At 40.3% G+C, this 288358-nt stretch overlaps 1 protein-coding gene and 1 long non-coding RNA gene across 2 annotated transcripts; both read right to left on the bottom strand.

Moving 5' to 3' along the window:
- Nucleotides 1-40991: 40991 nt before the first annotated feature.
- LOC144374238 (uncharacterized) lies at nt 40992-45827 on the bottom strand. Its single transcript, XR_013433683.1, has 3 exons — nt 45370-45827; nt 41386-41689; nt 40992-41166 (listed from the first exon to the last, which is right to left on the bottom strand). It is a non-coding gene; the product is annotated as an uncharacterized LOC144374238 (long non-coding RNA).
- A 67083-nt stretch (nt 45828-112910) lies between these two features.
- Nucleotides 112911-251865, bottom strand: LOC144374243 (uncharacterized). The gene is made up of 13 exons (XM_078037165.1): nt 251706-251865; nt 212453-212501; nt 183129-183173; nt 162555-162608; nt 160611-160637; nt 158191-158234; nt 149852-149887; nt 133431-133493; nt 129236-129304; nt 128390-128434; nt 126761-126806; nt 125639-125716; nt 112911-113495 (listed from the first exon to the last, which is right to left on the bottom strand). Exons 3-13 carry the CDS (start codon nt 183141-183143, stop codon nt 113463-113465), a joined length of 510 nt encoding a protein of 169 aa, XP_077893291.1. The 5' UTR covers nt 183144-183173; nt 212453-212501; nt 251706-251865; the 3' UTR covers nt 112911-113462.
- Between the last annotated feature and the right edge of the window lie 36493 nt (nt 251866-288358).

Below are 288358 nucleotides of genomic sequence, written 5' to 3'. Positions count from 1 at the left end.
GTGAGCAAGACACGGAAATTAAGTAGCTCAAGGATCAGGGAAAATGGTCCACTGGAGACATGGAGCACCAGTGAAATCAAGTCAATAGTGAACACAAGGGAACTGACAGCATTCTTTGTTTATTCTTAATTATGGTGAAGTCCAAAGAACTCTTAGGTACTGTTCATCAGAAGTACCTGCAAAATGTTCTATTTGCCTACAGAAGTGCATATTAGCCTAGCTGATGCACTGCAGACAGGCCAGTGGGCTTCCAGACACCTGGACACCACTCCAGAGCTGATGGACTCTGCAGGCTCAGGCTCTGGCAGCAAGAAGACTCTTTGCACATCCTGAAATAGATCAACCCTAAAGAAACGAAGCTTACAAGCTTACGCCAGGACTTCAACTAGTGAGAGCTGCCAAAGCCCTAGCCAAGTGTCCTCAGGGTCATAGGCTCCCCCAGCCCCCACAGAGGTAAGGTCCTGCAGCTGCAAGCAGACCACTGTCCCCGACTGCCCCGCACTCCCAGGACAGGTGTAAGGTGGCACTGGTGGGCCATGGGAAGTGTCACCTAAGGGGAAGCTGAAGTGGGGAATCCATCTCATTCAGTTCCATGGGAGGGGATCATGTCGCTCACGATCTCTTCGGTATTGTTCATTGTCCTGGTGTAGAGGTGACTTGCAGAACACTCCTGCTGCACATGGTGCTCACTCACCCAGTGTCAGGATTCACAAGTCTCACTGCTATGATGGCCAGAGCAAAGGAAGGACAGAATCTGGTTCTCTGGATTTACATGCCCCTGAGTGCATCCATGGGGACTCCTTGACAGCCCAAGTACTTATGAGGAAATCATGCACATATAGGTCACGTGTGGCTCTGTGCCTGCTGCCCAGAGCATCCCAAGAGCACTCACAGACCCCAAAAGTGTTCGGGGAAGGAGATGTACAGCTGGGCATGCCTCTGAGGAGGGGGACATCAGTCCCCGAGAGGGACCAACTTATTTTTCCTACATATTTTTATTGTCCTTGAATTTTGTTTATCTTGGGCCAGTTTTCACCATTTCAAAACTAGGTAATAAAACTTCAAAAGACAGTGGAATGATTGGGTTTTACATTTCTTTTAAGTGTGTGAAAGAAATCCATTCAATCTGGCAAGACTGGCTCTTGCTGAAATAGCCTCAGAAACCCGGGAAAGTAAGAAGGCAGTGTCCTTGGCAGGTTCACTCACCAAGGGGTGGAGACAATGATGTGGCACTTGCATCTCAGAATCAAGGGACATTCAGAATTCTTTCTGCCTGCTCCTTACCCCCCATCCCATAGACTCCCCCAGCCCAGCCTGACATTTCAAAGGATTTCCAGGATGGGACCTGGTGCCACGGCACCTCCCCAAGGGTCTGAATGCCTACTTTCAATGCTACAGGCGGGACTCCTCTTCAAAGGCTGTAGAGAAAATGTGACCAGCAGCTAAGGGACCTCAAAGACAGTGTTGTCAGTTGTTTTACAAGTCAGGAGGCACAGGTCCTGGGAGGAGGAAGGGCTTTGTCAAGGTCACACAGAGTTCATTGGTGGCAGGATAGGAGTCACCAAGCCTTTTCCTGCTCAAAGGGCCTCCCTGGTCCTCAGAATGGGGGCACCAGGCGATCCCCTAAGAAAAAGGACCTAGACACCCATGGAGTCAGCCCACCCAAGTTCAAGTTCTCAGTCATCCATCTCCTAGTTTGGTGGCTTTGGGCAAATTGCATCATGACAAAAGAAAAACAAGATTCATGTCAGGACTGTTTCCTTGTCAGGAGCCTGTTTCCTTGTCTACAAAATAAAGATCTCGTAGGGCTGGCCTAAGGGTTGTCATGAGGATTGGTATCACAAGTCCATAATCTTTGGGCAGAAGTCATTGTTTCCAAAATTTAGACATGTTTAGATTTCAGAGGGGGGTGAGGTTTATGAGCCACGTATCCTACCGTGTTCCATCACCATTTCTGTGACTCGTGATTATTCAAACTAGGGCTCCACGAGAGTCCAAGTAGCCTCAGAGCAGCCCGGGATTTGTCCTAGAATGAGTCGTAGCATCAGACTTGGTGGAAGCTGTTGGTTTTCATAGTCTTTTTGGGCTTCAGAATTGAGGGATTGTAATAAAAAATGACAGCCGATCTTCACTGTGCGGTTCCCTGGAGCTGGGCGCCTCGCGGGTGAACTTGCTGAATCCACAGAACAAACCCACGTAGTGTATCCTAGTGCAGCCCCCGCGAGGCAGGAGAACCCGCGAGCAGGGCCAAGGGATGCACCTGGGCAGCAGAGCTGGGGTTAAGTGAGATCATGATGTGAACTGCCGGTGACAGCACCCAGCCCATGAGGACAGCGCCACAAACCCTGGCTGTCATTCCCCTCGTTCAGCATCCCTTTATGTTAAAAACATTAGAAAAACTAAGGATAACAGGAACTTACCTTGACATTGTAAAAGCTATCTATGCTAAGCCTCAGGCTAGCATCATTCTGAATGGAGAAAAGTTGAAGGCATTCCCTCTAAAATCTGGAACAAGACAGGGATGCCTTCTATCACCACTTCTATTTAATTTAGTCCTTGTAATATTAGCCAGAGCAATTAGACAGACAAAAGAAATTAAAGGCATAAAAATAGGAAAAGAAGAACTTAAATTATCACTATTTGCAGATGACATGATTCTATACCTAGAAGACCCAAAAGGGTCTACAAAGAAACTACTAGAACTAATAAATGAATTAAGCAAAGTGGCAGGATATAAAATCAACATGCATAAATCAAAGGCATTTCTGTATATCAGCGACAAAAGTTCTGAAACGGAAATGAGGAAAAACACTCCATTCACAATATCCTCAAAAAAATAAAATACTTGGGAATCAACCTAACAAAATAGGTGAAAGATTTATACAATGAAAACTACAGAACCCTAAAGAGAGAAGTAGAAGAAGATCTTAGAAGATGGAAAAATATACCCTGTACATGGACAGAACTAACATCATCAAAATGGTGATATTACCAAAAGTTCTCTATAGGTTTAATGCAATGCCAATCAAAATCTCAACGGAATTACTTGTAGAAATAGATAAAGCAATCATGAAATTCATATGGAAAAATAAAAGACCCAGAATAGCAAAAGCAATTCTAAGCAGGAAGTGTGAATCATGCGGTATAGCGATACCAGATTTCAAACTATATTACAGAGCAACAGTGACAAAAACAGCATGGTACTGGTACCAAAACAGGCGGGTGGACCAATGGTATAGAATAGAGGACACAGAGACTAATCCACAAAGTTACAACTATCTTATATTTGATAAAGGGGCTAAAAGCATGCAATGGAGGAAAGATAGCATCTTCAACAAATGGTGTTGGGAAAACTGGAAATCCATATGCAACAAAATGAAACTGAATCCCTTTCTCTTGACATGCACAAAAGTTAACTCTAAATGGATCAAGGAGCTTGATATCAAATCAGAGACTCCGCATCTGATAGAAGAAAAAGTTGGCTCCGATCTACATATTGTGGGGTCGGGCTCCAAATTCCTTAATAGGACACCCATAGCACAAGAGTTAATAACAAGAATCAACAAATGGGACTTACTTAAACTAAAAAGTTTTTTTCTCAGCAAGAGAAACAATAAGAGAGGTAAATAGGGAGCCTACATCCTGGGAACAAATTTTTACTCCTCACACTTCAGATAGAGCCCTAATATCCAGAGTATACAAAGAACTCAAAAAATTAGACAATAAGATAACAAATAACCCAATCAACAAATGGGCCAAGGACCTGAACAGACACTTCTCAGAGGAGGACATACAATCAATCAACAAGTACATGAAAAAAATGCTCACCATCTCTAGCAGTCAGAGAAATGCAAATCAAAACCACCCTAAGACACCATCTCACTCCAGTAAGATTGGCAGCCACTATGAAGTCAAACAACAACAAGTGCTGGCGAGGATGTGGAGAAAAGGGTACACTTGTACATTGCTGGTGGGACTGCAAATTGGAAAGCAGTATGGAGATTCCTGGGAAAGCTGGGAATTGAACCACCATTTGACCCTGCTATTGCCCTTCTTGGACTATTCCCTGCAGACCTTAAAAGAGCATGCTACAGGGATACTGCCACATCGATGTTCATAGCAGCAGCACAATTCACAATAACTAGACTGTGGAACCAACCCAGATGCCCTTCAATAGATGAATGGATAAAAAAAAATGTGGCATTTATACACCATGGAATATTACGCAGCACTAAAAAATGACAAAATCATGGAATTTGCAGGGAAATCGATGGCACTAGAACAGATTATGCTCAGTGAAGCTAGCCAATCCCTAAAAAACAAATACCAAATATCTTCTTCGATATAATGAGAGCAACTATGAACAGAGCAGGGAGGAAGAGCAGGAAGAAAAGATTAACATTAAACAGAGACATGAGATGGGAGGGAAAGGGAGAGAAAAGGGAAATTGCATGGAAATGAAAGGAGACCCTCATTGCTATACAAAATTACATATAAGAGGTTGTGAGGGGAATGGGAAAATAAACAAGGAGAGAAATGAATTACAGTAGATGGGGTAGAGAGAGAAGATGGGAGGGGAGGGGAGGGGGGATAGTAGGGGATAGGAAAGGTAGCAGAATACAACAATTACTAATAGGGCATTTTGTAAAATTGTGGATGTGTAACCGATGTGATTCTGCAATCTGCATTTGGGGTAAAATTGGGAGTTCATAACCCACTTCAATCTAATGTATGAAATATGATATGTCAAGAGCTTTGTAATGTTGTGAACAACCAATAAAAAAAACAGAAAAAAACTTTTCTGTGTTTCACATTCAATTGTTTTATTTCATTCATTGATTCATATAATAAATATCGTTTGAGCAACACCTCATATTTGGACATGACCAGAGAAAGCTGGACTTTAGAGAGGAGGGCTGCAAGAAAGGCATGAGATTCAGGAAGAGCAGCAGTGAACACTCACATGGTGTGTCTGAGTAGGCTGGGGCGGGGGGAATCTCTTGGCTTAAGTATTAAAACTAACATTAATTGTTTTTCAGATGTGGGAAGGGAAGCCACACCACAGAGGTTTGTGACCTGCAATAGTAAGTAAGTCTTGGGCTCTAAATTCTAAGTACTTTGGCTTTAACAGGCCATGCTAAAACAGGATTCTATAAAACTGCACTTTTCATCCTGATTTTAGCTTGAGAGCCCATGGTCACAGGTCCTCTGCACTTCCACAAGTGACACCCTAACTATTTCACTAAGGTTCAGATCTGTGGGTCCCTGCTGTTACAAGATTTTCCCCTTCAGAATTATAGGGAGGTTCAGAAACTTGGTCCATGCACTGGGACAAAGAAGGTGTCTTGGGCATCTGGGGAAAGTTGCCCTTTGCTGACCTCATGGAAGCATTTTGCATTGTTGCTGAATGTGTGTCCTCCTTCTGGACACCAGGCTGGAGGAGGTAGGGAGGAAAAGGGTATGGGTTCCCTGCCAGTAGCGCTTTGGCTCTTCTGTCTGGGAGAACATTCTCCCTAGACACTATTGCCCAAATCTTACTGGACAGAGTAAGCCAATGACCCTCACTTGTTACAGAGGGGCTGGCCTTACCATTCTGCCTCTAATCCAGGGAGGCAAGGAACAGGCAGGAGTAAGTGGCTTTGGAAAGCCCCATCCTTTTTTTGCTGCAGCAGCTTGCCATTAGGGTTTGGGAAGGCACCATATGAGGCCAATCTATCTATCCCAGAGGCAGACAAATTGAGAATGAGGATCTCAGAAAACAAAAAATTCAACTTAAAATAATGCATTATATTTTGAACACTGAATGCTTGACAGTACATTTCATATCTCATCTCCTGGTACTTGCAAATGCTTGTCAACACTCAGAGGGAAAATTCATGTTTCTCATGTCAAATATCCTTGCAGCTCACATCTCCTCCTGTTGTGAACAGTTAAACTGATCCCTATGAGGACAGTCTGCTCACACTATAATCTTCTGTGACACTAAACCTTAATCTGTCTTAAAATTTTCTATTGTTTTTCACTAAAATATTCTCCTGGAACTTTTTAAGTGCACATTCATTTCCATGGATGAGGATAAATTGCATAATCAGAGGTCCTCCAGCCAATGCTGACGTGCCTGCCCAGCCCAAGTCCCAGGTAATCACTCAGATTACTTGTTGCCATCTATCTAGCTAATTCATTGTCACTATTCTTCCTCTGGTCTAAGAGAATTTACCCTTTCCTAAAATGAGCTTTATCTCATATTAAGATATGAGGGGGGATAGCCCATGTGGGGGAAGTTGGCATCACTGAGGCCCACCCTTCTGCTGCCAGGCTTCCAATAAAGGGGCCATCAAAGCCTTGCATTAGGAGAGAAAGCCCACTTTTAAAAAGTGGCTGCAACCTGCTACTTAATAAATGAAAATAATGATGATTTGACTTTGCAAATGGTGGCCTTCTCTAAATACCCTGTTCTGCCTTCAAGTCTATCCTCCAACCCCACCACTGACCTATTCTTGGCCTAAATCTTACTTGCCATCCAGATGACAGTTTTGTTGTCACATCCTTCTGCAGGCCTTCTCTGTCCCCTGGCTGGAACCTCCACTCATCCGGAGCATCCTGTAGAGTAGATACAGCTGTACCTCTTTCAAGTACAAATGGAATGTAAGCAGCCTGTGACCAGAGGTCTCTGTAGCCAAGTGCAGAAAAGCAGAAGGGAGAAGGGAAAATCAGTTTTAACAATACATCTTGTCTGACCAAACAGCGTTGGCCCTCCATACTTGTGGTTTCTGCAACTAAGTTAGGATTAAAAAATATTCAGGGAAATAATGGCATATTTATTGAACATGTGCAGATTTTTTTCTTATTATTATTCCCTAAACAATGCAATATAATATGTAAATATATAATAACATAATATTAATTTATAATGGGTATTATAAATCTAAAGGAAATTTAAAACATACAGGAGGATACGCATAGTTTATGTCCAAATACTATGCCCTTTTGTATAAAGGATAGAAGCATTCCCAGATTTTTAGTTTGGGATGAGTCCTGGAGCCAATCCCCTTCAGATACAGAGGGATGACTATATTCAAAGTAATGTGGTTGGCATAAAATCAGCACAAAAAAATAGCACTGGGAATTTTACATCCTTTGTGTAATTCCAGTGAGTGTTTTATACTCATAGCATATCTCAGTTAACACTATTTAACACTACTCAGTTAACACTACTTCAGGTGCTGGGCAGCTACATTTGGCCCATGGCACCTGTACCACATGGCCTACTTGGAGTACATTTGTGCTTCTAACCCACTACCCTCAAGAGTGGGGTTAGACTTATCCTTCACTACTGTACCTCTAACAGCCAGCATGTAGTAGAGGCTTAATAAAGGTTTGATGAAAAATAATAATTGAACAATCTAATCTCTGCCATTATTTAACCATGTGACTTTGGGTTAGTTGATTTCTCTGGAGTTACTCCCCTACTAAAGAAGAAGGTGATAAATTCTAAGATTACCAAGGTCCCCATAAATGTAAGCATCCCAGGTTACTTAATTTAGATCTATCTCTCTCTCTCTCTCTCTCTCTCTCTCTCTCTCTCTCTCTCTCTCTCTCTCTCTCTCCAGATGCTCTTGATTCTCATCAAGAGTTTCCAGGCCAGCATGCAACCAAATTTATCATGCCCCACTTTGAATCTCAGAGATATTTAGGATCATGTTTTTTTTTTAAAGTAGTGCTCATTTATTACTTTGATAATAAAAAGAAAATATCTTTATAATAGAAAATATGGATCACACAATGGAGTAGTCAGAAAACAAATTGCTTAGATTGCTGGTACACAGAGATGGACACAGCATTTGTATGGCTCTCCTTCTAGTGTTCACGTTTTTATTTATTACTAGTAATGCGTATATAACTGTGCATGTGGTGTTTCCTTTAGCAAAATGAAGGTAATGCTACATATATATTTCTAAGTCATCCTTTGTAATCTAATAATATTTTGGGAGCATACACCAAGTTGTCAGATGTTAAAGCATAATTTTGCTGAGTGCAACATGTAGCTTCACATGAAGACCTGGAGGTGCCACCTTAATCAGATGAAAGGGTAAACCATGTGGATATCTGGGGGGAGACACTTCCCAGTGGAGAGAACACTAGGAACCTGCCCTGCAGGTTGGCAGGGCTATGGTAGGTAAAGCAGGGCATAGAGGGGCAGAAAGCAAGGTCAGAACAGTTAAGATGTGGTTAGGCAGGTGCACTTCAATGACCTTGGCACATTCCTGTGCAGGATATGGGAAGCTGCTGTGCACGTGTAGGTGGGTGGGGGCTAGGGACCAGGGATGCTGATCTGTTAAACACTCCACATGCCCTGGACAGTCCCCTGCAATAATGATATTACCCCAGTTTCAACAGTGTCAGGGCTGAGAAATCTAGTTCTGCAGGAAAAGGAACAGTGACCAGGACCAGTCAAGAAATTATGGAGAAGAAAATACAGGCAAGAACAGTTGATCTTTGGACTTGGGAGAGAAAAGTGAAGGTAGTCAGGTTCTGGGCACATTTTGAAGGTGGAGATTTAGGATTTCCCATGAACCATACACGGTCGTGGAAAACCAAAAGGAATCAAAGTAAACATTCAGGGTCCTAAGGACTGACTGAGATGGAGGAGAGTTCAGAAGAAAGTTCATGGGACAAGACAACAAGTCTGGATGGTCAAGGTTTTAGAGCCTGACTTGAGACATCTGAGAGACTGGTTGCAAGTAGGAAGTGAAGAAGAATAAGCCATGAGGGACAACTCCAGTGCATGGCCTGGAAACAGGCAGATGGTGGAGTCCAAGGGACATGGAAAAGGTCTGATTTTGGCTGGAGGATGGCAGCCTTGGCACTGGCCATACTGAGTGACACTGTAGTGATCCTCCCTCTTCCTTCTTCTCATTGGTCCCTGTGATAATGAGACCACAGGGGAAGAGTACACTGTGAAGTTAAGGTTTTTTGTATGCAAACATTATTTTCAAAATGTCATTGCTTAAGTGGGCTTTGGGGACTTCTATCCAATATCCTGGAATACATAATATATGTCCTGTCACATTCTGCCCTCAACAGTCTGATGAGAGTTGACTTTCTGCCTTTAGGGATAACATATATGTATTTAGGATGTTTAAACATTAAGCTTATAGCAATCAAGCCTCCTTTATTTGAACTCACAGCACATTAACATTCTTTGAACCACACTGTTAAGAACACGTGGCTTTCAAAATGCTTTTTAAAAGGCTTTAAAATACAGAGAGTACACAAAATAAAGTATTCTCAAGGAAGACGAAGCCTGGGTGGTTCTGGAATCGTGTTCTTATAAGTGGTAGATAGGGCTTAGGGTTAGTTTTCAGTAAGGGGCTCACTGATAACACTTTACCCATAAGTCTTCACATTCCCCATTCCAGGTACTCCTCATGTAATCCATTCTTCTCTGACCTTCTGATAAAGAGGCTGCATCAGCCTCTGTTGGAAATTTCATTTGAAGGGACTGGCATAGGGGAAATATCCTTGACCCCACCTTCCAAGGTGACAATTCCATCTCATTAGAGTTGTGCTTTGGAGGAATGTCCTAATATGTGATTGGACCAGAGGAAGCACATAAATAGTCCGAAGGGCTGCCCGGCTGATCTTTGGCCTCTGGACACCAACTTCTCAGTGTCTGGAGCAGAGGCCCAGGAGTGGAGACGGAGCTGCTACTGTCCTCAGCACTCCTGGCTGCCGGGGCCAGCTCTCCCCACCAGCAGGCCTGGGCACCTGAATCCAGGAGGGGGCCATTTGTGGAGAAGGGTGGGGCTGTCCAGTGTCCTGAGCCCCCAGTCACAGCCCTGTTCTAGGCAGAGGGGTGGTGGGAGAGATACTTGAGTGCAGAAAATCTAACTTTTGAAACCATCCCTCGCGAGTGAAACAGGTTCTTTTCTCTTATTCCTATGAGATTTTTACCAACACCATCCTACATGATTTTGTGAAGCTTCCTTTGGAAGCCACTTACTGACAATACTTCAGGCCAAGCAGAATTTATTTCCACCTGGGGCCAAGAAGAGGGGTTTTAAAAACCAAGGACCAGGACCTGCTGTGGTTTCCTTTGGCTGATTAGGTGAAGTTCGGGGCCCTCCACTGAGCTTCTGAGTCCCCCAATGATCACCTCCACACTGGCACCTTCTGATGTAGACCAGGGAGGTGTCCAGGGAGGCCAGAGCCAGGAAGGACCTGCAAGTGATGCTGAGAAGACCAGGGACAAGGACTGAAATACAAAGGTTGAATGCTTTCTCTCATAGGTAGAATCTAGAATGAAAGAAGTGGGGGTGGGGGGACCCATGAAAACAGAAGGGAGATCAGTGGAGTGGAGGAAGGGGATTGACGGGGAGGGAGGAGGGACCAGAAAAGTGAGGACTGTGGAACGAAATTGACCAAACGATGCTACAGATGTACATGAATATACCCCAGTGAATTCCACTTTTGTGTATATCTCTAAAGCACCAATTTAAAAAAAAAGCAAAAAATAAATAGAAGGAAGACCAGTAGAGCCGAGGAAGGGGAGCAGGGAGAGGAAAGTGGGAGTTCTGGGGATTGAAACAGAGCAAATTATATTGCATGCATGTTTGAATGTGTCAACATGAACTCCACTGCTATATGCAACTGTAAAGCACTAATGAAAACATTTTTAAAAACCAAAACCAAACAAACAAACAAAACAGGGCTCAGAGAGGTTAGGAAATCTGTCTGAGGTCATTCTAGCTTTGGAGCCAGAGAACCTGATTCTAATCCTGGGTCTTCCATTTACGAGCCATGTGACCTAGTGGATGTGATGTGACTTCTCTAAACATTGGCCTCCTAAGTTTTAAAATGGGGACATTAATGGCAGCTTCCATAGGCTGTGAGCGATAAATGAGAAAAAATGTATCTATTTCTATTTTTCTGTGAGTTAGAGAGTCGGATGTTGATTGACAGCGTCAGAGGCAGAGGCAATCCTAGGAACCCTTGTCTGCCCCTTGCTGTACCATCGTGCCTTGTTCCAGGGGCACTGTCTTCCAGCATGGCCTTCCTCACCTCCCCATCTGTCCACAGGCTAGCCCTCAGTCTTTGCAAACTCAACTTCTTCTCTGCCACCTGGCTAACATGGCAAAACCATGCTGCACACCTCAGTGTGTGTAGCCTTTATTACAACCAGCTGCATCAAAGTCACGTGTATGAAATTCAATAAAGGAGCTCTTTTCTCTAAGTTCAGAAATGTATTTACTTTTAATGCATTTTTATCTGCAAGCCTGAAAATGTGTTTATTTTGGTACTTGTGTTCTGTGCCTGCATTTGGTGAATCTATAGCTGGATTTTAGTTTTATTTTTCCTTATGATAAAACACACATAACGTTACCATCTTAACCAATCTAAGTATATAGCAAAAGATTGTTCTGTAAAGAATTCTTTTTTTTAAATATTTATTTATTTTTTAGTATTGGCGGACACAACATCTTTGTTTGTATGTGGTGCTGGAATATCGAACCTAGGCCACACGCATGCCAGGTGAGCGTGCTACCACTTGAGCCACATCCCCAGCCCCTAGAATTCTTGCATAACCCCACTATATCCCTAAACCTCAACCCCTGCCCTGCTCTGAGCCTTTAGCTCAGGCCAGCCCCACCTGCCCACAGGAAAGAGTTCTGGGTACCGTCTCTGCTCAGAGTGAATGTCCTGGGACTTCCACCTTGCTTTCTCAGTCCTGGAGAAATGTTCTGTCCCCATGATCTTGGCTCAGAGTTGTTATTTCTAATGTGGCGTCTTCTCAAATCTGACGCTGAAGTCCTCAAGGCTCTTTACTGACTGGTCTGGGAAGCTCCTCCACTTTTCCAACCCTTGCCTGATTAAATGATCCCTTTGGCCACTCTGTTCTCAACCTTCTGCATATAAAGTTCCAGGCCTTCAGTCTCAAAAGAGACCTCTACCATTCCTGATGGCCCAGTGGCTCAGAGGGGAAAGCTGCAAGGTTGTCATCCTGGCTGACGCGGGGTGTGGGCACCTTGGTTGGTGTGGTTCACTCCATGTCTCTGAACTCTGCCTCTGCCCCATTTTACCAAAAACCATGTTACTAAAGCTTCCTATGAGTCAGATACTGTGCTGAGAACTTTATACATGCAATTTCATTTAATGCCAACGACAACCCTTTGGGGTGGGTATCAGTATCCCCATCATACACACATAGAAACTGAGGCTTAAAAAGTGAAAAGATGTGTCTCAAAGGTCCATAACTGGTCATCAGAGGTGCCAGGAGTCAAGGCCAGGTCTCTTTGATCCTGAAGCCAAGGTCCCAAACCAGAAGATCCTCTGCTCTGCCCCTTCCGCCTTCTTACCCTGTCACCTCCTTGGACATCTTTGTTGAAGTCCATGACCTGAGCCTCCACATAAGTCAGCTCATTGGCTCTAGAGCTGCCATGGTTTCCCAGCACCCAGAGCCCAGGACATCTCCTCAGCTGAAAGAGACAATGCTTTAGACACAGGCTTCTGCTAAAATTGGATTTTGCTTCACCTGTAGACAAAAATGACCTGGTAGGTCAAACTTCTGGCCAAGGTTGACAAAACACTGTGAAGTTCAGCCTTCTGGAATTTCACTTACCAATCATTCACTAAGAATACCCTAGGACGGTGCCAAGTTTGGTATATGAGAATTTGGGCCCAAGCATGCTCCATTTTTGGAGGGTCTGTGTTAGTCTTTAATTAAGTGTCCACAGAGTTTCTGGCTTTCCCTTGAAATAATAAAGTGATCCCATCTTAATTCCCCTATCCCACCTCCGCTACCCAATCTTTGTTTGAATATTTCTTTCTGGACCATTTGCTGCACTCACAATGACTATATAATTTTTGATTATGGCTCTTTTCATTTACAAACAACAAATCTGACCTACTATCTATTTTTTTAAACAAAGTTTTATTGGCACACCGTCATGCCCATTTATTTACATGTCATCATGTACGACAGAATTGGGTTTTTGAAATGGAGATGGTATGGCCTGCAAAGGTAAAAGTAGTTATTACCTGACTTTTTGCAAAAGCAACTTGCTAATGCTTGATTTAGAAACAATAAAACTGGATAATCTTGTTGGTTATGATAATTAATAGCTCTGCCACGTCCTGTTGAGTGATCTTGACTTTAACTCAGTGTATCTCATGTGGTTAGACATATTTTCTCATCTGCACAATCTGTAAAGCTGATATTTGACCCATGTGCTGAATTATTTCCCTAGGACAAATTCCCACATGGAGTCCTAAGTCAAATCATCGGGCATGGTTGCCAGGGAGGGTCAAAATTCTGTCCCTATTGTATTTGTTCACCTTGGTTCTACTTTGAGAATGAAACTTCTTCACCCTTGGCCAACTGATATCTCCACCTGGACCCAGAATCCTTTTGGAATTCTGTTCTAAGGAACCTTCTTGCTTAGTTCACTGGAGTTGGTTCTTTATCCGGGGCCTTAACTGCCCTTGCATCTCCCTCATTTCCCTTCCTCCCTGATTTTGGTTTGGATTCCTCTTCCGTGCTTTTAGTCCTCCTCTGCCAACCCCGCTCTATGAAATAGTTCTGTATTCTTTTGTTTCCATACTCATCTCTCATTTGCAGCTCTCATATCCTCAAAGGCACCAAAAGCAACCAGAATAGATCTGTTAATGAACCACCCCAGAGGGCTTCATGGGACAATATACCCACAGTCATGGGGAAGGGAGTGATCCGTCACATGACCCCCTCCTCTTGGATCTAGCACCATGCTGGATGGCCAGACCCAAGGATTGCTTGTCTAGAGGATTTGTGAATCTCCACCTTTGGCCTTACTGTTGTACCAGCCTACAATTCATTTCCATTTTTTTCTACATCCTCTGGATTCTCAGAAACTTTCTGCATATTAGCTTCTGATTTACTGCATGCATAGACTATTTCTATGGACAAACGACTAATACAAAAGGAAAAACTCTAAAACTCTGATAACTTTCACTTTATGCTGAACACTGCTTGCCAATGAGTTTCTTTAATTGTGGCATTAGGAACATATGAAATTACTTTCATCGACACAGTAATTTGGATCCTGGAAGAAGCTGAATTATTCTGAGAGGCCAAACCCTAGTGGCTTAGTGCTGCTGGCCAAAAGATTTCACCCCTCCTGCTGACCAATAGACACTTCCCTTTGGGAAGCCTGGCTGAAAACTAGAGGCTAAAATGTCCCCGTCTGATGCTTCACCCCCTCCAGCATCTCTGTCATGGTGACCCTCCTCTGCTATGGAGCACAATATAGTGCATTAGAAATGTTTGTTCTTTAAAAATGTTTAAATCTCATACCATTTATTTTCTGCTATTGGTCCTAATTTTACTTTTCAGGAAAGGGCTGAGCAAGTCTGAACAGTATTTTTGTAGAAGCTTTTTGGATATTTAAGGACTAAGATCCTGCCTCCCTGTCATCTTCTTCTTGCAACCTAAATGTTTCCAATTCCTTTAACCATTTAGTGTTTGCCATTAGTAGTGGGTCTCTTGACCAAAGAGGGCCTTGCTTGGAGTTGCAATGCTGATAATGTAACAGTAACATGTATGAAGTGTGCATTTGCCTCAAGTGCTTCATATCCTGGAACTCATTCAACCTGTACAGCAATTCCAGGAGGGAACTGCCACATTGTTCCCATTTGGCAGATTGTGTGGTGAGTCCTGGCACAGCCACATACTAGGTGTGATGCCTTCCTCTAGGTATTTAGCCTCACTCTCTTCACCTATGAAATGAGAATGAGGAGACCCATCAGAGATGTCAGGATCCTCAGAATGCATTGAGTCCCAGAAGCTTTTCTTCATGGTTTTCTTGAGAAGGATTCTGGGGAATGTGGGCCTTGGACTTGAGCTTGCTGGTGAGGAAGGTCCCGGGGCCTCTGATGCACATCTGTCTGCATTGTCTGGACACATATTATACAAGTGGCAGCAAAATTCCTGCAGCCCCTTTGCATTAATTGTCACCTATTTCAGGAGAGGGTAGTTGGTTTGTGGAAGGGGGCAGAGCTGCCCAGATAACAGCCTGGTGTCCTTCTCACCCCACAAGTGGCCTGTGTGCATGTGGGTCAAGGGTCCCCCTGCAGCCCCACTCTCTGTGCTTCAGAGGATTCTAGTCCCAGGCAGCTGGAATCTCTTCAGAACCTTAGGCTTTTCATGTCAGAGCCATCATCGACCCAGTTTTCCAAATGAGCAGTTACAGAAATACAAAACAGTCTGCTAATTTAGTAGTCACAGCCTTCTTTAAACAAGCACATCAGAAGCATAAATGCATAGTAGAGCATTTTGGGAAATGTGTGGTCACTGAGTCCAGTCGACAAATGGGTGCATGCTGGGCCCAGCCATACCCAAGGTTGGGCTTACCTTGCAATGGCTTTGTCTTCACCCTGATTTGCCCTGGGCTCTACATTCTCAAAGGGCAACAGAGTCTTCTTTGAACTTCTTATTGTTCTTGCCATGCATGGAAAAACACAGTTCCCTGATAACTTTCACTTTAAGCATTTTATTTTGTGATAAGGCGACTGTAGGAAATTATAATAGAGAGTGATCTAGGGACACCTTTTCCCCTGTTGCCTTCCCCCTTCTTGCAGAACTAAAGCACAACCAGGAAAGAGGCTTGATGCTTTTTGACGCTCAGCAGCCTCGGTAGCTTTTCCTTTCTCCTTTAACTCTCTTTCCCTACATTCTCTCATTTTTCTCTTTCTCACTTTCCTCTGTTTTTTTCTCTCACCGGCTTTGATTCCTCTTCCATTTTCTCCTCTCTTTTAAGGTCCTTTTCTCAATCGGTGGTAAAATTTCCATGTTAGCTCTGTGTCCGGGGAGGGCCCAGGATTGGGTCTGCCCTGCCTTGCTGGGGACCTGCCACCATCCCACAAATGGTTGTCTCCAGCCTCCTTTCTGGATTAGGTTTTTCTTAGGTAAACACTTCTAGGCCAACCAAATCCAGAGCCCAGAAAACTCAAGGAAGACAGTGGCTCTAGGATTGAGGATTGCCCTTCTCATTAGTATCAACAATGACGCAAATGGACCCTATCCAATGCTCTGCTGTCACCTCTGACTATCCCCTCTAGAAAATACTAGAAAAAAGACTTTCCTGTTATAGGTGGGAGACACTTATAACCTGGTTTAATTTTTCTCTTGTAATCTCAGTTTGGGAAACTGAGACTCTGAAGGAAAAGATTTGTGGGGATCCTTCCCATGGTCAGGCCAGGGGAATGGAGAGCTGTGGCTAGGAACGAGCTTTCTGGTTCCTCATCCAGCAATCCTCTCACTCACTGGACACCTGCTGCCTTCCCCTAGCTGGCCCCGGAGCCCAGAGCCCAAGTCAACGGTTTTGGAGATCTGAGAAATGTCAATACCAGCCTTTGAGCACCTGCCTAGTTTGGAATCGGTAAGAAGGGCTTGGCCCTGTCTTTCCTCATGCTTAATTTCCCTTTCATCCCTGGAGGCAGAGTGACTTCTGAAGGGTACCTGTTAATCGCTGACTCCTCCAATTCATTCCAAGCCTGGAATGTGGCCCGCTGTGATGGAGAGTGTGGGGTGAGGCCTGATGATTCTGCACACTCAGAGACAGTGGCGTTGTGTGAAGTCACTTTCTTCCCAAGCCCCTATTTCCTTCCACATGAGAGGAGGCTGACAAGACCTTCTTCACATGGCCATTGTGATGAGTCAGGGAAATTACGTGTATTGGGCTGTGCTCAGGGGTAGGGTCATAAGAAGGGAACAAAGAATAGCAGCTAATGCCATGAAGAAAAACCTTGGGCTGAGAAGCAGCATGCAACTGGTGTGTGTGCTGTGCTATTCATGGGGAAGACATTGGATTGGAAACACCAGTTCATGCTGAGGTAGGAGCAATGTGGGCGGGGCTTAAAGCTGGGCGGGGCAGGATTTTCCTGGAAACAGACCTGCAAAAATATTATCTTACCAGACAGCCCCTTCTGCCCACTATCATTGTTCTGCACCCAGGTTTGTTTTGGTGAAACTTTTCTCCCTAGTTAACAGGCTAGTTTCCTTTAGCTCTGTGGATCAGATGTGGAGATAGAAAATGAATCATATCCTGTGTCCAGGGCATCGCCTGATCACTCCTAGAATGTCTCCCTATCTGGTCCTAGTCCAGGAGGCCTTGACCTATTGTTCCCCCAGGTCTCTCCATTCTTGTTTTCTTGGAAGTTTTCTAGCCAAGTTGTTCTCTGAACCTTCTGGAAAGGAGGACTGAATTAAAGACTTCTTAAATGAGGCTGTAGTCTCTGGACACACTGGGTGAGGCAATGAGGTGCTCAGAGTGCAAAGTTTAAGAAGGTATCCCCTGTTGTGGTCATCCAAGAGCAAGGTCTGTACCTGAGAATGAGTGTCTTCTTAAATTTGGTGCATTAGGTGCTGGGCTCGCTCACTGCACCCCAGTTCTAAGCCTGTCTTTAGATCCATACTTTTGAAAACTGCCAAGGACTTTGATGGATACCCAGAGTAGATAATCCCAGCTTGCTGCTCTTTCTTGGGCCCCGATCAGAATAGCACAGACTATATGAATTCTGGGTCCTGGTTCCTGGCAGAGAAGCCACATACAATTGCCATGGTCAACTTTCATATTATTATTATTATTGTTATTATTATTATTATTATTATTATTATTATTATTTATGGAAAATCAAGATTCTAGCTCTGGCCTAGAGGGGACATATCTGGTACCTGTTCTCAGGAAGTTAACAGTGTCATGGGGGAGCCCAGAAATCTGTTATGTAAATTTTAGTGAGAGCTATGATGGAGACACCCAGAATGCCAAGTGACAGTGGAGCATAGTCTCCCTGCCCAGTCTTAGGGACCAGAGAGCAAGGCCACCCCTGAGAAGGTAACACTGAGCAGAATTATCGGGATGAATTAGCTGAACTGATTCAGAAAGCAAGATTCCAGGTGCCAAGAATGGGATGTCCAGAGGCCCTAAATAGGAAGGGAATGTTTAAGGACCTCAAAGTCAGCTGTTGAGGGCAGAAAGTGGGAGAGACTGAGATCATGAATGGAACCACAGAATGGAATCTGCACAGGGTCCGACTCCAGAAACATTCTGGTCTCCACCTACAAGCATCAGTCACAACTTGTAGAACTTTAGACCCTTCTGTGACTCCACCTGATTGGCTCTGCAAGGACTTGGCTGGCAACATCGTGGAGATTAGACCAAGGGCAGCAAAGGAGGAAAGATAGAAAGCAGGAGACAGGTCTAGGAAGGACAGGAAGAGGGCTTGGACCAGATTACTGGATGTGGAGACAAAGAGAACAGGATGGCAGATGTCAGCTCCGAGAACATTTTTCTCTGGGAACATTTTTCCTTGCCTCACCTGAGCTTCTCCACAATTCCACAGTTCCCCTGTTGACCTCAGCCAGGGCCCCTGGCTGACTGCAGTCTGCCTCCCTTGGTGAACAAGTTGCTCATGAGGATAGGAATCAGGCCATGTTTTTAATTCTCACCCTGATATGCATCAGGGCTCAGCCCACACCTAATGTCACAGTTCAGACACTTGATGACTAGCAATTCCCAAGTATCCCCTGAAAATTCAAATGTCCTCACCTTTCAAACAGCTTCATGTGTGGGTTTAGGATGGGGGAGTTGCAGATGAGGATGTAGTTATTGTGGATTTTTAAACATGTTGCTTCTCTTGAGAGCCTATGAGCTTCCTGGAAGTGGAACCTTGTCTGTGTGTTCCCACTGTGTCCCCAGCACTCTGTGTGGCCCACATGGACACTCTAAATATATGCTGAGTGAATGAATGAATGAATGAATGAATGAATGAATGAACTACCTCTTGGGCCTTCCCTAAACTGTTCTCACTCTGATTCTTGGTTAGGACGTCCCTCACCCCAAGGAAACACAGATGGACACTTGGAGAAAGAGCCCAAAAGCTTCTTTCGACCAGCTGTCCCCTTTAACTTATTCCATGTGGGGGTCACCTTGGGACATATAAATAGCAGGCAATTTTCTTGATACAACTTGTTTTTCTCATTTTTTTTTATTTTTTCAAGAATAGGAGGTCACAGAAAGGGCCCTGAAGGGATGTTTGAAGGACCTCTAAGGACAGGCTTGGAAAACAATCAGGGAGAACAGACTTTGCTGAGATTCCTTAGTGCCCTGAAGTAGCATAAAGCCCACAAAAGAGCCTGACTCTTATCTAAAAATGCTCTCTGCTCTCCTTCCAAGGAGCCCATCTGGCCTCAGGGACAGGGGAGTGAACACAAACAGTCAGGCTGGGGCTACCCTGCATGGCCTGTAGCACAGTTCTCAAATCGCAATCCACTCAGCCTCACCACAGACCTAGTGAAGGATCTCCAATGCCCTTTTCACTGGCTCAAGGGCACACAGCTAGAGAAACCCCTCTAAGGTCGGGCACAGGCCCCTGTCTTCCCTACAGGGTCTTCCAGAAGTCTCTGAACTAAATACACTCGATAAGCAATCCTCTGGAGTAAGGGGCTGTTACGAAAGCTGCTTGGGAGGGTTATGTCCAACAAACAGTTCTCACTGAGCAGGGGACTTCATAGGGGCTTCTGTTTGCTAAATGAATATTAATGGTGACTGTATTTTGAATTAACATGAGTCCATAGACCAAGTTTTGGGTGTCCCGGAAGAGATGGCAAGGGCTTACTCCACCATGAGGGACCCCAGGAACACCCAGAAAGGGGTCTCTGTTGTTCTCCCATTAACTCTCCATGGCCTCTCCAGAGGTGCCTCTCCAGAGACAGGGCAGGTGCTGGGAGGAGCTGCTGGCTCCCAGGGACCAGGGGTGCTAGCTGGGCCTGGTGGAGTCACTGCAGCAGTGACACTGTCCCACTGTCCGCAGCCCTCCCCCTGAAAGTGTCTCCCTTGCCAGTTAGCAAGGCCAACCAGGAAGGGTCACCGACACAGGATGAGCAGTTGCCTTCATTCACTCTTCTGTCAAGGCTCCTGGCTCTCCCTGCTTCCCAGGGTCCTATCCCATTTTCTGTCCCCTGATTTCCCCCATGAACTTGTCATGTTCACTCCTGAGCTGGCGTCGGCTTTCCAGAAGACTCTGCCTAGGAGGACAGTAGCTCAGACACTGTGGCATGTCCGACAAGTGTCCCTGTTGGAGTGAGGCTGTTTTCTTTAAAATAAATTAGGTGAGTTCAGGCCAACAGTGACAATGACTAGATGGATTAGCATCCCCCAGCCTCTAGGGTTGCTGGTCTGAGTAGGCTTTGCTATCAGGGTCTTGACATGCAAATTAATTCCCGGTGTTCCTTCTCCCAGAGATGGATGCTGCTCTGCCTTCCTGCAGCGTCATTACCATGAGTCTGGAAACTAGGATACTCTTGCCCAGGGCTTGGACCCTCATTTTCTCCAAAACATCCTCCAACATTTCCTTCTAAAGTGAGAGCTACGCCGTGACCGCTCTCATAACCCCTGCCACCCAGGAGCCTGTGGATTCCTTACCAGGGCCAGCTGCACCTCAGGACCCATCTGTACAGTGAGTGCTCACCCTGCTCACCCTACAGCCCTTTGGCTAGGAGGTCAGCTCCGCCTGGTAGGAGCGTTGAAGCTTCTGTTCACTACTGTGATGTCAGCAGGCTACAGCCCATGGGATAAATATGGCCCCATTCCTGTTTATAGACACAGTTTCATGGGAACAGTCACCCCATTCGGGGGATGTTCATGTCAGCTTTCACACTGCACTTGGTATTTACAACCTGGTCCTTTACAGAAAGAGTCGCCAACCCTTGGTATAGAAAAGTACCTCCCGGGGCTGAGGTTGGGGCTCAGTGGTAGAGCTCTTACCTAGCAGATGTAAGCCACTAGGTTCAATCCTCAGCACCACATAGAAAATAAGTAAAAGGTATTATGTCCAATTACAACTAGAGAAATTTTAAAAACAAAAGAAAAGTACCTGGCATGCAGTAGGTGCTCAATAAATATCCATTCATTTAATGAAGCTAGCTCAAAATTAGCCCTCAAAAGTGGTGATTTAGCCCATTTTAAAGATGTGAGTACTAGAACCTTGGGAGGAAAACAGAGTTGATGCCCTGGGAACAGACAGCTAGCTGTTCAGTGACATGGTTGGGATTCTAACTTGGCTCCCTGAGCTCCCGCCATACTGTGAGCCAGGATCCTGGTCCTTGCAGGCCATGGACTCCAAGTACTCGGGAACCTGTCAGTTACAACTGGCCATTCTCCAGGAAGTCCTGAAGAGCCAGGCAATTGTCTTTGCCCTCTATCTGAAGTTTGGAAAGCATCTGTGTCCCAAATTAGCGGACAGCTCTGCTGGGTCTTGAGGTGACTCTGTCACTTATACACATACCCCAGAGATCCACGAGAAGCTGGGCATCTAATGGTTCTGCCCCTGCCCAGATGTCCAAGGGAGCCTGGGATGTCTGTGTCCTCATGATAACCCAACTCCCTCTCTGGAATGACCCTTCCTTGTTCTTGCCCCCACACCAGTGCTCAGGCATGAGGACCTGTGCTCTAACACCCTCTTTTGTTTGGATTTTTGTGTCCACATAATGTCACCTCTCTGTCCCTTGAAGTCATGGCCCTGTCTCCTCTTTGGACATGCCCACTCTTTTCATCTGCGAGGGGGTCAGCCTCTGCTCCAGAGACTCCTCCTCTGGCCTCCCTCATCAGCTCAGCCAGACACGGCCATTGAACAGGTGAGTGCTCAGGCCCAGTCTTGCCTGGTGTTGACTTTCTTGTCCTTGGGTCTCTGAGCTTATCCCCAATGCCACCACTATGCAGATGCCTGCCCCTTTAAACACAGGCTCTGAGGGAGTCATTGTTTAGGGTGGCCCTTGAGAAAAAGGGAGGCCAATGAATTTGGAGAGTACTGGGTGAAACAGCACAGCACCCCTTAGTTGGACCTCCAGAGCCCCTACTTGGTGATACACACAATGTGCCTTCCAAGCAAGTAATTTTGAACAGTGTCTCCAACACAGATTTGACCTTGCTAAATGACCAAAGTTTTCTTGAAATACATTTTAGGAGACACTTAGTAACCTCTCCCCGGGCACTAACCCGGACAATTTTTGGCACTGCCATTTATTTGCTATGTGAACTTCAGGTAAGACACTTTCCTTCTCTGAGCCTTAGTTTCTGTATGTACAAAAATCAACAAGGTAGGGGTTGGGCAAAATGGTCCCAGGAGGCCCCCTCTGGCATTGACATTTTCCAATTGCTGCATCAGGGTTTTCTGACATGGCTGCATTCTGGTGTTTGGGCAGCAGAAATACTATAGATTGAGAACAGCGTGGACCTAGCAAGGCTCAAGTATAATGAGAAACCATGGGTAGCTTAGTGAGTGGCAGGGAGAACTTTTTGGTGTGGAAAATTGTATTTATTTAAATCACATCACGAGGCCCGAGAGCCTACTGAATTCCCAAGGATTGATAGTGGCTTGTGGGTCAGTGTATAAACCCATGGCTAGGCACATCCTAGTCAAATGTGGAAAACTAAATGAAGGAGGGAATCTTAAAAGACAGAGAAAAGCGCAAACAGGCATAAAATATCAGTTTTGAAGAACTGAGATAAAATGAGGCCTCTGATTATACGTGATGTAAAGACCTTTTTGTGTTACAAATGTATAATGTATATTGAACTTTTCCCATATCTCGACAACCTTGTCCATGCTGGGCATCAAGCTCTATCCCATAGCGACCTAGACTCTGCCTGCTAAACAATAATGTAGTGCTGCATAGGTTCTCCCGAGGGTTGGGTAAGATGAGGCCACACTCCAGGCACTTTTTCCAGATCTATAAAGATAAATTAAATCAGGTCCTTTGTCACTTGCTCCTTGCAGGATCTCTAGCTTATTACCATGTGTCTCTCTACAAAGCCCACATTCTAAGGAGCGTACCACCCTGCCCATGTTCTCTGGGACCTGCTCCTCAGGAGCTGACTGTCTAGGAAAGGGGGTGACCATGTAAAAAGTGGCTGGTATCCAAACCTGTGCACCATGTGCTGCAGTAAATGGAAGGAATAAAGTGAAGTCCTCCCATCCCTGATTTGGGGAGTTCCAGAGGAGCGTGATGCCTCTCCCTGTGTGGCAGGTCCTGCTGTCAGGCCCACACGTGGACTGTTACCTGAACTTCACAGTACGTCTATAGTGAAGGCCCCATGAAACTTGAACACTGAGGCTAATTTATCCAGGATGACACCAGGTCAGTTGGGTTCCAAGTCCAAGCTCTAGACAGCTAGCTCTTGGTGTCCAGAGGCTAGAGAGACAACCTGACTTATTGCCTAAGGTAATGTGGACCACAAGCTGCCACAGAAGTTTCCTCTTGAAACCTGAGACTGAAGGAAGAGCCTCTGCTTGGGCTGCCATTATCTTTACCTGGGTGCCTTTGCTCTGTCCGGGAGGTAAGTGCAGGCTTCCAGCACTAAAGTTCCAGTCACATGTTCAAACTTCACATTTTTCATAAAACTCAATTTAGTATCCTTTGCTCAAGAATGGATGCCCCCTTTTAAGTTTCCAACTACGACGTAGGAAAGTTATCCATCAGGCTGTGGGCAGTACCCACTGTCAGTCTAGCCTCAGCTATTTGGAGAACAGCCCTGGTGGTTGGCCAGGACATGATGAACACCAGCCCCTGTGCCCAGCATAAAACACAGCTGGATAAGAGCTGGGCTATCTGAACTTACCCACCCCATGTGGCTATAACTCCTGGAGTTTCCTTCTTAGGAGCAGTGACTCCTGCCTATACCAGGGTAACAGTGTGGGCAGTTACCCTCTCTGGTCCTTAGCAGACTGCCCCACAGGCAGAAACTAGGAAGCTACAACAAAGGCCTTTTGCTTCTCATCTCTGAGGCTCAGTGTTCAAGGATGGGCAGAGGGGAAGTATTTTTAAAATAATGAAATGAATTACACATTGATAGATTGCTTTTCTAAGAAGATACAGCAATTTTAAATGTAGCCACCTAATCCTGTAACATGAACATGTAGAACTGTAAACGTGTACAGTTAGGGGTTCAATGACAGGCCCACCATTGAATGGAGAGTTTCTAATAACTGGTGCTGGAGAGGCAAGGCCTGAGTCTCTGGTGCTGGTACACCAGCCACGTGTGCACACCAAACCCAACAGTCTCCCCGAGAAAAGAAATACTGGGAAGATGACAGCAGTGGAGAGAAGAGAAGCAGGCAGTCTTACCTGTTCAGAAGGGGCAAGTACGGAACGGGGTGGAGAAAGGAAGGCCTTGCTCCTGTGGTCATGGCTGGTGTAGGAGTGGTCACCTCTTGCAGGGGCACAGAGGGCCTGGGAAGGGAGCCCCGGCACTGGTGGGCTTGGGTCTGAATTCCTTTCTTTCTTTTTTGAGGGGGGCAGGAATTGAAACCAGGGCACTTAACCACTGAGCCACATCCCCAGCCCTTTTTATTTTTTGAGACATGGTCTTGCAAAGTTGCTGAAATTGGTGTTTAACTTGCAATTCTCCTGCCTCAGTCTTCTGAGCTGCTGGGATTACAAGCATGCACCACCAGGCCTGGTCGTACCTGAATTTCTAAAGCAGCATACCAAATGCAATTTCAGGCACTCCTGGGAGTGGTGTATATCAGGGGGGTCTCAGACATCACTGATGGACATAAAAGAGTCACATAATGAGGATCATGTTTAGGGCATGGAATTGCAGCAGTCCAGAGAAGGGGCCAGGAAAAACTCAGCTCTTGAAGTCAGGGAGCCACAGAGTCATTGAGGTGATCCTCTCATTTTATAAGCTATCTCTAGAGTCGGTTTTCCTCCTTGGACTCTGCCTTAAAGTAATCAGGACTTACCCATCTTTGAGTACTTGAAGTCTGCTGCACCCATTGATAGAGGCCTGAAGACTCCACCCAGGTGTGGCCACTCTGCATCCTCCCTGGGCGGAGAACTGTGCTGGTGTTCTCCGATAGGCTCCAGTCCTCACCACCTTCCTCTCTCCAGTTTCAGAGTTGTGCGATTTCAAAGTCAGATTCCACCTCTTCCATGCAGATGTCTGGCTCCGATTTCTCCCTTCGTGGAATCTGCAAACCACTCACAGGCACACATTGTGCTAGGATCTCCTCCTGGACTCCTCAGCTTAAGTCTTGGGTCCAAGTTGCTGGGCAGGGTTCATTGATGCTTCACTTACATCAGTCACAGGGAAAAATTGTGGTTGATTGATTCACTTTTGGATTGATGGAGGCCCCAAAATAAATTAGATAATACCTCTTAGATCCTTATAGCTTAAAAATTCAATGATCTTATGATAAAGGATCTGAATTTCAAAAGGGTGAATTTTGCAACTGATTTTGGAATAATTTAATTCTATAGCTGTTTTTAAAACTTCATTATACCCACTGAGTTATATGTAAAAATAGTCTATTTGTACATTTGTGCCAGGTAAGAACCAGTACTAACTTTATAAGAATAGATCTGTTCCCAGGCCTCCCAAGTCATTATTTAGTTTTGTAGATTATTGTTGCAATCAACTTTGAAGTCTCTTCTGTCAAACAATCCAAGCTATTGAAATAAGCACAGAATTGGAAGGAGCTGGGAAAGTGTGTCTCTTAAGAATCATCTTTGCTTGCAAGAAACACCTTGGGGTAACTATTTGAGAAATGTGAGCATTTTGCCATAAAATACCAAGAGATAATACAGAACAAAACACAGATGTCAATTAGATGAACGGAAGGAAGAAACAATAAGAAAAATGTCTCTTAGCTGCAGCCCAATAATGCTTCACAGATATCACTGCAGTAAAATATAAATGAACCCATCAGGAGCTATGGACTTGTGGTACAATATCAACACCCAGCTGCCCCGGAATCTTGTTAAAAATTAAGACACCTGCAGGAAAAGGGTCTAGAGCATAATTCGGCCTCGTAGGAGCCCAGGGAGGCAGTACATAATGTGCCCAAGTCATTTTAATGTCCTTACTTTCTCTTTGCTGCTTCCAGATGCTAATGTCCTCAGGTAGCCCTGTCTCCATAGATACCCAATCCCTGATTATGGATTAACATGACCTTTTGTTCAGCTACAAACAGCTGGTCCAGGGCCCAGCTCAATCCTTATACATTATCTGTCTAACTATTTATTAACGTATCATCTAGCTATCCATTCATCCATCCAGTCTGTTCTTCTACCCATCATCTATTTTTCTTTTTCTATTTAGGGTGTCCCCTACACCTGTCTGTCTGTCTGTCTATCTATCTATCTATCCATTCATCCATCCATCTGGTCTATCCATCTGTCCATGATCCATGTATTGGTCTGTCTGTCTACCTATATCTGTCTGCCCAGGATCCAGTCATCTATCGGAATTGCAAGCATCCTGGCACAAATATCTCTCTGTGCAGGGCCTTCCCTACTATTATGCCACTCACTCTGGGGGAAAAGGTTCCTATCTTCTCCCATAACAAACCTAGGAAGAGACAACTGACTGACAAGCACATTGAGGGAGTTTGGCCCCTCCACCCCACGATCCTCTCAGCTTTACATAATGGTTCTTAACTGATGGAGGTGCTTTGGGGTGGGCCATGGAGCCTTTCCTACCTTTCTCTCAAACGAAACCCTATAGATGAGCACTGGGTCTTTCTGCATATGCCTAAGCTCGCACCCTTGTATTGTGAAATCTCAGGGAAGACGCCCAAATCCCTGGGCTCCAGGCTTGACTATGAATATCATTAAAAAATTAAGTCACTTTTATCTTCCTTCATTATTAGTTTTCTCATCTGCAGAATGGGGCTCACAATCACTGCTCTAAGTCACAGGGTTCTATGCTAAACTGCTCTTGGGATGGGCCCTTGCATCCTGGGAGGTGAGACACAGAGCCCTCCCGGGAAAGCCTTCATAGGGAGCCTCAGTCCCCAGCCAGGAAGAAGCCTGGCTTCCTGTGACTGACTCCCCTGTGTCTGTCTCCCATTCACTCCTACACAGGCATGTCCTTTATCACCTGCACACCGCAGGCCCAGACTCTGCACTCACCCACTTGTTGCCTCCCTGATGCCCAGCACTAGTGCCCAGTTTTGCTCCAAAGGCCCCTCTCGCACCCTAAGTGGTACTTGCTGGGGGCTGTTTCTCTGAGTGCCCGTGACTCGCTGGGTTAGGATTCACTGTTGCCCACACAGTGGGTGAGGATCAATGGCAGTAATAATTGTGATACTTTTCATTTTACTCACTAGAAAGATTTCTCTCTTCCTGCTGATCATGCATGGGAGAATAACGGAGCAGCCTGAAGCTGTTTATTGCCGATACTGATTTGGTGATGAACGTGCAGCTGTATCCCTGACCTTCCTCTGGCAATGAGGGTACCACACAGAGTGAGCTCAGATGCAAAAGCCAGGCCGCTGGCACTGATAAAAAAGAAAACAAGTTTGGTTTTGGTCTGGATTGTTCCTTAGGATTTAAAAATATTGCCTGTGCTTACTGTGGCCAGCACCAGGATAAAGAATATCTGCTGGTGAGAAACTAATGCATTAAGTAACCACAGGTTAGGAAATCGGTTCCAGTGGTAAAGTTGAATACCAACTTGGTACAGCTGTTATTACATGGTTTTGTTCTTAGATTTTTGAGGGTCTTTTCTTTTAAAGATAATCCAGAAATAATGAATATAGAGCTTTGATACACTTTAAGAATATTCTCCTGATTATATGGCAACATTATTTAATGCTAATTACACATGATTTATTTGTAAATTTACTTACTGGAGGATTTGTAGTTGAGGATTATGTTGGTTTTTAGTATAATCAGGATTTACCAGACCACAGTTTGTCTCAGGTTATTAAACACCTGAATGTTCCTGTCTCTCCTCCCTCCTTCCTGCCCTTCTTCCTCCTCCCCTGCTCCTTCCTGGAACTAATTCATTTGGTCATTAATTGAAATTGAGCTCTGTTAAGTACCCACCATGTCCTTGCGTGTCTGCTTTGGATCTAGGGTGTCCCCCCAGAGCTCATGCGCTGAGACCATGATCCCCAATGCAGCAAGGTTCAGAAGTGGGGCTTTTAGAAAAGACCAGGCCTCAGCCCTCACTGAGCATTAACCCACTTGCTGGACGAATCTGTGGAGAGCTGAAAGGACAAGCTGGCGGGCCTGCTGGAGGAAGTGGGGCCTGGGGCATGGCTTTTACTCTGTCCCGGCCTCTCCTCTCTCTGCCTCACAGCTGCCATGAGCCGTCAGCTTTCCTCCACATGTGCTTCCTTCCGCCATGGTGTTTCTGCAATGAAGTTGGCCAGCCAGAGTGAGTCCTCTGACACCATGAGCCAGACAAACCTTCCCTCCTCTCGTGCCTTGTCAGGTATTTTAGTCACAGTTGTGAAACTGACTGACTCAGTGACCACAGGATATGCTTATGCAGGGCACAAACCCAGCCCTGGGTGTGGGGAGAAAGCCTCTTGAGGAAGGGAATTAGAATCAACCAGAGAAAGTGACAGTGGGAAGGAGATGGTCACACCCTCCTCAGGTCTCCACCTAGTTAGCCTCAGTACAAATCTCAGACCTAAACACTGTGTGCTTCAGGCCATGGTCATCGCTATTCACTTTTGCTCAGCTGTTCCACTTTTGGTTCATGGGAGCCCCTGAGGGATGGCTTCTGTGTCCTTGGCCAGGACCTGGGGGTCTTGGTGATCCTCCTCGCTTTCTGGTGTTTCAAGACGTTGCAGGCTCACCTGGTATATTTTCTGCTACAAACATGGAATCTGTTTTTCTCCAAAGAGTCCTGGTTTTTAGTAGGCAATTGCTGGAGGTCACACTCCGGGTACTAGGGGAGCTCTGTGCTCTGGGGTTTGCCAGTGTCTAAAAACGTGCAGACATTTTCTGCAGATGGAGTTAGGGAATCATTCAAAGGTACAACACATCATGAGTTCACATTAGTATTTCTAGTTAAAATTGGTTTGCTTTCTGTTTGTTTTATTAATTTTACATCTTTACTTCTTTTTTCCCTTACTGAAAAAATCCTAGTCTCAGTGACGTGAACAAAGGAATGCTTTGCTTTGTCCCACAGCAGGAACCACAGCACCATTGCCACCCCAGGCCACCAACAAGATGACAGAAAAGAGTTCAGCATTTCCCACTCTTCGTCTTGTCCTCGGGAACTACTGTGATCTAGGGGGGCTGGCAGAGAGCCTCTGGGATCATCTGTCAGTTGGGTCCACACGTGAATTCATTTGTTGCTTTTCACCGTTAATTTGTAAGTATTTTACAACTTTCAAAATCTTAATTGTATTTTTATGTTTTTCTAAATGATCATCCTGGTTTCAAAGTCATCTCCTCAAACCTGGATGTCTTTGAAGCCTTGTTTTATCCTCCCTCCTATGCACAGAGTCCCTTCCTCTCTCCTGCAAGCAGCTGTTCTTGCTATTGTGATTTGTCGACGTGTTACTGGAACAAGCCACCAGCGTGAGTTCGTGTTCCCAACCTTAGACACCAGCTTAGTGCCCATGGCCTCCTTCCTCGCCTTCCTGGCTGGACGCCATGTCCAGGAGGCACATCTGTAGCAGTGTTCGTAGTGATTCACGGGGATGTCTGGGGTGGGGTGACAGTGCAGCGGGCTTTACCTTCTGGGGATACGGGCTGTGCCTGAGGTGAGTGCGGGAGGAGGGGGCAGTGAGGAGTGGGAGTGGAGCGTGACCTTCTAGAGCTGATGGGTAGGGAAGAAGGGGGCACAATGTCCCGACCTTGGGAAACCATTTATTTTTTTCCACTTTGCCTCCTGGGTCCCTGTGGACTTGGCACCCTAGCACCACATCCAGGGGAGTGGCACAGCCAAGGGCACTCTGGGCTCGCTGTCCCCTGGCTGCTTGTCGGCTGCCAGACTCTTCCCTGCCACAGTTCTTGTTCCCAAGAAGATATTTTTGGTTCACGGATGGAAATATTACATTTCAAATAGCATTTGAGTTGACTTCAATATATTCTTGGTGCTTTGATCTACATTTTGATTTTTTTTATTGTCTGGCCAATTTTTATAGGAAATAGGGAACTTTTAACTTGTTCATCAACTTTAAGTGCATCAAAACTTAAAAACCCCAGAACTTCCTTGGAAAACTTTCTCTTTCTTCCTCTGTCCATTCTCCACTTCTGTTGCCCCCCCTTCTCCCTCCTTCTGTCTCTCTTCCCCACTCCCTCTCTTTTTCTTCCTCTCATCACTCAGCAACACACAAGAGCTGAGGAGGTTGTGTTCAGAATGTGATTGTTGGTGATGTGCAGAGTCCAATGAGTCCTGGATCCCCCCCCCCTCCTGTCTTTGCTCTGTGGTCTCATGGCAAAGTGGAAAGAGGAGAGCGGCAGCAGGACCAGGGCGCCAACGTTAGGGATCCCCTTTGTCAAGCAAAGTCACTCACTCCAGCCTCCTGGGCAAGAGTCCCCACAGCTCTACTGCATTTTGCTATTGATTCCAAGTGGGAGGCAAACCAGGCATGCTGCAGTGTGCCCAGAGCCTCAAGCAATGCTGATAAAGAACACAGCATCAATTTAAAAAATCACTCCTTTGGATATGTAAGTTCCAGTTTTTTAATCGTCCCTTTTTTTTTTTTTTTGCCATCTAATCCCTATGGCTGCTTGGTGTGTGGGTAAGAGATTCCACCATGATTTCTGAAACTCCCTAAGTCTCAACCACACTCAGGATGGCAGGCAATGTGCTTGCTTCCTGTGACCTGGGGCAGGGCGGGATCTGGGCCCTGAGAGCAGAAGGGAGGAGGCGAAGAGCCAGGGCAGTCGGGCCATGGAAAAAGAGATGCTGCAAACAGAACCACCCTTGAAGGTGAAGTTGCCGCTTCCCACCACTCCAGGGACACGGCACTGAGAAGTGGACAGCCTGACCCTGTGACCCTTTAGTCCCTACGGAAATCAGCACCAGGATGCAAACAAAATTTAAATTAGGATTTGGGGGAGCAGGGAAATTTTTCTCCATCTTTTGCTCAGTCCTGATGATCAGAAGGAAGAGGAAACCTAGGTCAGTGTCTTATCTCCGAAGGCCCCAAGGCCCCGCTTTTTTCCCTTGAAAGTTTCTCAGTGATAAACTACTAGGCTTTCTTTTACCATTTCATTTGTGAGAAGCTCTTTCATGTAGCTTTTTACCATTTTCAATGTGTTTTAGAAGATGAATTATATGCATTTTACTGACCATAGTTTAATAAGAACAGCATTTCTCTAAATGACTTTGAGAGACTCCCCTTTTGCATTTCCTTGTTGGTGATCTCTCCTGTTCCATTAGAGAAATTCAGTTGCCTCTGGCAGTTTTAGGATTGTCACACCTACACGCAAAGACAGAATATCTATCTATCATCTCTCTATATACCTATCGTCTACCTATTATCTATCTATAGAACCATCATCCATATATCTATATCTATGGTGTTAAGCTTTTGGCATGCAGAATGAAATTTTAGTCTCAAAACTGACTTGTTTGATCCATAGTGGAGAAAGAGTTTCAAAACTGAGAATATATGAAGAGAGAAAAAGAGGATAACTCAGAATCACAAAGCTCTGTTTTTGCACATTCTGTCTGACAGCCAGACTGTTGAGTTACTGTAAGCCAAAGCTATAGAGTGGGGGGAAGCCCAGGTCTGGCCCGTCTCAGCCACTGGCAGAACATGCTCCTGTGGAGGTGATGCCTAACTAGACACTTTAAGTTCTGAGGAACCTCTCCCAGGTACAAAGCAGGATTAACTTTTACACCTACATATTCACTTTGATATTGAAATAGTAAATTATGGCCTGGAAATACAAACTCTCATCCAGATCCTCTGGGGTAACATAATATGCACAGTCCATGCTTCTAAGCTAGAGGAGAGGGGTAGGTCAGAGACTGGCTTCCTCCATCGGGAGGGTGGGGTGACCACCAGTGAGGGGAAGAGTCCCAGGTTGAACTGAAAATGATTTCTAGATATGACAGTGCTTTGTCCCTCAACTTTGTGGCTTCTTTTTGCATCTCTTATATTGACTATCACTTAGTTGCTCAAATAACATGTGCAACTCTTATTCTAGGCTCTGGACCTGGCAATTTCCTTCTAGGGGGTATTTCCCAGTACTCAATGCAGACGTTGTCCACATGCTTTGCTCTTATTTAGAGGTAAACTGTAGTATTGCTGCTGTGCAGAGGGGCCTCCAGTAGGGTGGGTGTCTGGCCATCAGTAAGAGGGAGAATGTAAAATGCAGTGCCTTTCACACGGGTCACAAAGGATCAGTGTCTACCAGCTCCTTCTCTGAGTGAATAGGGCTCTCTCCTGGCATTCCTATTGGCTAGAGTGCAGGAAGCAGGGGGCGAGACACAGCAGCGTTTTACCTAGAAGTGCTCAGCCGTGCAGGGTAGGGCTTTATGGGCAGACTGACTCTTACACAGTCTTGGGATTCGGAGAGCAGCAGAGGCTGCCTTTGACATGCAGGGATCCACTTCAGCTGGGGAACCAGGTGCAAGGAGGCCATAGAAGCATAGTTCTCACAGGGCTTAAAGGGGCCTCATGCAAGTTTGGTCATCAGGGAAGGATGGAAAAGTGGTTATGGTCTTTGCGGGAAGGCTGGGGCTTGACTCCCAGTGTTGCTCCAAGACTCCCCTCCTCTCTGACTGAGTTCAGGAGCAGGCCAGCCATTTAGGCCTCCATGTTCTGTGTTCTGAACTCTTTCTCATGTTATAGGTTTTTGAAATACGTTTTTCTGACGACACTTTGATAAATGCATCCAATAAACGTCCCCATACCAGGACTTTCATCTTTCCCAATCATGTCAGCTGAGGTTGCTGACTCAGTAGACACGCCGTCTGCTCCCTGATCTGTGGCAAGCAGCAGCTTTAGCAAATGTTTATTACTGTACAATAATTCTTATGCCAGTTTTCCCCTTGTGCTCAATCATGAAGTTATTGTCCTATATTTTAGATATTCTCTCCCTTCTTAACTTCTTGCCAAACCCCACTCCTGGTTCTAATTTCTATACTGGTCATGATAGCATGATTTCTGGGACTGATGGCCCCCAAGCTCAGTGGCTTAGAAGAGTGAAAGACTGGCCGGGTGCAGTGATGCACGCCTGTAATCCCTGTGGCTTGGGAGGCTGAGGTAAAAGTTCAAAGCCAGCCTCATCAATGGTGAGGCACTAAGCAACTCAGTGAGACCTTGTCTCTAAATAAAATACAAAATAGGGCTGGGGATGTGGCTCAGTGGTCAAGTGTCCCTGAGCTCAATCCCTGATTACAAAAAAAAAAAAAAAAAAGAGTGAAAGCCTATTTCTTGTTCTTGCATATTCCTGTGCAGACGTCCCATCAGACAGTCTTCCTGGGCAGTTCTCCTCAAAATGGTGACTGGTGGGTCTAGGTGCCTTCACTCCTGTGAGGTCCCAGGAGGCCTCTGGAGACTGAATTGGATCCAGTAATCAAAGAGAGAGTGCTTTATGGTCTGATGAATTTGTTCTTCTCTGTTTCTTCCAGGAGGGTGACATTTGCTCCAATAATAAATGCTCAATAGTTGTTGGATGATACTTTTTTGAAATGCATGATATCAGGATAATGATATGCATGATACAGGAGCTAATTATCAATTTTAATTAAAAAGGGGAAGAATGAGGCCAAATGGATGGACCTTGGGAGCCATGGGGAGTATGTGTGGGGGAGATGAGAGTGACAAAAAAATTCAAAGGTTTGGGAACATAAATTGGACTCAAAGTCAAAGACAAATGTGACTCACCAATACTTTCCCCAGAAGGGTAGTATTGACTGCAGAGATTTAGGGAAACAAAGGCAGAAGTCAAGGTAGGAAAGAATGGAAGGTCAAATTCTTTATGAATTTCCTGTTAGTGTTAAATTTCTACTAATTCTAAATCTGATAAAAATCCATAGGTTTGCATGTACGGCACAGCCACGGGCAAGCTTAGTGTGCAACATGAATGGAGTGTGATCAACAGGTACTTCACTGACAGCTCTTCTTTGATAGTAGACTCGGTGGTAATGGAATATCTGTTTCATGAAACACTGTTGGGTCATTGTAATGACTGTCACATAACCTGCATGGTAAGGATTCCCAGTTTCCCCACCATATTGATCGTATTTACAGAGTGGATACAACTTCTGGCCCATCGGCTGGAAAATCACATAAAGAGGCTATTTTCACTCCCTTAGCTACAGGCTCATATTTAACTTCCTGGGAGTTTTCCCCATAGAAATAGAGAACCTAAATAAGTGTGGTGTGGGGCTCATTCCTTGAGTGACTCATTTCTGTGTGGAAGATGTTTCCCACTGTTAGGATTGTTGTTGTTGTTACACAACTCAATCTGGTTCCACCTTTCCAATACCAGGCAGGACCCAGGTCCGCACATCCGGACTGTCTAGGTGCTAGTGCAGGGCTGGTTTGTGGAGTTCAGTGAATCATCGTGTGCACACACACAAAATATGGAGCTACACTGTTACAGGCCTTCCTGGGTCCCAAACACCCCTCCTCTCTCAGGAGTGGAGGAAACGACAGTGGAATCGGTTCCATGAGACTTGTGCTGCTTATATGTCTGGGGAATTGGCAGCATGGACGTGTTCTGGATATTCTAAACAGGCTTCATGTTGTGGTTTCCAATGCCCATAGAAGGGTTACTCTAATAAAATGTTGGATCACACTGCAACATTTAAAAATGTTTTGGAAAGTAAAAACAAATAAATCTATGTAGCCCAGACTCTATTACACAACTGCTCACCAAACTAAAACTCCCAACTTCTGTGAGAACATGGACTTACTGTTTCTGTAAACAGATACACATTCTGACAAATTCATTCTTCTCAATAACCCTGGTGCAATTTCTTTATAGCAATCATATAATTCCAAAGTGAAATCCCAGTCAAGGGTTATATCCATAGCTGAATTTCACCCTTTGTAACAGTAAACGCTTCCTCCTCTCACCTGTCCATTCAGATATCCCCCATCTTCACCAGTGAAAAAGAAAATTGCCACCTCTTTACACATATTAATAGTGTAAATGTAACCAGTAAGAAAACATACAGCAAAATCTAACAATGGAACACTTTTCCTTCCAGTTTGCCCTTTGGTATTTCACAGTTGGGAATTCCTCATACATACAGCTACAAACATCACTTTGAAAGTTATTTCTCTTCTTTTAACTTTTAAAAACTGTCTTCCCAACTTAAAAAAAAAAGCCTCTATAGAGCCCAGCATGGTCAGCACTTTTCAGCTCTCTGCATAGAGAAGGGCTCTGGAGGCACGCACTGGGATGGTGGGGGACATGGAGGGTACATGGGTGAAGCTGCGTCCTTGTGGAGATGGTGCACTGATGGGCCACGCGACAGCAGCAAAACCAGCCCCTCAGACCTCTGCTGTGGGACAGCTGACCAATGGCTCAGCTGCTGCCCTTGTCCCTCACCCTAAGCACCGAAGCCATGTCTTCCATGGACTGCCCCGACATTGGCTGAGCAGATGTGGGCAGGAAGGGCAGGCCCCTTTGGGCAAAGGGTGGGATTCTTCTGGAGGAGGACCTGGGCTTGAGGACTCCTCAGCCCAGCACAGTTGCCCTTGGAGCTGCACTGCAGTCTAAGACCCAGGATCCAGTGTTTCTTTCCCTCTCCCCCACAGACGTGCCCACCTCCTCTGCACCCCCTTCTGCACCCTCCCTACAAGCACCCCCAGTCTCATCTTGGTGTCTGCTTCTCAGTTTACTGGAACCAAGGCAGGAGGCAATGTGACCAGGAGGACCCCTGGCTCCTTGTGCCCTTCAGGTTCCAGGAGGAAAGAGAAGGTACAGCAAGTCAGAACTTGAAGAGGATTTGATGATGTGGCTGCTTCAGCTGGGTGAGCAGTCTTCAGGAACCAGCAGAGAGGTCGAACCCTCTGGGGCCAGTGGGAAGCCTGAAGGGGATATGGCCCTTGAGGGTGAGAGCCCTGGAAGAAGGCCTGCCCAAGAGGGGGGTGAAGTGACTCAGCCGCTGTCAGGAGCAAGGGGGTGGGAGGAAGGTGCCCCACGCGTGATCTCTCCTGTCTTCCTTCCCCTGGCAGCGACGTCCACTGGTCAAACCCAGAAGCTGGCATGCAGGGGAGCCCAGTGGAGCCCTTCAGGGCGTCCATCCTTCCAGAAAAGGATGGAGGATAGATCTGGGCTGGGGATTAAAAAGAGAATATCTGACGTGTCCCCCTTGATTCAGTCACCATTTCAGAGGAAAAGAGGGACACAAGTAAGCTACAAGGTTCGCTCATGTTTTGGTCAGCTTTTTCCCTGCTGTGACTTACAAACCCAATCAGAACAACTTTAGAAGAGGAGAAGTTGATTTGGGGGCTCACAGTTTCAGAAGACTCAGTCCATCGACAGCAGGCTCCATTCCTGGAGGTGAAGCCAAACATCATAGGACAAGAGTGTGGCGGAGAGAGGAAGCTCAGGTGATGACCAGAAAGCCCAGACACAGAGATCTTTACTAGCCAGATACAAATATGTACCCCAAAGCCACGTCTCAATACCCCACCTTCTTCAGCCTCATGCCACCTGCCTCCTGCAGTTATCATTCAGTTAATCCCACCAGGGGATAATTCACTGATTGGGTTAAGGCTCTCGCCACCCAATCATTTCTCCTCTGAACCCTCTTGCGTTATCTCACACGTGAGATTTTGGGGGACACCTCACATCCCGACCACAACAGCTTATCTGAAGAGCCAGAGTTTGCCTAAAGACATTGCTCAAATTATTGCATCCAAGTAAATTTACCAGATTAGACTAAAATTTTGAATCTCCTTTCCCACCCACCTCTGCAATATTCTTGGAGGAGATTAAATCCTTTAAAAATTCAGTCTTTATTCAACAAATATTTTTTGAGGCAATTTTGTATGCTAGACTCTTCCAGTGCTGGACTACAGACTGAGGTGACCAGGAAGGACCGGGTGGTGTAGGAGCCGATGGTCAACAGCTGAATATGCCACGTGGCAGCAGGTCACACAGGGCCAGGGGGCGACAGGCTTTGAGAAATACCTTGAGGCCAGGGGTGGGAGTGGTGGCTGTTCTCATTTCTGAGAAGGTTGTTACAGAATCTCTGCAGGGACACAGTGCTGAAGTCCTCAGGGGTCTTCACTGCACAGGGCTCAGTGAGGCAGGATCAATGCTTAATTTTTAAAATTTTATTGCCAGATTTGGCAAATTCAAAATGGGTCACTTAAGTGATAATTATCTTAAGGCTAAAGCATGCCTAATGGAGCATTTGCTAAAATTTGTGAGTCTTTTACTAATTTGGATAGTGAATAACTGAGACAACCTCTTTTTGAGTGTGAAGGGTCTGCTGGATGTTTTTCCCTGGACAAGTCACAACACCACAAACCAAGACGCTGGGTAACCTCAGAGTGAAGGAAGTACATTGTCTTCTCTGAACTAATCATAAAATTGTAATAAATTGCAATTTCATACCCTGCTTTTTTAGGTCTCAAAAAATGTGATCTTAAACATGTGAAAAAAAAACCACAAAAAAATTAACAACTTTTGAATAGTATAAGGGCTAGAGGGAAATACAATAAAATAATTATAATAATTATCGAGCTGAGGAATGGGCTCAGTGGTGGAGAATTTGCCTGGCATGCATGAGGCCCTCAGTCTATCCCCAGAATTGAAAAATGAATGGATGAATGAACGAACAAATAAATATTATTTGGTGATAGGAGTATGTTTTTCCTCCTCACTCCCTGTTCTGTTTCCTGGGTGTGTGCAGTTAGCATACACTGCTGGGATAATAGCGTGTACTCTGCTACAGATACTAAAGTGTATGTGAGCCCCTTGCGAAATCTAGGCTCCATATAGCACCGGATCTTCCCACTCTCCGTTTTTATTTCCTGGCCCTGTTACTGCATCATCTCTGCAAGGTAGAAATTCCTGGCTCAAATCTAATAGCTGTAAAATTGCCACAGTGGGTAGATGTATTTTTCGGTTGAATGAAGAAAAAATTCCACCTGAAGGCAGGGAAGCGTCCTGTAGCCTCACTGCGGAGCCTGTAATCTCCCTCCTGCCCAAGCGGCTGCTCAGCCCTGTCATCTGCGGCCACCTTTGCCCGCCTGCCGCATCGCATCCATGCTCGGCCCCCACAATGCCTACTCCCCTCCTGGCTGATCCTCGGCGACCATTGTTTCCCCCAGGGCTCCAACTCAGGAGTGCACACAGGAGCTCCCTGGGAAACAGAGAAGGGGAGACCCGGGCTTTACCCCCGCAGGCTTGCACAGAGCAGGCCCCTCCACCCCGGTCTTTGAGGGAGAGGTGCCTGGAGCCGGCTGGAGGTTGAGGAAGAGGCTGCTCTTCGGCTTCCTAATGGTGGCTTGGCTGCGGTTGACAGAGCCGCGTGTCTGTGACAGACAGGGATGAAGGCTGCGGCAATCCTGTGGAATGAGAGGAGGGCCTCCAGGGAGCCAGCTCGCTGCCAGGAACACAGCCACGCGAGCTCACTGGAGACCTGCTTTACCCTTAGATGTGCATTCTGGTGACAGTGGGGCTTGGTGGGTGTCTGTGTGAATGTGGTGAGGTAATTTCTACTATGGGGGTCCCATGGTACTCTTTCTCTTCTTAGGCACACCTAGGGGAAGGGGGGTCTGTGAAGGGTATCTGGAGGGCTGACAGCCCCAGTGCCAGGAAGGACCTGAGTCCTGACAGCCAACTCCCCACCCTGCTGCCCCCCCAGAATGTCTCATTTTTGTCCCCTAGAGTCAGGAATTTTGTTATCCACACCAAAAGGCTTTGGCGTTTGAAAACTGCCAGCCTCCGCTTGTGCTTGGGAGAGTGGAGACCTACCTCCTAAGTGAATATTGATAGTGATTCCAGTGTCAGTGACAGAGAATCCTTGAGAATCAGAACGGACCATGGCCCTTCTTCCCCCAAGGCAGGGAAGGCATTCGGCAAAACTCTGTCAGGGCCAGGCCCGGAACTCATGCCTGGGGACCACAATGACCCACAGTCTTTAGGCCCAGTAATTCCCAGAAAGCCCCATCTGCCGAGCCCCACAGTGTCCAGAGCCAGCCCTGACTGGAAGACGCTCTCCTCCCGTCCTTACCCAGCAAGCTGTCTTTGCGGAACTCTCGGGCTCTGACATTGGTTCACTTGCTCTTTTACTGCAAGATCAGTTGAGCCTTCCAGAGGAGAGCTGTTGTGGCCCCATCTGCCCAGGTGGCTGCCATCCATTTCACTTTGTCCCGGAAAACCCTGTGCTGGAGTTCCACAGTGACCGTCCTTCCCCCAGCTCTGTTCTTGGGATGAAACAAAGCTGACCTCCGTCAGCACCAAGGATTGGCCCCGCGGGTTGTAGCCAGTATCCCTTGGTTCTGGAGGTTTTTAGGGGAAAATGGATATGTTTTCCAGTTTAAGCCAATAAATGTTAGTTTAATATTAGGAGAGAGAAAGTTGATTTTCTTAGTGGAGGTGAAGCTGAGGAGATGCAAGGCCTGGAGCTTGCACTGGTTTTGTCATCAGGGTGGTGACATGGGTGGAAGAGAGCTGAGGATAAAACCAGGACCCAGGGGAGAGCAAATGGGAATGCTGAGTGGGGCTTCCAGGGCCAAGGTGACGTCATTTCACATGCTCAGACTTGACCTGGCTGGAGACTTGGAGTCCCCTGTGATCTGAGTCAAACCTTTCTGTTTAAAACCTGCTGGGCTGGGCTCTTAAAGTGTGGACCTTGGGTCAGCAGTATCAGTGTCACTGAACCTTGTTGGAGCAAACTTCTTTGTCTTTATTTTTTGGGTGCTGATTGAACTCTGAGTTGCTGAGGTGGGCCTCAAAATTTTCATCCTCCTACCTCAGCCTCCTGAATCATTGGGATTCAAGGTTTGTACCAGTGCACCCAGCTGCGGCCTAACTTCTGAAGAATCCCACTGCAGCATAGCCAGAACTCAGGAGCAAGACCTAGCTGTCAGTGTCTAACAAGCCTTCCATTGAACATTTGGTATATTCTGAAGCTTGAAAACACCACATTCTTTCTCTCTCTTACTTCCTTCTTTCCTTTCTTTCTTTTGCACATCAATTTATTTGATTTGCAGAATACCTGCTGGTTATCTGGCCCTTGCATCAGGGTGGATCTTTCCACCGACCCACCCACAACAGCATACTGAGGTTTGTTTGGACAGTGTGGTGCTCGTGACACACCTGATGAAGTCGGTGTGAGGTGCTGTCCTCCTCTTCCTGCTGAAATCAGCCCTGCCCCACAGCTCCCAGAAAGGATGCTCGGCCAGGATGAGTGCCAGGACCACCAGCCCAACACTGGGTGGGGGCTTTGTCCTCAGGACTTCCCTTGACCTTGACACAAAGCCCAGTCCTCTCAATGTGGCCACTCAGTCTCAGACTCTCCCAGAACAACTCCCATGGGGAAGGGAGCTCAGGCCCTCGACAACCAGAGGTCGGTCCGTCACTTCACCTCAAAACTTCACACCCCAGGAAGCAGGGCGAGCTGCAGAAAGTCACCAAGAAAAACTAAGGGTTGTTTTTTGGCTGAGATGTGTGATGCCAAAAAGGAGGCGGCATGAGGAACCATCACACAGAACCGCGCAGACAATGCGACCTGATTGTATTCACTCCAATATTTTTCTTTTCTACACTAAATTTGAATGATTTTGCAGTAAATACAAGCAACTTAGATGAAAGGAAACATCTTTTGTTTTGACATATCAAAAACAATAAGTACAGCATGTGTTCACACATATCAAACTCCTCAAAAGAAAATGCAGAGAGGAGATGCCGAAGACAGATTGTGTATCCAGGTTTCCTCTCGGAGCATGGGAGTCCAGATATTGTCCCCATGTCCCCAGAACAGTGCCCTCTGGGTGGGAGACAAAGGGTGGCCTTGAAGCCTCTCTCCTCCTCTGCTAAGCTGACGCGGGTCAGCCCACTGAGAGGCCAGATTCCTGCTCCCCTGGTCACACTCCCCTCCCACCTGGCTCTGGGCATCAGTCGGGATGACCGCAGGGGCTCATCGGCCCTTAGGTGATGGCTCTTCTAATGGCTCCAGCTCATGTCTCTCCTTCTGCTTTCAGAACATATAAGGAACATATCCTCCCAAAGCCCAGGCTTCAGGGAGGCTGCCGTGGAGGAAAGTGGGGCTCAAAGAGACAAATGTGGACAAACTCAGGACATTTACACTGTTCGCTCCTTAAAGGTAAACAGAAGGTTTCCTGGGGCTGGGGATGTAGCTCAGTGGTGGAGCGCTTGCCTAGCACAGGGCGGGGCACTGGATTTGATTGTCAGCACCACATAAACAGATGAAAATACAGTTCCACCAACAACTGGAAAAAAAATATATATATAAAGAATGTCTACTTAAAACAGCTACATAATGGTCCCCACGTGGAGGCACTTCTGGAAGGAGAGGACACTGCCTTCCCCTCTGACCACCCCCACCCCTCGCCACAGGGCTGATATGGACCCTGTTGATGGGACCCAAGCCCCTCCCCATGCACACTGTGTTCCCTTCTCTGCTGGGCCCATCAGGGTGTGGGACTCACCTGTACAGACCGGAACCTGAGTGGGCAGCTCCTTCTGACCCAGCTGCCACCACGGGGATCCCCCTGCAGCTGAGGTGCCAGAGCTGGAAAGTGGCCCAAGGAGGCCTTGCTCCTGTACAGCTGTCAGAGCCAGGGATGGGGTTAATCACGCTCCACGGACTGTCCGGGAGGAGCCAGCGTCTGAAGGAAGCTCTCTGTCATGGCTCCTCTGGAAGAACCTTCCGATGCTCTGGGCTCAGACAGCCACGGGCTCCCTCGTCAGCCAGGGCTTTCCAAGTCTCCCATGGATTCTCCCCTGTTATCCCTAAAGAATTATACGGTGTTTCCTTCTCTGTGTATCCTACCTGGAAGTCAATGTCCAAATATTCTGATAAAAATGGATATTTATCATAGGCAATTAAAATCTAGATCCTTAGAAACTTCTAGCTTCATAATAATTTTGGCATTCATATTCTTTAAAAAACTTGAATTTAGATTTATCTTAACTGATATATAAAAATGTAAAAATTAGACCTATTTATGAGATACCACGTGATATTCTAATACATTCATATATTACGTAATGTTTGCTCCTCATTTATTATTTCTTCATGGGAAAACATCCAAACTCTTTTCTTCTGGCTTTTTGAAACAGTCCGTCATTGCTGTCTGCTCCAGTTTGCTGTGCACTCCTGTCCCAGAGCTTCTCCCTCCTCTAACTGTGCCTAGCACCCAGGGCCAGCCTTCCCCACCTCCCCTGCCTCCAGTGTCCCCCACCTCCCCTGCCTCCAGTCTCCCCCACTCCCCTGCCTCCAGTGTCCCCCACCTCCCCTGCCTCCAGCCTTCTCCACCTCCTCTGCCTCCAGCCTCCCCCACTCCCCTGCCTCCAGTCTCCCACACTCCCCTGCCTCCAGCCTCCCCCACTCCCCTGCCTCCAGCCTCCCCTACTCCCCTGCCTCCAGTGTCCCCCACCTCCCCTTCCTCCAATCTCCCCCACTCCCCTGCCTCCAGCCTCCCTGACTCCCCTGCCTCCAGTGTCCCCCACCTCCCCTGCCTCCAATCTCCCCCACTCCCCTGTCTCAATGTATGTAGGGATTTATTATGTAATAGCAGAAGTAAAACAGAGGACAAGAGCGGCAACGTGGTTGGGGAGTGGCAATGTGCTGATAGAAATGCCCTGTGCTCTGAGTAGTACACTTATCAGTGAAAACGAGGCTAATAGCCCGGCCCAGTGGCACACACCTGTAATATGAGCAGTTCAGGAACCTGAGGCAGGAGGATCACAAGTTCAAAGCCAGACTCAGCAAGTAAGTGAGGCCCTGAGAAACTTAGCCAGGCCCTGTCTCTAAATACAAAAATAAAAAGCACTGGGGATGTGGCTCAGTGGTTAAGCACCACCAGGTTCAATCCCTGGTACAAAACACAAATAAAGAAACAGACTGTGGTGGTACAAATATGTGCTATACACCTTGTGGTAACTACTGCACTAACCCAACCACGGAGAATCAATGAAGCTCTGAAATATGCCTAATCCAAAAGGAGGCAAACAGAGAGAAGAAATGAGACAAAGAACAAATGGGAAAAAATATTTTAAAAAGTAAAACAATGTGTTTAAATTTAACAATAGAAACCATCTCATTAACTGTAAATGTCCTAATGACCTCACTACAAGGCAGAGATAAGCAAGCCCCAACTACAATCTACTTATTATAAAGCCACATTAAATATAAAAATAAAAATCGACTAAAAGTAAAAAGATGAAAAATATTCAATGGTGGAAATTATGAAATCAAAAGAAAGGTGCAGTGGCCATATTAATATTCGATGGAATAGATTTCAGATCAAAGAATGTGACGAGGGGAAGTGAGCCATGCCTTATTGATAAAGGGGGTCAAGAGGACTTTCCAAGCCTTTCTGCACCAAATAGCATAATTTCAGGGCTGGGGTTGTGGTTCAGTGGTAGAAGGCTGACCTAGCCTGTGGGAGGCACTGGGTTAATTCTTAGCATCACATACAAATAAATGAATAAACAACTGAAAAAATATTAAAAAACATAATTTCAATATATATGAAACACAAACTAGAACAATTCAAGAATTAAAAGCCTTATCCACAACAAGAGGTTTTAAACATTCATCTTTAAATAAGACAAAGGAGACAGAGTGCTATGGCCTGGACCTGCAATGGCCCCCAGAAGGCACATGTTAGAGGCAAGGAGGAGGCCTTGGGCCATGAGTCTGGTGGAGGAGGTCAGGTCACTGGGGACTGTGAAGGGACTCTGGGATCCCAGCCCTCTTCTCTCCTTGCTTCCTAACTGCTGTGTGCTCGGCAGCTCCTTCTCCCCATTCTTCCCATGTGATGCTCTCCTGTGCCACAGGCCAAAGCCAGGGGCCAAGGGAGTATGGACAGAAACCTCTGAAACCCCGAGTCATGTTGAATCTTTTCTCCTTACAGGTCTCCGATCAGGAGCAGAAAGCTAATAGACGTAGTCACTAAAGCAGGGAGGTATGGAAGACGTTGACCATGCTAGCACTGAAAATACGCAGCATAGACGTTACCTTCAAGTCACACAGAATGTTGACCAAGATAGATCTTATTGATCTGTATTGAAGGATTCAATAATCCTTAATCTGTATTGAAGGATTCAAGCCATGGAAATGAGATCCATGACCACAAAGAATGAAATTAGAAATTAATAAGGAATAAATTTTGGGGCAATTCATTAGTATTTTAAAGCAAACAACACACTCCTAAATAACAAGTGGTATAAGAAGAAATCAAAAGGTGTACTGGCAAAAGTGAATTAAACTATTGTGTTTTCATAATCTATCAAAGTTTGGGGGCTACTGTGGAAAAGGTGCTTAGAAAACGTTGGTGATAACCATCTATGTTAACTAGACTTTAATTCAATTACTTTAGCAACTGGGATAAAAGTAGAAAAGGAAATACAGACTGGAAATCAACAAGACAATCCATGAAATCAAGAGCTCATTCTTTGGGAAGAGGTGTGAGATTGATAAATCTCTAGTTAGACTGAATAGAAAAAAAAGGATGGAGAAAATGCAGATTGCCAAAGTCAGGAATGAAACAATCATGTGGACGATCTGTGGTCATTAGAAAGGAGAGCCAGGGCACATGATGGACAGCTGTATGGATGAGTCCATTAAACATCGCTTCAAAAGAACAGGCCATCTGAACAGCTCTAGATCTGTTCAAGAAATCACACCTGCTGTTTAGGAAACCTTCTCACAGTGGAAATCCCACTGGATGGCTTCAAACTTTTGCAAACATTTAAGGAAGATGTAATATCCACTTCCCAGGTTCCGGAATTAGATAAAGACACTGTTGAAATAAGAAGACTCCTGCTCAGCATCCCTCATACACAGAGCAAGGCCTGGTCCCTGAGCTTTGGCAGAGAAAGCCCACAGTGTACAGCAGGCCAGTGAGTCGTGAGCAAGTGCATCTCAGACCAGGAAGGCAAAGCTAATTCAGCATTCAAAAACCAACTGATGCGACTGGACGACTGATGGAAAGGAGGATTACAGTGAACTGGAAAAGAAAGGAATGTCTTTTGAGGCTCACAAATGGAGAAATCTGTGCAAAAGGAGAGTGTACAGCCTGTGCTCGCACCTGCCTGAAGCTCTGGAAGCTAGACACAAGCTTGCAATGACAGAGAGCAGAGGGAGGTCACCTTGGCAGCTGGGGTGGGCCAGGGGAAGGGGAGCAGGGCTGGGGAGGGCAGCGGTGTTCCTGTGTGGCTTGTGGACACAGAGTCACGGGAGCAGCGGTACAGCAACATTTGCGGAGCTGCACAAAACAATTATGTCACTTATATCTCAACAAAACTGTTTAAATATTTTTGAATGTATACATTAAATGATCATTGCAAGGAGCTTAAGATTGTTTTTTCTTATATTGGCACCACCAGGCGCTCCTAAATCCAAGAGCCCCTTTCCAATATTCTCTGTCTTCTTCTCCATCTCCTTTTATGACACCACCACCTACCTGCCTGGTCACTTAGGAAGTGCCAAGTCTTTCTCCACAGCTTCCTCACCCTTATCTACTGCTGTTGATTCATGAATGTCCTGGGTGGATTACATCTACCCAGTTTCCGCTCTCCCTGACTTGACTGAGTGCCTCGCCATTCCTTCCGGAGACCTTCTCTGTGCTCTTATTCTTCACATTGCAAAAAGAGTCACGTCTCTGCAAAGCCGAGCTTCTCGAACATCTCCAAGGCTTCTGAAACACCTGCAAGGTGAAATGCAAGCTCCGCGGTGTGACTTGTAAAGCCGTTCCCAACACGGCCCCAGCCCAGCTCGCTGGTTTCATCTCCTTTTGTTCCTTAGGCATTACTGACCCACACCAGGTCTGTAGATCATTTCAGCCTGAAGTTACCCACCACCGTCATTGTGTCTCACCCACAGCAAACTGCAAAGGCTCAAGGAAAGGTCTTCCTCGGTGGAGGGATGTTCTGGCCATTGTCTGTGTAGGGCACATAGGCAGTACCCGCCCTGGTTCATTCAGAAGACTGGCCCTGGGAAAAGACCACCTCTGTGCATTGGGCAGGGTCATAGCAGAACTGGTAATATTAATAAAACCCATTGATTCAAAAGACATGCACAAATAATATCTAGAATCCAGGAAAATATGGATAAACACAAGAGTTGCATGAATAAAATATCTATAAAAGGGCTTATTATGTTATTCTATTATGGACACCCACATATTTTTTTCATAGGAAAGAAAGAAAAGAGTCTTAGTTATTGTGAATTCTTTTGCCTCAGATAAAAATAAGAAGCTACATAAATATTTAAGCAGGTTTCCTAATGATATGGCTAATGTTCTTCAGCGTGAGCCTCTTGGCAGTATATTTTGTGTACTTACTTGCAACTTTGATTCTTGTCCCCATTAGTATCTCCGTTCTTTCGAAGTAACTGGAAGAGAACAGAGTCCTCTTTATGGACCTGCTGCCAACTCGAGCTGTATCTTACAAGGGCTTCGTCTGAGCACAGGGGCAGGGTGGCGTGATGGTCCACCCCTCTGGGGAAGGCAGAGAAGCCCCCCTTGCCCTCTCCTTCCAGCACTTTGATCTCCATGTTTGGGTAAAATCACACCAGTTCAACTTGGATCCAGGACAGTGACCGTTTCACAGTAGGACTCCTAGCCAGGCTTAAAATCCGTGTATTTGTCCAACAAACGTGTATTGTGCAGCTGACCTGTGGGCAGCACTGAGGTCCAGCACTCAGCCATGCGGGGGCGTAAGAGGGAAAAGGTGACGGACAGGGAGCAGACAGGGACAGGAGGGCTGTGGCCATGGCTGCTTGTGGGAAGTGGCAGGTGGTGGGCTCCCAGGGTGGGTGATGGCACAGCCAAGGCTTGGCCTGGAGGCAAGGGCGGAACTGCCCATATGAAACTGGAGATCAGAAGACCAGAATTAGCATCCCTTCAGTTCACATGTCACCCCAAACATGCAATGACCAAGAAGTGTCAAACACACAACTCCTCCTCTGATGTCGGGAGGTCTTAACACACCATATGGCACCATCTTGCAAAACCCCAACTCGGGTAGCTGCCCATTTGGTTGAATTGCTGCTGAAATCCCCGCTTCCTCTTCCCCTCCCAGGTCCCCTGTCTCCCACAGCCCGAGCCTGTCTTCTGCAGTTCCGTGCAACATGACTCAACACCACTAGAAGGCAGGCTTCTGTTAACCATCCAGACCTGGGGTGTTACCACTCACTAACACCAGCAAGGTCACCGCAGGTGACTCCAGGGCAGTGTGAACCCACATCCCTACCCCTCCTCCATGCCGTTTAATCCTCCTGAACTACCCCTTATCTTGGAAAAAGACCTTCCATTTCCCGTGGGCTACTAGCACCCACACTCTTCTTCCTCTAGAGACCTAAGTAGTCCAACCACCACATTTAATTTAACCTCTTAAGGTTATTTCCTTTAACCTTAAGAGAAGATTTCTCTCCAAATTCTTCATTACCTTTTCTCTTTCCACATATTTCATTGGTGCATTCCAGTTATACATAATGATGGGATTTGATGTTACATAGTCACCCATGCACACAATATGACAGTACAATCTGGCCAATATCTCTCCCCTGCACCTCCGACTTCTACCCCTGGTTCCTTTCCTCTATTGATCTCCTTTGAAAATCTTCATTATTTAAAACACTCCATTTTAATGATCATGACCCTCATTCATTCCCTTTAAGGTGTCTGAATTATTCCAAAATCTTTCTGCTTGAAGGTTTTTTTCCACTGCCTGATGATACTCTAGTCACCATCATAAAATATTTTGTGAGTTATGAAATATCTGACATATAAAAATGTATAAAAGTAACACATTCCACTGCTTTCCACTGTCCATCTATCCTTAGAAGACTTTTCCAATACAAAACACAAATTCTGTTATGCAAATTTAAATGTATCTGGGATTATAAGAGAAGGGCAATGCCCCTATGAAATAGGAACAAGCTGAAGAGAAACCCCCAGGGGGCAGAAGAGGCACCAGGAACTCTGTATCTGGCTGTGATGTAGTCGATCATATCAGACCAAATCTCTGACCAAGAATATTCACAAACTCTCAATAAAGGATAAAAGAAACTGCCAGCCATTGAAGATGTTGGAGATGAGTTGCGGCAGCAAGGTCTCAGGGTCAATGCTAGAGAGGAGGTTGCTGAGGCAGGGCTGACTCCTAGGGGGTCTGGCTTACACCTCTGGCGAGGGGCCCTGAAGTCAGGGTGCTAGAGACACCCTAGACTCCATCACACCAGGAGGCGAGGACCCAGCAGGAAGAACAAATCATCCCCCCAGAGGTAGAAATCAAGCTCGAGACTCTAAGTGCATTATTGGATCAAGTAGACCTGCTATTAATGCCTGCTGGAAGGAAGTCCTCTCAGACCTTCTGGAATTTTCCATCAAAGTCTGGCATGCAGGGATACTAACTAGGACATGGGGGAGAGGGGGAGAGAGAGAGGGAGAGAGAGAGAGAGAGAGAGAGAGAGAGAGAGAGACAGACAGACAGACAGAAGGGCAGGCTGTGGAGACAGCCCCCACAGTGGTCCATTTGTGAAGTGGTCCAGAATGTGAAGTTGCTGGTTACTGTATTGAACAAAAAAGATGGAAAGTACAGAATTTCACCAGCATTCTGATCTGCAAAACAAAACCAGATTTAGAACTCATCTCTAAAATTACTGAAATTGATTATTAGTCTTAAATATTAAGATATTTAGTTTTATCATATGCCAGAATCAGAATTCCAGAATTTCCTTCTAAAACAGTGTGCTATCACTCCCTAATTTGAACCTTTCAGAGACTGTCCAAGTCCCAACTCCTCGTCAGAGCATCTCGAGTCTTTCTCCCCTCTCCCCTCCAGTATCCAAGAAGTCTCTAGGGGAGGCCGGGGGCTCGGGGTGGAAACTCAAGGGCAGTTGTGGAGACTGCCTCCCCTTCACTCCCTACTCGGCCTCAGACACTCTCCTGTGCTGTCTTGGCTGGGAGATGCTCTCTGCCCCTGAGAATCTTCTCCCTGAGGCGAACTCACACATGGTTCACAATGCAGCTAAAGGTGTCCCCTGAGCCTCCCTTCCTGCTTCCCTTTCTGAGATGTGTCTGTCACTCAGCACCCACCCGGTTCCCAGGGGCTCAGGGGCTGCACTCCCAAAGGGAAAGGCCCAGAGGCAGTGTGAGATCCCAGTTGGAGGGGGATGGCCTGCTACAGTCCCTCAAATGCTACAACTGGTTGGTGTGTTATTTTAACTCTTCTGGAAAGAAGGCCACTGCTGGTCATCTGTGGACAAGTCCCTCCCCCCATTACCTTGTGGAGGTAGAGTTGACAGTTAACGAGTCCCATGGCTTCAGGTGGGACAGTTGCCGACAGGACGATGCACGTGCACACTGGGCACTGCCCATCCCACTCCTGGCAGGCTGTGGCTCCTGGTAAACAGCTCTCATCCTCTCACCGCTTTGCAGAGGACTCACTTGTTCTACCAAATCCTGGCTTGAGCCCCTTCGCTTAAAGTGCCTTCTCTCCCCACTAGACTGTGGCCACTTCTGGCCTAGCAAGGTCTGGTTCAAGCCAGTCAACCAATCAATCATCAATCAGTTCCTATGCAAACGCACAGCACTCCAGTTTCACCCCCTCAGTGCAGCTGGCTCAGGTGAAGATGATTCTCCTTAATCTCATCGACATCTAAGGCCAGCACTGCAGGAGTTCATGTGCGTCATCTTATATTTTTAGTGCAAAAATTATCAAACAACTTTTATTCACGGCTAGTTGATGGTTAGCAGGAATAGGAGGACTTCACAGAAGAACAGGTCGAGAGCCAACTTTATGTGAGAAAATACAGTGACATACCACTGTACCCGAATGATTCATGGGTCACTTATCATCAGTACTAACATGAGAGTGACTGATGTCTTCAGGTACAATTCAGAAGCCCATAAGGGTTGGTTATCATAGAACTGCAGGCATAAACACTCCTAAGGTGCACATTCCCTTCTCCTCATTTTAGGTTGATCAAGTGCTATTTATGGCTTGAAAGTAAAAAGAACAAAAAAAAAAGCAGCAATCAGAATCTTAACTCCAGGCTGGTGTCACATGACTGGAGTCCTCCTGCCTAGTGTCACATGACTGGAGTCCTCCTGCCCACAGGTGAGCATGCTTGCAAGGAGCGTCAAGGTACTAGACCACCTTTCACTGTCACCAGACTCCTGTATTGAATGCCCACAGGGCCTCAGGAAGCCCCACCACTGTGAGAACTTACACTCAGGTACGTTGACTTTAAAAATCCTGTACGGTCCACTTACCAGGTCATGCACGAACTTCTCTTCAGTCCTGCGTAAAAACGGAACTGCATGGAATTACTTATTTCCATGGTTAATCCAGATAATATTTGCACAGTTTTGAAAAATCCAAGGCCCATCACAGAAGCCACAGATGTGAATCACTATTCTAAGTTCATGTGGGTTAATCTTGTTTTCCTAATTAGATGGAAAATAGCTCAAGGAGAGCTACTCTACCACCTGTTTTATTTCTTAGTTATTTCACATGTAGGATTAGTGCAGTTCCCTCAAAAGGGCAGGTACTGGCATGTTCTGCTCGTGATGTCACCTCAGTTATGTGGACAGTTCTTGAGTCTTGCATATGTGTTGCACACACCTGCAGGCTGATTCCAAGAAGGACCAAGGTTGAATTGCAGCTTGTGATTCACTCCTTAGGTGACCTGCCTGAGCCACTTGAACTTCAGGGCCTTGGTTTATTAATCTGTAAAATGGTCCAAGTGCTGTCAGAGCTAGCTAGTGTCTGGGGTGTAGAAGGCGGCTGTGGTCCTTGGAACCACACGCAGCTTGACCTTGGTGCCTTCAAGGTGAGTGGGAAGGAAGGAGGGGGTGAGGAAAGAGGGTCTGGAATAGATGCCTCTGCCTGGGGTGTCTTCTGACACCATCCCGAAGCCCAGCCAGGGGATCAGGATCTTTTCTTCCTTCTAAAAGGCCTTTTCTTCTCTGCCAAGGAAACCGTTCTCTGTCGGAATCAAGCCGTGTCTGGTTTGCTGATTTCTGATAGAGCCACGTCTGGAAGGCCAAGTCTTCGTTTGGGTACCACACCCTACAGGGAGCTCCATCCTCAAGGCATGCTTCTAGAACAGCGTGGTTTTAATCCAAGAGGAAAAGCTTGATCGCGGCCTCTTGGCCTTGTGGGCAGCCTCTGGAGCTCTGGGTGTTCGTGTGTGCAAGCAAACATGGAAATTTTAAAGAGACAATCTGCAACTTTCACCAGATACCATCATCCTAAAAAGTGTAAAGAACTCAGTATGGAATGGGAACATTTCAGAAAATGTGCCGGGACTGGTGTGGGGGACATTCCATGTGGGGCAGAAAATGTCCCCAATCATTCATCATCAATGTTCCTACCTGTGAATGCTGGAGCCCTAGGAAGAAGTTAGACTCAGGTGGGACCTTTTCCAGCTGACATGGGTAACAAGGCCTCTGCACAGATTCCAGTTGAGAACCTTGTGAACCAAGCGGGGCCTGAGGGCCGACGCAGCTTCCTCAAGGAAGCCCAGGGTTCTGTTCCCTGAAAACAGATCATCTCTTAAGACACATCTGCCCCGACTCCGGCGGGCCCTGCTCCCTGCTCCTGTGGGGGCCAGATGATTCTTCCAGTTGTGCCTCTGACCCCGGGGAGTGTTCCTGGGAGCCTTGGCCAGGTGGAGGGGACCCAGAAGGGCTCGATCCCCGGTGGACCAAGAGTGATGCTGAAGTGAGAGCAAGTGGCCCAGCCTGGAGGTAGGAAGGCTGAGACGCCACGGGGTCAGCGCCAGCTGTTGACCACGAGATCCACACACGAAATCTTGGGTGGACGATGACAGTTGTAGATTCCTCTGATGAGGCTAGGAGCAGCCCCTGGGAGCTGGACCAGAAAATTGTTTTGTAATCAAACAGAAAAAGGCCGGGCCACCTTGAAAGGCCCAGGCTGAGATTTGAACTGTGATCTGAGTGAGCCCGAGTGGCGGCTCCGGAGACAGACTTCCCGGGTTTCAATCCTGGCTCCTGTTGAGAAGTGGGAAAGATGTTTCTCTGCACACTGTTCTCCAACAGGTTGTGATAATTCCATGAGTTTATTTTGTAGAGCACTTAGCACAGCACATAGTAAGTGCTCAACACACACACACACTCTGTTTACTACTGCCACAATTACAACAGACACATCTTTTTCTTTAGTTAGTAGCTGTATTTGTAAAGGAATCACTAATGCAAATATAAAAGTGTCACATGCCAAGGCAGCCACTAAGGGGCCCATGCAGATACTGCTGAAGGCTGAGTGCCCTGAGCACTCTCGGGAAGGAGTGTCCTTGTCAGCCTTCATGAGATGATGCCAGCCAATCTCATTTCCCTTCTCCTCTGGGAGGGTTAGGGCTCGGTCCCTGTGTAGATGGGCAACAAGGCACAGGCCCTGATTAGTGCAGGTGGAAAGCTAGCTCTGCTTGACCCCTCGTAACCTAACAGGATACTCTTCTGCATTATCTGCATCCACCTTGTTTGGCTTTTTGAGGTCACCTACAATTCCGTGATCAAACTTATTTGGAACCCTAGGGCGCACTCTTCCTGGAGCCTCCTCGTCATGTTCCACCTCTCTGCCATGGGGGACCCTGGGCACAGCCCCCTCAGAGCTGCCTCTCATCACTGTGCACACAAGCCTCTCCTCATGGGTCTGGATCAGCTGCTAGGGAATGACTATCACTGATTTCAGTCCTCTCAGCTCTCCTTTCTAATGTGCAAAGCCTTCTGGGAAGTCAACAGTGGGCAGACAGCCACCACTGAGGCCTGGGGACAGTGGACTAAGGAAGCTTGGCCCCTGAGCACCAGCAAGGGCACAGCAGGCCTCAGGACCTCCTTCCTCTTCCCCTGCTCATGCTCTGCCACGTCAGGACCCGAGGCTGTGCTCTACTGTGGAAGGACCCCCAGTGTGCAGTAGGGAAGACAGTGGGCCTCTCCCTCCACACGTGCCTCAGGACGGAAAGGAGGGAGTGGGAGGGAAATGCCTGGAGTGCTTGCCAGGAGATGAAGGCTCCATATCTTCTCATCCTGGGCCCACTGAGTGAGAACGGTGGGAGACGCCAGCACTCCAGCTGCTTCACTTTGCATTTTTAATGTTGTCCAGGAAGCAGCAAGAGAGCAAGAAGGGACATTTGTTTCATTTGTTTCTTACCCACTTAAGTCAGTGAGGAGAACCTCTCTCTGCCCACGTCTCGCTGGGGCCGTGTTCAGTGTCATGACCGCCGGGCAGGGCAGACAGTCTCTCAGAGTGCTCACAAGTCAGCTCCCTCCCATCTCTGCCTCCCCAGCCCCTGGAAACCACACCCCTCTGAGTTTCCTGTTAGGTTCATCCCATGAGCGGATCATCTAAGGTTGGTCCTTCTGCGTCTGGCTCCGTTGACAGCATGACCTTCTCCAGGTTCATCGTGTGGGTGTAAATGGGAGCGTTTTCTTTCTCTTTTCCTTTAAAGGCTGAATCACACTCCATCACTTGCAGGAACCCCATTCTACTTGCCCTCATCGGCTGGTGGCACTTGCTTTGTTCGTTGTCTTGGCTGCTGTGAATGGTGTGGCAATGAACATGGGCAGGCAGGAAACTCCTCAAGACCCTGATTTTAAAAGTGGTAAGAGTGGACTTTATGTTGACTTTCTCATCCCAATAATGATCATGAATGGAGAGAGGGAGGGGAAGAGACTTTGGGAGGTGATGTATAAGCATGGATTGTTGTTTTGGGTTTATGGATGTGTATTCATCTCCAAATTCATCAAGCTGTATATTTTCAATTATGTATGACTTTTTGTATAACCTCAACTAACGAAAGAAAAAAGAAAACTAACACACTTGAATGAGCAGATGTGGAACAGAAAGCCAAACACAGCCCTGACTTTTATTGGTGAATATTACAGGTGTCCATAAAAATTCTGGCTTTGATTTTTCTGGGCATTACAATAGAATTGGGTTTCCCAGCTCTGTTTCCAATCAGTCAAGCCGATGTTGATTCTTTTTTTTTTTTTTTAATTACTCAGTTGATGAATCTATTCATATATTTATTTGTTCATCCAATAGTTGGATGATGAGTTAGGCATTTTAAATTTAGTATTTTAAGGACAAGCGATGCATCCGATGTTGGTTCTTTTGGCCAGTAACACCCGAGTGGAAGTGACGTGTCACTCACTCCCAATGCAAACTCTAGCTGTCAGTGCTTAGATTTTCATGTTCCTCTGTTCGATTGTGTGACACACACAGGTGGAAATGCAGCCTTCGGTGAGCATGGCCCTCACTGGACATGTAACAGGAGTAATAAAGCATCGCACAATCTGTCAAGCTACAGAGATTTGTAGGTTAGCCTTTCACAATAGGCCTAGCCTGCCCTGACCAAGTGAAGCCATTATGATGTAGAGAAAAGCATATTATGCCAGACATTGAGAAATTTGTGTCACAGACTAATCATGATAGTAATCAAGAGAAAATAATTTCCCATTTGAAAAGCCCCCTCCTCAGGCTAGAGTGATCCATGTTGAAATATATTAGAATCGGAGACATAAGTACAAACTCCTGCTTAGCTTACTGTAGAATGACTGTTACATGTAGAAACATTTATCTGCATAGGTATGAAAATGCCCACAAGTATCTCCTTGCTCTGTAAACCGAAGAGCCTAAGAACCACTGTCTCCCCACTCAGCAGCAGTAAGTACCCCTGGTGCCCAGCTCTCAAGGCCCAACACCTCTGCAATAACAGAAACCAGGATCCTGGGAGAAATGGCTGAGTTTAGGTTGGGGCAGAAAGTATCCAAGAGAATACTGAAGCATCTTGCAGTTCCAGAAAGTAAGGAAATGGACAAAAAAAAAAAAAAACCAAAACAGTAGCAATAACTCCACAAGGCTTGGGGGTAGGTCACAGGGACACAGGAACCAATCAACTGAAAGACATCTAAACAGATGGCCAACTGTGAACAAGCAATGCATAAAGTAATATGTGAATATAACTCAAAATTTAAAATAAGTATGCATGAGCCCATGCTTAAATAAATACACAAATAAATAAGTATGGAAAAAGAGACAAATCTACCTTGCAGAAGAATTCTAAATGATTCCCACGGACACTTCACTCTCAAGGAAAAGGGGTGGAATTCCCACACCGAAGGTGCCAACAGCACATACTGACTTCCTTCTGAAGAGTGTAAATATGAAAAAGCGGAGAAAACCAGTAACTTTACAGTGGAGAAAATGGATAGGCACTATCTCAAGTCAGGTGGTCAAGGTCAGCATCATCCATGGTGAACTGATGATAGAAGCACCCTTGGTGTGACAGTAAAAGAAGGGCACTTTACCTCTGTGCCTCCTCCAAACACATTGCTTTGGTCAAATCATGAGGAAAATGTCAGACAAATCCCAAGAGAGGGACATTCTACAAAATACATAATCAGTATACCTCGACACTCCCAAGGGCATCAACAATCAAGGAAAGTGTGAGAAGCTGTCACAGCCAAGAGGACTCCTAGGAGATATGACCGCTAAATGGCATGTGTCCCTCTGGATGGGAGTCTAGAACAGAAAAAGGACAGGGGGCATCTAAGGAAATCTAAATGAAGTGTGAACTTAAGCAGAACCCCCAGTTCTAGTGGGGGTTCCTTACCAATGTGAGATATGAATAGGTACCTGCTGAGGAGTGTATTAGAACCCCCCAATGCTACCTGTTCAGTATTTTTGCAAATCTAAAGGTGTTCTAAAATAAAAAGTTCATATTAAAAATACTGCCTACAATGCCAGAAAAGCATGAACTACGTAGGCAGGCAGGTATTCACATCTCCCAGGTATTCAGGCTCTCTGAAAACACTGCATTGACAACCAAAAACCTCACTGATAGGAAGTAGAGACTTAAATAGACTGAGTTTTGCCATGTTTGTGGTTTGTAAAACTCAATGGCTTAGATGACAATTCTTCTCAAACTGTTCTATGGATTCATTGCAAACTCAATTGATATTCCAGCAGAAGTCTTGCAGAAATGGGCAAGCTCTTTTTAAATTCATATGGAAATTCAAATGACCTAGAATATTTAACATATCTTCAAAATAGAACAGTTGTAAGACCAAGACTACCTTATTTTTAGATTTATTATAAAGCTATTGTACTCTAGAATTATTTTAAAGACAGAGAAATAGAAAAAAATCACTAAAAATGAGTTAAAAATAGAGACACTCCTATATGGTGAATTGATTTTTGACAAAGGTGAAAAGAAATTTTTACATGTATTGTATTCTCAACAATCAGCCTAAAACAAGTGGATAAACAAATGCAAAAATCAAATTGCGTGCCTCACATCATATATAACAGTAATTCAAAGAGTGTCATGTTCCTGAATAAAACCTAAATCTATAAAACAATAGAAGTAACAGCAAAGAGAGAAAGAGGAGGAGAAGAGATGCCAAAGCAGTCAAGCTGGGGGCCACTTTCAGAGCAGCAGCCAGGGGATCATGTAAATGCCATGCTTTTGCATGCTCCAGAGACCACGGAAGGATTGCTAAAAGCAAATGTGTTTGTCCTTGTGTGTCAAGTGCAATTAAAGTCAGAGAAAATTTATTTGCTGAGTTGTACAAGCAGAAAGCACACAGCAAGGACCATCTGGCTTTCAAGGGACCCAGGGCTGCACCGGGCAATCTCTTGCTCTATCTTTCAGGGAATATCCTTGCTCCTCCTCAACCACTGAGCAAATGGCAAATCAAAACCTGTCAGCCGCAGGTTGTTGACAGCATAGGGAAGCTGGCATGTGGAAACCGAGAGAGCTGCAGCTTGTCTTCATTCATTTTACGTCCTACCGCTCCATGTAGGTGTCATGCTCAATATTTCATAGAGTGTGCAGGTGTGAGACAGACCCAACTGCTCACCAATCAGTTCTGCCACTAACCTGTTCCTTGACCTTGGTAATCTAGTTAATGCTTTGGTGACTGTTGCTGAATGTGGGAGTGATAATGACTTCTGCCTAGAATTTTTTTTTTTTAAAGAGAGAGTGAGAGAGGAGAGAGAGAGATAGAGAGAATTTTTAATATTTATTTTTTAGTTCTCGGCAGACACAACATCTTTGTTGGTATGTGGTGCTGAGGATCGAACCCGGGCCGCACGCATGCCAGGTGAGCGCGCTACCGCTTGAGCCACATCCCCAGCCCTCTGCCTAGAATTTGAATCATTGTTGTAACTAATAAAACAAGATTTACAGCAACCAGTATAGCAATGTTTGCTTAAAAGACCCTCAATAATTGGAACATTTTTTTGGTATTATCCAAGACATTTCTGAAATCCAGAGGATCATTAGGGACTATTTCAAAAATTTATATTGCAATAAATTGGAAAATCTACATGATATTGACAAATATCTAGACACATATGACCTTCTAAATTTGAACCAAACAAATATAGAAAATCTAAACAGACAAATATCAAACAATGAGACTGAAGCAGTAATAAAAAGGCTTCCAACAAAGAAAAGCTCAGGACCAGATGGATTCTCAGCAGAGTTGTAACAGACCTTTAAAGAAGACCTAATGCCAATCCTCCCCAAATTATTTCATGAACTAGAAAGGGAGGGAACACTCACAAACTCATAATATGGATCTCTATCACCTGGATACAAAACCATATAAAGACACACCAAGGAATGAACACTACAGACAGATATCTCAGATGAACATAGTTATGAAAAAAACTTAATAAAATATTAGCAAACCATATTTTAGAACACATTAAGAAGATTGTACGCCATAATCAAGTTGGATTCACACTCAGGATGTGAGATTGGTTCGATATACATAAATCAATGAATGTAAATCATCACAAAATCAAATGAAGGACAAAACTCACATGATCATCTCAATTGATGCAGAAAAAGTGTTTGACAAAATTTATCACCCGTTTATGTTAAAAACATTGAAGGAACTATGAATTGAGGAAATTAATTTAACATCAGAAAGGCTACCTGTGACAAAGCCAAAGCAGCATCATTTTGAATTGGGGAAAAAACAAACAAACAAACAAACAAACATTCCCCCTAAAATCAAGAAAAAGACAAGTATGTCCATTCTCACTGCTTCTATTCAATATAGTTCTTGAAACTTCAACCAGAGCAATAAGGCAAGAGAATGAAATTAAAGGGATCCATGCAGGAAAAGAAGAAGTCCAACTACCTCTGTTTGTGGAGACGTTATTCTATACCAGAGGACCCAAATACTCCACCAGAAGACTTTGAAAGCTGATAGACAAATCCCAAGCAAAGTAACAGGATACAGGATAAACATACAAAAATCAATAGCTTTCTTATAATCGGGTAATGAATCTGCTGAGAAAGAAATCAATAAAACTGCTGCATTCATGATAGCTTCAAGTAAGGTCTGAATAGATTTAATTAAAAAGGTGAAAGACCTCTAAAATGAAAATTATAAAACACTGAAGAAAGAAATTGAAGAATAACTTTGAAGATAAAAAGATGTACCATGTTCATGGATAATTAGAACAAATATTGTCAAAATGGCCATAAAACCCACGTGATCTACAGTTTCAATGCAAACCCCATCAAAATACCAAAGACATTTTCCACATAACTAGGAAAAAAGTTATGAAATTTATGTGGAAGAATAAAAGACTGAGAATAGCCAAAGCAATCCTGATCAGCAAGAGTGAGACTGGAGACATCACACTATCTGATTTCAAGTTAACTGCAGAGCTATAGTAATAAAAACAGCATGTTATTGGCATCAAAATAGATATGAAGACCAATAGAATAGACAAGAAGACACAGAGACAAATTCACATAAATACAGTCATATGATTCTTCACAAAGTTTTCAAGGGCACACAATGGAGAAAAGGTAGCCTTTTAGACAAATGATGTGTGGGAAACTGGATTTGCATATATAGAAAACTGGAACTAGATCCCTGTCTTTCATTCTGCACAAAAATCAACTCAAAGTGGATCAAAGATCTAGGAATTATACCAGAAACACTGAAAATGCTTTGGTGTAGGTCTCATCTTCCTTAATAAGACTCCAAAAGTTTAAAAAATAAAACCAAGTATCAATAAGTGGGATGGCATTAAATTAAAAGGCTTCTACACAGAAAGGGAAACAATAAAAAGTGCAAGATGAGAAAGCCTATAGAATTAAAGAAAATGTTTGCCTGCTACTCTTCCAACAGGGGATTAAAAACCAGATTACATAAAGAATTCAAAAGTATAACACCAAAAAATTATCAACCCACTCACTACAGGCAAAAAATCTAAAGAGATATTTCTAAAAAAAAAGAAATACAAAATTCTAACAAATATATGAAGAATGTTCAACATTTTTAGCAATTAGAAAGATGCTAATAAAAATTACACTAAGAGTTCATCTCATCCCATAGGATGACAAAGCATCAATACAAGAAACAATAATTGCTGACAAGGATGACGAGAGAGAACTGTACACGCATATTTTGTTTGTGGGACTGAAAATTAGTATAATCATTTTGGAAATAAGTATGGATATTCCTCAAAAAACTAGGAATAGAACCCCATATGACCCAATTATCCCATTCATTGTATTTATCCAAAAGAACTAAAAAGCAGCATAGTATCGTGATACATGCATATCAATGTTTATAGCAGCACAATTCAAATAGCCAAGTTGTGGAACCAGCCTAGGTGCCCACTGAATAGATAAATGAATAAAGAAAATGTGGCACATTTACCCAACAGAGTTCTACTCAATAATAAAAAAGAATGAAACCATATCCTTTGCTGTTAAGTGGATGGGATCAGAGAATATCATGGTAAGTGAAATAAGACAGACTCAGAAAATCGAGAGTTGACTGCTCTTTCTTATGCAGAAGTTAGAAACAGAAAAGTAATTTTAAAAAAAATGGGATCTTGTGAAAATAGAAGGGAAATCAGTAGTGCAGAAGTGGGGGACCAAATGTGTGAGGAGAGAAGGGAGATGGGTAGACCCAGGGAATTAAGTTGACCAAAATATACTCTGTGCATGTATGGATTGCCGTAATGAATTCCTATTTTATACATAATTCCAACTTCATATAAAACTATATGCACCAATTCAAAACATAAGCAGAAAGAAGAGTAGAGGAAGAGAACCTGGGAAGGAAGAGGGGAGGAAAAGAGGAAGTACTGAGGATTGAAATGGGACACACTGCATTTATGAATAATTCAGAATAACCCAGCTATTATGCATAATTATATTACACTGATAAACATTCAAAAATGAGTGGCCCTAGGTCCATTTGTCTGTTGATGTGTATCTAGGCTGAATTCATATTTTGGCTATTGTGAATTGTGCTGCAATAAATATGTGCACACAGGTTTGCATTTGGTACGTTGATTTCATTTTGTTTTGATATATACCTAGAAGAGTGAGATCTGGATCATCTGGTAGACTGGAACCTTCGACTGTTCTCCGTAATTACCACACTAATTTATGTTGCCACCAACAGTGACTGAAACTTGCCTTGTCTTCACATCCTGGCCAGCATTTGTTAATATTTTTCTTTTGGTGATAGCCATTCTAACTGGGATAGGATGATATATCAGTGTAGTTTTGATTTGCATTTCCCTGACGGGTATATTCCATATATTTCTTGGTCATTTATATTTCTCATTTTGAGAATTACATATTTAGGTCATTTGCCCAGTTTTAGTTGGATTGATTTGTTGTTGTTGTTGTTGTTGTTGTTGTTAGGTTTTTTGAGTTTCTCATATATTCTGGATATTAACTCTCTGTCGGTGATTGAAACTTGACTCCTATTTCTCACCGTGTAATAAAATAAATCCAAAAGGTGTAAAAAAAATTATTGTAAGACCTGAAATCCTGAAACAAGTAGAAAACAACATGGGGGAACCCTTCAAGAGATGGAGGCAGGCAGTGATTTTCTGGATAGGACCCCAAATCATGGGGAACAAAAGCAAAAATTGACAAATGGGATCACATCAAACCCAAACCGTTCTGCACAGTAAAAGCAACAACAGAGTGACCATCGCAGCTGCAGAGTGGGACAAAGTACTGGCCAACCATGCTTCTGTCATCGACTTTTGAAAATTTGGTTGTGATGTACCTTGGGATGGATTTCTTTTAGTGCACCTGATTTAGGATCCTTTAGGCTTCCTGGATCTGGCTGCCCATTTCCCCCCAAGATCTAATAAGCCTTCTGCCACTCTGGTTTGAACAAGCTTTGGGGTCCTCTCTCTCATCCCTCTCAGACTCCCACAATGTGTGGATTGCTGTGCTTGGTGGTGTACCTTAGACCCCCTCGACTTTCTTCACTCCTTTGCAATTTTTGGTTGCTGTTATGCTTCTCTGATTATAATAATTTCCAGTGGCCTATCTTCCAGCTTACTGATTCTTAACTCTGTTTTCTCTAGTCTCTTTCAAACCCTTTTATTGATTTTGCAATTCAGTGATTGTATTTCTTTGATGCTAAGATTTCTATTTTTAAGATTTTCTGATGGTGAATTCTCACTTTGTTACATTTCTATCCTGGGGCCATTTCCACTTTTACAATGGCTAGCTGTCAGTAACTCACATCTATATTTCATTGTGGTCAATTTTAGAGTTTTATCTTGTTCCTTCATTTAAATTGTTTCCCCATCTCTTCATTTTCTTTGATCCTAGAGTATCTATCTATATACTAAGGAAAAAGTCGTATCCCCCTCTTCATGCATTTCACCCATTCAGGAGAAAACCTTAATTATTCTGGATGGAGCTTCTGAAACTTTCATGCTAGTCCAGACCACCATCTTGGTTCTCAGTGGCTCCCAAGAGCCTAGAGTATGCCAGGACCAGTCAGCACTTCCAGACAGGAGGCAGGAGCCAATTCCTTGGAGAGCCTGGATAAATCAGAGCACTGGATGCATGATCTCACTCTTTCCCATGGCAGCCAGAAAGTGGTAGCAGAAGATTTTGACTTCTGGCCTTCAGCTGAGCCTGCAGAGGACTGGGTGTGTTGGTTCAAACAGTGTGTCCAAATTCCCATCAGTGTCAGTGTGGGTGGCTTCACACTTGCCAGGGACAGATGCCTCTCAGTTACTTTCTGCCTTTCTTACAAAGGGGATCCATCTGGGTATTGCTGCTTAATTACTGCATGCATGGGGGGCAGGCAGGTCTGCGGCTTCCTGTTCTGCCCTCTTGATGACATCTTTCCTAGATTTTTGTAAAGTTAAAAAAAGTACAAAATCTGATTATTTAAGCAACCGTGTATCTGGTTTTGTTACCTGATTTATTCATTTCCCCATCTCTTCCAATCACTGCCTGCCCCACAGCTCCCCAGTCTGTTCACATTCAGCTTTGAGGTCACGATGCATTTCTCCCTTTTCTTACATTCCTTCATTAGGTCACATCAAACTGTGGTCACTGAGAGATGACTGTTTTAAATATTTCAAGTTGTCATCTAACTATCAGTGATTCTAAGGATCATATTGAAGAGACCTTATCCTCTGAATCAAAAACTAGAGTACATAATAATCATTGGCATGGGAGGGGAAAACTCAGAACTGTATGCATAGTTAACATCTGCTGGACATTCTAGAAGACAGCTTCACATCCATATCAAAGCTCTCTATCAAAACATGTGGTTGCTTCACTTAGCATTATCTTCTCCCATTCCATCCATTTACCTGCAAATGCCATGATTTTATTCTCTTTTGTTGCTGAGTAATATTCCATTGTGTGTATATGCCACATTTTTTTATCCTTTCATCCACTGAAGGGCATCTAGGTTGACGCCACAGTTTAGCTATTGTGAATTGTGCTGTATAAACATTGATGTGGCTGTGTCCCTGTAGTATGCTGTTTTTAAGACTTTGGGGTATAAACCAAGGAGAGGGATAGCTGGGTCAAATGGTAGTTTCTTTCCCAGATTTCCAAAGAATCTCCATACTGCTTTCCATACTGGCTGCACCAATTTGAAGTTCCACCAGCAGTGTATGAGTGTGCCTTTTCCCCCACATCCTCACCAATATTTATTGGAGAAGATAATGCTAAGTGAAGTCAGCCAATCCCCCAAAAAACAAATGCCGAATATTTTCTCTGATATAATGAGGCTGACTCATAGTGGGGTAGGGAGGGGGAGCATGGGAGGAATAGATGAATTATAGATAGGGCAGAGGGGTGGGAGGGAAAGGGAGGGGGCAGGTGATTAGCAAGGATGGTGGAATGTGATGGACATCATTATCCAAAGTACATGTATGAAGACTTGAATTGGTGTCAACATACTTTATATACAACCAGAGATATGAAAAATTGTTCTGTATACATGTAATAAGAATTGTAATGCATCCCACTGTCATTTACTTAAAAAAAAACCAAAAAACAAATAAGTGGTGAGGATGCCCACAGAAACCCAGGGTGGAAGAGCACATACCCTTGCATGTTCATTGCACCTGAGACTGTGTGAGGGGCTCTCTTTCATTTCTCATCTGGTCCCACAACTGGAGAATGGCCACGCAGGCTCCACGCTGCGGGGACCCCACCTTGACCAGCGTAGTTAGGATGAGTCAGAGCCAGAGCCCAGGAGGGGAGAGGGGACAGGCTACAAAGAAACCTGGACCTTACTCCAAGCTTTAAGGGGAGACACTGGAGGGGGAAGACATGGGTGACATGTTGGGTTTCTGTTTGAAACGGGATTATCTTTGAGCTGGACAGTGGGAAGATGCTTGTTAAAGAGACAGGTCCTGTGTCAGGCTACATCACAGTCGCAGGAGTGTGAGCTAGCCCCTGTGGTGTGGACAGGAGGGGATGGGTCAAGATGTGTCCTGCTGAAAGCTTCAGGACATCTTAGCTGAGTGGACAGAGGCGCCAGGCCTGAAAGACTTGCTGGAGTGGGTGAGCAGGAATGAGAGAGGGCTTGTGGATGAGTCAGCTGGAGGCCGTGGGCTCGGACCTGAGGTCCAGCCAAGTTAGTGGACGAGCGTCCAAGCCATAGGCTTTGCTAGCTCAGGGTTGGAGCCTCCTGTGGACCCCTGGCAAGACTTAGAGGCCTGATCCCCCACCGCACTTGGGCCTGGAGCATATTACCCCTTCTGCTGGACCCTGTTCTGGTCCCAGACGCAGCACACCCTGGGCCGCGGTCTGCGCCTAAGGTGCCTGGCGTCTGCTCTGCCCAGCCCTAGCTGGTGCCTGGCATCCTCAATACCTCGTTCCCTCTTCCCTGTAAATTGCACTTGAGCAGTCTCTCAGCCTTACAGCTGGTACCTTGGCTTGGACAGCTACATGGCACAGATGTCATGAAAGGTTTGGAGCAACTCAGAGGCTGCCACACACGGTGGCTCATAAGGAGAAGCCACCTGGAAGGGTGCGTGTGGAGCAGCCAGGGGCACCTTGACTCTCAGGGAAATAGGAGGACTTTCCTTTTCTCTCCCTTCCTCCCTCCCTTTCTTATTCCCATGGTCCTGGGGTTGGAGCCTCACACATGCCAGGCAAGCCTTCTGCCCCTGAGCCACATGCCCTCCTTTGAAGTTTTATTTTATTTTGAGACAGGGTCTTGCTAAGTTCCAGAGGCTGACCTTGAACTTGTGATCCTCCTGCCTAAGCCTCATGAGTTATTGGGATTACAATGTATCACTGTGCCCAGCCTCTATTTTTATTTTGACCTCACCAATGTCAAGTGCCAGGCAAAGCTGAACAGGTCAGGGAGACTTTCCACAAGGCTGGGACACGAGAGGAGACAGGCCAGAGCAGGGTCTGAGCTCAGCTCTGCAGAAGCTATAGCAGGAGTTCCTATAGAGCGGGGAGGGCCGGGGATGGCAGAGACCCTTGCTTGCTGAGTGGCTTCACCAGAGGACAGGCACACTTCAGAATCCTCAGCAGGAGGTAGCTTCCCGTGGAGCAGGGGCCCCAGAGCCAGGCAGCCTCCCACACAGGCAGGGTCGGAGGCTGAGCTGTCTTCCTTGAAGATCACAGGCAAAGAGCCGGCTCCAGCCCTGGAAGGGAAGTTTCTGGGTTATTCAACTGGCAAGAGGCTTTTGAAGGGGTTTACAACTGAACAGGGCAGAGAAAGAACCCACAGTCACAACCTCCCTAGGGAAGGTGCTCCTGGAGGGGAGGGAGGCTGGAGACACTGTTAGCCCTCGGTCAGGCCGTGGGAACCCCATGGTCAACCTCTCCTGCAGGAGTGACGCTGACACGGGGCAGGAGAACCAAGGGGACAGGACCAAGAAGACACAGCATGGTTGGCTTTGGATCCCAGGACAAGCTCTGGAGCAAACATCTTCGCTCCTGGTGCCCAGATTCCATTTTGGTAAAATGTGAAAATAGTGATGAATTGGGCTGCTTGTTTTACTCTGGAAAGTATATTCTAACTGACTCTGCATGTGGGTATAAACTATACTTTATCATTTTAACTTCTACCCCCATTGAGCTGAGAGTGGTCCCACACGGGGAGGTTTGGCTGGGGATGGTACGTAGCAGTTTGTCAGAATCCAGGTTTCTCTGAGGCCTGTGGTCTGATCCTCAGGGAAGTCAAGGGTGCCTGGCTCCATTTGAGTCCCATCCGGCCGTGAGTGACCTGACCCAGCGGAGCTCTGAGGGCACTGGGGGGAAGCTCTTACAGGGGACACAGAGGCCACCACCTCATCTGCATCCACATGTGTGAGAGGGCTGGGGAAGATGGGGGACAAGGGGCATGAGGCTGGCTAAGAGCAGCTCTTGGCCTGGGGACACAGCTCAGAGGAAGAGTATGTGACGTGCATGTGCAAGGCCCGGATTTAATCCCCATTAAGGCTAACAAGTTAATTAATTAGTAAGACGCGCCTCTTGCCTGCTGGAGGTGTGAGGCCGACCCACTTCCCAGGCGTCACCAGCCACATTCCTGGGAATGAGGAGATCCAGGAGGAGGCGGTGTTCCGGGAAAGGTGTCTCCCTTGGCAACTGTGCCCCATGGTACCTCGGTCACCTCTGGTGCAGTTCTGTGAACCTGACCACCATGCGTGAGGCACCTGCCACTCTTCTTTGGGGTTTGAGAGTCGTGGTGAACACTTAGGACAGGTTGTCACATCTGTGGACAGTCACCTCACAGAGAGAATTTGTCAGAATTCTGTCATGTGAGTCCAAAAGGCTCACGTGGGCAGAGCATTCAGGTGTGAAGCCTTCCAGACACACAGGCTTGAAAACTAAAGTAAGTGAGTCCCTCTTCCTGAAGACACCCCCCACACACACACACCGTCTGTCCTCACCTCTGATTCCCTCAGGGTCTCCTGAGTCCCTCTGGACCAGCTCTGCTCTTCCTGTGAGGACAAGGACCCCTGCAGAGACCAGAGGCCAGCCATAGTGCTCCTGCCGTTGTGCGAAGGGTGTCTGATGAGGTGCTCCAGGTGTCTATGAGGTGCTCCAGGTGTCTGATGAGGTGCTCCAGGTGTCTGATGAGGTGCTCCAAGTGTCTGATGAGATGCTCCAGGTGTCTGATGAGGTGCTCCATGTGTCTGATGAGGTGCTCCAAGTGTCTATGAGGTGCTCCAGGTGTCTGATGAGGTGCTCCAGATGTCTGATGAGGTGCTCCAGGTGTCTGATTAGGGGCTCCAGGTGTCTGATGAGATGCTCCAGGTGTCTGATGAGGTGCTCTAGGTGTCTGATGAGGGGCTCCAGGTGTCTGATGAGGTGCTCCAGGTGTCTGATGAAGTTCTCCAGGTGTCTGATGAGGTGCTCCAGGTGTCTGATGAGGGGCTCCAGGTGTCTAATGAGGGGCTCCAGATGTAGTGTCTGATGAGGTGCTCCAGGTGTCTGATGAGGGGCTCCAGGTGTCTGATGAGGGGGTCCAGGTGTAGTGTCTGATGAGGTGCTCCAGATGTCTGATGAGGTGCTCCAGGTGTCTGATGAGGAGCTCCAAGTGTCTGATGAGGGGCTCCAGGTGTCTGATGAGGAGCTCCAAGTGTCTGATGAGGGGCTCCAGGTGTCTGATGAGGTGCACCAGATGTCTGATGAGGTTCTCCAGGTGTCTGATGAGGTGCTCCAGGTGTCTGATGAGGTGCTCCAGGTGTCCGATGAGGGGCTCCAGGTGTCTGATTAGGTGCTCCAGATGTAGTGTCTGATGAGGTGCTCCAGGTTTCTGATGAGGTGCTCCAGGTGTCTGATGAGGAGCTCCAAGTGTCTGATGAGGTGCTCCAGGTGTCTGATGAGGGGCTCCAGGTGTCTGATGAGGGGCTCCAGGTGTCTGATGAGGGGCTCCAGGTATCTGATGAGGTGCTCCATTCAAAGTCTGACCCACTGCGGACCTTAAAGTGCTCTCTGGGGCGACCCAACCCTATTGTCAAGCCAGACACACGCCCCGCTGGGTGGCTGGTCCACTTACAGGGCTACCGGCTACCCACAGAGCTGGGTGTGTCTGGGTATTTCTGGAAGAGATCAGTGTCTGAACCTGCAGACTAAAGGGCCACCGTCACCCTCAGTGCGGGCATTCTGCAGTTCACTGAGGAGCCAACAGAGAGAAGGTGGAGAGAGGGAGGAGGCCTCAGACCTTCCTGAGCCGGTTCCTCCTGGATGAGGGCCTTTGGACTCTGAGGCCAGCACAGCAATGCCCTCCATGCCTCCTCCCCGGAGAGGGCCCCCTTGTATTCCTGCTCTCAGGCCTCAGACTTAGACGGAATCACTCACCGGCTGTCCTGGGACTTCTCAGCCCCAACCGCAGGTGATCATTCCCTGAGAAGTCTCTTACATACATCCATGTGTCCCTACTTCTCTGTTTCCCCAGAGCCCTGGCTGATACCCCCACCTGCCCCCCAGCTTTATGCACAAGGACTCAAACCCCTTCCCTCTCTTCCTAGACAAGGAAAGGAGCGGAGCGCTGGTTCCCAATTAGAGGAATCAGTTAAAATGAAAGTATCTCTGAGGAGAACAAAACATTCTTTATTCATGATTCACATTAAATATGCATTAAGTGCCTATCATAAATTACATTAATATATATTAATCTCATTTAGAACTTGCATAGGGTTGGGAAATAGACACGGGAAGACTGGAGAAGACATTCAATTCCTATTACTGCCAAAGCAAAGAGAGATATAATGCATCCTCGACTAATGTCAGGAGGCCAAAGACCTGGAACACTGTACATGATATGAAAAAGCCCCGGGCGGAAGTCCTCGTTCTCACACACACATAGCAGGGCCAATTTAGTCCATCCATGTGCATAAACTACCTGTTACATGCCACCCTCATATAAATGCAGCAGTATCTGAGTTGCTGAAGGAAAAGAAAAACAGACATTCTAAAATGTTCAGGAAGAAATGAAGCACCCTACAGACATCAGGCAGCCTCAGCTCTGGCTCGGCCTGAGGAGGGGGAGCAGGAAGGTGTGGCCCATTGTGCATTGGGACCAATGCCCAGTGGAAGGTGCCCTTTCCTCTAGGAGGTCCTCCAACGTCAGAGCCTGCAGGAAGGCAGTGTGTGGCTTGACTCCTGCTGCTGAAGGCCTTCTCTTGTTTTTGGCACCGGGGATTGAAGCTGGGGGCTTTACCACCAAGCCACACAAACACAGAAGCAAAACGAAGACAGGAAGCAGGAGACCTCTGCTCCCACACGGGGTCCCACTTCCAGACCCGTCTCTCTGTCCAGCTCCCATCTCCTCTTCTGACCGAGCCGGTTCTCCAGTTCCTCTCAATTGACAGTTGACCTATATCCTTTTCCGAGGCATCTTCCCAGATCTTGTCAGCAGAATGGCCCACTCTCTGAATTCCCAGGAGGCACGTTGAAGATGCGCTTCTATGACCTTCCATGGATCACAGAGGACTTGCCTGAACTCCCAAGACCTTCACAGGCTGCCGACTCAAGGCACAGGTGAGACACACAGTAGGAGCTGACCCTTCCATGTTTGGCCTCATCCCCTGCCCCTGGAGCCTCTTCCTGACCACTGTCCTGCTCCTGGAAGCTGTGCTCAGGGAGTGGCTTCGTCCTCTGGGGAGGAGCAGGGTGACGGCGCTGAACATGGCCTGTGCCTTTGGAGGCCGTGGTGTCAGGGCAGAAGTCTGCAATGCCAGCAGGTCCCTTCAGTCTGACACACTCACCAGACACCCCCTGAAGGAACCTGGGGAAATACATAGAGAAGCACCCGGCCAGGGACCCGATGGCCCGTGGTTAACTGTGCCGTCACTTCTCACAGGTAACTGCCTTCAGGGAAGGAAGGAGGGAGGGAGCATTGTGACAGCAAATGATGAGTCCGAGCGGCAGAGCAGGCGGCTAAAAGTGGTTCATCCACTCGGCCTCCCACAGGCCCAAAGGAGTCCAGGGCTGAGGTCAGGGGTCAGCAGAAACCACTGACCAGTGGGGCCCAATCCCTGAGTAGCTCATAGGTGACCAATGGCGGGGTCAGGTGGGGCCTGTGTTCAGGTCCAGGGAGGGAACAGGGTCAATGTGAGCATCAAAGGGGAGCCCCCAGGGATAGGAGCCCCACTATTGGATCTGCCAGATATGGCTGCTGCAGGCTGAGCCTCCTGTCTGCGGCTCCTTGTGCAGGAGCTTTGCTGGCGCTCAATATTCTTCTTCTCCTTTTAAAACGAAGCTCCTAGGTTTCAATTATGCAAGATGCCTGTGTTCAGGAGATCAAAGCACACCCTGGTGACAATACTTGACAACACTGCGTTGTGTTCCTGAAATTTGCCACAAAGATAGACCTTAAATGAAATCTATCTCTCTCTCTCTCTCTCTCTCTCTCTCTCTCTCTCTCTCTCTCTCTCTCTCTCTCTCTCTCTCTCTCACACACACACACACACACACACACAGTGTAACTCTGCAGAGGTGATGCCTGTGTGATGGAACTCTACTGCTGTCACCCTTCCAGGCCCCACCTGACCCCACTGAGCAGCCTCCCTGGGTAACCGCTGCTACTTTGCCAATTCCCCAGGGAAGTTTCCAGAAAGCAATGTCATGGTACAGTTTCCAGGGGACACGGATATCAAGTGTACACCAGACATAGGTGAGTTTTGTGTGTCAGTCAGCTCTCAAGAACCTGATGGAAACTCAGGCTAGCTTTCCAATGCCGCCAGAAAAGGTATCCATGGAAAAACCCACAACTGATCTCTGTCTCATTGACTCACATACATTATTTGTTTGTTTGTTTTTGTTTTTTTAATGGGTAAAGTACTAAAGCAGGGACAAAGTATTTTCTTCTGAGGTTAGGACTAGAGATCTGCCTGGCCCTCACCCGCCCACACTTTGCCTTTACTCCTGAGCCCCAGAGGCACCAGGGGGCAGGGTGGACAGAGCCATGGGTCACTGTGGAATGGTGGGTAAGGGGGACACCCAGCGACCACAGTCATCACTGATGCTCTCACAGCCTCCTCCAAGCTGGCAGGTGGCTTCCTACCATAGGGAAAGAGGACAATGATGGAATCCAGCACACTCGTCCTTTGTCACAGAAGGAGGAGTGTGGTGTGGGGTAAACCAGCTTTGAAGAGTCAGAGGAGCGGGCACAGGATTTTATCAAGTCCACATGCACAAAGGCACATGACCATCTTCTCAGGTGTCCCTCTAGCTAAGGCAAAACAACCACGGATAGTGCAGCGCGGCCTGTTTGACAAATCTATGATTCATTAGCCACTGGCTCGGGGACCCATTCTTCCCCTCACCTGTGACGGTCAGAAAGGACAGTAAGATTCATTATCAGAAGTGCTCCTGGGCTGTCGCCATGTGACTGCACGCCTCAGCAGTGGCTCCTTCTCCACCTGAGGACCCTCCAGCCCTGGGGCTGCTCACGGGGCCTTGTGTGGTGTCACCCTTGCATTTTTCTGGCTTACAAACTCCAGCTGATCTGCCGTGAAACCGTCATGGGGAAAGAAATGAGGCTTCCCGGTGCGAGCCAGGGTGGCAGAGCATCACTCCACTCTGTGACTGCGGGGGAAATGCACCATGCCCGCGGATCCAGGCCCCACTGAGCAGCCTCCCTGGGTAACCGCCGCTACTTTAGTCAATTCTCCAGGGAAGTTTCCAGAAAGCAATGTCATGGTACAGTTTCCAATTTCGACTAAACCTCTCAGAGATTGAATATTGCTATTCTTAATGTGAGGAAAGATCTGATTTATAAAATTTTCTTAAGCTTGGAGCACTTTAGTTTCTCTGCAAAAAAAGTAAAATTAGTCTGTTATCTCATTCTGTCCTCAGAATAACTGGGTACCGTGTCAAGTGCAGACTGTCTCCACTCGGTGGGGGGAAAGCCAGCAGACGGTGAAGTTTGCCTGGCCAGAGGGCTCAGGACCACACCTGACCCCTGACTCCCAAACCCAGTGTTTTTTCCATTCACCATCATCAACAATCTGCTTGGCTCAAGATCATTTCAATCCAAGATGGCAGAAGGGGCCACCAGACCACAGGATTAATTCCTCCCCACCTTCTCCTACCACTCTTGGTGGGAGGCTGCTCACAGACAGAGCTGCCACCAGCCCTGTCCCCTCCACGTACCAAGTGAGTTCCCACTCCTATCCCTTGCTTATGCTGTTGTCACCACTGGGGACATTATCTCTTTCCTGTACCCTTGAAAGTCCCACCCACATTTCAAAGCCAATTCCAGCCTCAGCTCCTCTGAAGATCTCCCTGGGCTTCCAGGGCCTCTAGGGCTGGAGGGATGGGCACTCTTGAGAGCTCCTGAGGCTGCCTGACACCAGCTCCGCTCTCGGGTTACTTCCTGTCTTTGCAAGGATCTGGTGTCTGTGCCCATGTTGTAAAAGTCCTGGTCTCTTAAAACGCTGTGATTCCATACGGGCAGGACCCACAACATCTTCCATAACCCACAGATAGGAACCATGGGAAATAAAATAAGTGCTTACCTGTGGGGCCCAACAGTGAGTCCCCTAGCAGCCTGCACTGGGGCAGGTGAACTGAGCCTCGAGGGAAGCCTGGGCTGGAAGGTGCACCCCCGAGCTGGGGTCCTTTCAGCCTGCACAAGGAGGACGTGACCCCTCCATGACCCCTTGCTGGTGAGAAGCCAGCAGCCAGAGGCTACCACTCCTCACACACTCAACCTTCCCAGACGCTGCCGGGGACACTTCATAGGATGATTTTGATGGTTCCAATAACACCATGAAGCAGATAATTACAAATACATCTTGACAAAAACAAAACGGAGCACAGAGAGCCCAGAAAATGGATGAACTCTGAGAACTGGCCATGTCCAGTGATGGAAGACGTGAAGGTTAGAATCCAGGATTGGACTGGAAATGAGAAGCACACCCCTCACACACACACGACAGAATACATCCTAAAGGACCAGCTCCTCACACGGACCTCCTCGTCACATGGACCTCCTCGAGCATTCAGCAACTGCAAGAATGCTGGGAAACAGCCTGTACCTGTGCACTGGGCCCTGTCCTGCTGCAGGGGACAGAGGCTGTGGGGGCCTAGTGCTGAGTCTTGCCTCTCTGTTGGGTCTGACTCCTTTCAATATTTGGCCTGGTGGGAAACATGACTTTCTGGAAGTGGGTCAACAGAACCAGATGCCCACCTTAAAATGCATCTGGACTCATCCAATGTCATAAGTCACTATGTAAAATGCTTATCTACAAGATGAGGCAGCTGAGACTCAGAGAGGTAAAGCCATTTACCCAACATCACTCAGTAGCCATCCAGGCCCTGCAGTGGACTCCTCCTACCCCGGCAGACATGGATCATAAATGCATTGGGACCAGCCTCTCAACCCCATGACCAGGTGCAGGACACCTGGTGTTACCAAGAGCACCCATACCTGAGTCACAAGGCTCCATGACAGAGACTCATGGAAAGGTGTGCTGGGTGCCTCCTGAGACCTGGCTCTCCAAAGCTACAGCGGAGAAAGGTGGTCACGGCCAGCACTTGTCTTGAAGCCCTCCCTCACTCCATGGTGACCCATCCTTGCCAAGTGACCTCAAGCCAGGCTTTCTGTGTGGAGATTTCTTTAACCATTGCTCAAGCTACAATGTGAGTTGAACGATTCCTGGGACACTTCCCCTCCTGGCCATTCTTCCTGTGGCTAAGCAGAAGTCAGATCCTGGGTTTTATTTACTGGAGGGAGGGGACAATGATAGGTGGGATTTGTTTGAGTCAACTTTTCGTCACTGTAACCAAAAGTCCTGACAAGAAAAATGTAGAAGAGGAAAAGTTTGTTTGGGTCACAGTTTCAGAGTCCAGGCCAAGGTCATCCTGCTCCACGGCTCTGGGCCCAAGGTGGGTACAGCATCATGGGAAGGGCTGGTGGAGGAAGGCAGCTCAGCACGTGTGGCCAGGAAGCACAGAGAGCGCTAAAGGTATCCCCCAGGGACCCACCTCCTCCAGTCACACCCCACCTGCCTACAGATATCACTCAGTGAGTCCCTTCAAGTGGATTAATCTACCTGATAGGTTACACCTCTCATAATCTAATCATCTCACCTCTGAACACTCTTGCATTGTCTTCCACATGAGTTTTGGGGGGACACCTCATATCCAAACTGTAGCTGAAGTCTTGGTGGATTTTTGCTATGTACCTGCAGGCCTTTGTGGAATGGTGGGTGCAGCAGAGTCGGACCACCAGGCCAGTTCTCCTCTCAGTCCCCACACTCCACTCCCACTACTGCTCTGGAACATTGGTGCATACTGTGCCTAGCATTGGTATTTTGGAAGAGCCTTCACAATAGATCCAATGAGTACTTAGAAATGCATGAGTTTTTGAGATAGATCTTTGCTGTGGAAAATAATCGGCCCTTTCCAAGAAACCTGGGGACAGGCCCTATTTACACATGGTGATTGCTGGGAGCACCTCTTGTACATGGAGAAGGAGGGAATATTTCCTCATTACTCTGCTCTGCATGTGTGAGCTTGGCCCAGCTTTGTCGTGCCTGACCCTGGACAGGCAAGTGCCTTTTCAAACGACCGAGGAAGGGAAGCTGTGAAGGGGCCTGTGGGGCACCGTACTCGAGCTCAGTCAGCGCCTTGTGACCACCCACCTCAGCACCTTCTAGAGTCCCATCTGCTACCTCTGTCACTCCCCTCCAGTGAGAGCTAGGGCAGAGGACTCGCTGAGGACAGAGCCACTATGGTAGAACACTCACAGATCACAGCTCTGTGTCCCCCAGGACAGACAGTTCTTGAAGTGAGAGGGCAGACATGGGATCCCTCCCCAGGGGACACAGTGCCTGTCATGCTGTCATACCACTAAGTGTGTGTTGAGTGAGTCCACAGACGAGGGGCTGGGACTGTGACGTGGAAGTTCTGTAGGCAGAAGAGAACCCGAGGCCTGGGTTCCACTGTATCTGTCCCCTAGGCCACAAATTATTAAAATTTTATTTTTTAATGATTTAGTGGATATTCTTTTTAAACTACAAGAGAAACACATGCCACTTGTTGCAGCAAGATGAATCCACAGGTCACCCCAGGAATCGCAAAGGAAGAGAACTGCTTCTCCAGCCCCTCTGCTACTCAATGCCTGCCTGGGAATCAGCGCTAAAGCTCCAGAATACAGCCTTCTGTGTGGTTTTTATGCTCAAAAAGGGGCACACAGCCACACAAATCGAGGCACATCGTACACTCACACACACACTCAAAATACAGACTTTCAACTCACGTTCAACCAATGCCACCAACACAGTCCTCATAGCTGCGTGCCGTCCTGGTCCTGTAGGTGGACACACTAAGACGCGCTTGTTTTTCACGTATTCACAGTTGATGTGCCAGCTTCTCTGTCTTATTACCACCACACACAACGCTTCAGTAACATCCTTATCCACATAGTCTTACCCTTGATGGTGCGACTTCTGCAGGATGACTCCCCCAGGGTGCTCTTCTGTGCCCATATGCACGTGTCTTTCTCTTTAGTGGGTTCTGTCAAGTCATTTTCCAGATCCACTGAGCGATCGGTATCAGCAATGGAAGCAGAATGTCTCCTCCGCCCCTGACTGCACTAGATATTATCAACTCTTCAAGTTCACTGTTGAGATTCTCTAGGTTTCATTGTGTCTTTTAGAAATAACCCTTTTTGTTATGTGCAGAAAAAGGTCTCTGTCGCTGTGCGGGTGAAATCGGTCTTCCGAGGAGACAAGCCGTGGACACTCGGGGTTGAGCACCAGCTCTTCCTGCGTGGCAGCTTGGGGTCAGAACAGCAGAGTCCTCGCTCGCCCCCCCGCCCCCCGCTGAGCTGGACCAGGCCTTGCCTGGAGGGGGAAGGCAGGCCCGGCCCCCTACACTGACTGACCCCTTCTGTACTACTTCCTGGGTGGACTGACTCAGAGGCCCGTCGGTGTGTGTCACTGTGACAAAGGACCAGAGATGAGGAGGCTTAAACAACAGACACGGGTCTCTCACGGTCCTGGGAGCCTGCAGCCCAGGTGTCTGCTGGACTCAAGTGTCTTCTGCTCTTTCTTTGAACAGTGTTCTGTAGTTTTCCTTGTAAAGGTCTTTCACCTCCTTGGTTAGAGTTATTCCTAACTATTTTCTTTTCCTTTGAGGTTATTATGAATAGGATTGATTTATTTCTGATGCATTAACTCTTGATGTATAGAAAACCTACTGCCTTTTGTGTGTTGATTTTATATTCTGCCATTTTGCTAAATTAATCAGATATAGAAGTCTCACAAAACCCAATTCAAATTGTACTACAAAGCCAGGATATCAAAACAGCATCCAACATAAACCAGTTGTACAGAATAGAAGACACAGAGACAAACCCACCCAGATACAATGATCTGATTCATGACCAAAGGGCCCAAAACATACATCAGAGAAGACAGCCTCTTTAGAAAACTTCGGGGAAGCCTTGAGTAGATAGTCAAACTAAATCCATATCTCTTGCCCTGTACAAAAGTCAACTCCAAATGGATCAAAGTCCTGGGTATAAAACCAGAAGCTTTGCAACTGCTAGAAGAAACCATAGGGTCAACACTCCAACATACAGGCACAAAGACTTTCTGAATAGTTCATCTATAGCTAAGGAAATAATTTCAAGGATTGATACATGGGATGACATCAGACTGAAAAGCCTCTGCACAGCAAAAAAAAAAAAAAAAAAAAATAGAGTGTGAAGAGAGAACCTCCAGAATGGGAGAAAATCTTTTCTAGTTTTCTTGCAGCAGAGGATTAGTACCCAGAATATATAAAGAACTAAAATATCAACATCAAAGAAGCAAGTACCCATTCAATAAATGGGCAAATGAACTAAACAGACACTTCTTAAAAGAAGAACTACAAATGGCCCACAATTATATAAAATAATGTTCAACACCTTTAGCTATTAGGAGAATGCATATCAAAACCATTCTGAGATTCCTTCTCACTCACAATGACAATCACCAAGAGATCAATTAACAATAAACACTAGTAAGTAGGTGGGGGGGAAATCAACATTTTACACTGTTGGTAGAAATGTACATTTCTACAGCTGCCATAGAAATCAGTATAGAGGTCCTTCAAAATACTAAAAACATAACTACCATATTATCCAGCTATTCCACTTCTCTGTACTTAACCAAAATAATTAAAGACAGCATGCTTTACAGATGCATGTAAACCCTTGTTTATTACAGCACAATTCACAATAGCCAAGTTATCAAATCAGAGGAATGGATTTAAAAAAATGTGGCGTACATATACACATACATTCAGCTATGAAGAAGAACAAAATTAAGTTACTTGCAGGGAAATGGATGAAACTGAAGAACACCATGCTGAGTGAAATAATAAGCCAGGCTTGGAACCAAGTGTCATATGTTTTGTCTCATATGTGGAAACTAGAGTGTGATAAAGAAAACAAGGGGGTCTTATGAAAGTAGGAAGAACATTGGGTAGAGTAAGAGGATCAGAGATTCAGAGATCCCTCTGTCTCGGGGTTTTTTTAAAAACATGTCTCAACTTTAAATACGGTTAGGAGCTAAGGGAGACGGGCACCTTTAAGGGCACACTCCCACACTCACAAGGGAGAAAGCACTGCCCCTTTTATAAGACTGTTAACACTTTTAAGGTTGTTCTTTGTTTTTGTGTCAGCTAAAAAACTTACGGGAACCAACCACGGTCACCAAGTCGCTCCAAACTCTTCTTTTAGGCGACCCAGAGTGAACTCGGCTCCTTATAATACTGAACTGAGTGTGCCCAGAAGCATGTGTGTGAACCCAGGGTGTTAAACTGACCATGCACGGGTGTGCGCCCGCCCCACCTGAGCGTTCCTCTAGGGCTATGCACGAGCTCCCCAAAACAATCCCTGAGCTTCCTTTGTTTGGAGAGGGGCTGGGCTTGAAAATAACCCACCATTCCCATTACCTGCTGCAGGTAATAACCTTTCTCTGCCCTTTAGCTCTTGGTTGTGCTTTTTTGGCTGTGTGAGTATAATGGGGCTCAGGATAGCCCCAGTTTGTGTCCCTATCCCCACCCCCTAGGAAGAGTAACAAGGAAAGAGGAGTCAATTCAAATATTCACTCTAGAGCACTTAACTGGGTATAGCCCTTTAAAAATTCCAGCATCCAGTTACAGTGTCATCACCCTGGAGATTCCATCTCAGCTCAGGAATTCAGGAGGGGATAGGAACATTCAGACCACAGCCCTCAGGGTGTCTCAGTAAGTGCTCAGTGTACACTAAGCTGCTTAAGAACAAGTAACATAAATTTCAGCAGTGAGCACCTTGGCAATATAATGTAATATCGTGCACGTGACAATGCCCACGTGGCACGGTAACCCCATGGCAGGATGATGCTGATCACATCATCTCTCTCCCATGAGTACCTAGTAAATAAATACCCAATTAAAAATTCAAGGAGTAGACAAGAAAGGGGGTGGGACCACATGTACAACGGAAAACCGGTACGTGATGCCCACATACAAGGGGAGTAAACCAAAAAAAAAGTGTATAATGGGCTCAGGATAGCCTCGACTTGTGTCCCCATCCCCACCCGCTAGGAGGAGTGACAAGGAAAGAGGAGTCAATACCAATATTTGCCCTAGAGAATTTAACTGGGTACACCCCTTTAAAAGTTCCAGAGGAAAATTAACAGGAGAAGACATGGACTCCCCAGACACGCCACTTGACAGAACTCTATTTTTTTCATCGTGGTAAAAGCCACTTGACATTAAGTTGACCATCATGATGCTTGAAGCATACGGCTGAGAGTGTTGAGTGTATTCAGTGCCATGCACCAAATCCCTGTCTTTTCTGTCTTGCAAATCTGAAACTCTGTGCCCAAGAAGTCTGGTTTCCAGCCACGCTGGCCCTTCTTTGTCTCCTTTCTGCTTTCCATTTATATGACTCTGATAGATTCTTCACGGGAGTAGACCATGCAGTACTCGTTCTGTGTGGCTGGCTCGGTCCTCTTAGCGTAATCCCCTCACAAGGAATCTAAGTTGCAACCAGTGACAGGATTTCTTTCTTTTTGAAGTCTGCACAATATTCCATTATAAGTGTATTCCAAATTTTCTTTATTCATTCTTCTGACCACAAGCATTTTGGTGGCTTCTACCTGGATTATATAAAAATTCTATTTTCAGCTTTTTGAGGAACGTCTATATCGTTTTCTTTAGTGGTGGCTTCATGCTACACTCCCACCAACAAGGCACAGGTGTTCCAATTTCTCAGTACCCTCACCAATGCTAACTACTTTCCTTTGTTTTGCTAGTGTCCATTCTAATGTGTGTGCAGTGGTGTTGTGGGTTTGTTTCACATCCTTCTTGTGAATGGGGATGTTGAACATTTTTTCATATGCTTATTGACCATTGTGTATATTTCTTTGGAAAAACATATGTTCGAGTTCTTGGCCTATTTTTTTATTCAGGTTATTTGCAGTTTGGGGGTTGTTGAGTTGTAAAAGCCCCCTCATATGCCTTGGATATTAGCCCTTATGGATTTATAATTTGCACATGCGTCTCCCCCATGCCTGTTCACTCTCGTGGTGATGTGCAGATTTTCATAGATGACACGGTCCCTCTCGTCTGTGTGATTTCCCTGCCAGTGCATTCAGTGTCACGTCCAGGAAACCTTTGCCAAGCCCAATGTTACCCTATCATTTTCTTCTAGGGCATTTATTGTTTTAGGACTTATGCTTAGGACTTTAGTCTACTTTGAGTTAATTTTTATGTGTGGCATATACAAAGCTACATTGTTGTGTGTTTAAATACCCATTTTCCCAATGCCATTTGTTGAAGAGACTGTCCTATTCCCAGGGGTGGCCTTTGCATCCTTGCTGATGGCTATCTGGCTGGACATGCAGGGGTTTATTTCTGGGCTGTTCCATTAGTCGATGCATCTGTCTTTAAACTACACCATCTTGTTTACCTCTGCTTTGCAGTAAGTTTTGAAGTAATGAATTGTGAAGCCTTCGATTTTGTTCTACTTTTTCAAGATTTTCATGGCTATTTGAGGTCCCTTGAAATTCCATGTGAATTTTTTTCTAGAACGAGAAAAAATATTGGGAAATTAATAGGGACTATATTAAATCCATAGATTGTTTTGAGTGTTATGGGTTTTGTAATAGTATTTAGTCTTCAAATCTATAAGCATGAAACATCTTACTATTTATTTGTATCTTTTAAATTTTCTTTTAACAAGGTTTTGTAGCTTTTATTGTTCAAGTCTTGGTTAAGTTTATTCCTAAATTCTGTTTGATATCACATTAAATGGGATTTTTCTCTTACAAAGTTACTTTTTATATTGGTCATTGTTATATTATTAAAAGGCAAGTGATTTTTGTATCATGAAACTTTGCTAAAATCATCATTTAGTTTTAAGTTTGTGTGTGTGTGTGTGTGTGCGTGTGTGTGTGTATGCACGTGCATGCTTGTGCATGCATGTGTGTACTAGTGCTCTTTAGGGATACATGCGTGTCCACAGAGGCAAGGTACACAGCTGGCTAAATTAAAGGCTTGATTCATAGGAATGTGGCTCCAAGAAGCCAATGAACTGCATCTTGAGGACTCCCTGCCTGGGGACTGTGGAGGAAGCAGAAGGTCTACATTGGCACTAGTTTTCCATTAGTCAAGAAATCTCCCCTGGTGTTAGACTCCTCTCCACTTTTGAAACGTGTGTGCTGCACAGAAATCGCCAGGGAAGCCAGAGTAGGGGAGGAATGCACAGAATGGCAGGTTATAAAAGAGGTCTGAGCCAAGGCAATGTGGCAGCAGGACAGGTAAGGAAAAAATATCTGAGCGCCGCGGGAAAGCAGTGTGATTTTCTCATCTTCTCTGGCTTTGAATAAATTCATAGAAACTAGGTTTTTAAAGGAGTAATTATCAGAATCTGAATTCTTCCTTAGTTTTTCCTCTCTGATCAAATCAAGGATTAGTAAGTGTAATACTTTTTAAATTAAAAATTTGTGGTCTGAATCTGTGCTTAGATGTTTTCTCTCTTCCTTATTTTCTTTTATTTATGTATCCTTGTAGAGAAATAATATTTATTAAATAAAAGCATTATTATTTTTGAAGACCTTAGGTGATTACTTCCTTTATACTTTTCTAAATTGCCAGTCTGTTTTATAGTCACCATGTGTCATTTTTATAAATGTGATAAAGTTGTCATTCAAATAACTGGCTCCATAGTCTCTGATGTCACTATAAATTAGAATTTGCTAAATTCTTGTCCAACAAGTACATTCACCCAGATCAAGAGAAACTCATTTCATATCTACAATAGGCAGCGTTGCAAGCAGTTTACAAAAAATCTAGCAGCGTGCCCAGAATCAAGGCCATGTTTGCATTCAGTCTGCTGGAAACATTGAAAATTGGAAATTCCTATAAAATGAATCAAGTGAATGTCATTCACTTACAGATGAGCAAACTTACGTGTTGGGGTGGTTCTCTACCTCCTTGCTGTTGCATGGCTCATTAGTGACATAACTAGAGCAACGATTAACTCATCCCATTTCTGGATTAATCTCAGCAGAAGGCAGAATTTTACCTAAAACATGGGTGAAGTACTTCAAGCACTCCCCACCACGTAGGACAAAGAAAACCGTGATGCAATGACAGAAGGATGGATTCCCGAGCAAGGATGACACCTTGCTGCTGAGTACACAGGTGATGATACCAGGGGGAGGAAGAAAAGCAATGCTGTGCCATGGGAGACCCCAGACTCACTCTGAGCACAGCAGGAGCATGTGGACAGGAATCAATAAGGAACCCAGCACTGCAAACAGTCCTCGGAGATGTCCTCGGAGCATGCCATCCCACAGCAGTGACCCCTTCTTCCCAAGGATGCGAGACGCATTCTCCAGGATGGATCTCATGCCAGGCCACTAAATAAGTCTGAGCAGCTTTGAAAACATTGAAATCATCTCAGGTGTCTTCCCCAGCCACAGCAGGAGGAGGCTGAAACCAGCCACCTGAGGAAATGGGAAATGCACACCTTGGAGGGAGCTAAACCACATGTTCTTAGACAGCCAGGAGATCAGGAGGAGGGAGCTAAACCCCATGTTCTCAGACAGCCAGGAGATCAGGAGGAGGGAGCTAAACCCCATGTTCTTAGACAGCCAGGAGATCAGGAGGAGGGAGCTAAACCCCATGTTCTTAGACAGCCAGGAGATCAGGAGGAGGACCAGGAACACCCAAGACGGATGACATGAAAATACAAAATACAGAAACGTGCAGATATGGCACAAGCAGTGCTGAGAGGCAGGTTTTAGCAGAGGGCCTTTGTTTTAGAAAGAAGACAGACCACAGGTAAGCAACCCAAGCTCAAGGTACAACCCAAGAAGAAACTGAGCCCAAAGTCAGCCTTTGTGACTTTAGGATGACTGTCAGCCCGTGGGTGCCCCCGGGTTTCCCGGCTTCTTGGCCTTGCTCCCTCCTCCTGAGGGACGGCCTCTTCTCTGCACTACACAACCCTACCACTGACCAGTGCTCTGACCTCTCTCTCATCTCATGTTTCTGTCTCGTTCAGGACTCTGTTGGTATCCTTGTCACCCACAGAAGTATGGTGCTCCCTCCTAGGAGGGAGTGGGTTGCACAGGGTCAGAGGTGACAGGTGCTGGTCACCTGACACATGGGCCTGCTCTGCTCGACAGTCTCTACCTCTCACCTCCTGCCTTTGCTGTTGTGAAAACAAAGTCAGAATGAGCAACCGTGTTCAGCTTCCAATTTAATAAAATATTTAGTATATGGTTTGTTTTTATTTTTAATTTCTGTCTTTTAAAGGGTATGTTTAATAAATGGTGATTTACAAACATACTCTAAAAGAGGATAATTGATTTTATCATGTTTATTTAAAAAGCAGCACATTCGAATGCAAATTAAAATGCCTTACAGCTACAGACCTCACAAAGGAAGAACAGTTCCAAGAATTAAAATATTAATTTCTTATTTTATGAGCATTGTCTGAGGCTGCTCCCAACCCTCGCTGGCCACCAAGACAGAGAAGGCTTTCTCCCCTAAGAGCCTCCTTCAAAGTCACGGAAAGCCTTCCCCTCAGAACGTGTCAAGGAGGCAGGCCCTTCCCCTCGTCGCCCAGGCTGGCCTTTTTGCTTGGTCCAGTCCACTGGTTCTCATTTCAGCAGAAACAGACAAAATGCTTTCTTACATCAAAATGCTTCACAGTCAGGCTTGGGGGGGACAGGGAGGGTAGTGCCAGCCACTGTCCGTAGCGGGGCCGGCTGCACCCCAGGCCTCCCAGGCAATAAGAAACAGGGGCTGCTCCCCACCCAGCACTCACATTCTAGTGCGGAAACAGACGCAAAAGCGTGTTACAGTGTCAGGAGAGAGTGTTGCTAAGACAGAGGGGGAAAGGCGTCGGAGAGTGCAGGAAATGGTGGGCATGAGCGGGGAGCTCTGGTTTTTGGTGTTTCGAGAAAGGCTCACCTTGGATGAAGTGGACAGATCAAGGTTGGAGGAGTGCTGAGAACACAGATTCACACCAGGGGAGTGCCCCACGGAGAATGGTGGGTCTTACCATAGCCTTCACTTTACAAAATAGATCCGAGGCTCCCCAAGTGTCCAGGGCAGGAAGGGGCAGAAAGGGGCTTCCTGGCAGCAGAGCTCCTGTGGCTGCTCCACCTCCTGGGATTCACCACAGTTAACAATGCTCTCATCAGCAACTCCCTAAGACAACAGCCAGCTCCTATTTGGTGTAGGACAAAAAACATTTGAAAAAAAAGATGGTAGAACTCCTGCATCTTAACCTTGGGATCAGATATGTTTTTGGACATTTTAGAATTTCATTGGATTTCTTGAGGTTCAGAAAATGAGACTCCAAAATATGCTGCTTTAGACTTCAGACTGAGAGCCCTGGGGAGCAGCAAATGGCTGCAAAAGAACTCTGAAGTTCTTTTTTTGACCTAAAAATTGGATCCACCAAAAAGGAACACAATTTCCTTTAAATTTTCTTACTGAAACATCCTTAACCAAGGAATATTAAGCTCAAATCACAAAAAAAAGAGAGAGAGAGAGAGGCTGAAAATCAAACACCTTACCCAGAGCCCACAAGAACTCTCCCAGGTCATTGTTCCCTGGGCACACATCCATTTCCCTAAAACCCACTCGCTACCCTCTGAAATCACCTGCAGCAACCTCCAGTTTCATCCTATGAAGAATGTTGGCAGAGTCCTGGGATGGAGGGAACTGATTTGAGGATCCCCATAAACCAGGTCTAGCTACTCTTCCCAAAAAGCAAATGGAAAAATGTGATGATGCAAAGCAGGAAAGGAGTTTTATCCAGTACCGCCAGGCTCGGGGACAAGGAGATGCACATGTCAGCCCACCTTCACTTCTGCTTAAATAGGGCAGGAACAAAAGCAAGGGCTAGAAGTACACAGGGCTCCACCTGTGGTCTGCTTGACCATTACCAGCAGCTACAAAGTTGCTTTGCTGGGGAAGGGTGGCTATTAATCTGGTCCCAGGAGGTTCATCCACCAGACCTATTGCTCCTGGAATCCAAGGAGACCAGTGGAAGGCTAGTCAGAAGGCAAGACGGGTTAGGCTTCAGTTCTAGGGCAGTGCCTGGGGACTTCTAGGCATGGTTTCAGAGGTCTGCAACAGGCTGATGTCAAAGTTGACAGCTGACAGTCTATTGGTGAGAAGGTCGCCGCAAACCTCAGAAATGCCTTTGTTACTCCTATCTGTGTGCATCCACCTGGAGGGAGATGAGAGAGTTAGGTGAACTTAGGGCTAGTCAAACTTGTACCTCCAGATTTAAACTGATGCTCCCTAAATGATCAAGGACTCTATGTGCAGAGTGGAGCAGAAATTTTTCCCAAAGTCTAAGGTGGCAAAGGAGACAGGTAAGAAATGAAGGCAGAGATGCCAAGCTTTTCATCCTGCTTTCGGCCACCTGTCAATCTCTGCAGCATGCTCAGAGCCAGAGGTTTTTAGCAAAAGCAGCCTCTAAGTCCCAATTGCAAGAGAACATTTAAGCTTCAACAATCTGGCTCCTCTTTGCGCTTCCTATTTGTGTGGCTCCTGTGCATATACATGTCAATAAATTTATACGCCTTTTGTGCTGTTAATCTGTCTATTGTGGGTTCTTTCTAGCAGTCCCAGAAGCAAACCTTCAGAGGGAAAGTTTGAACTTCCCTGCAGATTGCTCCAAGGTTTCAACAGGCAAGTCAAGGACTCATCTATAGTCTCTTGCAGAAGCAACTAAGAAGTGAAAAACAAAATTAAAAAACCTACGAGATTTGTGTGCACCCCCACAAATCATCCATCACAGAAGGGTTCAAGTCTCAGAGCACCTAACACTCTCACAGGAAGCTGCTGGTCTGGGGAGCTCCCTGGGAAAGAGCTTCCCATTGTCCCCCATCCCAGTCTCACATCTCCTGGTGCACATTTCCTCCTGCAGTGCACAGGAAGACCTCTTAAGGAGTGGAGAAAATGCCCAGGTAAAGGTAGTTGTCACCTTAAAATGTAGGCATAAAAGTTGAAAATATTAATTTGAAAATAACATATTATGAATCTTCAAAAAATTCTTAGTTTGGGCTGGGGATGTGGCTCAAGCAGTAGCACGCTCACCTGCTATGTGCGGGGCGCTGGGTTCGATCTTTAGCACCACATACAAATAAAAATAAAGATCTTGTGTCCACCGAAAACTAAAAAATAGATATTAAAAAAATTCTCTCTCTCTCCTCTCTCTTTAAAAAAATTCTTAATTTTAAATAATTTCAAATGTATATATTTTGAAACTCATCTCCAATGTTTCATGTTATGTTTCTACTATATGTGCTGGTCAGCTGTGGGAGTCAGCTTTTGTGTTGATGTGACCACAGACGTGATAAGGACAATTTAGAGGAATGAAAGTTTATTTGGGCTCATGGGTTGGAGGTCCAGTCGATGGTCAGTCAACTCCATAGCACTGGGTCCAAGAGCGGCAGAACACCGTGATGGAAGGCATGGTGGAGGATAGCTGCTCGGGACATGAAGGGGTGGAGGACCCTCGCATCATGGACAAAGTGTAAACCACAAGGGCGCACCCCACACCCTGCCTCCCTACAGTCACCACAGGGTTAATCCACATCCATGGATTAATCCACTAATTAGGTCACACCTCTCGTAATCTAATCATTCCCCTCTGAAAATTCTTACGTGGTCTCACACATGAGCTTTTAGGGGACATTTCGTATCCAGAATATAACATCAGCTTTGTGTCATGGTGACAAAAAACCTGAGAAAATCAGCTCAGGGGAGGGAAGACTCAGTCTGACTCCCGGGTCAGAGGCCTCCGTCAGGGCTGACCGGCTCCCTCGCTGTGGGCCTGTGGTGAGGGTCATGGCAGAGGGGTGGGGCCGAGCAGAGCTTCTCACCACCTACCTCAGGGCTCTGGAAGCAGAGGGTGAGGGAGAGGGGAGACAGAGGGAGAAACGGCTTCCAGGACACGCCCCCAGTGGCCTGCTTCCTCCAACTGGCCCGGCCTCCTTCAGTTCCCACCCCTCCCAGTGGCTCCCCAAGGGGAACAAGAGCCCCTGGCCTTTGCGGAGGCCAGCCATGACCCTGCAGCTTCCATGCTGACCCACGTGGTGGGGAGCTGGTGTACCGGTGGGAAAATCGGTCCCTCTTAGTTCATTAATGAATCACAAGAGCTTATCCATCAGCGCCCGGGTAGGGCATCACTCCAGCCCTGCCCCAAGATGTACGGTGTCACCTGTGAGTTCATTCATCACCCCTGGAACAGGCAAGAGAGATGAGAGAACCGGAACCAGCTCCCCCTGCTACGAAGCCTCAGACTCCGTGTGGGTTCCAGCAGCCTCGCTTGAGGGCTCCCGAAGCTAACCAGGGGATTGCACTGTGCCTCGGGGTGCACCCTCCCAAAGCCTCCAGAGCAATGCTAGGGCCATGGCCACAGGGACAGGGAACGCTTGGCAGCAAGAGAAGACTCTTCTCTGTATCTATTTTAATAAGAAAATCCCGCATAAAATTTAATTTAAAATTTCTAGGACTAATTAAGAAAAAGTTTAGGAAAATTTGCAACAGCTGGCGACTTGCATTTTCTCTGACAATCCTCTCTTAGGCTGCTGTCTATGGTGACTATGTGCGATTTTAAGTTGTGCTAAATTTAGTCAGTTGAATCGTTACAATTTATGTCCCTGAAAATAAACCACAATAATTATGTCAACAAAAATGCCATTTTTCCTCTATTGCACTGTCCTGTGAGACATGATAATTTCCAGTTAGAACGAGGCTTTGTGGGTGCTGTTACACTCCCACTGTTCAACACCAAAGGCATCTGCCAAGTTCCATCTGGGGCCCTGAGTAGGTGGACTTTCTGGTTCAGAGAGCACTGTGGTTGACTCAGGCTTCAGAAGAGATTTCGTCTCCAGGGTTTGAATCTCCTGTGCTGTACATAAGAGCCAACATCCTAGACCTTCTCAGACATCAGAGTCACTGTCTTAAACACAAGCCCTCATGCTACTGGATGAGTGTCCCCAAAGGATGATAGGTCAAAGGCTTGGTCCCAGGGTATTCTGTGGCTGGATGGTGGAGCACCGTGCACGTGGAGCTTACAGGGAGCTCCTTGGTCTCTAAGGGTGTGGCCTCGGAGAGGAGTGTGGGACCCTGGTCTCTTCCTTCCCCTCTGCTTCCTGGCTGGCAAAGTGAGCTGTCACCCCCCAGCGCGCGCGTGCGCGCACGCGCACGCGCACACACACACACACACACACACACACACACACACACACACTCCCACCATGATGTGTGGCCTCGCCAAAGGATCAAAGCCTAGGACCACCTGATCTTGGATTGGAACCAAAATAAACCTTTTCTCCTTGTTATTTAATTACACCATTTATTTTGTTATAGTAACAGGAAACTGACTAGCACACAGCAGTAGCTCTAAAAGGTGAAGATCATGCTGAATAAATGAATGAAAGCAAGGCACACAGCCTGGAACTTGGTGGTGCCAGCTCATATGCTTTGTGTAAATGCCTGCCTCCCCTTCATTGCCATATGAAGTGCTTTTCTATTACGAAGGCAATTCCATTTTAGAGGAAGAAAGCTCTGGCTAGACAGCCAGCTCAGCCAAGCTTTTGTGCTCCCCTTCCTTTCTGGGTGTCCATTATTCCCAGCCTGGAGCTGCCCCACCTTCGAGGATCAAGGGAGGAATCAGCTGAATCTGGAGGCTGTGCCAATCTCTTAGCAGCCACACCCTCGGGAGCACCCTAGAAACAAGCCAGACCCAGGAGTAGATGTGGGCTCCTGGGGGAGGTGACCTGGGTGAGTAAGGGCTGGAAGAGGAAGCTGGCCACGCCTGAGAAGAGGCCTCTGAGAGGTAATCGGCTCCTCTTAATGTGCAGGTGTGTATGGGGGGCAGGAAGAGACAGAGAGAGAGAGAGAGGTATAAAGGAGTGTACTTTCCACTCTACCTGAAAATAGAGCTTTGGATAGGAGAACTTCAGTAACAGAAGCCATAGAACTTTCCACCCGGCAGCTGAACGCTCTGCAGGGAGCCTCCCTACCTACTGCAGGGCAGGTGGCTCCCAGTCAGCGCATCAGGCCCTGCTGACCCGGAGGTGCTCGCTTACTGAGTGGACCTCCACTCGCCCTTGACCAGCCGCACCTCTCCACCTGGGCACCTGAGTGAAGTCCTTTGTCCAATGAGCTGAAAGTCACATCGGGGTTTTCCAGGGTCCTCTTCTTCACTTGGCTTAAATCTTTCCTCTTAAGAAAAGAGCCCGGAAAGAAATGAAAAATGCCCAGTGTCCCTGCCTTGAACAAGCCTGCCCTCGAAGGAAACACTGTGGGTTAGGCAAACTGGGCCAAGGAATTAAGAAAATCGATTCTTTTCTAAGTTTTGCAGGAATATTATTAGTCATAAGACCGCTTCTTGGGAGTGCTGGGGTTAGTGTCTTTGCTCAGAGGATTTGGGTTGAAGTTGACCGGTCCACTTGCAGGAGCAGCTTTGGGGATGGATGGGCAGCCCCTTTCCTTGCTCTTGGGTTTGATCAACTAAGGTGACTCACCTGCCATCAGGGAGCTCTCCCTGGAGGATGACAGATCACAAATCAGAAAACACAGGCAGCTGGTTTGGGGAGTGGGCTTCCTCCACCAGGCCCTTCTGACATGATGTCCTGCCCCACCTCAGGCCCAGAGCAGTACAATCAGCCCACCTTGGGATGAACCTGCACCATGAGTTCCACACAAACTTTTCCTCCTCTAAGTTGTTCTTGTCTCGTATTTTGGTCACAGCAATGAAAAGCTGACTAATGCACTTCCCTAGTTTTCAATTTCTATAATGGTTTCCTCTCTTCTCCAGGCCTGGTCCTGCAACATTCCAGAGAACCCAGGCTGGTGATGACAGGTGAGGCCGGGCTGGGGACAGCGGCTCCCTGAAGTTCACGTGTGCATAGCCCTGCAGAGTGTCTGGCGCACCCCAAGTAGAAGAACCCCTTCCCCACATGTGTGCTGCAGCTGGTGCCCAGGGATCCCCAGCTTTTCCCTGAGGATGGCAAATGTCCTGGGGTTTGGTGGCTTTGTCCTGGTGCAATGGCAAGCTGTCAGGTCACTCAAGGTAGTTTCCCCTAGTGTAGAGTTTTGGTCAGGAAAGCACGTTTGTGAGAAAGTGCCTTGCTGGTCTGTGTGCATCTCCAGAGATGTCACTAGCTCCTGGTTGATGTGGGATCTTTCTCAGGGCCCAGTGGCCACCGCGTCAGCCACGGCAGGCTCCCCTCCTTGCCGCGGCTCCTGCTCCCTCCATCAGAGCAGCTGCGGTGTCCTGGGTCTTCTCAGAAATGGTTGTTTCTGAGTCTCCCACGTCACCTGGACCCCTGTGAGCAGGACTGTGCCCTCACTTACATTTCTGTCCCTAACTTCCAGCAGAGCATCTGGTAAATCTTTGGTCCCCATCTAGTCTCATGGGTACCAAAGAAATAGTTTTCTATTTCAAACAGATTGACTTGAATAATGGCTATTAAAAGAATATTTTTAAAGCACTCAAAAGTATATGCAAAAATTGCACTAGAAATAAATTATATAAAGTACTAATAAATAAGCTAAAAATACCAAATGCCCTGATGATGTGCAATTTACCCACTTGTAAGAAGATCTCATGTGTTTTTGAATTAGTCTTCCTTTGATATCTCATAAAGGTAGCAATTTTAGGTGTGAAATTCCGGATTATTAGAAAGCTCACAGACAGACACTAAGTCACTTTAAAATTTCCCAAACAGGCTCTGGAATACGTGAAACCTACAGGAAATGACGATATCAGGAAAAGCATGATGCCCAGCAGCCTGGGCAGGGCAGGCGTGATGCTCACCTGAGGCAGGTGCGATGCTCTCTCCCAAGGCAGCCTGTTTGGGGAGGGTAAGCTCAGGGAGGAGGGTCACCAAGAAATAGCCCCATAGGTGATACGTGTGTGCCACCTGAACAATGCAGTGTCCCCTCCTGTGACAGAGAGGGGACAGGGACAGGGGCAGGAGTGGTGCTCACCTGAGGCAGGTGTGGTGCTCTCTCCTGAGGCAGGTGTGATGCTCTCTTTTGATGCAGGTGTGGTGCTCACCTCATTAACTGCACTTGCTGTTGTCTGAATAAGATGCACAGGAAGAGACTCTGCAGACTTCAGACCAAGGGTTTGCTAAATATTCATGACGTCCTAGAGACCCATCACTCAACAGGCATTAAGTGTCTCATGTGGATAAAACATTGGGGGGGTGAGATGTCCCTGGTGCTGGGCATGGGTCACCATGGTTAGCGTGTAATGACCATACATAACTTCAGTCAGAGCATAACTAAACGCCAGCTTCTGTCTGCTGTAATGAAAGGCCTTGGAGAGGTGGAAGAGGGAGTGGAGAAGGGAGAGCTTCATGGAGAGGTGGCGCTGGAGTGGAGTCCTGAGCCGAGCAGCCCTGGAAGAGGAAGAGAGAGGGGTGCCTGGGAGCCCCAGGGAAGCAGCCGGGTGAAGCCGAGGGTGGGCCGTGAATCAGACTGACCAGGGTGCTGGGCTGGAGGACCTGAGAGTCAAGAAGGCTCCATCCTGGAGACCCAGGAAGCAAGGCCCCGCTGCAGGGTTTAGGGGAGAAGGTGCTAAGGGAAGAGCTGCCGGAGAGGTCTAAGGTGGAAGCAGAAGACGTGGATGCCAGAACGTCAGTCCCGGTTACACCTGTGTCTGGACGGGTCTCTGTGGCTCAAGGCTCAACCTCACTGGTTCAGGCAGTTTCCTCCATTCTTCTGTGGATATCACCTCTAAGGGGTCCACTCAGACCACCTGTTCAGAAGGGAAGAGTTGCCAGTCCTTCCAGGAGTGCTGGGAATCCTGCACACTGCTGGTCATAACAGTAGCACTTCCCACTGACTAAGCCTGTTTGGGGAGGGTAAGCTCAGGGAGGAGGGTCACCAGGAAATAGCTCAGCAGATGATAAGTTTATGCTACCTGAACAACACTGTGTCCCTTCCTGTGATAGTCTCCTTGGAAACGTGGTTCTTATTCCAACCCATTGTTCTGTAAAGACATCTTCCCAGGGGCCTGGGACATCCCCAGGTTTCTGAGCACATTTCTAAATGTCAATGCCCAGGGAGACAGCACCCACTGACCTGGCACCGAACATCACCTAGGGACCTCATGACCCTCCTAGCAGATGAGAGGATTCTACTGCCTTTAGTGTCTCATGTGGATAAAACACTGGGGCTGGGGGGGGGGTGAGATGTCCCTGGTGCTGGGCATGGGTCACCATGGTTAGCGTGTAATGACAATACATAACTTCAGTCAGAGCATAACTAAACGCCAGCTTCTGTCTGCTGTAATGAAAGGCCTTGGCCCTCCTAGCAGATGAGAGGATTCTACTGCCTTTAGGACCAGAGCAGGGTTAGTGGCACCAATGGCTGCAGGTCTCATCCCCAGGGGAGGCAGGAGAGTTGGTCTCACAGGGGCTCCTAGAGTCTCAGAGGACAGGGCTTTTACAGGTCCCCTGGGGATTCAGGGACATCTTTTTCCCCAGGTGTGTGGACGATTTTGGTGACAGCTGGCTTCTCCTGGAGGAAGGTCTTGGCCCTGTCCCTGCCTCTGGCCCCTCTGAAGACAAGGCCCCAACAAGGCCTCCTCCCAGGGGCGAAGGCACGGAGTGTGAGGTGCAGGACTTCCCCCCACCGTGGTGTAGCCGTGACACCAGAGAGGAGAAGGCAGGTCCAGGACCCTCCCAGGTGGGCAGCGGGAGCTGCTGGGCTTGTACGGAGGCCATCGCCAGCTCATCTCCAGGGTCCTGTGATGCACTGCGGGTGCTGAGCCGACACAGCTGTGGTGGTTCTGGGTTCTCGCCTGCCGGCTTTCCTCCAGATCGGGGTGCTCCTCAGTGGTCACAGACAGGACAGCAGAACTGCAAGGAGGAGGCCACCATGCAACACACCTGGCCCCCCCTCGGCTGCAGGTGGAGGCCTGACTCGGCCTCCCTCCCCGGCTGGCAGCTCTGGACACAGGCGGCTCGGGAAACCCACACTGGCCCTACAATGGGCAGATTTGTGTTCCCCAGGCAAATACCAGGTGCTAATCAGTAGATTTTTGTAAAGTACAAAAAACTTGAGAGAAATGTGCGCAAACACTGTGGACATCGCCTAAGACACAGCACCATGGGGACACAGCTCATGGCCACGCTGAGCACTGAGCCCGTGCCTCACCTGGTCCAGGGCCCCTCTCCTCCAATCTCTTGAGAAACCCCTGAAAGAGAGTCAGGGAAGTGATTGGTCAACGTCGAGATTTAGAGGACTCCCTGTCAAACCAAGGAGCACAGATGAATTTTTTTCTTCCCTTTTTTCAATTGATTCTTTTTAGTTACACATAATGTTGGGATTCACTCTGACATAATTATAAAAGCATGGAACACGATTTACTCTACTTCAGTCCCCAGTACTTCCCCTTCCCCTCTCCTCCTCCTCCCCCTGTTCTCTTAACACATCTGAATTTTAGTGAAACTGAGTCAACCAATCGGTTTACTTTCTTGCCGTAACCGGAGCAGCTGCTGAGCACGGGGTACCCACCTGCCATCATCAGGTACCGAGGTCCAGCTCTGCTGAAACTCAGCACCTGTCCTCAGAGACTGACAGTGACCTTGAGACTGTGGGCACAGGGTCTTCCCCCTGCACAGGTGCTCCCTAGGGTTGAGCTGATACTGAAAGCTGGGACCCAGGACCAGGATTCATTGCTGGGATGGGAAGGAGGAAAGATGTGTATATGGTTGAGTCTTGCATCTCTGAATCAGGGGGCAGGTGGCTGGTGCTGTTCTAGGCTGTAAGGAAATTGCCTTCCTTCCCCGTCTCATGTAACTGGCAGTAGAAGAGTTGGGGCCCAGTGGGGCTTGGAGGAACTTTTAAGTCATGATGTGAAGGCAAGATCCTCTGTCTGCACTTCTGCCTGGCCCTGAAGAAGGCCCCCATAGCTGCCTGCCCCACCAGAGTCCACTGTCAAGGCCCCAGGTAACCCCAGAATCCTGGTGTGCTCCTCTGGTTAGCAAAAAAAAAGTGAGATTGAGTCCAGTTTCTACGCAGCATCCCTAGCAAATAGTTAATTGTTCCAGAAATGGAGGCTTAGACCTCCTCATAACAGAGCTTTCAGGCCTGGGAGGAACCGTCCGTGGAAACTGCGCACATGTCTGACTGGTCTCCGTGCCACTGCAACTCACAAAGGGAACAAAAGCTGAGGCTCGGGGACTCCAGCTCAGCTCTCAACCATCAGTGTGGTCACAGAACCTGCCACCTCACCGTTGGGATGATAAAAACGCCCTCCTACAGGTCACCCAAGAACAAGAAAACTCCAGCAATGAAGAGAAGAATGGCAACACTCATCAGGCACCTAATATGTGCTGGTGGCCAAATCCAGGCTGTCGATGTAATCTTCAGAACAACAATTTTATAATAGGAAACACAAGGCTCAGGGAGGTTCATTAGCCGCGCTGGGCTCTACAACTACTCAAGGCTTCAAGTCTCATCCTGTCTTTTCTAAAATCCTTAAGTTCCCCACAGCACCACAGAATCAACACGTTGAGTGGAGCTTCCGGGGAGGGAGAGGTGGGTAGTGTCCAGTTGCTTTGGAGAAGCCATTTCCGTTATTCATCCTTGCTGGGCTGGGCCAGAGCTCAGCCTCTGGGACGGAAGCAGGCCCCAGCCTTCCTGGAACTGGAAAAGTCACCCTAAAAATAAGATAGAGTCAGTCCTAAGACTTGACTCTTAGAAATGTAGCAGAAACAGAAGGGCACGCCATCTCACACGCACCCCTCGGACGCCTCACTTGATTCCAAGACTGGAATAATTTTTTTAGATTATTTCATTTATATGTAATGTAGACCTGAGCCTTTGCTGACAAAATACAGTTCCAGTGTGGAGTGGATTGCAAAGTGGCTGCAGTCATTCACTTCCTGCACCCGTATCCTGTGCACTATGATTCCGTATTATTTCATCTGAATGTGCATTGATTTTTTTCCCCTTCCCTGAGTTCCAGATGGCCTTGTGACTTAGTTTGCCTAAGACAGGGGAGGACAGTGAACTGGTGCTGAGCCTCCTGTCGGGGAGCCTCCGATACTTGTGCTCTCTTTCTTGGTCCCTCAATGGCCCTTAACTCTTCCCTACAAGTGCCATCTCCTAGCAAGCAAAGTTGGCCAGAGCCATGCAGCGAAGGCCAGGTGAGACCAGAAGAGCTGCCCTGCTAAGCTTAACCCGCACTCAGCCTACTGGAAAGGAAGCTAAAGAGACAGCTGGGTTTGAGGTAGGTTTGGAGGTGGACTTCCAGGCAGCAAGAGCTGACTGAGACACACTTCAAGCTAATTGCTGAGTCATCTTCTGTCCCCCCAACAACCCCCACCAGAGCCGAGCGTACTGCTTTGGGATATTTAGACAAGGGTAAGAGAAGGTGAGGAGCAAGACTGAGTCCTCCCCGAAGTAGCATAAAATCTAGTTAATGATTCAAAAAAGGCACACACCCGATAAATAATGAATCAAGAGGACGGTAGATAATTATGTGATAAACTGCATGTCCTGGAGAGCCCAGAGAAGGCAGAGGTAAGTAAATAGAATAAATCAGCTTATTTTTTTTTACCTAGAAGTTTTTCAATTTCTGCTAACATCGATCATGCCAGCAGCTTGTTTTTCCTTTGGGGAAAACCTGGTCAGTAATTACATGATGAGTAATGACTGGCTCCATGGTATCCAGCAGCCTGTGATATCCACCCAGCTTCATTTGCCTAGATCTGGCAAGAACAGATATGCTCTAAGTACCTAGTTAATCAATATTAATGTCGGGGAATTTTAATCCCTTATTTATTTCACACCATCTGCATAAGACCTTCTCAGGTAAAACTAATAAAAGCTTCATAGGATTTGCAGTTCGAGAAAATCCACACACAGAAATGCTCTGAAAACAGAATAGAGACTAACCACAGGAGGAACATAAACTCCCTTTTGTAGAAAAATCTCAAAAGAATTTCCATAAAAAGTGATGAAGGCAGCCAGAGCTCAGGATGCCATCGGGCTCAGGGTGCATCCCTGAGAGTAATGCCTGCTCTGAGAGAGGCCCCCTCCACCCCCCAAGCAGTGTGTTGCAAAGACGCGCTGCTGCCCCACCCCCAGCAGATGCACCATTCCAGGGGCCGTGAATAGAAAGATCATCCAAGTCAACAAACCAGTAACTGTTAGACCACCTGCCCGTCTCAGGGGGATTTTACTCCAGAATAAACTCACAAAGAAAGCAGGAGGCCCAGGCCCAGAGGTTGTGTGTGTTCTGGGCTCTGATGTGGCCACCATCCCCGGCAGCCCTGGGACAATACCCCCTGCTTCTACGAGTTTCTGGAAGTGCAGCGTATTCAGAGGGAGGATCTCAGATGCACAACCAGCTGGAACATTATTTTAACAACTGTTTTGGTTAAAATGCACCTCTTAACCATCACTGACACCTATTTATTCTATGGCAAAGATAGTTTTCTAAATAATGGGGGAAAGATATATTATTAATAAGTAGCCTTAAAAATGGCTAGCCATTGTCAAAGAAAAATAAATATCTCATTTCACAAATAAAAATTAAGTATTAAATGATCAAATATCAAACTGTAAAGAAATGTAACCATACAGTACAAACACAGATGATCTGTTCATAAGCTTGGTCATATAACTGAGCGGCCTGTCTTTACTCCCAAAGAAGAGCGGCTTTTCTGAAATGCGTCGGATTAGTGGCTGATTTGCTCACTGTGGAAATCTCTGTTGGGTGAGTTTTTTCGTATGGCAAGCAGCGAATGAACACTAGGAGAAAAGAGGTTATATTTCATGTCAAAATAGAGTTACAAGTGATTGATAGATATCTCCCAATAATCCATTATCTTAGATATCAGCCGACTCTTTTGGGTTTTATTTCAAGAAATAAAAGCCCAACATGAATATTCTTTTCAGAAAGGATACAGTCTGCAAAATTGAACTTAAAATGTCTACAATTCCCCACTAGGAGCTTTTTAAAAGAACACTCCCAAGTATTGTTGCTGACAAGTTGTGGTTTAGAGATCCTCTAATTTGGATTGCCCTTTCTTTCTGTCATCTGACAACAGATAGCAACAAGAAAAAAGTTAAGTTTCCCAAGACAATGTCGCTGCTCACAGATCACTCCTTACTGATGTGATTCCTGGCTTGGTTTTGGTGCTGCTGGTGATCACGGTTCTGCTCCTAGAGATGTGTCTAGAGGTATTTCTGTCATAAAAGTCAGAACACCAATAATGGTGTATTTATCCTCCCATTTATGGCGCTCATTGCTGCTGAAAAAATAAATACTCTAGAGAGGGGTGTGTGCCATTCTACTGATATTCAGAACACCTTTAAGAGTGTTTGTTTAAAAATACAGACATCTGCTATCTCCTTGCTGCCCAATGGCATAAACTCTAAGTTGATGGCAGCTTTCTGGGGTTATTTACACATCTGTGCAACACCTGGCAAGAGGAGGTCAAAGTTTGGGATAGACAGAAAAGGGGGAAAGAACTAAACAGATTTTGTGGGTGTTTCAAAACTGGAACCAGCTAATGGGATCTAATCTAGAAGGAGGAGTCATTTCCCCAGTGGGTGTAGCCCCTTAGAGACCTACTCTGGGGGGTTCGGATCACAGAATGGTATACTGTAGCAAGAGATGGTTAGGAAGATGGAGATGGATGTGGTTGCTTTTACACAAAATTCCAGAAAGATCAGATAAGGTCAAGTCAGCTACCACAGTAGTGGTAGTGAGGGGAACAGGTGGGAGGGATTTGGAGGGCGTGAAAGAACCTTTCCTAGCTCTCTTCTTTCTGCCAGTGTGGACAGATATCAGGATAAGATGGAGCCACCGGGCTAAGCAATTCCACTTTAGGGTTAAGAAGAAGTTTTCTACTGTTCTAGACAGTTCAGTGAAGTCTGAGGCTGCTCTAAACCGTATCTCTTTTGCAAATAGTGTGCAGGTGTGGAGGTGCTTTTCTGGAGTCAGAAACCTGTCCTCTGTAAGGACTCTGGGCGGGGGGGGGGGCGGGGGGAGTCTGCAGTTCCCCCCCTTTTCATGCAGGGCACGTTTGAAATGGAAGGAATGTAGTATTTTTTCTTCAGAAGCAAAAGGGGCAAAATCAGTATTGAAGTCTTTGCACCAAAGGCTGATGTTGTGGGGTACCTAGCGGGTTACTCCAAGGCCCCAAGGTATCTTTTTTGTCAATGAACCCAGTAAATGTCGTTTAATAAACAAAGTGAACATAGGGCCCTGAGGTGACAGCCCCTCATTAAATCCTTGGCATACAACTGTCTGAGCCGTGTTTACCCAGAGAGTGAATCAGCACAGCGACCTAACACCTGTTTTTCTAATCTCTGAACTCAGGTTGGAGCAAGGACTCTTTCACTCCCCCACCCTACCCAAGGGCCCCACTTCGCAGCCTCTTGGCGAACCCACCCACCAGCCCCCCACACATGTGCGCCTTGCCAGCCTGGGACGTGAACCATGAACAGGGACTTCAGGTGCCTCCCACGTGCTCTGTGAGTTTGCGGTTGCCTCCAGCATGGGAAATTTTAAATAAGTTTCTTGATACTAAGAGGCTAATCCTACTAACCTCTTTTCCAATAGAAGAGGAAAGCAAAGAGATGGGCACAGCGAGCCACCCACACCAAGGGATTCTACAGAATCTAGGCCATCGCCTCCTTTGTATTAAAACTTAGCCCTGTGGTCCAGAGGTGGTCTACACTGCCCCTGATCCTGATCTATACAGACATCTCCCCCAACCAAGAAGGGCAAACAAACAAAAGGCATGACATTGTTTCCCGAGAGCCCCTTCCACCTTTGGGGCTCCCTGAAATGCTGCCTTCATGGAACCTGCTAGCAGCTGTGGCCCAGACACCTGGACATGCATAAGCCCAGGGCTCTGGTGGGGTGAACTCTGCAGCTCGCTGTGGCGGATTCGGAATCATGCCCGTGCCTGAGAAGTCTCGCACACTGCATGCCTCAGAAAGAAAAAGAGGGCCACCTGACCTTTTCAACGGCAGGCCAACTCCAGACTAGAGATGCTGTACCTTGTATTATAAAAGAACAGGTCAGTGCCAAGAGGAATCCCAAAACAAACTGCCAAACTGGATTTTAGCGCTGTGGCACAGACCTGGGTGCATTGCAGTTCCGATCCTGCTCCAGTATAGACCTCCGTCCTGTCTTCGTGTAATTCCTCTCTGTTCCCAGCTATCTGAACATTTTAATCAAAATAAGAGTGATTTCAGACGCTTTTCTTTTTAAAACTGCCAGAAAGACACAGTTACATCTTCTCACATCACGTGTGCACAAATGCACAAAAAACGCAGACATGGATTTTACTCAATGATCAAGGTCAGAATGAGGGATATATTTATAATCAAGATGAAAAATCCAAAGGCGTCCACTTAAACATCTCGGTATGTTATATCCAAATGTTCACTCTTTACCACGGAAAAAGGAAATTTTATCTAGAAAACATTAAGGTCTTAAGAAATAAATACTCCCATTTTTCTTCCATGTATACAAGGTGGGTTTTTGGGTTTGCTTTGGTTTGGTTTGTTTTTGTGGTACTGGGGATGGGACTCAACAAGTTAATGTTAATCTCATCCTTGACCTATTTTATTACCATATTTAGATGTTGACAACTCTGTGAAGTTGTGATATTGAAGCAGAAAGAAGGGATAAGCCCACCAGAAAAGAAAGGAGAAGCAGAAACAAAATAAAGGGGAGGGGTCATTCTTAATGTCTTAAAATTACAGGAAATATTACTTCTTTCATCAGGAAGTTTTGAAAAGTATATTTTCTGCCAAATAAAGAAATAAACCACACAACACACACACACACACACACACACACACACAGAAAATAAAGCAACTTGAAAGATAAGAGTGGTGAATACAAGAAGGGATTCTGCAGTTTCTCTAAATATTCTGGGTAATATTTATCCATCCAGATTTTCAAACCATATTCTAAAACATAACCTTTAATTGGTTACTGACAAAAGAGTGCTTTAAAACAGTTATTAGAAGTTGCAGTAGCTGCAAAGGAAAGTCTGAATCTGTTTATTCTGAAGAGGGAGTCAGGTGGGATGCCTTCTGTTCCCAGAGAGGGCCATTTGCACACTTTTTTCTCCTTCCAGAAATCAACTAAGAATGCTGTGTGCACATAAGTCAGAAATGGTGGACACAGGAACAAAACAGAGATATCAAACCTGGTGATGAACATGGACTAACAACTTCAGGTTGAAAGATACTTTGATTCCTAAATTGTTTCTGGATTTCAGAGGAAACTACCATCTTGGTAAAACTGCCTATGGGGGGACCCTGCTAACAGCCAAGAGGGACGGGGTAATGTCATTGGCCTGGGAAAGGCTGAGATCGCTGAGAGCGGGCTGGATTCAGAGGGCAGGTGCCTATGTAACTTCAGGTCTCTAACACGAACTCTTCACAACCTTTGAGACCCTTTGGACTAGGTTTCTAGAGAGTTTCCACCTCTGAGTCCCCTTGTAGGGACCCAGGTGGCAGTGCACCCCCAAATTATGTCACAAACACCTAGCCCTGCACTCTTGAGGCAGAGTGAGTAAGGGATTCTGGTGAGGTGAATCCTTTTAATCCATAAACAGATTCTTTACTTCCAGACCTGGCTGATCCTCAGGGTTACCTAGGACAGAGGTGGGAAAGGAAGGCAGATTTTAAATATGGGTTGTCTGGGCCTATCTGATTTAGGAATCAGAAATTCCTATTGAACTCCCAAATTGGCATTCTGTAAGATGAGAGGCAAGGTGAATCTGATCACCAGGCAGCCACGAAAGTGGGTGGGAGCCGGAGTAAGGGTACACTGATCCAGAGGCATGGGTGCATCTCCTGAAGCTCAGTAAGAGGGCAGGGATCTGCAGCAGTTTAGCCAGACTACCACACTGCAGGACCGAGGTCTTTGAATCTCCTGGCCAAGAGCCAAAAGTAGCTGCTGCCTGCAATTGCTCTTGTGGTGTTGCCCCAGCACCCTGGGCCAGAGATCAAGTGCCTTAAGTCTAGGTAGCACATCCCTAGGTCCATCTTTATCTCTGGGCCAAGGATACCCGTTATCTGTCCTTGAAATGCTGGGTGCTTAGCGTGGTGTATTTGAAACTTGAGCATGCACAGAAATCTCCAATAGTATTGGTTAAAATACAGATTTCTGGGTCCCATTACAGAGTTCAAGATCAGTAGAACTAGAGTGGGACCCAGTGATCAACTTTTCAGGAGCTGCTGCTGCACACTTAGAGAATCATTGCTTTAGTCTGCTTTTTCTCAGTCTTATTTTATTATTTATTTGTTCTTTTTAGATATACATACCAGTCGAGTGTATTTTGACACATTATATATGCATAGAGTATAACTTATTCTAATTAGGATCCCATTCTTGTACATGATCTCAGTCTTTCTTTGATAAGGAGGGAAAAGATATTGTAGTATCTAGGGCATATGACATGGGATGATATGCCTGACAGGATGAGGCCCAGGAGAGAAAATATCCTCTAGAAAAGTGATGGGATCTCTGAAGGTGGCTCCTTCCTGTTTTCTAAGGAAAGAGCATGGCCTCAAGATCAGGGAGGGGAGGCCGTGACTCCAGCCAGACCACACTTCTATGGGGATTTTGACCTCAGAAAAACGGAGAAGTGCTTGCCACCATTAGAATGTTCCAGGGTTTGGGGTTTTCAGCTCTTGCATGGAAGAAGTCCAGAGAATTCAGGACAAAACTAGGCACTGGTTCTTCTGTGGGTCCCAATTTGTTTTCCTAATTTTAAAAGAACATGTATGGATAAAGGGTCCAAGGTATGTGTGGTATTGGTGCAGGGGAAGAGTCCATAGAGAAAGAGGCCCTGACATTGGGCCGGGGAGGTCTAGGCCTGCTCCCTCCTCTTCAGATCACATCTCAACATTTGTTGGCAATTAGGAATTTCTGACATGTTTTTATGTGCTCCTTCCTCCATAAGAAGACATTTTAAATTATATTTTATAACTATTGGTATAAAGATGGATGCAATTCAGGCTGGATTTATTATTATATACTTATTATTATGTTTATTTTTATTCTGATTATAAAAGAAATTAAAGTTAAAACATTCCCATAACCCATAAAATTACATGGGATCAGGAAATGTGGCTAATGTGCAAAACGGGTAAGTCAGCGTTGCTCCTGAAAGGGTGAGGAAGCTGGTCATGCCTCTTTCCAGCTGTGACTTTTTTAAGCCTCTCTAGGAAATCTAGAGAGGGGTTTGGAATGAGGATATTTATCTCTGAGTCAAGTTCCATATCTGGTATGAAACTGGTTGGCTCCTTAGTACATCTACTAAAAAGTTTGTCCACCCAAAAAACTGGGTAGAAAAATCCAGACAATTAGGTTACCAGCATCATCTTATCTTAACAGCCGGCCTGTGTAACTCATTTTCTTTACCTGAAAATCCAAATTATTCCATGAAATCCAATTGATGAAAACCAAGCAAATGCATATTTAGACTATTCTTCTCTGCTGCTATACAATAACTTAAGTTCCTAATATCTTTCTAGAATTTCTTTAAAGCAAACACTATGATTAATATTTTATACCCTCTTCTGCACCTATTTTTTTTTTTTATTTTATACTTCTCATGACAGTATGCAGGGATCTTCTTTATCCTTTCTTTCCTAAACATCCATGTAGCATTCTGTTTTAAGGATATAGTGGTACAATTTACAACTGAAGGCATCAGGTTTGTTTTCTGCTATTGTTATCACAAGCAATGATGCAATGAATAACACTGTATACATGCCATTCACCTGTGTACAAATGAATGTACCCACAGAAGAGTTCTCAAAAGTGGAGTTGCTGGGTCAAAGTTTACATGGATTTGTACTTCTGATATACATTGCTAAATTGTCCTTCATGAGAATTGTGCCAATTGACATTATCACCAACAATGTGGAAGGACGACTGTTTGCTCTAGTACTGAAGCATCTTATCACACCCCACCCCCTACATTGATGGGTAAAAGTCATCATTTTAATTTGTTTTTCTTTTATTAGGGAGATTCAGCCTAAAAGCCATTTGAATTTCTCACTTGTGAACTGTCAATGCCAAAACATTTGAAGGTGGAGCTTTCTCTGGCTCTTAATTGGTTAAAGCCCCTTGAATAGGAAGAAGAGGTAGAACCAGGTTTTTAAAAAGAGATGAGGGTTTCTTGAAGCCCTGGGAGCAGAGCTCACTAATCAACCTGACAAGTGGAGATAATCAGTTCAGAAGTCATCTACCAACACTTTTTTCATATAAAATATTTAGCACTCTCTAATGCAAAACACAGAATAAAAATATGCAAATATAGTTCCAGCATGTCTTCATCCTACAGACTTCCTGACTAATTATAATAAATTATATTATGCATACATATTTTAAAATTGTGGTTAATTTCTGGATTCTGATTGCTTTGAAATTCAGTCACCCCAAATTGACATTTGATCAACCTTTTTTCTGTATTTTACCTACAAACACACAGGGATTTTACCACAACAAAAGCTCAAGTAGTGACATATGCTGGCCATTTTTCATGATTTGAACAAATAACTTGGAGAAAACAAGGGGATAGATTCAGCTTAGCATCAGTTTCACAAGAGAGAAAGCCATAATGTTTTGGTTAAGGATCTAAATAAAAATGATGCATAGGAGAAAACAGAGGAAAGCAAGTGTACTGCAAATGTGCAGCCTATGTTTATTTAGATCTGCTCTGATATTTATTTTCACTCTCGAAACCCAATAACCTGTTTTCAATGATAAATGTCATACCATAAGCCATCATGTATTCTCTCTGAATAATCAAAAGTCACAAAATGAAACCTTGATGACAATGTGATTTACTCCAAATCACTTATAATTTTATATTAACTCTTCTTAATTTTTAAATATCTAATTTATTTAAGAGCCTGGCTGCATTGAAATTATAACACATTTCGATATCAGATAGCATCCCCTCTCTTTCTCTTTCTCCTGATTCCCGCCCTCCTCCCATCAGAAAGACATGATAATGAGAAACGATTCCAGAGGAGGAGCTGGTTTAGAAACAAATGGATTCCACGGCAACTTCTGACTCCACATGACTCCTAATAACCAGCATTTCAGTTGAAAATTGTTTGTCTGATATTCTGTCCAACGCTGGTACTTTATGTGGGGTTTTCCCTAGTTTCCATCTCCAAAATGAAGTCTTAACCTCCAGTTTCATGAATAAGCAGCAGCAGCAGAGATATGTCACCACCTGTAAGCATGATGTAGCTAGTGATTTGTCAAGTATTTCTGGTTCCAATTTTCAGACTAGCTGATTGAGATGAACACTGAATGAGAAATGTCCAGAACTGGTACCACACACTACAGCGTGACTCCTTCTCCACGCTGCACCAAGGGCGACGTGCAGGACAGGGTCAGACGCCACACAGTTCGCCACGCGCAGCGGCGAACTCCTCCCAAGCACGGGCGCGGGGCAGTGGCGCCGGTGGGACAGCCCGAGTCCAGCTCGGCCGGGATACAAAAGGGTCCGGGTCCGGCGCCCGGGCCGCAGCGGCTAGCCACCTGGCAGAGACCGCGCCCCGCACCGCTGTCCCGCGGCCCCGCACGCCCGCCGCCGCCCGCCCCGCCCCTGGGGTGTGTCCGCGGGAGGGTGCGGGGTCCTTGGAGCCCCTGTGAGGGCCGCGGCTCGCGTCCAGCTAGGCGCCCCCAACCCTCCTGGCCCGCGCGGTGCGGGGTGCGCCAGAGCGGAGGTGGCGCAGAGGGGAGGCGGGTCTCCGCCAGCCCCGCCTCAGCCGCGCGCTGCCCACCAAGGGAGGGCCTCGCTCCCGCTGCCACCGCCGCCCCTCGGTACTTGAGGCCCCACCGCCGCCGCCGCCGCCGCCTCAGGCACTGGCTGCGCGACACACCGCCGCAAGCAGCACTCTCGGATCCGGCTGCAGCCGCCTCCTCTGCCGGCCTGGGGTGCGCTCCCAGCTGCAGAGCCTCCTGTTGGCTCCCGGCGACAGCCAGCTCCGGCTGCCCCAGCAGCCCAGGCCTTGCAGCTCCTCAACCCCACCTGCCAGCGGCCGCCACCGCCGCCATTGGGGCAGTGACTGTCTCTGGCAGCCGGGACCCGCCCGCTCCGCCACGCCGCCGAAGCTCCGCCCCTAGGCCCCGCCCCGCCCTTTCTTCGCCCGCCCAGGCCCCGCCCGCCCTCAAGGCCCCGCCTCCGCCGTCGGACTGGCCTCACCCGCCCGACAGGCCACACCCCTGGCATCGGCCCTTCCTAACTCGCCGGCGAGCGCCCCGCCCCCGTGGCCCTGCTAGCTTCGCTCGCCAGGGCAGGTCCCTTTGGGCTGCACAGGCCCCGCCCCTGAGGCCTTTCCCGGCTTCCCTGGTGGCCCGTGCCGTCGCATGCTGGGCGGGGACGCCTTTTGGGGCGGGCTTCGGTGCTCCGCCTTTCCACCGCAACCTGAACTTTCCTAGTCGCCGCCTACCTCGGCTGCGAGCCTTCCTTTGTCCTGCGGGCCACGTCCCTCCATTGCTGCGCGCCTCCGAGGCCACTGAGCTCGCAGCCCCACACGGGCCTGGTCGCCTTTCCGTCCACTGAATTGCGGAGATGCTTTCCCAGCCCAGAACTCCACGAGGGATGGGCGGGGGGAACGCTGCCTGTCCGCAGCCGCCCGCCGGTTCCGGACACTCCGCTGCAGCGCCGCCCACCACCTCGCTGCATGCAGGTTGAGCTCGCTGTTGGCTCACCCTGCGCCCTCCAGAGGTCTAGATTCCGGGTTTCTGTTGGGAAAAGAGGTGTGTGTCAACCAACGGAGCAGGAAACGTGGTGCATTTATTATTTTTATTGTTTTTGCTAAAATAAAAAGTTCTCCTATTTTCCAGTATGTTTCCCAAAATACCAAGCCAGTCTCCCTGGTTTTAGGAATTTCAAAATATAACAAGCATTCATAAGTAGAATGTGCTTACTCTCCCATATTGCTTATTCATGGCATGCGGCTTGATTTTTAGCTTTAACTTATGTACCCTTAATTTGGTGGTTCTTTTTCCAGAACACAACCAAAATGACAGTCAAGTTTAATTTTTCCATAATTAGATGAAAGTTGATTTTATGAAACTATAAATTATGATTTAAACAGCTTATTGTTTTAATAGTTTTACTGGCACATTATTGTTGTACATAATGGGGGATTTGTTGTAACATATTCCTACATGAACACAATGTATCAATTTGGCCAGGAGCATTAACCAGTATTTGTCCTTTTTATCGCTTGTTCCCTCCCCCCCTTCCCTCCCCTCAACAGATATCTTCTCTCGATTTATAGATTTACATGAGATTCCCCCCCCACACACACCTTTATTTTCCTTTTTCCTCTCTAGCTTTCACATATCTGAAAAAACATACCACCTTTGAACTTATGAGTTTGGCTAATTTCACTTAACCTAAGTTCTCAAGTTCTATTCATTTTCTTATACATGCCATGATTTCATTTTTCTTCCTGGCTGAATAAAACTCCTTTGTGTATACATACCACATTTTCTTTATCCATTCATTCACTGATGGACGCTTTGGCTGGTTCCATAGTTTGGCAATTGTAAATTTAGCAGTTATAAAATGGGTATGCATCTGTAGCTGTAGTATGACTAATTTTTAAGGATACATACTATGCAGTGGTTTAGCTGGGTCATATGGTGGTTCCATGCCAAATCTTTTGAGGAACCTCCATACTAATTTTCCATACTAGTTGTACTAATTTACAATCCCATCAACAGTATAAAAGTGTTCCTTTTTCTCCACATCTTGTCCACCATTTATTATTGTTTTTACTCTTAATGGCTGATGTTCTAACTGGAGTAAAGGGAAATTTCAGTGTAGTTTTGCTTGCTTAAGCAGTTTTTAAAAATATATTATTTGTTCTAATTAGTTATACATGATAGCAGGATGCATTTTGGCACCTCATACGTAAATGGAGCAGTTTTAATCATGACTTAGTTTGCCATGCAACACTGATTGACTCCAGTTTCACAGTTGTCACTTTATATGTTTACTGAAATTTTTAAATGAGAAACATATATATCACATTTCATTTCCATTAAGCCACTTGCTAGTGTGATAATTAAAATAGTTTCTACCTGAAGGGGAAATTCCAGAAACTTGGTTTGGTGGGCCATTCTAATAACTATCCCCCAGAATGGAATACAGTTTATAGTAACATCAGCTACATCTAAGCTGTTAATAATCTTCAGCCCATCTAGAATTTTAATTTTTTACTTTAAATAAGTTTTATTTCAGGGTTGGGATAGTGGCTGAGTGGTAGAGCACTCACTTCCCATGTGTAAAGCCCTGGGTTCAATCCTCAGCACCACATAAAAATAAATAAATAAATAAAGGTATCCTGTCCATCTACAGCTAAAAAATGTATATATCAAAAAATAGGGGCTGGGATTGCGGCTCAGTGGTAGAGTGCTGCCTAGCACAGGCGGGACCTGGGTTCAATCCTCAGCATCACATAAAAATAAAGGCATTGTGTTGTGTCCATCTACACCTAAAAAGTAATTTAAAAAAAAATAAAGTTTATTTCACATACAAATAGTTTATTTCATTTTTTATTGCTTTTTGCTTTCCTCAATAGAAAAGCTTTAATAATAACAATTTTATAATACTTCTTTTTGTTAATTACCTGCATGCTAAAAATAGATGAGCAGAGTTCTTACTCCTGCTACTATTCACATTGTTTAATCAGTTTCTTAGCCATTATTTTCTCCAATAGTAGGTACTGGCATTTTCTGAAAAATGCCTTTTTTTTTCATATGGCTTTTCTTATTTTTCTTTATAAGATTTGCTGAAATTATCTTCACAACTGCATAAATTTGAAGTTACTGACACCTTCAATTACTGCTTCTCTATATAATCTTAAATCAAAAATTTTTGCTGTTTGTAGGAAGGTATCTACTACGTTCAAAGCAATCTTTGCTTAATATATTCTCCATTCTGGTTTCTTTATACTAAAAAGAAAAAAAAATGTTCAGATTAAATCTTTCCCTAGAAATTGTCTTTTTAAAATCCACTTGGAGCTACACACGTCAACATATATTTTTAAAAGAGGCAGCTCAACATATATTTTAAATTTGTTTGCTTTGATGATCTTAAGCAAATTTGTAGACTGTACAGATTGACATCTCAATTTTAGCACATTTGTGTACAAAATATAGTTTGTTGTTGTTGCGGTACTAGGGATGGAAGCTTTGGCCTCCTGTGTGCTAGCATTCATCCTACCACTAAGCCACATCCCCAGCCCCAAATACAGATTTTTCCAATTAGAAGCAGCAGTTCCATCAAAAGATTCTCCCCACAAGTTCAAGTATACCAAAGTACAATTATACATTTCAAAATTAGTTTTTTTTAATAAAGTTTATGCCCTTTTCATAGAGTACATTGATTTTCTTTTTTTTTTTTGGCAGAGATAAATTTCAATTTATTTGTAGGCTCAGTTTTCAGTCATTATAAGACTTTAAAGCTGCTGAAGGTGAATAATCTGACTTTAGAGTGCCAATGATTTTGAATGAAATGCATGAAAATGTAGAGGCTTTGTGTCAGTCCTCCAGTTTAACTAGTAGGTCCATAGGTTTACTCACAACAGAGTGCTTTCAGGAGCCTTCCCAGCAGGCTTTCCGACTGGGCCACAGGGTACAAAAGCATTCAGCATACTTGCTTCCCGTTCCGCTGTAGGCAAAACCATCTCTATTTCACATGTTCCAGACAAACCTCACAAGATTTTCCACATGTACCAGTGGGTCTCAGAAGTAGCAGCCCAGTGGGGCTCATGTGTGTGGAGAGTGGCAGCAGCAATCCACAGCACGCTAGACGCTAGGCTGACACACAAAGTCACACAGCGTGTGACTGTGACACACAGCGTCAGTGGCCTTCCAAGCTTCTCTGATTAGGACCAAGCCCAGGACTGCTTGGAGGTGCAAATGTACCACCTCCCATATCAAGCCATATGTACTTACTTATTTTCAGATAGCACCCTGCGCAGTATTCTAGTTACTTTGAATCTGGAAAGGTTCAGGAAAAAAGTTCTCACTGGCCATCTTTTATATTTCCCCACAAATTTAAATTCTGTCTTCTCACACACTATTAAACATGCCAGATGCTGGAACTAAGACAAGAAAGGTCTATCAAACTCATCCCAGATGATTTTAATGCTGATATTAATAAGAGTCTTATCTACACAAACACATGCATTCTGTTAGTTATGTTGATGGGTCTTGAGGGAGACCTAGACCATGCAAAAGATTTGATTGGCATGATAAGTGTATTGATAGGGATAGCCAATTGTGTTGCTCTATTAAGTACTCTTTTTAAATAACCCTTATTTAAATTTCACATTTTAAAAAAAATTAGGTGCCAGCTTTATTCAGTGCTGTTCTTGAAAGCATGTCTTAAAATAGTCTTTACCTATAAAATGTGAAAGAAAAAAGCCTCTCCTTCAAAAAATTAAAAGTACCTCCAAATATGATTCATTTTGCAGAATTACCAGATAAGCAAGATGAAGAGTTGCTAACGATGATTATCAAATAGCTGATTAAAACACTTTACCTGTGTACCTTAGACACCTAAGCTAGTGCAAAAACTCAGTCAAACCTCAAAATTACATCTATAGTACACATGATAACATGAATTCACATTCTTGTCCATTCCTTGTATACAGCAAGGAATTTTAAAAAGGAAATTAGAATCCTCTAATGTATGTCTATTCACTGGATTCTCAGAACTGATTTTCCCACCTCTTCTACTACAGGTTTCTGTGTAGCTTAAATGACCTCTTAATGCCAGCCGTCTCCCTCAGCCTACATCAGATGCCTCATACTGATAAATGTCACTCATGAGTATTCTCTGAACTATATTTGAAGTATCTGAGACTAGCAGAAACAGACTTAGTAACAAGTTGCTTTCCTGACTCCCGTGTCATGTGGTCATATAAAATAATAACAATAATTGCATATAATTATACTACTTTGAACCTAATGGTAAATGTCATTTGTTAAGGTGACATTTATAATTTATTATGTCCACTATGCATTCTCTGATGAAATTTCTGTGAATCAGATAAATTACTCACTTGTTGTGCACAATTTATTATTAACTTGACAAGTTCCCAAGAAAATAAAAAGGATTATTTCTTGTCCTCAGTCTCTGCTCTTCTAAAACCATACCTCCTTCTTTCCTTTTCCCAAGTCTCCATAACTTGCTCAACAGGCATGCCTTAGCACTGTTGACCTCGGGAAGGTCGATCAGATTCATTTGGAAATTATTAAAATGTTCTAGAAAACGCAAAAATAAACTGGAAGGCAGAGTCTGTGGGGTGAGACATTTTCCTAAGATCACAGAGGCTCCTGGGAGACCATGTTTTCCATCCCACAAGGTGGCAGGGTACTGTCACATTTCCCTGTGGCGATGGCTCAGATGGGGCCTAGGACCCAGAATCACCAAGAGTCGCATGCAGGGTCCTCAGTTTCTCTGAATGTTTCCTTTCACCTTGTCTGAGTTAGGCTGGACGTTACATGTCCCCCTAGTGTAACGTGTCCATTTTTTACTCGTCAATTTCTTCTAGGTTCCCATATTTCTTAGCACTGTCAGTTGGCCTAATTCATAATCCTTCCTTTGGGGAGTTAAAATGTCTTTTTCTTTTTATTTAATTTTTACTAAGCCCTTTCTGAAAAGAAAGAAGGAAAGAAAGAAAGAAAGAAAGAAAGAAAGAAAGAAAGAAAGAAAAAAGCAATCCTTTTGTGTAAGAGAACACATGAAGTGATAGTAATAAAAAAGGAGCTATGTTGTACGTCCTTCAGGAAGGAGTATGTCTTTGAATTTACTTTAAGGTGGAGTCATATTTGAATGTTAGGAGCGTCATGGTTTGAGAACAGTGTAGGGTCACCACAGATAACTGCACAGGCTGGATATTGCACAACTTCAGGTGACATTATTCAAATGACTGTGATGCACTTCTCAGGGACTAGAGGGCATCAAGTTGGGAACATAGTTAGAGGTTATGTTTAGTATGGGTAACAAAGCCCCCAAACAATGATTTGATCATTAGGGGGTGTTTTTGGGCAACAAGAAGTTAGGGAGGCCTAGTTTATATGGTGTACTAAGCCATCAGAAACCACCCTGATGTCTCTCTTCTGCCATTCTATGTAGCTCAGCATAGTGGAGCAGAAATAGGCAAGCGGAGAGCCAGATGAAGCCAAATTGTCCATCCTGAAGTGCATCCTGGGGAAGGAGTGCCAGACAGCCAGGCAGGGCTCTGATAGTGAGATAGGCGGTAGGCTAGGTAGCAAGGTTCCTTTTGGACTTTCAGATACTGGGGGAAAATTCTACCTGAGAAAATCAATGATCTCAAAGAGGTAAATGAATATTACTTCTTTTTGGCCTATGCAAGAATGTTTGCATTTAATTTGAGATTCGTCAAGTAATTCTGCTTTGCTCATTAAAAAATTCTAAACTTTAGGGATTGGGGTTGCAGCTCAGTGGTAGAGCACTTGCCTAGCACATGTGAAGCACTTGGTTTTATCCTCTGCACCTCATTAAAATATATGTGTGTGTGTGTGTGTGTGTGTGTGTCTGTGTGTGTGTGTATACACACACATATATATGCATATACATATATACACAAATAAAATAAAGTGAAAAAAATCTAAACTTTAAGGATGAAATTTTGTGCTAAAATGAACCTATTTCTGTCACAATGATTTTGTTTCTCAAGCTAGAGCCTAGATTTCCACATGTGGGCTCCATTTCTCACATTGGTCTAGGTTAATTTTACCCCAATAGATTTTCTCACTCCTCTAAGCCAAGGAGAAAAAATATTCTCAAGAAAAAGGAGAAATCACATAACAATAAATCAATAAATAAATCTTAATGATAAGAGCAAAATCTAGTAGAAAAACAGATGGTAACTAGATGACTGATGAATTTTTTTAAATGTATTTTAATGAAAATGTGTGTGTGTGAATCTAAACTAAATTTTAGTGTCACATGAAAATTAGGATAGCTCACTGATTGAAAATGGAAACCATTTGTCTTAAATGAATACTGACAGTTGTCGGAAGTGACAGCTGAGTTGGAAGCACCACCTCCTACTTAAGTTGGGGCACATTTAGGAATATATGCCCTTATCAGACTGGGGATAGCAAGAGCCATAACAATCCCTCTAGGGGAAGTAGTATTTATTGCATATTTCAATTTCCCCTACTAATAATAGAAGGGATTAAATAAATGAAATCCAGAACTACTGCTATTTATGTAAATATACTTTAAGGAATCGGTAAAACAAGTCAGTCGTTATTCAGATATTACAAATAAGAAAATAAAAATGACTCAACATACTTACAGACCAGTGTCACAGCTGCAGTGGTGGAAGATAAGACAATGCTCTAGGAACCAGTAACAGAAATTTGATGTTCTGTGTGTGGACCTCATTTTATTTAATACTAACTATTAAATTAAATAGTAATTGTTTCTTTCATCATCACTGTGGGTGATCATCATTTAGCGTAGAGGATACAGATTTATAATTGCTTGAGTCCAGACCTGGTGAACATAAAATGATGCATTTCTCAGAGGGGGAATCCTTCCTCATGAGAGCTTTTAAACCTCCAACCTGAAGATTCTGTACACTTGACTAAGGAAGGCCAAGACATTCCACTGACGATGGAACCCTCTGGAATAAATAAGAACCAGGCCCACAGAGTCGGCAGCAGAAGAGCTGCGGGGCCCCTGCAGCAGCCCCGCTCTGGTTTGCACTCTACTGAGGCAGGAGGCTTTTGTGTCTCAAGCTGGAGCCTAGATTTCCACTTGTGGGCTCCATTTCTCATATTGGTCTAGGTGAATTTTACCCCAATATATTTTCTCACTCCTCTAAGCCAAGGAGAAAAAAATATTCTCAAAAAAAAGAAGAAATCAATGAGAGTACAATGGAGGAAATATTACCTGCAGAATTGGCTGCCTGTCCCTGAGAAATTGAAGATGTGTTGAAGCCTGCGAGCTCTTACACTGATAAAACGATACTGTAAATTTCAATTCACTTAAAGATAAAAATACACTGAGTATAATTTTTGAATAGGAGAAATTACAAATTTTCAAAGTATAAAAATGATCTTTTCTATTTATATTATTCTCTAATGCATTTTTCTGAAAATGATGAACATAATATTACCTACTTTTGACTCACTGAATAGAAAAAGATCATTAAAATGTTGGTACAGAATCTCTTCATATACAGCAGTTTGCTAAAGAAGGCTATGGTAAAGTGGAGCTTTTGAAAGAGGACTCATTTTTTGTACCAGCTTTTGGTGGAGGATTAGATTTTTGTACTGTGTAGCTGCACTGAATCCCTTAACCTGAAGCCTAGTGGCTGAAAACAACTCTTACCTATACTTCTCACAATGCTGTGTCCAACTGGTTGCTCTGATGCCTATTGGGCTCCCTCATGCAGCTGTCCTGGGTGGGGGGAGGTCACTGCATGAGTAGTTTAGCAGCTGAGAGACCCTAAAATTTGGTACTGGGTCTTCTTCTTTTTCTGGGGGTCCAGAGTTCCTCAAGAGCTGGGGGCAGTGAGGAAGGAGGTTGTGAAAAGCTCTGAAAGCTGGTGAGGTCTAGATTCTGAAACTGCCCTACATAGCTTCCTGTCACATCTTATAAAAGCCAAGGCAATTGACCAGGACAGCTCAGCATCAGAGGTGGGGGCAAATCCCACTGCTATTGGTATAAGGTTCACAAAATTACAGCTATGTTTTTTAAAGACCACAAATGGAAACCTTTGAAAACTTGATATTTCATATTAATTCTCCACCAGAGAAAAACCAAAAGCACACATATACCAGTTCTCTGTCCATTTTAAAGAAAGCTGATCTTCTGTGTTACCTTAGAATCAGGATGGTCTGATTCAAACAGCTTCCATTTTTATGGATTTAATTCTACATATTGTTTAACATAAATAAACAGGAAAACCACAAGATAAAAACAATTGTCCATCTGTACCTTTTTCAGTGTTAGATTCTGTATTTATTAAAAATTGCATTTTTATTCAATATAACATGATTTTTACAGAAGTTAAGGCTGAGAAACTTGATATATAGTAGTTCAACTTTTGGAAAATATTTTGTTTGACCTCAAATGGAACATTACTCATATGAAAGAATACATAACAAGATGATAGTACTTTTCAAGTTTTATAAAAAGCTTTTTATTTTAATCAATTTGTCATTCTGTCTCTGATTACATTCTTTTAATCTAAGGAGGTTAAAAGCAAATAGTTTTTAATCTTCTGCAATCATGGGTAGAAGGAGCTTCCCTCAAAGAAGAAAGCAGATATTATTTTTGCTTAATTTATGTGCTTTAAAAATATGTTGAAGCATATGAGCATTTTGCAAAGATAATTTAATAATTACTGTAACTTAATAATTGGCATCAGTTAAATCTTCTCAAGATACATTTCTTATTTGATAGAATTTTTGAAGTGAACTGATTTTATAATCCCTGTTGTTAGTTTAATTGGGCTAACTTTAAAGTGAAATCAATGAAGAACATTTTATTACTTTTATTTTTATGTGCATTCATTATTTGCTTCTGGAAGAATTTAGAAATTCCAATTACATAAGTGCCTAGCACTTCAGTCTGCAATTTGTGATGGATGAGAAAAAAACAGGACTTTTGGATATGTACACAAGTTACATAAAAAAAAACCTGGCACAGTTCCTGAAGTTCAGGAGAATCAAGGTGCTGCCATTGGATGCCACACGGGAACCTGTAGAGAGAAATAGCATAATCAAAGTATGCTCAGATGGGAGCAGGGACCGTCATGGTAAAGTTCATGGTAGGGGGTTATATCAGGAACTCATTTATCACACACGAAAGAAAATGAAATAAAGTTCCAGTTGAAGCAAGGTTATAGAACTAAACCCAACTTGGGGGTGACTGTCTGGGAAAATCTTTGTTCAACTGTATTTTGCCCTGCTGTTGCTGGCCTTTGAAGATGGAGAGGACCATAAGTAGGGATTGGAGAATGGCTGCAAGGAGCCAAGAGTGACTGCTGCCCAAATACCCAGGAGGACACGGGAACCTTAGTCTGCAACTGAAGGAACTATATTTCGCCAGTCCCAAGAATGGGCCTGGAAGAGGACCTGATGTTCCTGAGGGAAACAGGCCAGTGGGACCTCAGTTGTTCCTGCTGTAACTCCTTGAGCTGGGAACCCAGTTGAGTCCAGCTAGACGTCTGGTGCACAGAAACTGGGAGGTAAGGAGTGAGTCCTTTTTTAGTTTCTAAGTTTGTGATAATAGGTATGGTACCGGCCATGCTACCATAACAAAACCTCAAATATGTGCAAAGTGTTTTGGAATCTGGTGGTAAACTAAGCCTGCTGGAATTTTGAGGAGAATAATAATAATTTTAAAAGCCTTGATTGCTTTAAAGACTGCTATAACTATGGACCCTAAAAGGACTGCAAGGGAGTGCTCAGAAAAAAGAAAGCCTCATGTTATTGGAACAGCACGAAGGGAGACCCTTGTTCCACCATGCCCAGAAGCTTAGGAAAATGGTTCCCTGCAGTCCTTTAGGAGGTAGGACCTGTCACTGGTGACTTTACAAGTTGGGTTGAGGAGATGTCTAAGCAAAGTATTGAAGTGAAAACTGTTTTCTTCTTTATATTTATAGTAAAATTTTGGGGTGGGGAGAGAGAGGGAGAAATTGAGGAAAGAGCTGTCAATGTGGGAAATCCTCATCCTCTACAGATGTCAAAAGGTGCGAAAAATAAGAGATAGCTGCTCTGGAGGTTAGCACAAAGAGCTGAAGGGGTGGAGCAGTACAGGCCTTTACTGCAATCTCAGGAAGATGGAAAGGTCCCAGCACTCAACACCAGGGGTTCAAGTTATGCCTGTAGGTCTCCTCAGTCCTTTCAGAGAGCCACCAGGGAGCTTCTTGGAATGATACTTCAGCCACCCCAGAAGAAGCTGCAAATGGAAAACGAATGACCTCAGCAAGATGTGAGCACATGTTCTGTCTCATGAAGCATCCACAGGGGCCCACAAGGGACTGGGCTGTCTCATCAGCAGGAGAGCGGCCCATGGGAACGGACAGGGACAGACCTCAGGACAGGAAAGATGCTCAGAACTATCCAGATCTCTGGCAGGAGGGGGCTGGGCAAGCCACGCAGCTACTAACACAAGCTCCCTTCCATGCAGAAGCAAGAAGACACAGTGAAGCTCCCAGAGGGCAGAGATAATCCAGGTGGGATCTTCCTGGGCCCGGGGACTTAACGTAGAGGAATTCCCCCATTGGATTCAATTTTCCCCACATTTAATGAAGAATGCCAGTAACTGTCAGTTTTCAATCCCCATGTAACAAATTAGCACAAAGGTAGTGACTTAAAACAGCACAATTTTTTTGGAACCTATTGAGAGCCACAGCCAAAGTCAGAATGATGCCTAGCATATTGCCAGAGGGAATGGTTGAAAGGTGCTGCCAGCGAACCATTGAGATGATGATTTGAGTTAAGCTGTATATAATAGTTGTGGTGCTGGATTGATTGAGTTGTATATGAACCCTATGGGGGGGGGCGGAATAGGCTGGCTCCGGAAATCTGCCTCAGGCACCCAACACTTTGTAGTCATGTTGCAAGGCCCTTCTTTTGGAATTCTTTTCAGAGTTTATTGGAAATTTTTGAATGGTGACACGTCTTGTTCTCTAAAGATTAATTAATTAATTTTCAGCAGTAACTAAATTTCCAAAAAGCAAAGTATGGTATATAAATTTGGGCTCAAAATTAGACAAAGGTTATGAAAGGACTAGAAATCAAGTAGACATAATTTCCCATATGGCTTTTAACTGACTGTAAAGAACACTCAAGAAGAACATTTAGAATAGTTGAAATCAGTTGTAACTTCCCATATTAACTTTGCTTTTATAATTAGTTTGACATTATCTTAAAATCTAAGTACTTTCATATCATATCAAACATTTTAGCAGATAACACTAACAATCAGTTACTCTTAGTTTCTTTACCTACATTCATTGTATTCATATAACAATAATAATAATAATAATAATAATAATAATAATAATAATAATAATAATAATAATGTGTTAGGCACGATTCTGCTGCAAAGGTGTTTCTATCAAAATTTGTGTGAAATTACAAAAGGAAAGTAAGCTTTTACCTTGTAGGTTGAGTTCTGTTGCCTACTATAATAAGTAATTGCCTTTTATAATAAGGTGATTCTGTGCAGAGTTCTGTATTTGCTGTGATTCTAAATTTTTATTTACATTGTCAGAGAAGCTGACAGGTAAGAGGTAAGTTTCATGAGTTACACTTAGACCTAAAGACCTTGAACTTTACTGAAATTGTTTAGTAGCAATGAATCACAGCCCTTCATCACCTGAGTCCTTTTCATATAACCAGGACATGACTACAGCAGCAGCTGACTGTGTAGATTTTCATATAGGCTACAACTAAGAGCAATTATTAATCTCCTTACTATGAACAGCAACTCTAGAGTTAAAATGTTGACTTTCAAGAGAATGTACATGAGGCCAGAGACCTACCAGGTGACCCGATGATAGTGTACCACTCCAAACCAAATATTTCACAGTAGGAAAACTGTGGCTGATACCTAGAGTAGAGTTGGAAGGCATCAAATCCAGCATGGTTTTTTCTTCTATTGATAAACTTACAGATTTCTTCTGTAAGAAAAATTCTGAAGAAAGGAATTACCTTATTTTCATAGTCAATGTGTAACTGAGTATGTTTTTCTGCCTCTTCTGTTAGTTTTGGAATGCCCTTCAACCCTGACTTCTGTTTATCCTTCTCTTTACAATGAATGCTATCAGAGCAGTCAGTTACTTTTATGTTCATGGTGCATGGCACAGAGAAGGTCATGAAGAAATCTTTTTGTTGGAACAAAGAAAAGAAATAAATTATCTTACTGGATTTTGCAAGCTTAAAATTAATTTTGTAGTCAAACTTTCTGTATTAAGATTTTATTTATTGTTATAATGTTGGTGAATAAAAAAAAGCATTTCCTCCCACTGAACATTAATTCCCTTAACTATAATACTGGGGTATAATTTGACCAATCTAAAAACACTGTTGTAAAGATTAAATGAGATAATACAAATAAAGTTGATAATATAATAAGTAGGTATTATATAGTGTTCTGACTGTAAATAGCTTTATACCATTTAACTTTTATTATTTCAAAGGGATGTTATCAATCTATTAAAGAATCTAATGGAATCCCCTCATCATCCCCTCATCATTCCATAGCTTTAGCAAGCTCTTCAAACTATCTAAGCACAATTCACAATAGCTAAATTGTGGAGCCGACCCAGATGACCTTCAGTAGTTGAATGTGTAGGGAAATTTTGGTATATATGCACAATGGAATATGACTCAGCAATAAAAGGGAATAAAATCATGGCAAATAAACGGAGTTGGAGAATATAATGTTAAGTGAAGTAAGCCAATCCCTAAAAACCAAAGGCCAAGTATTTTCTTTGATATAGGATACTGACTCATAGTGGTGATGGGTGGGGAGCATGGGAGGAATGGAGAAACTTTAGATAGGAAAGGGGAAGAAGAGGACGGAAGTGGGTATGGGGGTAGGAAAGACTCTGGAATGAGTTAGACATCATTACCCTAAGTTCATTTGTGAAGACACGAATGGTGTGAAAATAATTTGTGTACAATCAGAGACTTGAAAAATTGTGCTCTATATGTGTAATATAAAATGAATTGCATTCTGCCATCATATATAACAAATTAGAAAAAAATAAATTAAAAGAAAAGCTACCTGTGTGCTCCATATCAAAAGTCACTCACTGACACTAGTCACATTTCCCCCCACTTACATATCATGATCCATTAGTGAAATGAAGTCTACTTATTTCATAGGGACTGATTTTATTTGGCGGGGGGAATGACTTGCCAAGGATTGAATTCAGAGGCACTTGAACACTGAGCCACATCCTCAGCCCATTTTTGTATTTTATTTAGAGACAGGGTCTCGCTGAGTTGCTTAGCACCTTGCTATTGCTGAGGCTGTGTTTGAACTCAAGATTCTCCTGTCTCAGCCTCTGGAGCTGCTGGGATTACAGGTCTGTGCCAAGGTGCCTGTACAATAATACATTTCAGAAGACAAAATATCAACTTTGAACGTTTTGACAGATCTAATGTCTTATAAGGAACTGACAAGATTCTTAGAACACATCCTATTTTCAATAGAGTATAATTGTTAAGATTTTTTTAAAAAAAAATCCTTATAATTGTATTTTTAAAAAATCCATGGGTAACTGGATGTGGTGGCATATGCCTGTAATCCCAGCTAATGGGGAGGATGAAGCAGGAGAATTGCAAGTTTGATGCCAACCTGGGCAAATTAGCAAGACCCTGTCTCTAAAAAACCGGCCAGGGATATAGCTCAGTGGTACAGAGCTTGCCTAGAATGTGCATGGCCCTACCTGGGTTTCAGCTCTAGAAATGAAAAAAGAGTCAAAATTCTATTTATCTGATTAAATAATGTATAGTAAAGTAATATACACTACAGGCCTGTCAGCATAGTTGTGAAATTAGAAATTTACTATTGATCAAAGTGTTCTCTCTAGGAGTAAAACTGAAATATCCAATTGCATTTCTTTTGTCCTTTAGTCTGTAGCTCATTTGCTGAGCTAGAATTAACGTTTTTGTTATATGTGCCATAAGTAAAGAAATTAATAGTGAGTTAATCTAATTTCTTAATGTGCTAGAGCACCTTAACAAAAAACATGATTCCTAATCTATGAATCATGTTCTTATATAACTATTTTCTAGTTTACATCTTGTACTAAAAGTTCAGCAGGGTCTATTAGCCACTTTAATGAAACCAGAGAGGGGAGAACATTTTCCATTAAGGGCGTTGGTCATAGAGAAACTATCTGATTACATGTAAACTTGTGGATATCAGATTAACACCATCTCTTTGTTTTCCATTACTCTGTTCCAATCTCTGACTCAAGGTGTTGTTGTTTTTATTGTTGTTGTAAAAAAAATTAAAAAGTAAATCTTACTTCAATCACTTGAGTCTTTCATGACATGGTACTATCATTCCTTAGAAAACAATGTTTATACATGTGTACACCTGGTTAAAATTTTTATTCTAGGATAAAAGTAATCATGGTTATTATAACTTCAGAGAAATAAGTAGGAAAAAAACACTAAGCAATTCTAAGACAACAGACAAAATGGACACAAACTGATTAAAAAAAAAGTAAAGATTTTGGAGGAGATCGAGCAAGGTGAAGCCATTCAATAGTTTCTGAAGACAGTCATATGACAGTCTTCTGTAGGGTATATATATATCCTTATAAATAAGGGTCCAGAATTTAATAACAGCATACCTGTGTAATGTAAGGTAACACATACTTTCTTTCTTTCCTTTTTTTTTCCTTTGGTACTGGGGATTAAAACCACAGGCGCTTTATCTACCACTGAGCTCATCGTTAGCCCCTTTAATTTTTTTGAGACAGCATCTCACTACATTTCTTAGGGTCTCACTAAGTTGTTGAGGATGATCTAGAACTTGTGATCCTCCTGCCTCAATCTTCTGAAGTTTCTGGAATTTCAGGCATGTGCCACAGTACCCAGCCAACATACTTTATACTTAAGGGATTTACCTAGAACAAGAATTGGATTTACATTTATAGAAAGCTTCTTCACTTGTATAGTGCTGCAGTCCGGCTGCAGCAATAAAGATGAGTCATTTAAACAAGGCTATTAGAAAATTACAGAACAGAAATAATTTCTTTATCATTGCCTTCCAATATTTTTAACTGGAAAGCAGAGTCCCAAAAACTTACAAAGGGAAGAACGTTTATAATGTGAACTCAGATTTTCCAACATGGGGCCATGTATGAATTCACTTTTTCATCTAAATAAACACAAGGCTAATATGTCCATTTAAAAAAAAATTTAAGGATAACAACATGTTTTACAATGAACAAGTAACAAAGGACATTATTAATGGTAATTGAACTAACAGATGGGATGTACATGATTTCCTTGTAAGACCTAAAAACTCAGCTAACTTCACAAGCACCTTACATTGATCACCTTTTGGAAGTACCAGCATGTACACCCACAGAAAAGTCATAAAGATGGTTGCTTGTTTGGATGTCTTATATCTGAATCCTCTAAGTTAAAGCTACATAAACCTAGCAGGGGTCTCTCTCAAACTCCAGTAATAATGTAAAACACCCAAAAAACAAAAAACAAAAAAAACCCAGAATTTGTGGCAGTGGTGGAGAAAGATATGACTTTCTTCAGAGACACATGAAGAACAAGGAAGGCGAGGCTTAGAGCAACTGCAGATGGGGGAAGCCTAGCAGGCTGCATTGTGGCTTATTTCCTGAGACGCTTCCATGAACTCCCTATTTTTTTCATTTCTCATAATGATAATGATGCTAACTTAAAATATCTCATGATTTACACTAAAGAACAAGGTTATTTTAGAAGGTGATGAGAATTTGTTAAAACCTGAATCAGGAAACAGGTTTTATTGCAAATGGTGAAAATTCAACTACCTTAAATAAAAATAAAGAACTTAGATCAATGTTTATATATAAATAACAATTTTCTTTTCATAGACCAATGCAATTTAATAGTCTTTCTAACAGGGTATAAGAGAGTAATGCACAAAATAATAACAGTACTGAACAGGTTCAGTACTAGGAAGAGGGACAGAGTAAAACACCCTAAAAAGAAATTTGGAGTAGTCCTGGGCAGAGAAGGGAAAAATAAAATAGAAATAGGCTCTTTTTGATTTTGTCTTGTGTCAAAAGAAAAAATAATGAAATCTCTCAGGTTTTTATTTCACTCCACAATTTCAGTTCCAGTTAAAATGATACAGAAGTACTTTGTTATAGGGGTTGAAAGCTTTTCATTTGACTATAAATGAGAATTATAAACATCAAATCCAGAACACCAAATATCTCAGGCATACTGTATGTATAGGGTTTCAACTATATTGGGTAATGTTGTCTCTCTTAAATTGGGTTCTGGACCCACAGAAGTTTATACTATTTTTGATAATTTTTCATATTCTGATATTTTATAGAATATTTTTCAATAGAAGCAATATAAAATTTTATATTTCCTCACATGATATTATTATAACTGTAATATAGTCCTCTTTATCTAATTATCCTAGAGATTTTTGGCAAACATTTTGTAGAAGGAAATAATTATATCTATAAAACTATAAACATCCATTACTAGTTAGAAAAATCAGAAGAATAAATGTCTACCAACTCTTCTAAATCCAATAGCTGTCTAACTGAATTGATTTTATTAGGGGCTCTTAATCCACCAGAGTACTATGTTTGGAAAACCAATAAATAGTTTTGAAGTGAAAAAAAATAATTATATTCTATTTACAAGCATAACACATGGTTGCCCTAACAACCTCATAAGGATAATAAATCTTAAGGTTTGAACTTCAGCATGATAATATTGAATTCATATGCTTATAGTCACACTGAACTTGAGTTAAGAAAAAGAAACAGAGCACATAACCTTTTATATCAAAAAGCAGGTGTCTGCGCCTACTAGAAGAGAAAGTAGGCCCCAAACTCCATTAGTCAGCGTAGGAACCAATTCCTCAACAAGACTCCTAAACTGCAAGAAGTAAAATCAAGAATCAATAAATGGGATAGAATCAAACTGAAAATCTTCTCCACAGCAAAGGAATCAATCAAGAACATGAAGAGAGAGCCTGTAGAATCAGAGAAAATCTTTGCCACATGCCTCAGATAGAGCATTAATCTCCAGGATATATAAAGAACTCAAAAAACTTGCAACAACAACAACAACAGCAACAAAACCCCACAGACAACCCAATCAATAAATGGGCAAGGGCACTGCATAGGCACTTCACAGAAGAAGAAATACTATTGGCCAACAAATATATGGAAAATGTTCAACACCTCTAGCAGTTAGAGAAATGTAAATTAAAACTGCACTGAGAGTTCATCTCACTCCAGGCAGAATGGCAGTTATCAAGAATACATGTAACCATAAGTGTTGGTGAGGATGTGGGTAAAAAAGCACACTCATACATTTTTGGTGGGACTACAAATTGGTGCAACCACTCTGAAAAGCAGTATGAAGATTCCTCAGAAAACTTGGAATGAAATCACTATTTGACCCAGTTATCCCACTCCTTGGTTTATATCCAAAGGATTTAAAATCAGCATACTAAAGTGACACAGCCACATCAATGTTTATAGCAGCTCAATTCACAATAGCTAATCTATGGAACCAACCTAGGTGCCCTTCAACACATGAATGGATAAAGAAAATGTAGTATATATACACAATGAAATAATATTTAGCCATAAAGAAGAATGAAATCATGGCATTTGCAGTTAAATGAATGGAACTGGAGACTATCATGCTAAGTGAAATAAGCCAATCCCCCCAAAAGCAAAGGCTGATTGTTCTCTCTGGTATAAGGATGCTAATTCATGTTAGGAGCAGGGCAGGGAAGAATGGAAGTTCACTGGATTAGACAAAGCAGAATGAAGGGAATAGGGGGAATTGGGAATAGGAAAGACAGTAGAATGAATCCAACATAACTTTCCTATGTTCATATGAGAATACACGACTAGTATAATTCCATATCATGTACAACCACAAGAATTGGAAGTTATACTCCATGCTTGTATAGTACATCAAAATACATTCTACTGTCATGTATAACTAAAAAGACCAAAAAATTAAAAAAAAATAATCTGAAGTTTATATTCACATCCATGACAAAGGGAAACAGAAGACATTTTCCAGTTTCAGCCTGCATTTCTCTGGAGTGCACTGTTTATGAAAATTTTTAAAAAATGAGCACAAAAAAGAATAAAGAGCAGGTATCAGATTTTTAAAAAAGGACAGTGATTTTAGGTACATCAATAAAGTGTTCAGGAGCTTCTAAAAACAACCTGAGATAATATTATATTTCATGGACTCCTAGCAAAGTATCTATTCCAAAGATATCCTCATTTTTCAGATAAGATCAATGAAGCACAGATACAATGATTTCCCCCAAATGACCCTGCTCATTAGTAGTAGAGGGAAGACTGAAACAAATATTTCCACTTTAGGCTAAGAGTAGCTAAAAGCCAGACCCTGTTCTTGCAAAGAATGCTTTAAAAATTCTTCCACAATTTTGTGGAAAATGATCAATTACATTGGGACATTTTGTTGAAAAATAAGAGAGCAGATACCTTTTGGTTTGGCGGGTACTGGGAATTGAACTCAGGGGCACTCAATCACTGAGCCACATCCCCAGCCATATTTTGTATTTTATTTAGAGTCAGGGTCTCACTGAGTTTCTTAGCACTTCACTTTTGCTGAGGTTGGCTTTGAAATCACAATCTTTCTGCCTCAGCCTCTCGAGCCACTGGGATTACAGGAGTGCACCACCACACTCAATGAGGGCAGATACTTCTTATAGGTGGAGGTAGAAATTATCTTGTCCTTGGAATTAGTTTAAGAGAAATGTACAGCATTGCTGATAAATTAAGTTTTAAAAGTGTCCCTATATTTTGATGTATAAGTTAAGATTTTGAAAACATAGTAGGTACACTAGAAATTTGTGTATTCTCTTTCTATCCATAAGCAGTTATTGGCTTAAGAGGAAAAGGGAACAGTTCTGGTTCTAAAACTTAACCATAACACTGAGGCCACTGGTTCTAAAATTTAGCCATAACACTGAGGCCACTGCTTATGTGTAAGCCACTTATATTGGAGAAAACCAGTCACATTGTTGCCTGAATACACTGTCTGAGCAAGGTTTCTCCAGCCAAGAAACATGCTTCTATTTGCATTTAGGAGGAGAGAGAGAGAGAGAGAGAGAGAGAGAGAGAGAGAGAGAGAGGGAGGGAGGGAGGGGGAGGGGAGGGAGAAAAAGGGAGGGAGGGAGGGAGGGCGAGGAAATAAGGGAAGGGAGGAGGTAACTAGAAAAAAATGGCTGAGCTGAAGACAGATTTTGTACACATTAATAATAAATACTTTACTGGTTAAAAATAGTGGTAGTAAAAAAGGACACGTAGAAGTGTAAATCTACCAAAGTTAGATCACATTAGTGAGGCTGAAAAAATGATTTAAAGAGGTATAAAATGGAAAAATATTTAAAATTAGTTTGTCTTTCAAACTAAAAAAGGAACTTGTACATAAAAAGTACACATACTCATTTAACCACTAAACCTCAATAGAAAACATGACCAACAGATTAGTCCACTTGGAAGACAGGACCTCAGACAATGAAGACAAAATATATAATCTCAAAAAGAATGTATATCACACAGTGAAGATGGTAAGAAGCCATGAGCAGAACATTCAAGAAATATGGGATAACATAAAAAGACCAAATTTAAGAGTTATTGTGATAAAGGCATAGAGAGTTCCAAACCAAAGGGATGAACAATCTATTCAATGAAATAATAGCAGAAAATTTTCCAAACACGAAGAATGAATTGCAAAACCAAATAGTATAAGAGACTTATAGGACACCAGATGTACAAAATCACAACAGATCCACACCAAGGCACATTATAATGAAAATGTCTAGCATACAGAATAAGGAGAGAATTTTAAAAGCCACAAGAGAAAAAAATCAGATTACATATAGAGGGAAATAGTTTGGATTAGAAGGGCAAGGAGGCACTAGCAGGAAGATGTATTGGTCAAGGGTTTGTTATGGTGTTAGGTATGCAGTAAACAGGATGTGGACCTCCTTGGGAATGGAGAAGATGGAAAACAGAATGGATGAAGGACTAAGACTAGTGTAAAAATGGCTCTAAATCTTCTACTCCACGAAATACAAAGACTCATGGTGTCATTAACAGAAACTGGTTAGTCAAGAAAGGGGATCATTTGGTAGGTGGGCAGAGTAACCAGCACAATCATGGGCATTGGTGGAAATCGATGGGCAATGGTGCACCTATAGGGAACTGGTCTTACAAGTACACCAAGATCAGATCCCAAAATGACAGAATTGGAATCCTGATGTGAGGAACACAGAGGGAGTCATTAAGAAAATATCAGATACTTCAGAATATCAAAAACTGGGGTGTGGACAGAGAAATTGGACACACCAACACAGAACAGTACCATGAAGGAAAATGGAAGTAGAGTCTGAAGAAAAAGAATTTTAAAAGGAAGGTGGTTTGGTACAAATGTCACAGAAATGTCAAGAATGACAAATATGATGGGCTTTATCTAGAGGTCACCATTGATCTTTGTAAGAGAAGTTGCAACAGAATGACAGGGACTCAAGTGAAAGAGTCTAAATCTGAAGAGGAGGAGTAAGAAGCAAAGGTGGTGGAGCCATCTAGTTTATTTTTGACTTAATGGAAGGAAAAGAATTGAATGGTAGCAGTTGTAAGAAATACTTACAGGGGGGTTATGCGGTGCTAAGCACTGTTTTAAGCATAGGCTATGTAGGTCATTTGCTCTGTTCAGGAACCCTATGAAGCAGATATCAACTCATTTTATAGATGGGAAAACCAAGGCACAGGGAAATGAAATAACTTGTTCTAGGTCATGCATTTAGTAAATAAGAGCCACAGAGCGCCCTCTTTAAGCAAAGAAGTAAAAGTCAACCAAATTAACACAAATTTTATACTTGATAAGGCTTAGGAATGTCTGAAGGTAGAAGGAAAAAAAAAGAGAAAGAGATTTCAAATTCCTATGAAGTGAAGATTACTGGGGCCAGATACAGGAATGGGCTCAAGATGACAGGGAGCAGGTGTTCTTCAAGGAATGGAGTGCTCTAAGATTAAAGGGGTATGGGAGCTCATGCTGGCATGTGCTATATGGCACCCATCATTGTTCTCCTTGTGTCTCAGGGCAGGGAGCAGTCACTTGCCTGTAAGGCTTCATGGAGGTTGCCATTGTAGTCTATGATTTCAGTGGCTCCTTGATCTCCTTTTTGCCCAGGTGGACCCTATAACAAAAATGAATTGAGGAAAAACCATGGGAGTTAGGCTGGTGTATAACAGGAGTATAGAAAACACAGAAGCAAGGCTGGGGTTGTGGCTCAGTGGTAGAATGCTTGCCTAGCACATATGAGGGCCTGGGTTCGATCCTCAGCACCACATAAATATAAATAAAATAAAGGTATTTCATCCAACTAAAACTAAAAAATAAATATTAAAAAAAACACAGAAGCAATATCTTGTGACTCTCTCTGACCATTGCTTCCTTGCCAGGACCCAAGTACAAACCACTTCTAACTTCTTGTCTGTGGTAGGTAAAAGATTTTTGAAAGACCTATGATTTAAACTCTGAAATCATTTTCTGAACATTATAAAATACAGGCTAATCTGATGTGATTTACAAAATTTTATTAGCTTTATTCACATTTATTTAAAAAACTCCTATCTGCTTTCCACTCATCTATACCTGATAGATTATACCTTCTCATTCCTTAAGAAGATAGAATAATGTTCTATAGGAAATGCTTGGCTTTCCTAGTGGGAATAGAATCCCATCAAAACGAAGCCAAATAAGGAACAAAAAGAGATTTCTACTTGACTCATTATATCTGCTACATAATTTCCATTAGTCATGTCCTAATTCCCTGCCTGTTTTAAAAAATACTCTAAACAAATGGGCTATTGCTCTCTTTATGATCAGGTTAATTGAAACATGGGAAATTCTATTAGCTGTATAGCTGTGGGCTTGCTATTACTCCTTTGGCAGAGGGAAAGTGTTTTCCACCTTCTCAATAAAGCTTATTGCAACATGCTAGAATGCCCACACTCACTGCTTGTGCTAGAATGTCCACACTCATTGCTCCTGGAAACAAAAGTCAAAAATAAAGATAAGGGGGCATGGAAGGCAGCAGGAATATTTAGAGTGGCCCTTCTCCAATGCTGTTATTGGGCATTATTAGTCCAGATGGCACTCATAAGGTCACATACACACATACTACATCAAGTCTGAGTTTGTAGGGGACAAAAAAGTTGATATGAGAGGGTTCACTTACCCTTGGTTCCAGAGCTCCAGAGTCTCCTTTGTCACCACGGTCACCCCTTCCCAATTAAAAAAGAAAAAAGTTAATTAGTAGTAGGACCAATGGTCTAGAAATTTCTCAAGTCTAAGGATGTATTTATACCATAGTGCATCCCTTTAAATATAAACTTCTGATGTGGAAAACAATAATAATCACCACCAATGCACCAGTGCAAATGCTTTTTTTTTTTTTTTTTAAGATGCACCTTGCAGGGCTGGGGTTGTAGCTCAGTGGCAAACTAATCTTCAGCACCACATAAAAATAAATAAATAAAGATATTGTGTGCATCTACAATTTAAAATATTTTAAAAATGAAAACATGCACCTTACAGGTAATCACAACTTCCCTTTCAGATAATTATTGTCTTGGAACAGTAGTATAGTTTATATAGTAACTCTGCTAGATGGAATCTACATAAACAAAGCAAGTGGTTTCTAAAGCACCCAAAGTCATACTAACTGAGTTATATTCTTTTTAGTTAGAGGGATTTGGAGCAAAGGGGAAAAAAGTCAAACAGTTATGTTGCCTGTTTTCAGAGAAGAAACATATAGATAATTGGGACAGAGAGGAACAGAGAGCTCATTATAGGGAGAATTATCAAGGTAGGGTCACAGACTACACCTCCTTTTGATGGTGGAGATCTAAGGCAAAGTTCATCTGTAGGTATAGGCATTTTAACCCTTGGTGCTGAAGTGGACAGCAGCCAGTGGGAACAGGTTGGCAGGGATGAAGGTCAGGGGCAGGGCAGTGCTTTCTCCCCGTCCCCCTTCAATCCAATATAAAAATCTCTGAAATTTTATTTATGATGTCAGAACTCCACTTGGGAAGACACTATGAATAGTCTAAGCCCTCAAAATTAGTCCAAACTGTAACTTTGGGAAAAACATTTCAAACTGTATGGATTTGAAGGTTCTTGAAAACAGCTTAAATTTAGAGACCTTTTCCTACATGGAATTCAAAACATTTTTGTCTTTCTACCTATCTCTATGAAATGGGTAAGAAAGGTAAGAAAGGAAAAGGATTATAAATTTACCCATCCACATAATGCTAATAACATCATTCATAATAATGTAATTTGCGTGAATGGAGAATTAATAATCTTTAATCCCTGCTTTCTTCATTTTGTACCCATTTTTCCATGTTATCAGCCAGTGGTACTTTAATTAACTGTTAATGATTCTGCCAACAGCACATATATTCTTGCAGACAAGATAAAGAACATGACAAAGAAAAGCAATTTAATTGGTGGGCAAATTTTAATGCAATGAAGGAAGTCACCTTATTTAAAGGCAAATTATAACTTGAATATTTATCATAAATATAGGCAGGAAGTGAAAAGTAAGATTATATGATTAAGTACTTTTCCCCCCAAAGAAGTGCTAAAAATAAAAGAAAATATAACTTATCAAAGAAAGACCTACAGCACAAGAACATACAAAAACAAAAAGATAAAATAATTTTTTGATATTATCATAGGGACAAAATTATTGCAATCTCTGTGTGTGAAATATTTTAATCTAAAACATGATTCTCCATGGAAAAGGCAAAAAGGACAGATCATGAGGTCTCAAGTTACATTAAAATGTTACCCAGTTACTGACCTTGGACCCCTTTGGGCCTCTAGTTCCTGATTCACCTTGTTTCCCCTATGACAGGAAAAGATGAAGATGAAAAGAGAAAATGACAGAGGAGATAAGAACAGGAAAAGGAAATTAGCAGTGACTCAGAATAATGAGGAAACAGGGAAACACTTTATTTTAACAGCCTCAATATGTATATGGCTGGTGAATACAATACTAAGCACACATATTATCACCGTATCATTAGTTCGCTCCCTGGTTTTTCCATCAGCCTTCATTCCATTATTACTCTGAAAACAGCCCTCCCCCATCAGTGGATGGGAAGAGTACTGTAAGTAATTCTCATTAGTCTCAACAATGCTCGTTTGCATAAATTTCCTTTTCATCAGAGAGTAAATCGTTTCCCATAGCTCTCAGATAGGTTATTAAAATAAAGTGTGGCCACATTAGTTTGCAGGAAGTTTAGATGAATCAAGATTGAACAGGTAAACAAATCCTTAGCTCTAATATTTTCAAGGTTTTACACTCCATCAAGTTACCATGGAAATGAGCACAGCACTTACCAACAGAGATTTTTCTCAGTAGGTTTTAATACACATCAAGGGATAACAGGTTAATATGACAGTATTCTCTCTTTACACTTGAATGTGTCATTAAATTTGTTCACTGAACTGAACAGAGTAAACAGGAAAAGTTGAATTATAAAATCCCTTTTGAAAACAAGCAATCAGTATACATTTCAATATGTTATTTCTAATTTTAGCTGTTTTAATACCTGTTGAGGAATTTTCTACAAAATGTTCTACAGGCAAGTGGCAGGCATTCCTAAATCAAAGAGTATTCTCTTTCAATGTAAGCATAACTGACCTTTGGTCCAGGGGCTCCAGGATCCCCTCGCTCACCTCTTCCAGGAGGCCCTGCCTCCCCACGTTCACCCTGTAACAAATTAGAAGACAGGTAAATGACACGCCCAGATGGGTCAGTGTGGATACTAAATAAATTGAATAAAATAAAAATGAGCAGAGAGTCACCATTTACTTAACTATGTACTCAGCACTGTTCTCATCTCCTAACTGAATTATCTCATTTAATAATAAAAAACAATCTGTGCTGGTTAATTTAAGTGTCTGGATTAAGGAATACCTAGAGATCTGGTAAAGCATTATTTCTGGGTGAGTCTGAGAAGGTTTCCAGAGGAGATTGGCATATAAGTCAGTGGACATAGGGGGAAAGATCTACCTTCCATGTGGATGGCCATCATCAACTTGGCTGGGGGCTAGGCAAAACAAAAAGGCAAAATCTCCCGCTACCAATCCTAGACCAAGGACACCCTTCTTTTCTTGCCCTTGGACATCAGAACTCCAGAGTTCAGCCTTCAGACTCCAGGGTATGTACCAATATTCTCTGTGTTCTCAGGCCTGGAGCCTTAAAGAATCAAACAGTCAGCTGCCCTGGTTCTGGACTTGGACTGGGTCACAAGAATTGGCCTTTCTGGACTCCCTCCTGCCTGCTGATGGCCTATTGTGGGACTTCTTAGCCTCCTTATTACAGTAGTCCATTCCCCTAATAAATTCCTATCCCTCCATCTATCTTGGTTCTGTCTCTCAGGAGAACTCCAAACTAACATACAATTATGCAGCATTTCCATTACATAATCAAATGGCTAGGCAAATGCCTGTCAGATGACTATGTTGTTAAATAGAAAGCCCTTTAAAGGGAATTGATAAAAGCTATCATCTATCTCAAGACAGGAATTGACATTAATTCTCATTCTGCAGTCACTTTTTAAGTATTATTGTCAAGAAGCATGACATAGTGGTTATTTCTCAGGCTTTGTAACATGCAAGATTTTAATTCTCTGTCATTTGCCAACTTGGTGTTCTGGGACAAGGTTGTTAAATTCTTCAGGCCTCAGTTACCATGATCTCAAAATTTCAGAATGGTGTAAGACAGAAGAATTTTAGCTTTTTCAAATATTAGTAGCTCTGTGAAGTCTAAAGATGCTTATTGTCCTCTAGGAGCCAGTGACCTAATTAGACAAGATCCACAAGAACAAACCCATTAATAATTAAGGAGTAATACAAGGCTCTATGTGACAGAAGAGGAAACATCACTGAACCTTAGTTGACTGGCTCTCTGGAGGTAAGACTCAAATCACATCCTAAAGGGTCAATAGGGCTTACTCTATAACCACTGATGAGGTCAGGAACTGCACAAAATACTTTACATGCATTAACCTGTTTAATTCTCAAGACAAACAAGACAGATAGATATTCACATTCTACAAAGAAACAAAAAATGAGAGCTGTTGCCCAAAGTAATAAAGCTGTTAAAGAAGAAGAGCTGAAATTTAAAACTGATTACGCTCAATCTTCAATTTTTGCATAATTGTATACCAATTTTTGTATATTCTCTAATCATTTTCATAAGATAAATTACTAGTTGGGGAAATCCTGGGTTAAAAATATGAATGTTTTTAAGTCTTGCCAAAGATGGTGCCATTTTATGTTTGCTAGAGACTGTTTTGTTTCCTACAAGATGGGTAGAATTTCAATAATCAGACTTGGAATTCAGAGAGTGGATGGTGTGTTATGGAAGAGTTGCCTTCCTCACTGAAGAAACTGATTCATTTTGGAAAGGATAAGAAAGAAGGATTGGATTCAGGATGAGTAACACAGGGCTTCAAATTCAGAAATCCTTTTCTGCATCATGCCCACTTTGGGAAGCCTTTGTGGTTTTGCAGGTGATGTGGGGCAGGAATGCAAGACTCAGTAGGTGTCTGAGCAGCAACAGAGGAGGGTGTGAAGATGGGAGGCTGAGAAAAAGGCCGGGGGCTTGCCTGGACACAGAAGATACCAAAGATGGTTCAGAAGCCAAGGGACTTCCTTCTGTTTTTCTCTTTTTGATCCCTCTGTAATAGAGTGAGACTGAAGGACTTCTCTTAGCATATGGAATTTTTATTTTTTTAAATGACAGTATTTGATATTTCTCAATATTTTACTTTAAAAATTACAGAATAACCCTTTAAAAATTAACTATAAGATTATCTTATGGAAAAATAAAAACCTAAAAAAAATCAATGCATTTGCAGTTTCCTATGGTAGCGAAGCCTACATATCTTTACATGGAATCACTTTTTTTTTTCTTTTTTTTCTTTTTTAAATCACAATGCCCCTAACTAGTTTCCCATCATTGCCTGAAATACTATTTGTTTGTTTATTTCTTTTTCTCCTTCTGCCCCCTTCCTCACCCACAGTGGATGCAAGCTTTAGGAGGGGAGAGAATGTTTTTGTTGCATTGACTCCTCTTTCTCAATACCAAAAAAACAAACAAACAAAAAATTCTGGAAAAACTTCACTGACTTAATAAATACACGATCTTACTCAGAGTATTCTAAAATAGTCACTATGATTTCTCTTTGCTGGTGTTTGGAGTAAAAAATCCGATCTTATTTTATTTTTTAAGTCTGAATCCAGACTGGCTGTAAGAGTAGAAAAGAGTACTGTTGGATTGAGATTTTAACATAATCATGACTCTTACCCTTGATATTGAGCTCAAGACAGGTATTTCAGTTGTCAATTAACTTCAAAATATTTCTAATGAAAGAAATTTCCTATCCACAGCTCTGCTTGTGAACCCAAACAAGGACAGCACATTCTTTTACTTGGGGTTCAGAGTAGTATCTGTCATGAAGTATATGGTCTATAGAATCATGCTAGGTTCTTAATGTCTGGATCTTTTTTTTTAAAATTTGAAACTGTAGAGTAATTTATGATCAGTTAAGTAAAGAAGAGATACTTAGAGATCGACTCCACTCTCTACTGCCTGGGTTTCTTTAATTTTCTCATGTATATAAACAAAGTGCACCAGCACTTACAGATGCAGTCCATTCTGGTTTTCTCCTACAGTGACCAGCCCTCCTCTGTGTGTGTCCTGCTCATCTTCAAGGCTGCTTCCTTTCCTCCCCTAACACACAGCAGTTCTTAGATCAAAAGGGAATGCTTATTATTCTCTTGCTTTCTCTCTTTTTCTTCAGAAAGGCTTTTCTTGTGTGAATCTGTTCAGGCTAAAACAGGCATTCCTCATACTTCACTAATAAGCCTTACAGCTCATTATGTGGCAAAAAAAAATTTCTTAAGAAAATAACAATTTTGCATAATTCCACTGAGTTTCAGACCCCCTTTGGCCACATATAGTTTCCATGTATGAGGATTAGAGTTATTTTTACTTGACCAGCGGAAATGAGGACTAGTCCTGTCAGAACAGACCATGAACATATTTCTTTAACTCTTGGAAATCATCCCTGTCTTACTTCTGGGGAACACAATATTCATTGAGGCAAAGACTATATAAAAGTGGTATAAAAATAAAAGAATGTAGTTTGATGTCATTTCCCACCTCCCTTTTGATTCATGGGTCTGTCATGAGTCCAGTTCTATCATCAGAGCTGAACTTTTTTTCATGTCTTACTGGGTAGATAAAGAGAATCCTGGGTCTGATTGTCTCTGCAGCACCATATAAACCTTTTGATTTTTAGAGTCCTGTCTATGGATGCCATGTCAAGGAGCATGAGATGGTTTTCATTACAGAATATTTCTGCAGTTATCATTCAGGGTGGAGCCTTTTGGAAAAAAAGCACTTAGAAATCTATATGACATCTGTACTTGCCTCTGAAATCTAGGGAGTGATGGGAATAGTAATAATGTTTGATTTACAAGTGTATCCTAAAGTGGGTGATAAGCAGCAGGAGTTAATGAGTTATCTCCCTCCTCTTCACAGTTCCTCTACTGTTCCATAAGGCCAGAAGGTTAATAGCATCATAACAATTTAGGAGGGATCTGGAGGACAAGTTAACAATACATTCCATAAGTCTGTTGTCTTGCTTAAGGGTTACTAGAATTAACTTTCCTTTGCTCTATTTAGTAATGGTGATCTCTCTAGAAGTGCCATTAATGGCACATTAGACTGCTTTATTTCTTAAGACAGAAATATCTGGTCACCTCTTTCAACAAGTATGACAAAAATTTAAAAAAAAAGCAGCAGAAGAAAAGACTCCACTTACTTTTGTTCCTGGTAATCCTGGTAAGCCTGGTTCCCCCTGAGGACCAATGAAACCTGGTTCTCCCTTTGAAAAGATGGGCATACAAGATCATTGTTAATTTGACAGTAAATAAAGCTAAATTCATTTCCTCCCTTTGGTATCCTTGAAAGTATACCACAGTTTTGCTGAGATAAAGTTATTGTCTATAAAATTAATCAGAACTGGTTTTAATCTAATGAAAACTCTTTGAGAAATACTCTGGAAAATTAGATCAATTGTTTCACCTTTTATTTTCCCTCATCTGTTTTCCAATGTTTTTTTTTTTTTTTAAATCACTTACCAAATTAAGACCTGTTGTGATTCGGTGGATGTGGTAGGTGTCCTCTAAGATGGGCTTCAGTGATCCCACTCCTGTGTATCTGCCCTTGTGTAATTCCCTCCCCTTGAGTATGACCAGATTTACTGACTCACAGCTATGAACATGAAGAAGTGATGGGATAGTATAAGCTGTAAAAAGACAGAGGTGGCTTCCACTTGGGGAACCTCTCTTGTTTTTTCTCACTTGGATCTCTTGCTTTGGGGAAGGAAGCTACCTTATTGTGAGCAGCCCTTTAGAGAGGCCCACACTATAGAATGACACCAGCCAACAACCACACATGCGAATTTGGTCGAGGATGCCCCAGCCTTGTAGAATATTCTGTAAGACACAGTCTTGCTGACTACTTCACTGCAACTTCACAGTGAGCCAAAGGCATCTAGCCATTCTGTGCTTGAATTATAGTCCCTCAGAAACTGTGAGATAATTAATATACATTGTTTTAAAGTACTAAATTTTAGGGTAAGAAGGTAGGCAGCAATAGATAACTGTCATGATATATATAGCTAGGGAAGAGACTCAGGAATGGAGAGCATGAAAGATAAAAATCTTCCTTGTCATAGCTACAGAATCATTATTTCCATCATCTGTAGAAACTCCAGTTGTGGTGTAATTGGACCTACATTTAGTCCTGGTCCCCAACTCTTGGCACAGATCTCTTAAATATTCTGTGAATATTTAAGAATATTCTGTGGATATTCTTAATGATAGAGGCAAGGGACATTTGTTACACTTAACAGTCTCTTCCAACTATACCTGATTTTATGCAAATGAGATGACTCTTGTTGGGCCTTTAATTAGCTTCAAGATGGAGATTTGACTGCCAGAGGAACCAACCCTGTGATTAGAGGGTTGGAACTTACTGCTGTACCTCCTGATCTCCATCAGGGGCAGATGTCTGGAGATTGAGTTTAATCACCAAAGGCCAGTGACTTCATAGATCATGCCCATTTAATGGAAGCTCATTAAAACCCCCAAACAGCAGGGACCTAAGAGCTTCCAAGCTGGTGAACACATTTAATGCCAGGAGGGTAGACCATTCCAACTCCACAGGGAAGAGGCTTTTTGAGCTCAGGACTCTTCTAGACCTTGCTTCTGTACTATTCACCTGGCTATTCCTTTTACCCTTTATAATAAACTGAAATAGTAAGTATAGCATTTTCCCCAGTTCTGTGAGTCATTCTAGCAAATTAGCAAAACTGAATGGGGTATTGTGAGAACCTGTAAGTTTGCAGTAAGTCAGATGTAAGTGCCAGTAACCTGGGGATTTCATACCTGTTACTGGCAAAGGGAAATGAGGTCACTCTTGTGGGACTGAGTCCTTAGATGTGTGGGGTCTGGTACTAATTAGAGTATTGTCAAAATAGGATCAAATTGTTCATGTCAGAAAGCTGGAAAACTGGTGTTGGAAAAGACACCACATATTTGGTGTCAAAAATGAGAAGAAGAACAATAACAAAAACCTGAACCAGTATTCACATTGTCTTGAATAAATATTAAGTTTTATTTTCTTTTTAACTATGAAAGCTCAAGGTCCAACTACCTAAAACCTATACCAAAAATTTCAAGCAAACCTATAATGGCTTTGTTCCCATATTTACTCCCTGCCCCTTGGATTAGTTCTGGAATAGTTGTTCATGTTGTTTGATACACTTGATGTTTTCCTAATGCAGCAATATTTCAACCTTGATCTTATGATACTTGGAGCTAAGCATAAAAGTACTGAGAGGATGTTCTAGAAGACATGTTAAAATGTTATGTAATATATTTCAAACAAGTAAATTTTAAAATCTACTGTGCAAAATGTGGGGTACTGGGTGGGGAACAAAGGCTATCATGCCACAAAATGCATGCTGATACACAGCTCAAACAGATTTATTCTGACCTAGGTGCTCCTAGTACTAATCTAAGAAAATTAGGTGGAACACTAATGTTTTAGGTTTATTGCCTACAAACCTTTTACAACTACTCTACGTATCCCATTGTCTTCCATCTAATGGAATGGAGAACTAGAACAAATCATTTTGGGTGGATCTCTTCATAGTTCAAAATAAAAATATAAACTCTATTCAGAAAAAAATAAATGATTACCATTATACTTCTATTAAGAGAGTTTAACTTATTTCACAAACAAAAAACAATACATGCATTTAAAAGTAAAATATTTCTAATAAAATGATATGTACAAATAAATATTCCCTCGTTTTCTAAAAAAAATGCTCACTGAAGTCCACAATAAATTCATTAATAAAGACTTACTGTCATGAACATGTGATACAATCTAATAGGTTGAAAATTATACACTCTAATAGGTTGAAAATTTCAGATTAGAAGGGAACCTTACATATCTTCAAGGAGAAATAAAATGATCTGTTTAGCATATCAAATAGTTGTAGCCCCCTTAACACATACTAATAGAAAAGAAGAAGAAAAGTAAATGCTGTGGAAACATATTTCTCATTTAGGTTAGTGTTTAGTTTATAAAAAGATGAAGCATGCAGTTACATAATTCACAAATAAGTAAGGCTTTGTGACCTCAGTGTTCTGAGACAAGTGTTTTTTCATCATTTTTGGAAACAGAACATATATTAAATTTTTCTTAGAATATAAAAAATTCCTATAAATAGAATGTTCAGGAGTAAATTTTTATTTCAAGATATAAAATTAGATGCATTTGATAGTACTGACGATTTTATCACTATTAATATTTGCTAATTTTATAGGCTTTGATTATGACCATTTTTATCTGATTATTCCATATTGATATATTCTGAGATTCATATTCTTATATTACTTTATTCAAGGAGTCAAATAGCATACTTTTAGGATCTCAGTTTTAAGTTCAGTTATTTCCGGAGCTTTAAGTCACTTTAAGGACATACCCTCCATTTTCTCTGTGTCTTGGGGGGACAGGAAGGAGCTAATTATTGGTATCTTTTTCTCTCTCAGGCTTCAAAAACAGTTATTAATGTAAACATGGCATGAGTATGTCTACTTGTGATCTTGAGACATTTGGACTATTTCTTACCTCCCTAAACTTATAGCAGAGGTTCTCAAAGTATGCTCTGGACCTTTTCAGGGAATCCTAAAGGTCAAACTATTTTCATAATAGTACAAAGACATTATTTGCTTTTCTATTTTCATTCCCTTATGAATGCAAATTATGAAAATTTCATGATATGGTTTTATATTTTATACTGCACTTAATGTTTAAGAAACTGTCACTATGGAGTTTGGGAGTAGCAAAGAATATCAACAGTAATCTAATAGGCTATTGAAATAACCTTCTTGTGTCCAATTACATATCACTATGAGGCTGTTTTTTCTTCATATACATCAGCCAGAACAGCTAACTGAACAGACTGACTGTAGAAGCAGATGTGAGATTCCATTAAGCCAGACAGTCCCCCTCAAAAAAAAGCATACCAACATTATTCTCCTTAAGAAACATTTTTCAGTCTCATTTTGAAAAATTCTGCTATATTTAATAAAATGTTATTTAATATAATAAAATTTTCTAACAGAAATTCAATAAATAAAACCTACCTAAACAAAAGCTCTTTAGCAGAGTACAGGGGTTCTCAGACTGAGTGTTTGAGAACTGTAGGTGCAGAAGTGGAGCGTAGAGATGAAGTCTGACGTTTGCAAACTGGAGTCTTTGAAGCGAAGAAATGGAAGATTCTGGCTTCACCAAAGGGTGCTTAGTCAAGACTTAATGTAGGATAATGTGAGCACAACACAGCATCCTCCCCAGAATAAAGTGCACATCATATACCTATTATTTTTTTTTCTTTATGGGCTCAAATATGTTAGTTATCATTAATATTAGCTAATATTCCAACATTTATGTATCCTAACTGGTACATCACCTAAAAGTAATCTCTTAACACCTTCAACCATACTAGGAACATGCTCAATACCTCTTCGATTTCTTTCAAGAAGTAATCCTAAATTTTCTCATGTGAACATACCATTTTATGAGACAGAACCCACCTGCCAAGGCATTTAAGATTGCAAAACCAAAAGAAGTTTAAAACATATCAGAACCATGTAAGGTAGAAGAGACAGGATTACTAAGAGTGAGTTGTCTTTCTTTTAATACAGGAGGATAAGAATCATACCCATTGAATTTCCCTAAATAAATGTAATCCTTTCAAACAAATCTTGTTCCTTTGTGGAGGAGTGATGTATAGTGTAAATGTTCTAGAATTTTCTAAACTCTCTAGAGAAGGACAATGACAATCTAAAATTATGTAAATACTCTCTTGTGATATAAAAATTAAGCAAATGACTCTTCTGCTCTAGTCACAATTCCTAATTTGCAGGATAGACAAAGGAGAAGGTCAGGGGAAAAAATAAGAAGCTGAAATGATTCAAAGTCATAGCACTTTGGAATAATCATATTTAGAGAAAAATCAGACTATACCAGAACAATATTACATACATGTCTGCAGAGCAACAAACAAGAAAAATAACAATTTATACTGGAATATATGATTCTAAAAGCTGTTTTGCATATTTAATCTCATTGAATGAACACAAAATAGAAGAATGCTAAATTGAAACTTATTCACGTGTATTCATCTGAGTAGACAAAGTGGGGAGAATACAACAGAGGAAATTCGAACTATAATGGAATTAAACTCTGACATTACTTTTAATGAAGAAAAATATAAATTAGAGGGTTTTTCAAACTAGGCAATTGCTGAATTAGAAAATCCAATTTCTAATTTCACTTAATCATTTTAGGAATAACATAGGACCTTAAAGTGAAGATCCTCTGAAGAGGACAGGGGCTGGCAATCTTAATTAGGGAAGTATAGACTTAAACAGCAAACAGTAAGCACAACAGCTCGACCATTAAAATAAAACAACTGAACATGATATTTTCTGAAATTATTAATTTTTTAAGTTAATGATCTCTTAGTGCTTTTTCTTTTTAAAAAGAAAATAACAAAAATGTTCAAGATAAATGGGGGAAAGGCAGAGGTTTTAAACATCTGGCCTGTTATGCATACCAGGGTTACAATAAACAGCATCAGAATAAGCAGGGTACCAATTTTTTCAGAGCCTCTTTAATATATTTCCCTCTAGCTTCACACAGAGAGGTATATGTGTTTATAAATAGAAATATGATTACAGACATCATATTTGTTGCACTTTTTTCCATCTTTCTATAAACTCATCCTCTCACATTAGGCAGCATTGGAGGTTTTTACTTTTGCTACTAGTGAGATTAACAAGAGGACGAGGTCTATTCTTACACTGGTGATGCTGACTGCGTGTGGAGGGGAATGGAAGAGTGAAGGAAACCGAATTCAAAGTCTTTGCTTGCAAACTTCACATCCAACTAAAAGGGGAGAGAACAGAAAAAAGAGGGGAGAAGGAAGAGGAGAAGGAGCAGTGGAGGAATGTAGGGAAGGTAGGTGAAAGAGGAGAAGAGGGGGGAGAAGAAGTGGAAAGGAACTTCTCCATCTTAAGGATTTCTGTTCCTCTCTCCATTACCATAACCATGGAATCCAGATTTAATCTGCTTCCTTTTTATGTTGCTGTTTTATGGTCCAGGAAAAGTCCAGTTGAATTTATTCTTGGATCAAACAAAAATATAAACAATATATTATCTAACTCTAAGTAAGCAGAGAACTGATTTAACCAAACTGGGAATAAAAGATATACATTATTTATCAGAACCATTAACACAACTAAAATTTTAATTCCTAAGCCACAATGAACAGATGATACTCTGTTCTGCTACTTCAGCCACATGTTAACAGATAACTAAGTGACTCTCAGAGAATCAGAAATCTCAGTTCTGCTGGTTTTAGTGCAATTGGACTAATATGGCAGGAAATTCCAAATAAAAGAAAATTTGGTCTAACTTTCTGTCTTGTTCTGGATATTGCACCTAATTTCTTCTCGAGTTATTTCATGAGTTTTTATCTATCAATCACTTAAAAAAATAGGTCTCAGTACCAAGATTAGCATACTTCCTTGGGCTGAGCAGGTAGAAAAGATGAATAATGAGGTAGCTATGATTTTGGCATCTAAACTGGTGTTAAGGTAGAGCAGAGGAAATGCTCTTAACTTAGGCTGATGCACAACAGAGGCCTGATAGTCAACTGTTGGGAGTAGCAGCAAGAAATAAGATGATTTGACACAGGGTGTTAATTTGAATCAAGTCTAATTTTAATAGCCAAGATGTGTAAAAATACCAAACCAAGTCTAAAACACAACACAAAACAAAACAACAACCTAAAACATTAGTGAAATTAGAGATGCCTCTTCATGTGACCAATCATGGAAGGCCTATTGGTTTCACACTGGTCTTATCAACTACAGCTAACCAACTGGGCAGCCACTACTTTCACCTTGTAGTATTAAACTCAGTGAATGTAAGTCACAGTAACTAATATGTACCGTATTTTAAAAATTCTATGTCCATACCAAAAAATAGTTTCATTGTGAGTTAGGGTATTTCATTAGGGTATATCTCTATTTCTGTCTCCCTTTTCTTTTATTAGTTGATAATATGTACACATAGAAAGCTACAAGAAGAATTTACCATATCCATCAAAAAATATTATTTTTTAACCTGTCTGAAAAATTCTGTAATATACCAGCTTAAATCAAGTCAGATTTTCCATGATATTTATTATTCCCAAGCAGATCCAACTTTATTTTCATTGCCCAAAAAATAGTCCAACGGGGCTTGACATATATGTACTGAGTTGCCTGGGTGCTAAAAGCATCACCAATAATTTTGATTAATGTGTCTTGACATTGAATGCATTAACCAAACAATAGTCTTCTTGCTTAAAGGCTAATTAGAATTCAAGTCAGCATGATACCTGCTTGTGAGGATTACAGCAATAACATTTGTTGTAATAAGAACCTCTAGGCATCCAGTTGGAGCAATGATTGATTTATAAAATTATTGAGAAAAAAAATGAGGAAGTAGAATCTGTCCTTAAAATACTTATTTCCCTTAAGGATCAAATTTGAGTATAAATTAAAATATCCTGGTGGCTTTGTCAGAAATGAACTATAATAGCATATTTATTTAAAACCCAGAAAATATAACTTTTTGTTTCTTAAAACAGGATTACATCATGAAAGCACATTCAGTGTGTTTAGTGAAGGTTTCATTATGCTGCTAAAAATCTTTGATTTCTGGTTGTATGAGTTTCCTAATTGGACTCTAAATTACTCAACTTCTCAGATGAACTTTGTGCAAGCAGAAAGTAATTGTAAGTAGCAATAACTCAATGTTATTATTTTAACTAGTATTCTTTTTCTTTTTTTTCTCTTCTAGGAATTCACTCCATATCCTATAGAACTTTCAAAATTTTCCTCTGCTATTTTTTAATGTTTTAAAGGAAGGATCCTTGCCTTCAGTGGATTTAGAAAATACATTTCTGTTTAGATTACTGAGCACTATACTTAAGAATGCCAAAGTGAATGTTTCTGCCACCTGTCAAAGTTAGATTTCATATGCTTTCATGTCAAAGTTGATTTCATATGACATGGTATAAAGAGTTAGTGACTGTCTCAGACCCCCCCCCCCCGCCCCCAGTCCTCAAGGTCTTGATCTAAATGTCAAATTGTCACTGATGTGGAAGCCAGAGTAAAACCATCAAGCTTAGAGGGCTGATACACTGTAAAAATTTCATTGCCACTAAATGATTTGTTTTTCTGATTTGATGTCATTTTAAAAAATGTATTATATCTCCCTTGCCATATATATGTATATGTATATGTATATATATATAATTTTCCCCCATAATTGACTTCCTGGGTGAGATAAACTGGTAGTATATGCTGAAAGGAAAAAAGTAAGCATCAAAAATCAGTATTTGTGAACAATACCTTGGGTTGAGCATCACTGAAGTATTTTCATCATTACAGTATGTGTCAAGTTTTATATTTGCTCTACCTGTGAACAGTGTCAGGGGGGAACTTTGATAGTGTCATGTCTTATCCCTTGAGTCCTGTGCCCTTTTGTTCCTTATTTCTAGAATACACTTCACTAATAAGAAAGGGTAGTGGTATGACATCATGTGTTAGTAGAAATTGTGTGCCTTACTGCTCTGAAGGTCATGTTAACCTATCACTGCAAAGGAGTTTTCAGTTTACATCTATTAGCATAGAATATAAATGGCTGTGTATTCTATAGGTTAATATTATTCACATGACAAAATATCATATAGAACAGATAGATACACAGTCATTGTTCCCCATTTCCCCAAGAAAAATAACAATAGCCAACATTTATATTGCATTTACTATGTGCTTGGTGATACTTTCAGAGCTGTACATATATTAATTCATTTAATTCTCACAGTTTTCTGTATTGTCATCAATGATGATTTGCATCTTAAAAGGAAATGTAAAGCTTAGAGAGATTACAGAACTTTCCCCAGATCATACACTGGTAAGGGGGAGAACCAGGATCTGCACACTGGTTGTTTGTTCTGAAGTTGCTGGTCTATGCTACTTAATTACTGGAGAAATGTAACCATATGAAGGGGTGAGCCATGTATTTACATGAAAAAAAATATGTGTAGGGAATGAAACAAAAACTTTGGTATTTAGAATCTTATCCTTTGATATTTGAAAAGCTAGTGACTAAATTTTACCCTTTAAAATATTTGAAGACTTTTTCATACAACTAATTTTCTGAGCTCAAGTCTTATTCCAGAAGATAGATGTGTGCATGGTACATTGTACTTAATTTAATTTTCCCAGCTGAACATCTTGACACTATATGAACCATGAATGCATGAAATAGGAATTCCAAATGTCTTCCACATGGTAAGAAGACTTTCAAATACTTGTACAGGAAGCTTAAGAGAAGTTGGAAATTAAGTTACGCCTGCTCTTAGTGACTTTTACACTGTATGCCTATGATGTTAGCACTTTCCTCTGAGTGGGACCTTGAGGTGCTAGATGGATGAGTCTGCTGTCTGTATTTAGGTACTTTGCTCATTTCCTGAGAGCTGTGGAAGGCATGTGGATGCTCATTAAGTTTCCAAACATTCCCCGAGAGCAACAGGTGGTGAATCAAAGCTTCTCTGGTATGTCATGGCTGGTTTCCTCAATGTCTTAGAAATAACGGATGGCATTTACATGCCCTCTGTAGTACAAGCAGATAAGAAGGAGATGAATAGCAATAGGAAGTATTTCCAAAGCATAAATAAACACACAAGTCTAGCAAGATTATGACTAATGTTCCTGCTACCACACATTCTATATTCATACATAATGGTTTCATCTTTGAAATCCTATTACTCTTTTAAACTATGAAATCATGGTTAACTGTTCTAATTAGGGGTAAGGTAAATTAAAGGAATAAAGAACAGCCCAAGTTAATGAAACTGTATCATAAGATTATACTTTTTTAATTCAACATTTATTAATATCTAGTAAATACTAATGACCTTAATGTGTTCTTAAAGTGTCTACTTTTCAAAATTACTTATTTACACTTGGCACTTACTACATTTTAAGGCAAGTATACCTCTCATTTGAATTAGAGGGAGAAGACAAAATTATTAAAACAGAAACAGAACCTGGGATTTAAATCAAACACGGAATAGTCACCCAAATGGTACTTGATAAATACATTTAAAAAAATCTCTAGTGAATAATAAAAATAGTTTTTGTTGAGTAATAGCTTCTTACTATAGTTACTAGCAAGGGATAGAAAAACAAAGAAAATATCAGAATTAGTATGGCTAGCAATTTCCTGTGACCTTGTAAATGCAATTTACTGGAGGTAGCAAATCACCAACTACCATCCCAATCTGAAAAAGTTCAAAACATTCATACTAGTCTTCAAATGACTAGGGAAATGCCAAAGGTCCATTGGAATATGGTTCATGATAGAAATATAACATTAAAATAGTTATATCAAATAGTAGTAATAAAGATCATATACATACATACATACATATGTGTGTATAAATGTATATGTATATACACATTTATATATAATATATTAACATGGGTAATTGTATACAATAAATATGTATATATATTTTACTTTGGAGGGAAAAAAAAGAATCCTTTATTCTCATGTTCTTTCTTTTACCCAGAATGTGTTGCAAGCTCAGAAGAAGGGACAACTGGATTTCAATGCACCAAGACTCCTGTCAGACGAGCCATGCTAGCAGCACAGCCCTGCTAACCCAGAGCACTTGCTGAAGGGGCTCTGCCTGCCCCTTCCAAATGCTCCTCCTTTTAATGCCTTTATAATGATTTATAATGCTACCAGGTTCTTTTTAATTAATATCAACTATCAGTTTCTTAAATCTATCCAAAAATTTATGATCTTATAATCATTTATAAAAATCTGTCATTTTTAATGAATGGAAGGCTGTAAAGAACTACCATAAATTAACTCTGCAATATGAAATTGCATATTAATTTATGAACTTATTTTTGCTAAATACAAAATGATAAGGAAGTGAATTTAACTTTTTGGGTAAACTGTTGTCAGAGGATTTTTCACTGAAGAAATCAAAGACTTCTTTAATATACCTTTACATATATGAAAAGGACATCTGAACTTTCTGGATACTAATCTGGACACATCAAAAAAGAAACCAAAACCAAAATTTGAGTGCCAACTAGAAGAGACACTAGACTCATAAAATATTACATATTATGCCACATGATCTCTTGGAGTTCAAAAATTCCATCTAATCTAAAATAATATTTTTTTTTATTTTATAAACTCTAAGCAGAATGTTCATAATATAGTATACAGAACCCTCACACTGAAAGTAGAAATAATAATTTTGGTTTGGACTAATGCATGCTAAACCTTTGGAACAGAACCATGTAAGGAAAAACATGCTGGCATCATGCTCTTCTATCAAATAGTTCTAAAATAGATTTTTTTTTAATAAGCTGATTTTAAAGGAGTCACTACAACTAAGGGATCAGAGCTTTACATCTTGTCAATTGCTACATGAAAACTTTTAAACAATTTGATTTGTACTTTGCACAGAGAATTATTGACAGGAAGTAGGAGTCCAAACATTTTAGAGGGATTATTATAGTGGGTGAATCATAAAAACAGCTGCCTAAATGTTTGATTTATAGGGATGTAAAGACTTCAATTCTGGTCAAAATCTGATAGGATCTTAAGAATGAACTTAAAATGTGAAGGTAAAGAGGCATTCTAGACTTTACAGAATTTATGTTTTGAAGTAAAGTGGCATTTACAATTATGTAAGGGGAATGATAGGTTAAATAGTGAAAAACATAGTTCAGAGAGCAATGGCAAACTTTAAATCCCCGTGCTCAATTCTTAATTTAAAAAACTTAATTGGTTGAGATGGTTGTAGAGTAAAGAACAGCATTATACTTTTTAGTGTTCATTTTCCCCCTATTTGGGGGACTCTGATAATTACAGTTCTATAAAATCAAGACTATCAGTGCAGTATTTACCTTTATCCCTGGAAGTCCAGGAAGCCCAGGAAGCCCTGGTTCAGCCTACACAGGAAAATCATACAGCATTATAGAATGATATTTGCTCAGTCACAGTATATGGAGAAAAACATGGCAAACGTTCCCAGCTGCATACTTTTGGCATATATAAATATGTATTTAAAAAAAACCTGTTTAGGTTCAAGAAGTCTAATGAGATGGTGTAGTTCAGTCAACTCTTGATTCAAGGATTGGGTGATCCTTTTGCAGATTTTTCAGGATTTTCCCCTCTTCATGTAGTTTACTGCTATTTAGCATTTCTATCAGAAGGTAAGAATGAGGAGTAAAAGGAAGAGGAACAGCTATATGTTTCACTCTTTGGTAAACGGTTTGCTGGAGCTGTTTGCAGAAATGGCGATTATGCATGCACTTAAATAATGCCTCCTATTCCAGGACTCTCACCTCAGATAATCAAGAGTTGGCTGTATGAACAGATGGTCACATCACAGTAATATACATTAAAAGTATTGCTCACTTAAAAGTATTGTAATATTTCCTTTCCATTCCTGAACGATGAGAGGATAAATAAATGGTTGAGATTGTACTTAACTCTGGTCTGTAGTTCTGACAATTGTTGAGTTGGGGAAACCGTGCTTAGCAGCTTAGGGCTAATGGTACCATGCAGCTGTTCCTGAATACAGGTCTGAGATTAAGTGGTACATATTGCGTGAGCATACTGGAGTCAGGCTAAACCTTCTCATTTTCACAGAATTGTCTACATTATTGTAAGCACAAAGTATAGTGGCAAGAGATTACATTGCTTAGAAAATCTCCTGAATTCCAATAAAGAAGCATAAAGGAACGACAGGAACAAATAAAAAGTCTGCCCTGAGTTGGGAATGATAACTATGATTTGTGGAAATAACATCTGAAGATAAAAGAATCCATTACATAACAGCCAGTCAGTGGGACAAAAATCATTCAAAATTACAGAGGAACATTAATAAAGTGGGAGAATTAGTATCTCATTCCTTTAAGAATACTCATTTCAAGATAACTCTAACAAGCACAACCAGATTTTCCATTTTGAATATTAATACATTCAAGTTATGAAGAGCCATAATTTTCTCTAGCCTTATTATGAAAGGATTTCAGATACTGTTTATTAAACTGTGGGATTTAGACCAAAAAAAAAAGACAATGATTTTCTTTATGGTTTGGGTTTAAGGTTTTTCAGGAATGCAAAAGAAAAACTATTCAGTCCAAAACTACATAAATAAAAGTTTGCATTATGAATAAGACTAAAATGAGATTAAGCCAGAAAAGAGAAAATGATTATTAGGAACTTGTTATTCCAAAGACTACTTGTCTGATAGATTAAACTTGACAGAGTTACATTATACATTTGATTTTCTTTTCTCTTTCCCTTCCACCATTACATTTAAGAGGCTCCGCTAGGAAAAGCTTGTATACACATTCTGCTGAAGACTCTTTTACTTTAAAAAAACAAAGCATAAGATAGTTGATAATATTTAATTGCAGTAGAATGTATAACCAGTAAAACTATGCATTGTTTTAGAAAAATCTCCCCAAAATTCATTTTGGATACATTGTACCTGAAACAGTGGTGGTAATATATATAGGTAATAACACAATTTTTTAATAAGAATTATACTCCATTAAAAGTATAGTAAATGAACATATATAATAAACGAACACATACTCTTATTTTCTAATAATAAGAAAGATGTATAAAACATCATGAAATATATCTCTTAATGTAGATTAAATACATTGAGACTTGAGCATTCAGCCTTTCTCTACATCATATTAAATGTATATATGTATGTGTGGTAGGTAGAAAATATCCTTTTTAGTAAAATATATTTTTGAATCTCATACTCCACAGTCTTGAATTTTTATAAACTGACCTTTCCAAATTTATATTTACTTTGTGTAACTAGCTCACATATGAAAGAATATATTTAACATTATCCTTTGTGGACTATCTCTTGACATTTTTAGGAATACATTTCTTCCTGTATAATTCTCCATCTTTAAACTATGAAAGCTCATCTTCCAACTAAGGGATAGCAAACTTCTCCATCTTGTCTATGCCTTGGCTCAGAGGCTTCTTTCTCTGAGTTCTTAGACATGTAGCTGGTGGGTCAGAATTAAGAATTAATTTGTTATTTCATTCTCAAAATACTTGTTCAAAAGATTAGTCTTTACACATAAATCTTGTCCTTTTGATTCTATTCTTGTTTTCCCTTTTACTCTCCATTGAGAGACCCTCACAATGGGGGGACTCTGTTTCCCTACTCTTCCCTGAAACAGGGCCCTAGGCTTCTAGGTAGAATTCTGGGGTGAGATCCCTTCTGATGGGAAATCAAGTGACTTGATTTTACAATAAAAACATATGCTTTAAAAAGCTGTAGAGACATTAGGTAGGAAAGAGCTCTGTGATGAAATGCAATGCCTATTTTACAAATCTACACACTCACTCTACAAGCCTATGCACACTCCAACTCACATGCCAATCACACATTCCACTGTTGAAGCTATCAAAGAAAAAAAAATCCAATGAAATAATTCCTCCATTATGAATATGGATCTAGATGTCACACAGTAGGCTTCCTGCTGGGCTTATGCTGTGTCATGACAATTTTAACTTTTCTGGGAATGCCTTATAATTTAGGGGCATTAGTGCCATTGAACTCACAGTTTTGCAATGTGAGAAAAATGCCATGGAAGATCTCTAGAACTGACTCTGTACTCATTTTAACCTGAGCACCAAGCATGTAAATATTTACTTTTAAATCAACCTTGGGATAAGCATTGCCAATTGCCGATATCAGATACAGAAGTCATATTGGGAAAGTGAGATTGTATCAAAGGGTAGAATTTGGTCATTTCAGGACACATATTATCTAAGAAGGGTTGTAAGATTTTAAATGAATCTACCCTTTTCCAATGTAACCCCAAACTGATTTTTTAATAAAATGCAAAGGAAATCCAATGTTTCTATGTGTAAACCTAAAAGCTTCCAGAATCAGTCTAAATTTGATTTCTAATTAATCATGATAAGGCAATGTTTTATGAAGAAATTGAAGATCAATTTGGTTCTTACACTCTGAAAAAAGTGAACCCTATACAATATTATAGCAGAGTTTCTTTTGGCTTGTATTTTAGAGACACAAGAATCTTGCAGACATTTCTTTGAGCAAATCACAGATTTGTAGAACAACTGAAACATAGACTTTAATTTGTAAAGACTAAGGGACCTAAAATTAGATCATCTGAGAAGATTAATTGCCTTTTCAAAACAAAGCAGACTGTATCACTAACTCCAAATTTTTAAAATAAAGATCAGAAGAATAGGAATTAAACAGTAAAATTTGCCGAGTTCCTTTGGGCTCTTTGGAAAAGCCTCAACTTTACCTGGAACTGGGCCTGATGAATCATTACTCTAAGATTCTTAGTTTCAAAAGAAAAATATGTCTTTAAATTAGAGAAATGTTAAAAGAATACGAGAGATCTTTTCATAAATTACTTCCACCCTAAGTTCTTTTTAAAAATAAAGCTCTCTCAATGACTTTAAGAATGTTTGAGACATAGCAAAACCATGATTTGCCATGCCTTAAAGTTCCAAACTACTATAATGGAATTTATTCTTTCTTTCCCTTTCTACTAATTAGGTAAATTATATATTTTTGTTTCTTTTTTTTTTTTTGCTACCACATCAGCTACTGATGGACAAAGGCAGAGAAATGATCTTAAGAGATTTTGCTTAATGTGGAATTCACATTTTCTTGTTAGCTACATCCATTTGTTATCTGAAATCCAAGTACACTGGGCACTGATATCCAGATGCTCAGACGATAAACTGCTAACACTTGTTTCCTGCCTCAGACTCAAAGGAGAATATGAATCTAAACATAGTCACTGTGTCTTCTTTAATGTGTTGCTCAAGTGAAACACAAATGATAATCCAAGCTATAGTTAGTTACATTTATGTGGCTAGTGTCTCTAATTAAATTTTAGTTTTTAAAAAATTTAGTTTGCTAACACAATAAGAAAGACATAGGTAGAGTTGCATAAAAAATGTCAGAAGAAAAGTACTGGCAATGAACAGAAAAGGAGTATCAATTTTAAAGATCTGTCCAGCACTCTCTGTTAAGTCAGTTTAGTAAACACTCATTTCTTCTCATGAAAGAAAGACACATGCAGATTACCTTTAAACATGCAAGATAAGTTGTGGAGTCCAACCCAACAGATCTTTGTTAGTTTCAGACAGCTGAGTATATGTAGATTTTAGTTCATAAAACATCCTTTTACAAGGACAGATTTGTTTTCACGTTTTGCAATGATTAGCATCAAGACTGTTTAAAATGCAAAATGAGGCTTAGCATGTAGCTCAGTGGTAGAGCACTTGCTTAGCATGCAAAAGGCTCACTCTGGGGTCAATTCTCAGCAACACACACAAAAAAATAGAAAAATAAAATAAAACGCACACCAACCAATAACACTCTGTATGCAAAGCATGAACACTACATCATTTTGCAATAATCATTTTCATGTTATGTAATTAATCATAATTATACAAAGAACACACTGGAGATAGAGATATTACCTTTTGCCCTGGACGACCAGATTCTCTAGGTTCTCCCTGGACAAAGGAAACCAAAGGTGAAAAGAGAGTCTTACAAGAATATTCTAAAAACTTTAGACCTCTGGGCACTTTCACAGAGATGGCCCAAGCTCCTTCTTGATCACAAGTCTTGATCACAAGTATACTGATTTAATGTAAATCCACATTTCATAAAACCATTCAGAAAGGGAAGAGAAGTCAAGCCCACTTATTTAAACTTCACTGTATTTTTCACAAATATCTCTGTTGTGTTTGGAAGCTGATTATCGAGGTAAACAGGAACAGAACAATAACCGTCAATGTTGGTAAAAGGGGAGAGAAAGTAGAGGCTTAAAAAATCAAAACTGTGATCCCTGTGGCACAAACACTTGCATGCCTATAGTTACCTTAATTCCTACAGCAGATGATCCAGGGTCACCCTAAAATGAAACCCATGAGAGGTTATACCACAAGTTATGGAAAGAGGAAACACTGCACACACCCAGAGAGCTGTTATTGACATGGACACTCAAAGGGATTCCATGACTGACAGACCTAACATGCTTAATGAGACTTTGTCCTAGGACATCAGCAATTAAGATGGCAATGATGTCTAAGATAAACAATGCACTTTCTACAAACACGGCTTGACCTTGAATGCAAACTCTATCAGGATTATATTCCTTGAAGCAAGTACAATGATAGAAATGTGAACCTCTTCCTCCCTTGATACAGTGCTAAAAAAACCCATTCTGGAGCAATAAAATTACAATTTAGGGATCTGGAATGTTCTGTTTTCTCTATTTCTCTAGTTTATTAATGTCAGTGGCCATCATTTACAGGGAGCTCTCTGGCCCTTTAGTTTTTGGAAAGTCAAGGTTCAGCAGATGAAGTCAAAGGGTTAATGATGTCGAGCTGGAAAAGCCTTGCAGCAGATCAGCAGATCCTTTTGTTTTCCTCATGAAGCTCTGTCACAGTCGCAACCCAGCATGCTTTTCTCAGCTTTCCACTTATTTCACTGTAACTCGGTAACTGGGAAGTTACAGGATGATGGATGACTTGTGGGTGATGGGGACACAAGTAAAGCTCTGAGACAAAGTCTCGAGAAAGAATCCGGTGTTTTAAAAGGCACCATGTTCAATCCAGACTTCATACAGGGGCCCTACATTTGCTTCTAAAGCTGCTGCATTATAAATAAGCAGAGGGGCTCATGCAGAGAAGAGTATGGAGGATAACTGGGGATGAGGTCAGCCAAGGGCCTACATGTTCAAACTCCTTTTAACCCTCTGTTCCATGAACATGCTAGGAGGACAAAGATAAGGAGAAAACTTAGTTGTCTGAGATTGTCAAGAAAAGAGAGAGCCACAGGAGGAAGCACATCTCAGGATGTCCACAGCTGACTTGTCTATATAAATGCTCGTGCAGCTCTAGGGGTCTGTTTGCTTGTTCTAGATTCCAGAAGCTGCTCATCAATCTCTTTTAGAGATGGAGATAGGCCTCAGGCCTCTGGGCATGGGGCAATTGTCCCCCTCCCTCATTTCCTCGTCCTTCTTTCTATGTGGCACCGTCTCTTTCTTCAGATCTGGGCTTAAATGGCTTTGCCTCAAAGAACCCTTCACTGACCAGCCTAGGCGGACGCCCCTCACACACACATTTGACTGTGTAGGGTCACTCTCTGTTCACGTCAGCCCAGCTTACTTTGTAGCTGCCTGCTTATGGTTTTTGTGTATTCAGTGTCTACCCTTCCTTTAGACAGCCAGCTGCATATGAGCAGATTCTGTGCTTTTATTCAGTACCTGGCCATAGGATGTGCTCAATACATATTTGGGGGAAATGATGAACAAATCTTAAAAAGATTTTTTTTTTAAACAGATCAGAAGTCAAGGATCAAAATGAAGAAAAAAAACATCTAGGAAGGAAAAAAGGAAAACTTAGGAAGGAGAATAAAACAGTAAATTAGCTTGTTGAGGAAAGAATATATATGAGTTTCTTGGACATCTGTAATTGCTATTACCTAAGGAAAAAATTAAAATGTGGCTAAACAAAGAAGGCAAAGATATCTAGAGATTGTGAGCATTTTTTCATGTACTTGTTGATTGATTGTATATCCTCCTCTGAGAAGTGTCTGTTCAGGTCCTTGGCCCATTTGTTGATTGGGTTATTTGTTATCTTATTGTCTAATTTTTTGAGTTCTTTGTATACTCTGGATATTAGGGCTCTATCTGAAGTGTGAGGAGTAAAAATTTGTTCCCAGGATGTAGGCTTCCTATTTACCTCTCTTATTGTTTCTCTTGCTGAGAAAAAACTTTTTAGTTTAAGTAAGTCCCATTTGTTGATTCTTGTTATTAACTCTTGTGCTATGGGTGTCCTATTAAGGAATTTGGAGCCCAACGCCACAATATGTAGATCGGAGCCAACTTTTTCTTCTATCAGACACAGAGTCTCTGATTTGATATCAAGCTCCTTGATCCATTTTGAGTTAACTTTTGTGCATGGCGAGAGAAAGAGATTCAGTTTCATTTTGTTGCATATGGATTTCCAGTTTTCCCAACACCATTTGTTGAAGATGCTATCCTTCCTCCATTGCATGCTTTTAGCCCCTTTATCAAATATAAGATAGTTAGTTGTAACTTTGTGGATTAGTCTCTGTGTCCTCTATTCTATACCATTGGTCCACCCGCCTGTTTTTGTACCAGTACCATGCTGTTTTTGTCACTATTGCTCTGTAATATAGTTTGAAATCTGAAATCGCTATACCACCTGATTCACACTTTCTGCTTAGAATTGCTTTTGCTATTCTTGGTCTTTTATTTTTCCATATGAATTTCATGATTCCTTTATCTATTTCTACAAGAAATGCCGTTAGGATTTTGATTGGCATTGCATTAAACCTATAGAGAACTTTTGGTAATATCGTCATTTTGATAATGTTAGTTCTGACTATCCATGAACAGGGTATACTTTTCCATCTTCTAAGATCTTCTTCTACTTCTCTCTTTAGGGTTGTTTGAGTTAAAAAAAAAAAAAAAGAAGAAGAAGGCGAAGACTCTGAATCCTGTCTTTCTGTACAATGATACTCCTTTTCTTCCCAAGCATTAACATCCAATTGAGTTCCAAAGGGGAAGTGAAATAAATGTGGCTAATAAAACAAAACTTATTTCTATTTCTACAGAACAGATTCTGAAAGCCATCAACACTAACAAAGTAGGTTTGCAACATTTTGTGTAATAAGACCTTTGAATGCATAAAAGCAATTTTGGCTTCACAAAGTTCCTTCTCTCATCTTGTTTTTGCCTTAAAAAACTATAGGCAAATATTATTGGCATGGGCAAATATTATTATTTCCGTTTGGTAGGTGAGAATGCTGAAGCAAGTAGACGGGAAGTGAATTTGGGGCTTCCTCAATTCTACTGCCATGTTCTTTTTGTTAGAATAAGAAAGGAATTATTGGCTCATTTCATTTCGACAACAGGTCATAGAGTAAATTTGTAAATAATAGGAAGTTGCTTGTTTTAATTGTAGTTTTTTTTTTTACCAGTGTTTTAATGAAAAGTGGTTAGATAATCCACTATATGACAAAAAAGACTAGATTTAGTTCTCAAAGTAAGTGGCTGGAGATAAAAGGGCAACTTTCTGAAGGGCTGGTTTCCTTGGGAGATCTGAGAAGTTTCATTTGATGGACAACTAAAAGTGATATTTTTTTTTCTCTTTTTAAAGATTTAGAACTGTGAAATCTCCTGGAATTTTTATAACTTTTAAATGGCAAGGCAACTGCTGGAAGACATTCGTAAGTTCAACATTTTAAAGGATAATGCTGCAAGTCATGGAAATAATATGTGTTTATAATCCTCCTCTCCCAAAGTGAAAATAAATATGGGATTAAAGTAGGAAAAAACCCTCCAACTATGTCTTTTTTTTGTGGGGGTGGGGTACCTGGGATTGAACTCAGGGGCACTTGACCACTGAAACACATCCTAAGTCCTATTTTGTATTTTATGTAGAGACAGGAGGGTCTCACTGAGTTGCTTAGTGCCTCCCTTTTGCTGAGGCTGGCTTTGAACTTGCAATCCTCCTGTCACAGCCTCCCAAGCCCCTGGGATTACAGGTGTGTGCCTCTGCCCCCAACTATGTCTTAAGTATACTCCTAGCTTCATAAGTTGACTGATTCACAGAGAAAAATTTCTATAGGATAAGTCACAGATGGGGAAATATTGGGAAGATATCAGATATAAATATGCTTTGTTTGTGATTATTTCAAATATGCTGGGTAACTAATTGTAATAGATGTGCTAATAAAGCATATGTAGAGATACAAAATGAATGTGATGATTTATTGATATCATTCATTCACTTATTCCATAGAAACTTAATTGAGCACCAAATATGGATCAGGGATGTTCTGGAATCAGGGATTTAGGGAGCCGAGGAGACAAAACAGAACAATGTGATTACAATCCCTGACCTTGTTATACTGTATATATGATTAAAAAATTATTTATTGAAAAACATTTTCTTATTCTATTTTAAAATCCAGGACAGGAGGGGCTGGAGTTGTAGCTCAGGGGTTGAGGACTTGTCTTGCGAATGTGAGGCACTGGGTTTTATCCTAGCACCACATAAAAACAAATAAAGGCATTGAGTCCATATACAACTAAAAAAAAAAAAGAAAGAAAGAAAAAGAAAAAAATCCAGGACAGGAAAAAACTGCCTTGTTAGGGAGATTCCATTTCACTGTGTACATACAGAAAATGTGATAAGCAAATGCACAATACACGAACAATTTTATTCATTCAATGAGAATATGAAACAGTTCAAGAGTAAAAAAATACTTAGATTCTTCATTTACTAAAGGGATAAATTCAATATTTATTACCTTCTAACTATATGCTAGGACCTTGTACTGATGATGGGAATAAAACAGTCTAGCTGTTTTTGTTTTGTTTTTTCTTTTTACATGAGCTGTATGTCCAATAAAAAATTGGAAATTTTAGTAAACCACAAAAAGGATTGTGAAATGAATTCCAAGGAGCTCTGCTGGAGCAAAGAGTAGATGACCTAACCAATCCAGAGGAGGATGAAAGGTTGCCCCAGTGAAATGATTTCTAAATTCAGTTTTCACTGGATTGAAGAATGACTAAGATTAGAAAATGAAAAAATGGAGTTGAGGATTTGGGGGGAGGAGGTCAGAGAGCAAATGTTGGCAACAGTGGCAAAGAATAACATGAGCTAAATTAGAAAAAAACAAAACAAAACAAAACAAAACCAGAACTGATTGTTGTGGGAATATCCACAGAGATAGAACTTCAGGTGGGATTTCAGGAAGAGACAATAATTTGGTTGGTAGCTCCAAAATGACGTTGCTTCTACAAAGGCTCAGAGGATGCAAATCAAAGATGGGAAGTGAATGTAAAATAAGAATACAATGTGTTCATAGTAGGAACTGGAGAATGAAAAAACAGATAGTCAGTGCCAAGAAAATGCATGTGGAGATCTTTACCAGCAAATAAAAGGGTGAAGAATTTTGTGACATGGTCAAACTGTTCACTGGGCTGCACAGACATCTACTTTCAAGTGGATGAAAATAGATAAGAAATCCATTTGTACATTTGGTTGTGGGATTAACACTCAAAAGAGTTGAACACCACCACAGTAAACCTTCCCATAGTAACTCCACACATGATTAAAACCAGTCTTTGTCAAGTTGCTCCTAAACCTGGAGTATACCCTAGTTGCTGGCCACAGAGAAAACCCAGCCCAGTGGCTTTTATATTATAGTTCCACAACATTTCCAGATGACCAGTCTGGAAAGGCTTAGATTGCTTTACCATACAAAGGCACTGAGTTGGATCAAAAATAAAAAAATATCCTATTAAAGTGAATCAGTTAATGACGTAATTTACTACATCAATAGCAGAAAAGGAGTATTTTTAAAATTTTACATCTCAAACTTGGTAAATGATGAATGAGTTTTACATAGTGAACACAGAGGGCACAAGCAGAGTGTTTCCAACATGCTGGAAACAAATTATATGACAGAAGCAGGAAATGTTTAAAAAACACATCAAAAATTGTATTCCAATTACAGCATTCTTGGGATGAATGCTACAGGTCAGATTACATATTATACGTGTTACAGATTCCTATTTACAATCCTGTTTAGACCCATTGAAAGTTTATAGAAATGATTTCCATTCTAACTGAGGCATTTCTTGTACTTAATTTCAGCTGACTAGTAAAACTTTTTTTTATATTAAAAAAAAGAAAAATGACCAATCTTGTTGATTTCTAGTTCCATGTGGTAAGAAAAGCTAATATTTATTGAAAGTTTATGATGTGTGAGTCAGTATGGTAAATGATTTGCATTAATATATAAAGTAAGAACAGTATTCCTTTGAGATAACTTGGTCTTTTCAAATAAAAAAAGTTGCCACCCTATTGTAAAATTAAATTTCAAAATGTGTGATTAAAGAAACAAATATTGACCTATGTTCCAAAAATGCAGCTTTAAAAATACATCTTCTAAAGCATAAAATCCTCTGTATAAATCCATATAGGCAGAGTTCAGACTTGGTATACACTTTTTCACTTGAAGAAATTACTCTGTGTAGAATATTTCCTTTCTTTCAGGCAGAGGTTGGCAACAGTGGCCAAATCCAGTTGGCCACCTGTAAGGCCCTTGAGCCAAGAACAGTTTTCACATTTTTAAATGGGTGAAAAAAACCAATATTTCATGACACATGAAAATTATATAATAATAAAAGTTCTGTGTCCAGGAATAAAGTTTTATTGGAACACAGCCACACTCATTGTTGACATGTTGTCCGTGGCTGTGTTTACGCTACAGCAGAGCTGAAGAGCTTATGACAGAGACCATATGGCCCACAAAGACTTAAAATATTTATTTTCTGGCCCTTTACTGAAGAAGTTGGCTGACCTCTGCTTTTAAGAAGAAGCAAGAAAATTAAACATAACATCACCTAATTTTATACATTTAGGGTTTCAAATTTTGATTTTGAGAGTAGTCGGCTTCTAACCTTGGTCTCAAATGCATCAAAAAGTTTCATGTCATCTGATGGCATCATGGTATTTAAAATTTGGCAGATCAATAGAATGGGTCTACATCAGTAGAACTGATGTAGGGTGAATTTGTACTGCAGGGAACATCTGGAAATGTGTGGACATGTGTCTTTGTTGCAACTCAGGGGTGCCACTGGCATCTAGCAGGTAGAAGCCAAGAGTGACTGAACATCAGCCAACTCCTACAATAGAGAATTACCTGGCTCAGAATGTCAATAGTGTGCAGGGGCCAAGAGACCCTAACCTGTAGTTTCTTGTAGGAAACTAAAAGTCCTCTCTAACCTCTAGACTGTTCCTCAAATACAAACACAATTGTGGTGACATAGATTCAATCCCACTCCATGCCATATTTACATTAATATTTATGAAAAGAAAGATAATTGTTTTTTTGTTTTATGAATATGTTTTTATGACTAACCATTACCCATCTGTACTATAATAACTTCTAAAGTTGAATGTTTCATTCTCAACTATAAGTCTAAGTAAATAATGCTTTTAATCACTCAATTTATTTAGCCTGATTTATGCTAAAAATCTACCTGATTCTATTTTAGATTTGGCTTCTTGAAAGATTTTCTTGATTTTAACATGGTCAAGGTGAAGTGAAATATCAATGTCAGAATTTTCTGATGTCAGATGTCAAAGGATGAATCCAAGCAAATGCTACAATGATGGAGTGGAGGGAAAAAAAAGGGAGGCAAGAAAACAGGCCACGGACCACTGCACTATGCCTGCAGATCATGGTTTAAAAGGCAAGTGGAGGAGAGAGACAACGGAGAGATAAAATACACAGATTTAGTGGGTTTCACGTTGAGGCAAATTTTCAAGATTGATTTAAAGGATCTAATCAGGGGATATTCATTTATAATCAAACTTTAAAATTTCATACCAATAACCTGACATGTTCTCTCCTTAAATTGGGCCAAACTAAGTCACCTTAGGAACTCTATGTTATATCCCTGTGTATAAAGGGAGCATTCAGGACAAGTGTTTTTCTTCCTTGAAGGCCACATTATTGGAACTTAGCTATGCATTTTCTAGCATTCGGGATACATTGTTTTGCTTTCAGAATATTTAAATTTGTGGAAAGGATTCAAATTAATCAATTTTTACGAATCACATATTTAAATGTCTTTTAATCAAATATTTAAATGTCTTCTAATCTTGGAGAACTATCTCTGATCTTAAAAAACCTCCCATTTTCATACACACAAAATAACAATTTTGCTCCTACGAATGCCCTTTCATATCTCATAAAACTGTACCTTTTTCCTGTGTCACCTTTGGGGCCACTTTCTCCGGTATCTCCCTGAGGAGGGAAAAAAAGTGAGACATGTAAGACATATTGGTGCCACAAAACAAAGAGCAGTTCTCATTCAAACACACCATAGAAAGAAATCTGTTGAAATGTTCTACAGAGGTAATGTACTTATACCTGACCAGCTGCCTGATTTCAATACAATTAATTTTATTACAATGAAATGGCTGAACAATTTTAAACTCAAGATTAACAAGGAAGCACTAATTTATCTGTCTGCCTTTTAATAGCATATTTGGACATTTAAGCCTCTTCCGTCTGCTTCTTTTCTCCTGTGCTAAAAGCTCCTCTTTAATGAAGGTTTTTTCCCTGACAGTTCTCTTAGTAAGTCATGCTACCCATGTCCTGCCACCTCAGTATTCTTCTCTGTGCCACACTTGCCCGCTGGACTCTCGTCATCTTTTTTCCTTTTGTTAGTATAAATTCTACCCTCTCTTCAAACCCATTTTAGCTCTCCAGGGCCTCAAAATGCATGACGGGGCTTTCAAAGCTTGTGGACTGAGCATTTATTTATTTGGCACTACATCATACTCTAGATATTTTGTACAAACACAAAAGAGTTGCACTTGTGAAATGAAAGTTTACATATTCTATTAGAAAACTATTTTTATAAATCACAATAAAATGAGTTTGAGGAATTTATGCTTTGATATTTTTAAGTCTTCTGATGCTTATTTCGTGGTATCTCCTTTCCATCCACAATGCAATGCCACTGGGGGAAAAATTCATTTACGCTGTATGCTTTGCCTCCTTAAATTCTGAATTCTTGAATCTAAGCTTTACAGCATAGCATGTACAAGGTGAAATGTCATTAATTTGGAGCCAGTAATTTGGCATTACTGGGCAGATGAAATTCTCTTTGCATCCAGAGTCTCTTGTGTAATGTGAGTATAAGAACACTTTGTGCAACTTTAATAAATAAGTGATATCCTGTGTATAGAGCAACTAGGGCATATCTGGCATATCCTGGGCCATTAGTGGGAGCTGCTATGATAATAATGCACAATTGCTCATGTGTTCCACGGGGTAGAATCCCCTCCTCTCCAGCTTTGTAAGAGGTTCACCTTTTCATCATTTAAAGAGTTCCTCAAAATAAGAGGATGGTTTCTCAGGACAGAGGAAGTAGAAGAGGGAGATTCCATTTTTCCCTTCATATTTTCTTTTATTGTTTCAAATAAGCATGAAATTTATGGTGACAGATACTCTACAGTGGACTGTGCGAGCTGGTGACACCATCTGATGAGACTCCAGAAGGATGCTGCCATTATTCCCTCTCCCTCCTGAATTTCAACACAGAACAATCACCTGAGGACTAATCAATTTCAAGTTAATTACCATGGACTATTTGATTCCAAATAAATGTAATCTATTACTAGGAGACTTTGACAGGCAGTTTATTTGTATACTTTTAAAAAAATTGTAGAAAATCCTTTTATTAAAAAAAACAAACCTCACTAGGTTTGAGTGGTTGTTAAGATAAGGGTGTGACTGAGCTGTCCCTTCATGAAATTGCTTTTACATACCTCTATTTTGTTGTTCTTCCATTTTAATATGTTTTCCCTTTTTTCTTTACAATGCTTAAACATACAGTTGCATTAAAAATGTGTGTGTGTGTGTGTGTGTGTGTATTTTTTAACTTTAGATGAATTTATTTTGAGCTTAGGGGTTACAATACTAACTTATCAGAAATATCCTAACACTTAGGAAGAGTATAATGTAAAGTGTTGGTTTTTTCCCACTCAGCACATTCTCAAGCACTAATAAATAGCATGACAACCAGGAAAATAAGCACCACCATATTCACTGAGAGTCGAAGTCATCAGGGTGGGCCCAAAGGTAGTAAGGAAAGGAGGCTAACAGAAATTGAACATGCAGCATCCTGCTTCTCCTTTTGTTTCTCTTTCTGGTTTTATAAGAATTGTTTGTGGGACAACATTCAGATAATTGTTGCAGGTAAACCATCTGTATCCCTTTAACCTCATGACCCAAGAAGCCGTAGAGAGAGATGTAGATGCTTAGAAGAGTACTGGCCTGGCATTAGCAAGTGAGCATAAGAGTGATTTTGTAGGCCTAGGGAGTTCTGAAAGCCATTTAAAGTCTGTCATAGGAGTTTCAATTTGTTTCCCTTTTCTCCATTTCTTTAAATATTTTACTCAAATTTTTGCTGTACACAAGAATAACACTATTTTCTTCTTTCCCTAATTAACAGTTTAAAAACAGACAAATGAATATAGTTATTAACTGTCCCCCACCCCCGACTATCGTATCTGTCTGTATGTCCATCCATCTATCATCCCTCCATCCATTCATCCAGTTCATCTGGGTACTTCTTGGAAGGAAAAAAGATAAACACAGGTAGAATCATACCTTTTCTCCTTGTTCTCCAGGCTCTCCCTGAGCAAAAGAACAAAGATTGAGTAATGTTAAGTGCCAAAACACCTAATTAAGTAACATTGAACAAACCAGATATTGAACACATTAGGTGAATTATGTATGGTACTTTTTTTTGTTATATATAGTTTCTATAGGAAAAAAAAGGTATGATGAGTTTCCTGCAGAACTGGGTATGTATATCAATACCATATGTACTCTTAATTATTGGCTTTTACAGGAATAAAGACATGTGCAGTGTTTCAAGATGATCCAGGCACAGGCTGGGCCACTGAGGAGCAGAAGAGGGTTCAGTATCTGGAGAGACTTCTTAATCTGCTGTTTTTTATTCTGTCCAAACTCTGGCATGTCCTTCCACAAAACCCTTCACACAAAGCATCTCCAGGTGTGAGGATTATTTCCTGGGACTGGAGTTCCAGTGTGGTCTTTTCCTAATAGGATCATAAACCTGAGATGCTGAACTCAGACCCCTTCACAATGTCACATACTCCCTCTAACTGTTGATAACTAGCGTGTTCCAGGTGAGGTATATTTTAGGAGGTACGAATTCTTTCAAGGAAGACATAAGAAAGGGGCAGAATTTCAGTGAGTTTTGAAGAGACATCTTAACTGAAATGATGACCCCAAAGACACGAAAACTACAATGCTCTGAAAAGAATTTCATTTTCACTTTACCCAGGAAAGGACAGGAGATGGGGTGGGAAAGTTCTAAAGTCCATCACACACATTATAATAATATTTCCAGCTGAAAAGATTGAGGGTTGTCATGAGATGAGACTGCTTTTTAAAAAATGGTATAAGGCAATTATTGTGAGTTTTTTTTTAAATGAAAATATAACCTACTCTAGAAGTCAGTTTGAAGGCAAGACCCTTTTCATTCTCCGGAACTCAACCTGACCCTTTGGCTCTCTGAATCTCTGGCCACCTTTACTTCTAAACATCCGTCCTGATGTCGGGTCGCTAGGCAACACAAGAATAGCACAGTGAATATGCATTAAGCATTAACTCCCATCATTTGGCTTTTTAACATGGAGCAAGAGAGGGAAAAAGACAGGAAAACGACTATAGTCCCAGAGGGCACATTTTCTTTCCTCCCCTGCAGGACAAAGGACAGGTCTATACATTTTAGATCTGTCTGAGGCGCCTGTCAATAGCAATGTGATCTGTAAAATCAGCTAACAGGCATCTTTGGGTAGGGATACGCACCAGCACAGCTGATGGGATTAGGCATTAGTTTTGTACTTCAATGGATGTTCACTCATCAAAGGATTTGGGATTTGTCTACCTGTTTGGTTTAAACTAAATTGTCACCAATCTTTTTATATTTAACAGATTCATTTGTTCTTTAAGAAACAAAGAAAACATGTGATCCAAAAAAAAAGATCTTCATTACATTTTTTCCCTATTTAGTAATTCAGAGCCACATTCATTTTTAAATTTTAAACATGCCACATCTTAATTCTGCTCTTCATCTGATTAACTGGTTGTGTTAGGAGAGGCTTAAGGTGGCCAGATATTGAGGAAAAGCCACAGAGGCATGTGAACATTATCTTTAGGAAGGTTTGTAAATATGTATATGTTAGGCAGTATGTAGGGGACTCATGTTTTTATATGCTTATAAAATGGTAAAATGACAACAGTCTTATTGAAATGGGGTTTTTCTTATGTTAATTATCCCAGAATTAAGATTTTAGACAATCATATCCTATTTGTTTTTCTGCCTTTTTAACTTAACAGTAATAAAAATCACAAATATAATTTATTTATTAGTCACAAAGTTCTATACTGTAGCATATTATACTATTGACAAAAAAATTCCACCCGAGTGCCATCAAAAGGATATAAAAAAAAATTGTGATAGCTACAATCTGATGGAAATCCATGAGTTGAATGATTCTTTTTGGCTTTATTTGTACTAACCTTTGGCCCTGGGATTCCATTCTGTCCTACTGTTCCAGGCAACCGAGGCTCACCCTCAAAATGAAAAACAGGTATCATCACTAAGTAAAACAGACAAAATCAGCACATGAGGTAGTTAGAGGAGATAACCATTCAATAATGCTGTAGAAAAAGAGAAAAATGACTATTACTGTAATCACAAGTTAGCTTGTACAATCCAAAATTTTATGTGATAGAGAGCAAGGTATATAACAGGATTAATTAATTTATTATTTTTATCAGTAAGAAAGATGAAGGGACTGACCCATGGAGTTAATATCTAGCATGGTACTAGGTACAGCCTATATATCATATAAGTACTGGTTGAATGAATAAAAGATCCTTGAAAATATAAGACACTTAAGATGGAGAATTTTTAAGAGATTAACTCAGAAAAATAAAGATTAAATCATAATATTTTCATATTAGATTTAATCAAATGAACATTTGTAAATCTAAATCTTGAAGAAGACACATCTTTGAATACCCACTTAATGTATTTAGACACATTTGATACAAAAGTTAAAAGTAAAAAATGGCTTTGATTTATTTTTCCAATATCATTGTAAAAATAATTCGAATAACATATTTGGACTTAAGGGCTCTCATTCTCATACTGAAAGGGAGACTTCTGGCGGGGGGTGGAGTGGGAGGGAGATGATGGCTATTAATCTAGAAAAATTATCCATCTAAGAAAGGTGATGATGTCTACTAGTCTTTCTGGATTTTCAACCAGCAATGATTTTCCAAAGAAGAGAAAAAGAGAGTCCCATAAAGTACCCAGAATCAAAAGAAACCCACCGACCTTGTGCATTTCTGCTGCTAGTTGGTTCCAACTTAGATCCATGAGAATCTCATTTTAAAACACCTGCAAAGCCCTTTCCTGTGTGCTCCAACTAGTGGACAACTTCCTTCCACTGAGGGTGATAAAGTTGTTTTTTAGTTGAATTTTTTTTGACAGATTGATTTTTAGAGCAGTTTTAGGTTTAAGTTACAGAGTTAAGTGATTTTAAAGAACACTTTATAAATCATCTAAAGGGCAGGAATTGGGTGATTTTTATATTTGTGTTCTCAGCCTCAGCCTCAAAAATATGTACATTAATAATAAAGTAACATTTTTTTTAATGTGCCAAGATCTTTACATTCATTAATTCAATTAGTTCTCAGAAGCTTCTATGTAGTACTATTGCTGTCTATTTTATACGTGAAGAAACTAAGGAATTAAAAAGTAATTTGTCCAGATTTACATAAATATAATCAGGATTTGAACTCATGATCTGGCTTAAAAGGTGGGGCTTTTAACACTGATGAATGAAAGTATCTAGAAACTGAGAGAGAGAGGATAATGAATATTTCTATCTTCATTGTATTTGGTTTATATGTCCCATTTACAAATGACTTTCTAGAATGTACAGAAACCTAAATTAAATATAATTTACCTAAAGATAATTCAGGCATTCCTACCAGATTAATCTAAGCCATGTGAAGCTTGTGGTCTCTTTCAGGAAGAGTGAAAAATATCTTACTATTGTGCTGGATTATTATAAATGCTGAGGTCTTAACCTTCTGGAAGAAATTCGACTTCCTCTCTAAAATCACACTGTGATGGCAACTCTTGCACTTTCCTTGGTAAAAGGACAAAATTGTTGACCTAGAATAATGATGGCCATTATGGGAAAATTTTGATATGCCATTTGTATGCAACAAAAGGATAAGAACTTGGAAACAGAATACACCCTGAAAGAGGACTATCATTTACTGTGGAACTAGAAAAAGAGCTATTGAGTCTGCTTTCTTCAAAGAATTCACAACAGGATGCACTAATATCATAACTCATGTTTTAATGCAAATAAGAGATGCTGCCAGAGAACAATGAAAACTTTGTTTAGACTTTCAAAGAATAACCATGGTAGCCAGAGTTACTTTAAAAAAAGGATTAAGCCCCTTGGAACCAGACAAAATTCATGCTGAGATTTCAAGCAAGGAAGAGAAATGTTGCTTATAATATTCATATATTAAGGAGAATGTTATCTGCCTAACATTCTCCTTAATATATGAACATCAAGGGACTAAAATTTGATCCCCTTTTCTCTTTGATTTTACATATTTCTAAAATAACCTTTAACCTAAGATGAAATAAAAAATTGCACCAATAATCTCATCACCTTTATGACTATTTTCATTTTGTCCTGTTTCTGTAGTCTTTTTTTTAACTTACATATTTCCAACCAATTGAAAGTATATTACATAGTTTAATGTTATGATTTTTGTTCATCACACATGTGTTTTCACATGATATTCATTATTGTCTTGTGAATAGGTTGATTATCCTCTATCAAAGCCAAGTGTGATCATTTGTTTCATCAGTCCCACATTGTTGAATACTCAGGTTGAATATTCTATCCAAATTTTTATTGTCAAACTAAAGTAAATACCTTTGTAAACATGCTCATATTTTTCTGTCAAATTTTTAATTATGATAAATGCCCTGGATTTATGTTTTAGTCACTGGAAACATTATGGCCCTAACTGCATGTTTCTAAATTGCCTTCTAAGAGCATTCTGAGTTTTATTTGCTTTGATAGGCATCCATTCTGTATTAGTTTTTCATAACTTCATTAACATTGGATATCACAATTTTAATTCTCTTTGTGGCTGCTTAATAAGCCTAAATAAGAGAACACTGCTGTTCAATTTGACATTTCTTTTTCACTTTCAAGTTAAATATTTTCTCCTGAGTTTATACTATAAATAGATTCATAGGACTTTAAATCTGGACACTGAAGAATACTGTTACTTGAATGAATCAAAGGGAGATGATAAGAAGAAAAAGTGACCCATAGCATTTTACCTTTAATAAAGAGCATCAATAAAAATACATCCCAAGTCATATGAGGGGGCCTTAGAGCATTCTATGTCTCCTAGGAAGTGTGAAAGAAATGTTCGAGCTGAAGTCCTGTTCAACTCTGAGGACCAAAGCTAAGCTATGCGATCCTGAAAGGCATGAATTCATTTATCTAAGAGCTAGAGAAAATCCACTGTATGTTCTACTGCGGTCTCAGAGTTTCATGGACTATAAAAGATGAGACATGACAGGTGCCTATACTCAAAGCTTATTTTTGAGTGAGAAAAAAAGATATATACATAATAACTGAAGGAGACATCTAATTGAGTTTGTGGTTATTTGTTCTTGTTTTGTTTTGTTTTTCTTTTCTTGAGCAAAGTTTTCTTTCAGCTCATGAAGAGGCATAATAAATAGAAATCAAAGCATAGTCTTAATGAGGAATGAACTATGTCCTGTAGTGTATTAATTTGTTCCAATATATGAAGACAAAATTATCATGAGTCCCCTTCAAATAAAGTTCTAATGATATTATACTATTATATAATAGTAAAACATGTAGATATAACAGAAACATACACATATCAGAAAGATACAAAAACAGGAACTAGGCTTTGTGTGTGTGTATGTGTGTGTGTGTGTGTGTGTGTGTGTAGCAGTGTGTGTGTGTACAGCTAGTCTCATGTTTGTTGGACAACCTATCCATCTACTTCTGAATGCCTTCCACATTTATAAACACTGAGGACATTTAATCGATGGTAACAAAGCAGGTAACATCTTAACGACAGGTAGATTGATGGGGTTTTCTCTAGCATAGTTTAAATTTTAAGGCCACTCCCAGTACATTACTCCAAAATGACCTTTTCCAAATTTAAGCTGAAAGTAAGTTGGAGTGACTTTTAAGAAAGATAGTTGGCTGTTTTTATTTTATATACATTTATGTACACCAAATACTCTTTGGAACTCTAACAAAACATAAAACATCGCTTAAGGCTTTTGCAATTATTTCAGGTACTACTACTCAAGGTCCACTTGAAAAGAGCACTTAATGACAGAAAGAAATGTGGTTTTCTCACACAGACTGAGTGCTAAAGGGAAACAAGTCATTCAGCAGTAATATCACTCACCATCACTTCAATCACAATAGCTTTCCATTCTGTCATTGGAAATTTAAAATGAATTGAGCTTTACATTTTTAGCATAATGTAATTTGAAAATAGAATGATTTCTATTCAGCAGTGCATTTTCAGAAAAAATCATCCAAACAGAAGATGAAAATAACTTCATGTTATTCATGCCAAGCACAGGCTTGGCACTAGATGAAAAGGGTGACATAGAACACAATGCGGCATCAGAGGTTAGGATGCTCTGCCCCTGGAGCTGGTGATCGTGGGGTGACTATGTAGAATGAAATAAAGACTAAAAATATCCAGTGTTGGTCACTGATACCTCCCTGAAACTCTGGGTGCACTGGGCCTTTCTTCCTGACAGTGACTCAGCACACAGAAGGGTCTCCCTGGCTTCACCAGTGAGCAAGACCAGCCTACAGCCATTTTTCTTCTGCAGCAGCCATCGGTGAGGAGGAGACATGCTTTATAGGTTTCAGAGCCTCAGAGCCTTTGGCAACAATTAGATAAATATCAACCAATACAGGATTGTTCTTTGAATGCAATGAGGCACCAACCAGCAACATCCAGAAATATTTTTCAGGGCAGAGTCAGAAAAATGGTGTCTAGCTCTCCATTCATATTTATCCACATTCTCTCTCTCCTTATAACTATACACACACTATATATATTTTATTTGAGTTTAGTTTTCCATTCTAGTTCTTTAATGGCAGATGGGTGCAAACATGAACTTAGGTGAAGATAGGAGGTATAAAGTGGTCAAAATACTTAACCTCAAACTCTACCTAAATGTAGAAGACAAATAAAATATAAAATAAGAATCCTATGCCCAAATTCTAAGTGTTATTACTGCCCTAGATCCTCTGTGATTTTGTACCCCTGCACACTTCTGTAAACTCCCAAGGATACATGCACCTCAGCTTAAGAACTTTGACAGAAGGGAGATTCAGTTTACACTAATGACCCTGTGTAGCAGCTCCACTACCCTTTATTAAGTCTGTGTGGGCTGGCCAAGTGCACTATTCATCGTGTTTTGTGTGTGTGTGTGTGTGTGTGTGTGTGTGTGTGTGTATGTGTGTGAGTGTGCATGCGCACATGCATGCATAAGTAATCATTGAAATTTTATTTGTGCACTGTTCATCCTTGATTATACTTCTTCTCTACACTTTCACACTAATTTCTTCACAAATGAGTTAAGTACATTTGAGGATGTGAGCGCAATGTAGGCTGGTTGAGACACTAAGATGGCCAGGCTGCCCTACTGGGAGACTGGAAAATAAATCTCATGGCCAGAGATGGCTTTTGGTCTCAGCTCCAGCAAAGCTGTCTTTGGTGGGCAGAGAGGGGACCCAGGAAAAGGTAGGAGAGATGTTAACCAGCAGTTGTCCCCTCCAAGTCCAGGTCAACCTGTGATGTGAGGACTGAAGACAGAAGGTAAGAGTGACAAAGGGGAGAAGCAGGGGTGGAGTTGTGTGTGAAGGACAGCCAGGAATGAGAACTTCTGTAGCTTCCAAGAAAGACCCTAAGCCCTGCAGACTCTGCGAGGGGAAGAGTGGTTACCTTAGAGGATTAAAGACTCCAACACCTAAGCATATACCTATCTCAAAATAGTGATACCCTATCTCAAAGTAGAAAAACAAAACAAAACAAAAAGCAGGGCACGGGGACACATGCCTGAAATACCAGCAGCTTGGAAGGTTGAGGCAGGAGGATCGCAAGTTCAAAGCCAGCCCCAGTAAAAGCAAGGCACTAGGCAACTCACTGAGTCCCTGTCTCTAAATAAAATACAAAATAGGGCTGGGGATGTGGTTCAGTGGTCGAGTGCCCCTGAGTTCAATTCCCGGTACCTAAAACAAATACACAAACAAAAAGGGCTAGAAATATAGCTCAGTGGTGGATTGTCCCCAGGCTAAGTCCCCAGTATATCCCCCTCAAAAGACTCCATTCATTTGGCCTAACAACATTTATATAGACGTGGTTTTATCCCTCATTCCCTCTGCTTCTTCCCTGAGATGAAGGTCAAGAAGTAGCTGACGCTTTATCATGTCACCTAAAGTCCCCAAGCATTACCACTTACCTCATGAACTCACTCTAACATCTGCTTTTCCCTAAGACAAAACACTTAGATTACAATGAAATAGTTTCGTAGAAGGGGATCAGGTTCAATGACTTTTAATAGACAAACACATTCAGACAGGGCAAGTAAGTCTCCCAGGAACAAAAGCAGCAAAGAGATAGGGATGACATTAGAACCCAGGTTATCTCATTCTTCTGAGCAGCTTCTGTCTAAAAAAAAACTCATTCAATTTTATCATGTTTCCTTTCTGCTTAATTTTTAGCATGAAATAGCAAAGTAGCTCTAGGAAGCATCCCAAAATTTCTGCTTCCAGTGGTGCAGGGCCAATGGTTTGCACTTCTATGGGCTCCATGTGTCTTCTGTAAAGTATGCAGGGCTCTGATTCAATGTTAGCCCTAATGGAGTAAGATGTATAATAACAGTTAACATTATTTGTTGTTGTTGGATTAAAGATGTTACCTGGTTACCTAAGCCCTGCAGACTCTGCGAAGGGAAGAGTGGTTCCTTATTCCTCAGAAATCTGAATAAATTTGGCTTCAGACCCACTTTCACAGGCCTCAGATGCCCGAGACCTGCTTTCCCATTACCACGGCTCAAGTTCTTGTCTTCATGAACTGAGTCAACTCTGGTTTGCCCCAGATGGATTCAGGTGGGTCAGTCAGTTCTTTACCCATTGCCTCAAAGGGCTCATCCTGCCCCAGCTTCTTGTGAATTCAAGACTGACTATGTGGCGCTCTTGGGATGACATCACATCACCGAGCACACAGTTTGTCTTCATGTCCCTAACTTCTCCTTTCTCCCCCATCCTCCCTCTCAGACCATACTGGCAATTCAACTTCTCTCTGTGAGGAGCAGCCAGCAGTTTTTAGCTCCAACTTGCCCGCCCCATGCCCGATTCTCTGTTTTTCCTTTCCTGGAGGTGAAGGAGGCTTTGTAACATGGTGAAAGAAAAGACAGACAGAGTTGGTTATTCATCAGAGAACTGCCATTCCTGTAGGGAAGTTTGGTCTTGTTTATATAATCAGCAAACTCCCTTCCCCAAATTAGAATCTCTGTCCACATTGGTAATACGATCTTAATGAGTAGAAAAGTAGACAGACAGATCAACCAGAAACTTAATGCAAACATGCTATATCAGGTAATTTGCTGAAATGGGTCTTAAATTGATCAAAGTAATATCTAAATAAAATTTAGTAACCAAATCTTCATTATGCTCTTTAAAAAAAATCCATGTTTAAGAATTACAAATGTCTAAAAATGTAAAATAAGAAAACATTGTTGTATCAATTATAAGCTATATATTAAAGCTATTTAGTAAAGAAGTATAAGCTATGTAATAAAGAGGTCTTCTGGCTAATATTTAATTTTAATTTTCTATATTGCTAATATAGACAGATAAGTCGAAGAATGGAAATGAAATTCAGGGAGATAGCTAAGAATTTAGGGGTCTCAGAATATAGACCAATTGAGTTTATCTGGATGAAATTTACATAAATAACAGGAACTATTTGTTTTGAGCACACTTGTAACGTTTGATGGCCAGGTAGTGGTACACATGGATCCCACTGATGAACTCCCTACCTGGCCCCTCATCCCTGCCATGAATAGTTTGAATGATATATGTTTTTTTCTTTTACAAAGAGAATGTGCTTAATTTATAATGGAAGTTTTAACCGGCTTTGGTCAACTGGAAAAATTCTAAAGGTCAATGGAGAGTAGAATGAGATAATACTTTACTAATACTCACTTGGGTACCCAGGAGATTTGTGTCGTGGAGGTATTAAGGCCTCTAATGCAGAGAGGAAAGTTTTCATCTTTTAATAGAAAATTATATTTATTATATTTACAATTATACTTACTTCCATTATTTTTTCTGATTAAACTCTGAGGTAAATATTATAATCTCTATTTGACAAATGAGGAAACTAAGGTTTAGAGAAGGCAATTTGTCCAAGGTCATACAAATACCTAGGAGCAATGCTAATCAGGCATTGGGTATGCAGTGCTCAGATTTTCACATTCACATTAAACCTAGTAACCAGACTTTCATCATGCTTTGTTAAAAACTACCAATATTTAAGAATCACAAATGTCTAAAACTATAAAATAACATAATATATCAATTATGTAACGTAATAGTTGTGTCAATAATGTAAAATAAAAATATTATAGTTGTACCAATCAATGTGATTTTACAAATCTACATTCTTAACTACTATTATGCATTACAAGCAGAATTTCTGGCTTTGAAGGCTATTCAGTCATAATACCTGGGTGACTCTGGGGAGAAAATTTGTGCTTTTGTAGCTCTATTTTCTCATTAATAAAATGGAAATAATCACAGCATTTACTCCATAGGATTGCTATGAACTGTGTGAGTTAGTGTGCACAGAATCCTTAGAATAGAATCTGGCAGCTAGTAAGTGCTGAGTGAATTTTAGTAATTATTTTATTTTTTGGTACAAGGGATTGAACCCCGGGGGTGCTTAACCACTAAGCCACATACCTCCCCTTGCCACCCCTGCAATCCTTTTTATTTTTTATTTAGGTCTCCCTAAGTTGCTGAGGCTGGCTTTGAACTTGTCATCCTTCTGCTCTAGGCTCCTGATCCTCTGGGATTATAGGTGTGTAACTGTGTCCCGCTAGTAATTATTTTATACAACTTCTGTTCTCTGCACTAGGCAAGGAACAGAAAATAATCCTGAAAAAAAATTTAATTTCTTATAAATTAACCTCAACAATGCTGTGTTGTTTTATTTGTTTTCTTTGGGGCACTGGGGATTGAACCCAGAGTAGTTTTACCACTGGACTACATGCTAGTCCTTTTTATTTTTTATTTAGAGACAGGATTTTGCTAATTTGCCAAGCTGGTCTCAAACTTATGAACATCCTACATCAGCCTCCTAAATTGCTGGGGTTACAGGTGAGAACCACCATGTTTAGCATCCATGCTGTTTTACAGTTAGATAATGGTTGGCCCCTTGGCACTGTGACCAGAGGTCAAATAAATGAAACCTGGTAGATGTTACTATGTTATGATTATAACAATAAACTATCTCAATGCAGTTTTATTTTTAATAAAATTTCAAATTCTAAATTGATATTAGAAATTAGATCTAATGATACAAAAACTGGTTTTGTGGCTTATATTATTTAACAGTTTAGTGGTATAAAATTTGGAGTATTGGTTATCCATGATAAATTTTAAAACCCCATAGTGATTAGTACTATGGTGTTTTTGAACAGAATTCTAAGACCAAGGTTCTCTGTAATTTGTGTGTATTACAACATAGTCATGGTTATTCTTTCCCTTGACAACATTTGTCAGATTTTAATTCTCACTTTAAGTCATCTATTCCAGGAAGCTCTCTTTGTCTTTCAGAGGCCAGACTGCCCTATGCTCCTCTTGCATACTACTTAACAGCATTGCAACTTAACATACTTTCAGCATATTGTTTAATAAATGTTCTTATTCCCCTTAGCCTGGAAATTCCATGACAGTGGACACAGCTTTAACTTTGGTACTCAGTTGGTGCCTGGCACTTTGTAAAGTTTGAATAAATCACTGTTGAATGAATGACTGAAGCATCAATATGTGAACCAATGGACATATGTAAGGGAATCTAGGGGCACAAGCTTTTCCAAATTACAGATGTAATTTACTAAGAACTAATAAGTGAATATTTCTGTATGCTCTTCTATTAAAATATAGTGGCTTTTAAATTAAAATGGCAAATAAATAAACTTCATGATGTGATTCATTCAAATACTTCCACTTGGTGGCTTCTTTGTCCTGCAATGGCTTGTGAAAAGCTTCACTTCTTACACTCCTTTTTCCCAACCCCAATTCCTTTGATTTTTATTCTCCTCTCTCCCAATATTTTCATTTACTAGAATGATAACTAGTTCTGAGTTTCATTGAAATATGCTGAAGTGAACCAAGGGGGAAGTGGTTTGAAGAATATATGACCATAATCGATTTATTTCCAGCAAGCATTAAAAAGCTTCTTTCAATTAACTTTTTATTCCCTTCTAAAGGAACTTAAAATTTATTACTTAAAGAACAGAACTATCTTTTATTCCATTGAAACAAGTGAAATGGAGTGCAAAGTCACTTCGAGAGCAGGGCGAGCCTTAGAATACCTGGTCCACACTCAGGGTTAAAGTGATTTGACTTTATAAAATGCTCTGTAAAAGGAAAATGATGGTGTTCTTTAAGAAAAAAGGAGGCGTCCTATGACTATAGCTACTAGCAGAAGAGCAGTCCCATATTCTCAGAATTCTAATCTAAATAATTGCTGATTTTAGACAGCAGGAAATTTAATAAATATAATCTAATTCCCACCTCTAACCCATAGAAGAACTGAATTATTGTAAGATTCTTTCCCTGAACCATTAACTAATCTGTAATCAGAAATCAGTCACTTATTTTGCTCTTAATATCTTAAGATTTAGCATCAGAAAGTCATAAATATACGGGGTAATATGTGTAAATTGTGCTACAGGAAAATTTTAGGTGAACTAGCCAGAAGACAAACAGACCACAACACATTGAAATCCTTCAGGAATTTAATTCAGACTCTTAAAATGATGAAGTCAAGGTAGCAAAGGAAAAAAACCATATGTTTAGTGGTTATAGCAAATGAACCAGGAATAAAAGATATCGGGTTCACTGTTTATCTCACTGTGCAGCTTGAATCAATGGTTTGACCTTTGGAAGTCTTAGAGGCTCAATTTATCGGCTCTCTAAATATACTTACAATAAAAGTGCCATTAGAAGTATGCTGTGAAGATTAATGTCAGGGAAGAACTGTGATACTCATGTGTAAGAGATGGAAGGAATTCCAAATACCACAACTATAAGCTAATTAAAATTTAATGCTCCTTAAAAATCACATAGCTAGCTAGGATAGAGTCATAGGTGACACACTAATATCAATTTTTAATTTAAATGAATTTTGAAGTTTTAAAGACAATAATAAATTCTGAAACAGGATTATGAAATACTTATCATTTTGCTTTGGAAAAAAAATATCCCTTATGACCCAGGCCTCAAAAAATTCTAGTGTGCTTAGGCAAAAAATATATATATATTTAATCCTGAAGATCTTTGATGTTATCTTCATTATTTTTTCTCTTTAAAAGGAGATGAGGATATGAACTCAGAGGAGCATGGGCTCGACTTTTTATGGGCTGTTTATCTGTCTCTACCTCTTTTCTTGCATGGCACGTGCACCAAGGCTGGCCACTGATTGCTATTGAAATAAATTGTCATTATGATGATTAAGATGAAAAAATGATTAAGATGAGAAAAGAGTCGAAAAATTAAAGGTTGTAAATAACACCCATTCAGAGATTAGATTTTTTATAAAGAATTGATATATAAATATACCAAAAAAATTGTAGAAAATTCTTTAAATTCCACCAAAGGATTCTTCAGTTTGAAAGTGGTTCTATCACAGGACCGCCTCTTCTGACCAGCACGGGAGCCTAGGCCCAGCCCAGATCCGTCCACAACCACTTGTGCAGGACCCAGGTCCAGGATAGATCTGAGTTCACTACACTCCCTACCTGGGAGCCTAAGCCTAACCCACTTCCATCTTGGGACTCTGCAGTCACTACCATAGCCTTCCCTATGCAGTAGCCACTATCTTTTGACAACAAACAGGGCCTAGAAGCACCTGAATCTTAGAGCAGGCATCCCAAAGAGAGTATGAGGCTCATCCTTTCAGCCCCATCTCTGTAAGCCATTGTTTCCATCTTGGGGCACTTTAACCATTATCTAGAGTTACCTTGGCTATTGCAGCCACCACCTTTAGTTGCAGTAGCATACATTGAGGAACACCAGCAGAGTCTGGAAACCTAACATTAAGGTGAGCTACTGACAATCTGCACAAGTATTACAAGAATATAGGGAAGAAACTGTATTATCTCAGATCCATGCCGCAAGAAAGGAAGACACATGGACAACATGAAAAAACAAGAGAGGAAAGTGCTCCCAAACAAACCAGGATACAATAATAACTGAACCTACAGACAGTGAAGTTGATGAAATGTCAGAGAAGGAGTTCAGATGGTTCATAATTAAAATGATCTGTGAATTAAAGAATGACCTAAATGAGCAAATACAAGCAAAAATGATCACTCCAACAAAGAGATAAGAGAGCAAATACAGGTAGCAAAAGATTACTTCAAGAGGGAGCTAGAGACTCTGAAAAAAATAGTCAAAAATCCTTGATATGAAGGATACAATAAATCAAAGAAAAAAACTCAATAGAAAGCATAATCAACAGACCAGATCACTTGGAAGACGGAATGTCAGATAATGAAGACAAAGTATACAATCTGGAAAATAAAGTTGATCACACGTGAACATAGTAAGAAACCATGAACAGAACATACAAGAATTATGGGAAAGCATCAAAAGACCAAATCTAAGAGTTACTGGGATAGAGGAAGGCACAGAGTTTCAAACCAAAGGAATGCACAATCTCTTCAATGAGATAATATCAGAAAATTTCCCAAGCATGAAGAATGAATTGGAAAACCAAAAACAGGACACCAAATGTACAAAATTACCACAGATCTACACCAAGGCACATTATAATGAAAATGCCTAGCATACAGAATAAGGATAGAATCTTAAAGAAGCAAGAAAGAGGAATCAGAACATATATGGGGGAGGCCAATTTGTATTTCAGCAGATTTTTCAACCCAGACCCTCAAAGCCAAGAGATCATGCAACAACATATACCAAGCTCTGAAAGAAAATGGATGCCAACCAAGATTCTTATATCTAGAAAAACTAAGCTTTAGATTTGATGATGAAATAAAAACTTTCCATGATAAAGAAAAGTTAAAAGAATTTACAACTAGGAAGCCTGCACCATACAACATCCTCAGCAAAATATTCCACAGAGAGGAAATGAAAAATAATAATGAAAATCAGCAGAAGGAGGTATTAAACTAAGGAAAATCTCATCAGAGGAGAAACCAACACACATTAAATACCAAAAATAAACAAAAATAGCTGGGAATACAAATCATGTCTCATTAACAACCTTGAATGTTAATGACCTAAACTCACCAATCAATAGACATGGACAAGCAGAATGGATCCCCCACCCCCCCCAAAAAAAAGACCCAACAATATGCTGCCTCCAAGAGACTTATCTCATAGGAAAAGACATCCAAAGAATGAAGGTGAAGGGTTGGGAAAAATCAAACCACTCACATAGACGGTAGAAGCAAGCAAGGATTTCCATCTTCACATCAAATAAAGTAGACTTCAAGCTAAAGTCAATAAAAAAGGAGAAAGAAGGACACTACATACTGCTCAAGGGAAACATACATCAATAAGACTTAACAATTATAAATATATACTCCCCAAACAATGGAGCATCTATGTTCATCAAATAAACTCTTCTCAAGTTTAAGAGTCAAATAGACTAGAACCCAATAATTTTGGGTGACTTTAACACACCTCTTTTATCACTATATAGATCTTCCAAACAAAAGCTGAACAAAGAAACTATAGAACTCAATAATACAATCAATAACTTAGACTTAACTGACATATATAGAATATTTCAACCTCCAATGAGAGAATACATTTTCTTCTCAGCAGCACATGGATCCTTCTCTAAAATAAACCATATACTATGCCACAAAGAAACTTTTAGCAAATATAAAAAATTCTATCAGATCATAATGAAATGAAATTAAAAATCAATGATAAAATAAGAAATAAAATACACTCCAACACCTGGAGACTAAATAATATGCTACTGAATGGACAATGGGTTACAGAAGACATCAAGGGGGAGATTAAAAAATTTTTACAGGTGACTCAGAACACAGATACAACATATCGAAATCTTTCGGGCAGTATTAAAGCAGTTCAAAGAGGAAAGTTTATTGCATGGAGTTAATTCCTTAAAAGAAGAAAAAGTCAACAAATAAATGACTTACATCTCAAAGCCCTAAAAAAAGAAGAACAAATCAACACAAAAAGAAGACAAGAAATAATTAAAATCAGAGCTGAAATCAATGAAATTGAAACAAAAGAAACAATTGAAAAAACTGACAGAACAAAAAGTTGGTTCTTTGAAAAAATAAATAAAATTGATAGCCTCTTAGCCATGCTAATGAAGAGAAGAAGAGAGGAAATTCAAATTACTAACATATGTGATGAAAAAGGAAATATCACGACAGACACTACAGAAATACAGAAGATAATTAGAAATTATTTTGAAAACTTGTACTCCAATAAAGTAGAAAATATTGAAGGCATCAACAAATTTCTAGAGTAAAATAATTTGAATCAGGATGATATACATAATTTAAACAAGTGACGAAATAGAAGATACCATCAGAAGTCTACCAACCAAGAAAAGCCCAGTACCAGATGGATACACAGCCGAGTCCTACAAGACTTTTAAAGAAGAACTAATACCAATACTCTTCAATTTATTTCAGGAAATAAAAAAAGAGGCAGCACTTCCATACTCATTCTATGAGGCCAATATCACCCTGATTCCAAAACCAGGCAAAGACACATCAAAAAACCCGAAAACTTAAGACCAGTACCTCTAATGAACATAAATGCAAAAATTCTCAATAAAATTCTGGCAAATTGAATATAAAAACATATCAAAAAGATTGTGCACCATGATCAAGTGGGATTCATCCTAGGGATGCAAGGTTGGTTCAACACATGAAAATCAATAGATGTAATTCATCACATTAATAGACTTAAAGATAAGAATCATATAATCATCTCAACAGACATAGAAAAAAGCATCTGACAAAATGTAGCACCCCTTCATGTTCAAAAAACTAGAAAAATTAGGGATAATAGGAACATATATCAACATCATAAAGGCTACCTATGCTAATTCCCAGGCCAATTTCATTCTAAATGGAGAAAAATTGAAGGTAAAAACTGGAACAAGATAAGGATGCCCTCTTTCACCACTTCTATGTAGCATAGTTCTTGAAACACTGACCAGAGCAATTAGACAGATGAAAGAAATTAAAGGGATACACAGAGGCAAAAAACCCCCCTCAATTTGGCACTATTTGCTGATGATATGATTCTATACCTAGAAGACCCTAAAAGTTCTACCAGAAAATTTCTAGAACTAGTAAATAAATTCAGCAAAGTAGCAGGATATAAGATCAACATCCATAAATCAAAGGCATTTTTGTCTATCAGTGACAAATCCTCAGAAAGGGATAAAAGAAAAACTATCCCATTTACAATAGCCAAAAAAAAAAAAAAATACTGGGGAATCAACTTAAAATAGGTGATGGATCTATATAATGAAAATTACAGAGCCCTAAAGAAAGAAATAAAAGAAGTCCTTAGAAGGGAAAGAAGATCTATCCCTAGCTCTTGAATAGGCAAAATTAATATTATCAAAATGACCATACTTCCAAAAGTACTATATAGATTTAATGCAATTTTGATCAAAATCCCAATGACATTCCTCATAGAAATAGAAAAATCAGTCATGAAATTCATCTGGAAAAATAAGAGACCCAGAATAGCTAAAGCAATCCCCAGCAAGAAGGGTGAAGCAGGGGGCATCACTATACCAGACCTTAAACTATACTACAGAGGAATAGTAACAAAAAAGCATGGTATTGGCACCAAAACAGACTGGTAGAGCAATGGTACAGAATAGAGGACACAAAGACTAACCCACATAATTACAATGATCTTATATTAGATAAAGTCACCAAAAAACATGCATTGGAGAAAAGAGCCTCTTCAACAAATGGTGCTGGGAAAACTGGAAATCGATACGCAACAAAATAAAATTAAACCCCTATTTCTCACCATGCACAAAACTCAACTCAAAATGGATCAAGGACCTAGGAATGCAACCAGAGACCTTGTGTCTAACAGAAGAAAAAGTAGGCCCTAATCTCCATCACGTGGGATTAGGCCTCAACTTCCTTAATAAGACTCCTTTGATGCAAGAATTAAAATCAAGGATTAATAAATGGGATGGACTCCAACTAAAAAGTTTCTTCTCAGCAAAAGAAACAATCTCTGAAGTGAAAAGAGAGCCTACATCCTGGGAGCAAATTTTTACCACTCACACATCAGATAGAGCACTAATCTCTAGGGTATATAAAGAACTCAAAAAGCTAAACACCAAAAAAAAAAAAAACAAATAACCCAATCAATAAATGGGTGAAGGACATGAACAGACATTTCTCACAAGATGATATACAACCAATCGATATAAAATTATATTAAAAACTGTTCATCATCACTAGCAATTAGAGAAATGCAAATCAAAACCACTATAAGATTTCATTTCACTTCAGTCAGAATGGTAGCTATTAAAGACAAACAACAATAAATGTTGGCAAGAATGTGGGCACAAAGGCACACTCATACATTGATGGGGGGACTGCAAATTGGTCTAGCCAATATGGAAAGCAGTATGGAGATTCCTTGGAAAACAGGGAATAGAACCACCATTTGACCCAGCTATCCCCCTCCTTGGTATATACCCAAAGGAATTAAAAACAGCATACTACAGGGACACAGTCACATCAATGTTTACAGCAGCACAATTCACACTAGCTAAACTGTGGAACCAACCTAGATGCCCTTCAGTAGATGAATGGATTTAAAAAATGTGGCATATATACACAATGGAATATTGCTTGCAGTAAAAGAGAATAAAATCATGGTATTTGCAGGTAAATGAATGGAGTTGGAGAAGATAATGCTAAATGAAGTTAGCTAATCCCCCCTAAAACAAATGCTGAATGTTTTCTCTGATATAAGGAGGCTGATTCATAGTGGGGTAGGGAGGTGGATCATGGGAGGAATAGACAAACTTTAGATAGGGCAGAGGGGTGGGAGGGTAAAGGAGAGGGCATGGGGTTAGAAATGTTTGTGGAATGTGATAGATATTATTGTCCAAAGTACATGATGAAGACACAACATGGTATGAATATACTTTATAGAGATATGAAAAATTGTGCTCTATATGTATAATAAGAACTGTAATGCATTCTATTGTCATTTAAAATAAAAAATTAATTAAAAAATGGTTTATCATAACATCATTTTAAACAGTCCATGCTTCTCCGTGTTATCTGAAGGATTTAAAATATTCTGACAGAAAAATGAGAAATTATACCCCAAATGATTCAAATGTATGAATTGCCAAGATCATTGTAATGTCATGTGTAGCTAATAAAAAATAATATTCTGACATACGCATACACATAAACACATCTTGCCACGTGTACATTTGTGTATGTGAACATAAATAAAATGTTGATATACCTTTAACTGTGAGAATTATAAAAAATAATAAAATGGGCTGGGAATGTAGCTTTACCTTTGTCCCCTCTGCCCCACCCCCTCCTCATTGTACTGGGGACTGAACCCAGGGGCACTGTGCCACTGAACTACATCCCTACCCACTTTCTAAAATTTTATTTTGAGACAGGGTCTCATTAAGTTGCCCAGCCTGGCCTCAAATTTGTGATCCTCCTGCCTCAGCCTCCTGAGTAGCTGTGTTATAGACAGGGCCACCATACCTGGCTGCAGAGATTTTTAAAGCATGATGGTTCTACTATCAATGCTTTTCAAAATTTACTGAGCATCTCTTATATAAGGTTCACTTTAGACACTTAGTCTAGCAAACCAAGGTCCATCTCTACATTTTATACTGGAGACTAAAACAGGTCTGTATCTTGCCTAGGCAAGGACTTTTTTAAACACAAGCATCCTGTCTTTGACTGGGAGGCCATGTTCTTTCCTCTACACCTCACCAGCCTCCTGCTTTTCACCGAAGAATGCTTAGTAACTAGTGTAGGTTGGGATGCTAGAAGGAACTAGATTAGAATTTAGTGCTGGGTTACTGCAAGTCTGTTTTTCCCTAGCACAATCTAAAGAATTAGAAAACCATTACAAAGAACTAACATTCTGATTAGCAAGTAAGGTGACTAATAGAGGAAAATAAGTGTAAAAAAAATCACCATCAAATTAGTGACCAAGGCTAATTACCAATTTTGTCAATCTGAATGACGGATAAAAAAATGCCTTGTAGAAAACAAAATATTATATTAGAATAATTTACTTTTCCTTTGTTTTTCAAACACAAGAGAAAACATTTTTTTTTAATTTCCTGGTTGTTGTTTGCCATATTTCATGGCTTAGAAATGATAACCCTCTCTTAAGGATTGTTTGAAAATGATTTTCTGGGCATCAAAATTATTTCTTCAGAAAAAGTGAATCTATAATGTGGAAGAAAATGTTCTCTCAAGACAGTTTAAGGACATGGAGTGCTTTTTAAAAATTATTATGTCATTATAAGCTCTCTCTTTTAGAAAAGCACTTTTAGAAGTTCAAGATTCCTTCTGTGAGTCCAAGCTATAGAATTATTATAGAACTGCCAACCTTGTCTTCACTGTCTAAATGACCAGCCATCTCAGTGAAGGAGACTCATGTTTGCACCTTCTTTTCCTAAAGACAACATAACAGCTATTCCATTGTTAAATAATAAGTAGGATGAACAGAAGTTCCATATACAGAGTTTTCTGTCTAGATTGATGAAGCAGAAAAAACAAACTCAAACTACATTTTGCTGAGACCTTCATAAAAGTGTGAAAACATTTGGTTTCTCTAGGTTTTAGAGAAAACACATTGCGAATGCCACAAGGATGTATAACAAAACATAAAACTGCAAATATTAACTTTCTCGTTCCTTGAAATATAATTTAAACTTGGTGACTAGGACAAGAAAATGTCACATTCCTTTCTCTTGCTAAGGAAATTGCATATTTCCTTGCAAAAATAAAGAATATGCCGCCTTCAAAAGAGTCCATGTGACAGCTTTAAAGTTGTTTTGTTTCAGGTTAAAGGTTTCTATAAATTTTCATGATTGTTGGAAAAGAAAAAGAAACAAAGAAGACAAAGCAAAACATTAACCTTAGGCACACAAGTTTGGGGTTTCACCAATGTTAAAAAACATTTCGAGTTATATAATTTTTCAAATTGATCCTAAAAAGGACAAACTTACAAATTGTGTTTGTTTCCCTCCATGACCTGCAATGCTCCACCCAGAAAGTTAATCTTCTGTCCTTACCAGAATTTGTAAAGCAAAGGGATGTGCATTTTATGAAGTAGAAAATGGAGCTGCGGCATAGTTAGCTAGCCGTGAATGAGTGCTGCATGCTTGGTTTATTGCCTAAGGGTGTCATAAGCCTTGGTCAAGAACATTAATTTCACTCGAGAGGCGAGTAATTCCGAAGGAGAGTCTTTACTAAACACAGATTCATCAAATTTCCAGAATTTCACTAAAATAAAATGAAGGGAAATTTTACTAGTAATAGCAAACAGTAATGTAAGGGCTTCATGTCTATTCCTTACATTGACCTTATTGGGAAGGAACTGCTACTGTCTCTCTCTTCCAGAAGAGAAACTGAGGCCAGAAACTTTAAGGACTTAGTCAAATTCACATCACCTCTAAGTAGCACAATCATGCTTTTAGCCACTTTGCAGGTTCTGATAGAGAAGCCAAGATGGAGAAAAGATGGAAAGGATTATGAGGCATCTTAGTCTCTCTGCAAAGGCTGGCCTCCTTATACTTTCAGAGTTTGGTCCAGGGCACATGGATTTAAAATATTCTGGAAATACAAGCAGATGAGTCACAGGATTTCTAAAGCCCAGTCTCAGATCTCTGAGGGGGACAGGAAAGTCCCTAACTCTGCATCCTGCCTTCTGGTAGACGAGCCCAGCCATGGGCTTTGTCAGCTCTCACAGTGGCTTTCCTGGTCTCTGTAGAGGTTCCAGATTGCAGAGCCAGTCAGGACTGCTGGGGAGCACAGAATATCAGACTTATCCATGGGATAACGCTAGATGCTCTGTCCACCAGTAAATATGTGGAAGGAATAAATACACTGAGGCATGGAAATATGGGTATGTGGAGTTGTGAAGTTCTGGTTTTACTTTATTATTCTCCCTCACTATTAACAGTACCACAAAAGTGTTAATATGAGAATGGCAAGTGTATTTAACCCTAATTCTGTTCAACAATTAAAAAAGCTTGCTTCTGGATTCAGAAGGTTTTATAGGTTCCCTCTGTAAAAATAACTTTTGTTAACCCAGAAACAGTACCTAGTTTAACCATGACTAGAATAAACTAGAGCATATTTTGTTCTTCAAGAAAAATGTTAAATTTGGCATTTCCCTAAGCCATTTATATTTATGAAAAAGATATAGCTGTATCATACATATAACTGATCAAACTGGCATTCAAAATACTTACAATGGAAATTTTTCAGTTTATAACTAGTGCATTTTTTAAAATGACACAGATTTGATCATTTGTACCATACTTTCCCATACTTCAGAAGTATATGTAGTCCTTTTATAAGCCCAAAAACTTATTGTTAACTCATTCACTAGAATAATTTTGTGATTTGAATGCTCTCAAACTTATAAAAGAAATTATATATTCAAGGGAACTCACCTTTTGTCCATTCATTCCTGGGATTCCAGGTGCGCCAATGGAACCCTAAGAAGATTCATGATTAAATTAAGTTTTATAATCACACAATATTTCAATTCTAAATTTATATTGTGTTAGTTATGTCAGTCATAACTTTACCTTGGTAAAACAGCACAGAACTTATGTGCAAAAAATTATAAGATTATGTTTTTTTCAGATTGTATTTACTGTCTGAAAATATATAACATAGGTAGTCTTCAAGCTTTCTCAAAAACTCAAGTTAAAATTTAAACTTGTTTCCAAATATCCACTTAACCCTAATATGATTTTAAAGAATTTCATGTCATAAATCGAGATCCATATCCATCAGAAAGTTATATGGCTTTAAATTTTGTTGTTAAGAAATAAATAGCCTTTGTTCCATCTGGAAAAAGCATTACACTAGCAGTAATTCTTGAATTTCAAGAGTGTAAATAACACAAAAATATATTAAAATAACAACTGTTTGTTCTACTCCTAAATAAAGGACCCATGTTGTAAACTCAAGATTTTTGTATTTGGAGTATTTTCCCGTTGAACTCAGGTAGTATGTTTATGCCACCCAAATTTTGAGTGGACTCAAAAAATATCATAAATGTTATACATTGATCAGGAAAAAAAATAACTTCTGCACAAAACATTTTAAGATGTGTGTGCATGCAAGTGCACACATTCATACTTGGGTGAGTATGGATGGTTGGGCATAGATGGGGTGCACTGAGAGTAGGAAAGCTAATTTGACTCAAGAAAATCTAAGTCATTTAAGTGGACACAGAAGCATTAGCAAACAGTGATGTCATTTCCCTCCCTTACACCTCCCTTTTAGGCTCTGGAGAAATCATTTTAAAATACAATGTGCTTATTCTTTGTCTAGAACTAGAAAACAGATTTTCTTCTTTGTAGATGTATATTAAATTTCTTTAATAATAATGGGAATTTTTTTTAATAGTAATGACCCACCAAAACCTGTTCTAAAAATCAGCCTACCCTTTCCTCCTCAGAAAAGTAATTATATGCAAAACAAATTAAGATGGTAAATTCCTTGGTTCATTCAATGATTATATGGGGTGGGTCATTAAAGTACTTCCAGAAGGCTGAAGCAGTAATTTTATCCTGGTTGAATGTGGATTAGGGTAGCTTTACAATTTCACACCATGCTTAATAGAGACATTATTGAGAGAGATAAAGTGTTCCTATACTCAAGTTGTCTCACCACTCATTGGCTTTTACTTGGTTTGTAGGATTATGTTTCAACAGATGCCACATGCACAGTGCTTGAGGGATAAAAAGTCTCTATCTTTGATGGATTCCAAAGATAAAGAATAATCACTTTTCCACCTGTTATAATAAAATGGTTTTCTTTAGTTTTCTGCAGGTTAACTATCCCTTTTTCCCCCTCTGCAGGAGGGGAGGTTAGTGGGGAATGGGAGACTTCCTTCTATTTTGTTTGCAAAGAGCCTTCTTCCTGCTAGTGACATATTTACCTCTGTGGTACTGGTGTAATTTTAGAAACCCTAGATTCTCCCCCAGGAGAATGTAATGGTCAATTTGGATGACTGTGGATGACACTGAAATGACAATCAGGAAGTCACTTTTTCAGTTACCCTGGCAAAGGAGGATACTTAGTGTACCCCTGAAATGCAGCAACAAACACATTTTTCGTCCTGGGCAGTTCTGTGGCTCTTTGGCTATTACATATTAGAGCAAGACCATGCATTCAATTTGCAATGTCATTCGATCTTTTGCATTTTAAATTTTGTCACATTGTTTAAACAGTATTTGAATTAAAAATTTAATAACTGACACTTTCAGCAGACAGCTTAACAACAGTCTGCTGTGGATTTTCAGAATTTTCTACAATGGAGTTGATTAGAAATCTAATGCTACTCTGTATGAATTATTTTTAGAAAACAGAATGTACAAATCATCTATCCAACAGGTCAGCAACTCATGCCCCACTGATAGTAGGCAAGTGCTGCAATCGTCTCATTCCAAAAATAGCACACAGATATACATGAGATGTCAAGTCCAGATGTTTTTGGCCACCAGGGAGCATAGTGTAAGTTGTATAAGGAAATCAACAACTGAGGAAATACAATTTTCTGGAAAATATCAACACCTTTTCTTTTATTAACATTTTTTTCCAGAATAAATCATTCCTAGATCTCTATTTCATAATTTATTTTCATTAATATATAATAATTGTATTTTCATGGACTATGATATGGTAATTTGATAAGTGAAGGTAATGTATAGTGATGAAATTGGGGCAATTAGCACTTGCATCACCTTCAACATTTACCATTTCTTGGTGATGTTACCATCAAACTCCTCTCTTCTAGTTCTTTATAAAATATCATAAATTGTTGGAAAATTATATAAGCCAAATTATACTGTTACATTGTGTGCATGTACAAATATGTAACAACAAATCCCAACATTATGTACAACTATAATGGAACAATTAAAAACTGAAAAAAAATGATAATAAATTGTTGTGAACTATAGTCACTGTACTGTGCTACAGGATACAAGAACTTGTCCATCCTAACTGTATTTTGCTACCCATCATCCATCTTCCCTTTCCTTATTACCACATTTTTTCATGCATCATTTACACAATGACTTAATCACAGGAACAACATTTCCTGAAACAATTCTACTTTTCAAGAATCTTTAACTCTTTTTACTTATAAAGCTTTTTTTCCCCATGCACTTAAAAATCTGTGATATCCATTCCAAAGCTAATTTGAACCTAGATTTCCCAGCTTTATTCCAACTACATGCTTTCTTCAGCTTTGTAGATATCATCCAGCCAGGTAGATTCTCACTAACTAGGCAGCATGTTAAAATAAACAAAGAAAAACTGACATGATGCTGACAAAGCTTAAATGTCAGGGCCCTAGAGCATGGCCCTAGGAATGCTGAGAGGCGTAGGCAGTTTGTGTTCTCTGTGGAAGGGGACCTAAGAAGCACTTCTCTGTAGGCATTTCTGGTAAAGAGATTTCAAAAAAAGGAAATTAAAGCACTGATACAAATACTACGTTTGCATTCCATACTCACATTTTCTTATACTTTCTCTTAAGGAAGACCCCCCCCACCATATTGTATGAGCTGTGACCCCCCAAAATCCCAAATCTGCCCTGATACACAGAAAAAGGTTTATAAAAGTACTGTTTTGGTTTATACTCCCCGCTGCTTAAGTTTCCAATCTAGAGGGAAACTCCCCATTTTTAAAAATCACTACTGGGGCTAGGTAATAAAAAGTGATTTTTAAGTAAATATCTTTAAATTACTGATTTCATTATGTATTTTCCAATACCAAAACAGAAAATAAAATAAAACCTTCAGAACTTTTAAGCTCTTTGACATTTTCTCCAATAAGTTATAACTTTCAGATGGATAGGACATCTGAATTCTGAGAAGAGTATATTATTACTGCTCCCCACAATAGCAGTCCTAAGTGAATTTTTCTTGTTTAGGCTAGTGAATATAAAAAGCAAACATTTCTCACATGACTGATATATTTGCCTTTAACAAAATGATCCCAGCTAAAAATTATTAGGAAACACATCAGCAGCCCCACTGGACTCTGAAGCAATGTAATTAGGTAGTCCAACACTACATTTTATCAAAAACTCTGACAACCTAATAACCAGATTGTCATCAGAAAGACATTGAAAAATGGTACTGTGTTTATTCCAGCATTAAAATACCATCACATTTTTTTTTTTCCTGTGGAAAAGAATTTTAAATCTATCAGGGATGTATCCTGGTGGTCTGGATGGTGTTTGAGTGCATACCATGAAACTGAAGAGAAGTCATTTTGATTTAAAGTTTAAGAAAGAATTCTGCTTGATTTTAATCACTAAACCCCTGTTGTGTTAAAAGGGGATGCTAATAATAATGCACACTGATATTTGTTGAACATCTAGAGTATACTTGGCACCAAATTCAATCTTCTGTGTTATGGATTCTCAACAACCGTCAGAAAGGGGTGCTATTGGTATCCTCATTTCCAGAGATGAGAAGATAGCTTATCCAGGGAATCCACCTGTGTATCTAACAGACAGTTCTCAGCCACTGCAATGTATTGCTGAAAGATGGGGGTTTCAGTTGGTTTGGATGGGATAGGGTACGTAATGTTCTTTGCAAGAGAACCATTACTTATTTAACCTTAAATGACAGTAAATCCAGTGTGGACTGACCTGTAAGTCGAATTCTATGCTTACTATCACATGGAAAGAAAAAAATGTTATTGGTATAGATTATTCATACAGTTGTACAATTAAATAGAAAAAGAAACATTAAAATATAGCTTTAGTTTAAAATTACTCTAGCTTCCATTTAATTAGTCAATTATAAAAAAGTATCCACTAACCTGTGCAAGAATAAACCTCAGGGTGTACATTTCTAAGTTGACCTTTAGAATGCTAATATTTAAAAATCTTACAGTTTTATCTATTAGGATATAAATGAGTTATCCAATGTAAATCACTGTCAAATTTGCACATGCAAATTGGGTGGCTGAACTAGTCAGTAATAATTACGTGACATAAAACTTTGGGGAGATTTTTTTTCCTGAAACATATGGAAATATCCCAGACAACTTAAATGCCCAGTCAACCAATCCTTCCTTATATCTGAAAGACATTTTAAATTCCCCAAGCACTTTCTCATTCTATGATTCCATTTGATACCCATAAATACACATTGTTGGGAGTTTTTATATTTTTTTAGTTGTATATGGACATAATACCTTTATTTAATTTACTTATTTTTATGTGGTGCTGAGGATAGAACCCAGTGCCTCATATGTTCAAGGCAAGCACTTTGCCACTGAGCCATATGTGTGTTAATTAACACACACACCAAAAAAAAAAATCATTCCAAATGTCACAAACATAATTTTGAAAAAAAGATGACACATATAGAGGAGCCCAAACTGTGTAGCTATATTTAATTCAAAAACATATTCTTTTTTTTTGAAATTTTATGAACTATATTGATTGATTGATTGATTGATTTTTTTTGAGGTTGGCTTTTTAAATTGGTTTTGTTTTATAAATAGATGACAGTGGATACATCACAATTCTTATTACACATATAAAACAATTTTTATACCTCCGTTTGTATATAAAGTACGTTCACATCAATTCATGTCTTCAAACATGTACTTTGGATAATGATGTCTGTTGCATTCCACCATCTTTGCTAATCCCCTGCCCCCTCCCTTTTCCTCCCACTCCCTTCCCTATCTATAATTCATCTAATCCTCCCAGGCTCCCCCTCCCTACCCCACTATGAGTCAGCCTCCTTACATCAGAGAAAACATTCGGCATTTATTTTTTTGGGATTGGATAACTTCACTTAGCATCATCTTCTTCAATGCTATCTATTTACCTGCAAATGCCATGATTTTATTCTCTTTTATTACTGAGTAAAATTCCATTGTGTATATATGCCACATTTTTTTTATCCATTCATATACTGAAGGGTATCTATGTTGGTTCCACAGTTTAGCTCTCGTGAATTGTGCTGCTGTAAACATTGATATGGCTGTGTCCCTGTAGTATACTACTTTTAAGTCCTTTGGGTATAGTCCAAGGAGAGGGATAATTGGGTCAAATGGTGGTTCCATTCCCAGATTTCCAAGGAATCTCCATACTGCTTTCCACATTGGCTGCACCAATTTTCAGTCCCACCAGCAATGTATGAGTGTGCCTTCTCTGGGCTCAGATCTAGGTTTCCGTAACATGGTTAAAATATACCAAGAAGGGTGGAATATGGGTAATTATGGGATCTGCTATGGTGCCTCCCTCCAGAAAATAAGAAAAAAAAAACTGAAATCAACCACAGGCCAGACACACTTGGTCCTTCTGTGATAAAACCAAGCTGAAAAAAAAAAGGCTATAGAGATCCAGCACTGTTGTTTCTGCATAAAAACAGCTACTGATGGTACCTGGACCCCACAATACCATTTCTGCCATCAAGGTCAAGTCCACACTGAGAACTATGAAAGAATTAAAGGATCAGTAGAAGCTCCACCATCTGATACATTACTAGACTTTAATAAACGGGCTAATTTAGATAACAAAATTGGTTTGTTGTTAATTGTATTAACTGGATATTCTGATTTGCATTACATTAGTAAGTTTTTTTCAAAAGAAATTTGGAAATGGAAGTCCTTCTGATTTATATTGAAAACATCGTGAGATGTGATATTGTAAGACAGTATTATTATTATTTTTAGTGGTCAAAAAATATGATATGGCACAAAAATATAAGCCTCATAGGTTATGTACGTGTCTTAGCATTTTATAAGTCTGTTCTTCCCAGTTTTGACATTCTGGAAACATATTTGAATAAAGTGTGCACGCTTTTGTATTTAAATCAGTTATTTTTAAAAAAATGTTTCTAAAAGAACAAGACAAAAGATAATGTAAAGGATATTCATATATAAGAAAAATTCAAAACCATGGAAAACAAATCTGCAATCTGGAGTCGGTGTAGTGGCAGCTTGAGCCAGTGTATGGTAGTAGCTGGAAGATAGCAGGAGAAGGTCACATACTGTATCCTTGGGCATGATTACTTTGTGAAAATTCATCAAGATAAATACTTTGGATTTGCAAGTATACATACCTTGTAAGTACATTATAGTTCTACAGTTGACAGAAAACAATTATTCTCTCCTATCAATGGTTTGTCAGCTAGATCAGGAACAAAATACACACTTGAGGCAGGAGGGTAGACAGCCTGAAAATACTTCAAAGTTTTACTATGCAAACTATTGAGCTGCTGAGAGTCTTATTAGGATCTCTTAGCATTCCTTTCCCTTACAGCATCAAACAATTTATATAGCAATTCACTATATTAACTCCTGTAATGAAAGTGTGAGGCTTGTGGTCAATCATAATTGTGCTCTACAAATTCCAGAACATGTTTGCTGGGAGGTAGGGCTATGATGTCTCAGTAAGCAATGTGGAGAACTTTCAGAGTAACAGCTCATTAACAATTCCACTTAAGATGTCCACACTTTTTTTTTTAAGAAACAGCAGAGTGATAAGGTTCATTTTGCTGTCCTAAAAGTCAGAAGACATTATGTTAAATAGATTTACAGTTTTTCCTTCTGAACCATCAATACATTAAATAGTAGGTTAAACCTATATTTGATTTCAATTTCCACAAATGAGAAATGTGAAGGCAATTGAAGTCCTACTTCATTTTCTCTTATCCGGTCAGTTTCCATGTTTTGGAAGCACCAGCCTGAATTGTGTTTTGCATGTATGCCAAGACTAAATACTGATATTATAACTGTATGTTGTGGTTTGGATCTTAAATGTTCCAAATGCCATGGGTTGAAGGCTGGCCACTAACTAATGGCACTCTTGGGAGGCTGAAAAATCATTAGGAAGTGGAGCCTAGGAGAGGGAAGTCAGTTCATCGGGGGCATGTCCTTGAAGGGGCTACTGGGAACCCAGCCTCCCACCCCTCCCCACATTCTCTGGCCACCATGAGGTGAGCAGCCTACTCCACCATGCTCTCCCCACCATGAGAAACCACTTCACTACAACAGGCCCAAAGGTAACCACAGACTGAAATTTCTGAAATCATAAGCAAAAATCAACATTTCCTCCTTTTATATAGATTATCTCAGGTAATTTTGTCACACTGATAAAAAGTTGCCTGACACATTACTACGTACAACTCATACTATTTCAAGAAGTTGATTTGGTCACAAAAATACCAAACAATGTATTAGTTGATTAAACTGCCCAGATTTTATTTATTAGACCTAGGAACTTTGGTGCAGAGAACTTATCAATGACACTAACAGCTATTGCCCAGCACCAAGCAATGGGAATTGCTTATTGAATGATTTGCTACCTGAATCAACCTTAATGTGCAGAGGGGGATACTTAATGATAGTTACATTTTAGCCTTGGTTCCTTCAAATCACCAATCTATTAATTTTACAAAATAGGTGACTTTCGAGAAAGTTTATCCCCACCATTTTCTCTGCTTAAAAAAACAAAAACAAGGAATTCAAATTTTTGAATTACTTTGCCTCACTCGTGATAAATGAGAAAAGTAAATATTCTTAAGTTAAACCAATATTTTTAGCTTAACAAATCACCTACTGGTGACCCAGTAGCTTAACTTATCTGAAAGAAATTAATTGTTTTTTGTAACAAAAAGAATTTGGCTCCCATATTAAATAGAATCTCAACAAGTAGTGACCAGGAATGGTTATAATAGTAACATTATTTATTTTTTTACTTTTAATTTTCTATCTCTTCTTTATCAACCATCAGGAAGCTACAGCAAATAAATAAACAAATGCATACTGTGGAAATGCCAATGTCTGTCTCTAGAAAGAGGGGTAAAAAATCACTTTTGTAAAAATAACCTTTCTGGGAAAAGATGTGACAACAGATCTTAAGGAATAGATGTTCCTTATGGTACTTGCAGGAAGCACCCAACCAAAAAATACATTGTGAGACTTGGCGGCGGGGGGATATCATCTAGTATTACAGGGCTGAGGGGAACCCAGGACGCCACCTGCCTCTCTTGTGCCAACTGCCAACAGGTTTCATTTAATTCTACCATCAAAGGGCTGCTCTTATATTCCCTGGGTTCTTTCTCCTGGCTGTGCCTGACAAAAAACCCACTCAAAGACCATAAAACTCTAACAAATAGTTCAAACAGTTTAATGCAAGCAAGCCCCCAAATCCTGCCACATCCGGCCAACCTAAAATTGCAGTCACTTTTCTTTTGCCTCTCTTAATTACTACTCACAGAGAAAAATATCTTTGTTTTGACGATTTTTCTGATTCTTTAGAAAAATGGTTCAGGAATAGATTCAGGTGATATTTTGGTACATGAAATAAATATTCTATTTATCCTATTACATCTCTCTTCTGTAACAACAGTTGTTCCTATTCACTGTGGTTACTGTAGATGCCATGTCTACTTTCCATAGTCTATGCTCACGTAAACATTTAATGAAGAATCACCTTGTAGCTACTTGCCTCATGGTTACGCCCAACAGGAAACTATGAAGGAGGAATCATTTTTTCCTGAAATGTAACCATTAAGGAAAGAGAAAAGATGTGCTGGGGCTATAGCTCAGTTTGCCTAGAATGTGTAAAGCACAGGGTTCGAGCCTCAGCACTACATAAAAGTAAACATATAAAATAAAGGCATTCTGTCCATCTAGAACTACGAAAAAAAAATTTTTTTTAAAAGGAAAGAGAAAAGCCTGGTGTGTCAGGAGCACAAGTGAATCACAGTCCCAATGGGGAAGGAGGTGACCACCAATGGCTAAGATTTCAGGGGTGCTCTCCCAATGCTGTTCAATTGAAGCTCTACTTCTAAGACAAAGCAGTGTTTCACAATTAAATACAAAGCTTGAAATGCCTACATGCCCAGATAAAATAATACAGTTGCTCCAGAACTTTATGCACATGACCCTTTTGAGATTTTTATAATATCTCTGAAACAGTTCTAAAATTAATATTTTTCTTTAAATCAACTCAATTTTGCCCATCTAAATTAATTCTTTGAAGGAGACAACTTTATATGACCACTATAAATTTCCAATGTCACTTGTAGATATATGCATGTAGCCTATATCATTTTGTAGAAGCATACAAAAAATTAATGTGATCAACTAAAACCACTTTCATTCATTTCATCCCATGTGCCACATGGACTACTGTAAGAACATGTTGGTTTGAATTCATACTAAAGAGTAAATGAGTGACATCTTACATGTATTGAAACCTCAATGAGACCCCATAAATTTGTGTCAATTAATTGTACATGTACAAATGAATTCTTGATACCCCTCCCTCCATCCCCCCTTAACAAGGTTAAAGGATGAGAGGCACCAAAGAGGTAGGGAGGACAATGAGAAGCGCAAGGAGCATGTGTTAAGGTGAGTGCTGGGGGCCAAGTATGCTGGGGAGGGCTGGATGCTACAAGCCAGAGACAAGGTTTCAAAAGAGCAGGCTATGGTCCACTTCATAATTATTTATATCTGGGCTTTCCCTAAGACTGTGTCATAGAGGAAGTCCTCTGAACTGCTTGATTTGAAGGTCTTTAATCTACTTCTCTGCACATGTCTGAGCTCATAAATTACCCATCACAAAGAAATGGCATGCTGCTAATAGGTCTCTCCTTTGTGGCTGACAGTGCAGAACAAATGCCAGCATCTGTGCTGAGACCAAATTCCTGGAATACTAACTGTGGTCCCCAATGGGAGATGACACATTACCTCGAGGTCACCCCAAAACTCTTGGAATGAGCTCCTGAATTCCATTGCTTCTTGCCCCACTCACCACAGAGAGTCCTGGCTCTTTATGGACATCCTTCTTTCCAGTCAGAATCTCAATTCTCTGATTGACTTTCTATTGCTCTCAACACCTAGCTCTCAACAAAACTGATGCCTAGTTTATAGAAAAAAAATGAGTAAATAAGAAGGAATCAACATAGTGAATGAATGAATAAATGAAAGGATAAATCAGCTTTGCAGAAAGAAGCACTTGCATGAAAAATGCATGCCTCCAAATTATCCCAACCACATTCAAAGTCATCAAGAACACCGCATGAAGCCATTGGGTCTACCATATCCCTATTCTTTTTCAAAGAAATTACAGATTGTGCTCCGTTTGTCCTGTGTGGACAAAGATCTACTGTACTCTCTCTCTCAAAGTGGCTCCTTCTTAACAAGCTGTGCAATCTTGGTCAACTTACCTAAGCTCTCTGAACCTCCATTACTTTATCTATTAAATACTAAAAATAGGATCTACCCTATGAGTTATGATTAAGATTAAAGGAGGCGAGCTCAAGAAAAGTAATTCAAAAGCCAAAGATGCTGGCTACGTTTTTGAAGCAGATCATAATATTACCTTGGTAAATATCAAGAGGAAAATGACCCATATTGTTACATTGTAACAGCCACAACTTTCATTTTGCTGTCTTTATACATCCCTTTGGCCAACATCAAGTTTTTCTGCTTTTACAGACAGAATGGAGCAGGTCAGCAAGTCTGAGTGGCATGAACACATCCAAGTATGTTTGTAAATGTACCTTGACAAATGTATCCTGGTCTGGCCATCAGACCACAATCCATTACCATTTTAAAGACCCCGACATTTTTCACTTCTTTCTCTCTCTGTGCCTCCTATATTTCTAATACCCACAGAATATTGCTCATTGCTAAATCAGAAGGATGAACACCTGCAGCCACAGGAGGGGAAATTTGGTACCTGATTCCTGCAATATTTTTCAGACAGAAAATGCTACCCCCATGCGTCTACCTGGGAGATGGTAAACTACTCTGACATCTCAGCTGTTGCCCCTCCAAGCAGATTCACGCAGCTCTTGGATAACACCCCCTCCAGGCAGGCATCTACTCTGTTTACAGTTATTTATCATGACTGGCTATCCACAGACAGAGCCTTGGTGTTAAACGGAATGGCCCCATAGACCCCTAGTCCAATACAGCTGGAAGATATGCACATTAAATAAGACATGGACAGAAAAATTGCAGTGTCTTCCTTGAGATGCAGAGGCTGAAGCCAACCTGCTAAAGAGCTCTCCAGAGCTCCAGTATGGAAAGGCTCCCAATAAGGGGAGCAGGATCCAAAATCTAAGATGCTTCAGGGTCAAAAAGTTCTCCAGAATAGCTCCTATGGGTGTCCATGAGCCAGTATGTCAGTAATGAAAAAGATTGACTATTTTGCAGGGGGAATATTCTTGAACCACAAGGACTAGTATGCATTCTAAGTGCCAGGGCAAGTTTCTGACCCTCTGGGCTACCACACATCTATTGTGATTCCACACACATCTCACTGGAAAAATCTGTCAAAAACCACAAAAATGGAGAAAATGTGCTTCTCCTTCTGGATCATCTGAATGTAGAATCATGGGGAAGTGGAGACATAATGTTCTCAAGAGGTGGTATCTGGGCCTTGGAGTCCCCTAAAATGAACATCCTGGTTAAAACAAAAGAAACTTGCATTTCCTCAAAAGGCAGTTAGCCAAAGTCACACAATTGGAAGTGAATCTGAGAACCCTAGAAAGAGGACCACATTTACCCACTGACAGAGAAGTATTGGAAAATCAATCCAAGGCTCTAAGGGAAACAAGAAAACATAACTAGAAATTTCTAGCATGGCATGCAATCTTCATTGTCATGATCCTTCAATTCTCAGTTTAAGTATAAACATACTCCCCCCTGAAGTAGAAAAAGGATTAAGTAAGCAGGACATTTTAGCAGTTCTGTGTAGCATATGTTCATAAGCGTTCCATTTGTAGCATCTGTGGATTCATTCTGGAGTAGAGTAAGCTGGAGCAAAGCAACTTGGCATGCTTGCATTTGTTTTATCAGGAGAAGCAAGCACAGACTGCAGGGGCCACCCTGACCTGAGCCTGCAAAAAAGCTTCCCAGAACCCCTAGGGAGGCTGCAATTGTTTTCCTTACAGGGATGCTCAAGCTGAGCCATCTTTCTTGAAAAACTGTAAATGAGCTTCATTCAAATTATCCTCACCAAAATGGTGGCCAAACAGACAAGAGTGATTATTATTGTACACATTTAATTTCTGACCAACCTCTATAATCACCCTGCTGTTCTGGAAGTCGGTCTGGCAGTGTCTATCTACACTGCTACACACACCTCAAGGTCAGCATTTCATGCCACCTCAACCTAAGGATCACTTTAAGTACATATGTGCTTCTCCAATCTGTACATCTACTTCTGTACGCTACAGTCACTACAGGCCTCAGTGATGACAATTCTTCATGTTCACAATATAACATCAAATGGAGAAAGCAGTATGTACCATTCCTTTGGGGGGCGGAGGGCCTACATTAGCTACAGGGAAAACTAAGTAGAAAAAAAAATACCCCCAAATGCCACAGTTAATCATCTCTGGGCAACAGGATGAGGAGCAATTTATATTTTCTTCTCTTTTGATAATTTAGTTTCCAAATATTCTAAAATACAAATGCATTGTAGTAGGAATAAAGTAATTACAAAGAGATTTAAAGATACAGAATGGCATTTACAAAAAGGTTTTCCATTTGCAAAACAAAGATGCATTTCCATTAAAACAAAATAATTGACCTGCACTGTTGACAAAGAACTACATCATACCTCACATTCAGCTTTGCTATTATTACTATCACTACATCTTAAGCACATGCTGCAGGCAATGCCCTGCAGTAGGCATCAGTACTCAACTAAGTAACCCAGGCTGCAACTTGACATTATTGTTTACTTTCCTACTCAACTCCCTTATGAAGTAAGTGACAATAGCATCTCATTTGTATAGCTGGGTGATAACTAAAATTTCCATTTTATTGATGTGGAAATTGAGGGTAAAAGATAAGTAGTTTGTTCAGCCCATGGATAGGAAGTGTTAGAATTGGGATAAGGCACCAGCTAGTTTGTCTGCAGAGTCTATATTCTTTAATCTAGATGTGTTTTTAAAAAATATTTCAGTTGTTATCCTAATGTCTATAGTTAAGAGAAGTAGCTGGGTTCTATCTTCAAGGCCTGAGATGGGGACCAAGAATTTGTATTTTGAGGACTTCTGTTCTTCCCTTACCTTAATTATCATCAACACCAGAGTGATTACCATCACCACCACTATCATCACATCATAATAATCACCATCACCATTAGCATAACACATGACTATCTTTCTCAGTGTTCTCAGTAGCAGAATAGAAATCCTTATGTTGAAGCAGCAGTTTTTTGACCTCATAGGTGAGGTCATAGTGGTGGATGATTCGGGTAATGATTTGTATGGCCGTTTTTCAAGTTTGACAGGTGCTTGGGTAGGAAATGTGTCCCATAGAAGAGGACCAAGTTTCATATCAGCTAGCTGCTGCTTTATCTGGTACAAAAGCTACAAAGAATTTTGTCACTGTATTTAACTCTGTTCTTAACCCTGACCTTTAAGGACACTCCCCACCCCCACCCCAGTTCCCTGAAATGACATATAGGGGAATACAAAACTTTAGTAAAAGCAAAACTTTGATGTCTTTGTTCTGTTTGATTTCCATCCCTATCCTCCATGCTTGTGGCATTTCTTGTTTATCAGGCAGGAGAAAAGCAGTAAAATTTGGCCTGAGGTTTTCTCATGCCTAGGTGTGAAATTATTTCAAAAATATAATAATAATACTTTGCATTTCTATGGTGATTTTATTTGAAGATCTCAAAGTGTTCCTTGGTGTTAATAGAGCTTTGCAGCACCCTCTGAAGTAGGTAAGTATTATTAGAGAATATTTCCTCCAAGAACATTTTCACTTCATATCCCATGTGTGACTTGAGAATGCTTTTGTATTATTTGGGAATCTCAACTATTTAAAGTGCCATGCATACTGGGCATTTCTTTTCTTTATATTCAATGTTCATTAATTTCCAGCACATGAGGGGAAATGAAGTAGTTTCTCATAAGTGGGTGTGACATTATGTAGAGGGAATTAAAAGTAGTCTGTGATTGCCTTTTATTTGAATGTTTTAAGAATATTTAATAGTGTTCATCAACTATAGAACTTTCTGTTTTACAGTTAGTTTTTCTTTTTCAAGGTAGCACAATTTATAGCAGTGAACATATTGAATACCTAAAAGGAACTTGGCCTGGGATTGTGATGTCTGCTGGGAGCTCAGGACATGTCAAACCAATTAAAAATTTAAAAATTGAGTTTGCATTCTGATTTAATTTTGAAAAGGACATTTTGAGTGTTGCAGGCATGAATTTTAATCATTCATATGTGCATACTTGATTATATATTTTTTTCCCCTCTGAATGTTGCAAAGTTCCATCTTGTTTGAGGTTTCTACTCAGTTAGGGTTATTAATACAAAAGTGCTGCAAGTTTGCTTTAGCACTGAACATTCAGGAAATGACCCTCTGATCTTGAGGCCACACTGTCACTCTGCAAGCCCCTTATTCATGCAGTGCTGCATAGCTTTGTTGTATCTATACAAAGGAGGTTGGAATCTTTATACTGTGGCTTCAAGGCCCTAGTATTAATTTTCCCAGCATCTTGTCACTGTCACAATCCAGAATCCTGTCATTGCCTGAGAGCTCTACTAGGAAACAGGTGCCAGCCTCAGTACTACAAAATCTCCAGCTTTTCCCTCCATATCAGGAAAACCCATTGCACACTCTACTGCAACTGTCTATCTAAACAAGAACAGAGGAAACAGAACAGCTTAAGCAAAGCAAACCAACCTGAACTTTGTTCCTGTCCTTTCTGCTAGTATCCAGCACATTCTTTTCACTGAATTTAAGGTCTGGGAGCAAAAATCCTTAATGAGAATGGGATTTTGGGGGAGTTGGAGATTACTTTTTAGAACCTCTGTTTTTGGACATGCTCCTAAGACAAAACAAGGCAAGTCTGTTGAAGTTCTCTAAAAGAGAAAGGGAAAACTATACACAAGAGGACTAACATAAAGTATGGATTGGAATTTTGAAATTATGCTGCCCCTAATTCAACACTGAGACAAGGTGAAGCTTCACCATTCAAGGGTGCTTTATGACTCTCCTGATGAGTGTCAGATGATCACATGATTAATCCTTTTCTGGCATCTCACTTGTCTTTCTTTTTGGGAAAAATTCACTTAAGATCCATCATCCTAAGATTTGGGGGAATGTTGGCAGAATTATGAATTGCTGCACCATTTTCTCCTGAGTCTTTGCTCAAAGAAGGCCACATAAATTTACTGCTAATTATCTGAAGATAGATTTATCACTGAAGATGCTTTTGGCTGCAAATAATCAAAAAGTCAACTCAAAATGGTTTGAAAAACAAGGGAATTAAAAGAAAAAAGCTTCCCACCCTCTCCATATCTACCTGATGAGCACCTTGGATGTCATGATTGGTGGGAAGCCACTACAAAATCCTGGCTCTGAATGTCTGGAATCCAACTGAAATCCACTTTTCCCTGGTGTCAAGCAACTGGGGACCCACCAGGGTGCTTTTGATGGTTGTCATTGTGCAGCAGGGAGAGGATTTTGAGCACTAAGCTGGTGACAGATTGCTAAGCACTGTCAATTATTTTGTGAATTGCTCTTCCAATTTATATTTGAAAATCCACAAAATAAAACCCATTGGAATAAGAAAAATTAATTATCTTAAGGAAAAAGAACTTCTGGGTTATGTGCAGCTAGAGGTTGGTTCAGTGGCTCACCATTGTCATGAAGGTCCCCATGGCTTGCTGTTTTTCTTCTGCCATCTTCAGTGTGTTGGCTTGGTTCTTAGGCTGGCTGCCTTCACTGTTCTAAGATGGCTGCTTCAGCTAAGGAAGCCACAAGCAGACATAGCAATGTCCACTGGCAAAAGAGACTGTTCTCATGTATTCTTGTTTAAAAGCAAGGAACCTTTCCTATGAACCCCTAGCAGAATCCCCTCCAGATTTTATTTGGCCCATCACAGCTACATATTCCTACCCAAATTGGACAATGGCATGCAATTTGGGATTATCTCAAAAGGCTTCCATGGTGCGTCCCAACTTGATCATGGCACACATAGAAAATAAAATTTGGTTGGTAAATTAAGTAAAGAGAAGAGGCTGCCCATGCCTGGAGGTGGCTGTGTGTGTGTGTGTGTGTGTGTGTGTGTGTTGAGTATGGGGATAGATCTCTACCTGGCCCTGCCAAGCTGCACCAGGAACTGCAGAGACAGATATACAAGCACTGCCACACTTTCTATTTTAAATAGTAAGGATTTACCCTGATGTAGGATAATCTCACCTTCCTTGGGCACAAAGGTTTGTGGAGGGAGGACACTCCAATAAAATGGGGGCTTGTATTAGGATTCTTCAGAAAAACAGAATCAATATGTTACTTATTTATTTTTTTAATGTGGAGCTGGCTCACTTAATTATGGAGGATGAGATATCCCATGATCTGTCATCTGCCAGCTGTAGACCCAAGAAAGCTGGTGATATAATTCAGTCCAAGCCTAAAGGCCTGAGAAGCAGGGAATCCAGAAGTATAGATCCCAGTCTGAGGTCAGGAGAGGATGAAATGTTTTTCAGCTCAAACACTGAGGCAGTAAAAGGAGAAAATTTCTCTTTCTTCCTGTTTTGTTATATTCAGGACCTCTATGGATTGATTGATGCATAGTGCATTGGGGAGATGGATTTATTTTGCCCAGGCTACAAATTCACATGTTCATCTCATTCAGAAACATCTTCCAAATAATGTTTAATCTGGATACCCATGACCTGGTCAAACTTGACACAAAATTTCCCATCCCAGACCTTTACCTACTAGGCAGAAGAGGAGAATTGCTGTTAGGCCCTTGCAAGTGTCTGCCATGTGTCTGTTTCTTGTTTTTGCACATGTACCTAATCCCTCTCTTTGAATCATTGGTTCCTTACTAAGAGAGGACTAACTCTTGCACATTTTTAAGTGAATAACTATGTGAGTAGACTGAGTGAATGAATGTGTACTCACTTGACTCATCATTCAAGACCATTGACCTCCTGTAATGTGCCAGGAATGTGCTGCATGGGGTATGAAGGAAATGGGCCCTGCTGATGATTTTATACCCCAGGGAGGGACACAAGTCATAATTAGTAGACTAAAAAAATGCACAGTGGAAGGTGATGTTAAGCACTATTTAGCAAACATGGGGAGGTAAAATAAGGTAGGCCTTATTTGGAGTGCTCAGAGATGGCTTCTCTGTGTTAATGACATTGGAGTGGAGAACTGAAAAATAGGACAGGAGGAGGGAATCAACTTGTAATCAGTGAAAGAGGGTTCATCATTTTGTATGAACCCTTGCAAATGTATCTTAGGATTAACAAAAACAACAACAGAAAACACAAAAGATGTGGCTTTTGCTGCGAGGCCACTAGATAGCTTACTGATTTGAAGGTGAGTTGGACAGCAAGCTTCCTGAGACAGGGGACAGGAAGTGATTGATGCTCAAAAAGTAACAGGAGTAAGACAGGTCAGTGGATAAACATGTGCTACATACTATCTCTTAGTGTCTTTATCCTAACGAACAGTCAACAGTTTCATCCCTTCTCTCTCCAGACTGGCTCCTCTGCTTGTCTATGCACATCTGGTCCAGCATGGTTACCCCTGCAGCTTTCATTGCCCCATTCAAGAGGCCAGTAGAACTAAGTGGAATTCCTGCACTCCAATTCCTCTTTCTTGGGGGAAAGAACCCCAATGGCTTGAAGTAGGTCAAGTACCCACCCTTGATAGAGTTAGCTGTGGCCCAGGGCCCAGGGTCCACCTGGCTGGTTGCCTACTTAATTCTACTTAAACATACTTGGCAGGCTTAAAAGAGATTCTCTTGGAAGGTGGAATACAGAGCAGGCAGATGGATTATCACCTGTGTTAAGTGGTGCTTTTCAGGCTCTCCATCTTTAATAACAAAATAGATAAAAGTTTATATGAAACACAACCAACCAGATACCTTGACTAAGCAGTAGGAAAAAATACCAATACTATCTATTTAAACAAAAATTTTGATGTATTTGGAGGCTGTTGGGACCAGAAGTGGTAGAATGTGTGCCAGAGAGTCATTACTAAAATTGATAGATTAGGAAAAAATAATGTAAGCACATTATTATAAGTAGAGAGATAAACACCAGAAGTGTCAAAATTCAAAGTTGCCAATTCTAAGAAAAAGGTCTGAACAGAGGGAGGGAGGTACAAAAAGGGGATAAATGTTGCATTATTTCAAAATATTATTTTACTTAATGTAGATACATTGTTTTTATCAAAATAAAAATGAATTTTAAAGGATAATTCATAGTGTTTAAAAGTACAGTCTTGTATTTCTTATATACTGGAGTTGATTCAAAATTTTTCAATTCACGAAAATTTGCTTTTTTGAAAACAGACTGATCTAATTCTTCCAACTATGCCCACAAAATGTCCAATTCTTAAAAGTGTCCAATAAACACATCCTTTGTCCCTAACACCTATATATATCTCCTTAAAATATCTGTAGAATTGAATTAAGGATGGCAAAAAAGAAGATAAAGAGAGAACCTCCATTGTAAAATCAAGGTTGCAGCAGGAAGGAGATGGTACCTTCATCCAGTGTAACTTAAGGTCACCCAGAGGAGACCATAATTACAGGGTTAAGGGAAACCATTAAAAATTGGTCTAGTACCCTGAAATTAGCAAAAATTGTAACTGTGAACTGTAAATGTGCAAAGGGGGGAAGCAAATACCAGATAGCAGAAAGGGCTGCACCTGCAGAAGAGGGGCCCTGGGCAGGTACTGTGGCCTTCCTTTAGAGAAGCATAGCCATTGCCAACCCATAGTCAGGAAATAATTCCAATTTTGCATTCCCACATCGTCATCCAGTATTTCCTACTGGAACTGTAATGAAAAACTAGTGATCAATGGAGCCCAGGAGATGCTAGAACAGAGCTTAGCCTCCTAGGACACACAGCTCTATATAGAGAAAAGCACAGGGAACAAAGAATATCAAACACAAGCACTATGCAGAGTTGTTGTTAATTTACCTCTTTCTTGTACTCAGTCTCATAAAATAAGCTCCCCAGTTTTTCATCTGTTTAGAAAATAAGTATGAAATAGTCAATCATACCTGATATCATGTAACACTTGATAATTTGATAAGCACTTGTATATATATTATATTTATGTGATCCTCAAAACAGTCCTATGAAGTACACAGGGCAGGCATTATCCTGATTTTACAGATGAGGAATCTGAGACCTTAAGGAAAGAGGAACCTTGCCCAGAGTCGCAAAGCCAGAGAGTGGCAGAACCAAAACCAGAAGGTATGCTTCCTAATACTCCAGTTCTTTCCACCATTGAATGCTGTCTTGCTACTTATTCACAGTAGAAGAATAAAATTGACGTCCCTGTGAAAAAAAATCATTAACCAGCTTTTTTTCCAGGCTTTGCACAGAACCCAGAAGTAGTCAACAAACAAGACAAAAAGGAAAATAGAGAACAGTTGCCCATTCCATTCTCAAAAAATCACAAATAATGTCAGGGACAGAAGAATGGAGTTTTTAGTAAATCACATTTTATATATCGTCAAAAAGAAGGTGTTTCTAGATCCGTCTCCATCAATCTTCATGGTACCCAGGCCCAGGGAAAGCCTGGTCCATCCCACTGCCAGTAGACACTCACCAGAGCTCAGGCTCCTGCACAGGACCACATCTTCGGACCAGAAGACCCACTCCAAAGCTCAGGCACACCCCAGACCCAGGCCCAGGGAAGGCCTGGGCCCATCCCACCACCAGCAGACAGCTGCAGGTACTCAGGCTCCAGCACAGGATTGCTTCTGCACACCTGCATGGGACCCAGCCCCAGGGTAGGTCCTCATCCGCCACCCCCTCCCCACACCTGGGAGCCCAATCCTAACCCACTTCCAACTTGGGACACTGCAGCTAACACCATAGCCCTCCCCACACAGTTGCCTTTAACATTTGACAACAGACAGGGCCTAGCAGCAGCTGCATCTCAGAGCAGGCATCCCAAAGACAGTGTAAGGCCCATCCTTTCAGCCCCATCTCTGACTTTGCACCCATCTTGGGGCACCTCCACTGCTATCTCAAGTTATAGTCCACTGTTGCCGCCACCACCTTTAGTTGAAGTAGCATTCATCTAGGGACACCTGCAGTGTCTGGAAGCCCAACATAAAGGTGAGGTACAGATAATCTGCATGGATACTACAAGATTACAGTGTAGAAACTGTAATATCTCAGATCCATACAGCAAAAAGGAAGACACAAATACAACATGAAAAAACAAGGCAGGAAAGTGCCCCAAACAAACCAGGGTACTACAATAAAAGAACCCATGGACAGCAAAACTGATGAAATGTCAGAAGGAGTTCAGAATGTTCATAATTAAAATGATTGTGAATTAAAGAATGACCTAAATGAACAAATACAAGCAAAAATTGATCATTCCAACAAAGAGATAGGAGAGCAAGAAAGAGATAGAAACTCTGAAAAAAATCAGAAATCCTTGAAATGGATTTTCAAAACAAATAAAAAACTCAGTAGAAAGCATCACCAACAAACTAGATCACTTGGAAGACAGAACATCAGATAATGAAGACAAAGTATATAATCTGGAAAATAAAGTTGACCACATAGTGAAGATAGTAAGAAACCATGAACAAAACATACAAGAATTATGGAATAGCATCAAAAGACCAAATCTGAGGGCTGGGGATGTGGCTCAAGCGGTACCGTGCTTGCCTGGCATGCGCAGGGCACTGGGTTCGATCCTCAGTACCACATAAAAATAAAAAATAAAGATGTTGTGTCCACCAAAAACTAAAAAATAAGTATTAAAAAATTCTCTCTCTCTCTCTCAAAAAAAAGAAAAGAAAAACCAAATCTAAGAGTTATTGGGATAGGAGAAAGCACAGAGTTTCAAACCAAAGGAATGCACAATCTCTTCACTGAGATAATATCAGAAAATTTCCCAAGCATGAAGAATGAATTGGAAAATCAAATTCAAAAGGCTTACAGGATGCCAAATGTACAAAATTACAACAGATCTACACCAAGGCACATTATAATGAAAATGCCTAGGATACAGAATAAGGATAGAATATTAAAGGCCACAAGAGAGAGAAATCAGACAACATAGAGGGAGAGATCAATTCGTATCTCAGCAGATTTTTCAAACCAGACCCTCAAAGCCAGGAGATCATTAAACAACATATACCAAGTTATGAAAGATAATGAATGCCAACCAAGAATCTTATATCTAGCAAAATTAAGCTTTAGATTTGATGGTGAAATAAAAATCTTTCATGATAAGCAAAAGTTAAAAGAATTTACAACTAGAAAGCCTGCATACAGAACATCCTTGGCAAAATAGTTCATGAAGAGGAAATGAAAACAATGATATAAATGAGCAGAGGGAGGTATTACACTTAAGGAAAGACTAATCAAAGGAGAAACCAAGTCAAGTCAAATAAATAAAAATGGCTGGGAATACAAATCATGTCTCAATAATAACCCTGAATGTTAATAGCCTAAACTCATAAATCAAAAGACATAGGCTAGCAGATTGGATCAAAAAAAAAAAAAAAGAAAAGAAAAGACCCAACAATATACTGCCTCCAAGAGATTCATCTCATAGAAAAAGACATCCACAGACTGAAGGTAAAAGGTTGGGAAAAATCATACACTCACATGGACTAAGAAAGCAAGAAGGGTTTTCCACCAAATATCAAACAAAGTAGACTTCAAGCTAAAGTTAATCAAAAGGAATATAAAAGGACACTACATACTGCTCAAGGGAATCATACACCAAAAAGACATAACAATTATAAATATATATACTCCAAACAATGCAGCATCAGTGTTCATCAAACAACTCTTCTCAAGTTCAAGAATCAAATAGACTACAACACAATAATTCTAGTTGACTTTAACACATGTATTTCACCATTGGATAGATCTTCTAAACAAAAGCTGAACAAAGAAACTATAGAACTCCATAATACATATAATCAATAACTGATATATACATATAGAATATTTCATCCTTCAATGAGCAAATACACATTCTTCTCAGAAGTACATGGATCATTCTCTAAAATAGACCTTATACTACAAAGCAACTCTTACCAAATACAAAAAAGTAGAGATACTACCCTGCATAATGGAATGAAACTAGAAAACAATGATAAAATAAATGAAACTACTCCAACACCTGGAGACTAAACAATATGCTACTTAATGAACAATGGGTTGCAAAAGACATCAAGGAGGAAATTAAAAAGTTCTCAGAGGTAAATGAGAACACTGATACAACATATCAAAACCTCTGGGACACTATGAAGGCAATACTAAGAGGAAAGTTCATTGCATGGAGTTCATTCCTTAAAAGAAGAAAAAGTCAATAATTGACCTAACATTACATCTCAAAGCCCTAGAAAAAGAAGAACAAATCAACACCAAAAGCACTAGAAGGGCTGGGGTTGTGGCTCAGTGGTAGAGCGCTCGCCTGGCATGCACAGGGCACTGGGTTCGATCCTCAGCACCACATAAATATAAAATAAAAAATATTGTGTCCACCTAAAACCCAAAAATAAATATTTTTTAAAAAGCAGTAGAAGACAGGAAATAATTAAAACCAGAGCTGAAATCAATGAAATTGAAACAAAAGAAACAATTAAAAAGTTGTTTCTTTGAAAAAATAAATAAAATTGGCAAACCCTTAGCCATGCTAATGAAGAGAAGGACAGATAAAACTCAAATTACTAACATACATGATGAAAAAGGAAATACCACAACAGACACTATAGAAATACAGAAGATAATCAGAAATTATTTTGAAAAAATGTACTCCAATAAAAAAGAAAATATGAAAGGCATCAAAAACTTTCTAAAGTCATATGATTTGCCCAAATTGAATCAGGATGATATATGCAATTTAGACAGATCAATTTCAAGCAATGAAATAGAAGACACCATCAGAAGCCTACCAATCAAGAAAAGCCCAGGACCAGACAGATACACAGTTGAGTTCAACCTTTAATGAGGAACTAATACCAATACTCCTCAAATTATTTTGTGAAATAGAAAAAGAGGGAGCACTTCTAGACTCATTCTATGATGCCTATATCCCAAAACCAGGCAAAGACACATCAAAGAAAGAAAACTTCAGACCAATATTTCTACTGAACATAGATGCAAAAATTCTCAATAAAATTCTGGCAAATCAAATACAAAAGCATATCAAAAAGATAATGCACCACAATCAAGTGGGGTTCATCCCAGGGATGCAAGGTTGATTCAACATAAGGAAATCAATAAATTTAATTCATCACATCAATAGACTTAAAGATAAGAATCATTATCATCTCAATAGATGCAGAAAAAGCACCTCTTCATGTTCAAAACACTAGAAAAAGTAGGGATAATAGGAACATATCTCAACATTGTAAAAGCTATATATGCCAAAACTGACCAACATCATTCTAAATGGAGAAAAATTGAAAGCATTCCCTCTAAAAACTGGAACAAGACAGGGATGCCCTCTTTCACCACTTCTATTTAACATGGCTCTTGAAACACTCACCAGAGCAATTAGACAGACAAAAGAAATTAAATGGATACAGATAGGAAAAGAAGAACTCAAATTAGCATATTTGCTGGTGATATGATTCTATATCTAAAAGACCCAAAAATTCCACTAGAAAACTTCTATAACTAATCAATGCATTCAGCAAAGTAGCAGGATAGAAAATCAACACCCATAAATTATATTTCTATATATCAGTAAAAAAATCCTCTGAAAGGGATATGAGGAAAACTACCCCACTTAGAGTAGCCTCAAAAAAATAAAATACTTGGGAATCAACTTAACGAAAGAGGTAAAAGACTTCTACAACAAAACTATAGAAAAGTAAAGAAAGAAATTAAAGAAGACCTTAGAAGTTGGAAAGATCTACTTTGTTCTTGGATAGGTAGAATTAATATTATCAAAATAACCATACTACCAAATGTACTATACAGATTTAATACAATTCCAATCAAAATCCTAATGACATTCATCATAGAAAAAGAAATCATGAAATTCACCTGGAAAAATAAGAGACCCAGTATAGCTAAAGCAATCCTTAGCAAGAGTGAAGCAAGTGGCATCACTATACCAGACCTTAAACTATACTTCAGAGAAATAGTAATAAAAACAGCATGGTATTGGCACCAAAATAGACTGGTAGACCAATGGTACAGAATAGAGGACATAGAGACAAACCCACATAACTATAGTTGTCTTGTATTAGACAAAGTCACCAAAAACATACATTGGAGAAAAGATAGCCTCTTTAACCAATGGTGCTGGGAAAACTAGAAATCCATTTGCAACAAAATGAAATTCAACCCCTATCTCTCACCATGAATAAAACTCAATTCAAAGTTATCAAGGACCTAGGAATTAAACCAGAAACCCTGCGTCTAATAGAAGAAAAAGTAGGCCCAAATTTTCCAACATGTCATATTAGGCCTCAACCTCCGTAGTAAGACTTCTATATCACAAGAATTAAAATCAAGAATCAATAAATGGGATGGATTCAAACTAAAAAGATTCTCAGCAAAGGAAATAATCAGTGAGGTGAATAGAGAGCCTACATTTTGGGAGCAAATTTTTACCACTTGCACATCAGATAGAGTACTAATCTCTAGGATATATAAAGAACTCAAAAAACTTTACACACACTCACACACACAAAACCAAATAACCCAATCAATAAATGGGCCAAGGAACTGAACAGACACCTCTCAGAAGATGTTATAAAATCAATCAACAGATATATGAATAATGTTCAACATCTCTAGCAATTATAGAAATGCAAATCAAAACTACTCTAAGGTTTCATCTCACTCCAATAAGAATGGCAGCTATTAAGAACACAAACAACAATAAGTGTGCGCGAGGATGTGGGAGAAATGGCACACTCATACATTGCTGGTGGGACTTAAAATTGGTGCAGCCAATATGGAAAGCAGTATGGAGAATCCTCAGAAAACTGGGAATGGAACCACCATTTGACCCAGCTATCGCACTCCTTGGTCTATACCAAAAGGACTTAAAAACAGCATAACTATAGGGACACAACCACATCAATGTTTATAGAGGCACAATTCACAATAGCTAAACTGTGGAACCAACCTAGATGCCCTTCAGTTGATGAATGGTTAAAAAAAAAACTGTGGTATATATATACAATGGAATACTATTCAGCATTAAAAGAGAATAAAATCATGGCATTTGCAGGTAAATGTATGGAGCTGGAGAATATAATGCTAAGTGAAGTTAGCCAATTTCACAAAACCAAATGCCGAATGTTTTCTCTTATATAAGGATGCTGATTCATAATAGGGTTGGTGGGGAGGAGCATAGATGGATTAGATGAACTCTAGATAGAGCAACCGGGAAAGAGTGGAAGGAATGTGACTCTACTTGGAGTACAATCAGAGATATGAAAATTTATGCTCTCTGGGTGTAATATGAATTGTAATGCATTCTGCTGTTTTACATAACAAATTAGAATAAAAAAAGATAAAATGAAGACAATAGAATGAATCTAATATGATTTCCCTATGTACACATATGAAATTACCTAAGTGAACCCCACAATTATGCCCACTTACAAGAATGGGGTTCTGATTAAAATAAGATACATCTTATGCTTGTATAATACTATCAAAATGGATTCTACTATCATGTATAACTAAGAAGAATCGATAAAATAAATAATTTTAAATTATTTTTTAAAAAAAGAAGGTGATCACAATTAAAAATAAATAAACGAGTGGAAGAAAATTAGTAGAATAGAAGAAGGGGAACAGGTCAGGGACGTGGGGGAAGGTAGTAGGAGCACCAGGACTGAAATGGAGTAAATTAAATTCCATGCAAAGAAGATTATGTCAAAATGAACACAACTATACATGCAACTATAATGCACTAATAAAAGCATAAAAAGAAAGTGTTCAGTGGAGGAAAAAACATTCAAAAGAAATAAAAATTTGGGGGAAATTAGGACACTATTTAAAGAATATAATTGTTTGGGGGATGCTGGAGCAAATATAAGAAAATCACAGCCCCTTCATAATCCCCATGCCACAAAAAGACCAAGTTCACCAAAATTGACAGGTATATCTTCTCTGTTTTGCTTCTCTCTTTCAGCCACACTCCTGTATAGTTACATATTCTTTGAGAATTTGAGAAGCAGTCAAGGGTGATTTCTATGTCCCAAATACAGGAGTAGTAGGGAGTACAGCAAAACAGCTCATTTTTAAAAGTCTAATTGAGAACTCTCCATTCTTAGTAATCTATTGCAAAAAATTCAGCTACTTACAACAGAAGAAAGTAACCTCCAAATATATCCATTTATTCTAAATCTAGTTCACTAGTGTATAAACTACTCTCTCAGCTATGGTTCTGTGGTTGCAAGCAACAGGAATGGATTTGCTAATTTTAAAAAGGACTGTTAAAGGGCAAATCCATGGCAGACTAGAAAATAAGTTTGGAAACCATTAACAACCAATATGGACATAAAGGCCAGGAAACAGGGATCTCATAGCGGATATTATCAGATCAGAGTATCCATCTGGGACAAAGAAGAAACCTTTAGCTAAAGATTCAAATTCAAAGAAGGAACATCCACTTAACCAAGCTTGAGGTCATACACCAACCTTTAGGCTAAGTTTAAGCTTCTGATTACAGTTCCACTAAACTAACCATCTCTAAAAGAAATAAAAGTGCTATAAAGGGAAAACAAATATAGGGTAGGCCTTTCCTCAAAATTTTCTTAAGAATCTAACTAGCAGCAGATCATGGATTTCTTAAGACTATAATTTCCTAAAATTACATTAATAGTTGACCTCACACAACCAAAGAAGGTGTTTTCTTTGATGCCTACAAAATTTCAAACTGAGAACTCTTCATCTCTACAAGTCTTACTTCCCATATTACCTGAAAGTTCCTTTCCATTTGATTCCTAAAGATAAAGTAGAATTTGCTCTTGTTTGGTAATAAAAAACTCATTTTGGAAACATTATCCTGAAGCTTCTACAAAGAATAAAATTCTCAAAATATCTATTGAATAAATTCATAAGGATGCTTCTGGGTCTGCTACTGCTAATAATGATGATGATGATGATAGTAATATTAACAAGAGCAGCATCAGCTAACATCTACTAACCACTTATCATGTTATAAGCCCTTGACACATAATAACTCATTTAATTAACACAATCATGTAGCAGACAACATTATTATCTCCATTTCACAGATTAGGAAACTGATATACAAAGAGAGAGAATAATTTGTCCGTGGTCTATTATCCAACTGGAGACTAAACTCATGGCTGATTTAAGAGTACCAAGGTAACAAAGGATTTTCATTGAAGTAGGGAAAACAGATGTGTCAATGTGAAAACACTCTCCAAGAGGAATTTGAGTACCATAGCTATTCATAAAGACCACAAAGTTTTCAAGATGTCTACATCACCATTAACTCCAATATGTCATGAGCACTTATTTCTAGGAGTTACCAAGTACTGCTTTATTCCAAGAAGTGGTGCAATTTTCCAGAGATACATAATCTAAATGGTTAGAAATAAGTATCTACCTCTTAAGATAGTATTTTCTACATTAATAGCCAGTTACTAATTATAGAAAAATTCAAAACGAACCAACTATTATGCACCAGATTTTGGCCCTCCCAAAGTAAACTCTTAAACTGAGAGTTTGTGTGACTCACAGTTTGATTATTCAAAAGGGGGTTTCTCCAATATCTCTATAAAATTCTTCTTTACTCTCAAACAGAAGTAGATTTGTCATAAAGTTAGGAAAAACTTAAAATATAAGGTAAATCAAAATGGCTTTTTTCATTTTTAACTAAAGTGGTCATGGTCATGATTGCTGTAATAAAAATGACAGAAAAAAAACCTAAAATTGTCAAAAACATAATTGATGATGAAAACAAATGTAAAATTATGGCATATTTCACCCTGGCCACCAAAGACTCTTGATGAAACGGCAGCCCTATAATTCCCCACAATGAATTCTCTAAATTAAAATACTTCATGCAGAACAGAAATTAAACAATGAATCAAAGAACAATGCTGTACCGAGGTGTGCTTATAAATACACCTAGCAAAGAGGAAACAATTACATTTTCCATGTAAAAACTAACTCAATGGTAATGTTTCACAGAAGGCTGAATAGGTATTTTTCCCATTGCTCAAACTTGGAAGTTCATTTCCTGTAATTCACTTAAGATCCAGAGTGACTGGGTAGAATGCAATTAGCTACACCAACCTGGCTGGCTTTCTCTTTTCTACAATACTAGCTCCACCAGGCAACTGCACAACTGACTTTCATGATAAATTTCATCCAACCCAATTGAAATGCCACTCTGCATTTTATTTTAAATGCTATATCTGGCCAGCTGGTTTTATTTAACTATTGACCAGAAATGGAACAAGTGCATTCTTTTTCCATCTAGCATTAATCTTAGTAAACTTAGCTCCATCGGAACGTCTTAACTGCTGAGAAGAAAGCCAAAGTCAGCAAGCATATCACTGCATTTGGCTACCCTCAGCACATCATTTCATTTCCTCCCGTTTGTTCTCTGCTAACTATTGCTCAGCACTTTTGCCTATTAGGGAGGACAAGCAGGTGGTTAAGGAAGTTGTCCTGTCAGCTATATCTTTAATCCAAGTGTTTAAATCTCTGAATAAAAGAAAAATCAATGTTGTAAAGGCAATGTTTGTCAAGGCCATATAATAAATACTCTTACCTTTACAGACCGTTCTGGATAGATTTCCCTTCTTTGCTGAGTTTCAAAGCTACAAAAAGACAGAAACAAAAAACTGAGGAGTTCACAAGTAAAACACAAAATGTTTTCTTTCCATGTTTCTAAATAGAATTTCCATGTTTCATGGTATGTAGTATCAAATAACCATCAAATAAACCATTGATAAAATCATTAATCAAATAAACCATATTGCCTCATATCCCCTGCCCAAGAGACCAATAAGAGACAGTCTGCTATGGCTTGGATTTGGTATGAGAATCCTCTAAGGCTTCATGTATTGAAGTTTAATTCCCCACTCTGAGGTGTTAAGAGGGTGGAAACTTAAACTGTTTATAGTATTTAGAGGTGGGAGCTTTGGAAAGTCATTAGGGTAAGACAAGGTTATTAGGGCAGAAACTCCATGACTGAATCTGATAGTTTTATAAGAAGAGGAAGAGAGACCAGAGAGACATACATAGACACTTGCACTGCTTGTCTCTTGCCATATGATGCTGTACACAACTTCCAAACTCTGCCAGCAAAAAGGCCCATCGCCAGATGTGGCCCTTTGACCTTGTGCTTAAATATCAAAGGGAGATAAGTAGAGTAGAAGAAAGGGTCCAGGGGAGGGAGGAGAGGAAATACTAGGGAAAGATATTGGCCAAATTATATCATGTGCATGCATGAATACGTAACAACAAATCCCACCATTATGTACGACTATAATGTACCAATACAAAATATGGGAGAAAAATAAACATTTTTATATAACTTGTCTGGTCTGTGATATTATGTTATTAGTAATAGAAAATAGGCTGGTACACAGTTATTCATGGCTTGGATATGGTATGAGTATCTTCTAAGGCTTCATGTATTGAAGTTTAATTCTCACTCTGAGGTGTTAAGAGGGTACACACTTCTATCCAGAACAGAGTCACACAAACCTAGACAAATCTACAGTCACATCTTTTAGGACATGAACACCTCAACAGGGGAATGGTTTACAAAGTGTAGACATGAAAATCAAACTAGACATTAGTATGGTACATGTAATCTGACCAAGCATTTATTTTCTTATTCATTTTGCATCTGCCTCACATGTTCCATTTCCACTTCCCTGAAAAAATTTTATTTGGGGGAGCCTATTCAGTTTATATGAGGTGCCTGATCCTTCAGTCTAGACTTCGCCACTGGTCTCTCTGCTTGCAGGCACAACATACTTTCACGAGGTAGGGTGCAGTCTTCTCTCAAAAGAAACTTGCAAAGCAGAAAGCTACTTCACATTTCCAATCAAATCTCTCCTTGTTAATTTCAGCTCCCTGACCAAAATATGCTATATGAACTGACCACTCACATATCAACATGAATTGTGAAATGATACTGTTAAGCAATAGTAATAACTTAAGCTTTGAAGAAGCAGATTCTATAGGGACTCAACATTACTCATATGGTAGTTCTATGAGCAGAATTGGAACATGCCCTTTACCTCATTCTGAGCTAGATTCTAACATCTCCTAAAGGATTAGTAGTTGAGAATGACCAAATACTCCTTTCTATTCCCAAGGTTCTTCCCCCTCAACACATACCTTCGATATCCTGAATGACTGCTTTAGCTCTTATGGGGCTATTTCCCTCCATATTCCTCTATCCTAACAAAGAACTCATTATCCCTGATTCATGACCACCAAAGAACAGGTAAGACTTATGGGCTATGATATAAATCTTAGAATACTAATGCAGAACAAAAGGCCTCTCCATGGAAAAGCATCAAAAATTTCTCCACCCTTAGTACATGGGATGCAATAATTTGTGAAAGAATAGATAAAATAGCAAGATATTATAATTTGTGAAATCAGAAATGGTTTTTGTCTGAAACATGGAGATTAGGCTGAATCCCTTTCCACTTCAAACACATAGATATGCTAAACAAAATTTAGTGATGAATAAATAAACAGAGAGGATGGAAGACAGGGTTTCTCTTTAAAAACATACCAAGGGCTGGGGCTGGGGCCCAGTGGCAGAGCACTTGCCTAGCATGTGTGAGGCACTGGGTTCCTTACTTAGCACTGCATACAAAAATAAATAAACAAATGTTGTCCATCTACAACTACAAAATTTTTTTTTAAAAAAAGCAGAGTAAGATCTCCATGAGATAAATACAAGCATGTCACACTTCAGATACATCAGAATGAAGCCAAGAAATACCAAAGATAAAAGATAGAAGAGCCAGACAGGGGAAAAAAAAAACGATTTCTTGCAAAAGATCATGGCATTCATAAAAGTAAGAGCTGGGCAGCAAAGGAATAGCATGTTCAAAGTGCTAAGGGAAAAAAAGCTCAACCAATATTCTATACCCATGGTAAACTTACCATTCCAAAAGGGCACAGGCATAAGGATATTATGTGGGGGGGGGAGTGTTACCATTCACATAGTTTACTTTGCTAAAAGAAATACTAAAAGACATAAATGAATAAGGAACTGATCCCACACAGAAGGAGTGGGGAATAGAAGCCATTGAAAAACTGAGAAACTGGCAAACATGGTGGTAAATCTAGTGAATTTAATAATAAATAATGATTATTGCTGAATAATTATTAATCCCTGGTTGTAAATAAGGGGGAGGTCAATGATAATAACAACTAATATTTAGGGTTTGCAAATAAAGTGAAACTGTGTGGTTTGCCACAATCATATGGAACAAAGAAAGGGGGAATAAATAGGAGGAAGAGAGATATGATTAAGTTGCTAAAGATACTGGCTACTCTGCTAATTCACTTATTAAAGATAACCAGCATTTCTTTCTCTGTGAAGCCAAAAACCCTAGCACAAATGCTCACAGAGATTCATACAAGAATGTTCACAGAAGTCTTGCTGGAATGGCAAACAGTGCTGAAAACAACTCAACATCTGTCAACAGTACAACAAACACATTTTTAAAGATTCATACAATGGAATATTATACAAATTTGAAAAATCAGTGAAACCATTACCTGCATCAATGGTGTAAGAGAAAAAAATTATAGAGGGCCATACATAATGTTATTCCATGTATACAACGTTCAAAAAAAAGCAAAAACAAATACCATATAGTTTAGAATTCAACATGAATGGCAAGAAAAAAAAGCAAAGAAATTATTTACACAGAATTCAGGCAATCTTGAAAGGAGATGTAATAGATGAGAAGCACTGGGGGCATTTTGGAATATGATGACGCTTTATTTTCTTGGCTTAGAAAAAGGTATTGGGATGATCAGTTTATCATTTTCTTTAAAGCATGTATGTACATTTTCAAAAATTATTTTGTACAAATATGTAACAACAAATCCCACCCTTATACAAATATGATGCACCAATAAAAATGTGGAGAAAAAGATTGAAGGAATAGAAAAAAATTATTTTGTATATATTCTCTATTTTAATTTAAAAACACATAAGAGTTATCACCAAGAGTAGAAAAAAAAGAATAGAAATTTCCAAATCAATGATGGAAATAAAATGAAATAAAGTGAATTCTCCAGAGAATACTAGAATGGAAGGGGGAAAGAAGCAAAGAAAAACAAGGTGAGTATAAAGTAAAAAAAAAAAAAAAAAAAGTATTTCAAATAAGTTTAAATACATCAGTAAACAGAACAAACAGATTAAATATCTGTAAAAATTAAAAATATGCCAGCTCAGGTTTTTTAAAAAATATCTTTCTATGTGATGTTTTAAGAAATACATCTAAACATGAAGAAGGCTTTAAAAGAAAAGTATGAAAAACCATACACCATGCAAATTGGAATCATGAGAGTCCTAATGGAAATAAACTTATATTAGGTAAAATTGAAGTTAGCTATTGCTACATAACTAACTGCTCAAAAATTAGTAACTTAAATAAATAATTTATTATCTCTCAAGGCTTCTATGGATCAAGAATCTGAAAGACCATTTTTCTTCATGCTACAATGCCCATGGCCTTAGCTGGAAGACTTAAAAGTTAGGGACTAGAATCATCTGAAGGCTAATTCCTTCCCATATCTGCCAGCTATTGTTGAGGGTTAGCCAAGACCATAGCTGGACTACCAGCTAGAATACCCACACATAGCCTCCCCATATGTCTTGGGTATCTTCAAAACATGGCACTAAATTCCAAAGACAAGAGTTCCAAGAAAGACAGGAAGATGCTGTATTGTTTAAGCCTCAGGCTTAAAAATCACATAACACTATTTACACTGCACTCACTGGTCAGCAAGCATAGCCACAAACCCCTCCCCTAGCTCAAATGAAGAGAAGAAAGATACACACATCTCCAAGTGGAAGCACAGCCAATCACACTGTAAGAAGAGCACATGGGACTAGGTAAATGTGACGGTGTCATCATGTTTGGAAACCACAATTCGCCTCAACTTTCTTTACAAGCATCTGTGAAACATAAGCAAAAACATGACTATTAGGCTATGAGGGTGGTCTCAAAAAATACAAAAACTTTTCTTATCAGACTGCACTAAAGATGGAAAGCAATTACAAAATGAGATTTTAAAAATACGTTTAAAAATTAGTTAGTTTCCCTTTCTTAACTGGGGCTGAAAAAGTCCCAAATCCATTGACTAAATCCCACTTCATTAGGGTCCATATCTGGAGTCCTAGAAAATCACTAGTCTGGTTGGGGATAAACTGAATTTGAAGTGTACTTGATACATCTAAAAGACAACATCCAGGTAAGCAATTAAATATTCTGGTCTGTAGTTTAGAGACGGGACCAGAGAGTGAGGAGCTCTCTAAAAGCAGGAAGTAATGACAGTTGTAAATATGGGTATAGGTGTCCAGGGAGATGGTATCCAGCAGAAAGAGAAAGGAACCTACAGCTGATTCTTGAGAAAAAGAGAAAAAGGTAACTAATCCTGAAGGTTCCCAAGAAGGTTGGAAAAGTCAGCTAGGGAGACTGGTCTTAAATAAAGCTTTGGTCTAACGTTAAGCATTTAATGCCTTCTAATAAACATTCATGCTGTCACCTTAAAGTATTACTTTCTCAGGTGTTTGTTTTCTCTCCTCAAATAGAATCTAAGCTCTTTAAAACCTGTGGGCTTTATTATTCAAACCAACCTACCTTATTTACACACTTCAAGCCCCTGATTCTATGCCACCACCCATAGTCATTCAATAAATACTTTTGTTCTTTTTTATTGCATTCTTGATATACATGAAGCAATTATTATGGTTGTTGGGGTTTGGCAGTACTAGAACTTGAACTCAGGGGCTTGAGCATAAGAGCCTTCTACAACTGAGTTATATCCACATCCCCCATTCAATAAATACTTGTTGAATAAACAAGTCCATGTGGATTTTACAGTCTTTGTGTGCATCTCTGGTGCCTGAAAATGTGTGTGTAGGTGTGTATGCATGGTGAGCGCACATATGTTTGCTCTAATTATTCGAAGTGGGAGCAAATCCCAAAAGTTTTTGTTCCTGTGCCAAAGTACATGCTCCAGCCAAAAATCAGGAAAGCTGCTCAAGCCTCCCTCTCTTTACCATGTTTTTCTTGACTCCAAAATTCAAGAATCCAAACTACAGGCCACCAAAAAAAAAAAAAAATTACCTATAGCTCCAATGTTAACACCACTTCTTACACTCCTCATGCCCAACTCCCCCACATTTTGTTCTAGGGCAGACAATCTCTATGTCCTTCATATGACCTTCTGCAAAACATAAATTAGATTTAAATGAATCCAAATAGGTTTGGGCTTCTGCTGCTCCTAAAAGAAATCAACATGGAAGCAGAGCAGAACAGGCCAATAACACACTGATTTATCCTGGTTTTCAGATCTTACAAATCCCAAACCCTTTGATCCATGGTCCAGCACCCAGCTCCCTTAAAAACTGATATGAATTTAAAGAAACATCTTTCCCAAATATAGAAACCTGCTTTGATTGTGACTCATCTTCTCCCATTTGAAAACTATTACTGGAAACCATCCAACCGCACCTTGCCTAAGGGAAGATTGCCTGGAACTGAGGGATTTGCCTCCATTGTTAAGTTCTGCAGACCTCACCTGACTTAAATGCCACGTTGAAGGATTGGTTATTGACCTTTAAGTCTTTAACAATTATCTACATACCTAGGAAAGAGTCTGTGCATTCAGGTACAAGAATGAAGACACTGAATAAAGTCAGCCCTGATTTTCATTTTTATGCGACATTCAGTGAGCTGTTACTGCAGACAAATTATTGCAACATTCTTTCAAATGATAGCCAATTTCCAACTACGAGAAGATTCTTAAACCTCTTTCTAAAACCTTTTTCTACATATCAGTGAGAACCAGGCAGTTGGAAAACATAGCCCTGGTTAAACTACCTGATGATAAATGACTATTTTAAGCACATGGGATTATTTGAGAATCTGCATAGTGACTTCACAAGATATAGCAGGAAAGACTCAAAAACCTGACACTTCTTGGATATATTCTTAGAAGTTTTATATCCATTTATACATATTTCTTATTGAATTCTTTGAAAATTTAGATACATTTAGAGTTCAGAGGGGGTAACCGGAATAATTTTTAATTTTGTGATAAGCCTGGAAAATGAGCCAATATTGTCAAAATAAGTATATATAAGGTTTTCCACTAGACCATAAGTTCAAGAATAATAGGGACCATGTCTCACTTGTTCTATGCTTAATCTACATCCTCTAGGACAGTGACTAGCATGTAAGATACACTCAATAAAATTTGCTTTATAAATGTGGAGAAAAAAGAATTTAGTTTTCATTATTATTAAATGTGCACAATGATTAGGAATTCTAAAGCTAGTTTTGTGCTTTGTTCTTGTTTTTCTTTTTTTTTTTCCCATCTCTTATTTTGGACTTGAGACTTCCATAAAATTAAAAGACCTATCTCCACAGAAGCCTGCCTTTCAGTAGCCTCACACATGCATGCACATGTACACACAAACACCCCACATCCTGTCACACCTGTTCAATACTGTCATATTTGCCAAGTATTGGAAAAGTAAATTTACCAGGTAGCCCAAGATCTAGAAAATCATTAAGTGACATCTGTGGAACAGAATACCAATCAGCCAATAATTAGCATCTGAAAATTCATAGAATTACAGACAAATCAAATTCCATGAAATCTCGAGGAGCATGACCTGAGTTGGTTTGGTGCCCTGACAATGGTGGTGGTGGGGGGGGGTCAATGAATCATCTGACCACCAGACAGGACTAGAAAGTACTAGACTAACCCCAGGGGGGAGACACTATGACAATGTGACATTTGCACAGGGATGCCCTAACATGGCCCCAGTATGTTTTCTCAGAATGGGATGACATTTTAAGTTAAACAGCTCTGTTCCCAATAGCACAGGCCCTCCCCAAGCTCTACTAGCCTGAATTTAAGAAAAGGAGGTTCATTTTAGGGAGAAACTAAGATTATGCAGATACAGTGTTAAAATAATCCATTTCTAAAAGAGGCCAAACCAGTTATTCAGTGTTTAACTTCATTCTTTACCTCTCCATCATTACATAGACGGCAGATAGCCTTAGTCTGAAAATCTACTCATTCAAGCAAACTCCTAATCCTGGAGCATCCTCAATGGGTACTTTTCAATGCATGCTGAAACCAGTTCAAAAGTTGTGCTACTGAGAGGCATGGAGAGTGACTGTCAGTGCCCTGTGGCCTCACCAAACCCCTGCTGCCTGGAACTGCTGTCCACATGCTAGTTAGTCCAAGGACACACGGCCACCGCTGTTACCACTGCCTCCAGGCTATCTAAGGTCACCTTTCTTGCATGACTGCCTCCTCTTTCTAAAGGAAGGAAACAGAGAGGTTGGAGAATGAATGCCAACTCCCATTTCGTTTCTGCAGTTGCCATTTCTACCACCCACAACTTGAGGAAAGCACCCTAAAGAAGGAGTCCAAGATGAGTGGTCAAACCTCCTACCAGACTGGGGGTAAATGCCCTGCCTCTACCACGTGGCCTGTGTGTGCCAGCTGGATGTGCATCCCCCCACCCTAAGCCGAGGGTGACTGTTCAGCCTGGCCCCCACTCCACTGCAGGTCAGGCAACAGTCTGTGCCCCTACTGGCTCCTGGCCCAGTGCTCAAATGGCCCAGCTACGTCACTGTGGAGAGGGAGTCTAGTTGTGCCCTCCTCTGAACTCTCCATCTGGAAGATTCTCTGGCCTCCTTCCCTCTCATTTTTAATCTGACAGACACTGCTGGACAGGGAAACTCAGAGAAGCCCAAAGTTCATCTTCTCTTCCCCGCTTCTCGGCTGGTATAATCACAGGGGCAGAACAAGGTTGGCATGGACCAGGATGCCAGAAATTAAATGAGGGTCCCTGACCACTGGACCACATTAGTCCTGCCTTCCAAAGTCTTAATTAGTCCTCCTCCGCCTGGCATACCCACTTGTCTCTGGAACCCACAGAGGTGACAGGGTAAGATGCTGTGCTCACAGCAAGGATTCAACAAAATATTGGTTGAGGATGGCGGTCACAATGCCTGCTGGCACATGGCTTTGCAAAAACAGTTTCGAGGTCTGGGCACCAGCAGCAATATTTCTGCTTCCCTTTCTAATGCAGAGTTCTACTAGCATTATTCTGAGTGATATTCAGCCACAGAGCTCAATTTGGAAGCAAAATGATCTTAACAAACAATGGCAGACTTGACAGACAGGCTGCTGAGCCTAGGGACCAAAACAAAGGATGCAAAGCAAAAGAAAGGAAGGGTTTATGGCAAAAGAAAGACAGGAAATGAACGCGGCATAGAGAAATGAGAAGGGTATAGCACTAGATAACTCAATTCTACAACTCTGAACTGAGCTGGGAGCATAACAGATTCAGGGGTGGGAACAATGAGGGGGAAATCAAGGAAAAGGAACAGGGCAGCATCTGTTTAGAATTTTGTTGCTGAAAGACACACGGCTAGCATGGAATAGATTCGACAGTAACATTTGAGAAGTTCCAGAAAACAATGAGTCTTAATTCTGTCCTGTTTTGCACCTCTTGAATAATAGTGACACACCAAAATTTGCTATTTTTCTAAGAGGACATTGACAGATACAATGGAAACTCTGAATACATTTTCCCCCTCTGCATTCATTATCACTGGCCCTTTTTCACAGGCCTATTGCAGACTAAATTGGATTTTGGATCACTGGTACTGAGGCGCTGCAATTAATTAACAATAGAAACATAATATTTATATCCAGGCCTAACAACATCTGACATTTAAACTATTCTGCCAGTCGGGCAAATTCCATTCGACAAATTTTCATTTTAATGAACATGACAGGCCACAGTTTACATGATAGGCCAAGAAGCAGAACAGAGTTGATCTCCTGGCATGTGCTTTCAAGGACTGGCCATGCTGCAGGAGAAATAGGCTGGGAGACTGTCAGAATATCAGAGAGACCTGATCCCTAGTTCTACCCAAACAGACCAAGGGCATACCAGCCCATGTCCCTTTCCAAAGATCCTAGGATGAAACTGTTCTTGTTATGCAAGCTCACAATTAAACACTTACTGTCCCTTATGATCCACTGGATAATTTTTCTATCTTTGGGCTGCTGACATTTTTGGGGGGTACTAAAATCCCTTAGTCCTTCCTAATTAAAAAGTGATAAATGTTTTGCAAGGCATCCAATAATGTGCAAAGTACACAAGAGTTGGAACTGATGCAGCTTTTTCCGTTGGCACAGGACTGGCCTTCCTTATTTTGCCAGATGGTGTATCTCAGTAAGTCCCCATTCCCTGACTCAAGTGAGGGGCATTGTCAATCCAATGCTAAAGCTGAGACTGTCTTTAAATGCTATCTTATTTTGCATTATACTAACACCATGGGCATAACATTTATTCTTGCTGAAACTTTCACAGCTAAAGAAGTTTCATTCTTCTATGACTCATTATTCAAGCTAACCGAAGATGATACAGATGATGAGAAAATTCCACACCCATAAGAACCATGTGCATTTGCTAGTGACCAATGTTAGGAAGCAGATCTCCCAACCTGACTCCTCCTCAGGGGCTACTGGTCTAAAGGACACTAGGTGAAATAGTGTGGATATTTCCAAACCCATCTCTACTACCCTAGAAACACAGAAGTGAAGGATCGAAATGAAGACAAAAAAGCAAACCATACATTACAAGGCAGATACAAGCTTAACAGATGCAGGAAACAAAGTGAAACCCTAACAATGAATTGTTGAGAAGACCCCTTCTTATTGTAAGAGCCATACAAGTCTAGTTCACATGCCTAAAACATGCCTTATCTCCCAGTTTTTATGTCAATTCAAAAGGACTGAAATAAAGTTCCATTTTAAAAGTAATATTCTTAGAGTATGGATTTGGCTTCAGGGTTACAATCTCAACAAATGAAACAGCTACCTTCAAGAGATTTGTCTTTAAATTGCGTCTCTACATCCTAAATGGTAACTATGTTATTTCAGATATGGCCACAATACCAGAACATTAAGCACCAATAGGATGAGCTGGGATTGTGGCTCAGTGGTAGAGTGCTTGCCTAGCATGCATGAGGCACTGGGTATAATTCTTAGCACTGTATATAAATAAACAAAAGATCCATCAACAAACAAAAAAAAACAATTTTTTTCAAGTACTGGCATGATGATAGCATTTCTGCTATTGATCTCAATTTAGAATCAGTAAGACTTCACTTATGTGAAATCACATGTGGACAGACACACACCAATTATAATAACCATCACAGTTCATGGCTTTACATGCATCCACTCATGTATAACACCATAAGTTACATTAAGAAGTCTGTTATAAACTAAAGAAAGGGTGATTACAGTTAACTAACCTTCCTAAAAGGTGAAGTCCAAGGTTGTAGGCATGTAAGTGGCAGAGCTGAGGTACAAATCCAACACTATCTCCCTCCAGAGTCTGTGCTCTACACAACACAGTGGCATATGATGGCATCCACCACAGAGAAGGCAAGAAGGAATCGATTCCTTTTGGCAATAGTCAAAATATCTTTTAAATATCAGGTATAAAACATTTTCAGACCACCAGATGCTTATTTAGTTTTTGAAAAATCAATTTTATGGAGATGCTATGAGTAGTTACATGTTTGTGAGTGGCTGGTTATATTCTTGAAAAAGTAGAAGCCTGTAGATCTAAAAATGTCTTTCTGAAAACCAGGGGGGAAAAAAAACCCTAACCAGAGTGAATGAAAAATGTTTGACAGTACACAAATAAATAGAATCTGTAACTTCAACATGCCTTTGTTGCGGCACAAATGGTCATATCAAATTCTAAACACAAAAGATTTAACATGCTTATTGTTGTAAACAAAGGCATTTGGTTAAATGAAAGTCCCATCAAAGCTTAATAAGTGAATTCAAGTGAACACAAAGTAAAGGGTTATATACTTTCTGTGGTTTCAGTAATAGCTAATCTAATAATGGTAAATGGAAAGTTATTGTTGATTCCTTTGCCTCTGTTTCATAAATTAGATAAAGCAACCTGGCAGTTACAGTACTTTAGAGTTTTATTCGACTAAGTGATTTTAAAGCTATCTCAAAATATAACCAAGTCATGACTTGAATGACTGCTGAATTGTACCTTGCTTTCTGTCACCACATTAGAACTTTCACCAGTGTTAAGTAAAAAGCTTCCGTTGAACTAAAACAATTCTATAAAGCACATTTCTATCTTCAGAACCAAACCATTTAGAAGGCAAAGTGTCATTGATACAGTATTATCTGATATTCCATTTCACCAGGGCTGAGCTTGTAAAATTTCAACTATAAGAGCAGTCAAGTGTTATTTATTTCTTCTGATCCTAAACTCGGGAACAGTAGACTTTCTCTGCCTAATGATTTTTTCATAGCACATTTCCAATTTTCTACTACAGTTTATTGATCTGGAATACTAAAATGGTTTTCCTCCCTGGCTAAAGAACACAAAGCCTATGCCCAGGGTCCCATGGGATGAAGCTCCAAAGACGATCGTGGTGGCATCTCATCAGGCAGCTGAGGGGCAGTAATATGAACCAAGGAACCAAGGCATTGTCCTTACTGAAATGAGGTGCTGATTCAATCTTGGGTCTTTTCATAACAGGAAACACATGCTGAGCCTCTGCAATTGGAGATGAGGTTCAACACCTTCAGCTAAGAGCCAAGAGTTGCCCTTCACAAAGGCAGTCTATTTTCCTGCATTTTCCCCTCGTGCCCTGATATGGTTACTTTCAATTACCCTGATAGCCCAGGAAGTAAAATATACTTCTCTCCATATTTCATTCACATAATAAGAATCTGCAAGCTGTTCTGTATGACAGATGAGGACTGTGTGCTGAAGCTACTTGTTCCGCCTGTCAGCCTCCAAGAACCCACTGCGATGAGATACAATTGTGATGACATTACTAGAGAAGAAGTGGGTCAAATACATGGTCACTTTAAAACAGAATGTCAACTATTCTTTCTACTTCAGTAATTTGATGCAGTGGTATTCAAAACACACATACATATACAATACACACAGAGAAAGAGAAAAAGAAAGAAGAGTTCCCTATCATTATCTTAGTGTCCACACACACACAACACAAATGCAAACATTGCTAAGATGATTGTTCCGCATGCTCTTAAGTGACTTTTTCAGCCTCCAGCCAATTAGCCAAGAAACGTTTATTAAGCATCTAGTAGGAGCCAGACACTGAAGTAGGTACGGTTGGTAGAACACTGAAAGCAGACACAGCCCCTTGCCCTCGTAGCATTCACAGTCAAGAGTAAAGGACAAACATTAACATGCAATTGAGATTAAAGTAATAAAGGTTGCAAAAAAATTAAATACAAGGTACTAAGGGAGCTTGCAATAAAAAAAGTAATCCAGTCTTATGGGTTAGAAAAGGTTTCCCTGTGGAAGAGCTGGTCAAGTCCAGGTTTCAAGTGTAATTGGAGATAGCAATGGAGGATGAGGGGAAGAGGGCCAAGCACAGGGCTTTTCTCTTTAAAATGTCTCTTTTCAAAGAAACCATTCTGATAAAAGCAGCAAGATGCAGTAGAAAGCCTAATGGACTAAAGAAAGCCATAGAATCTACCACTGGGAGTAATTATCTATTCTCTATTTTAACCCCTCATTTAAAAATTTAATTAATTTTTAAAAATTTTAAACATTAGTGTAACTCTGTCCTATCTTGCCACTTAAGGGCAAAAGTTAATCATAATCACAATTTCTTGCTGATCTACATATTAAGGTAGATCTTATTTTTAAAAATCTAATTTATCTTGACTGTACTGACTAAAACCCATGGGTTATTTTTAAAAATATGTTTTGACAGCAGTGAAACTTGTAGCACATACAATACTGATAGCATGAATTTGCTCAGGGTACAAGTACATGGAAATTAACAGAAGCAGTTGGTAAATTTAATTTAGAAAAAAAGTAAAAAGATTGCTTATCCTGATTTGAATATATATTTACTGAAACATCACACTGTACCTGATAATTGTGTACAAGTATGTGCCTGCTTAAAGAATTAATAAATTAATAAAAAGACCACCAATTAATGCCACAATGGGAAGAAATGAAGAAGAAAAGTAGTCCCTTCTCCCACATTTGGTCATAAAAATCCTATTTTTTTCTGCATAAAATTGTTTGGATTATTATTCATTTCTCACAGTACACAATTTTTTTCCATGGGATCAAAAAATTGGAAAAGAGAGGGAAAGCCAGACGTATTTATAAATATGTTTGCCCTTTCTACTAAACCCCAGAGTATGCCATTTGGATTATTTTCTTTCCCAACTCAAAGTCCATCTCCAGAATCCAAAAATAATAAAAATTGCATTGGCATAACTGATGGTTGAATTTGGTCCTAAAAACTCAATGACTGTGTACGGCAACTAATATAGAGAGTTGTTTTTTCTTAATGTGTTTAGCTGTTAACATCAGCAATGACTTAGGTGACTACTTTAAAATGAAAACAATTCATAGCTATAGTAAAGAAACAGACTGTATGAACCATGAGAATTAAGTTTACTTCTATAGTGTGAAGGGTAGCAGAATATGCCATCCCCAAATATGCCTATTTGGCATAAAACAAAGCACTTTAAAAAATAGCAAGCACAAGAAGAATGGTCTGACCCTCCCCCTTTTCCTCTTGAAAGCAAGAGCTAAAACTCTCAATGGAAAAACTGTCCTCCCTATAGGAAAAGGAAACTAACATTCTTGTAAGGACCAGAAATTGAACCAATAGAATACTGAATGAACAAACCTTGTTACGCTAACCTTTATCTTCCTAGTCACTTCTTCACCCAATTAACTTCCTTAACCCAAGCCCCTGTGCATTGTCACATTTTCACAATCTACTGCTCTCTCTCTCTCTCTCTCTCTCTCTCTCTCTCTCTCTCTCTCTAATTCAGCATATAAGTACTCAACCCTAATTTCATCTGTGGGCACCTGTTTCCTTAGAGGGCTCCTATGCCACAAAAATTTATATTAATTAAATGCAAGTGCTTTTTTCCCTATGAATCTATCATATGTCAATTTAATTCTCAAAACTAGTCAAATCCGTAAAAAGGTAAAGGTAGAATTTTGTTTCCCCTACATCTGTAGTTAGATCTTAAGTAGGGTTCAATCTGGAAGGCATATTTGAGGAGGAGTGTTGGCCAAATTAGAAATCACCTATTGGAGGGCAACTAAGAATGGGGCAGTTCCCAAACTTCACAGAAAGAACCTAGGGATATTCTGCCTGGAGAAAAATAATGGAAGACAGGAAATGTGCCTTTATGTATTCCATGGGTTATTCATTGCTAAAACCATCATTGAGCACTTCCTTTAGACAAAGCAATGGAGATATGAGACTTCCTTACCACATGGAAGACAAAAGACACTGTATCTGTGGCATTCCACAGAATATGGCATAGCAGAGAAAAGCAGAGATTCTGGAATCAGCTTGCAGCAGGTTGAATGGCAGACCCTCTCAAAATATGTCTGCCTCAGCCCCAAATTTCTTAATAAGACACCTATAGTACAGAATTAAAACCAAGAATCAACAAATGAAATGAATTCAAACTAAAAAGTTTTTTCTCAGCAAGAGAAATAATATGCAAGGTGAATAGGGAGCCTCTATCCTGGGAACAAATTTTTACCCCTCAAACATCAGATAGAGCTCTAATCTCTAGAGTATACAAAGAACTCAAAAAGTTAAACAACAAAAAAAGCAAATAACCCAATCAACAAATGGGCCAAGGACTTGAACAGAAACTTCTCAGAAGAGGATATACAATCAATCAACAAATACATGAAAAAATGCTCACCATCTCTAGCAATCAGAGAAATTCAAATTAAAACCACTCTAAGATACCATCTCACTGCAATAAGAATGGCAGCCATATGAAGTCAAACAACAATAAGTGCTGGCCAGGATGCGGGAAAAAGGTACACTCATACATTGCTGGTGGGACTGCAAATTGGTGCAGCCAATTTGGAAAGCAGTATGGAGATTCCTTGGAAAGTTGGGAATGGAACCACCATTTGACCCAGCTATTCCCCTTCTCGGACTATACCCAAAAGATCTAAAAAGAACATACTACAGGGACACAGCCACATCAATGTTTATAGAAGCACAATTCACAATAGCTAGAATGTGGAACCAACCTAGATGCCCTTCAATAGATGAATGGATTTTTAAAATGTGGCATTTATACACAATGGAATATTACTCAGCACTAAAAAATAATAAAATCATGGCGTTTGAAGGCAAATGGATGGCATTAGAGCAGATTATGCTAAGTGAAGTTAGCCAATCCCTAAAAAACAAATGCTGAATGTCTTTTCTGATATAAGGGGGGTGACTCAAAATGGGATAGGGAGGAAGAGCATGAGAAGAAGACTACCACTAAATAGGGAAAAGAGGTGGGAGGAAAAAAGAGGGAGAAGGGGAGTTGCACAGAAGATGGAAGAAGAACCTCATCATTATACAGAATACATGTATGATGTTGTGATGAGAAAAAGAAAAAAAAATTGTATCACATTAGACTGGAGAGAGAGAAAGGATGGGAGAGGAGGGGAGGAGCAGGGGAGATAGGAGGGGCAGCAGAATAGAATAGACAATATGATTGATGTATGTACATTCCATGTATGTATTATATATCAAAATACATTCTACTGTCATGTATGACTAAAAAAATAAATAAAAATTAAAAAAAATATGTCTGCCTCAAATCCCTGGAGCCTGCAAATGCTACTTTAATAAGAAAAGGCATCTTTGCAGATGTAATTAAGACTCTTGAGATCAAACTGAATTATCTGGGTGGGTTCCAAATACAATGACCAATGTCCTTATGAGACAAAGCAGATGGAGATTTGAGAAAGATTGAAGAGAAAGCCAAGAGAAATAAATAGGCAGTTATAAGCCAAAGAATGCCACTAGGCACTGGAAGAGGCAAGGAAAATTTCTCACCTGAGGCCTTATGAGTAATCATGACCCTGCCAAGACCTTATTTTTAACTTCTGGCCTCAAAAATTGTGAGAATATTAATTTATGTTGTTTTAAGGCCCAAAGTTTGTGCTAACTGGTTACAGCAGCCATAGGAAACTAATAGACAGACCATGCCCCTTTCTAACTGTGTTACCTAGTGCTTTTAATTCTAACCCTTTGAGAATAAGGCCATCCTTAGGAAATTGGAAACAATAAGAGTGCCTATCTCACAGGTCAGAGATTAAGGTGACAGTATGTAATATACAGCATTGGACCTGGGACAAAGTTCTCAGTACACATTATTGTTGCTAGCAATGAGTTCAGAGTGACAGGAAAACAGCTGTAGACTTTATAAGGATACATAACAGGTGTAAAGATTAATTTATAAAATAGAAATGTCCCTACTATTAAACATATGCCAATAGAGACAAAATAAATAATGTTTCCAGAAACCCTGGAGAAGGAATGTTTATATTATGTGGGAAGCCGGACTAAACATCTTCTACACTTCCTTCTGGATCAACCCCACAATCATTTCTCCTTGGTTCATAAAGTCAAGATCCATAGATCAAGTAATTCAGTAGTAAAACATGGGGAATGTAAATAAGGTTTTTTCTGTCACCTTGTAGAGCCCCTCCTCTCTCTAGGCCATGTTATCTTCAGATATAAAGTAAGAAACATGCTTTAATCATCTCTCAGGTATTTATGCCTTGAGAATGCAATGATACAATGACAATGACTTAGATTGCACACTTAAATGTTCTGATCCTCAGACTAAAGCAATTAGACTAGAATCTGGCTTCCCAAGAACCAGTTGGCCAACCAGGATCAGACTATCACAAAGTTTTTAATAAGTTCCTTGGAAAATGAGAAAAACATAAAACATATGTAAGTTTTTCCAATGTCTTTGCTTGGGAGAATTAAAAGTTAGCAATTATATATCAGTTCCCACCCTATTTTATCTTCCAATTAAAAAATAATATAATCCAGGTGCAATGGTGCACATCTATAATCCTAGAAGCTCAGAAAGCTGAGGCAAGAGGATCGCAAGTTCAAAGCTAGCCTTAGCAACAGCCAGGCACTAAGCAAGTGAGTGAGACCCTCTCTAAATAAAATACAAGAAAATAAAACTGGGGATGTAGCTCAGTGGTTGAGTGCCCCTGAGTTCAATCACAATACCCCAACCCCAAAAAACAACGTGTAGGGGCTAGGGATGTAGCTCAGTTGCAGAGCACTTACCTAGCTTATGTGAGGTCCTCAGTTCAATAACCAGTACCACAAAAACAAAACACAAAAAAAAACAGATGAAAATAAAAAAATAAGATTTATAGTTTCTGAAATTCTAAAGTTTGGGAACTTCTACAACACAAAGTAGCCCATTGAAGTTCTATTCCAGTGCTAATATGCTATGGTTTTTAAAGAAATTTAAAAACTATGGAGTTTAGCCATCAAGGGAGTATTCAAGATTAAGAAGTCATCCTTTCAAAATTCAAAAAATACTTACAATTATGCAGAACTAAAATAAACCAAAGTAAACCTGGAGAGATATCAGTGAGACAATTAGATTACATTAATGTCAATATCCTGATTAGGGATGTTAAACTAGATGTAAAACTAGTTTTGAAAAACGTTATCATTGGAGGAAACCAAGTAAAATGCACACAAGAATCTCTCTAAACTACTGTACAGCTGCATGTGAATCTAAAACCATGTGAATAGACATCTCAGTGAAAATATGCTCACTGAACTCTGAATGTCCTGGTTTCCATTTATTAATTTAGTCAAATTCAAATGAATGTAAGCAACCATCTTTTATATACAGCATAATAACAGAGATTATTATGAAGCACTAGTTTGGCAAATTTCCTAAGCATCTTCTTATGTGCCAGGCACTTTGCTAGGCCCTGGAGTCCATTGGCTAACCCAATCCTTTCCCTCACAGAGGTTACACTCTATTCAGAGAGAAAGGCAGCAAATAAACAATCAAATAACTTCACTTTGTAACAAGTATTATGAAAAGAAGAAGGAGGTGAGGTAGAAAACAGAGAGGGGTTGCTTAGGATGATCAGGGAAGGCTCACTGAAGAGTTGGCCACCAAGCCTTTTATAAAGGGCACATATTGGACACGTAATTGTAGCTCCAGGAAACTAATGGATCACAGAAATGGAAAATTAAGTTACCATTTAGGCCCTTACCTCTTATATTCCTGTATTCTTAACCTGCTATAAATTCCAAATACTGGAAGAACATGGTTTAGTATGTTCTTAGAGTGAGCCACCACTCCTCCACACCAATAAAAAAAGAGAAGAAAAGACAAGACTGCCTTTAACAAAGGCAATATAAGATTTTCCAGATGTCAAATTAATCATACAATGAACTCGGCACTCTGTTAAGATTAAATTCCTTAAAACATATAAATTCCTTAAAGAATATAACTTTCTATAAGAATGCACTATCCCTGAAATGAGAATGAAGAACTTGGTTCTTTATCCAAATTAGAACATGAAAATATTTCATGATCAAAGCTAGGGTAGAGGCCTGGGGTGGTAGCTCGGTGGTAGAGCACTTACCTAGCATGTATGAGGCACTGGGTTCGATTTTCAGCACCACATATAAATAAATAAAGTTCATTGACAACTAAAAAAATATTCAAAAAAAGGTGGGGGAGAAGGACAAAACATGACCTTCAAAAGCATAAGCCTACTTTGAAATTCTCTCTTCTTGGAAAATTCAGAATATTTTAGATACTGTCAACTACACATTGGAAGGCAAAGTTAAAATGTGCAGTAGGCCAGGCAGTAAGTTAGGAAATTAAGACACAGCTGCCTACTCCTATTAGTGACATACTGCAGGGCCAGAATATTATGGTTTGTTTGGGCCTGGTTTGGCTAAAAGAAACAGGTCTCAAATAAAGCTAGAGAAGAGAATAAATAAATAAAAGTATGGAATATTCACATAATGGAACATTATACATCAGTCAAACCAAATAAAGTAAGGTGCAGAGCAATGTATATTGTACACTACTTTTTATATAAGAAAGAAAAATAATGTATATGTATTTTTTTCCTGTGTGCACTAAAAAACACAGAAGAGAGGTAAAAGGAATTAGCGATAGTAGCTACTCTAGGGGAGATGAGGACAGAGATGAGAGAATGGGAAGAAGAAGAGGAGAAAAAGTTCACTTTATACCTTTTTGGGTTTTTTTAATTGGTTGTTCAAAAAATCACAAAGCTCTTGACATATCATATTTCATACATTAGATTCAAGTGGGTTATGAACTCCCATTTTTACCCCAAATACAGATTGCAGAATCACATCGGTTACACATCCATTACATTTTTACATAATGCTATATTAGTAACTGTTGTATTCTGCTACCTTTCCTATCCTCTACTATCTCCCCTTCCCTCCCCTCCCATCTTCTCTCTCTACCCCATCTACTGTAATTCATTTCTCTCCTTGTTTTTTTTCCCATTCCCCTCACAACCTCTTATATGTAATTTTGTATAACAATGAGGGTCTCCTTCCATTTCCATGCAATTTCCCTTTTCTCTCCTTTACCTCCCACCTCATGTCTCTGTTTAATGTTAATCTTTTCCTCCTGCTCTTCCTCCCTGCTCTGTTCTTAGTTGCTCTCATTATATCAAAGAAAACATTTAGCATTTGTTTTTTTAGGGATTGGCTAGCTTCACTTAGCATAATCTGCTCTAATGCCATCCATTTCCCTGCAAACTCCATGATTTTGTCATTTTTTAGTGCTGCGTAATACTCCATTGTGTATAAATGCCACATTTTTTTTATCCATTCATCTATTGAAGGGCATCTGGGTTGGTTCCACAGTCTAGCTATTGTGAATTGTGCTGCTATGAACATCAATGTGGCAGTATCCCTGTAGTGCGCTCTTTTAAGGTCTTTAGGGAATAGTCCCAGAAGGGCAATAGCTGGGTCAAATGGTGGTTCCATTCCCAGCTTTCCTAGGAATCTCCATACTGCTTTCCAAATTGGCCACACCAATTTGCAGTCCCACCAGCAATGTACAAGAGCACCCTTTTCCCCACATCCTCGCCAGCACTTGTTGTTGTTTGACTTCATAATGGCTGCCAATCTTACTGGAGTGAGATGGTATCTTAGGGTGGTTTTGATTTGCATTACTCTGACTGTTAGAGATGGTGAGCATTTTTTCATGTACCTGTTGATTGTTTGTATGTCCTCCTCTGAGAAGTGTCTGTTCAGGTCCTGGGCCCATTTGTTGATTGGGTTATTTGTTATCTTATTGTTTCATTTTTTGAGTTATTTGTATACTCTGGATATTAGGGCACTTTATACCTTTTTGTGTTGTTGGGAAATTTGAACCAGATGAACAGGGTGCCTGTATGTGCATGCAGGCATGCACGCACGTGGGCATGCACGCACGTGCGCGCGAGCACGCGCGCGCGCGCACGCACACACACACACACACACACACACACACACACACTTAATTCTGTTAAAAACAAAGAGCTAAAAAGGCTATAAGAACTCTCTCATTGCTGGTAGTAGTAGAAAGTAACACATTTGAGGATGGGGTTGCGGCTCATTTGAGGCTGGGGTTGCGGCTCATTTGAGGCTGGGGTTGTGCCTGGCATGTGTGAGGCACTGGGTTCAATTCTCAGCAGCACATAAAAATAAATAAAAATAAAGCTCTATCAACAACTAAAAAAAATTATTTTAAAAAGAAAGAAAGTAGCACATTTGAAGAGGGCTATTTGGTGAAATTCTCCAAGGCCCTCAAGAACAGCCATTCCTAGACCCAGTGATTCCACTTTTAAAAGAAATTCATCTAAGGAAATAAGATATTCGTACACACACACACACTTATACACAATCATAAGAAGATGGTTCACTGCAGAATTGTTATATTTAAAATTCTGGAAAAATCTACATGTAAAATCATAGGAAATGATTGAAGGAAATTATGAAACATCCAAATCTGAGCAATATGCACCTATTAAAAACTGTGCTGTAAAATACATACTGTAGAAAAGTATTCAGTGATACAGAAATGTATTTAGACTCTGTTTTAAAAAAAAAATTCATTAATTTTTCAGCCAGGCAAGGCGGTGCACACCTGTAATCCCAGCATTTCGGAAGACTGAGGCAGGAGGATCACAAGTTCAAAGCCAGCCTCAGCAACTTAGTAAGGACTAAACAACTTAGTGAAACCCTGCCTCTAAATAAAATATAAAAATGGTCTAGGGGGCTGGGGCTGTAGCTCAGCAGCAGAGCATTTGCCTAGCATGCATGATCCTCAGCACTACATAAGAATAAACAGATGAAATAAAGGCATTCTGTCCATTTACAACTACAAAAAAAATTTTTTTAAAGGGCTTGGGATGTGCTTCAGTGGTTAAGCGTCCCTGGATTCAATCCCCAATACCAGAAAAAAAAAAGAATTCTTTTCAGTAAACCTTTTAAGCATCTATCAGGTTCTAGGCACAAATCTGGATGCTGGTTAACAAGGTCAGTTACAGGCTGGGGTTTATAACAGTGGTAGAGAATTTGCCCAGCTTGTGCAAAGACCTAGGTTCCATCTCCAGCACCACAAAAATAAAGGCCAGTACACCAAAGGATAGAACAGGCAGTACAAAAAAGGATAATCCCACTTTTCTGTGCATTTATAACTAACTAGATTATATGCATAGATATAGAAATGAGAGCAATAATTACCTGTGAGATTACAAATTAAATATATTTTTGATAAGGAACATATATTTATTTATGTTGTCTTAAATCACAATAAAAGAAACAGGAACAACTTTAATGGATCAGGCTAACAACTCCCAGGATCAAGAATATATCTCACTAATCTCTCTTGTCTATCATTCCTTCTTGGAAGGATAATGCTTGCTTCAGCCACAGCCATTCCATGACCATGAGGGAAAAGCCCAGAGCACTGCAGAAATGCTTTCCACATCTCTGACCTGCTGAATAGCCACCTGTTTCTGATTTTTTGTTGTTGTTGTTGTTGTTATTATACAGAAGGAAAAGAAAAAAAATCCTCTTTTTTTTAAGCCATCCTAAATCAGATTTTCTGCTACTTGCAGCTAAAGACATTCTGGCATACTTAATAATACATAACATGTATTATGGAAACATATTAAGTAATAGTATTTACCAATATAATAAATAAAACATGGCAACATACTAACATACTAAATAATACATGGCAGGTCAAGGCTGGCACAAGCAATTCAACTCATTTGTTTTGATCAACCAGCAGAACCTGAAGACAGAGAGTTAACTGTCCCACAAGTTTCCAGCTTTATAGTCTCTTCTCTGAAGCTCCAGGGAAGCAGAGCCCAGTGGAAGCAGTTAGTGAGGATTCCATGTCTACAGGGGATCCCTGCCTGCAGCAAAGGAAAACCAGGCAGATGCTACCATAGCAGACAGTGTGGCCCAGCACTGCCACTTATGAGAATGTATCCTAAAAAAAAGAATCATGGATGTGATTACACACATATACAAATATTCGCTATTAATATATGTCAGGAAAAAATGATGGGGAAAACTAAATGTTAAATCAATTGGGAAATGTTACAACAGAACATCCATGTTCTAACAGGGATAAACCATGGAAACAGTGATGACCTGAGAAAATGCATATGAGTGACAACAGGTAACAAAACTATTTATAAAGCATGATCCCAGTTTAGAAAACTAAGAAAACAAATACATACATGTAATTTTTAAAAAGGCTAGAAAGGACCTATCCTGAGACATAAACAGTGCTATCAACTAAGAGTGTAATGGCAAAGAGATTAATTCTATATCTTTTAAATCTAAAATTTCTTATGCAGCTACCAAGATGTTTTGTTTGTTTGGTGGTGCTGGGGATAGAACCCAGGGCCTCATGAATGCAAGGCAAGCATTCTATACTGAGCCACATTCCAGCCCTATTTTTTTTAATAGCACCTTCTCATAGATTATTCTGAGCTCTCTGATCAAGATGTTGGACTCATTTGACACCAGATATTTGTTTAATATCTTCCTGTAGATTCAATGGAGTTAATGAGAAACAATTTATTTGTGTGTTTTCAAAATAGACTGATGCTAAAAGCTGCAAACTAGTCTACAGAAAATGATTTTAAAAGTTTCATGTTTCTAAGTGAATTTGCATTATGTAAATGCAGTATGTTTTCTTTAATTCCATAAATATAGTTTTGATATTGCCAATTTGAGAAAAATATTGATGTTTCCTTAAATAAATCTATTCTATATTGAAATTCATCAACTTACTTGGAATTGAATGATCTCAAAAACAATAAAAACAAATGTTAATTTGCTGCCATTGATAAAAAAGCAAGTCCATTTATATTGTCTTTGTCCATTAGACTTCATTATACAGAGGAAGCAACTACTAAGCAGATATACCATCTAAAGAAATCAGCTGACAGAGTACAAACTCCCTGAATGGATGGCTTGGATTCATGTCTTTGCCCTACCGCTTACCAGCCGGGTGCCCTTGAAAATTTACTTAACTTCTTGGAGCTTCAGTTTTCTCCACTACAAAACAGGGATAATAACAGTCTCTACTTCAGAGAGTTACTATGTGAATAAAATGAGAGAATTCATGCAAAGCCCTTGGTTTCATGCTTGGCCCATACTAATCCAATAAAATGTAAGGTATCTCCTAACTTGCTTTCAACTCCTGATCATGAACCTGAAAAAGCAGATTTTAAGGAAGCCTCAAAATCCTGGTTTGAGAAAAAATGTTGGATATTTAACTTTTAAGTACAGATTTAACATCATTTACTTAGCATTTCCTATAATAAATGAGATGTTTAAGGAAGTGTTGGGTCTTTTGAACTATCAGAAATATTCAGCATATGTATTTGAGAAGGTTACTATACTATACACCTCATATTATCTAGTTCTTTCATAAAAAAGCACTATTATATTCAAGGTATTGTGAGCGATTATAAAAATGATAGATAGGGGCTGGGATTGTAGCTCAGTGTTGGAGCACTTGCCTCGCATGTGTGAAGCACTGGGTTCACTCCTCAGCACCACATAAACATAAACAAACAAAACAAAGGTATTTTTTTTAAATGATAGATTTGGGCTGGGATTGTGGCTTAGCGGTAGAGTGCTTACTTAACACAGGCGGGACCCGGGTTCGATACTCAGCACCACATAAAAATGAAAGCATTGTATGTGTCCATCTAAACCTAAAAAATAAATATTAAAAAAAATTTTTTTAAATAATAGATTATTGCTAACATGTATTTACTGCCTATGTATACCAGTTTTCATGTATTATCTCATTTATTCCTCCAACTAACCAATGAGGTAGGTTTTTTTGCCATCCCTAGTTTCCAAATGAGGAAACTGAGGACAAAGAGACAGAAAAGTACTAAGTCAAGATATTATATATATTATATATATATAAATATAGAAAATAACTGTTATAGTTTATACATTAGTTATCCCCCAAATGCTCATGTGTGAGAGAATGCAAGAAAGCTTAGAAGTGTAATGATTGGGTTATTAGATCCTTAACCCAATCAGTATATTAACAGCCCCCCCATAGGATTAACTGAGTGATAACTAAAGGCAAGTAGGGTGTGGCTAGAATATGCGGGTTATTGGGGGCATGCCTTTGGGGTATACATTTTCATCTGGTGAGTGAAGTATCTGTGTGTCATGTCCTACCCTCCCTCCCCCCGACACTTTCTGATCATGTCCTGGGCCACTTTCTTCCACCACACTCTTCCACCATGATGTTATGCCCACCTAAGTCCTGAGGAATGGAGCTGACTTTCTGAATGGACTGAATAGACTGAGACCTCCGAAACCATGAGCACCAAAATAAACCTTTCCTCCTCTAATTGTTCTTGTCAAGTCTTTTAGTCACAGCAGTGAAAAAGCAGACTAAACCAATAACACACTATACAATATTATGATATAATACCAGAAATAACAATATCACAGCATCATCATTTAATTCCTGTGATATGACAGATGCAATATCAGATACTCTCTAAACATCCTCTCTTATGTTTAAAACAACCCTGCACTATTCCTACTTAATGGATGAGGAAGCCAAGGACTTAAGTGAATTACCTATGATAACACAGGGTCCCAGAGTCAGCTATGGCAGAATTACCCTCTGCAGAAACCAAGGGAAGTGCTCATCAGAGCCCAGATCTTCACTCTTATCACATGATATTGGAGAAGAACAGGAATTCAGAATGATCAGACCCAAGCCCTGGCTTCATATGTAGAAAGGGAGGACCAGCAAGAGGAAGAGATTTGTGCAAGGCATTGGGAGATCCAGAAATAAACTCTAGGTCTCCTGATTGTCAGAAGTATGCTTTTTTGGCAACACAGTGAGTCTTTCTCATGTTGAGCCGGTTACTTCATGTCCTGTGAAAACAGAAACAGAGCCCATCCACATCAGAATGATGGCAGCAGCCTGTCCTCTCTCCCTGCACTCCCTCCTGACCCTGGAGACTCTAGCATGTGCTTCCTGGAACATTCAGAGCTGCAGCACCATGAACTGAGAAGAGCTGAGAAGCCTGGGGAGAGAGCCCCCAAGGACGACAGGAAGCACCCATGTGCTTTCATGATCTTCCAGTGGTCCATTTCCATTGTGACTCTCCTGAAATAGAATTCAAGATCAAGGGACAAGGAGGGCTTGCTTGGATACATGTGTGTCTCTTTTGTTGAGATAAGACACAACAAAACCCAAGTCTTTGAAAACATGATCTGAATCAGCAAATCACCTGATTTTTTTTTATTTAATGCATATTTTTCTTAGTTTATATATTGGATAAAAATAAACTGTCTCATACAGATTTTTTTTAATACAGTTTTGGGGAAACTGAATTTAAAATGTACCTAACATTATGTAATCCTTGAAATACAACAGTTATTTACTCTGCTTTGATTTCTAAGCTTTCTCTTTGATGACAAATATTAATATTTATCATTTTTCTGATGTTGGACTAATGAGAATCTTAAGTGTTTATGAGAAGGCATTTAAATATTACAGTACTGTGGATGTATTTGTTTTCTGATTTATATTCCAGTCTTTTACATCAACCAGCATTTATTTATTTTTTATTTTTTGCTGAATTCTGGGTTGTTGTTCATCAACATTTTTAATATATTTTACATACTCAAAACTGACATTCTCTATGTTTATTTGATGACCAAAGTGAATATGAGACTTCCCCACGTAACATTGTACAGATAAAAGGCTAGTTTTGATTTTCAAAGTGAAAACTAGCATATACATATAAGAATTACCTGCAATAAGAGATAGGCAGATTTAACAACACCAATTTCAGATAATATTTGTTGAGGGCTCACTATGTGCTAGGCACTATGTAGGGCATTATTTATATCAATGATTTACTTATCTTTACAATAACTCTAAGAGCTTGGTAGTATTGTCATCTCCATTTTCCAGAAAGTGAGGTACACAGAAGTTGAACACTTCACTCAAGATAACACAGTAAATGAAAAGCAAAGCCAGCAGTCAGACCTCAGAGCCAGATAATAAGCTCCCCGTTGTGCCTTCCCCTTAAGAGTCTCTCCTTGACTCTCCAGCATTTGAAAATTCCTATTATTTGCACAGTACAAATAGCCAATCTGCATAGAGTATCAGCCTTCAGGATAAAACCAGGAGATCAACTTTCAGATCTTGATGACAACAATGAGATAAAATTTGTTCTATCAGAGGCCATGCATTTTTCTATGTACAGACACAGAGCCATGAAAAAGACCAGCAATGTCCCTGTCCTCCTGGAGCTAACTTTCTATAGAGGGAAGACAGACAATATTAATACAATAAATGAGGTAATAAACCCAATATGAGGAGGAAATGAGAGGCTAAGCAAGCTCAGAGAAATCTTAAGAAAGGTTGAAGTCTAGGACTTGTGTAGATTCACTTGCCTCTACACTCCACATGTCTAACATATAAAATGTCATAATTCTAACATGTAAAACTGTATATTACCTCTTCTTTCCACTAATCAATAGATCCCAAACTGTTCTTCCTCAGTCCTTTTCATTCTGTCCATCTACACCCTCCAGCAAGGGCTTTGCTCTTGATTATCATTGCCACAAGGCTGAAAAATCAGATAAGGAAGGATATGCACCTGACATCACATCCATAGCAGATATAACAAACACTGAACAGAAGCCAGATAAAGAAAATAAGAAGGAACTGTTAGACACATGGAACCTGGTGTCTGATGAGCAGGTTAATAGGCCTCTGAAGCAGCCTATAAAAATACTACCTTAGAGAGGAATCATCCAAGACTGTAACTGATGTTCTGGCAATATGGAATGACAAAGAAGTCTAAGAGCAGATTCTCAGTAAAGAAGTAAGCCAGGAAAGAAGTTCTGGACATCAAAGAACAAGCCTTCAACCACAGTACCAAAATTCAGGAATAGGACCATTACCTCGATAATTAAACCCCAACTCCATACCTTCACTCCAAGGCCCTAAGTAACTTGGGCATTGCCTATATGGCCAATCTCATTGGTGCCAGTCCCCACTTTAATCCCTACAGTCCAGCCATAGAGATCTTCTTTCATCCCTTTGAGTAGGCAAGCTCCTTCCTATGTACCAGCTCTTCACATGGCTGGCTCCCTCTCATCCATTACTCAGGCCTATGCTTAAATATCAGCACCCTCTCTTATCCTTTTATTAGGTCTCTGCTCAAATCACTGGCCATTTTGTCTAAATAGGTTACCCACCTCTTTCACTATCACACTACTTCACAGTCATCCTTCTTGAACTTGGCATTCTATAAAAACAAGTGTCTGCTTGCATGTTTCCCATCTCTTCCATTATACCCCATAAGGGCAGGCACTGTGCCTGACTTGTTTATTGATAAATACCCACACTTAGCTTAGTGTCTGACCTACAGGAGGCCTCAGTACATGCTTGCTGAGAAAATAAATGATAAATAACAGAATGACTCTCCAAAGATGCTGAGGGCCATTACCAAGTAGGAATGACGCATCAAAATTTATCTGTGGCCACTGGCTACTGAAGCTTCCTGACCTTGTTTCTACCCACTAAGCCAGCAGGGATTTCAAACTGCAGTACTCACCTGTTGTTTTTATACCCTGAGTATCATTTCCCCTCTTCTGAAATTATCAATACCTCCATTTGAATAGGGTATCACTATGGTTTGGGTATGAGGTGTTCCTCAAAAGCTCATGTGTGAGATAATGCAAGAATTCCGATGAAATGTTCAATTATGAGAACTATAATCTGATTGGTGGATTAATACACTTGAATGGATTCACTGGGTGGTAACTACAGGCAAGTAGGGTGTGGCTGGAGGAAGTAGGTCACTGGGAGCATGCCTTTGGGGTTTATATTTTGTCCCTGCCACCTCCCATAAACACATCTCCCTCCCTGTGCTCGGGTGCGCTCTCTCTCTCTCTCTCTCTCTCTCTCTCTCTCTCTCTCTCTCTCTCTCTCTCTCTCTCTCTCTCCCTCTCTCTCTCCTAGTGGTTGTATCCTGGGCTGCTATTCTCTGCCTCATCTTTGTCCCAGAGCAATGGAGTCAGCTGACCATGGATTGAACCCCTGAAACTAGGAGCCAAATACTTTTGCTCCTCCAAGTTGTCCTTGAAAGGTAGATTGCTCACAGCAATACAAAGCTAACTAAAACAGGCATCTCTCTGTATATCCATGCCAGATATGCAATTCCATATACATCAAAGTACATATGAACGGTACCTTTGTTGCTGAGCAATGAGGCATCCCTGCCTATTTCCTTAAGATGAACCTCTCCTCTCCAGGGGTGGGCATATTCCCCAAGACTGGCCAGTCACAGAATCCCCTCCCACTGGGTGCAGAAATAATTCCAAGAGGTTGGCATATGACATGAGGAAGTCCTTTAACCCTTTTTAAATATTGGGATATTATGGGTGTATTTCAGCCCATAAAATTGAGTCTGTCTAAATTTGGTGAGAGAAGAACCCTGGTGACTTAAAATAATATATTACATCTGCTATATCTCATATTAAGAATAAAATGAGGGGCTGGGGTTGTGCCTGAGTGGTAGTGCACTTGCCTAGCATGCATGAGGCACTGGGTGCGATTCTAAGCACCACATACAAATAAAGAAAATAAAGGTCCATCAACAACTAAAAAATATTTTTAAAAAAGATTAGAATGAGGCTCCTTTGCCTCCTAGAAGAAATTTATTTACCCCAATTATAGTGCCCAATTCTTTACATAAATTTGATCTGTATGGATATCTTTCTAACCAGTTATTTGTGGCCATGGCTAAAAGGTGAAATCACCCAGAATGGGTCCCATTTAGATCAAATTGGGCGCTTGGGGAGTTGGTGCAGGCCTTAATACCTCAATTTCAACTACACTGGAGTGTGATCACCTATTTCTCTAAAATATCCACCTATGATTTTTGAATAACTTATAGTCTGTACCGCAAGGGAGTTCCAAATTGGTATACAAAAGTCAGTAAAAATAAGACCTACCGCTTTCATATGATATAGTGACAGAGACTTAATTTTAATTACACAGATGATTGTAAAAACACAAACTTTCCCTCCTCTTCCACCAGCCAGCTTTTTGTTGCTATGTTCCTCTTCCATACCCTCTGCATTTCTCCTCTCTCTGGTCCCTGTTTTCTCCTGGATTACTGCCTTTTCTTTCACCAGGCTCATTCCTGGGAGAGGTTAACAGGAGTTATCAGTGCTTCAGGGTTAAAAACAACCTTATTCTAGCAAGTTCCCACCCCTCCCTCCATCTGTCCTCAGGCTCTGACTCCATACATAAACTGCCTGGCACTGGTTGAACATCCCCTGGCTCATGCAAGCAGATAAGTGTCCTTTAGGTAATACAGTGTAAAGAAAGTAGCAGAGGGCTTTGTTTTTGTTTTTAAAACTGAACATACCAGAAGACTTCAAGACTTTTAGAAAATGAAAATTTTGTTGTTCCCACACACCACAAACTCCACTGATTAAGTAACTATAGACTGTAGTCTCCCTTCAACTGAAATATGCATGCATTAAGCCTCATGAGGGAGTACTGATACTTCAACATTATCTATGATGGTTTTTAACTCCAGTAACTGTAAGTGTGAGAAACTGGAAAATATACTGAATTTTAATAGAATTCTAATTGTTAATAGAAAGAGGAAAATCCATAACAAGGATGCTAATAAACACATAAAAGACTGAGTCTTTAATTTCCAGAAAACTGTCAATGAACCTTTTGTGAACTTGAACACCTCGTCAATTTTCTCTTCCACCCATACTTATTCATTACAAGAAAACACTGGCATACCTACAAAATGTCCCTAATATATGTAATTTTTAACTGTATTAAACCCTTTAGCAACAACATTCTTTTCCCCTCTCTCTTTTGCTCTCTGTGGAGTCAACAACTAGAAAAATAAATCTACCACATTGTGAAATAACCTTGTGGTAAGTAGAGAGGCTTAGAAAATGAGATTATGGTGTGGGGTAATATAAATTCAGGCTAAGAAAGCTCCTGGACCTTTGACATTAGGTTTTACATACAAATATAAGTGCACTCATTTTCTGTGAAGGAAAAAAATCTTAAAAAAAAAGAGGAACTAAAGGGGATCAGAATCTTCCACTCCCAAAATATGCCACTTTAGCATCAGGGTTGTTCTGAGCCAGATACAGGGAAAAATAAATAAATAAAACAACTCTGCCCTCCCCCATCTAGCTAAAAACAGGGCATAAATTTCCCTCAGCAAAGGAGACATATTTGTAAAGGTGGTCCTGGCTCCCTCCCAGAGACCAGAAAGGAGTCTTATCTACATAGAGAACCTTACTAGAAACAACCTTTTGTTCCTAGCCATCTTCTCCCAGCTATGCCACACCACTTTTTTCTTTGTCTAGTTTCTCTCCACTGAGCACAGAAGCTCCAAGGTCTGCCCATGGGTTTGGAGTCTTCTTTCCTATGAAGGCCTCCATGTAAATACATAACAGTTTCTCCTCTTAATCTGGCTTTTGTCAGATTCATCTCCAGGGCCCGGGAGCAGAACCTAGGAGGATAAAGAAAAGATATTTTTCCTCCCCTACAGTCTCCAATATATTATGAATAATCCAGAAAATTAAAGGTGTTTAATCAAATTATCCTAATTATTCTGCCCTGAAATGGAGAGTGGGATAACTATTTTTTAAAAAGAAAGAAACCAAACTTTATAACAGGCAGCTTAAGTAGTTCATTTCAAACTATTGCCTTAGAATGTAAGAATAGTATTAGTAAAAGTGGGTTGCATTTTACCGGAACAATCCTTTAAACCTTTTCCATAATACTGTCATGGGCCATGAAAGTTTCTTTTGAACACAGCTTTAATGGGTTTATCCTTTCCCCTCCAGCTATGAAGAATGAAACAAACTAAATACAAGAAAGAGAGAAACAAACTGAAAGTTGATATAAGGAAAATCCTGATACAGGTAAGCAAAGCCAGAGATACAAGAGCTTCCCCACCCTCAAACATAACTCAGGGCACAACCTGTTGTTAGTTCATCAAATTGCACAAGAGCTCTGTGAGGGGCCATTTCTCCTCTTTCACTCCCAAAGCCTTCAAATTGCCACTTTCTAGATATTTCATTTCCTTCTGAGGCCTTTACCTATTTATACCTGATTCATTTCACAATATTCCTTTGTTAGCATTGGTGACTCTCAGTTCTAAATGTACTTTGAAATCACCTGAGAGACTTAAAAAGGAAAATGCCAGCATCTACCTCCCCTCACCCCGTCTAATTTGATCTATTTGGATAAGACTAGCCCCAGGTGATCTAATTGTAGCCAGCACTGGTTGGTAAGTAATCCAAACAGATTAATATTACATAAAAAATGAATTTCCATAAGAAGGGACGATAACTTAAACTCCTACCTTAATAATCAGATATAACATGTTACTTTAAGGATCATAGATTCTTCCTTGAATTTAGAGAGACTCAACTGCATGGTATGATACATCTATTTTCCCATGACAGGGCTCATTACATTATACCCCAAAATATTTAAAGCAAAGGAATTTGAAAAAGTTACAGAAGCAAGAAGGTTCTTCCTCCCTCCCTTTCCTGCAAGCAGGTCATAAAACCCTGGAAGGATTTTCTGACCTTCCCATGAAACACGGCATAAGACCTCTCATACGAAGTGTCCTCCCTATACCTAGAGAAAAAAAACATCTTGATCTCTGGAGACAAGGGTGATAGCAAAGAATCTAAACAAAGAGCCCATGTTATATTTCCTCCAGTTTATTAACATTAGATCAGACTTTAAAAATCTAATCAGACTTCTTCATAATTATCTCATTTTTATCAAAGTGAGCATGAAAAATACACAGGTTTACCAATTTATTCAGGTCTTCATTTCCTCATGAAGACTCCCATGTTTCACAAAAATTTTATGAAATAAATTCATATTATTTTCTCGTACTAATCTGTCTTTTGTCATAAGTCTAGGATTGAAAGGGTAAAGTTTCTAAGCTGCAAAGCCTGAGTTAAAATGTAGAGGACCAGGCATTGTAAACCTGCTTCTAAACTGCAAAACCTGGGTTAAATTCCTGAGGCAGTTAAGACAATGCCCTACTGGCCATTTGGTTGTAACTTAGGACTCTGTGTAGCCCGGCACGTAGGCATTCAAGGCCCAAACCAATCAGTTTAAATGTAACCCCCTCGTTAGGAATGACCTATCACTCCAGCCAGCCCTGTTCCCGCCAATGAATGTACTAATCAAGTCTAAGAATTGTTGTTTGATTTTCCCACGGTGTATGGTGATTTGTTAAAGGAGACTACGATGTATGCAAAGCCCCTGCCCTCTCCAAAAAGTGTACTTAAGCATTTTTCAACCCCTGCTCTGGGCTCTGGGCTGCTTTCCCTTCCTGAGTGAGCCTGGAGCCTCAGCGCGCTGAATCAGGATCCTCAATAAAAATCCCCTTATGCTTATTGCATAAAGCCAGTCTCTTGTGGTCTCTTCTTCCGACGTTTCGCTAGTCCCTTACAGGATGAGTGAGAAAAAAATAGTTCTCCTCCCTTGTATCCGTAATACCAAAGCATTTACAAAGGAAGAAGAAAAAAGTTCCAGAAATGATATATGGGAGGTAAACAAAAATAGTAGAATTAAAAGTATTAATATATTACACTCAACAGTCAAAATATGATAAAGAAATATAAAGCATATGCATAAAGTTGTGATTTTATTAACAATAATAACAGTAAAATCAAAAGCTACCATTTATTGAATGCCAGCTACTGTGTTAAGTACTTTCCAATGAGGGTTACCTCATTGAAAACTTAAAATACTCCTCAGCAGTTAGAATTATTACTTCCATTTCATACATGAGAAAATTGAGGCAAGATTAGGACACTTTCCCTAGAGTCACACAGATAATAACTCATAAGGCCAAGAGTCCATTCTCTTAACCACTATTATCTCTCACCTAGGCAACTCAAGCATCTCCTAAATACTTGCTACTCAAAATAAAGTACATGAACTAGCAGCATAATCCTATTAGAAATAGAAATACTCTTTGTTCCATTTCATATCTATTGAATTAGAATCTACATTTTAAAAGCAGCAAGAGATTCATATGCACATTAATGTTCAAGTACTGTCCTACCTGGTATTTCCACATCAACCATTAACTTTCACAAATTTACTATCCATACCTCATCTACCTTCAAAAAAAAAATTCAAACATTTCATTTCCCCACTTAAGACTGATAAATGATTTCCTAAATGTCCTTGGAACAAAATCCAAAATTCTTTTAAGATGTAAATAACTAGCTTGGGCATGGTGGCACGTGCTTATAATTCCAGTAACTCTGGAGGCTGAGTAAGGAGGACCACAGTTTAAGACCAATCTGGGCAAGGTAGGGAGATCCTGTCTTAAAATAAAAAATAAAATAAATAGTGCTGGGGATATAGCTCAATGGCAGAGTGCCCTCGGATTGTATTCCCAGTACCTCCCTTCCCACACACACACACACAAAATACAAGTAACCAACTGTGCATATTATCACCCATGCTTGCCTCTGCAGCCTCATCTCACCACTTCCTCCAGCCATTGATTTTTATACGGCAAGCACCCAAACCTCTTTCTGCTCATCAAATCCCAACATCTCCTTTCTTTCCTTACTTCTTCCACAGCTAGAACATACCAGCACTCACCACCATTATCACTTCCCTGTTAGCTACATTCATTGATCTATCACCAGCACATATGGTGGTATCTGGCAGAGCCAGAAGCAAGAAGAATGTGCTGGATACAAGCACATTTAGGATGCCGAGGGCCTCTGCTGTTTCCTTTGCCCATGTGCTCTTTGTTTCTGCCATGATCCTCATTGTTGTTCCTCCTCTGTCCCTTGTCCTTTCCATCACCTTTTGCTGTGATTTGGATCTGGCATGTCCCCCAAAAGCTCATGGGTTGAAAGCTTGATCTCCACTGCAACAATTCCAAGAAGTGGTGCTTGAGGAAGTAATTGGATCACAAGGGCACTGACCTCATGAGTGGATTAACCCATTGATAGCTGAATGGACTACTGGAAGGTAATGGAAACTATAGGCAGGTGGGGCATAGTTGGAGGAAGAAGGTTACTGGGAATGTACCATCAGGGACTATATCTTGTCGCTGGCCCCTTGTTTTCTCTCTCTCTCTCTCTCTCTCTCTCTCTCTCTCTCTCTCTCTCTCTCCAATTCCTGATTATCATGAGCTAAGCACTTTCCTCTGCCACACCCTTCCACCATGACGTTCTGCCTTACCTCAGGCCCAAAGCAACAGAATCAGCCAACCATTCACTGGGATCTCTGAAACCAGGAACCAAAATAAATCTTTCATTCTTTAATTTGTTTATGTCAGGTATTTTGGTCACAGCAATGACTCTAACACACCCCTTTACAGAAACTCACCTCCTATCTACAACCTCATAGCTACTGAAGTTGTCAGCTTCAGAAAGAAGCACAAACGCGTCCATACGAGTATATCCCCTAAATTATTCACCAGCAGGGTGACAACTGTTTCCCTTCATCCTGAGGATCCTGGAATGGGCCCAAGTCCTTCCTAGAGGTAGAGAGAATATCTCACTGACAGAAGTAGGCTTCTTTTCAACCCAAGATTCAATATCTTTCAACATCAGGGACCTCTCAACAGACAGAATCTAGCCGAAAACTTCACAATCACCCTGCCCACAAAGGAAAACATCACTATGCTAACAAGATGGGTTAGCAAGAGTTGTGACAAACTTCATATATTAAATGTGATGACTAAACTTGCTACTAAGAAAACAAATGGCAAATTATTCTATAAAATAGATATCTGGCTTAAGTTTTAATCTTGAGTAAATACAAATTTTCATATACAAAATGACATTAATAATGAAAAACAAGAGCTATTATTTATCTATTTACTGAAATCTATTGCAAGTCCAACAACATGCTCAAAGTTCAAATGCTTTCTTCTTTACCATCATTCCATGAGGCGTGAATGGTTATTATCCCCATTCCACAGAGAGGAAACCAAGCCTAAAATAAGTCTAAGAGAAAGCTAAGATCTAAAATCACAAGCCTCCACATGACCAACCCCTAGTGCTTTTCTGTTATGTTTTGCTATTTAGAGAGCTTTTTCATCTAAGAAGTCAGAGACATGGACATGTCCAGAGAGACAGACCCTTGGAGGAGGACCTCAAAGGCTGAGATTTTCTTCAGCAATGTAGACGTTGAAATAAAAGTAACCTCCTACATCTTATATTTCAAAGCTGCATTTCTACATTAAAAGAGAAAACTGAAATTCAAGGAAAAGATGTGGGAAGAGAGTTCAAGGGTGCTTATGAATGCAATTCCACAAATACATTTTAAGTATCTTCTAGTGGTCAGGCAGTGGGCTGGAAGCTGAGTTATCATTGTCACTTAGTAGAATGCTGGGTGACACAGCTTGATGGGGGAGAATTCTTGCATAGTGAATCTTTCAGGAATGTTCAGTCAACAATTTACACAACTGTTATGTTATTATCTAATTATGTAGAAATTATCATTCATAAAGGAAAAGTGAGAGTTACTAGCTTATTATCTGTGAATACATAATTGAAGGGCATATGTATCTTTTAAAATCAAAGTTTTGTATGATTCAAATACCTCTTGTACATTTCTGATACCTTATATCAAAGGGTTAGATTTTAATATCTGTGAATGCAAATACAGTATCAGATTGTGTTATCAAGTATCTGAAAGAACAAAATGGAAAAATATGGACAGCCAAAACAGAAATGGAACATATTGAAGCTGCATGTACATACAATTAAAGATAAGGATATAAAAACATGTCCTAAAGCAGTCCACAAAATATTTACAGAATGAGGCTCAGACAAGGATATCAAGTAGAAGACAGTATGACCCTGGAAAGGTCACACACCATTCTGTGAAGCCTCCAGAAACCTGCCTCCTTTGAAACAGGATGCTTTTGACACAAGAGCATGAGAGAAAGACTGTATATCACTCCCCTAATTTATAAAATGAAAGAGATAGATGATTTATAAGTTCCTTTCAGCTCTAACCCAGTAAATAGTTTTCACCTCTGTGGCCCTTACACCTCAAGAGACATGAGTATATAAAGATGCTCAAAAGACATTTGTTGAGTTAATGAATTATTACAACCTTACCAATACTAAGAAAAGGGACTTTACAAAATTGGCCCAGTCTGTGGCATAGAAAGAGCAAATTAGTGGGAAAACAATTATCTAAACAACTGCACATGTGATGCTCCTGTTTGCTGACTGCTGGCAAGAGGAAAATAACCCTGGGCTTGGAAATAAGATGCGTGGTCTAGTCTCTGAAACAAACCAACTGTGTGACCTTGGGCAAACTGCATTACCACCTGGGCCAGTTTCCCCATCTCTAAAATAAAGGTATTATGAGGCTATATATAGCTAACTTTCGTGGAACCTTTACTATATGCCAGGAACTGTTCCAAGATCTTTGCCTTAGACTTAAATGATCTCAAAGGTTTTAAAAGCACTAATGTTTACTGTCTAACTACAGAAGTAAAAAGGTTGGGCTCGCTCTCAGCTCTGAAAGGTGGGATCTTTTTCTAAGCAGAGATTGTGAAGCACAAGTGGCTACAATTCCAGTACTTCTATTCACTGGCTGGGTTAACATTCTGAATGAGTTGCTTAACCTTCCTGACTTTATTTTCTAATGTGTAAAATAGTTCGTTCTTTCTTTCATATAGCTTTTTAAAGGACTGTTATAATAAATGTAATATATACTTAGTAAAATACATATTACTTTTTATTATTAGCTGTGTAACCATGGGCAAACCATCTTCTGCATTTTCTCATATACAAATGGGAGATGCAGTGTTACTAAAAAGAGATCATGTGAACACGCTCTGTAAATTATTGTTCGCTGTTTTTGAAAAAAAATGCAGATTCTCTAATACATGGAACACATTATACAATCCTATATCTCATACGCATAAAAGTATAGATAACCAACAGTAAGAAAAACAAAGAACAAAAATCTTTACTAAACATTTCTCTCTAGTCCCAGCTCAAGCCGACTGGACTCAGACCTAGGGAACCAAGAATGCAGGAACACTTGGGAGTTGTAGTTCTGAACGACAGGGCTGCTACACCGAGCGGCTGAAAAAGACTCCAACTCCCAGGAGACACCTCGCCAAGCCAAAAGGCACGTAGGGAGGTGAAGTACCAGATAGTTTGGACACAAAAGGCAGGACTCCAATTCCCAGAAGCCTTCGCTGCACACACTTCAGGTCATAACATGGAGCGGAAGAGGAACTTTTAGGCACACCTGGCTTAACCACAGGTGAGAGTTCCCACCGTTCTCTGTAATCTAGTCCCGGCCCAGCTGGGGTCAGAGCCTTTATTAAAAAAAAAAAAAAAAAAAAAAAAAAAAAAAAAAAAACGGGTGAGGGACGATGTATTTTCCACTGGCCCGCAGCACATTTCTGAGAAATCCAGAATAATAATACCAGTTAGCTTGCAAATGGCAAACTTTCACCAACAAGACCTCAACTTAAATTTCGGCTTCAGACAGCATCCTTGGGCCACTTGAGCACTAAGCCCGCCCCCCCCCCCCAGATTAGCACTGTGAGAGGTAGGTCCAAGGTGACACAGCAGAGGCAGAATCTGAACATACCAGAGGAAGCTGCAAATACAGCTCAAGTTCCACTAAGTTGCGGGAGTCCCTTCCACAGCCCCCCACATATGGATATACCTTTGAAATTCCCATATATTAATCTAAAAATCAAAACCGCAAACATAAAATATAAGTACTGATGAGTTCTCACACAACTAAGAAGATACTTTTTTTTTGGGGGGGGGGGGAGTCTTTTAAATATCAAATGTGCATTTTTCTCCCCCAAATACTGCCTTCTACATGCCCTGCTTTGCTCCTGTCTGGGCACCTCTTCAGACCTTCTTTGGGGACCCTAGAGTTTAACACAGAACTGTAGGGGCAGGGATTCCTGCTACTTATCTATGACACCTTCAAACACTGGATCCAACAGAGAGGCCAGAACCGACTACAGCACAAGTGGCAAAGTATGTGGGCTGCAGCGACCCCATACCTTAGTTTCCCCATTTATAAAAGGCAGAGGGTGCTGAAGAACTGAGGGGCCTGAGTCCCAAACCCGAGATGTCTCAGCGGGTGTGAGGGTCCTTCGGACAGAGCCTACCGCTAGCGCTAGCCCAGTCCCCGCCCCACTGGGCCTCGGGGGGTCGTGACTCGACGCACGTGGAAATCCAGAACCGCATCCCAGGTACACTGTTCCACTCAGGCTCGCCCCACACCCCTACCTTCCAAGGTCTTGGCAGCTGGGAATGAAAGAGGGAAGGAGCGCGGGGCTGGAGCGCTGCCCGAATGTGTGCCCACTGGGATGGCCTCCAGCGGGACTTGGGGGTCTGAGTGCCAAAACACTCTGACAGGGACACAGCCGGGCCGGGACTGCAATTCCCAAACGGCCTCACGGTAGGGGCGGGACCCAAGATGGCCGCTCATCTGGAGACAGGTACAGCGACCAATAGGCGCACAGCACGCGCCTACACTGGGCCAATCGGAAGCCATGAGGTAGGAACCCTAATTATTCTTTCACGAAAGAGCCATTGAGTGAGAATCTCAGAACGGGATTTTTTGTCACAAATCGTACAATCCTTGGCCTTTTCCAAATGAAATAATAAACATGACTCTTTTCCTGTGAAATGAAAGCCCGCGCTGTACTTTTGCTTTTCTCTTTCCTCCTAAAACGCGTTTTCTTGCTCCCTCACAACTCCCTTCTGACTGGATCGCCTTTCACTGCCTTTCCCCACTCCCCACTCTGCATCCTTTCTTTTCTTTCCTTTCTTTGCTTTTCTTCCCGGTGTTGGGAATTGATCCCAGAGGGGCACACCCCTAGCCCTTCATATTTTTGAGACAGGGTCTCCCTGAGTTGCCCAGGCTGGCCTGGAACTTGCGATCCTCCTACCTCAGCTTCCGGAATTGCTTTTATCCTTCCTGATTCCTGAAGCCTTCCTCTCTTTTATTTCTATCAAAATACAAGCCCAGAGTTCCTTACGCTGATCCAGTTTAGGACTACACTTTTCCCTCCCTGACATCCCATCAAATTTGCACCACAGTCTCCCTACTTCTCTTCCTTCCCCCCTTTTTCGTGTGATTTTTTTTTCTCCTTAGCACTTGTCACTACCAAGCACATTGAAGTTTGTTTACTTATATCTTTTATTGCCTTACTTGTCCCCCAAAATGCAAGATCTATGTAGATGTGGATTTTGTTTCTGTAAGGTATTTCCAGTACCTAAAAAAAGTGCCTGACACACAGTAAATATGTTTTGAATAATTGAAATCTAGAGGTGACCTTTCTCCTCTGATGCAGATCAATTAAATTCATCTCTGACCACCATGGATCCCTAGTACTTGCTCTGTTTTTTAATTTAAAAAAAATTTTTTTTCAGTATATTCTGTACCTGATGTCATGTGGATGTGGGAGAAATCACTGATTCAATACCAATTCCTAACCTCAACATTTTCTGGGTCTGGTGGTGTATGAGAAGTAAACTTAATTTTGCAGTAAATGCAATTGCAAATTGCAGAGCAGGTAAATAACTGTCACAGCAGGGACTGGAATCTGGCCTTCAGACTCTTTCCCACTACTAGCCATCACTTCTTAAAGACACCCCTTTCTTTTCTCCCCTCCCCTCTTGCCAATCCTATTTATAAGGAAGAAGAGACATTTGCCAGTCATCTTTTCCATTTTAAAAGGGGAAAACAAAGCGCAATTATACTGGACAAACACTGACATGTGTCCCTAATTTCCCTAGTACAATATCCATTTTATTCTTTTTTTTTCTCTTACTTTTTTTCTTTGACCTGATTCATTACATTCAGATGATTACACCAAGTCTTAGATCTCTCTTCCTTTCTGATATTTGAACCCCACAGAGAGTAGCAAGGTGTCCTACAAAGCATCATGGTGTGAAATACTGATGTCCTTGGAAGCTTGACTCTCAGAGAATGTCACACTGGATTATAGTCAGATTGTGCATATAACACACAGACACTCTGGGCACATAAAATATTAGAGAATTGTGAATAATAAGGTGAAACTGAAAACAATTATGGTTAAAACAGCAGGAATGTGATCAATATATATATGCAGACTAATTTTGTGCCTAGAGATTAAAACATCCACCCCCTTCAGGCTTCCTAGCTTAATCTTCTGTCAATTTGGGGTTCTTTCCTCAATACAGCAATTCTTTCTTGCTTTTACAAGCACAGACTTAGCTCAGCAGTCCCAGCTTTTCTCAAGCTTATCGGCATGTGAGATTCCAACACTTGTGTCAGCAGCCAGACTAAACATGGAAGAAAATCGCTGAACCATTTGAAACTGGAAAGCTCAACAACTAGACTCTCCTCCTGAGGAAATTTACCAGCTTATATCATAATATCTTCTACTTCATGGTTAAAAGGCAAATATCATCACAGTACTCAGAAACAATGCTATCCAAAGATTGTTACAACATTGTCAGACCCTATAATGAGCACATAGGTATTACTTGGCTGTGGATGTTGCTAACTGCTGAGCTGAATGTCAACTGTGGTCTTCAGCAACACATCCATTTACAAAGAACATTAAGACATGGAACTTGGGCTGTGGTTGTGGCTCAGTGGTAGAGCGCTCACCTAGCACTGGGTTCAATCCTCAGCACCACATAAGAAAAAATAAATTAAATAAAGGTATGTGTCCATCTACAACTAAAAAAAAATTTTAAAGACATAGAACTTCCCTTGAACCAGACTCCAAGTATCAAAACAATCTAATTTACAACTTGAGTGAATAATCATATTACTTTGGGTTTTCCCAGAAGCAGATCCTGAGACAGATAATCAAGTACAAATAGTTTATTTCAGAGGTAAGTGCAGGAAATAACCAATAAGAGAGTAGCAAAGGAAAATAGGCCAAAAAAGAAAAAAAAGGCCAATCCAGTTTATACTAGCAGGAACAATTATAGCTTAATAATTCTAGGGAATTCTGGGAAGCAATACGGAACACATACATGTCTTATTCTGGAAATGAGTTATCTCACCAAGGAAAAAAGACAAGTTAGTTGTTTAAACATAAATTCCCAATCAGTCAACGAGGGCTATTTTCAGGGACTATTAAATTCCTGAGTTGTCTGCGATGGATAAGTAGGTGAAGATACCTCAGTGGCCAAACATAGGCAGAATTAGAATTACTGCCATTGGAAATCAGGCTGGCATGCACTTAAATGGTAAGAAAAGGGTATTGACAGGCACCACTGTCTAGTACAGATGGCTTTGATTCACCACAAGCTCACATCACTGATAATCCAAAAATTAAGTAGATATATACAAAAATAAAGAACCCAAGATGGCTACCACCTTGTATCATCATCATGTGTGAGATCATATTTGTAAATCTTCATTAAGATGTATAAACAGGGCTGGGGTTGTGGCTTGGTGGTAGAGCTTTTGCCTAGCATGTGTGAGGCACTGGGTTTGATTCTCAGCACCACATATAAACAAATAAATGAATAAAAAATAAAGGTTCATTGACAACAACAACAAAAATTTTAAAAAGACATACAAAAACAAAAGCCACATTTGTGCAGAGAAATAGGAACTCTTTGAGGACAGGAGGAGGCATTGGGGGATTGGGGTGAGATAGGGCAGGGAGGAGGAAGGTCAAGAAAAGAGCGGCATGGTGCAGTGGTGCACGGCTGTAATCCCAGCAGCTGCGGAGGCTGAGACAGGAGGATCTCGGGTTCAAGGCCAGACTCAGCAATGGCGAGGCACTAAGCAACTCAGTTAGACCCTGTCTCTAAATAAAATACAAAATAGGTCTGGGGAGGTGGTTTAGTGGTCTTGCTACTAAGTTCAATCCCCAATACCCATCCACTGCCCCCCCCAAAAAAAAAGAAAGAAAAGAGGAAAGGGGAATTTTTTTTTTAAATTATTTTTTTAGAAGTAGTTGGACAACATACCTTTATTTTGTTTATTTATTTTTATGTGGTGCTGAGGTTTGAACCAAGGCCTCACACATGCTAGACGAGCCACAATCCCAGCCCCAGAGAGAGGAATTTAAGGAAACTATTGTTGAAGACAATGTGTTTTTATTTATTTCATGATCTTGCAGAAGCTCAAGTAAAGGGCTCAAATATTTTGAGAAAGTAGTACAAAGATATAGTCAGTCTTTGGGCCTAAAAGACAATTTTGTGAAAGACCTTTTCTGTAGCACCACAAGTAAATAGCATTACTTGAAATTATAGTCACTATATAGTTGTCTTTTTGTTTACCATCTGTCTCCTCCAAATAAAATGTAAACTTCATGAAGGCAAGAACTTTGTTTTTATCTTATTCAATAATAATCACTTGTCTGGGTACAGTGGTGCATGCCTGCAATCCCAGAGACTTACGCAGAAGGCCCTGCTGGGCAACTTAGACAGACTGTCTTAAAATAAAAAAATAAAATGCCTTATAGTTGTAGCTTAGTGGTACAAAACCCCTGGATTCAATCCCCAGGACTTCAAAAAATAAAATAAAATAAAAATAAGCACTTAATAAATATACTTCAATGAATGCCTATATTATGGCCACAGACAAAACAGAAGAGTCTGGCATTTGGGCTCTTGTAACATTTCTATTTTAATATTTATTTCTTAGTTTTAGGAGGACATGATATCTTTATTTTATTTTTATGTGGTGCTGAGAATTGAACCCAATACCTCATGTGTGTTAGGCAAGCACTCTACCACTTGAGCCACAATCCCAGCCCTCTTGTAACATTTAACTAAGTCATAAAGAGGCACAGTAACCTTGCAATAACCTGCCATTATCCCAAAGCACAGGACTATCCCTATTTGTGGAAAGCCTGGTGGTCACATACTGTTCAACTTTAGTGAAACAACCCCAACAGCAGCCTCTTCAAACCCACAGGACCCACCAGGAAATCTTTACTATGGAAACAATTTCAAAACAAGAAAGGCCTTAACAATCAAAGAGTTCAACCCTCTGCATAATTCATCTTAGCCATATGTTACAGGTCATAAAGTAGACTTTCAGTCAAGAATCTTGGGGGGATTTATTTGGGAAAACATGATATCTAATATGAAAATGCTATATTGGAAAAAGGAAAAGCAATACATTGTTTTTACAACACAAAGTGTAGAAAGGTTGGGAAACTCAGCTGTTTCCACATTGCTCCAGTCGCCAACCCAGATTTCTTAGCACATAATCGTTTAGTTGTTTGGACATGGAATATTCTAGATGCTAGTAAGAGCAAGAGCCATCTTATGATATGCTAAAATTCTCAGCATTTCTGCCTACTACTTTTTTTATTCTCTCGTCTTATTTTCCCTTTGTTGCTCCATGTTAAATGTATTCCTTGGGTAGATTTGTTCATCAGATATTTAGAGATCAGTCTATTCCCTATAGTTAGTGAACATATGCATGCTGTCTCCTTTTAACCATGCCTCATAAATAATCACACTTAATCCTTCTCACTGCCATCTTTTGCAATCATCTTCCAGTTACCTAGAACATAAGGTGCATAAAACTAAACTCAGTGTCCAAGCTGTGATCTCACTAGGGTGGCTCGCAGATAAGCCATGATTTTTCATCTTTCTCTTTCATGAAATTATTTCTCTAAACACACTGCCCTGGTTTCATGGCGGCTTTAAAGACATTTCATCATTCTGAAAGATAAAACACAGTAAAAGCCTTTCCTCAAAATACAAAAAAAAAAAATCTAGTTCTTTAGTAGAGGACATAGGACAGAATGACATGCATTTTTAATTCAGTAATTAAAGGTTCCTTTGTGCCAGACACTGTGCTACAGTTTGAGATTCACCAACAAATGAGGTATACATCTGGAATTGTACTATAGTGAATGCAGCACTGTTCTAAGTTGTGAACAGATGAACAAATAATTGTGATGCTGTCTAGGAGTCCATGTCGGAATGAATCAATTTTGCTACCAGTGGTGGAGGGGAAAGGGTATTCCAGCTACAGGTAATAGGCAAGCTGCAGAGCTCAATATAGATTCATCCATCTGCAACAAAGAGGGCAAGTGGAGTTGGAGCGAAAGAGACCAGAAGAGTCCCAAGGGTCAGTTCATGAGTCTTTTCTTAGTATATTCCTTAGTTTGCTATACAATAATTTGGGAGTCTGATAACCATAATATAAATCACTTCATTTGAAGACAAAAAAGGTAAAAAGTCATTCAAGAAGTATTTATTGAACATAACATTGTTGACTACCTCTTTTTTTTAAAGATGACTTTTTTTATATAACTTTATTTATTTTTATGTGGTGCTGAGGATCAAACCCAGTGCCTCTCACATGCTAAGTGGACACTCTACCACTGAGTCACAACTCCAACCCCTACTGATTACCTGTTGAATCACCTACAGCTTTTAGACAGTGGTACCCGCCACCAAGCTGGCTTTAATTATTGTGTGTTGCTTTTTCTTTTCTTTTTTTTTTTTTTTTTTGGTACTGAGAATTGAACTCAGAGGTGCTTAACCACTGAGTCACATCCCCAGCCCTTTTTTATATTTTATTTAGAGACAGGGTCTCACTGAGTTGTAAGTGCCTCTCTTAAGTTGCTGAGACTGGCTTTGAACTCACAATCCTCCTATCTCAGCCTCTGGAGTCACTGGAATTACAGACATGTGCCACCACACCTGATGCTTTATTAAAATTTTTAAATTTACTTTTTAAATTTAAAAAGTGACTCACACATGCAAGACCAGCACTCTGCCACTGAGCTACAACCCCAGCCCCTGTGCGTTGCTTTTTTGGTATTAACAACTCTAACTCTACTAGAGACCAAAGTGAACCCTGATTTCTGTATGTCTCTAATAAGGTGTTTTATCTAGTGTTTTGAAATTTTCCTGTGTAGTATTAATGTTACCTCATTGTCCATTTGGGCTCATGTTGTTTACAAGTGAAAATAAGAAAGAAAACACTTGAACTGTTTCTAAAGGACAAAAAAAAAAGGAGTTGAAATTTGGAATGGCACTTCTCACGTAGTCAACCACCTCAATGGACTAAAGCACTGTTTGTCTTTCTGTAGACATGGGTTTATATTCTCATTTCATGCTTAATGTCTTATTCTTTCAACATGGACATTTTGAGGCTAAAAAATTACTTGGTTAAAAATAAAACATGTAATGTTAGCCAAAAAAAAAGTATTTATTGAGCACCTACTATATGCCAAGCATTGTTCTGGGTGCTAGGTGCTAGGTATATGGTAATAAATGAGTTGTAAAAAATTCTCAGCCTTCATGGGATTTATTATAGAGAAAAGAAACACTAATATATACATTTATAAATATATGATAAATATTGACATATAAATGCCAGAGAAAGGAAGCAGAGTGAGGGACTAGAAAGTGATAGGTGGTCTTCTTTTACAGAGGGTGGTCAGGGAAGCCCTCCATTTAAACAAAGACCTCTTTGAAAGGGTATCATGAACTGAGGGACCCAGCCAGGAGGAAACTGATGTAAAAATGTTCCCGACACAGGGAATGGGAAGTACAAAATCCTTAAGTAAAAAAGAAGCTTGGCTTGATGGGAAAACAGGAAAGAGGCCCTGTGACCAGAGAAGAGCCAGTGAAAGGGAAGAAAATGGAAGGTGAGGTCCAAGGTACACAGAGGCTTCGTAGGCCCTGGTAGGATCTTTCAGGAAAATGTTAAATTACCCCATAAATGTAGTTGGCAAACAGTATGTAAACATGGATTACATGATTGCCTATCTAAAACTTTTGGGATAGATATGTTTTGGAAATTAGTTATTTTGTATTTTTAGAAAGGTACATGCCTATTCTACCTAGTCCATAACATCCCTCGTGCAGTCCTGGAACAGCACCCTGTCAACAAACATATTTCTGTGTCTGCCACAAAGTCTATGGGATAAACAAGTCATTGAAGCATGCCATAAATGAAAATCAGTTTGCATTAGAATCTACTTTTGATCTTTGTGTAAGTAGCCTCCTTAGTTTTCAGAGATTTTTTTTTTTATGGATTTCGGAACTGTAGCTAAGGGACTGTGGACCTGTGCTTGCACTTGTATGGAAAACTTTCCAGAAAATCCCAAGTGATTGTGAACAGTGTTTGGAGGAGTGAGATGGTGGCGGTGACAGGAGTGTCTTTTCTTCTACTTTAAAATACCTTCCAAAGCTCTGAACATTTTTAGCTAAGAATTACTTATGTTATTACAATAATACAAACTTAAAAAAAAATTTAAGGTGGATATCAACATTTTTATTAATGTAGTCTTTGGGTATGCAACAATATGGGTGGTATTAAGGAAAAATATGTTCAACAAAAGAAGCAATAGAAAAGATTTTGAATATGCATTACAAAATTGCTTCTAAATTTAAGTATTTTAGTCATGACATTCAACTTTTAACAGGTTCTCCATTTACTTTTCAGATTTTTTTTTTGTATTATAAATATGTCTGTGGACTGGAGGGAGTCATAGAATAAAATGAGTTTATAAGGGGTAGGAAATTCATTTCTAAATTCAAAATAAAATATATTTTTAAAATTTATGATAGATCATGCTTCCTAACGTTCCAAGAAGTTTCCTTCTTTTCCTGATAGAACATGGTCCATTCTCAGGAGTTGTGATGATTCTGTTTTGTTTTGTTTTTAAGGCAAATCTGTGGGGTTTTTTCTGTTTTGATAACAGGATGTCATGCTTGTGATAAATAATTGCCTGAAAGATATTTATAATGTACAAACCCCTAAAATATTTAGACATTTTAAAATTGCAATTTACAACCTCACTATTTCCTAGCACTCTCCCTCAACAAAAATTCAGAGAGATGTATTTAACAGACGCTGCATTTCATGGTGAATGTTATTGGCTGTGTGGCTGAAAACTGTAATTAGCCATGCTTCACTGATTCATACATGAATCGTTTGGAGGTTTATTATTCCACTGGAATGTTAATGAACATGAATACAAAATACTCTAAGAGATTTTCTTTTTATCTTGGTAAAGTACATATGGTAAGGGGAAAAAACATTTAAAATAATTAATGAAAAAAATACTACGTGGATATAAGTAGCCCCTTGACTTGTTTGAATAGTAAAGAAGACTGTATAATTTATTACAGCCTCTTCTCTCTGAAGCATATGGTAATTTTGCAAGCATTGACTGATACAGCTTCAGGACCCTTACCAAGTAAATATTAATAAAACTCAGGACTCCTAGCTCTTTTGACCTTTGCTCCAGTTTCCAGGTAAGATGCTTCCATATCTTCAAAAACAAAATGGTCATGAAACCAAAGCTCAGATGTCATTTATGAGTAGCATTCTCTTATGAACCCAGTTGAAAATAAAAGTAATTTAGGGAAAATGATATTTCAGCACTGCCTTCATCTAGCAGGGATTTTCTTCATGAGAAAATTAAACTAAACACAAACTGGAAGTATGACTTAACTGGGCCTGCTTCTGCATTTAGGGTCACCAAAGCATACTGTAAATGGAAATCAGATTGGTTTAGAATCCAAGAACAAACTCTACTTTTGACCTTTAAAAAGCTCATGATGTATATGCCCACAAAATAAACAAAATAATTTCAAAGTAAATTCGTTGAGTGCACCTGACCTTTGGAACAGAGCAGATGATGTTAATCAGATTTGTACAACGTTAATCTAGCTCAGCCTCCATCTCTCCATGTATTTTTTTTAAATATCATAAAGAAGAGTCTTACAACAGGAAATCTTTCAAATCAGAATAGGTTTAGAAATATTATAGAATGTATGACCTGGCTTCAAACAATGAAGTATATATATAGCTCAAACATGTAAGCCAGTGAGCATTATGACTATAAGCCAATATATTATATGTCTGAAGAAACAATGACTTCTAAAAAATATTAACCTTGCTGGTGATGCACACCTATAATCCCAGCTACTCAGAGAGTGAGGTGGGAGTATTATGAGTTTGAGGCCAAACTGGGTAATACATCAAGACCTCATCTCAAGGGGGAAAAAAAGAAGAATTAAAGGCAAATATTAACCCAAGCACATTGTAGGCAGCCTTCTCAATAAAATACCGTTGGAGTCCTCTACTATGTAATGTGTTGGTAAGGCAACTTTGAGTTGAAAATGGCCCTGCATATTATAAAAAGTTATTCCATCTGGCCATTGTTTCTATTTTCATCCAGTCTCATCATCTGCATTTTAGACTTTGAGTGTTTAAGCCATGTCCTTCCCAGAATAGCCCGTTAAGTATATTGGTAGACATATGCTCATCTTCCCAGGATCATCTCATGCTGAATAACCAATCCTGACCCCATTCCAACCCATAATCCTTCCCAATCCAAGTGTCTCTGCTTGGGGCTGACCACATTTGTTCCTGGCACGGGGAGGGATGGTCACAAAAAAACAACCTTCACCAAAGGACTCCTTGGCCATATTGATTGGTTCAGGGAGGGCACATAACCCAAGCTGAGCCAATCCTCCTCCAATGTTTTGTCTGAGAGATTTTTTAAAAATTAAAAAAAAAAGACAGTGGCCCTTTGTCTGCAATTATGAGCTGTAAGGACAAGTGTGGGGCTGCTGGCTATCTTGCCCACCCAGGAATTAAGTCAAACAGGGCAAAGCTGAGAGATGAGATGAAGAGAGGAATACAGCCCAGCTGGCACTGCATCCCAGAATCCAATTGCGCCTGAAGCTACCCCTTTGATTTGCCAGTTATAGGAGTCTTTTCTTGTTTCAGTCGGTTTGAAATAGGTTTTTGTTGCTTGGAGCCAAAGGAATTCTGACTAATCCTCAAGTTCAACTCTCAAGCTGCCCAGAATAGAAAAGTGAAATGAAAGGGATAATCCTCTCCCATTGTATTGTCATTTGGGAATTCTCCAGACCTGGAACCACACCAGCCTCTCCTCCACTAGCCACAAAATAATACATGAGGCACACCGCAGTTGTCTAAGGAACTAGAGATGATAAGCCTGAGAAAGAGAAGACATGATGTGCACTGAGCTCAATTGTGTAGGGGGTCTGTCTGTTTTGTGGCAAACAGGTTGGATTCATTCTGTGGAGGTAAAACTTAGACGATGAACACTCACCCTTGAAGGAAATAGTCTATACAACATGAGGGATAACTTTTCTAACAATGGAAACCATCCTAGCCTCTAGGTAACTTTCTACCACTTTCTCTGCTGATTGAGAAGTTAGACAAAACAACTTCTAAGATGCCATTCAATTCTGATTCCTTGATTCAAGCCAAGTTTGGTCATATTGACTACATTTGCAATGTATCATAATGTCACCTCAACCTTTCAGCACATCATCAATCAATCATATAAAAGAAGACAGAGAGGAAGGGAAGTATTAGCAAAGGTTTCCTAAGTGGGATGATACTAGGAATAGTTTGTTGTTGTTGTTGTTTGGGTTTTTTTGGTACCGGGGACTGTACCCATGGGTGCTTAACCACTGAGTCACATCCGAACCCCTTTTTATTTTTTCATTTTTTAAAATATCTTTATTTTATTTATTCGTTTTTATGTGGTGCTGAGGATGGAACCCAGGGCCTCGATCGTGCTAGGTGAACGCTCTGCTGCTGAGCCACAACCCCAACCCCTCCCCCACTTTTATTTTTTATTTTGAGACAGGGTCTCACAAAGTTGCTTAGGACTTCGATAAGTTGCCAAGGCTGACCTTGAACTTGCAATCCTCCTGTCTCAGCCTCCCAGGCCTCTGGGATTACAAGCATGTGCCATCATGCCAGGCATTTGAACAGTTTTGATTACAAAAATGTCTTGGCTTATATCAAACATACCATATTGATTCATACTTCATTCAATTCTGATTTTTTAAAGAAGCATTTGTCTCTGTAATATTTTCTTTAAAAATATATGTACATATGCAGAATAACAACCTATTAAAGTATGCTATAAATAAGTAAAAACTCTCCCAAGTCTTACAGCAGGGTTTACCAGATATTGTCAGTCAATGAATGCGGGTCCCCAGCTATCACACTTTACTATTTAACCCAGAGTTAGGAGTGTTCTATAATACATGTTTTGGCTACACTTTCTACCACTATTTTATGTACTGCCAAAATATTTTGTGTCCTCAAAAATCACTTTTTGACCTACAATATTGAACAAAAGGTATGCAAATAAAATTCACATAGTAGATCTGTCATAATAACATGACAACCTCATGCTAGACATTGAAATGCAAGTTTTACAGAGGTTCAGGGTGCCTTCAAGAAATGTTTGAGAAGATAAAATTGGGCACTTAGGGACTGATAGATATCCCTTGGCATTATAAAGGGCAGCATAAACACCACTGCAGCCAAGGAAAATAAACAAAAATTGTATGAATGCTACTTAGAAGAAATTATTGTCAGAGATGTGATTACTGAAGGGGTTTTAAAGAGAGTGCAAGTGTGGTTGCCATGTGAAGTAGTAAGACACATCTCCATGGACAGTGTTAGGAAGACCTGGGGTGATGCTGATCATGACAACACTCCGATTTCCAGGAGCTGAACATCCCATCCACCTCCTGCCTTCTCTGGAAGCCAACTCTGTGAGTGCTGCAGACCAAGTTAGGGAAACGTTTCAAGACAGAGGAAACAGCATGCAAAAAGGAAAAGTGTCAAACAGGCAGTTTAGAAACTGTAAGTGGTTTAATGTTACTGGAGAGGAGAGAGATTAAAAATGAGAGTGAAACTATATGCAAAAGCCAGACTATGAAAGAGCTGATGAAACATTCTCCAGACCTAGGGCTTGATGTGATAAACAGTGGGGAGCAAATGATTGGTTTTAGCAGGCAAGCAATAGGATCAAGTTTAAATTTTAGAAAAAAAATTCCTGAAGCACTGTGGAGGCTTGATTGGAGTGGGATGTCGCTACAGAAAGGAGATCAGTGAGGAGGTCACTGTTAGCAATTAGACAAATTATTTTGCCTATCAAATTACTAAAAATAAAAATAACCCAGTGGTAAGAGATAAATCATAAATACCTAAAAGCTGTTTGTGATAACCAAATGTAGTCAGAAGTTTTAAAATGCTAATTGAAGAAGTTCATGACCTTTGGCTTATGAATTCTATTTCTAGGAATCTGTAGTAAGAAAATAGAGATGAAGACAAAAGCATGTGCTCACCAGTCTTCCTTCTTCCTGAAAAATTAAAAACCATTTTTATGTCCAATTCAAAGAGTAATGGTTAAACAAATGAAATATGTCACTGTCATTTAAAACATTTCCAAAACATTCAGTGACATGGAAAATTGCCCCAGGATTAGTGTTAAATGAAAAAGCAGAATACAACATTAAACATTCAGTATGATCCCAGTCTTCGGAAAGGTATATACATTCCCATAAAAACACATAAAAATGTAATGGCTGTTTATCTCCAGATGGTGAAATTGTGGGTGATTTTCATTTTCATCTTTTTGTGTTTTTTTTTATTCATTGTATAAATATGTACTAATTTTGCAGACAAGCATTCGGCTGAACCATTTTGAATTGCCTGCTATGGACTGAATTACATCTCCTGCACTCTCCACCCCTATGCATACATGAAAGTCTTAACTCCTCATATGATTAGATTTGGAGATGAACCTTTAAGAGATAATCACGTTTAAGTGAGGTCACCAGGATAGGACCCTCATGATGGGATTAGTATTTTTGTAAGAAGAAGAAGAAACAGGAGAGCGCCCCCTTTCTTTCTGTTTCTCTCTTTCTTTCCACATGAAGAAGAGGTCACATGAGCACACAGTGAGATGGTGGCTATTCACAAGCCAGGAAAAGTACTCTTCACCTCTTCATCAGAACCTAATCATGCTGGAACTCTGATCATTGTCTTCTAGCCTCCAGAATTAAGGGGAAATAAACCTCTGTTGTCTAAGCTAGCCCATCCCATGGTATTTATTGGACAATGGTCCAAAGCTAACTAATACACTACTGAAATTGATTGTAAAAATGGCAATTACATATGATCCAATATATAAGAGAAATAAAATAAAATGAGAGACATTCATCAAAAATTCTTTTGCAATTAATCCTAAGCAATAACAGTAAGATAATAAGAACAAAGATGCAAAGGATAGGGGCTAGGGTTGTAGCTCAGTAGTAGAGCACTTGCCTAGCATGTGGGAGGCACTGGGTTCCATCTTCAGCACCACATTTAAAAAAAATAAATAAATAAAATGAAACTGTTGTGTCTAACTGCTGAGAGCCATTAGCAAGTAGGTATGACAATTTCCTTGCCAGCATACCCCATGTTGCTTAGAGGAAGGACTCGTGGAAATGGACTTGCCTTGGACACTCGCAGTGACATTGCATGTATGTTTAAGAAAGGTGACCCTGCTCAAGGACCAGGGTGGATCCGGGTTTAGGGAGGATCCTACTGGATTAGGGCAGATCCAGGTTTAGGGTGTATCCTGCTGGTTTTAGGGAATATCCCGCTCCTTGGTTTTAGGGCGGTTCCAGGTTTAAAGTACACCCTGCTGGGAATAGGGCATATCCTGCTGATTAGAGCCTGGTGGAAGCGTGGATTTTGCCCAGAACGTGAATTTTCCCCAGAACGTGTTTGTAGAGGGCTGGTGTGAGTTCAGGAATAAAGAATTGCTGTTTGAATCTACAAAGCTGTGAGTGGCTAGTGATTTTGTGCCCAGCCAGACTGCGGCATCTAACTACAACTAAAAATAATTTTTTAAAGAAAGATGCAAAGGTTATTAAGATGGCAGATTATGTAGCTTGACAGTAGGTAGGATTGATATGGTAGTATTGGTGCTTAAGAGCAGGTATCTGTATCTAAAACAAATTCTTAAAATTTTTTTAAAATATATTTTAGTTGTTGATGTACCTTTATTATTTATTTATTTATATGTGGTGCTGAGGATCGAACTCAGTGCCTCACACATGCCAGTTGAAAGAAGAAAAAGAAGAGAGAGAAGGCATCTAGAAAATAAGTCCAAAACTTTCAAAGTCATAAATTGGGGAAGGGGACATATTCAGGACAAGGAATATTCACAAAAACCTGTTTGGTAGCTAGCCTCTAAGGTGACCTCTAATAATTCCCACCTCCTGGCATCATACCCTGGGCAACTTCCTTTTCTCATGTACAAGTGAATCAGTACATTGGTCCCTGACATTGTTCAATTTAGGATTTTATGATTTTTTAACTTTCCAACTTTACAATGATATAAAAATCATAAGTACTCAGTAGAAAATATACTTCAGATTTTGAATTTTGATCTTTTCTCAGGCTATTAACATGTAGTATCTCTAGGTTTGGCTGTGAGCCAAATTTCCCAGTTAGCCAGGTGATCATGGAGATAAACAACTGATGCTCTACAGTATACGGTGTTGCTTGTATTTCTGGGGTATAAATGACATTTAATTAAATTATAAGAAACATTCACTATAAAATAGACTTAGAGTTAAGTGATTCTTCCCAACTCTAGGTTAATGTTAGTGTTCTGAGTATTTTTAAGATAGACTAGTCTAACCTCTACTATTTGGTAGGGTTGGTATATTAAATGCATTTTCAAGTTAACAATGCTTTCAGCTTATAATGGGTTTCCTGGGACTTAGCCCCATGATTAGTCAAGGAACTTCTGTACCCTACCTTCCTACTGCAGAAGTGATAGTGCACTACTTCAGAGATGAGCATTCTCTGGGGAAAGCCAATGACCACTACTACATTGTAAGGACACTCAGCCCATGGACAGGCCCATGTGTTGAGGAACCAAGATGCCCAGCTATTATAGTTTGGATATGAGGTATCCCCCAAAAGTTCAGGTGTGAGACAATGCAGGAATGTTCAGAGGTGAACTGATTAAATTTTGAGAGCTGTAACCCAATCAGTCCATTTCATGGATTAATTAATTGGTGGTAATTGTAGGCAGGTAAGGCATGGCTAGAGGAAGAACGTCACTGGGGATGTAATCTTGGGTTTACATTATCCCTGGCTCTTTGCACTCAAGCTCCCTGCTTTCTGATACCAATGAATACAGCAGCTTTCCTTCACCACACCCTTCTGTCATGATGTTCTGCCTCACCTCAGGCCCAGAATTATGGAGTAAGCCGACTACGGACTGAACCTCTAAAACTGTGAGCCAAAATAAAGTCTTCCTCCTCTAAGTTGTTCTCACCATGTCTTTTGGTCACGGCAACATAAAGCTAACACATTATCCAAGAGCCAGCAAAGAAGAAAGGTCTGAACGCAACCTTATAAGAGAGACTAGAAACAGAGCCTCAGGACCCAGTCAAGCTTTCCGTGGATGGGACAACCCCAGCTGATACTGAATGTCACCTGATTCCCACACCATGAAGCTCAGTGGTATCCCAGTTCCTGTTCTACAACAACAGTGAGAGAAATGTTTGTTTTATGCTGCTAATTTGGGGAGTAACTGGATGCAATGTATAATTAATACAACCAGTTTTGATTACTTTGCTATTCTAAAGAATTGACTATTCCTTGAAAGCAGAAGTAATATCTTAATATGTAAGGCCTCTTGCTGTATTTGGCATATGATCTATATTCAATAAATATATATGGCAAGCTGAAAATGTAGCAAAGAGACTAGGAAACCTGGGAAAGTAGTTGATAATCCCTGGTGGGCACCCATTAAAAGATCTCAAGGTATAACTTGTTCAGGATAAAGTTTTGTTTGAAAAGTAATGTGGTGAATGATTTTTGTGTTTGCTCCTACTTTAGGGATGTATAGTGCTTGTAAGTGCACTTTAAGAATCTTTTGTGCTTTAGAAGCCCATAAATCCCCAAATACTCCAAATTGTAGAGTTCTAAAGCTGCAACTTATTTTCTTTTATAGAACAAACTTTGGAAAAGTGTGTACCTAAACATTTTTAACTACAGAAAGCTTTAGCAAGTGATTTTTCTCCAAATTCATTTCAGTCCCTTACATAATTTGTAGATAGCAATTTCCTACTAGCTTTCCTTTTATTCTCTGAACTCTCATTGACCTTGATTTAAAAACTAGAATTGGTGAAATTCAAATTTTTATAGGACATTTTGCCAATTATATGCAGTACTCAATCCAAAAAAAAATGCTATCTTTTGAATTTCATCCATACCTGTTCTTTGTTGTTCTATCAACAACCAATTGAATCTCATTAATCCGTGGACACATTCTAGAACCCAGAAGAACAGAACATACAATAAAGAGGTTCGGGCTGGGGATGTGGCTCCAGCGGTAGTGCGCTCGCCTGGCATGCGTGCGGCCCTGGTTCGATCCTCAGCACCACATACAAACAAAGATGTTGTGTCCGCCGAGAATTAAAAAATAAATATTGAAAAGTTCTCTCTCTCTCTCTCTCTCTCTCTCTCTCTCTCTCTCTCTCTCTCTCTCTCTCTCTCTCCTCTCTCACTCTCTCTTTAAAAAATATAAATAAATAAAATAAAGAGGTTCAGTTCATTTAAATCTGAATGTACTGGCAAAGATGCCTGGTCTCTAAGTAGTTCCTTGTCGAAATAAACACAGAGACACACACCCCAGGTTTTACAAAATCAACTCCTAACTCTTTTCATCACAATGAGCACATGAAAAATAGAGGGAATTTGCAAGTGTCTGGAAATAACACTGTATGCTGGCTGAGAGTGAAATCAGAAAAGTCTGTGGTACTCTTTAGAGTTCTTATTAAAAAGTAATAGAGGGAAATCTCACAGGCTAGCCAAATGTAAGCAAACTTCACATGAAATATTTACATCTAGGAATAGACTCACAAAAACTGAGAAAGAAGAGGCAGGAAGCCTAAGGAGTTAATCCATTATTCCATCGCTCTTCCCAGGAAGGACTGGACTCTCTTTCTTACTTACCATAGAGTCTAATGTTCTCTGACATTCTCTCAGCCACCAAATTCTAACATATCTTGCTTCAGAGACTCCTAATTAATTAAGTACAGCAAATAACAGTTTCCCTACCAAAAGGTGTCTGGTTCTTCCTCTTTTTAAAAATATCTCTTTTGATAATTCACTTTGATACTCCTTGTACCTTTTCCACATAATTTGCAACTTTAAAATATTGGAAGACAGCCTTGCCATGCAGATTTCATTTAACTAAATCATAGTCAGATAACTTTTACCTCCTTTAAAAAAGAAATGTCAAGAACATGTTCAACCTTCTATTTTTCCCGTAGAAATACAATAAATAAAATATGAATCAATATAACAAATTTATTCATACTGAAAAGTGAATAATGGGGTATTTCCTGTCCTTATGTTATAGTCAATTAGAAGGACTTCCTATTATGTGACCTTTAGAAAAACATTGAACCTTTCTGTGCCTTAGTTTCCTATTCTATACTAGACTAAGAGTTCCTACCTTTAGGATTAACTGGAATTAATTTAGGATTAACTCACATTATGTTATATGACTCTCTCATGACAGATGGTATTATTTGTAATATTTTCTAGAAACCTCTGGACTTAGTATTTTCAAAAAGTTTTGTATTTCTTATTCAGTTGGTGCCTTATAATCTAAAACAAGCATAATAAAAGGGTTTTGTTGCATTGGTTTTAAATTTTGAATTAGAATTAGCTATTGAGTTGCAGTATCCTTAGATATAATGCTATGATAAGTAGTATGCAGGCACACACATGTGTAGATACGTGTGACTATGTGTGTATGTGTACCTATGTATTTATATATCTACATTTGCATATATGGAAAACTCTAATAAAATATGTGTTAAAAGTTGGCAGAGGATGGGCATGGTGGCACATACCTGTAAGCTCAGTGACTTGGGAGGCAAGAGATTTCAAGTTTGAAGCCATCCTGGGCAATTTAATGAGACCCAGTCTCAAAAAATAAAAAGGGGTGGAGTACTTGCCTAGCATCCACAAGGCCCTGGGTTCAACCTCACAGTACCACAAAAAAATAAATAAATAAATAATAAACAAACAAAAAAACAAAAGGAGGAAAATTGGCAGAGATATCTATGTTGAGGCATTATTACTTGTATATGTGTGTTTTAGTGTTCTTTTGTGATGAAGACCTGGTAATTTATATATGCAACCTTCACTAGAAAAAAAAAAAAACACGATACACCTCAGCACCTCTGAGCTGCTCCTTCTCCTGCCAAAGCAGTTATTACTCTCCCTCTTCTTTTCATGGGCTTCCTTCCCACTTCCTGGAAAGAAAGCTTGAGCTAAATTCATGGGAGGTAGAAGAGTGAATTCAGAGCTCAGGCTTTTGGATTTGCTTTCAAATCCAAAACCTATTACTTCCTATCTGTGAAACTATAGCTACCTTACCTCCTCCAAGTCCAATTTACCCTTCAACAAATAATGAGAGTCTTTGTTATAACAGGGATTAAATGAGATCTTATGTGTAAAACACAGTTTCTAGCACTAGTAGGCAGGCACTTCCAGTGTGGTTGATGGTTCTTGTATCAGACGGGTTCCAGCCGTTACAGTGAACTACGAATAGTCAGTATAACAAAAACTTCAACAGAGCACAATTTTATTTCTCCTCCCTCAGAACCAATATGATGGTTCTAAAGGGCTCAGGTTTCTTTTATCTTATTGCTTTGACATAATTAACTGAAAGCTTCCATCTTCAAATCCAAGATGGCTGCTTCAACTTCTGCCATCTTATCCACACACAGCAATGGGAAGACAGAAAGAGGGAAGGTAGTTATTTGTTTACTTTTCTGGAAACTTTTGCATAACAAAAAATGTAGTGACATAAAACAGCAATTAATCATTCCCAATGATTTCTGTGGGAATGGCATTTGGAAAAGGCACAACTAAGATGGCTTGTTTCTGCTTCACAATGTGAAGGGACCTCATTTGGGAAGACTTGAGGGTTGGGAGTTAATCCATGGTTAGCCTCTAGGAATCACTAGGCTTCCATGCCTGAAGATTGATGGCTTCAAATTGGCACTCAGCTGAGGCTGTTAGCCAGAACACCTGAGCCTCTCCATGTGGCGACTTGGGCTTTCTGTTGGATGGCTACAGTCTAAGAGAGAGTCACCCAAACAGAACCAAATGAAGGCTGCATTGCTGTTTAATGGCCTACCCTCAGAAGTCAAATAGCATCACTCTGCTGCTCACAAACTCTATTCAAGAGAAGATTGGTAAACCCTCTCTCAATGGATGGAGTGTCAAAGTCACAGTGTGAAAAATCATATGGGATGGAAGATTGTAGGTGTCATTTCTGGAAAATACAACCTGAGATCATTGGCCTGTGACCGTTATAGCAACTTTATGTTAGTAGTAATGCCCATTGTACTTTCAAAAAATATTTTATGGGTGTATACTATGCACCATTCCAATTTCTAGGGACAAAGTAGTGAACAAAACGAAGTCCCTGTCTTCATCATAATTGTATTCTCATGGGGAAGACAGAGTCTAAAACAAATATACTATACTACTGTGTAGTGACACATGCTGGGAAGAAATTAAAATATAAAGATATAAAAAAAATGCAGCATGCAGATGCTATTAACATAGTGTTCTTTTCTGAGGAGGCACATGGGAACAGATACCTCCGTGTTTAGATGATCCAGCTATGCAAGAGCTGAGAAAAGAGCATTCTAGGCAAAGGGAGTTACCCAAGTAAAGATCTGTAGTGGAATACGCTTGACTTACTCATAGTACAGCAATAAACACGTGTGGCTGGAGAATAAAGATCAGTCAGAGCCCACCAATAGAAATTGGAGGTCAAGAAAAAGAACCTGAATTTTTGTTGTTGTTGTTGTTGTTTTTTGTACCAGGGATTGAACTCAGGGGCACTCAATCACTGAGCCAGATTCCCAGCCCATGAACCTGAATTTGATTCAAGGTATTTTAAAACAGCATTTTTTATATATATATATATATATATATATATATATATATATATATATATATATATGTCAATGATAGTATTTAAAAGCTCCTTTTGACTTGGTGTGAAGAACAAATATTACAAGAGGATAAGAATGAGAGCATAAGTTACTACAGGGATCCAGGAAAAGGTGACAATAGCCTAAGCAGAAGCGTGACCTTAGACATGAGGAGAAGTAGTCACATTTGTACTCTTTTTGGGAAGACCAACCAATCCTGATGTGGATTAGATGTGGGGTGTGAAAGAAAGAAGGTTACAGAGAATGACTTTTAGGCTGGAGGCTCTGTTTTGCACTACTTGGCACCACAAGGCACCACAAAGCTAGAGACCCTGAAGTGCAGTGATTCTTACTCTCCCCCAAGAAACTCAGGGTCAAAGCATAAAGTTTGAGACACACCCAGCAGTGACCTTGAACTCCTCCAGTCCTCACAGACCCAGGGTAGAACCAGGTAGTGCCACATACAGAAGTTGAACTAGCAGGGGGGCGATTAAGCTTCTCAGATGAAGAGAGAAGAAGGAAGCAGGCGTTGGGTCAGGAGCTTTTTGAAGGTTATTTGTGCAATCGCAGTGGCACAGAGGAATCAGGCACTCCCAGAGCAAAGCACAATGGAGCCCTGAGGCACTCAGGCTGGGTAATTCCCTCAGAATTGTGGTCTTTGCTTCATTTCTGCCAGGCACCCAGTGGACACTCCCTGAACACCAATGACCACAGAAATGATGTTGTTGACTGGGCAGTACTGCCGCTCATTTGACCAATTATTCATGATTGTTTAGCTGATTTCCCACTCTTATAATAGAGTTCAATTTTACTGCAAACACAATTAGGGCATGCCAACATAAATGCTTTACCACCACAGAAATAGATCTTACCTCCCACTGGATGCCTTTATGCACGAAATTTGTGGCTAACAGACCCACTAACAAAATCCCAGGCAGGGTTCTCCTGCCTGCAAATGAAGACGGTTGTAGGAAAAGTCAATGGATGGGAATTAGCCCTACCAGAGTAGGATGGGCCTACATTTTCATTCTTGGAAACCTTGGTCCATTTGCTTTTCTTCCTCATTCTACCATAAGCTCCCTGCATTTACATAATAAAGTATACATGTATGTAATTTCATAAAAAACCAATCTCAATTGATCCAACAGGCATTTTCTTACTCTTTCCCCCTTCCCTTTATATTTCATATTTAACTCAAGTTGGGGGATAAAGAAGGTTTGAAATTACATTTGTTTCCAAACCCATACAATTAATCCTTTCCCCTGGGAATGTCTATTTTTCCCTTTCTAGGTTTCCCCCTTAGTATTTATTTATTATTCAATGTAGTCATGGAATGTTTTTTTTTCTTAATATCAAATGATTTTGTGACATGGACCTTGTTTCAGTCAGTTTTTCATGGCTGTGACTAAGAGACCCAACCAGCACAATTGTAGAAGAGGAAAAGTTTATTTGGGAGCTCACGGTTTCAGAAGTCTCAGTCCACAGTCAGCTCCATTTCCAGGGGCTCAAGGTGAGGCTGAACATCATGGAGGAAGAGTGTGGAGGAGGGAAGCACCTCACATGGTGATCAGGAAGCAGAGAGAGACTCCACTCTCCAGAGACAAATATGTACCCCAAAGCCACGCCCCCCAATGCCCACTTCCTCCAGCCACACCCACCTGCCTCCAGGTACCATTCAGTTAATCCCATCCAGGGGATTCAGCCACAGCTTGGGTTGATACTCACAATCCACTCACCTCTCTGAACCTTTCCGAATTGTCTCACACATGAGCTTTTGGGGGGCACCTCACATCCAAACCATAACAGACCTTTTGCATATCACTACCCTTCCCCACCAAACCCAGCTAAGAGAATAGAGATGACAAGTGCAAACCGGAAGTGAATACTAAGGACAGGTGGGCTTCCCTTTACAATGCATAACACACCGAGCTCCCTAACTCAATGAAAACCAGGGAAAGCAATCACCTGCTATTTATTCCAGTACACGCTTACAGCAAGAAACCGTGAATTGTGAATTTTCTAAATCATAACATCGGGGGCCAAATGGAAAAACATTGGAGAACACAAGTACCCTTGTTTAGCACAACTAATCAATATTTGATCTCTATTTCTTTGAGACATTTAAACTATAGATTTTCCCCCCAAACACCACTTGGGTAAAAGCATTCTGTGTGTGACTGAAACTGATTCAAAATTTCTCTTGTGAATGTGACAGGCTACCTCTTTTCTCTAGGGCTTGACTAGTCCTCACTTAACTATTTGGGGGTTTATTTTTAGGTCATTGATAAAGAAAGGAACACCTTGTCTCATTAAAACTGGTTGATCTGATATTTGTGATAGAATAAATAACACACTGATTTTTTTGTCGATTCTCTAATGTCAGAGACTGAAGACGTGGGTGATTTAACAGATTGGGAACTCCAGATCTCTCCCTCTTTTTTTATTTTCCTGCTACCTAAGAGGGACTTACACTTAAATCTCCTACACTCTCACTGTCCTTTATGCCCTAAGTATCACTTTACTTTTCAGTCATATGTCGAGATAATAGTAAACTGGAAGGGAAAACAGTCAAAATTAAATCACGCTTTCCACAGACTGTTGTAGTTTTAAAGAATGTCTGCAAGTTTTTTATGTTCCTTCTTTGAGTGTAGACTGGACTTACTGACTCGGTTCCAACAAATAAAATATGCAGATGGAAGTGCTAATTGCTCTGATTTGATCAGTATATGCTGTATATGTGTGTAGATATATCACATTGTACACCATAAATATGTACAATGGTTACATGTTAATAAAAATAAAATATGAAGTTTCTGTTTGTGACTTTCAGGAGCGAGTCAGAAGATTCACTGCTATTTCTGCTGCACTCTCTCTTGGGATACTTTTTCTGGGGTAGATGAGACTGGAAGATACTTCCCTAAAATATGGAGGTTTGCTCAGCTGAAGACAAGCAAGAAGAAGCAGATGCAGGAGTGCTCTCTCCCCTCTCTGTATTCCTGAAAGTAGGGCATAAATTTACAAAGGCAAGAGGCACCCTGCCCAACCCCCCTACCACGTTAATAAACATTAACTACTGAAGACAACTTTAGACACTCAGCCGCCTGGGGATAATATCAGAGGAATTTATATTAACAAGCTCTACTAATGTAAGGGTGGAAAGGTGTGATACCTTTCCATTCCCATCATAAGGATGAGGGCTGACACTCTTATAACAAAAGACAGGCTAACAAGAGAAAAGCATAACAAATTTTTGTAAAAAAATGTTTAACATGACATGGGTGCCTGCAGAAATGAAGAACCTACTCAAGGGCAGGACTCCTGTAGAGTGAGGGTCATCAAAGGTGAAGGGAAAAGAAAGAGAGTGACCTTTCTGGATTTTGTTGCTTGCTTTTGGGGGAGAGGAGTTCTGGTTTCTATGATCTGCCTTGCAGGAGAAGAATTCTGGTTTCTACTAATCACCTTGGGAAGAAAGAGGGAGGCAGGAAATAGAAGGCAGGAAAAGGTCAGAAACACGTTCCCTCTGAGGCCTCCCAGTGTCCTTTAGATCAAAGTACTCAAACTGCCAAGGTGCTACACCTTGGCGTATTGAGTTCTGAGCCCCAGCACTAACTAACCTTTATCTGCCGCAGGTTTGCGTTCCTCCCAAGTTGCAACCCATAGAAACTCAATGTCCTTTCCCTTTGTCTTGTCATTCTCTAAAAATTTACTGTTCTTGGTTGAAAATTCTATATAAGCTGAAATTCAAATCCATCTCTTTGAGAACAACTCATTTTCTGGGTATCTCCCATGTATATATAAAATGTACATGCTAATAAATTGTTATTTGTTTGATAAGCTGTTTATTTAATAAACAGTTGTTTGTTTTTCTTGTGTGTGTTGGGGGGGTTTGTTTTGTTGTGTTTTGCTTTTGTAACAGTAATATGTCCCATTTATGGACCTATGTGGGCTATTTTTTTCCCTATAGGAGGAAGTCATATCATGAAAATACTCAAGCAGATTTTGGAAAAGTTTCACAGGACCAGGAATTAAGACCACTTGCTGACAACCGTGCAAATGAACCATCTTGGAAGTAGATCTTCCTGCCCTGGTAAAGATTTTGAATGATTACAGCCCTGGCCAATGTCTTGATCATAGCATCATAAGAAACCCTGAACCAGATCCACTTAGTTAAGTTGCTCTTTAATCTCTTTCCCACAGAAACTGAGATAATAAATCTTTGTTGTTCTAAACTGATACATTTTATGTTATGCTGCAATAGATGACTAATGCACCCATTATTCCACATATGTTTTACATTCTGCTCAGTTTGATCTTCCATTGGTCACTATATCTTACACTTAAATTTCCGTATGCCCCTGTAATCGTGACAGTTGATTATTGCACAGAACATTTGTAAAATGGTATAACATTTAACTAACTCAAAAATATCTTGTGCTTTTCCATTTTTTGCTTTTGTTTTTTGTTTGTTTGTTTGTTTGTTTGTTTGGGGCACTACTGTTTGATCATGAAACATAAATAGAACTGCTGGGCTATACCCTTAGCCCATGTCTATACATTTTTCAAATAAGAAAAATATTTCTTAAAGTGTTATCTCTCGAATGGGAAATAGGTATAATATTATTATTTGTTGAATACCTGTGTATGAAAATTATTATATTACATTTATATATTTGTAACTTACATGTTATAAATTATACTATATTTATATATTGTATATTGTATAATCATATTTATTATGCTATATCATCAAACTATTTCATTTCATCCTTACCACAACTTTTGTTGTTAATATTAGTATCACATAGAGTAGAAAAGTAAATCTCAGAGAAATTGAGCAACTCATTAATAAACAGCAAAGTTAAAAAATCTATGTCTTGGGAGACTAAATTTTATACTCTTTTGGCATGACCACAAAAATTCATTTTCAAAAACTTCCCACTAAAAAAAATGATCCAATAAACCCATGTGAACTTCAAATATGCATCTTTTTTTAAAATATTTTTTTAGTTGTAGTTGAACACAATACCTTTACTTTTATTTATTTTTATGTGGTGCTGAGGATCAAACCCAGTGTCTTGCATGTGCTAGGCGAGCCATCTACTGCTGAGCTACCACCCCAGCCCCCAAACATGTATCTTGTTGGACAAGATGTCTGGCAGTCTTTTCATAACACTAACCAAGAGCCTAAATTATTATATTATTGTCTTAATCCATTTAGGTTGTTTTTGCATCAGTATTAACACGTTAGAACCTATCAAACTGATGTGAAAACTGTTAATCTCAGCTGTGCCTTGAATTTTCTTCCAGTGGCAAAATTCTTTTACATTATAATGAGCTTACTGGTACCATTCCTTACCCATTTCATTCTCTATTACTCTCACATAGGCTATAAAAATCTTAGCAAGTTGTGGGGAAAATTAATACAAACATCTACATCATTAGAGGTAAAATAATATTTCTATAAAAATCTGTCTCTGTGTCTCAAATAAGTTATGAGGAAATGTGCTCAATTTCAGGCTCAACAGACTTTTTTTCTCACCATCAAAATGATCTTGCAGATAATTTAGGTCAAAATAATACAATAAGCAGTGAGATGATTGTTAACATTTTTTTTCTCTAAAGCAGTTTTTTTTTCCTTATCAAAAGTGACAATTAGCAATGGTTTCCTACATTCACAGGTGAATGATTTTCTCCACCTTATAAAATAAATGACCCAAAACAAATTACTTTCAAAAGCTATATTATTATGTTTGTGTCTCTACCTTCACATTTTCTTAATTCAAAGGCTAAATGAATTTTTAAATTTCTCAATAACAGGTTTCATTGTCTGAAATTTTCATGGGTATGATTCTTCACTGAAGTAGAATTTTTTTCTTTCACATTTTCAATTTGACACTCCAGATTGTTCAATTTGTTGAAAGACAGAAGGCTTAAGAAGCACATTAATCTGTTTTTCAAAACTGTGGCAATTCTATAGTCTCCTCCTAAAATCTGAATAATAAAAAGTACATCTGTAGTATATCTGGGAAATAAAGTTTTTCTCAATTTAGCTATGAGGACATTTCTTCTGCAGTTTTCATTACCAAAGAACTTAGTAACTGGGAGCCCAAACCAAGAAAACCCAGTTATTAGTTAATCACTCTATCATATTATTTGCAATTGGTTTTTGGACACTTACTATCTTATATCTCTCTATGAAGTTGTTTGTATAAATACATTATTTTATTCCCTAGTAGATTATAATCAATGTATAAGCAGTCTTGTTCTTTCAAGTGTTTGAATTTTCTTTAGGTCCTAACTGAATCTTTCAGATTAAAATATCTCTCCAATTAAAAATATCTCTTATGGAACTTTTAGGACTTCAGACAGTGTTAAAAAAAATTGGCTTTGGTCTCTGTTTGAAATTTGCCATTTATCAATTTTTCAAAGGTATTTATGATATATTAGATTGTTAATTCCAATTTTTTATCTCCTGTGATAGATTTATATATGGAATTTTACACTTCTCTCTCTTTATAAGTGAATGTTATCCTTCTGTCTTGTTGATATCAGATTAGGTCTCTGACAAACTTGCTTTGGCCAATAAAATGTTAATGGAGGCCTTAAATGCACAGTTTGGTCTGCCTCTTATATTTCTGCTCTTCATCACAAGAACTAGGTTTCTTTCTTTTCCTTTTTTCTTTTTGTACTAGGGATTGAACCCAGGGGGTACTCTACTACTGAACTGCATTCCCATCCCTTTTTATCTTTATTTTGAGACAGGGTCTCACTAAATTGTCCAGGCTGGCCCTGAACTGCAATTCTCCTGCCTCAGTGTCCTGAAATTATAGGCAGGAACCACTGTGCCCAGCAGAAGTAGATTTCTTGAAATCATAGGCAAGCATGTTTTGAGGGGAAATTGGCAGGTTAAAAGGTAGAGTGTTAATATGACTGTATTTAATTATTAATTCAGCTTCAAATGTCTATCTGCAAATTCCAGGGTTCATTTGTATCCCAGCTGTGCACAAAGATTATTGCTATAGTTATCTCAGCATTTAGAAGCAAAAATATTGAAAACAACATAATGTATAATAGGGGATTAATTAAATAAATTTTCATGCAGATGGGATAGAATGAAGCTAGAAAAATATTGCATAATAAGGAACAATGCCCATTAGATGTAGCTTGAATGGGGGGGGAGTTATAAAATAGTCTTTGTATTTTGACCCCGTTTCTTTATTAAAAAGAAAAAACATGCTTGATGATATGAAAAACTACATTAATAACTATTTCTTTTATGAGATTGTCAAAGACTCAAAGGTCAATTATATTGTGTATTGAGGAGTTGAGGGAGAAGAGATGCTTACTCATTGCTCATGAGAGCTGTAATATAACTTGTATGCATGATAATTTTGCAACATTTATTGAAATTCCATACATGCTTTTTTTACTAAGCAATCCTAAATTCAAATTCTAGAAATTTTAAATCTCAGATTCTAGACTTGTATCCCAAGATATATTTTATTTATTTATTTTAATTTTTTTTTTTTTAGTTGTAGATGAACATACAGTATCTTTATTTATTTCTATGTGGTGCTGAGGATCGAACCCAGTGCCTCACACATGCAAAGCAGGTGCTTGACCACTGAGCTACAGCCTCAGCCCTCCAAGATACACTTTATTATGTGCAATATAACATCAAACAAAGTGTTTGTGCCTTTCCCCAAATTTGTATGTTGAAACCCTAGTCCCCAATACATCAGAATGTGACCTTATTTGGAAATAAGTTGTTATGGAGATGAATGAGATCATTCAGGTGTACCCTCATCAATATGACTGGTATTCTTGCAAAAAGGGGAAATTAGACATAGAGTCATTGAGAGGTGACATGAGGAGACAGTAAAAAGATGATTACCTAGGAGTCAATGAGAGAGGCCTGGAATAGATCCTTCCTCACAGTCTTCAGAAGGAATCAATTTTGTTGCTACCTTGCTTTTAACTTCCCCCATCAGAACTGAAAAAATAAATGTTTGCTGTTTAAACAATTTATGTGTGGTGCTTTGTTACAGAAAACTAATAAGATTACTCATCACAGAAGTAAGATTGGAAACAACCATCAGTATAGAACTAGTTAATTAAATTAAGGTATAATGAATTTACATAGTATATAAGAACAACATATATTTGTATTTTGAATACTGCAGATTGATATCTCCCCCCCCCACTGGGGATTGAAACCAGTCTGCTCCACCACTGAACCACATCCCCAGCACCTACCCCTGCATTCCCATCTTTTTTTTTTTCTTTTTTTAAGTCAGGGTCTCACTAAGTTGCCTGGGAGGGCCTCAGATTTCCATTCTCCTGCTGCAGTATTACAGCTGTGCACCATCACTCCAGGTTCTAATTTTGTTGTTGTTGTTGTTGGGAAAAAAGGAAATAGATACTTTATTGCTTTGCTAGCAAAGGAGAAACACAGGAGAATCCTGTCCCAGAAGCTGTGATTCTACCCATCAGCAGGAACAGGGAGCTTTTAAGGAGGTGGTTCAAAGGCTACATTCCATATGTTCTCTGTTGGAGTTGTAATTCACTTGTTAATTTGGGAGATAGTCATTTCTGAGATCTTCTGTTACCATCCCTGAAGTCTGGATTACTTTGTTCTTATGGTGGGTGTGTACTCAAGGACAGATAAATTTGCCTAAAATGGGGGGAAAAAGTAATCCTGTTTCCCCTGAGATTAGGGAGGAGAAGAGATGAGGAAGGAGCAGAGAGAAAGGAAGACAAAGAAACATATCTGTTCTAAAAATAGGTTGCAGTGGCAGAATGGCAAGGGCTATATTCAAAGCATAAAGTGGACCACGGTTACATTTCCTCACCGTTAATTTCTACAATCCATTTCCGTGGAAAAATCGGCAATGAATCTCCAAGCTGCTTCCTGTTGAAAGGGGTGAAGCCTTGTTCTCCATCAGGTGGGGCATGGACAGTTAATAGCATTCAGCATCAGAGCAATCCAGAGGTCCATGACAGGTGACTGGACATACATACGGCAGGGATCATGCTAAGACAACAATAAACAAGACAGCAAAGCATTACTTTTTTTGTAAACAATTAGCACAAAAGCAATTAATATTTTGGCCAGTCTCTGAAAACCATGAAGACAAGTCCTCATAATCATATCAGTGAAAAATAGATTGAGTTTATAAAGGTAGGAGATTAGGAAGATTTGTAGGTCTAGATATTTTTTAAAAGGAATCTTTTGATATTATAATAGAAACATATCCAACTTAGATAGTTAAACTTAAATGAATCTTAATCTTATTTGAATCTACTTAAAATACCTCTGTAAAAAACAGCTCTTTGGGGTCTCTTTGGAAAGGAACTGGACAGCTGAGGTTCTGAAGGAGGAAAATTTGTTCATTTTATAACCTTTTTGCCTTTTGAATTTTGAACCATGAGACTGCATTCCTCATTCAAAAATTAATTGGTGTGTATGTGTATACATATATTATAGAAATTAATTGAAATGGTATAAGCAAAATCTTAGGGCAGTGAAAGAAGTCATTTTTCATTCTTATCTCTTTTATGATTAAAGTATTACCCTTGCAACTGGAAAAATCACTGGATTTTAAAAAAATGTTTTAAAAATAGAAATATAGAGACAAAAAGGAAAGAATTGTTTCATTTTTTGCTTTGCTTTCTAACCTACATGGCAAGAAGGATGTTAATAGAAGGATGTAAGAGAGAATCTTCCATTCAAAGCAATATTAAATAATTTTCATGGTTATCTTAACTTTCATGTACTAAGTTAAGGAGAATTATTTTCTTTCAACAGATACAAATGCAACAACCTATTTCAATTCATTAGCTTGAAATATAAAATCAATTATTCATTGGAATGCCACTAAAATAAAGTCTGCCTGTGTCTACTCTGAGATTCAGTCCTCACAGAGCTAGTAATAGTTCATATTATGATTGTAAAGAAGCAGGTGCCTAACTTTTCTATGTAGAATATCATTAACAAACTGTATTATATCTGAAAGACTGCCTCTCAGAGGGAAGAAATAAAATTGAGGGCAGGTATTTGAGCCCTTTTCAGTTCATTAGTGAACTAGAAACTTCTCTGTATAATGGATAACACCATAGGGCCAACTGAGCTGGAGCCAGGAGTGATACCATTGTACATGAAGCAACACAGTTCCCATAGGCATGCTCTAAGATAAACCATGAAGAAAGAAAGCCCTGAATAATGTGAATTTTAATGTTGACTTTGAAAAGATTTCATTTTTTTCCATAGGATAATCTAGGTCAGCAATAGACCTTCACAGATTTGGTAGTATTAAAGGTCTATAGAAAGAAATTGCTTATTTAAAAAAAAAGGCTGCACAATTTGTATTCTCTTGATTTTACAAAGCAGACAACATATCATTCATAGCCTCATATTTATCTTTAATGTGTGGCTATTCAAGTACGAGGTAGTTCAAATGGGTTTTTCATTTGCTAGGTTAAAAATAAAATCTTGTCAAACTCAGCAGAGAATTTACAGAGCCGTAGATTGGTTTTGCATTACAGGTGGATTTAACATTCCAGTTCTTTGAGTTGGGATCCAAATGCTTCTCAGTGCTCATTCTTCTCTGCCTATAGCAGTTGGGATAACATTCTTGGCTCTGCTTTAGAAGAGCCAAATAATACCTGAGTATTTTATACTGGGATTCGCTGAGGAACACTGAGGCAAAATCATGTCTCTAAAATGCCCAGCATTATAAAAAGTACTGAAGTAACAGGACCATAAATACTCCTAGAAATTATTTTGGGTGATAAGAGAAAGATATCTCCAAAGCCCACTGCAAACTCCTGGTGATGATTTTAAATAAGTATATATATAACTTCTATGAGACGGCTCTGATGAGAGATGGGGTTCGTTTCCTGCCCTCCCCTTAATCTGGACTGACCACAGTGACTTGTTTGTAACCAAAAGAAGGCATTGGAGGTGATGCCTCATAATCCTGAAACTAGATCGGAAAAGGCCAGTCAGCTTCTGCTTTACACCCTTGGCATGCTCACATGTGAAAAATCTGATGTCTAAGACCACTCTGCTGGAGACACCATGTGTAGGCTCTTGGTGGACACCCTGGCTGAGCTCCCAGCCCAGAGCCAGACTGAACTGTGGTAATGTGAGTGAGCCATCTTGGATATCCTTCCTGCCCAGTCAAGCCTCCTGTTGACTTCAGCCTTGCCTGACCCACAACCACAACCAGTCAGAAACCCCCAGTGAGAGCTGCTCAACTAAGTCCCTCCTGAATCCTGACTCATTATAGAGTGAACAAAATAAATTGGTTAATTTAAGATACTCAGGCTTGGGGTAATATTTTACATTGCAATAATAATCAAAACATCTCTATATGCAAATCATGGTAATAGATAATGCTTCAGCCTTTTTGTGTCTGAAAATATAGGATTAGCTACCTTCCTCCAGGGAGACCCCTCTAACCTGGATATGTGTGTGTGTGTGTGTGGGGGTGAGCTCCCACCACACCCTCCATGCCTTAAAAAGTATTTGGTATTTTTCCAACCTGTTCTGATACTTCTGGTTTCTCAATATTCCACTGATACTCAAATCTAGACTGCAGACCAGACTAAAAAAGATGGGACTGAAATGCCAATAACTTCAAGGGGAAAAAAATGTGGGTTTCATTTGCCAGCCAATACAATGGATTATTCCTGAAAGCTGAACAAATGCTACTTAAGCTAGAAGTCAGCCAGAGAAAGCCAGTGCTTGGGACCTGCTAAGAGTCTGAGAATATTGACTACATAGAAATACTTCACCTGAGCACAAACATATTCATGCCTTCTCTTGTTCCTAAATAAACATTGTTTATTTATATTATTCAAGGTCAGAATAAAGGTATTTTTGGTTTGTGTTTCCTTTGATATTGGTCCCTAAGCACAGCCATGGCTAACAACACAGGACATACCTGCAGACGGCAGAGTTTATGATAAAACTTAGTGAACGGTCTACAATTCATCCACATCAGTGACTATTGCAGGACATTTGAAGTTCCTATCCTGCCCCAAAGTGTGATGATTAGAGGAATTCAATGAGCTTCAGTTCTCACTTGATTTGCCAATGAAGCTAAGGACTTCCTGAAATGGGTGAGCATTTCCAAATGATAAATGACAAAGAACCTTAACCACATCCATTTAGATAACCTCCACATGGCGTCAGGATGAACTCAGGCAGAACAGCCTGCCTGGATGTCACAGCTCTGAGTCTACTTCTACTTCAGTCATGACACTCGTCTCATCAGAATGATAAATTCTCAGGCAGATAAGCAGGGGAAACATGCCTGCACTTTGGCTAAGGAGTGATTTTCAGAATCTTCCCTGAGTTGTAATATTCTATATGAATAATGCACTGCGTCAAAGATGTTCTGTTGCAAAGAAAATTCAAATTTCTTCCTTACAGACTTTTTAATGATTCTCAATCACCTAACCTCTTCCTATATCACTTTCTCTGTATATCAAGTGAAATTCAAGTAGCTGGTTATGAGTTCCATCAAAATAATTCAAAAGAAGAAGTTAGTCAAAATTATAAATTGGTTTTGATAATTGGAGACTTTCAAATAAAGGGTCCTACGTAATATCAGTTACATGCTCCATAACCTCTGAATGGTTAATATAAGATAGTCATTTACTGCAATTTCCTGCCTAGCACTTATTCTGGAAATAAAACTCTTATTTTCTTTTGGGCAGTTGACCCTTTTCATCCTCAGGCCTTTCTTGTGTGTGTGTGTGTGTGTGTGTGAGCATGTGTGGTATACCCAAGATTTAACCCAGGGGTACTTCACCACTGAGCTTCACTCCTAGTTTTTCTTGATTTTTACTTTGAGATAGAATCTTGGTAAGTTGCTTAGGATCTCACTAAATTTCTGAGCTGGCCTTGAACTTGCAATTCTATTTCAGTCTCTGAAAGTCACTGCCCCCACACCTGGCTCCTTGGACCCAACATTTTGTGTAGGGTAGATCTCACCCCCACCTCCCCATTTCATGTGTGAGCATATGATCCAGGTCTTACCAATTGGATCACTTAAGGAACAGGATTAGGGAACCATAAATGGTTGGTTTTGAATAAATGGTGTTTTAGTCAACGATTTTGTAGCTGTGCTAAAAGACCTGACCAGAACAACTGGAGGAGGAAAGGTTTATTTAGGGACTCACAGTTTCAGAGGTCTCAATCCATAGAAGGCTGGCCACATTCCTCGGAGCTCAAGGTGAGGCTGAACATCATGGCAGAGTGTGTGGCAGAGGGAAGCGGCTCATATGATGATCAGAAAGCAGAGAGAGACTCCATTCATCAGGTACAAATATAGACCCCAAAGCCACACCTGCAATGAACCACTTTCTCCAGCCACACTCACCTGCCTCCAGTTATCAGTTAATCCCATCAGAGATCAGTTCATTGATTAGGTTAAGGGTGTGACCTAATCATTTCTCCTCCAGACCTTCTTGCATTGTCTCACATGTGAGCTTTGGGGGACACCTCACATCGAAACCATAAAAGATAGTTTATTCAAAGAGCTAAGAATAGGTGAACACAAAATGAATTCCATAGCATGTGAATTCAGAAGACAGAGTGGAAAGAGGTGAGAGATATAAACCCTTGGATGCTTTTGGAGGAATTTCCCTGGGAGACATCTGTGGGCTTCAAGTAGGAGAGATATGAGAGCATTTTTGCATTTTCTCAGGGTAACATGGCTTGCATTGTGAATAATGAGTTTGAAGATGGGCCCAAGATGGAATCAGAGATACCAGTTGAGGAAAGTGTTGTAGAAATCTCCACATGTAATAGTTGTTCCTGAATCAGTGTATGGAAATAGTATTGGTACATATTCAAAGGATTTAAAATCAGCATACTATAGTGATGCAAACACATCAATGTTTATAGCAGCTCAATTCATAATAGCTAAGCTATGAAATCAACCTAGGTGCCCTTCAACAGATGAATGGATAGACAATGTGGTATATATACACAATGGAGTATTATTCAGCCATAAAGAAAAATGACTTTATGATATTTGTCAGTAAATGGATGGAATTGGAGACTATCATGCTAAATTAAATAAGCCAACACCCCCGCCCCAAACCCAAGGTTGAAGGTTCTCTTTGATATGTGGAAGCTAACCCACAAAAAGTGGGGAAGTAAGGGAAAGAATAAAAGTTCACTAGATTAGACAAAGGGGAATGAAGAGAAAGGAGGAGGGATAGGAAAAGGAAAGATAGTGGAATGAATCTGACGTAATTTTCCTATATACATATAAGAAAACATCACAGTGAATCCCATCATGTCCATTCGTAAGAATAAGATCCTAACTAGAATAAGATATATTTCATGCTTATATAATTATATCAAGATGGATTCTAAATGTATAACTAAAAAGAACCAATAAATGAATTAAAAAAAAACAGTTCTAAAGGTAGAAGGTGATTGCTGGTTTACTCAGGAGATGAGCAAGAGGAGGGAAGGAGATATGGGCTACCTATTTGCAAATACCATGTTAGGTTGCAAACATCTTGGGGTAGGACCCATATCTGGCTCATGTCAGTATCTTACATAAAGAGGCTTTGTTTGAATTTAACATTGTGTGGTGGTTAAGAGCCCGGATTCCAAAGCCAATCAGTCCTGACACTGACTAGCTCTGCCACTTTGGCATTTTACTAAATCCCCTTGTGCCTCAGTTTCTTAATTTTGGAAGATGAAGGATTATACCTCCCTTATACGGCTGTTGTGAATATTAAATGAGATTCTCCATAGGAATATGTTTTAGAACATAGCAAGTATTATGTCTTAGTTAATATTATTAATACAGTATATTCCCAATAAACATGATAATAACGAGTTGACACTGCCCCAAAAACGCATATTCCAGGGGAAAATAAAATGATGTCTTTTGACATAATTTATCTTTGTTATCTGCTCCACAGGCTGAAATGAAGAAAAGTTACAAGCTACTTTCTGTTAAAAAATATTACAACAATATTTTAACAAGACTGGGGAAAAAAAAACCTGACAGAATAAAAAATAACTGTTAACAGGTCAGAGTCAAATTGGGAAAAGAAGTATGCTAGAAGGCAAAAACTGAAGCACATGCTATTTAATATCTTTATTAATGATCTGAAGCACCAAATGAATTGTACATTATTCTTACTTGCAAAAAATCATAAACAGTGAAAAATAGATCAAGAGGACCAAATAATCCAGAGACCTTGGAGAGGCACACCAGTTTAAGTGTGATGAGTTCAATTTACAAGAACATAAAACAATACACTTTGGGAAAAATACTAGAAGGCATAGACATAAACTGAGAATTCTTCTGAGGAACAAAAAGGCTAAAGAGATTTTGGGGGTGATAGTCGACAACAAATTCACAAGAGCTTACAATGTGTTGTTAGTAATATTTTTTAAAAAAAGCAAGAGTGGTAAATATTTTAAAAGAGAAGCAATGTGAAAGTACCACTACTGCAAAAGCCAGTTAATACATGTAGTAATCTAAATTATTCCAAGTCACCACATGATTTCCTAATTTCTGCTTCAGGAAAATATCTAGCAATATATCTCTCACTATGAAAAAGGACACCTCCATATTTGTACTTCTGAAATAGCAAGGAACACAAGAAATGAGCCAGAGAGAATAGAAATCAAAAGGACTCTTTCCAAATAAAAATTGTCCTTTAAGGAATTGGAGTGAACAATAATACGGCACTGTTATCATAGACAGTAGTTATCTGTAAAGGAACATCAAATAAAAACACTGCATTGATTCATTAACTGATTTAGCAACAATTTATTGATAAATGATATTATATATGTTATATTTTATATATGTATTTATTGAGAATTTATATTATATGAATAATAATAAGGCATCCTTGTGCAATGTTTAGAGGTACAAAAATGAATAAGATATAATTCTCCTGGGAGACTGACCCTTCAGCTGATCCTTATGACCTAGTGTAGTAGCAAATCCAATGAAAGAGGATGAGAACTCTAATCCTAAGTAAGGAGGACTATGCAAAGCTAAGGTGAGAGGTGCTCCAAGCAGTTTGTGAACTAGAGCATGAGGTCTAGACTGAAAGAGGTGAGAGCT

The sequence above is a fragment of the Ictidomys tridecemlineatus genome, unplaced genomic scaffold, assembly GCF_052094955.1.
Source record: "Ictidomys tridecemlineatus isolate mIctTri1 unplaced genomic scaffold, mIctTri1.hap1 Scaffold_63, whole genome shotgun sequence".
In the NCBI taxonomy this organism is placed as follows: Eukaryota; Metazoa; Chordata; class Mammalia; order Rodentia; family Sciuridae; genus Ictidomys; species Ictidomys tridecemlineatus.
The sequence above is the reverse complement of the archived record's forward strand: the minus strand, read 5'-3'. Positions and strand labels throughout refer to the sequence as shown.

Coding starts and splice junctions, on each gene's coding strand:
- LOC144374243 (XM_078037165.1), bottom strand. Junction 129,305..133,430: donor CAGGATTACCAGGAACAAAA/GTAAGTGGAGTC, acceptor AATTTGTTACAG/GGTGAACGTGGGGAGGCAGG. Junction 126,807..128,389: donor GAGGCCCAAAGGGGTCCAAG/GTCAGTAACTGG, acceptor TTAATTGGGAAG/GGGTGACCGTGGTGACAAAG.